We start from the raw sequence: 288,358 nt of genomic DNA, 5'->3' as shown, positions 1-288,358 counted from the left end.
TGATGGTTTTGTTTTTGTATATTTTTTGTTTTGTTGTTGTTTTGTGATTGGATTGTTGTCGTATTGTGATGGTTTTGTTATCATATTTTGATTGTTATGGTATTGTTATGGTAGTGTTATGGTGTTGTTATTGTATTTTAATTGTTATCATATTTTGATTGCGTTGCTATGGTGTTTCTATGGTGTTGCTAGATATTGCTGCATTTCTGAGCTAGAAACATAAGCATTTTGCTGCACCTGCAATAATATCTGAAAAACTGTGTATGCGACAAATCAACTTTTATTTGGGCGTCTGGGATTTTCAAGGACAGGCTCTTCTCCCAGATGAAACAGCGTTCAGTCTCTGTCAAACGGCCTCGCTATGCCCCCCAGCCGCATCCCAGCTTGTCCCAGCTTTACACCCACCCAGTCAGGGGACAACCAGCCCTTCACGGCCCTCCTCTCCTCTCTGTATCTGCATGGCAGGGCAGAACACGGGACAGATCTGCCTGAAGGAGATAAGGAAATCATATTTAATCTCTGTCCCTTCCAGGCATGGTGAACACCTGTTATCCTTGATGACTCTGTCAGAGAGGGCAGAGCAAAAACTCCTTTTCAGCCTGGTAATTACTTGGCTATTCACCGTAGAGGAGGGAGATTCCCAGGTGAAGTTACCGGCCGTTAGACACTGGAACACCAGCTGAGGCCAAGTTTGCAGCAGCAGCATCTCCCTCTCTCTCTCAGAGCTGAAGTCAATCAGATCTGCTTTAGCCAACATCTCCCTCTCTCTCTCAGAGCTGAAGTCAATCAGATCTGCTTTAGCCAACATCTCCCTCTCTCTCTCAGAGCTGAAGTCAATCAGATCTGCTTTAGCCAACATCTCCCTCTCTCTCTCAGAGCTGAAGTCAATCAGATCTGCTTTAGCCAACATCTCCCTCTCTCTCTCAGAGCTGAAGTCAATCAGATCTGCTTTAGCCAACATCTCTCTCTATCTCTCAGAGCTGAAGTCAATCAGATCTGCTTTAGCCAACATCTCTCTCTCTCTCTCAGAGCTGAAGTCAATCAGATCTGCTTTAGCCAACATCTGCATAGATTATGTTTTGAAGGTGTTGGAGGAGGAACTGCGTTAGAGCTGTCAAATCCACAAGCGGCTCCTGGCATTATTTTTAAAGAGGACATTGCCATTCGCTTCATGGAGTCACTGTAACGTAAATCCCAGGCAGCCTTTCTTACAAGATCTAACACTGGAATGTGATATGTAATCTACACCTCGATTAGGCTGATTAAGGATTCTAAATTTGAGCGTAATTATTTCTATATAGCCTGCACTTTCTCGTTGTGAAATTCTAACGGGACTGGAATGGGTGTGGCTTCGTGACCATGATGACAACAGCAGCTGCTAACAGATTTCATAGCTCCAATGTTCCACCTCTGACACAAATCACCAGCGATGCGGGTGTCGGCTATCACCAGTCATAGCTTGATGTGATTAAATCTAGGCCTCTCTGTCTCTCTGCCTCTCTGCCTCTCTGTCTCTCTGCCTCTCTGTCTCTCTGTCTCTCTGTCTCTCTGTCTCTCTGCCTCTCTGCCTCTCTGTCTCTCTGTCTCTCTGCCTCTCTGTCTCTATGTCTCTCTGTCTCTCTGCCTCTCTGTCTCTCTGCCTCTCTGTCTCTCTGCCTCTCTGCCTCTCTGTCTCTCTGCCTCTCTGTCTCTCTGTCTCTCTGCCTCTCTGTGTCTCTGCCTCTCTGTCTCTCTGTCTCTCTGCCTCTCTGTGTCTCTGTCTCTCTGTGTCTCTGTCTCACTATTATTATGTCTCTGTCTCTCTTCAAGCTGCTGTATTGGCATGAACAACATTGTGTCAATACTGCCAAAGCAACAATCTATACAATATACATTGTAATAAAATAATGAATAATAAAAATCTAAAATGGTAGAAAATAATAATACATATTAATAAAACATTGAAATAACAACAATAGCCTAGCAACAGTATTAGTATTACTAACATGAATAAGCTACTATTATTACTACTAACATGAACATGCTACTATTATTATTACTAACGTGAACATGCTACTATTATTACTAACATGCTACTATTATTATTACTAACATGAACATGCTACTATTATTACTGCTAACACGGACATGCTACTATTATTACAACTAACAAGAACATGATACTATTATTACAACTAACAAGAACATGCTACTATTATTACTACTATCATGCTACTATTATTACTAACATGAACATGCTACTATTATTACTAACATGAACATGCTACTATTATTACTAACATGCCACTATTATTATTACTAACATGCTACTATTATTACTAACATGCTACTATTATTATTACTAACATGAACATGCTACTATTATTACTACTAACATGAACATGCTACTATTATTACTAACATGCTACTATTATTATTACTAACATGAACATGCTACTATTATTATTACTAACATGAACATGCTACTATTACTACTACTAACATGAACATGCTACTATTACTACTAACATGCTACTATTATTATTACTAACATGAACATGCTACTATTATTATTACTAACATGAACATGCTACTATTACTACTACTAACATGAACATGCTACTATTATTACTAACATGCTACTATTATTATTACTAACATGAACATGCTACTATTATTATTACTAACATGAACATGCTACTATTATTACTAACATGCTACTATTATTATTACTAACATGAACATGCTACTATTATTATTACTAACATGAACATGCTACTATTATTACTAACATGCTACTATTATTATTACTAACATGAACATGCTACTATTATTATTACTAACATGAACATGCTACTATTATTACTAACATGAACATGCTACTATTATTACTAACATGAACATGCTACTATTATTATTACTAACATGAACATGCTACTATTATTACTAACATGAACATGCTACTATTATTATTACTAACATGAACATGCTACTATTATTATTACTAACATGAACATGCTACTATTATTATTACTAACATGAACATGCTACTATTATTATTACTAACATGAACATGCTACTATTATTACTACTAACATGAACATGCTACTATTACTACTAACATGCTACTATTATTACTAACATGAACATGCTACTATTATTATTACTAACATGAACATGCTACTATTATTATTACTAACATGAACATGCTACTGCTATTATTACTAACATGCTACTATTATTACTAACATGCTATTATTATTATTACTAACATGCTACTATTATTATTACTAACATGAACATGCTACTATTATTATTACTAACGTGCTACTATTATTACTAACATGCTACTATTATTACTAACATGCTATTATTATTATTACTAACATGCTACTATTATTACTAACATGCTACTATTATTATTACTAACATGAACATGCTACTATTATTACTACTAACATGAACATGCTACTATTACTACTAACATACTACTATTATTATTACTAACATGAACATGCTACTATTATTACTAACATGAACATGCTACTATTATTACTAACATGAACATGCTACTATTATTACTAACATGAACATGCTACTATTATTATTACTAACATGAACATGCTACTATTATTACTAACATGAACATGCTACTATTATTACTACTAACATGAACATGCTACTATTATTATTACTAACATGAACATGCTACTATTATTACTACTAACATGAACATGCTACTGCTATTATTACTAACATGCTACTATTATTACTAACATGCTACTATTATTACTACTAACATGAACATGCTACTATTATTATTACTAACATGAACATGCTACTATTATTACTACTAACATGAACATGCTACTATTATTATTACTAACATGATCATGCTACTATTATTACTACTAACATGATCATGCTACTATTATTACTACTAACATGCTACTATTATTACTATGATGCTACTATTATTATTACTAACATGAACATGCTACTATTATTACTAACATGAACATGCTACTATTATTACTAACATGCTACTATTATTATTACTAACATGAACATGCTACTATTATTACTTCTAACATGAATAAGCTACTATTATTATTACTAACATGAACATACTACTATTATTACTATGATGCTACTATTATTATTACTAACATGCTACTATTATTACTGCTAACACGGACATGCTACTATTATTACAACTAACAAGAACATGATACTATTATTACAACTAACAAGAACATGCTACTATTATTACTACTATCATGCTACTATTATTACTACTAACATGAACATGCTACTATTATTACTAACATGAACATGCTACTATTATTACTAACATGAACATGCTACTATTATTACTATCATGCTACTATTATTACTACTAACATGCTACTATTATTACTAACATGCCACTATTATTATTACTAACATGCTACTATTATTACTAACATGCTACTATTATTATTACTAACATGAACATGCTACTATTATTACTACTAACATGAACATGCTACTATTATTACTAACATGCTACTATTATTATTACTAACATGAACATGCTACTATTATTATTACTAACATGAACATGCCACTATTATTATTACTAACATGCTACTATTATTACTAACATGCTACTATTATTATTACTAACATGAACATGCTACTATTATTATTACTAACATGAACATGATACTATTATTATTACTAACATGCTACTATTATTATTACTAACATGAACATGCTACTATTATTATTACTAACATGAACATAATACTATTATTATTACTAACATGCTACTATTATTATTACTAACATGAACATGCTACTATTATTACTACTAACATGAACATGCTACTATTATTACTAACATGCTACTATTATTATTACTAACATGAACATGCTACTATTATTATTACTAACATGAACATGATACTATTATTATTACTAACATGAACATGCTACTATTATTACTACTAACATGAACATGCTACTATTATTACTAACATGCTACTATTATTATTACTAACATGAACATGCTACTATTATTATTACTAACATGAACATGCTACTATTATTATTACTAACATGAACATGCTACTATTATTACTAACATGCTACTATTATTATTACTAACATGAACATGCTACTATTATTACTACTAACATGAACATGCTACTATTACTACTAACATGCTACTATTATTATTACTAACATGAACATGCTACTATTATTACTAACAAGAACATGCTACTATTATTACTACTAACATGAACATGCTACTATTATTACTACTAACATGAACATGCTACTATTATTACTAACATGCTACTATTATTATTACTAACATGAACATGCTACTATTATTACTACTAACATGAACATGCTACTATTATTACTAACATGCTACTATTATTATTACTAACATGAACATGCTACTATTATTATTACTAACATGAACATGATACTATTATTATTACTAACATGAACATGCTACTATTATTACTACTAACATGAACATGCTACTATTATTACTAACATGCTACTATTATTATTACTAACATGAACATGCTACTATTATTACTACTAACATGAACATGCTACTATTATTACTACTAACATGCTACTATTATTACTAACATGCTACTACTATTATTACTAACATGAACATGCTACTGCTATTATTACTAACATGCTACTATTATTACTAACATGCTACTATTATTATTACTAACATGAACATGCTACTATTATTATTACTAACGTGCTACTATTATTACTAACATGCTACTATTATTACTAACATGCTATTATTATTACTAAATTGAACATGCTACTATTATTACTACTAACATGAACATGCTACTGCTATTATTACTAACATGCTACTATTATTACTAACATGCTACTATTATTACTACTAACATGAACATGCTACTATTATTATTACTAACATGAACATGCTACTATTATTACTAACAAGAACATGCTACTATTATTACTACTAACATGAACATGCTACTATTATTACTAACATGAACATGCTACTGCTATTATTACTAACATGCTACTATTATTACTAACATGCTACTATTATTATTACTAACATGAACATGCTACTATTATTATTACTAACGTGCTACTATTATTACTAACATGCTACTATTATTACTAACATGCTATTATTATTACTACTAACATGAACATGATACTATTATTATTACTAACATGAACATGCTACTATTATTACTACTAACATGAACATGCTACTGCTATTATTACTAACATGAACATGCTACTATTATTACTAACATGCTACTATTATTACTAACATGCTACTATTATTATTACTAACATGAACATGCTACTATTATTACTACTAACATGAACATGCTACTATTATTACTACTAACATGAACATGCTACTATTATTACTAACATGCTACTATTATTACTACTAACATGAACATGCTACTATTATTACTACTAACATGAACATGCTACTATTATTACTAACATGCTACTATTATTATTACTAACATGAACATGCTACTATTATTATTACTAACATGAACATGCCACTATTATTATTACTAACATGCTACTATTATTACTAACATGCTACTATTATTATTACTAACATAAACATGCTACTATTATTATTACTAACATGAACATGATACTATTATTATTACTAACATGCTACTATTATTATTACTAACATGAACATGCTACTATTATTATTACTAACATGAACATGATACTATTATTATTACTAACATGCTACTATTATTATTACTAACATGAACATGCTACTATTATTACTACTAACATGAACATGCTACTATTATTACTAACATGCTACTATTATTATTACTAACATGAACATGCTACTATTATTACTAACAAGAACATGCTACTATTATTACTACTAACATGAACATGCTACTATTATTACTAACATGAACATGCTACTGCTATTATTACTAACATGCTACTATTATTACTAACATGCTACTATTATTATTACTAACATGAACATGCTACTATTATTATTACTAACGTGCTACTATTATTACTAAAATGCTACTATTATTTCTAACATGCTACTATTATTACTACTAACATGAACATGCTACTATTATTATTACTAACATGAACATGCTACTATTATTACTACTAACATGAACATGCTACTACTATTATTACTAACATGCTACTATTATTACTACTAACATGAACATGCTACTATTATTATTACTAACATGATCATGCTACTATTATTACTACTAACATGATCATGCTACTATTATTACTACTAACATGCTACTATTATTACTAACATGCTACTATTATTACTAACATGAACATACTACTATTATTACTATGATGCTACTATTATTATTACTAACATGAACATACTACTATTATTACTAACATGCTACTATTATTATTACTAACATGAACATGCTACTATTATTACTTCTAACATGAATAAGCTACTATTATTATTACTAACATGAACATACTACTATTATTACTATGATGCTACTATTATTATTACTAACATGCTACTATTATTACTGCTAACACGGACATGCTACTATTATTACAACTAACAAGAACATGATACTATTATTACAACTAACAAGAACATACTACTATTATTACTACTATCATGCTACTATTATTACTAACATGAACATGCTACTATTATTACTAACATGAACATGCTACTATTATTACTAACATGCCACTATTATTATTACTAACATGCTACTATTATTACTAACATGCTACTATTATTATTACTAACATGAACATGCTACTATTATTACTACTAACATGAACATGCTACTATTATTACTAACATGAACATGCTACTATTATTACTAACATGCCACTATTATTATTACTAACATGCTACTATTATTACTAACATGCTACTATTATTACTAACATGAACATGCTACTATTATTACTAACAAGAACATGCTACTATTATTACTACTAACATGAACATGCTACTATTATTACTAACATGAACATGCTACTGCTATTATTACTAACATGCTACTATTATTACTAACATGAACATGCTACTATTATTATTACTAACATGAACATGCTACTATTATTATTACTAACGTGCTACTATTATTACTAACATGCTACTATTATTACTAACATGAACATGCTACTATTATTATTACTAACATGAACATGCTACTATTATTACTACTAACATGAACATGCTACTGCTATTATTACTAACATGCTACTATTATTACTACTAACATGAACATGCTACTATTATTATTACTAACATGATCATGCTACTATTATTACTACTAACATGATCATGCTACTATTATTACTACTAACATGCTACTATTATTACTAACATGCTACTATTATTACTGCGAACATGAACATGCTACTATTATGGCGCAGTGTGGGTGGCGGGTGGCGCAGTGGTCTAGGGCACTGCATCGCAGTGCTAGCTGCGCCACCAGAGTCTCTGGGTTCGCGCCCAGGCTGGGCTGGGTTCGCGCCCAGGCTCTGTCGCAGCCGGCCGCAACCGGGAGGTCCGTGGGGCGACGCACAATTGGCATAGCGTCGTCCGGGTTAGGGAGGGTTTGGCCGGTAGGGATATCCTTGTCTCAGTATGTAAAATGTAATAAAATGTATGCACTCTACTGTAAGTCGCTCTGGATAAGAGCGTCTGCTAAATGACTAAAAATGTAAACTGTAAATTATTACTAGTAACATGAACATGCTACTATTATTATTACTAACAAGAACATGCTACTATTATTATTACTAACATGAACATGCAACTATTATTACTAACATGAACATGCTACTATTATTATTACTAACATGCTACTATTATTACTAACATGCTACTATTATTATTACTAACATGAACATGCTACTATTATTACTAACATGAACATGCTACTATTATTATTACTAACATGCTACTATTATTACTAACATGCTACTATTATTACTACGAACATGAACATGCTACTATTATTATTACTAACAATAAACATGATACTATTATTATTACTAACATGCTACTATTATTACTAACATGCTACTATTATTACTGCGAACATGAACATGCTACTATTATTATTACTAACATGAACATGCTACTATTATTATTACTAACATGAACATGCTACTATTATTACTAACATGCTATTATTATTATTACTAACATGAACATGCTACTATTATTACTGCGAACATGAACATCTTACTATTATTATTACTAACATGAACATGCTACTATTATCATTACTAACAATAAACATGATACTATTATTATTACTAACATGCTACTATTATTACTAACATGCTACTATTATTACTGCGAACATGAACATGCTACTATTATTATTACTAACATGAACATGCTACTATTATTACTACTAACATGAACATGCTACTATTATTACTAACATGCTATTATTATTATTACTAACATGAACATGCTACTATTATTACTGCGAACATGAACATGCTACTATTATTATTACTAACATGAACATCTTACTATTATTATTACTAACATGAACATGCTACTATTATTACTAACATGCTACTATTATTACTAACATGAACATGCTACTGTTATTACTAACATGAACATGCTACTATTATTACTAACATGCTACTATTATTACTAACATGAACATGCTACTATTATTACTAACATGAACATGCTACTATTATTACTAACATGAACATGCTACTATTATTACTAACATGAACATGCTACTATTATTACTAACATGAACATGCTACTATTATTACTAACATGAACATGCTACTATTATTACTAACATGAACATGCTACTATTATTACTAACATGCTACTATTATTACTAACATGCTACTATTATTACTACGAACATGAACATGCTACTATTATTATTACTAACATGAACATGATACTATTATTATTACTAACATGAACATGATACTATTATTACTAACATGCTACTATTATTACTGCGAACATGAACATGCTACTATTATTATTACTAACATGAACATGCTACTATTATTATTACTAACATGCTACTATTATTACTACTAACATGAACATGCTACTATTATTATTACTAACATGAACATGCTACTATTATTACTGCGAACATGAACATGCTACTATTATTACTAACATGAACATGCTACTATTATTACTGCTAACATGAACATGCTACTATTATTATTACTAACATGAATATACTACTATTATTACTAACATGCTATTATTATTATTACTAACATGAACATGCTACTATTATTACTAACATGAACATACTACTATTATTACTAACATGCTATTATTATTATTACTAACATGAACATGCTACTATTATTATTACTAACATGAATATACTACTATTATTACTAACATGCTACTACTATTATTACTAACATGAACATGCTACTATTATTACTAACATGAACATACTACTATTATTACTAACATGCTATTATTATTATTACTAACATGCTACTATTATTACTGCTAACATGAACATGCTACTATTATTATTACTAACATGAATATACTACTATTATTACTAACATGCTACTACTATTATTACTAACATGAACATGCTACTATTATTACTAACATGAACATACTACTATTATTACTAACATGCTATTATTATTATTACTAACATGAACATGCTACTATTATTACTACTAACATGAACATGCTACTATTATTACTAACATGCTATTATTATTATTACTAACATGAACATGCTACTATTATTACTGCGAACATGAACATACTACTATTATTACTAACATGAACATGCTACTATTATTACTACTAACATGAACATGCTACTATTATTACTAACATGCTATTATTATTATTACTAACATGAACATGCTACTATTATTACTGCGAACACGAACATGCTACTATTATTATTACTAACATGAACATGCTACTATTATTACTAACATGAACATGCTACTATTATTACTGCGAACATGAACATGCTACTATTATTATTACTAACATGAACATGCTACTATTATTACTACTAACATGAACATGCTACTATTATTACTAACATGCTACTATTATTATTACTAACATGAACATGCTACTATTATTACTACTAACATGAACATGCTACTATTATTACTAACATGCTACTATTATTATTACTAACATGAACATGCTACTATTATTACTACTAACAATGAACATGCTACTATTATTATTACTAACAATGAACATGATACTATTATTATTACTAACATGAACATGCTACTACTATTATTACTAACATGCTACTATTATTACTACTAACAATACACAAGCTACTATTATTACTACTAACATGAACATGCTACTATTATTACTAACATGAACATGCTACTATTATTATTACTAACATGAACATGCTACTACTATTATTACTAACATGCTACTATTATTACTACTAACATGAACATGCTACTATTATTACTAACATGATACTATTATTATTACTAACATGAACATGCTACTATTATTACTACTAACATGAATATGCTACTATTATTATTACTAACATGAACATGCTACTACTATTATTACTAACATGCTACTATTATTACTACTAACATGAACATGCTACTATTATTACTACTAACATGAACATGCTACTATTATTACTACTAACATGAATATGCTACTATTATTATTACTAACATGAACATGCTACTACTATTATTACTAACATGCTACTATTATTACTACTAACATGAACATGCTACTATTATTACTACTAACATGAACATGCTACTATTATTACTAACATGAACATGCTACTATTATTACTAACATGCTACTATTATTACAACTATCAAGAACATGCTACTATTAGTATTACTAACATGAATAAGCTACTATTATTATTACTAACGTGAACATGCTACTATTATTATTACTAACGTGAACATGCTACTATTATTATTACTAATATGAACATGCTACTATTATTACTAACATGCTACTATTATTACTAACATGCTACTATTATTATTACTAACGTGAACATGCTACTATTATTATTGCTAATATGAACATGCTACTATTATTACTAACATGCTACTATTATTACTAACATGATACTATTACTACTAACAATAAACATGCTACTATTATTACTAACATGAACATGCTACTATTATTACTAACATGCTAATATTATTACTAACATGCTACTATTATTACTACTAACATGAATATGCTACTATTATTACTAACATGAACATGCTACTATTATTACCACTAACATGAACATACTACTATTATTACTACTAACATGACCATGCTACTATTACTACTAACATGAACATGCTACTACTATTATTACTAACATGAACATGCTACTATTATTATTACTAACATGAACATACTACTATTATTACTAACATGAACATGCTACTATTATTACTAACATGAACATGCTACTATTATTACTAACATGCTACTATTATTACTACTAACATGAACATGCTACTATTATTACTACTAACATAAAAATGCTACTATTATTATTACTAACATGAACATGCTACTATTATTATTACTAACAATAAACACGCTACTATTTTTACTACTAACATGCTACTATTATTATTACTAACATGCTACTATTATTACTACTAACATGCTACTATTATTACTACTAACATGCTACTATTATTACTAACATGCTACTATTATTATTACTAACATGCTACTATTATTACTACTAACATGCTACTATTATTACTACTAACATGCTACTATTATTACTACTAACATGCTACTATTATTATTACTAACATGCTACTATTATTACTACTAACATGCTACTATTATTACTACTAACATGCTACTATTATTATTACTAACATGCTACTATTATTACTACTAACATGCTACTATTATTACTACTAACATGCTACTATTATTACTACTAACATGCTACTATTATTATTACTAACATGCTACTATTATTACTACTAACATGCTACTATTATTACTACTAACATGCTACTATTATTACTAACATGCTACTATTATTATTACTAACATGCTACTATTATTACTACTAACATGCTACTATTATTATTACTAACATGCTACTGTTATTATTACTAACATGCTACTATTATCACTAACATGCTACTATTACTACTAACATGCTACTATTATTATTACTAACATGCTACTATTATTACTACTAACAATAAAAATGCTACTATTATTACTAAAATGCTACTATTATTACTACTAACATGAACATGCTACTATTATTACTACTAACATGAACATGCTACTATTATTATTACTAACATGAACATGCTACTATTATTATTACTAACATGAACTTGCTACTATTATTATTACTAACAATGAACATGCTACTATTATTATTACTAACATGAACATGCTACTATTAGTATTACTAACATGAACATTCTACTATTATTACTAAAATGCTACTATTATTAATACTAACATGAACATGCTACGATTATTATTACTAACATGAACATTCTACTATTATTACTAAAATGCTACTATTATTATTACTAACATGAACATTCTACTATTATTACTAAAATGCTACTATTATTAATACTAACATGAACATGCTACGATTATTACTACTAACATGAACATGCTACTATTATTATTACTAACATGAACATGCTACTATTAGTATTACTAACATGAACATGCTACTATTATTATTACTAACATGAACATTCTACTATTATTACTAAAATGCTACTATTATTAATACTAACATGAACATGCTACGATTATTACTACTAACATGAACATGCTACTATTATTATTACTAACATGAACATGCTACTATTATTACTAACATGAACATGCTACTATTATTATTACTATCATGCTACTATTATTACTAACATGCTACTATTATTACTAACAATAAACATGCTACTATTACTACTAACAATAAACAAGCTACTATTATTACTAACATGAACATGCTACTATTATTACTACTAACAATTAACATGCTCTATTATTACTACTAACATGAACATGCTACTATTATTATTACTAACATGAACATGCTACTATTATTACTAACATGCTACTATTATTACAACTATCAAGAACATGCTACTATTAGTATTACTAACATGAATAAGCTACTATTATTATTACTAATATGAACATGCTAGTATTATTACTAACATGCTACTATTATTACTACTAACATGCTACTATTATTACTAACAATAAACATGCTACTATTATTATTACTAACATGAACATGCTACTATTATTACTAACATGCTACTATTATTACTAACATGCTACTATTATTATTACTAACATGAACATGCTACTATTATTACTAACATGAACATGCTACTTTTATTACTAACATGCTACTATTATTACTAACATGAACATGCTACTATTATTACTAACATGAACATGCTACTACTATTATTACTAACATGAACATGCTACTATTATTATTACTAACATGCTACTATTATTACTACTAACATGAACATGCTACTATTATTACTACTAACATGAACATGCTACTATTATTACTAACATGAACATGCTACTATTATTACTAACATGAACATGTTACTATTATTACTAACATGCTACTATTATTACTACTAACATAAAATGCTACTATTATTATTACTAACATGAACATGCTACTATTATTATTACTAACAATAAACACGCTACTATTATTACTACTAACATGAACATGCTACTATTATTATTACTAACATGAACATGCTACTATTATTATTACTAACATGCTACTATTATTACTACTAACATGCTACTATTATTACTACTAACATGCTACTATTATTACTAACATGCTACTATTATTATTACTAACATGCTACTATTATTACTACTTACATGCTACTATTATTATTACTAACATGCTACTATTATTACTACTAACATGAACATGTTACTATTATTATTACTAACATGAACATGCTACTATTATTATTACTAACATGCTACTATTATTACTACTAACATGCTACTATTATTACTACTAACATGCCACTATTATTACTAACATGCTACTATTATTATTACTAACATGCTACTATTATTACTACTAACATGCTACTATTATTATTACTAACATGCTACTATTATTATTACTAACATGCTACTATTATTACCACTAACATGCTACTATTATTATTACTAACATGCTACTATTATTACTACTAACAATAAAAATGCTACTATTATTACTAACATGCTACTATTATTACTACTAACATGAACATGCTACTATTATTACTAACATGAACATGCTACTATTATTACTACTAACATGAACATGCTACTATTATTACTAACATGAACATGCTACTATTATTACTACTAACATGAACATGCTACTATTATTATTACTAACATGAACATGCTACTATTATTACTACTAACATGCTACTATTATTATTACTAACATGAACATGCTACTATTATTACTACTAACATGAACATGCTACTATTATTATTACTAACATGAACTTGCTACTATTATTATTACTAACAATGAACATGCTACTATTATTATTACTAACAATGAACATGCTACTATTATTACTAACATGCTACTATTATTATTACTAACATGAACATGCTACTATTATTACTACTAACAATAAACATGCTACTATTATTATTACTAACAATGAACACGCTACTATTATTACTAACATGCTACTATTATTACTACTAACAATAAACATGCTACTATTATTACTAACATGCTACTATTATTACTACTAACAATAAACATGCTACTATTATTATTACTAACATGAACATGCTACTATTATTACTAACATGCTACTATTATTACTAACATGCTACTATTATTATTACTAACATGAACATGCTACTATTATTACTAACATGCTACTATTATTACTAACATGCTACTATTATTATTACTAACATGAATATGCTACTATTATTACTAACATGAACATGCTACTATTATTATTACTATCATGCTACTATTATTACTAACATGCTACTATTATTACTACTAACATGAACATGCTACTATTATTATTACTATCATGCTACTATTATTATTACTAACATGAATAAGCTACTATTATTATTACTATCATGCTACTATTATTACTAACATGCTACTATTATTACTACTAACATGAACATGCTACTATTATTATTACTATCATGCTACTATTATTATTACTAACATGAACATGCTACTATTATTACTACTAACATGAACATGCTACTATTATTATTACTATCATGCTACTATTATTACTAACATGCTACTATTATTACTACTAACATGAACATGCTACTATTATTATTACTATCATGCTACTATTATTACTAACATGCTACTATTATTATTACTAACATGAACATGCTACTATTATTACTAACATGCTACTATTATTACTAACATGCTACTATTATTATTACTAACATGAACATGCTACTATTATTACTAACATGCTACTATTATTACTAACATGCTACTATTATTATTACTAATATGAACATGCTACTATTATTACTAACATGCTACTATTATTACTAACATGCTACTATTATTATTACTAACATGACCATGCTACAATTATTACTAACATGAACATGCTACTATTATTACTACTAACATGAACATGCTACTATTATTATTACTATCATGCTACTATTATTACTAACATGCTACTATTATTACTAACATGCTACTATTATTACTAACAATAAACATGCTACTATTACTACTAACAATAAACATGCTACTATTATTATTACTAACATGAACACGCTACTATTATTATTACTAACATGAACATGCTACTTTTATTACTAACATGCTACTATTATTACAACTATCAAGAACATGCTACTATTATTATTACTAACATGAACATGATACTATTATTACTAACGTGAACATGCTACTATTATTATTACTAACATGAACATGATACTATTATTATTACTAACATGAACATGATACTATTATTATTACTAACGTGAACATGCTACTATTATTATTACTAACATGAACATGATACTATTATTATTACTAACATGAACATGATACTATTATTATTACTAACATGAACATGATACTATTATTACTAACATGAACATGCTACTATTATTACTAACATGCTACTATTATTATTACTAACATGAACATGCTACTATTATTACTAACATGCTACTATTATTACTAACATGCTACTATTATTATTACTAACATGAACATGCTACTATTATTATTACTAACATGAACATGCTACTATTATTACTAACATGCTACTATTATTATTACTAACATGATCTTGCTACTATTATTACTAACATGAACATGCTACTATTATTACTATTAACATGAACATGCTACTATTATTACTACTAACATGAACTTGCTACTATTATTACTATTAACAAGAACATGATACTATTATTATTACTATCAATGAACATTCCACTATTACTATTCATTTCATGTTCATTTTGTTTATCTGTCGGCCCCAGCCTGGAACTCAGAACCTGTATGTAGCTAACTGACCCTCTCTGGCCATTCATCGCTATTACCCGTTGTTTTCCTAGCCGTTTTCCCGTGGTTGTCTCACCCGTTGTTGTCTTAGCTCTCCCAATCATCGCCTGTGAAGGCTTTATGCCTTTCTCTCATGTCAATATGCCTTGTATACTGTTGTTTAGGGCAGCTCTCATCGGTTTAATTTACTGCGGAGCCCCTAGTCCTGCTCAACATGCCTCACATAGCCCCCTTGTCCCACCCCACACACATGCGGAGACCCCAATGAGCTTAACTGGCGCCTCCAGAGATGCAACCTCTCTCATCGTCAAAGTAAACTGCCTGTTACTCAGGCCCAGAAGCTAAGATATGCATAGAATTGGTAGTATTGGATAGGATAGGAATAGGAAACACTCACACACAAATAATGTATGTGAGTATAACATAACTGATATGGCAGGCGAAAACCCAAGGAAAATCTATTCTGATTTTTTTTTTGGAGGTCACCACCCATTGAAAATGATTGTCTATGGGAAACTCAAAGGAAATACTCCCACATTGCAGCTCCTATGGCTTCCACTAGATGTCTACAGTCTTTAGAAAGAGTTTCAGGCTTACATTTTTGATAATTGAATTTGTATTTTTCAAGGTGGCTCTCATTTTGACTGTGGTCTTTTGCGCGCGTGGATGAGGGTGCGCACTTCATTATTTATCTCCGGTATTGAACACATTACTCTCCGTCTTAAAATGTATCGTTAATTTACATATTAGGGTACCTGAGGATTGATTAGAAACGTTGTTTGATTGTTTGGACGAAGATTATTGGTAACTTTTGGGATTCCTTTGTATGCCTTTTGAACGTGTTGAACAGGTGGATTACTGAATCAAGCGCGCCAAATAAACTGACTTTTTGGGGATATAAAGAAGGAATTAATCGAACAAAACGACCATTGGTTGTATAGCTGGGACCCTTGGGATTACAAAAAGATGAAGAAAAGTTATGATTAGGCACAGGCCACACTGGGGTTATGATTAGGCACAGGCCACACTGGGGTTAGGATTAGGCACAGGCCACACTGGGGTTATGATTAGGCACAGGCCACACTGGGGTTAGGATTAGGCACAGGCCACACTGGGGTTAGGATTAGGCACAGGCCACACTGGGGTTATGATTAGGCACAGGCCACACTGGGGTTAGGATTAGGCACAGGCCACACTGAGGTTAGGATTAGGCACAGGCCACACTGGGGTTAGGATTAGGCACAGGCCACACTCAGGTTAGGATTAGGCACAGGCCACACTCAGGTTAGTATTAGGCACAGGCCACACTGGGGTTAGGATTAGGCACAGGCCACACTGAGGTTAAGATTAGGCACAGGCCACACTGGGGTTATGATTAGGCACAGGCCACACTGGGGTTATGATTAGGCACAGGCCACACTGGGGTTATGATTAGGCACAGGCCACACTGAGGTTAGGATTAGGCACAGGCCACACTGAGGTTAGGATTAGGCACAGGCCACACTGGGGTTAGGATTAGGCACAGGCCACACTGGGGTTATGATTAGGCACAGGCCACACTGAGGTTAGGATTAGGCACAGGCCACACTGAGGTTAGGATTAGGCACAGGCCACACTGGGGTTAGGATTAGGCACAGGCCACACTGGGGTTAGGATTAGGCACAGGCCACACTCAGGTTAGTATTAGGCACAGGCCACACTGGGGTTAGCATTAGGCACAGGCCACACTGGGGTTAGGATTAGGCACAGGCCACACTGGGGTTAGGATTAGGCACAGGCCACACTGGGGTTAGGATTAGGCACAGGCCACACTGGGGTTAGGATTAGGCACAGGCCACACTGAGGTTAGGATTAGGCACAGGCCACACTGGGGTTAGGATTAGGCACAAGCCACACTGAGGTTAGGATTAGGCACAGGCCACACTGAGGTTAGGATTAGGCACAGGCCACACTGGGGTTAGGATTAGGCACAATGTCACTGAGGTTAGGATTAGGCACAGGCCACACTGAGGTTAGGATTAGGCACGATGTCACTGAGGTTAGGATTAGGCACAGGCCACACTGGGGTTAGGATTAGGCACAGGCCACACTGAGGTTAGGATTAGACACAGGCCACACTGAGGTTAGGATTAGGCACAGGCCACACTGGGGTTAGGATTAGGCACAGGCCACACTGAGGTTAGGATTAGGCACAGGCCATACTGGGGTTAGGATTAGGCACAGGCCACACTCAGGTTAGGATTAGGCACAGGCCACACTCAGGTTAGTATTAGGCACAGGCCACACTGGGGTTAGGATTAGGCACAGGCCACACTGAGGTTAAGATTAGGCACAGGCCACACTGGGGTTATGATTAGGCACAGGCCACACTGAGGTTAGGATTAGGCACAGGCCACACTGAGGTTAGGATTAGGCACAGGCCACACTGGGGTTAGGATTAGGCACAGGCCACACTGGGGTTAGGATTAGGCACAGGCCACACTCAGGTTAGTATTAGGCACAGGCCACACTGGGGTTAGGATTAGGCACAGGCGACACTGGGGTTAGGATTAGGCACAGGCCACACTGGGGTTAGGATTAGGCACAGGCCACACTGGGGTTAGGATTAGGCACAGGCCACACTGGGGTTAGGATTAGGCACAGGCCACACTGAGGTTAGGATTAGGCACAGGCCACACTGGGGTTAGGATTAGGCACAAGCCACACTGAGGTTAGGATTAGGCACAGGCCACACTGAGGTTAGGATTAGGCACAGGCCACACTGGGGTTAGGATTAGGCACAATGTCACTGAGGTTAGGATTAGGCACAGGCCACACTGAGGTTAGGATTAGGCACGATGTCACTGAGGTTAGGATTAGGCACAGGCCACACTGGGGTTAGGATTAGGCACAGGCCACACTCAGGTTAGTATTAGGCACAGGCCACACTGGGGTTAGCATTAGGCACCGGCCACACTGGGGTTAGGATTAGGCACAGGCCACACTGGGGTTAGGATTAGGCACAGGCCACACTGGGGTTAGGATTAGGCACAGGCCACACTGGGGTTAGGATTAGGCACAGGCCACACTGAGGTTAGGATTAGGCACAGGCCACACTGGGGTTAGGATTAGGCACAAGCCACACTGAGGTTAGGATTAGGCACAGGCCACACTGAGGTTAGGATTAGGCACAGGCCACACTGGGGTTAGGATTAGGCACAATGTCACTGAGGTTAGGATTAGGCACAGGCCACACTGAGGTTAGGATTAGGCACGATGTCACTGAGGTTAGGATTAGGCACAGGCCACACTGGGGTTAGGATTAGGCACAGGCCACACTGAGGTTAGGATTAGACACAGGCCACACTGAGGTTAGGATTAGGCACAGGCCACACTGGGGTTAGGATTAGGCACAGGCCACACTGGGGTTAGGATTAGGCACAGGCCACACTGGGGTTAGGATTAGGCACAGGCCACACTCAGGTTAGGATTAGGCACAGGCCACACTCAGGTTAGTATTAGGCACAGGCCACACTGGGGTTAGGATTAGGCACAGGCCACACTGAGGTTAAGATTAGGCACAGGCCACACTGGGGTTATGATTAGGCACAGGCCAAACTGAGGTTAGGATTAGGCACAGGCCACACTGAGGTTAGGATTAGGCACAGGCCACACTGGGGTTAGGATTAGGCACAGGCCACACTGGGGTTAGGATTAGGCACAGGCCACACTCAGGTTAGTATTAGGCACAGGCCACACTGGGGTTAGGATTAGGCACAGGCCACACTGGGGTTAGGATTAGGCACAGGCCACACTGGGGTTAGGATTAGGCACAGGCCACACTGGGGTTAGGATTAGGCACAGGCCACACTGGGGTTAGGATTAGGCACAGGCCACACTGAGGTTAGGATTAGGCACAGGCCACACTGGGGTTAGGATTAGGCACAAGCCACACTGAGGTTAGGATTAGGCACAGGCCACACTGAGGTTAGGATTAGGCACAGGCCACACTGGGGTTAGGATTAGGCACAATGTCACTGAGGTTAGGATTAGGCACAGGCCACACTGAGGTTAGGATTAGGCACGATGTCACTGAGGTTAGGATTAGGCACAGGCCACACTGGGGTTAGGATTAGGCACAGGCCACACTGAGGTTAGGATTAGGCACAGGCCACACTGAGGTTAGGATTAGGCACAGGCCACACTGGGGTTAGGATTAGGCACAGGCCACACTGAGGTTAGGATTAGGCACAGGCCACACTCAGGTTAGTATTAGGCACAGGCCACACTGGGGTTAGGATTAGGGACAGGCCACACTGAGGTTAAGATTAGGCACAGGCCACACTGGGGTTATGATTAGGCACAGGCCACACTGAGGTTAGGATTAGGCACAGGCCACACTGGGGTTAGGATTAGGCACAGGCCACACTGGGGTTAGGATTAGGCACAGGCCACACTCAGGTTAGTATTAGGCACAGGCCACACTGGGGTTAGGATTAGGCACAGGCCACACTGGGGTTAGGATTAGGCACAGGCCACACTGGGGTTAGGATTAGGCACAGGCCACACTGGGGTTAGGATTGGGCACAGGCCACACTGGGGTTAGGATTAGGCACAAGCCACACTGAGGTTAGGATTAGGCACAGGCCACACTGAGGTTAGGATTAGGCACAGGCCACACTGGGGTTAGGATTAGGCACAATGTCACTGAGGTTAGGATTAGGCACAGGCCACACTGAGGTTAGGATTAGGCACGATGTCACTGAGGTTAGGATTAGGCACAGGCCACACTGGGGTTAGGATTAGGCACAGGCCACACTGAGGTTAGGATTAGGCACAGGCCACACTGAGGTTAGGATTAGGCACGATGTCACTGAGGTTAGGATTAGGCACAGGCCACACTGGGGTTAGGATTAGGCACAGGCCACACTGAGGTTAGGATTAGGCACAGGCCACACTGAGGTTAGGATTAGGCACAGGCCACACTGGGGTTAGGATTAGGCACAGGCCACACTGAGGTTAGGATTAGGCACAGGCCACACTCAGGTTAGTATTAGGCACAGGCCACACTGGGGTTAGGATTAGGCACAGGCCACACTGAGGTTAAGATTAGGCACAGGCCACACTGGGGTTATGATTAGGCACAGGCCACACTGAGGTTAGGATTAGGCACAGGCCACACTGGGGTTAGGATTAGGCACAGGCCACACTGGGGTTAGGATTAGGCACAGGCCACACTCAGGTTAGTATTAGGCACAGGCCACACTGGGGTTAGGATTAGGCACAGGCCACACTGGGGTTAGGATTAGGCACAGGCCACACTGGGGTTAGGATTAGGCACAGGCCACAATGGGGTTAGGATTGGGCACAGGCCACACTGGGGTTAGGATTAGGCACAAGCCACACTGAGGTTAGGATTAGGCACAGGCCACACTGAGGTTAGGATTAGGCACAGGCCACACTGGGGTTAGGATTAGGCACAATGTCACTGAGGTTAGGATTAGGCACAGGCCACACTGAGGTTAGGATTAGGCACGATGTCACTGAGGTTAGGATTAGGCACAGGCCACACTGGGGTTAGGATTAGGCACAGGCCACACTGAGGTTAGGATTAGGCACAGGCCACACTGAGGTTAGGATTAGGCACGATGTCACTGAGGTTAGGATTAGGCACAGGCCACACTGGGGTTAGGATTAGGCACAGGCCACACTGAGGTTAGGATTAGGCACAGGCCACACTGAGGTTAGGATTAGGCACAGGCCACACTGGGGTTAGGATTAGGCACAGGCCACACTGAGGTTAGGATTAGGCACAGGCCACACTCAGGTTAGTATTAGGCACAGGCCACACTGGGGTTAGGATTAGGCACAGGCCACACTGAGGTTAAGATTAGGCACAGGCCACACTGGGGTTATGATTAGGCACAGGCCACACTGAGGTTAGGATTAGGCACAGGCCACACTGGGGTTAGGATTAGGCACAGGCCACACTGGGGTTAGGATTAGGCACAGGCCACACTCAGGTTAGTATTAGGCACAGGTCACACTGGGGTTAGGATTAGGCACAGGCCACACTGGGGTTAGGATTAGGCACAGGCCACACTGGGGTTAGGATTAGGCACAGGCCACACTGGGGTTAGGATTGGGCACAGGCCACACTGGGGTTAGGATTAGGCACAAGCCACACTGAGGTTAGGATTAGGCACAGGCCACACTGAGGTTAGGATTAGGCACAGGCCACACTGGGGTTAGGATTAGGCACAATGTCACTGAGGTTAGGATTAGGCACAGGCCACACTGAGGTTAGGATTAGGCACGATGTCACTGAGGTTAGGATTAGGCACAGGCCACACTGGGGTTAGAATTAGGCACAGGCCACACTGAGGTTAGGATTAGGCACAGGCCACACTGAGGTTAGGATTAGGCACAGGCCACACTGGGGTTAGGATTAGGCACAGGCCACACTGAGGTTAGGATTAGGCACAGGCCACACTGAGGTTAGGATTAGGCACAGGCCACACTCAGGTTAGTATTAGGCACAGGCCACACTGGGGTTAGGATTAGGCACAGGCCACACTGAGGTTAAGATTAGGCACAGGCCACACTGGGGTTATGATTAGGCACAGGCCACACTGAGGTTAGGATTAGGCACAGGCCACACTGGGGTTAGGATTAGGCACAGGCCACACTGGGGTTAGGATTAGGCACAGGCCACACTCAGGTTAGTATTAGGCACAGGCCACACTGGGGTTAGGATTAGGCACAGGCCACACTGGGGTCAGGATTAGGCACAGGCCACACTGGGGTTAGGATTAGGCACAGGCCACACTGGGGTTAGGATTGGGCACAGGCCACACTGGGGTTAGGATTAGGCACAAGCCACACTGAGGTTAGGATTAGGCACAGGCCACACTGAGGTTAGGATTAGGCACAGGCCACACTGGGGTTAGGATTAGGCACAATGTCACTGAGGTTAGGATTAGGCACAGGCCACACTGAGGTTAGGATTAGGCACGATGTCACTGAGGTTAGGATTAGGCACAGGCCACACTGGGGTTAGGATTAGGCACAGGCCACACTGAGGTTAGGATTAGGCACAGGCCACACTGAGGTTAGGATTAGGCACGATGTCACTGAGGTTAGGATTAGGCACAGGCCACACTGGGGTTAGGATTAGGCACAGGCCACACTGAGGTTAGGATTAGGCACAGGCCACACTGAGGTTAGGATTAGGCACAGGCCACACTGGGGTTAGGATTAGGCACAGGCCACACTGAGGTTAGGATTAGGCACAGGCCACACTCAGGTTAGTATTAGGCACAGGCCACACTGGGGTTAGGATTAGGCACAGGCCACACTGAGGTTAAGATTAGGCACAGGCCACACTGGGGTTATGATTAGGCACAGGCCACACTGAGGTTAGGATTAGGCACAGGCCACACTGGGGTTAGGATTAGGCACAGGCCACACTGGGGTTAGGATTAGGCACAGGCCACACTCAGGTTAGTTTTAGGCACAGGCCACACTGGGGTTAGGATTAGGCACAGGCCACACTGGGGTTAGGATTAGGCACAGGCCACACTGGGGTTAGGATTAGGCACAGGCCACACTGGGGTTAGGATTGGGCACAGGCCACACTGGGGTTAGGATTAGGCACAAGCCACACTGAGGTTAGGATTAGGCACAGGCCACACTGAGGTTAGGATTAGGCACAGGCCACACTGGGGTTAGGATTAGGCACAATGTCACTGAGGTTAGGATTAGGCACAGGCCACACTGAGGTTAGGATTAGGCACGATGTCACTGAGGTTAGGATTAGGCACAGGCCACACTGGGGTTAGGATTAGGCACAGGCCACACTGAGGTTAGGATTAGGCACAGGCCACACTGAGGTTAGGATTAGGCACGATGTCACTGAGGTTAGGATTAGGCACAGGCCACACTGGGGTTAGGATTAGGCACAGGCCACACTGAGGTTAGGATTAGGCACAGGCCACACTGAGGTTAGGATTAGGCACAGGCCACACTGGGGTTAGGATTAGGCACAGGCCACACTGAGGTTAGGATTAGGCACGGGCCACACTCAGGTTAGTATTAGGCACAGGCCACACTGGGGTTAGGATTAGGCACAGGCCACACTGAGGTTAAGATTAGGCACAGGCCACACTGGGGTTATGATTAGGCACAGGCCACACTGAGGTTAGGATTAGGCACAGGCTACACTGGGGTTAGGATTAGGCACAGGCCACACTGGGGTTAGGATTAGGCACAGGCCACACTCAGGTTAGTATTAGGCACAGGTCACACTGGGGTTAGGATTAGGCACAGGCCACACTGGGGTTAGGATTAGGCACAGGCCACACTGGGGTTAGGATTAGGCACAGGCCACACTGGGGTTAGGATTGGGCACAGGCCACACTGGGGTTAGGATTAGGCACAAGCCACACTGAGGTTAGGATTAGGCACAGGCCACACTGAGGTTAGGATTAGGCACAGGCCACACTGGGGTTAGGATTAGGCACAATGTCACTGAGGTTAGGATTAGGCACAGGCCACACTGAGGTTAGGATTAGGCACGATGTCACTGAGGTTAGGATTAGGCACAGGCCACACTGGGGTTAGGATTAGGCACAGGCCACACTGAGGTTAGGATTAGGCACAGGCCACACTGAGGTTAGGATTAGGCACAGGCCACACTGGGGTTAGGATTAGGCACAGGCCACACTGAGGTTAGGATTAGGCACAGGCCACACTGGGGTTAGGATTAGGCACAGGCCACACTCAGGTTAGTATTAGGCACAGGCCACACTGGGGTTAGGATTAGGCACAGGCCACACTGAGGTTAGGATTAGGCACAGGCCACACTGAGGTTAGGATTAGGCACAGGCCACACTGGGGTTAGGATTAGGCACAGGCCACACTGGGGTTAGGATTAGGCACAGGCCACACTGGGGTTAGGATTAGGCACAGGCCACACTGAGGTTAGGATTAGGCACAGGCCACACTGGGGTTAGGATTAGGCACAATGTCACTGAGGTTAGGATTAGGCACAGGCCACACTGAGGTTAGGATTAGGCACGATGTCACTGAGGTTAGGATTAGGCACAGGCCACACTGGGGTTAGGATTAGGCACAGGCCACACTGAGGTTAGGATTAGGCACAGGCCACACTGAGGTTAGGATTAGGCACGATGTCACTGAGGTTAGGATTAGGCACAGGCCACACTGGGGTTAGGATTAGGCACAGGCCACACTGAGGTTAGGATTAGGCACAGGCCACACTGAGGTTAGGATTAGGCACAGGCCACACTGGGGTTAGGATTAGGCACAGGCCACACTGAGGTTAGGATTAGGCACAGGCCACACTCAGGTTAGTATTAAGCACAGGCCACACTGGGGTTAGGATTAGGCACAGGCCACACTGAGGTTAAGATTAGGCACAGGCCACACTGGGGTTATGATTAGGCACAGGCCACACTGAGGTTAGGATTAGGCACAGGCCACACTGGGGTTAGGATTAGGCACAGGCCACACTGGGGTTAGGATTAGGCACAGGCCACACTCAGGTTAGTATTAGGCACAGGTCACACTGGGGTTAGGATTAGGCACAGGCCACACTGGGGTTAGGATTAGGCACAGGCCACACTGGGGTTAGGATTAGGCACAGGCCACACTGGGGTTAGGATTGGGCACAGGCCACACTGGGGTTAGGATTAGGCACAAGCCACACTGAGGTTAGGATTAGGCACAGGCCACACTGAGGTTAGGATTAGGCACAGGCCACACTGGGGTTAGGATTAGGCACAATGTCACTGAGGTTAGGATTAGGCACAGGCCACACTGAGGTTAGGATTAGGCACGATGTCACTGAGGTTAGGATTAGGCACAGGCCACACTGGGGTTAGGATTAGGCACAGGCCACACTGAGGTTAGGATTAGGCACAGGCCACACTGAGGTTAGGATTAGGCACAGGCCACACTGGGGTTAGGATTAGGCACAGGCCACACTGAGGTTAGGATTAGGCACAGGCCACACTGAGGTTAGGATTAGGCACAGGCCACACTCAGGTTAGTATTAGGCACAGGCCACACTGGGGTTAGGATTAGGCACAGGCCACACTGAGGTTAAGATTAGGCACAGGCCACACTGGGGTTATGATTAGGCACAGGCCACACTGAGGTTAGGATTAGGCACAGGCCACACTGGGGTTAGGATTAGGCACAGGCCACACTGGGGTTAGGATTAGGCACAGGCCACACTCAGGTTAGTATTAGGCACAGGCCACACTGGGGTTAGGATTAGGCACAGGCCACACTGGGGTTAGGATTAGGCACAGGCCACACTGGGGTTAGGATTAGGCACAGGCCACACTGGGGTTAGGATTGGGCACAGGCCACACTGGGGTTAGGATTAGGCACAAGCCACACTGAGGTTAGGATTAGGCACAGGCCACACTGAGGTTAGGATTAGGCACAGGCCACACTGGGGTTAGGATTAGGCACAATGTCACTGAGGTTAGGATTAGGCACAGGCCACACTGAGGTTAGGATTAGGCACGATGTCACTGAGGTTAGGATTAGGCACAGGCCACACTGGGGTTAGGATTAGGCACAGGCCACACTGAGGTTAGGATTAGGCATAGGCCACACTGAGGTTAGGATTAGGCACGATGTCACTGAGGTTAGGATTAGGCACAGGCCACACTGGGGTTAGGATTAGGCACAGGCCACACTGAGGTTAGGATTAGGCACAGGCCACACTGAGGTTAGGATTAGGCACAGGCCACACTGGGGTTAGGATTAGGCACAGGCCACACTGAGGTTAGGATTAGGCACAGGCCACACTCAGGTTAGTATTAGGCACAGGCCACACTGGGGTTAGGATTAGGCACAGGCCACACTGAGGTTAAGATTAGGCACAGGCCACACTGGGGTTATGATTAGGCACAGGCCACACTGAGGTTAGGATTAGGCACAGGCCACACTGGGGTTAGGATTAGGCACAGGCCACACTGGGGTTAGGATTAGGCACAGGCCACACTCAGGTTAGTATTAGGCACAGGCCACACTGGGGTTAGGATTAGGCACAGGCCACACTGGGGTTAGGATTAGGCACAGGCCACACTGGGGTTAGGATTAGGCACAGGCCACACTGGGGTTAGGATTGGGCACAGGCCACACTGGGGTTAGGATTAGGCACAAGCCACACTGAGGTTAGGATTAGGCACAGGCCACACTGAGGTTAGGATTAGGCACAGGCCACACTGGGGTTAGGATTAGGCACAATGTCACTGAGGTTAGGATTAGGCACAGGCCACACTGAGGTTAGGATTAGGCACGATGTCACTGAGGTTAGGATTAGGCACAGGCCACACTGGGGTTAGGATTAGGCACAGGCCACACTGAGGTTAGGATTAGGCACAGGCCACACTGAGGTTAGGATTAGGCACGATGTCACTGAGGTTAGGATTAGGCACAGGCCACACTGGGGTTAGGATTAGGCACAGGCCACACTGAGGTTAGGATTAGGCACAGGCCACACTGAGGTTAGGATTAGGCACAGGCCACACTGGGGTTAGGATTAGGCACAGGCCACACTGAGGTTAGGATTAGGCACAGGCCACACTCAGGTTAGTATTAGGCACAGGCCACACTGGGGTTAGGATTAGGCACAGGCCACACTGAGGTTAAGATTAGGCACAGGCCACACTGGGGTTATGATTAGGCACAGGCCACACTGAGGTTAGGATTAGGCACAGGCCACACTGGGGTTAGGATTAGGCACAGGCCACACTGGGGTTAGGATTAGGCACAGGCCACACTCAGGTTAGTATTAGGCACAGGTCACACTGGGGTTAGGATTAGGCACAGGCCACACTGGGGTTAGGATTAGGCACAGGCCACACTGGGGTTAGGATTAGGCATAGGCCACACTGGGGTTAGGATTGGGCACAGGCCACACTGGGGTTAGGATTAGGCACAAGCCACACTGAGGTTAGGATTAGGCACAGGCCACACTGAGGTTAGGATTAGGCACAGGCCACACTGGGGTTAGGATTAGGCACAATGTCACTGAGGTTAGGATTAGGCACAGGCCACACTGAGGTTAGGATTAGGCACGATGTCACTGAGGTTAGGATTAGGCACAGGCCACACTGGGGTTAGGATTAGGCACAGGCCACACTGAGGTTAGGATTAGGCACAGGCCACACTGAGGTTAGGATTAGGCACAGGCCACACTGGGGTTAGGATTAGGCACAGGCCACACTGAGGTTAGGATTAGGCACAGGCCACACTGGGGTTAGGATTAGGCACAGGCCACACTCAGGTTAGTATTAGGCACAGGCCACACTGGGGTTAGGATTAGGCACAGGCCACACTGAGGTTAGGATTAGGCACGATGTCACTGAGGTTAGGATTAGGCACAGGCCACACTGGGGTTAGGATTAGGCACAGGCCACACTGAGGTTAGGATTAGGCACAGGCCACACTGAGGTTAGGATTAGGCACAGGCCACACTGGGGTTAGGATTAGGCACAGGCCACACTGAGGTTAGGATTAGGCACAGGCCACACTCAGGTTAGTATTAGGCACAGGCCACACTGGGGTTAGGATTAGGCACAGGCCACACTGAGGTTAAGATTAGGCACAGGCCACACTGGGGTTATGATTAGGCACAGGCCACACTGAGGTTAGGATTAGGCACAGGCCACACTGGGGTTAGGATTAGGCACAGGCCACACTGGGGTTAGGATTAGGCACAGGCCACACTCAGGTTAGTATTAGGCACAGGTCACACTGGGGTTAGGATTAGGCACAGGCCACACTGGGGTTAGGATTAGGCACAGGCCACACTGGGGTTAGGATTAGGCACAGGCCACACTGGGGTTAGGATTGGGCACAGGCCACACTGGGGTTAGGATTAGGCACAAGCCACACTGAGGTTAGGATTAGGCACAGGCCACACTGAGGTTAGGATTAGGCACAGGCCACACTGGGGTTAGGATTAGGCACAATGTCACTGAGGTTAGGATTAGGCACAGGCCACACTGAGGTTAGGATTAGGCACGATGTCACTGAGGTTAGGATTAGGCACAGGCCACACTGGGGTTAGGATTAGGCACAGGCCACACTGAGGTTAGGATTAGGCACAGGCCACACTGAGGTTAGGATTAGGCACAGGCCACACTGGGGTTAGGATTAGGCACAGGCCACACTGAGGTTAGGATTAGGCACAGGCCACACTGGGGTTAGGATTAGGCACAGGCCACACTCAGGTTAGTATTAGGCACAGGCCACACTGGGGTTAGGATTAGGCACAGGCCACACTGAGGTTAGGATTAGGCACAGGCCACACTGAGGTTAGGATTAGGCACAGGCCACACTGGGGTTAGGATTAGGCACAGGCCACACTGGGGTTAGGATTAGGCACAGGCCACACTGGGGTTAGGATTAGGCACAGGCCACACTGAGGTTAGGATTAGGCACAGGCCACACTGGGGTTAGGATTAGGCACAGGCCTAACTGAGGTTAGTATTAGGCACGATGTCACTGGGGTTATGTCAAAGGGTGAGGGGAATGTTCTGTCTTCGGCTGGGGTAACCAACTAACTACAGGAGCCTGTTTATATCTCACTGTGGGTTGAGGGAACAAAAAGGAGAAAACCACTGTCTCAATTAATATAGGAAAGTATAAGTGCTTATAAAAAGCAGGGGGTGAACCATTTATATTCTCCCTACAAGTAAAACTAAATGCTCTTTAACCCATCACTGCCTGCACCCGCCCGCCCGTCCAGCATCACTACTCTGGACGGTTCTGACTTGTGGACATCTACAAATACCTAGGTGTCTGGGTAGACTGTAAACTCTCCTTCCAGACTCATATTAAACATCTCCAATCCAAAGTTAAATCTAGAATTGGCTTCCTATTTCGCAACAAAGCATCCTTCACTCATGCTGCCAAATACACCCTTATAAAACTGACCATGCTAACAATCCTCGACTTCGGTGATCTCATTTACAAAATAGCCTCCAACACTCTACTCAGCAAATTGGATGCAGTCTATCACAGTGCCATCCGTTTTGTCACCAAAGCCCCATATACTACCCACCACTGCGACCTGTACACTCTCGTTGGCTGGCTCTTGCTTCATACTCGTCACCAAACCCACTGGCTCCAGGTCATCTACAAGACCTGCTAGGTAAAGTCCCCCCTTATCTCAGCTCGCTGGTCATCATTGCAGCACCCACCCGTAGCATGCGCTCCAGCAGGTATATCTCTCTGGTCACCCCCAAAAACAATTCTTCCTTTGGCCGCCTCTCCTTCCAGTTCTCTGCTGCCAATGACTGGAACGAACTACAAAAATCTCTGAAACTGGAAACACTTATCTCCGTCACTATCTTTAAGCACCAGCTGTCAGAGCAGCTCATAGATTACTGCACATGTACATAGCCCATCTATAATTTAGCCCAAACAACTACCTCTTTCCCTACTGTATTTATTTATTTACTTTGCTCCTTTGCACCCCATTATTTCTATCTCTACTTTGCACATTCTTCCACTGCAAATCAACCATTCCAGTGTTTTACTTGCTATATTGTATTTACTTCGCCACCATGGCCTTTTTTTTGCCTTCACCTCCATTGCTCACATTGTATGCAGACTTATTCTTCTACTGTATTATTGACTGTATGTTTGTTTTACTCCATGTGTAACTATGTGTTGTTGTATGTGTCGAACTGCTTTGCTTTATCTTGGCCAGGTCGCAATTGTAAATGAGAACGTGTTCTCAACTTGCCTACCTGGTTAAATAAAAGGTGAAATAAAAAATAAATCAAATAAATCAATAAATAGAGGAACCCTAAATCATGAGTCACTAGATAGAGGTACCCTAGATCATGAGTCACTAGATAGAGGTACCCTAGATCATGAGTCACTAGATAGAGGTACCCTAGATCATGAGTCACTAGATAGAGGTACCATAGTAATGGTTCTCCCGAGTGGCGCAGCAGTCTAAGGCACTGCATCGGGAGTCCCATAGGGCGGTGCACATTTGGCCTAACGTTGTCTGTGTTAGGGGAGGGTTTGGTTGGGGGGGCTTAACTTGGCTAACCACGGTCTTTTTTTTATAGATTTTTTAAGCAATTCAGAAAATAATCTTATTTACAATGACGTCCTACCCCACCAGCCAAACAGGCAAAAAAATGGTCTTATTACATACAGCCCGGAAATAACTTTTGGATATCAGAGTGGCGATAACTCATTGGCATTAAGAACAGGAATACGACTTTCCTGAAAATGATCCTTTGTGAGTACCCCGCAGGGCAAATTAACTTATTCCAGAGGCTGCTCCAAAACACTGCCAGCGGAGAAGTGGTATTCGGAGTGGACTTCTAGTCCGACTCAGGAGTCGTGCACACCATCAACCGCTTTCTACTTTATTAATCGCTAATGTTCAGTCTCTGGATACTAAAGCAAGAGGAGCTCAGGTCAAGGATCTCCTTCCAGAGAGACATCAGGGATTGAAACATACTCTATTTCACGGAAATATGTCTCTCTCGGGATATACTGTTCCCATCCATACAGCCAGCTGGGTTCTCAGTACATCGCGCAGACAGGAATAATTAACTCTCCAGGAGTAAGAAAGACGGGGGTGTATGTTTCATGATAAACTACTCATGGTGTGATTGTGATAACAAAACAGAAACTCAAGTCCTTTTGTTCACCCAACTTAGAATCCATCACAATCAAATGCCGGCCGTATTACCTCACAAGAGAATTCCCTTTGGTTACAGTCGCAGCCGTGTATATTCCACCTCAAGCCAATACCACGACAGCCCTCAAAGAACTACATTGGAGTTTATGCAAACTGGAAACCACATATCCTGAGGCTGCAATTATTATAGCTGGGGATTTAACAAAGCAAATCTGAGGAAAATGCTTCCGAAGTACTATCAACACATTGCGCTTGAAAAACATTGGACCACTGCTACTCAACTTTTCTAAATGTCTACAAAGCCCTTACCTGCCCTCCTTTTGGAAAATCTGATCATGACTCCATTTTGCTCCTCCCTTCCCATAGACAGAAAGTACTCGTGCTAAGGTCTATTCAATGCTGTTCTGACCAATCGGAATCCATGCTTCAAAATTGTTTGATCACGAGGACTGGGATATGTTCCGGGTAGCCTCTGAAAATAACATTGACAAATACAAGGATACGGTGACTGAGTTCATCAGGAAGTGTGTAGGAGATGTTGTACCCACTGTAACTATTAAATCCTACCGTAACCAGAAACAGTGGCTAGATGGCAGCATTCGTGCAAAACTGAAAGCGTGAACCACCACATTTATCCATGACAAGGTGACTGGGAATATGGCAGAATACAAACAGTGTAGTTATTCCCTCCGTAAGGCAATCAAACAGGCAAAACGTTAGTACAGAGACAAAGTGGAGTCGCAATTGAATGGCTCAGACATGACGTATGCAGCAGGGTCTAAAGACAATCACAGACTGCAAATGGAAAACCAGCCACGTCGCAGACACAAGTTAATGTGTTAAATGAGGCCTCCTGGTTACACTAGTGACCATATCCCCCACGCATTCCACAAAGGCGGAGGTGTTGCTAACATTTACGATAGCAAATTTCAATTTACAAAAAAAATACGACGTTTTTGTCTTTTGAGCGTCTAGTCATAAAATCTATGCAGCCTACTCAATCACTTTTTATAGCTACTGTTTACAGGCCTCTTGGGCCATATACAGCGTTCCTCACTGAGTTCCCTGAATTCATATCGGACCTTGTAGTCATGGCAGATAACATTAACATTTTTGATGACTTTAAAATTCACATGGAAAAGTATAAAATAAATGACTTACCTTTGAAGATCTTCATCTTTTTGCAATCCAAAGGGTCCCAGTTGCACAATGAATGGTAATTTTGTTCGATAAAGTCCTTTATATCCCGAAAATGACAGTTTAATTGTCAGTTTAATGACAGTTTAATGACAGTTTAATTGTCACGTTTGATTCAGAAATCCACCTGTTCCAACTCAACAGAAATCCCATAATTTAAATTCCTCAAACATACAAGTATTTTACACCATTGGAAAGCTACACCTGTTGTAAATCCAGCCAAAGTGTCCGATTTCAAAAAGGTTTTACAACGAAAGCACACCAAACAATTATGTAAGGTCAGAGCCAAGTCACAGAAAAACACACAGCCATGTTTCCAGCTAAAGAGAGCATCAACAAAAAGCAGAAATAGAGATACAATTAATCACTAACCTTTGATAATCTTCATCAGATGACACTCATAGGACTTCATGTTACAAAATACATGTATTTTATGTTCGGTAAAGTTCATATTTATATAAAAAAATACGAGATGAGGCAAGACGCTACTGTATCACTACGCAAAAAGCCTGAGAAAATGCATAGCGCCACATTAAAATGAATGACTATGAAAATGACTATAAAATCAAACTTTCATTAAATCACACATGAAAGATATCAAATTAAAGCTACACTGGTTGTGAATTCAGCCAACATGTCAGAACTCAAATAGGCTTTTCAGCAAAAGCATACGATGCTATTATCTGAGGATAGTACCATTGTAAACAAAAGAGAGAAAACATTTCAACCCTGCAGGAGCGACACAATACGCAGAAAAAAAATATAATTCATGCCTTACCTTTGACGAGCTTCTGTTGTTGGCACTCCAATATGTCCCATAAACATCACAAATGGTCCTTTTGTTCGATTAATTCCGTTGATATATGTCCAAAATGTCCATTTATTTGGCGCGTTTGATCCAGAAAAACACCGGTTCCAACTTGCTCAAACATAACGACAAAATATATCAAAGGTTACCTTTAAACTTTGCCAGAAAATGTCAAACTACTTATGTAATACAACTTTAGGTATTTTTTAACGTAGGAACTGCAAGCAAGTTGCTTAGAAATCTGGTGTCCCAATACAAACTAATTGAAAAGAGGAGTCCACAGGAGTCCACAGAGGCCAGGAGTTATACAGGAAACAGGAGTCCACAGAGGCCAGGAGTTATACAGGAAACAGGAGTCCACAGAGGCCAGGAGTTATACAGGAAACAGGAGTCCACAGAGGCCAGGAGTTATACAGGAAACAGGAGTCCACAGAGGCCAGGAGTTATACAGGAAACAGGAGTCCACAGAGGCCAGGAGTTATACAGGAAACAGGAGTCCATAGAGGACAGGAGTTATACAGGAAACAGGAGTCCACAGAGGACAGGAGTTATACAGGAAACAGGAGTCCACAGAGGACAGGAGTTATACAGGAAACAGGAGTCCACAGAGGACAGGAGTTATACAGGAAACAGGAGTCCACAGAGGACAGGAGTTATACAGGAAACAGGAGTCCACAGAGGACAGGAGTTATACAGGAAACAGGAGTCCACAGAGGACAGGAGTTATACAGGAAACAGGAGTCCACAGAGGACAGGAGTTATACAGGAAACATGAGTCCATAGAGGCCAGGAGTTATACAGGAAACAGGAATCCACAGACGGCAGGAGTTATACAGGAAACAGGAGTCCACAGAGGCCAGGAGTTATACAGGAAACATGAGTCCATAGAGGCCAGGAGTTATACAGGAAACATGAGTCCATAGAGGCCAGGAGTTATACAGGAAACAGGAGTCCACAGACGGCAGTTACAGAGCTAGGAGTATGGGTCGCTTTGGAATTCATGACTTTGACTTTCCCCAGCGCCACTGTCAACAGCGGAGTCACATGGTCCTGGTTCAGGAAGAGAAATATCAGACCATTACTGCTCAGTTACAGAGTCAATTAATCTAACCAGACACACAATTAATCAAAATAGACACAGGATTCATTAATCAAACTAGACACAGGATTAATTAAGCCTGCAGTCTAAAATACCATTATACCATTCAAATCCTCATCAAGGTGTAGCGCAGGCTGGGGGCGGGTAAAGGAGGGTTGGTAGGGGCTCTGAGGAATCCGTGGAGTAACAGTGGGACAGGAGGTGATCAGGGATAGAGGGATAGGGCTCTGTGGAATCAGGGGAGAGGTAGGGGAGAGAGGGATAGGGCTCTGTGGAATAAGGGGAGAGGTAGGGGAGAGAGGGATAGGGCTCTGTGGAATCAGGGGAGAGGTAGGGGAGAGAGGGATAGGGCTCTGTGGAATAAGGGGAGAGGTAGGGGAGAGAGGGATAGGGCTCTGTGTTATCAGGGGAGAGGTAGTGCTAGAGGGGTAGGGGAGAGAGGGATAGGGCTCTGTGGAATCCGTGGAGTAACAGTGGGACAGGAGGTGATCAGGGATAGAGGGATAGGGCTCTGTGAAATCAGGGGAGAGGTAGTGGTAGAGGGATAGGGCTCTGTGGAATCAGGGGAGAGGTAGTGCTAGAGGGATAGGGCTCTGTGGAATCAGGGGAGAGGTAGTGGTAGAGGGATAGGGCTCTGTGGAATCAGGGGAGAGGTAGTGGTAGAGGGGTAGGGCTCTGTGGAATCCGTGGAGTAACAGTGGGACAGGAGGTGATCAGGGATAGAGGGATAGGGCTCTGTGGAATCAGGGGAGAGGTAGGGGAGAGAGGGATAGGGCTCTGTGGAATAAGGGGAGAGGTAGTGCTAGAGGGATAGGGCTCTGTGGAATCAGGGGAGAGGTAGTGGTAGAGGGGTAGGGGAGAGAGGGATAGGGCTCTGTGGAATCAGAGAGAGGTAGTGGTAGAGGGATAGGGGAGAGAGGGATAGGGCTCTGTGGAATCAGAGAGAGGTAGTGGTAGAGGGATAGGGCTCTGTGGAATCAGGGGAGAGGTAGTGGTAGAGGGATAGGGGAGAGAGGGATAGGGCTCTGTGGAATCAGAGAGAGGTAGTGGTAGAGGGATAGGGCTCTGTGGAATCAGGGGAGAGGTAGTGCTAGAGGGATAGGGCTCTGTGGAATCAGGGGAGAGGTAGTGCTAGAGGGATAGGGCTCTGTGGAATCAGGGGAGAGGTAGGGAATAGAGGGATAGGGCTCTGTGGAATCAGGGGAGAGGTAGTGCTAGAGGGATAGGGCTCTGTGGAATCAGGGGAGAGGTAGTGGTAGAGGGGTAAGGGAGAGAGGGAGAGGGCTCTGTGGAATCAGAGAGAGGTAGTGGTAGAGGGATAGGGCTCTGTGGAATCAGGGGAGAGGTAGTGGTAGAGGGATAGGGGAGAGAGGGATAGGGCTCTGTGGAATCAGAGAGAGGTAGTGGTAGAGGGATAGGGCTCTGTGGAATCAGGGGAGAGGTAGTGCTAGAGGGATAGGGCTCTGTGGAATCAGGGGAGAGGTAGTGCTAGAGGGATAGGGCTCTGTGGAATCAGGGGAGAGGTAGGGAATAGAGGGATAGGGCTCTGTGGAATCAGGGGAGAGGTAGTGCTAGAGGGATAGGGCTCTGTGGAATCAGGGGAGAGGTAGTGGTAGAGGGGTAAGGGAGAGAGGGATAGGGCTCTGTGGAATCAGAGAGAGGTAGTGGTAGAGGGATAGGGCTCTGTGGAATCAGGGGAGAGGTAGTGGTAGAGGGATAGGGAATAGAGGGATAGGGCTCTGTGGAATCAGAGAGAGGTAGTTGTAGAGGGGTAGGGAATAGAGGGATAGGGCTCTGTGGAATCAGGGAAGAGGTAGTGGTAGAGGGATAGGGCTCGGTGGAATCAGGGGAGAGGTAGTGGTAGAGGGGTAGGGGCTCTGTGGAATCAGGAGAGAGGTAGTGGTAGAGGGGTAGGGAATAGAGGGGTAGGGGCTCTGTGGAATCAGGGGAGAGTTATTTCCATTGTGGTCCCTTTGAGACAACGCTTGATCAACGTTTATTATGAGTATTTCTGTCAATCTCTGCAAAATCACCGGATGTTTTTGGAACTACTGAACATTTTCCCTTTCAACACACTATATATATATAGAGAGAGAGAGAGAGAGAGAGAGAGAGAGAGAGAGAGAGAGAGAGAGAGAGAGAGTGAGAGAGAGAGAGAGAGAGAGAGAGAGAGAGAGGAGAGAGAAGAGAGAGGAGAGACAGAGAGAGAGGGGAGAGAAGAGAGAGGAGAGACAGAGAGAGGAGAGAGGAGAGAGAGAGAGAGAGAGAGAGAGAGAGAGAGAGAGAGAGAGAGAGAGAGAGAGAGAGAGAGAGAGAGAGAGAGAGAGAGAGAGAGAGAGAGAGAGAGAGAGAGAGAGAGAGAGAGAGAGAGAGAGGTTATGTCCTCTATTTTGGTTAGTGTTGCCATTACACCGAGGCCTGTACTCTGGATCGATTTGGAGATGGAGGGTCCGTCATGGTCTGGGGCGGTGTGTCACAGCAACATCGAACTGAGCTTGTTGTCATTGCAGGCAATCTCAACGCTGTGCGTTACAGGGCAGACATCCTCCTCCCTCATGTGGTACCCTTCCTGCTGGCTCATCTTGACATGACCCTCCAGCATGACAATGCCAGAAGCCATACTGCTCGTTCTGTTAGTGATTTCCTGCAAGACAGGAATGTCAGTGTTCTGCCATGTCCAGTGAAGAGCCCGAATCTCAATCCCATTGATCATGTCTGGGACCTGTTGGATTGGAAGGCGAGGGCTATGGCCATTCCCCCAAGAAATGTCCGGGAACTTGCATGTGCCTTTGTGGAAGAATGGGGTAACATTTCACAGCAAGAACTGGCAAATCTGGTGCAGTCCATGAGGAGGAGATGCACTGTGGTACTTAATGCAGCTGGTGGCCACACCAGATACTGACTGTTACTTTTGATTTTGACCCCACCTTTGTTCAGGGACACATTATACCATTCTGTTAGTCACATGTCTGTGGAACTTTTTCAGTTTATGTCTCAGTTGTTGAATCTTGTTATGTTCATACAAATATTTACACATGTTAAGTTTTCTGAAAATTAACACAGTTGGCAGTGAGAGGACGTTTATTTTTTTGCTGAGTTTATGTAGGGCAGCAGCCTCTAAGGTGCAGGGTTGTGTAACCAGGTAGAAGCCGGCTAGTGATGGCTATTTAACATTCTGATGGCCTTGAGATAGAAGCTGTTTTTCAGTTTCTCGGTCCCAGCTTTGAGTCACCTGTACTGACCTCGCCTTCTGGATGATAGCGGGGTCAACAGGCCGTGGCTCGGATGTTTGATGTCCTTGATAATCTGTTTGGCCTTCCTGTGACATCGGGACCTGTAGGTGTCCTGGAGGACAGGTAGTTTGCCCCAGGTGATGCGTTGTGCAGACCGCATCACCCTCTGGAGAGCCCTGTGGTTGCGGGTGGTGCAGTTGCCGTACCAGGCGGTAATACAGCCCAACAGGATGTTCTCAATTGTGCATCTGTAAAAATTGCTTCAGCCTCCTGAGATTGAAGAGGCTCTGTTGCGCCTTATTCACCACACTGTCTGTGTGGGTGGATCGTTTCAGATCGCCAGTGATGTGTACACTGGCACTTGAAACTTTCCACCTTCTCCACTGCGGTCCGTCAATGTGGATAGGGGCGTGCTCCCTCTGCTGTTTCCTGAAGTCCACCATCAGCTTATTTGTTTTGTTGATGTAGAGTTAGAGGTTATTTTCCTGGCACCACTTTCCCAGGGCACTCACCTCCTCCCTGTAGGCTGTCTCGTCATTATTGGTAATCAGGCCTACTACTGTGGGTCTAGGGTGACAGGTAAGGTGGAGGTGATATGATCCTTAACGAGCCTCTCAAAGCACTTCATGATGCCAGAAGTGATTGATATTGGGCGATAGTCATTTAGTTCAGTTGCCTTCTTGTATGCAGGAACAATGGTGGTTCTCTTGAAGCAAGTGGGGACAGCAGACTGTGATAGGAAGAGATTGAATATGTCCCAAAAACACTCCAGCCAGCTGGTCTGCGCATGCTCTGTGGACGAGGCTAGGGAAGCCGTCTGGAACGGCAGCCTTGCGAGGGTTAAAACCTGTTAGGTATAGGGTCTAGTTTCCTGAATTTCCGCCTGACTGACGTGCCCAAAGTAAACTGCCTGTTACTCAGGCACAGAAGCCAGGACATGCATATAATTGGTAGCATTAGATAGAAAACACTTTGACATTTCTAAAACTGTTAAAACAAGTCTGAGACTATAACAGAATTGATGTCAGGCGAAAATCCGAAGAAAATCCAACCGGAATTATTATTTTTCTTTTTAGGTCCAAGGCACTTATAATGGAAACCTATTGTTTCTATGTGAATCTGTCTCCCAGATTGCAATTCCTCTGGCTCCCACGAGACGAAAACAGTCTTTAATCAAGGTTTCAGGCTTGTTTTTCAAAAACAAGCATGAATTTGGAGTTTTGGTGAGAAGAGCTCGGGAACAATATCAGTCTTTCGGCACACGAGGGAGAGCGCGCGCGCTTACTAATTTTGCTTTCCTATTGAACATACTAATTTAAAACATTATAGTTTATTTATATTTTAGAGTACCTGAGGATTAAATAGAAACGTTGTTTGACTTGTTTGGACAAAGTTTAGCGGTAGTTTTTTGGACTCCTTTGCCTGCATGTTGAACGAGTGGATAACTGAAATCGATGGTGCCAACTAAACTGACTTTTTGGGATATAAAGAAGGATTATAACAAAACAACCATTCATGTTGTAGCTGGGACCCTTGGGATTGCAAACAGAGGAAGATCTTCAAAAGTAAGTGATTATTTATTCGGTATTTGTGATTTTATGAAGCCTGTGCTGGTTGAATAATATGTTGATGTGGGGCGCCGTCCTCAAACAATCTCATGGTATGCTTTCGCTGTAAAGCCTATTGTAAATCAGAAAATGCAGTTAGATTAACAAGAATGTTTTTAAGTGATATAAGACAATTGTATGTTCAATTTCACCGGATGTTGTCGGCGGGTGTCCCGCTACCGGCAAGGTAACTGGGAATATGGCCAAATACAAACAGTGTAGTTATTCCCTCTGTCTTCACTGACATTTTCAACATGTCCCTGATTGAGTCTGTAATACCAACATGTTTCAAGCAGATCACCACAGTCCCTGTGCCCAAGAACACTAAGTCAGCCTGCCTAAATGAGTACATACCCGTAGCATTTACGTCTGTAGCCATGAAATGCTTTGAAAGGTTGGTAATGGCTCACATCAACACCATTATTTCATGGCTTCAGACGTGAGTGCTTTGGGTCGGTACACACAAAGACAGGAAACAACCACCCACAAATCCCCAACACAAAACAAGCCACCTATATATGATTCCCAATCAGGGACAACGATAGACAGCTGCCTCTGATTGAGAATTATATTAGGCTGAACACAGAAACAGACACCCTGGACACACAACATAGAATGCCCACCCAGCTCACGTCCTGACCAACACTAAAACAAGCAAAACACACAAGAACTATGGTCAGAACGTGACAGTACCCCCCTCCTGAGGTGCGGACTCCGAACGCACCCCCTAAAACTCAAGGGGAGGGTCTGGGTGGGCATCTGTCCGCGGTGGCGGCTCCGGCACAGGACGAGGCCACCACTCCACCATTGTCTTTGTCCCCCTCCTTTGGGTCCTTTGAGTGGCGACCCTCGCCCCCGACCTTGGCCTAGGAATCTTCACCAATGTCCCCACTAGATTGAGGAGACAGATCAGGACAGAGAGGTAGCTCAGGACAGCGAGGTAGCTCAGGAGCAGCTCCGGACTGAGGGGCAGCTCCGGGCTGAAGGGCAGCTCCGGACAGAGAGACAGCTCTGGACTGAAGGGCAGCTCCGGACTAATGGCAGCTCCAGACTGAGGGGCAGCTCCGGGCTGAGGGGCAGCTCCGGACTGAGGGGCAGCTCCGGACTGAGGGGCAGCTCCGGACTGGAGGGCAGCTCATGACTCATGACTGGAATCTAGCTCATGACTGGAAGGCAGCTCATGACTGGAGGGCAGCTCATGACTGGCAGACGGCTCTGGCAGCTCCTGACTGGCGGGCGGCTCTGGCAGCTCCTGACTGGAGGGCGGCTCTGGCGGCTCCTGACTGGCTGGCGGCTCTGGTGGCTCCTGACTGGCTGGCGGCTCTGGCGGCTCCTGACTGATGGACGGCTCTAGCGGCTCCTGACTGACGGACGGCTCTAATGGCTCGGGACAGACGGGCGGCTCTGACGGCTCGGGACAGACGGACGGCTCAGATGGCGCTGGGCAGGCAGGCAGCTCAGACGGCGCTGGGCAGGCAGGCAGCTCAGACGGCGCTGGGCAGGCAGGCAGCTCAGACAGCGCTGGGCAGGCAGGCAGCTCAGTAGGCCTGGTGCGTGGTACCGGCACTGGAGGTACTGGGCTGGAGACACGCACCATAGGGAGAGTGCGTGGAGGAGGAACAGAGTTCTGGAGACGCACAGGAAGCCTGGTGCGTGGTGTAGGCACTGGTGGTACTGGGCTGGAGCGGGAAGGTGGCGCCGGATATACCGGACCGTGAAGGCGTACAGGAGCTCTTAAGCACCGAGCCTGCCCAACCTTACCTGGTTTAATGCTCCCCGTAGCCAGGCCAGTGCGGCGAGGTGGAATAGCCCGCACTGGGCTGTGCTGGCGAACCGGGGACACCATACGTAAGGCTGGTGCCATGTACACCGGCCCGAGGAGACGCACTGGAGACCAGATGTGTTGAGCCGGCTTCATGGCACCTGGCTCGATGCCCACTCTAGCCCGGCCGATACGTGGAGCTGGAATGTACCGCACCGGGCTAAGCACATGTACAGGAGACTCCGCGCGCTCTTCCGCACAACACGGTGTCTGCCCGTACTCTCGCTCTCTGCCCGTACTCTCGCTCTCCAAGCCCGGGAAGTTGGCGCAGATCTCCTACCTGACTTCGCCACACACCCCTTTAGCCTCCCCCAAGACATTTTGGGGTGAGCCTCTCAGGCTTCCAGCCGCTCTGCCTTGCTAGCGCCTCATAATGCCGCCTCTCCGCTTTTGCTGCCTCCAGCTCCACTTTGGGGCGGCGACACTCCTCTGGCTCTGCCCAGGGTCCTTTACCGTCCAGAATTTCCTCCCATGTCCATTCCTCCTGGTACCACTGCTGCTGTCGCTGCTGCCCGTTGCTACGCTGCTTGGTCTGAGTTTGGTGGGTGGTTCTGTAACGGCAGCCTTCCCTCTCTTCACTAGAAGAGGGGGTGTAACAGGGATCAGACCGACACGCAGCGTAGCCAGTGCTCAACATGTTTAATACGAACGATAAACGTGACCACTTAACAAATACAAAATAATAAATGTGGCAAACCGATACAGTCCTAGCTGGTGCATAGAAAACACAAAGACAGGAAACAACCACCCAAATAATCCCCAATACAAAACAAGCCACCTATATATGATTCCCAATCAGGGACAACGATAGACAGCTGCCTCTGATTGAGAACCATATTAGGCCGAACACAGAAACAGACAAACTAGACACACAACATAGAATGCCCACCCAGCTCACGTCCTGACCAACACTAAAACAAGCAAAACACACAAGAACTATGGTCAGAACATGACACACAGTGGTTGCATTAAGGGGAAGTGTATCTAAAGTTGAATGTATAATAGCTGTATTTTCATCAACATTTATTATGAGTATTTCTGTGATTATTATAGTATTTATGAGTATTTCTTTGTGGCTCTCTGCAATATCACTGCATGTTTTGGAACTACTGAATCAAACACGCCAATGTAAAATAAGATTTTGGGATATAAATATGAACTTTACCGAACAAAACATACATGTATTGTGTAACATGAAGTCCTATGAGTGTCATCTGATGAAGATCATCAAAGGTTAGTGATTAATTTTATCTCTATTTGTGCTTTTTGTGACTCCTCTCTTTGGTGGGAGAGTGTGATGACCTAACATAATCGTTTGTGGAGCTTTCGCTGTAAAGCATTTTTTAAATCGGACACTGTGGCTGGATTAACGAGAATTGTATCTTTGAAATGGTGGCTAATACTTGTATGTTTGAGAAATTAGATTCATGAGATTTCTGTTGTTTTGTATCTGGCACCTTGCAATTTTATTGGCTGTTGGTGAGGGGTTCCGCTAGCGGAACGGGGTTAATGCAACCACTGTGTCAGATTTCAAAAAAACTTTACGGAAAAAGCACACCATGCTATAATCTGAGTACAGCGCTCAGAGCCCAAATAATCCATAAAGATATTTGCCATGTTTTGGAGTCAACAGAAGTCAGAAATAGCATTATAAATATTTACTTACCTTTGATGATCTTCATCAGAATGCACTCCCAGGAATCCCAGTTCCACACTAAATGTTTGTTTTGTTCGATAATGTCCATCATTTATGTCCAAATACATTCATTTTGTTCACGCGTTCAGTCCAGTAATCCAAATTCATGACGCGCAGGTCAGACAAAAAGTCAAAAAATTCCATTACAGTTTGTAGAAACATGTCAAACGATATATAGAATAAATCTTTAGGATGTTTTTAACATAAATCTTCAATAATGTTTCAACAGGAGAATTGCTTTGTCTTCAGAAATGCAATGGAAAGCAGGTCGCTCTCACGTGAGAGTGCATGTTCAGCTCGTGCCAGACACCTGACTCAAAGAGCTCTCCTTCCCTCATTCCTCACAGTAGAAACATCAAACAATGTTCTAAAGACTGTTGACATCTAGTGGAAGAATTAGGAAGTGCAATATGACCAATATCTCACTGTATATTGGATAGGCAAACCTACAATCCTTAGATTTCCCACTTCCTGGTTGGATTTTTGCTCAGGTTTTTGCCTGCCATATGAGTTCTGTTATACTCACAGACATCATTCAAACAGTTTTAGAAACTTCAGAGTGTTTTCTATCCAACTCTACTAATAATATGCATATCTTAGCCTTTGAGCCTGAGTAGCAGGCAGTTTACTCTGGGCACCTTTTCATCCAAGCTACTTAATACTGCCACCCAGCCATAAGAAGTTAACCCCACTCCCCCTTCCTCCTCCCTCTTTGTCAACCACTTTGAAAATGAGGTTGACGACATCCGCTTCTCATTCACTCAGCCTATTTTATTCACTTGTTCCACTCACACAGAACTACTCTACGCCTTGACCTCTTTCTCCCCTCTCTTTCCAGATGAAATCCTGTGACTAGTGAGCTCTGGCCAGCCGACAACCTGCCCGCTCGACCCCATCCCCATCTCTGTAGACCTTCTCCCACTCCTCACTTCCCTCACCAACTCATCCCTGACCACTGGCTTCATTCCCTCTGACTTCAAAATAGTCCCGAGTCCCTCCCCTTCTCAAGAAATCAACACTTGACTCATCTGACGTCAAAAACTATAGACCTCTATCCCTTCTTTCTTTTCTTTCCAAAACACTTGAACGTGCTGTCTCTGACCAACTCTCACTATCTCTCTCATAACAATCTTCTTGACCCTAACCAGTCAGGCTTCAAGATGGTTCACTCAACACGAGACTCTTCTCTATGTCACAGAGGCTGCCAAAGTTAAATCTCTCTCCTCTGTTCTCATCCTAGTTCTGTCCGCTGCCTTTAACACCATGAACCATCAAATCCTCCTCTCCACCCTCTCAGGGCTGGGCGTCTCACTATTGGATTGCATCCTACCTGGCAGGCTACTCCTACCACGTGACTTGTAGAGGATCTGTGTCTGCACCACGTACTCTCACTAATGGTGTCCCCCCGGGCTCAGTTCTAGGCCCTCTCCTCTTCTCTCTATACACCAAGTCACTCAGCTCTGTTATATCCTCACATGATCTCTCCTATCACTGCTATGAGGATGGACCTCTCCTCTTCTCTCTATAGACCAAGTCACTCAGCTCTGTCATATCCTCACATGGTCTCTCTTATCACTGCTATGAGGATGGACCTCTCCTCTTCTCTCTATACACCAAGTCACTCAGCTCTGTCATATCCTCACATGGTCTCTCCTATCACTGCTATGAGGATGGACCTCTCCTCGTCTCTCTGCACACCAAGTCACTCAGCTCCGTCATATCCACACATGGTCTCTCTTATCACTGCTATGAGGATGGACCTCTCCTCTTCTCCACACACTCCACTGGCTTCCAGTCAAAGCTCACATCCACAACAAGACCATGGTACTTGCCTACGGAGCAGCAAGAGGAACTGCTCCTCCCTACCTTCAGTCTATGCTCAAACCATACAACCCAACCTGAGCACTCCATTCTGCCACCACTGGTCTCTTGACCCTACCAGCCCTACAGGAGGGCAGCTCCCACTCAGACCAGCCCCAGCTCTTCTGTCATGGCACCCCAATGATGAAAACAGCTTCCCCCTGAAGCTAGAAGAGTCCCTGCCCATCTTCCGAAAACATCTGTTTGTTGACAAAAGGATACTTTGCTAACACTTTTCCCCCCTTTAACTTGCTTATAGGGTTAAGGTTACCTTGCTGACAGCTACTTTTTAAGGAAAATGTACTTTCTATGAATCTGATATGTGGTTGTCCCACCTAGCTATGTGAAGAGGAATCTGATATGTGGTTGTCCCACCTAGCTATGTGAAGAGGAATCTGATATGTGGTTGTCCCACCTAGCTATGTGAAGAGGAATCTGATATGTGGTTGTTCCACCTAGCTATGTGAAGAGGAATCTGATGTGTGGTTGTCCCACCTAGCTATGTGAAGAGGAATCTGATATGTGGTTGTTCCACCTAGCTATGTGAAGAGGAATCTGATATGTGGTTGTTCCACCTAGCTATGTGAAGATGAATGCACTAACTGTAAGTCCTTCTGGATAAGAGCATCTGCTAAATGACTAAAATGTAGCAATATGAAACAAATCTGGTTGTGTTTTGATCTACCTCATGTAGAGGTATCTCAAATGAACCCCTTTTTTGAGGATTGGCCACTAGCCTACAACCTTCTGATCTCTAATCTGGCTAATCTCTCCACCATGCTCTGTTGAATTTTGATAACTTTTTATGTATCAAGCCAAACGTAGAGATGTTGACGTTGTCATAGTTACTGTGGTATCTTCGATGTATTTAGGGCACTCTGTTAAGGCTTGATGCATATTCTTCATTGCATTTAAATATTTATTTTCAGGTGAGAAAGGCAGAGATTCATATATGTTTATGGTTTCTTTGATTTGAGCCTAATTTCAGGTCACATGACCTCCACACATTTAAATAGAGCAGGTTTCACAGCACCTGGAAATGCTTTACTGCAGGTTTCACAGCACCTGGAAATGCTTTACTGCTGATGTCTTTGTAAGATTCCTGCATGAAAAAAGTTACTGTCCCGAATGTCCCCTCCCATGATCCCCTCTCCCCTGAATGTGTTCTCTCCGCCTGTCTGTCTGCCTGTCTGTCTGCCTGTCTGTCTGCCTGTCTGTCTGCCTGGAAGGAGCATATTATGTCTGTACATTTCATGTGAAAACAGAAAATCTAAAGAGATAGAGGTTGAGGCTAGAACTGAATTTGACGCCAGTCTAACTGTCTGTATTTATTAGGAAGGATTGGACAGAAGAGCACACCGTTGCCCAAGTGTATGACATATAGTTAGGACAGTAGTTGGCAAGACATACAGTTGGCATATTTATTCTTAATACATTATATACTACAGTAACACTAAGTTACATGACAAGACTGAGTTTCATGTTGGACTCAATTTAGATACAATCATGTCTTAGGTATACAGTCAACATACAGTACGCAGTGCAAAAAGGATTGATGATGGTTCCAACAACAACAAAATGTATGAGTAGGCAAAGTAACAACCTTAATACCTTGTTGTAAGTCAAGATATTGTTGACATGAATTAAAGTGACTTTGATTAAAACACTGAGAGAAGATGAGCTGATTCTGTAATCAGTCACTTATCATGATATACAACCTTTCCCCCAGCATGGTTGAATACACATATATAACTGTTATAATGAGGATACAGTAGTGCTGTGTCCAGGTAGACAAGTCATTCCACTAGATGGCGATGCTGTGCAATAAATAACGAGTACAGGAGGACATATATCTAGTTAATACAGTACAGGGTATTCAGCAATCCACAGTGCAACCCCAACAGTTACAGAAACAGAAATAAACATGACTGAATTTCCAACCTTCATTTCAGTACCATCAGAAATATACAACAATCACTAATATTAAGATGCTCTGGAGAATAGTCTGCTAAATAACAAAAATGTCAATATAATCTAAAACATATTTAAATAAGCATGGCAATCAGAAATATACAGTACTAACAGAAATATTCTGTACCAATCAGAAATATATATATTTTAGATAAATGTGTATTACCATATTTACATTTATAGTTTTGGTACGATACTCCCAGATTCCACTGTCTTTAATGATACACGATGTGTTGCTTTGAAGCGCAGGTATGACTCCAGACATCTAATAGCCACATCATCCACCTCAGGGTCAAACTTGTTAGCGATAAGGTGGTGTTGGTTTAGGAGCCACTGCAGGTCTCCAGCTCCATAGACACAAACAGCTCTCCTGTAGGTCCCGGAGCAGTGTGGGTAAGGGGCTCCGCTCCTCACATCCCCAGCATGGTAGCTCCACCTCACTACCCTGGCCATGGAGTTCATATCCGACTGCTGGTACTTACTGTTGGGGGGGTTGGAGCCTGGGACAGCGGGCATCCTCTGCAGAGTGGCCCATAGGTGTTCGTCAGGACTATAGGTGTCCTTCTCCCACTCCAGCAGGACCCGGACCTCCTGACTCTTCATCACGTGACGGACGAAGGCCCTGGATACCACGAAGTAGGCGTTGCCAGAGAACATGGGGGTGTTGATTGGTGGAGGGGTCTTCTTAACCGCTGTCCTGACCACTGTGTCCGTGACGTTGTGGTGGAACTGCCATCTGCCCTTCTTGTAGTCGTTGGTGACCTCTGACTCCATGCTGTTCTTTCCGTTCAGCAGTTTGAGGGCCTGAACCATCTCAGCGTTGGTCTTAATGGGGAAGTCGGTTCCACAGGTGTTGAGAAGGTACCTCCACTGGACAGGTGACTTTAGCAGGTCCTCCATACAGTTCAGGTCAGCCTGCACTCTGGACCAGGAGGCGTAGATCACGCTCTCTATCTTACTGGCCACAAACACATTGGGTAGGCAGGACACGATAGCCCTCACTGCACTCTTGAAGTCCTCGGATGATTTCTGGTCGATGTGGACGCAGTAGACGTTCTGAGGAGTGTACAGAGCACGCAGGAGCCTCTCAAACATCTCAATCTTCTCGTGGATGACCATGGAGAATGCAATGGGGAACTCTTCCTCCTCCGGGCTGAGAGGCACGGTGATGAACTCTCTGTCTGTGACATATCTCTGGCAGTCCCGTGTCACGGTGCGGTAGAATGCCTCCGACAGCAGCTGGCTCTTCTTCTTGGTCTTCAGCAGTGTGCTGAGCTGTTCCTTCTCCAGACCCTCTGTGTCTCCTCGGATGATGGCTGAGCAGGCCGACAAGTCTGCCGCGTAGTGCAGCGGGAGGTCTGGAGAGCGGAGAGGCTTCCTCTCAGAGCAGGGTCTGAGAGCGGCCCATAGGAACAAACAGATAGCGCCACTCAGTACGATCAGAGATAAGTTCCTGAAGACACTCTGAGAGCTTGACAAGCGAACTGGAGACATGCCTAGTCTTCTAACTATGTAGTATTGTCTGTACGGTAGCAGTGACGGTAATTGTGGTGGTATTAGTATCTACATCTAAGGAGTTGCCCACTGCTGCTCAACTGAGTAATATGTCTCGCTCATACCTCAGAGCTCAAAAAAATGACAAGTCTCACACCTCAGTATAAAAGGAAATCTGGATCATTGACTTTAGTGGGCATGGTCTGTGTGCATGGGGTAAACACTCTAGTTGGCATGGGAGCGGCTCAGGAGTGGCTCTACCTGTAGTACGCTGTGCATGGATCATTTCCTGGTCCATATGCGACTGATGTTTTGTGGGTGAGGAGAGCGCTGGACATCTTGTTGATATGACATGCATTACCAGAGACTTTTACCTACGGAGGAGCGGCTTAAATGAAAGAAATTTGAATGTCTTTGAACTTCAGAGAGTTGGCACAACTGACGTTGGACCAGAGCTAGCCCTTGATCATGACTCACTTCCATTACATTACACATAATACTGCCTAGAGTTTTCCAGAGTTAGCTAACAAGCTAGCAAGCAAGCTAACACACCTGTTTGTGCAGACTGACACCAGAATTCAAATAAAATGTCTTACCTTTTTGTAGTTAATCAATACAATGTGAAATGTGATAACTATCATATCCTTAACTAGCATTGAAAAGTTAATCCACTGTTCTCTAAATAAAAATCTCTCCCTAATGTCTGAATTGGCAAGGGGCAGGTAGCTTACACACACACTGGTAAAGATGTTCAGCAGGCAGGCAGACACTGGAATAAGTTTTCATCAGGACTTTGAGGGCTTTGCATAATGACTTCGTTGCATTTTTTGTGGGACTGGAGAGAAAAAAATGGAAGGTAAAATAACGTTATTAACCGGTTCCCATGTTCCGGAAGAGATCACTTTCGTTCTCGTTCTCGTTCCTTGAAAAATTTTGTTATTTTCTGGTTTTCGAATCTGTTCTGAACCGGTTCCAACCCCTGTTTTGAAATAAGTTATAAATGTCAACTTCCTTTAAAATGGATTTCACATGACTGGGAATACAGATATGCCTCTGTTGGTCACAGATACCTTAAAGAAAAGGTAGGAGCGTGGATCAGAATACTAGGCAGTATCTGGTGTGATCACCATTTGCCTCGTGCAGCGTGACCCATCTTCGCGTAAAGTTGATCTGACTGTTTTTTGTGGCCTGTGGAATGTTGTTCCACTGGAACACGCTGTGGTACACGTCGATCCCCAACATCCCAGCAATGTTCAATGGGTGACATGTCTGGTGAGTATGCAGGCCATAGAAAAACGGGAACATTTTCAGCTTCCTGGAATTGTGTACAGATCCTTGCGACATGGGGCCGTGGATTATTGTGCTGAAACATGAGGTGATGGTAAATGGCAAGACAATGGTCGTCAGGATTCTCGTCACGGTATCTCTGTGCATTCAAATTGCCATCAAATGCAATTGTGTTCAATGTCTGTAGCTTATGCCTGCCCATACCCTGACAAAATTGGTCATTTTAGAGTTGCATTGTCTCCAGCACAAGGTGCACCTGTGTAATGATCTTGCTGTCTAATCAGCTTATTGATACGCCACACCTGTCAGGTGGATTGATTATCTTGGCAAAGAGGAAATGCTAACTGACAGGGATGTAAACAAATTTGTGTACAAAATTTACATAAGTATTCAGACCCTTTACTCAGTACTTTGTTGAAGCAACTTTGGCAGCGATTACAGCCTCGAGTCGGCCTGCTACAGTAAGAGTCTTGGTGGTTCCAATATTCTTCCATTTAAGAATGCTCTTGAGGACCTTCAATGCTGTAGAAATGTTATGCTATGTTTTGTGCCTCGACACAATCTTGTCTCAGAGCTCTATGGACAAATCTTTTGACCTCATAGGTGTTGGTTTTTGCTCTGACATGCACTGTCAACTGTGGGACCTTATATAGACAGGTATGTGCCTTTCCAAATCATGTCTAATCAATTGAATTTACCACAGGTGGACTCCAAACAAGTTGTAGAAACATCTCAAGGATGATGAATGGAAACAGGATGCACCTGAGCTCAATTTTGAGTCTCATAGCAAAGGGTCTGAATAGTTATGTAAATAGGGTATTTCTGTTTTTTTTTAATTATACAATTGTAACTCAGCCACTCAAGAACATTCACTGTCTTCTTGGTAAGCAGCTCCAGTGTATATATAGCCATGTGTTTTAAGTCATTGCCCTGCTGAAAGGTGAATTAATCTCCCAGTGTCTGTTGGAAAGCAGACTGAACCAGGTTTTTCTCCAGGATTTTGCCTGTGCAAAAAAAAGTCCCTAGTCCTTGTTGATGACAAGCATACCCATAACATGATGCAGCCACCACCGTGCTTGTTGATGACAAGCATACCCATAACATGATGCAGCCACCACCGTGCTTGTTGATGACAAGCATACCCATAACATGATGCAGCCACCACCGTGCTTGTTGATGACAAGCATACCCATAACATGATGCAGCCACCACCGTGCTTGTTGATGACAAGCATACCCATAACATGATGCAGCCACCACCGTGCTTGTTGATGACAAGAATACCCATAACATGATGCAGCCACCACCGTGCTTGAAAATATGAAGAGCGTGATGTGTTGGATTTGCCCCAAACATAACGCTTTGTATTCAGGGCATGAAGTTCATTTCTTTCCCATATTTTTAGCAGTTTTATTTTAGTGCATGTTTTGGAATATTTGTATTCTGTACAAGGCTTCCTTCTTTTCACTCTGTACTTTAGGTTAGTGTTGTGGAGCAACTACAATGTTGTTGATCCATCTTCAGTTTTCTCTTATCACAGTCATTGTCACGACTTCCGCCGAAGTCGGCTCCTCTCCTTGTTTGGGCGGCGTTCGGCAGTTGACGTCACCAGCTTTCTAGCCATCACCGCTCCATTTTTCATTTTTCCATTTGTTTGGTCTTGTTCCCTGCACACCTGGTTTTCATTCCCTAATCACACTGCATGTATTTACTATTCTGTTCCCCTCCATGTCTTTGTGTGAAATTGTTTGTTGTTATGTGGTTATTGTGACGCGCCAGGCTATGTTTCCATGTTCCGTGTTTGTGCACGTTGTATGTTTCTTTGGTACATTAGCTTTGGTGAGTGTTTTTCACGCTTTGCTTTTTCCCACACATATACCAATAGGTGACCTTCTTTGCTTTTCCCCACATATACCAATAGGTGCTCTTCTTTGCTTTTTTCCCCACATATACCAATAGGTGCCCTTCTTTGCTTTTTCCCACATATACCAATAGGTGCCCTTCTTTGCTTTTTCCCACATATACCAATAGGTGCCCTTCTTTGCTTTTTCCCCCACATATACCAATATACCAAAGCACACCATGCTATAATCTGAGTACAGCGCTCAGAGCCCAAATAATCCATAAAGATATTTGCCATGTTTTGGAGTCAACAGAAGTCAGAAATAGCATTATAAATATTTACTTACCTTTGATGATCTTCATCAGAATGCACTCCCAGGAATCCCAGTTCCACACTAAATGTTTGTTTTGTTCGATAATGTCCATCATTTATGTCCAAATACATTCATTTTGTTCACGCGTTCAGTCCAGTAATCCAAATTCATGACGCGCAGGTCAGACAAAAAGTCAAAAAATTCCATTACAGTTTGTAGAAACATGTCAAACGATATATAGAATAAATCTTTAGGATGTTTTTAACATAAATCTTCAATAATGTTTCAACAGGAGAATTGCTTTGTCTTCAGAAATGCAATGGAAAGCAGGTCGCTCTCACGTGAGAGTGCATGTTCAGCTCGTGCCAGACACCTGACTCAAAGAGCTCTCCTTCCCTCATTCCTCACAGTAGAAACATCAAACAATGTTCTAAAGACTGTTGACATCTAGTGGAAGAATTAGGAAGTGCAATATGACCAATATCTCACTGTATATTGGATAGGCAAACCTACAATCCTTAGATTTCCCACTTCCTGGTTGGATTTTTGCTCAGGTTTTTGCCTGCCATATGAGTTCTGTTATACTCACAGACATCATTCAAACAGTTTTAGAAACTTCAGAGTGTTTTCTATCCAACTCTACTAATAATATGCATATCTTAGCCTTTGAGCCTGAGTAGCAGGCAGTTTACTCTGGGCACCTTTTCATCCAAGCTACTTAATACTGCCACCCAGCCATAAGAAGTTAACCCCACTCCCCCTTCCTCCTCCCTCTTTGTCAACCACTTTGAAAATGAGGTTGACGACATCCGCTTCTCATTCACTCAGCCTATTTTATTCACTTGTTCCACTCACACAGAACTACTCTACGCCTTGACCTCTTTCTCCCCTCTCTTTCCAGATGAAATCCTGTGACTAGTGAGCTCTGGCCAGCCGACAACCTGCCCGCTCGACCCCATCCCCATCTCTGTAGACCTTCTCCCACTCCTCACTTCCCTCACCAACTCATCCCTGACCACTGGCTTCATTCCCTCTGACTTCAAAGTAGTCCCGAGTCCCTCCCCTTCTCAAGAAATCAACACTTGACTCATCTGACGTCAAAAACTATAGACCTCTATCCCTTCTTTCTTTTCTTTCCAAAACACTTGAACGTGCTGTCTCTGACCAACTCTCACTATCTCTCTCATAACAATCTTCTTGACCCTAACCAGTCAGGCTTCAAGATGGTTCACTCAACACGAGACTCTTCTCTATGTCACAGAGGCTGCCAAAGTTAAATCTCTCTCCTCTGTTCTCATCCTAGTTCTGTCCGCTGCCTTTAACACCATGAACCATCAAATCCTCCTCTCCACCCTCTCAGGGCTGGGCGTCTCACTATTGGATTGCATCCTACCTGGCAGGCTACTCCTACCACGTGACTTGTAGAGGATCTGTGTCTGCACCACGTACTCTCACTAATGGTGTCCCCCCGGGCTCAGTTCTAGGCCCTCTCCTCTTCTCTCTATACACCAAGTCACTCAGCTCTGTTATATCCTCACATGATCTCTCCTATCACTGCTATGAGGATGGACCTCTCCTCGTCTCTCTGCACACCAAGTCACTCAGCTCCGTCATATCCACACATGGTCTCTCTTATCACTGCTATGAGGATGGACCTCTCCTCTTCTCCACACACTCCACTGGCTTCCAGTCAAAGCTCACATCCACAACAAGACCATGGTACTTGCCTACGGAGCAGCAAGAGGAACTGCTCCTCCCTACCTTCAGTCTATGCTCAAACCATACAACCCAACCTGAGCACTCCATTCTGCCACCACTGGTCTCTTGACCCTACCAGCCCTACAGGAGGGCAGCTCCCACTCAGACCAGCCCCAGCTCTTCTGTCATGGCACCCCAATGATGAAAACAGCTTCCCCCTGAAGCTAGAAGAGTCCCTGCCCATCTTCCGAAAACATCTGTTTGTTGACAAAAGGATACTTTGCTAACACTTTTCCCCCCTTTAACTTGCTTATAGGGTTAAGGTTACCTTGCTGACAGCTACTTTTTAAGGAAAATGTACTTTCTATGAATCTGATATGTGGTTGTCCCACCTAGCTATGTGAAGAGGAATCTGATATGTGGTTGTCCCACCTAGCTATGTGAAGAGGAATCTGATATGTGGTTGTCCCACCTAGCTATGTGAAGAGGAATCTGATATGTGGTTGTTCCACCTAGCTATGTGAAGAGGAATCTGATGTGTGGTTGTCCCACCTAGCTATGTGAAGAGGAATCTGATATGTGGTTGTCCCACCTAGCTATGTGAAGAGGAATCTGATGTGTGGTTGTCCCACCTAGCTATGTGAAGAGGAATCTGATATGTGGTTGTTCCACCTAGCTATGTGAAGAGGAATCTGATATGTGGTTGTTCCACCTAGCTATGTGAAGATGAATGCACTAACTGTAAGTCCTTCTGGATAAGAGCATCTGCTAAATGACTAAAATGTAGCAATATGAAACAAATCTGGTTGTGTTTTGATCTACCTCATGTAGAGGTATCTCAAATGAACCCCTTTTTTGAGGATTGGCCACTAGCCTACAACCTTCTGATCTCTAATCTGGCTAATCTCTCCACCATGCTCTGTTGAATTTTGATAACTTTTTATGTATCAAGCCAAACGTAGAGATGTTGACGTTGTCATAGTTACTGTGGTATCTTCGATGTATTTAGGGCACTCTGTTAAGGCTTGATGCATATTCTTCATTGCATTTAAATATTTATTTTCAGGTGAGAAAGGCAGAGATTCATATATGTTTATGGTTTCTTTGATTTGAGCCTAATTTCAGGTCACGTGACCTCCACACATTTAAATAGAGCAGGTTTCACAGCACCTGGAAATGCTTTACTGCAGGTTTCACAGCACCTGGAAATGCTTTACTGCTGATGTCTTTGTAAGATTCCTGCATGAAAAAAGTTACTGTCCCGAATGTCCCCTCCCATGATCCCCTCTCCCCTGAATGTGTTCTCTCCGCCTGTCTGTCTGCCTGTCTGTCTGCCTGTCTGTCTGCCTGGAAGGAGCATATTATGTCTGTACATTTCATGTGAAAACAGAAAATCTAAAGAGATAGAGGTTGAGGCTAGAACTGAATTTGACGCCAGTCTAACTGTCTGTATTTATTAGGAAGGATTGGACAGAAGAGCACACCGTTGCCCAAGTGTATGACATATAGTTAGGACAGTAGTTGGCAAGACATACAGTTGGCATATTTATTCTTAATACATTATATACTACAGTAACACTAAGTTACATGACAAGACTGAGTTTCATGTTGGACTCAATTTAGATACAATCATGTCTTAGGTATACAGTCAACATACAGTACGCAGTGCAAAAAGGATTGATGATGGTTCCAACAACAACAAAATGTATGAGTAGGCAAAGTAACAACCTTAATACCTTGTTGTAAGTCAAGATATTGTTGACATGAATTAAAGTGACTTTGATTAAAACACTGAGAGAAGATGAGCTGATTCTGTAATCAGTCACTTATCATGATATACAACCTTTCCCCCAGCATGGTTGAATACACATATATAACTGTTATAATGAGGATACAGTAGTGCTGTGTCCAGGTAGACAAGTCATTCCACTAGATGGCGATGCTGTGCAATAAATAACGAGTACAGGAGGACATATATCTAGTTAATACAGTACAGGGTATTCAGCAATCCACAGTGCAACCCCAACAGTTACAGAAACAGAAATAAACATGACTGAATTTCCAACCTTCATTTCAGTACCATCAGAAATATACAACAATCACTAATATTAAGATGCTCTGGAGAATAGTCTGCTAAATAACAAAAATGTCAATATAATCTAAAACATATTTAAATAAGCATGGCAATCAGAAATATACAGTACTAACAGAAATATTCTGTACCAATCAGAAATATATATATTTTAGATAAATGTGTATTACCATATTTACATTTATAGTTTTGGTACGATACTCCCAGATTCCACTGTCTTTAATGATACACGATGTGTTGCTTTGAAGCGCAGGTATGACTCCAGACATCTAATAGCCACATCATCCACCTCAGGGTCAAACTTGTTAGCGATAAGGTGGTGTTGGTTTAGGAGCCACTGCAGGTCTCCAGCTCCATAGACACAAACAGCTCTCCTGTAGGTCCCGGAGCAGTGTGGGTAAGGGGCTCCGCTCCTCACATCCCCAGCATGGTAGCTCCACCTCACTACCCTGGCCATGGAGTTCATATCCGACTGCTGGTACTTACTGTTGGGGGGGTTGGAGCCTGGGACAGCGGGCATCCTCTGCAGAGTGGCCCATAGGTGTTCGTCAGGACTATAGGTGTCCTTCTCCCACTCCAGCAGGACCCGGACCTCCTGACTCTTCATCACGTGACGGACGAAGGCCCTGGATACCACGAAGTAGGCGTTGCCAGAGAACATGGGGGTGTTGATTGGTGGAGGGGTCTTCTTAACCGCTGTCCTGACCACTGTGTCCGTGACGTTGTGGTGGAACTGCCATCTGCCCTTCTTGTAGTCGTTGGTGACCTCTGACTCCATGCTGTTCTTTCCGTTCAGCAGTTTGAGGGCCTGAACCATCTCAGCGTTGGTCTTAATGGGGAAGTCGGTTCCACAGGTGTTGAGAAGGTACCTCCACTGGACAGGTGACTTTAGCAGGTCCTCCATACAGTTCAGGTCAGCCTGCACTCTGGACCAGGAGGCGTAGATCACGCTCTCTATCTTACTGGCCACAAACACATTGGGTAGGCAGGACACGATAGCCCTCACTGCACTCTTGAAGTCCTCGGATGATTTCTGGTCGATGTGGACGCAGTAGACGTTCTGAGGAGTGTACAGAGCACGCAGGAGCCTCTCAAACATCTCAATCTTCTCGTGGATGACCATGGAGAATGCAATGGGGAACTCTTCCTCCTCCGGGCTGAGAGGCACGGTGATGAACTCTCTGTCTGTGACATATCTCTGGCAGTCCCGTGTCACGGTGCGGTAGAATGCCTCCGACAGCAGCTGGCTCTTCTTCTTGGTCTTCAGCAGTGTGCTGAGCTGTTCCTTCTCCAGACCCTCTGTGTCTCCTCGGATGATGGCTGAGCAGGCCGACAAGTCTGCCGCGTAGTGCAGCGGGAGGTCTGGAGAGCGGAGAGGCTTCCTCTCAGAGCAGGGTCTGAGAGCGGCCCATAGGAACAAACAGATAGCGCCACTCAGTACGATCAGAGATAAGTTCCTGAAGACACTCTGAGAGCTTGACAAGCGAACTGGAGACATGCCTAGTCTTCTAACTATGTAGTATTGTCTGTACGGTAGCAGTGACGGTAATTGTGGTGGTATTAGTATCTACATCTAAGGAGTTGCCCACTGCTGCTCAACTGAGTAATATGTCTCGCTCATACCTCAGAGCTCAAAAAAATGACAAGTCTCACACCTCAGTATAAAAGGAAATCTGGATCATTGACTTTAGTGGGCATGGTCTGTGTGCATGGGGTAAACACTCTAGTTGGCATGGGAGCGGCTCAGGAGTGGCTCTACCTGTAGTACGCTGTGCATGGATCATTTCCTGGTCCATATGCGACTGATGTTTTGTGGGTGAGGAGAGCGCTGGACATCTTGTTGATATGACATGCATTACCAGAGACTTTTACCTACGGAGGAGCGGCTTAAATGAAAGAAATTTGAATGTCTTTGAACTTCAGAGAGTTGGCACAACTGACGTTGGACCAGAGCTAGCCCTTGATCATGACTCACTTCCATTACATTACACATAATACTGCCTAGAGTTTTCCAGAGTTAGCTAACAAGCTAGCAAGCAAGCTAACACACCTGTTTGTGCAGACTGACACCAGAATTCAAATAAAATGTCTTACCTTTTTGTAGTTAATCAATACAATGTGAAATGTGATAACTATCATATCCTTAACTAGCATTGAAAAGTTAATCCACTGTTCTCTAAATAAAAATCTCTCCCTAATGTCTGAATTGGCAAGGGGCAGGTAGCTTACACACACACTGGTAAAGATGTTCAGCAGGCAGGCAGACACTGGAATAAGTTTTCATCAGGACTTTGAGGGCTTTGCATAATGACTTCGTTGCATTTTTTGTGGGACTGGAGAGAAAAAAATGGAAGGTAAAATAACGTTATTAACCGGTTCCCATGTTCCGGAAGAGATCACTTTCGTTCTCGTTCTCGTTCCTTGAAAAATTTTGTTATTTTCTGGTTTTCGAATCTGTTCTGAACCGGTTCCAACCCCTGTTTTGAAATAAGTTATAAATGTCAACTTCCTTTAAAATGGATTTCACATGACTGGGAATACAGATATGCCTCTGTTGGTCACAGATACCTTAAAGAAAAGGTAGGAGCGTGGATCAGAATACTAGGCAGTATCTGGTGTGATCACCATTTGCCTCGTGCAGCGTGACCCATCTTCGCGTAAAGTTGATCTGACTGTTTTTTGTGGCCTGTGGAATGTTGTTCCACTGGAACACGCTGTGGTACACGTCGATCCCCAACATCCCAGCAATGTTCAATGGGTGACATGTCTGGTGAGTATGCAGGCCATAGAAAAACGGGAACATTTTCAGCTTCCTGGAATTGTGTACAGATCCTTGCGACATGGGGCCGTGGATTATTGTGCTGAAACATGAGGTGATGGTAAATGGCAAGACAATGGTCGTCAGGATTCTCGTCACGGTATCTCTGTGCATTCAAATTGCCATCAAATGCAATTGTGTTCAATGTCTGTAGCTTATGCCTGCCCATACCCTGACAAAATTGGTCATTTTAGAGTTGCATTGTCTCCAGCACAAGGTGCACCTGTGTAATGATCTTGCTGTCTAATCAGCTTATTGATACGCCACACCTGTCAGGTGGATTGATTATCTTGGCAAAGAGGAAATGCTAACTGACAGGGATGTAAACAAATTTGTGTACAAAATTTACATAAGTATTCAGACCCTTTACTCAGTACTTTGTTGAAGCAACTTTGGCAGCGATTACAGCCTCGAGTCGGCCTGCTACAGTAAGAGTCTTGGTGGTTCCAATATTCTTCCATTTAAGAATGCTCTTGAGGACCTTCAATGCTGTAGAAATGTTATGCTATGTTTTGTGCCTCGACACAATCTTGTCTCAGAGCTCTATGGACAAATCTTTTGACCTCATAGGTGTTGGTTTTTGCTCTGACATGCACTGTCAACTGTGGGACCTTATATAGACAGGTATGTGCCTTTCTAAATCATGTCTAATCAATTGAATTTACCACAGGTGGACTCCAAACAAGTTGTAGAAACATCTCAAGGATGATGAATGGAAACAGGATGCACCTGAGCTCAATTTTGAGTCTCATAGCAAAGGGTCTGAATAGTTATGTAAATAGGGTATTTCTGTTTTTTTTTAATTATACAATTGTAACTCAGCCACTCAAGAACATTCACTGTCTTCTTGGTAAGCAGCTCCAGTGTATATATAGCCATGTGTTTTAAGTCATTGCCCTGCTGAAAGGTGAATTAATCTCCCAGTGTCTGTTGGAAAGCAGACTGAACCAGGTTTTTCTCCAGGATTTTGCCTGTGCAAAAAAAAGTCCCTAGTCCTTGTTGATGACAAGCATACCCATAACATGATGCAGCCACCACCGTGCTTGTTGATGACAAGCATACCCATAACATGATGCAGCCACCACCGTGCTTGTTGATGACAAGCATACCCATAACATGATGCAGCCACCACCGTGCTTGTTGATGACAAGCATACCCATAACATGATGCAGCCACCACCGTGCTTGTTGATGACAAGCATACCCATAACATGATGCAGCCACCACCGTGCTTGTTGATGACAAGAATACCCATAACATGATGCAGCCACCACCGTGCTTGAAAATATGAAGAGCGTGATGTGTTGGATTTGCCCCAAACATAACGCTTTGTATTCAGGGCATGAAGTTCATTTCTTTCCCATATTTTTAGCAGTTTTATTTTAGTGCATGTTTTGGAATATTTGTATTCTGTACAAGGCTTCCTTCTTTTCACTCTGTACTTTAGGTTAGTGTTGTGGAGCAACTACAATGTTGTTGATCCATCTTCAGTTTTCTCTTATCACAGTCATTGTCACGACTTCCGCCGAAGTCGGCTCCTCTCCTTGTTTGGGCGGCGTTCGGCAGTTGACGTCACCAGCTTTCTAGCCATCACCGCTCCATTTTTCATTTTTCCATTTGTTTGGTCTTGTTCCCTGCACACCTGGTTTTCATTCCCTAATCACACTGCATGTATTTACTATTCTGTTCCCCTCCATGTCTTTGTGTGAAATTGTTTGTTGTTATGTGGTTATTGTGACGCGCCAGGCTATGTTTCCATGTTCCGTGTTTGTGCACGTTGTATGTTTCTTTGGTACATTAGCTTTGGTGAGTGTTTTTCACGCTTTGCTTTTTCCCACACATATACCAATAGGTGACCTTCTTTGCTTTTCCCCACATATACCAATAGGTGCTCTTCTTTGCTTTTTTCCCCACATATACCAATAGGTGCCCTTCTTTGCTTTTTCCCACATATACCAATAGGTGCCCTTCTTTGCTTTTTCCCACATATACCAATAGGTGCCCTTCTTTGCTTTTTCCCCCACATATACCAATAGGTGCCCTTCTTTGCTTTTTCCTCACATATACCAATAGGTGCCCTTCTTTGCTTTTTCCCACATATACCAATAGGTGCCCTTCTTTGCTTTTTCCCCCACATATACCAATAGGTGCCCTTCTTTGTTTTTTCCCCACATATACCAATAGGTGCTCGTCTTTGCTTTTTTCCCCACATATACCAATAGGTGCCCTTCTTTGCGAGTCAATCGAAAACCTCCCTGATCTTTATGGTTAAATCAGTGTTTGAAATTCACTGCTTGACTGAGGGACCTTACAAAAAATGGTATATGTGGGGTACAGAGAAGAGGCAGTCATTCTAAAATCATGTTAAACACTATAATTGCACACGTAGTGAGTCCATTGAAATTATTATGTGACTTGATACACATCAAGCACATTTTTACTCCTGAATTTATTTAGGCTTACCAGAACAAAGGAGTTGAATACTTAATGACTTAAGACATTTCAGGGTATGGTAGGAGGTGCTAGGTGCAGAGGTGTGTCCAGAACTGCAACGCTGCTGGGTTTTTCACCCTCAACAGGTTTCTGTGTGTATCAAGAATGGTCCACCACCCAAACGACATCAAGCCAACATGACACAACTGTGGGAAGCATTGGAGTCAACATGGGACATCATCATCATCATCATCATCATCCCAGTGCTCCTAATTTTTGGTATACGCTGTGTATATTATATTTTATTTACAATATTTGAATTATGGACTCCTGACGTCAGAGAAGTACATTAGTCAATATTGTCTTATCAACAGGTGTGCTGCAGAGGTACAAGGTGTTACAGGTGTGTGTACTTAGAGAGATTAGACAGATACCTTTAATACGATAGTAGTTGATTGTTCTTTAAAAAAGACAGTTATGATTAATAAGATGGATGTATTTATTAAGAGAGGTGTGTTTAATAAGATAGTAGGTGATTGTTCATTAAGCTATGGGAAGAATCACCTCAGTTTAAAAATATGGTAAGGAATCATTCTAATAAGGAATCATTTTATTTCAAACAGACTTGACTACTATAATGCACACCAGGTAGGTCAGTTGAGAACAAGTTCTCATTTACAACTACTGTAACGTCCTGACCAGAGTTCTTATGTGTTTTGCTTGTTTAGTGTTGGTCAGGACGTGAGCTGGTTGGGAATTCTATGTTGTGCGTCTAGTTCGTCTGTTTCTGTGTTCAGCCTAATATGGTTCTCAATCAGAGACAGCTGTCAATCTTTGTCCCTGATTGAGAATCATATATAGGTGGCTTGTTTTGTGTTGGGGATTGTGGGTGGTTGTTTCCTGTCTTTGTGTTTTGTCTGCACCAGCTAGGACTGTGACGGTTAGTTTGTTTTGTCATTTTGTATAGTGTCTTGTTTTGTGTTAATTAAATCATGTAAAATTACCACGCTGCACATTGGTCCTCAGGTCCTTCTCGTCTGAGGAGGAGGACAACTTAGACTGCCGTTACAACTACGACCTGGACAAGATAAAGCAAAGCAGTGCAACACAAAAAACAACACAGAGTTATACATGGAATAAACAAACTTACAGTCAATAACACAATAGAAAAAGTCTATACAGTGTGTGCAAATGGTGTAAGGAGGTAAGGCAATAAATAGGCCAAGATGTGTATCTTTCATTTGGTGTCTTGGACCTGTGGCTTTAGGCTAGGCTATGCTAGTCAGCTTTTTTGATGGGGGGGTCCCGGATCCGGGTTTGTGACTCGTTAGAGGTTAAAACCTCTAATTCCTCCCAATCCCGGATCCGGGAGCACCCCCATCAGTAAAAAGGCTGACTAGCATAGCCTAGCATAGCGTCACAAGTAAATACTAGCATCTAAAATTAGCATATTTCAGGTATAAATCATAGTTTACCATTGCAGCCACCATCACAACTCTCACCAAAGCGACTAGAATAACTACAGAGAGCAACGTGAATTACCTAAATACTCATCATAAAACATTTCTGAAAAATACACAGCGTACAGCAAATGAAAGACAGGCATCTTGTGATTCCAGCCAATATTTCAGATTTTTTAAGTTTTTTACAGCGAAAACACAATATAGCATTATATTAGCTTACCACAATAGCCAGAAACACAAGCCATTTACCAGCAGCAAAGGTTAGCGATCGTAACAAGCAAGCAAAAGATATATAATTTTTGACTAACCTTGATAAGCTTCATCAGATGACAGTCCTATAACATCAGGTTATACATACACTTATGTTTTGTTCGAAAATGTGCATATTTAGAGCTGAAATCAGTGGTTATACATTGTGCTAACGTAGCATCTTTTTCCCACAACGTCGTTACGTTATGGTGAGAGCGTGCCCAAAATCTGGACGCAAACTACTAGTTCACATGTTCGACAGATGTATGAAATAGCATCATAAAATGGGTCCTACTTTTGATGATCTTCCATCAGAATGTTGTACAAGGGGTCCTTTGTCGGGAACAATCGTTGTTTGGATTTAGAATGTCCTCTTCTCCAGTCAATTAGCACAGAAAGCTAGCAAAGTGGCGCGAAGCTCTCCTTCCTGAACATACACAGACAAGCAACACGCCTAACGTCCCGAATAAATTTCAATAATCTAATAAAACTATATTGAAAAAACATACTTTACGATGATATTGTCATATGTATCAAATAAAATCAAAGCCGGAGATATTAGTCGTCTATATCGACAGCTTTACAGAAGGCAATACCAGGTCACTTCTCGCGCGTTCCAGAAAACAGGAAATTGGGGTCATGCCAAGAGCTTTTATTCGACCTCAGATCATGTTATACACTCCATTTCTTCTCTCACTGCCTGTTGACATCTAGTGGAAGGCGTATGAAGTGCATGTATACTAATAAATATCAAGCACATTTATAGGCAGAACCTAGAACAGAGCATCGATTTCAGATTTTCCACTTCCTGTCAGGAAGTTTGCTGCAAAATTAGTTCTGTTTTACTCACAGATATAATTCAAACGGTTTTAGAAACTAGAGAGTTTTTTCTATCCAATAGTAATAATAATATGCATATTGTACGAACAAGAATTGAGTACGAGGCCGTTTGAAATGGGCACCTTTTATCCAGGCTACTCAATACTGCCCCTGGAGCCCAAAGAGGTTAACCTCTACCGCTTCTCTCTCCCGGATCCGGGATCCTCCTCATCAAAAAAGCTGACTAGCATAGCATAGCCTTGCCTAACGCGACAGGGATATCATATAATATAATTTAATGAAATCCCAAGTCCAATACAGCAAATGAAAGATAAACATCTTGTGAATCCAGCCATCATTTCCGATTTTTAAAATGTTTTACAGCGAAAACACAATATGTATTCATATTAGCTCACCACAATAGCCAAACACACATCGCCATGTTTTCACCATGTTTCCACCGCATAGGTAGCTTTCACAAAACCCACAAATAGAGATACAATTATTCACTAACCTTGAACAACTTCATCAGATGACAGTCTTATAACATCATTTTATACAATACATTTATGTTTTGTTCGAAAATGTGCATATTTAGAGCTGCAAATCGTGGTTTTACATTGTGAATACGTAGCCACAAAGCACCAAAATGTCCGGAGATATTTTGGACAGTCACCTAATCTAACCAAAGAACTCATCATAAACTTTACTAAAAAATACATGTTGTACAGGAAATGAAAGATACACTGGTTCTTAACCAGCACCATCTTCAGATTAGCCTTAACGTCAGTAGCCCTGCCCCCTGGTAAATAGTGTCAGAAGGTATTGTAGTATGTGTAAATAGTTTCAGAAGGTAATTGGTGTCAGAAGATATTGTAGAACAGGTAAATAGTGTCAGATGGTATTGTAGAATGGATAAATAGTGTCAGAAGGTTAACTTAGGGATCCCATCGCCCTCATTCCCGCTCAAATCCCAGTAACGGGATTGATTTGACAACATCCAGTGAAATTGCAGCGCGCCAAATTCAGAAACAGAAATACTCATAATAAAAATTCACAAAACATACATGTGTAATACATCAAAATAAAGCTTAACTTGTTGTTAATCCAACCGCCATGTCATATTTCAAAAAGGCTTTACGGCGAAAGCAAACCATGCAATTATCTGAGGACAGCACACTGCATACAAACATAAACAAAACTTATAACTACCAGCCAGGTGCAACACGAAAGTCAGAAATAACGATATAATAAATGCCTTACCTTTGAAGATCTTCTTCTGTTGGCACTCCAAAATGTCCCAGAAACATCAGAAAGTGTCCTTTTGTTCGATAAATTCCTTCTTTATATCACCAAAATGTCAATTTATTTGCCGCATTTGATTCAGAAATACACCGGTTCCAACTCACCCAACATGACTAAAAAGTATCTAATAAGTTACCTGGAAACTTGGTCCAAACATTTCAAACAATGTTTCTAATCCAAACTTGGGTATCCTAAAACGTAAATAATCAATAAAATTTAAGACGGGATATAATGTGCTCAATAACGGACAAAAACAAAGTGAAGCGCGTTTCAGGTTCCAGCGTTCCAGGTTCCAGCGTTCCAGGTTCCAACGTTCCAGGTTCTAGCGTTCCAGGTTTCAGCGTTCCAGGTTCCAGCGTTCCAGGTCATGCGCACCAAAAGACTTGAGTCCCTTTGAGTGACACATGGAACGGAATACTTATTCATTTCTCATAAGAAAAACAGCAACTAATTTGTAAAGACTGTTGACGTCTAGTGGAAGCCATAGGAACTGCAAGCATATTCCTTTAAAAAGGGCTTACCATAGAAAAATTATGGAAAACAGATTGAGCTCAAAATGTTTTTTCCATGGATGGATTGTGCTCTGCGTTTTGTTATACTCACAGACATAATTCAAAAAGTTTTAAAAACGTTAGAGTGTTTTCTATCCAAATCTACTAATAACATGCATATATTCGCTCCTGGGCCTGAGTAGCAGGCAGTTTACTTTGGGCACTCTTTTAGTGTCTGAAGATTTTGTAGAATTGGTAAATAGTGTCAGAAGGTATTGTAGAATGTGTAAATGGTGTCGGAAGGTAATTCGTGTCTAAAGATTTTGTAGAAAGTGTAAATATTGTCAGAAGATATTGTAGAATGGGTAGATTTATTATTTAAAAAAATCACCTTTATTTAACCAGGTAGGCTAGTTGAGAACAAGTTCTCATTTACAACTGCGACCTGGTCAAGATAAAGTAAAGCAGTGTGACACAAACAACAACACAGGGTTACACATGGAATAAACAAACATACAGTCAATAACACAATAGAGAAAAAAGTCTGTATACAGTGTATGTAAATGAGGTAAGGAAATAAATAGGCCATAGTGGCGAAATAAATACGATATAGCAATTAAAAACTGGAGTGATAGATGTGCAAAAGATGAATATGCAAGTAGAGATACTGGGATGCAAAGGAGCAAAAAAATAAATAACAATATGTGGATGAGGTAGTTGGATGGGCTATTTACAGATGGGCTATGTACAGGTGCAGTGATCTGTGAGCTGCTCTGACAGCTGGTGCTTAAAGTTAGTGAGGGAGGTATGGGTCTCCAGCTTCATTGATTTTTGCAATTCGTATCAGTCATTGGCAGCAAAGAACTGGAAGGAAAGGCGCCCAAAGTAGGAATTGGTTTTGGGGGTGACCAGTGCGATATACCTGCTGGAGCGTGTGCTACGGGTGGGTGTTGCTATGGTGACCAGTGAGCTGAGATAAGGCGGGGCTTTACCTAGCAAAGACTTATAGATGATCTGGAGCCAGTGGGTTTGGCGACGAATATGAAGCGAGGGCCTGCCAACGAGAGCATACAGGTCGCAGTGGTGGGTGGTATATGGGCTTTGGTGACAAAATGGATGGCACTGTGATAGACTGCATCCAATATGCTGAGTAGAGTGTTGTAGGCTATTTTGTAAATGGCATCGCGGAAGTCAAGGATCGGCAGGATAGTCAGTTTTACGAGGGTATGTTTGGCAGCATGAGTGAAGGATGCTTTGTTGCGAAAGAGGAAGCCGATTCTAGATTTAATTTTGGATTGGAGATGCTTAATGTGAGTCTGGAAGGAGAGTTTACAGTCTAACCAGACACCTAGGTATTTGTAGTTGTCCACATAGTCTAAGTCAGAACCGTACAGAGTAGTGATGCTGAAATGGCAGGAAGGTGCAGGCAGTGATCGGTTAAAGAGCATGCATTTAGTTTTCCTTGCATTTAAGAGCAGTTGGAGGACACAGAAGGAGAGATGTACGTCATTGAAACACGTCTGGAGGTTAGTTGCAACCATTTCGGCTGATCATTTTAGAAAGTGAGGGTCCAGATTGTCTAGTCCTGCTGATTTGTAGGGGTCCAGATTTTGCAGCTCTTTCAGAACATCAGCTATCTGGATTTGGGTGAAGGAGAAGTGGGGAGACTTGGGCAAGTTGCTGTGGGGGGTTCAGGGCAGTTGACCAGGGTAGGGGTAGCCAGGTGGAAAGCATGGCCAGCCGTATAAAAATGCTTATTGAAATTCTCAATTATTGTGGATTTATCGGTGGTGACAGTGTTTCCTAGCTTCAGTGCAGTGGGCAGTTGGGAGGAGATGCTCTTCTTCTCCATGGACTCTACAGTGTCCCAGAACATTTTGGAGTTTGTGCTGCAGGATGCAAATTTATGTTTGAAAAAGCTAGCCTTTGCTTTCCAAACTGCCTGATTGAGGTGGTGTCAGAATGGTGCCAGAAGATGTTGTAGAATGGGTAAATAATGTCAGAAGGTAAATGGTGTCAGAAGGTACTGTGGAATGGGTAAATATTGTCAGATGATATTGTAGAATTGGTAAATCGTGTCAGAAGATGTTGTAGAATGGATAAAGAGTTTCAGAAAGCATTTAAAATGAGTGAATAGTATCAGAAGATATTGTAGAATGGAAACATAGTGTCAGTAGATTCTTTAAATTTTACTCGGCAAGTCAGTTAAGAAGAAATTCATATTTACATTGACAGCCTAGGAACAGTGGGTTAACTGCCTTGTTCAGGGGCAGAAACACAGATTTTTAACTTGTCAGCTCAGGGATTTGATTTAGCAACCTTTCAGTTACTATACCAACACTCTAAACACTAGGCTACCTGCCGCCCAGAGTGTCAGAAGGTAAATAGTGTCAGAATACATTGTATAATGGGTAAATAGTTTCAGAAGGTATTGTAGAAGGGGAAATGGTGTCAGAAGGTATTGTAGAGGGGGAAATGGTGTCAGAAGGTATTGTAGAGAGGGATATGGTGTCAGAATGTTTTGTAGAGGGGGGAATGGTGTCAGAAGGTATTGTAGAGGGGGGAATGGTGTCAGAAGGTATTGTAGAGGGGGGAATGGTGTCAGAAGGTATTGTAGAGGGGGGAATGGTGTCAGAAGGTATTGTAGAGGGGGGAATGGTGTCAGAAGGTATTGTAGAGGGGGGAATGGTGTCAGAAGGTATTGTAGAGGGGGGAATGGTGTCAGAAGGTATTGTAGAAGGGGGAAATGGTGTCAGAAGGTATTGTAGAGGGGGGAAATGGTGTCAGAAGGTATTGTAGAGGGGGGACATGGTGTCAGAAGGTATTGTAGAGGGGGAAATGGTGTCAGAAGGTATTGTAGAGGGGGGACATGGTGTCAGAAGGTATTGTAGAGGGGGAAATGGTGTCAGAAGGTATTGTAGAGGGGGAAATGGTGTCAGAAGGTTTTGTAGAAGGGGGAAATGGTGTCAGAAGGTATTGTAGAGGGGGGAAATGGTGTCAGAAGGTATTGTAGAGGGGGGACATGGTGTCAGAAGGTATTGTAGAGGGGAAAATGGTGTCAGAAGGTATTGTAGAGGGGGAAATGGTGTCAGAAGGTATTGTAGAGGGGGACATGGTGTCAGAAGGTATTGTAGAGGGGGGAAATGGTGTCAGAAGGTTTTGTAGAGGGGGGAATGGTGTCAGAAGGTATTGTAGAGGGGGAAATGGTGTCAGAAGGTATTGTAGAGGGGGAAATGGTGTCAGAAGGTATTGTAGAGGGGGAAATGGTGTCAGAAGGTGTTGTAGAGGGGGACATGGTGTCAGAAGGTATTGTAGAGGGGGAAATGGTGTCAGAAGGTATTGTAGAGGGGGAAATGGTGTCAGAAGGTATTGTAGAGAGGGAAATGGTGTCAGAAGGTATTGTAGAGGGGGAAATGGTGTCAGAAGGTATTGTAGAGAGGGAAATGGTGTCAGAAGGTATTGTAGAGGGGGAAATGGTGTCAGAAGGTATTGTAGAGGGGGAAATGGTGTCAGAAGGTATTGTAGAGGGGGAAATGGTGTCAGAAGGTATTGTAGAGGGGGAAATGGTGTCAGAAGGTATTGTAGAGAGGGAAATGGTGTCAGAACATATTGTAGAGGGGGAAATGGTGTCAGAAGGTTTTGTAGAGGGGGACATGGTGTCAGAAGGTATTGTAGAGGGGGAAATGGTGTCAGAAGGTATTGTAGAGAGGGAAATGGTGTCAGAAGGTATTGTAGAAGGGGAAATGGTGTCAGAAGGTATTGTAGAGGGGGGAAATGGTGTCAGAAGGTATTGTAGAGGGGGGAATGGTGTCAGAAGGTATTGTAGAGGGGGGAATGGTGTCAGAAGGTATTGTAGAGGGGGAAATGGTGTCAGAAGGTATTGTAGAGGGGGAAATGGTGTCAGAAGGTATTGTAGAGGGGGAAATGGTGTCAGAAGGTTTTGTAGAGGGGGGAATGGTGTCAGAAGGTATTGTAGAGGGGGAAATGGTGTCAGAAGGTATTGTAGAGGGGGAAATGGTGTCAGAAGGTATTGTAGAGGGGGAAATGGTGTCAGAAGGTTTTGTGTCAAGAGATACACAACATCCTGAAATATATTTAGATATCTTTGTTAGAAAGAATACTACATTTCCCTTGACGTAGTGATGCTGTATTTCAGCAGGCAGGACACTTAGGGCTGTCCCAGCTCTTCCTGACACTGCTAACCCTAGTCTCTTAGCTCCCTAGCTTCTATGCCCTCTCTCTTATAAGCCTTTTTTGGGGCAGTGGTGTAAAGGGGGGGGGGGTCTAGTGTGCAGCTTTTTGCCAAAGTAGATTTACCTTCAATAACCATTTGCTAAATCTCCGTCCATTAGACTGAAGCTCCAACAGCTGTGGCATTAAGCCCGATTAGAGCGCCATGCTGCAGAGGAGAGGAGAGAGGTCCAAAGCTGCATCCAAGCCACATGTCATCTAGTGATTTCTATCCTGTGTCTCTTGTCAGTTGCTACTGGAGCGGCAGAGAGGCCTGAGGAAAGGAGGGATAGGATGCCCTGTTCTGGACTGTCTCCCCAACACTTTAATTCTCTCTGCTCTGATTCACGGTGACTCTGCTCTGCAATAGTTCTGCTGAATATTCACTGTTGCTACTGCTGACTTTTAAACAGCAGACAGAGGACGTCTCTATTGACACGGCATGCTGTGCTGAGACACTACAAGATACTGAGCTACGTTTCTGTGAATTAGAACCAGAGACTATGGTTTTGTAAGGTGCCACCAGACAAGGCCCATCTGTGAGGTACTACCAGACACATGGAGAACTGACACGACAATGGAGAAGGGAGCCGGAGGGAAGTGGGCCAGTGGCTCCTTTAAACGAGTTTCCATCAAACGCTCTGCATCCAGTGTCTCCAATAAGGTAAGAGGAGACTACCTACCTGACTGTCTAACTATCTGACTGTCTAACTATCTGACTGTCTAACTATCCGACTGTCTAACTATCTGACTGTCGAACTGACTGACTGTCTAACTGTCTGACTGTCGAACTGACTGACTGTCTGACTGTCGAACTGACTATCTGACTATCGAACTGACTGACTAACTGTCTGACTGACTGTCTGACTGTCTAACTGACTGACTGTCTGACTGACTGTCTGACTGTCTAACTGACTGACTGTCGAACTGACTGTCTGACTGTCAAACTGACTAACTAACTGTCTGACTGACTTTCTGACTGTCTAACTGACTGACTGTCTGACTGTCAAACTGACTAACTAACTGACTGACTGGCGAACTGACTGACTATCTCTCTGACTGACTGTCTGAATTACTAACTGACTGTGTGACTGACTAACTTACTAACTTACTAACTAACTCTCTGACTGTCTGACTGACTAACTCTCTGACTAACTAACTGACTGTGTGACTGACTAACTGACTAACTCTCTAACTGACTAACTAACTAACTAACTGACTGTCTAACTGACTAACTGACTGACTGTGTGACTGACTCAGTACTGAGTCGATGTGCTGGGGTACGAGGTAATAACATGGCTATATACTGGGAGTACCAGTACTGAGTCAATGTGCCAGGGGTACCAGGTAATAACATGGCTATATACAGGGAGTACCAGGTAATAACATGGCTATATACAGGGAGTACCAGGTAATAACATGGCTATATACAGGGAGTACCAGGTAATAACATGGCTATATACAGGGAGTACCAGGTAATAACATGGCTATATACAGGGGTACCAGGTAATAACATGGCTATATACAGGGAGTACCAGTACTGAGCCGATGTGCAGGGGTACAAGGTAATTTAGGTAGATGTGTACATATAGGTAAAGATAACGTGACTAGGCAACAGTATGGATTCTTTGTATTGTATTTATTATGGATGCCAAATAGCTGCTGCTGTTCTGGACTTGGGGACTGTGATGGGATGTCTGGTGGCATGTCTTGAGGGGTATGCATGGGTGTCTGAGCTGTGTGCCAGTAGTTTAAACAGACCTCTGGTGACATGTCTTTTGGGGTATGCATGGGTGTCTGAGCTGTGTGCGAGTAGTTCAAACAGACCTCTGGTGACATGTCTTGTGGGGTATGCATGGGTGTCTGAGCTGTGTGCCAGTAGTTCAAACAGACCTCTGGTGACATGTCTTGAGGGGTATGGATGGGTGTCTGAATTGTGTGTTAGTAGTTTAAACAGACCTCTGGTGGCATGTCTTGAGGGGTATGGATGGGTGTCTGAGCTGTGTGCTAGTAGTTTAGACAGACCTCTGGTGGCATGTCTTGAGGGGTATGCATGGGTGTCTGAGCTGTGTGCCAGTAGTTCAAACAGACCTCTGGTGACATGTCTTGAGGGGTATGCATGGGTGTCTGAGCTGTGTGCCAGTAGTTTAAACAGACCTCTGGTGGCATGTCTTGAGGGGTATGGATGGGTGTCTGAGCTATGTGTTAGTAGTTTAAACAGACCTCTGGTGGCATGTCTTGTGGGGTATGTATGGGTGTCTGAGCTGTGTGCTAGTAGTTTAAACAGACCTCTGGTGGCATGTCTTGAGGGGTATGGATGGGTGTCTGAGCTATGTGTTAGTAGTTTAAACAGACCTCTGGTGGCATGTCTTGAGGGGTATGGATGGGTGTCTGAATTGTGTGCCAGGAGTTTAGACAGACAGCTCGGTGCATTCAACATGTCAATACCTCTCATTAATACAAGTAGTGATGAAGTCAATCTCTCCTCCAGTTTTAGCCAGGAGAGACTGACATGCAAATTATTAAATTAGCTCTCTGTGTCCATCCAAGGGTCAGCCGTGCTGTCCTGTTCTGAGCCAAATGCTATTTTCCTAAGTCCTTTTTTGTGGCACCTGACCACACGACTTACCATTTTTTCCAAAAGTTTATAAAGGGTTGGTAACAGGTTGATTGGTCAGCTGTTTGAGTCAGTAATGAGGCATTTACTATCCTTCGGGTAGGGGAATAACTTTTGCTTCCCTCCAGGCCTGAGGGCACTCACCTTCTGGTTGGCTTAAATTGAAGATATGTAAAATAGGAGTGGCAGTATCATCCTCTATCATCCTCAGTCATTTTCCATCCAGATTGTCAGACCCCGGAGGCTTGTTATTGGTGATAGACAACAATTCCTTTTTCACCTCTTCCACACGGACTTTACGGAATTCAAAATTACAATGCTTGTCTTTCATCATTTGGTCAGATATACCTGAATGTGGTGTCAGCATTTGTTGCCTGCATGTCATGCCTGAATTTGCTAATCTTGCCAATTAATACATCATTAAAGTAGTTGGCAATATCAGTGGGTTTTGTTATGAATGAGCCATCTGATTCAATGAATGATGGAGAGCAGTTACCTGTTAAAATCTGATTCTACTGCTGCATCAGTTACCTGATGTGGAATAGAGTTCCATGTAGTCATGGCTCTATGTAGTACTGTGGAATAGAGTTCCATGTAGTCATGGCTCTATGTAGTACTGTGGAATAGAGTTCCATGTAGTCATGGCTCTATGTAGTACTGTGGAATAGAGTTCCATGTAGTCATGGCTCTATGTAGTACTGTGGAATAGAGTTCCATGTAGTCATGGCTCTATGTAGTACTGTGGAATAGAGTTCCATGTAGTCATGGCTCTATGTAGTACTGTGCACCTCCCATCGTCTGTTCTGGACTTGGGGACTGTGAGGAGACCTCTGGTGGCATGTCTAGTAGGGTATGCATGGGTGTCTGAGCTGTGTGCTAGTCGCTCAAACAGACTGCTCTGTGATTTTTTGGGGGGGGGATAAACAATTTCATAAATGTGTCCAATGCTGTTAGACGAGAAGCAGGTACAGGGAGAACATGAATAAGGGACATGAAACAGGACAGGAACAGTGTCTGGACAGGGGGAAAAGAGCGAGGTTGAAGGTACCTCTTCAACCTCAGGAGGCTGAACAAATTGGGCTTGTCCCCAGGTGCACAATCGAGAGCATCCTGTCGGGCTGTATCACCGCCTGGTACGGCAAGGTAGTTTGCCCTTACTACCCTCTGGAGAGCCCTGCGGTGGTGGGCAGTGAAGTTGCCGTACCAGGCAGTGATACAGCCCGACAGGATGCTCTCGATTGTGCACCTGGGGACAAGCCCAATTTGTTCAGCCTCCTGAGGTTGAAGAGGTACCTTCTTCACCACACTCTGTGTGCGTGGACCATTTCAGTTTGTCAGTGACATGCACACCGAGTAACTTAAAACTTTCCACCTGCTCCCCTTGCTGTTTCCTGAAGTCAACGATAATCTCCTTTGTTTTTTTTTTCTATCTCAAGGCCATCAGATTGTTGAACAGCCATCACATAGAGAGGCGGCTGCCTACCTACAGACTTGATATCATTGTCCATTAATGAATGGAACACTAGTCACTTTAATAATAATGCCACTTTAAGAATGTTTACATATCTCGCATTACTCTTCTCATATGTAAATACTGTATCCTACACTATCTATTCTATACTATATATTGCCTCTTAGCTGCTCTGTCACTGCTCATCCATATATTTTATACTTATATATTCTCATCCCATTCCTTTACTAGATTGTGTAAATTAGGTTTGTTGTGGAATTGTTAGATATTACCTTGTTAGATATTACCTGTTAGATACTGCTGCACTGTCGGATCTAGAAGCATAAGCATTTCACTACACTCACAATAACATCTGCTAACCATGTGTATGTGACCAATAAAATATTATTTCATTTGAGTTATGGAAGGCTAAAAGTCTGCTGATCTGTTCAAAGCCACGATTTAGGCAGGGCAGAGGGACAGATATTATGGTCTGTTTGTTGTTTTCAAGTAGAGACCCAATCAGTACTTTAAAATAAATGTTCAGCTGTTCTGAGTTGAATGTCAATGTAATTTGACCCCCACATGAACCATGACAGTATTATCCCCCGGTGACTGATGCACAGCCTCGGGAAGTAACCTGGTGATATCCTGAACTTTGACCCCCACATGAACCATGACAGTATTATCCCCCGGTGACGAATGCACAGCCTCGGGAAGTAACCTGGTGATATCCTGAACTTTGACCCCCACATGAACCATGACAGTATTATCCCCCGGTGACTGATGCACAGCCTCGGGAAGTAACCTGGTGATATCCTGAACTTTGACCCCCACATGAACCATGACAGTATTATCCCCCGGTGACTGATGCACAGCCTCGGGAAGTAACCTGGTGATATCCTGAACTTTGACCCCCACATGAACCATGACAGTATTATCCCCCGGTGACTGATGCACAGCCTCGGGAAGTAACCTGGTGATATCCTGAACTTTGACCCCCACATTAACCATGACAGTATTATCCCCCGGTGACTGATGCACAGCCTCGGGAAGTAACCTGGTGATATCCTGAACTTTGACCCCCACATGAACCATGACAGTATTATCCCCCGGCGACTGATGCACAGCCTCGGGAAGTAACCTGGTGATATCCTGAACATTGACCCCCACATGAACCATGACAGTATTATCCCCCGGTGACTGATGCACAGCCTCGGGAAGTAACCTGGTGATATCCTGAACTTTGACCCCCACATGAACCATGACAGTATTATCCCCCGGTGACGGATGCACAGATCTGGCAGGTAGCCTAGTGGTTAGATCGTTGGGGCAGTATTTGAAAGGTTGCTGGATGGAATCCCTGAGTTGATAAGGTAAAAATCTGTCATTCTGCCCTTGTACAAGGAAATTAACACAATGTTCCCCGGTAGACCGTCATTGTAAATAAGAATTTGTTCTTAACCGACTTGTCTAGTTGAAAAAATGAAGCTCACCTTGAGTTGAACAATGAGCAGCCATTTTCTGGTTGAAGCTAGTAGAGGGGTGCAGTGGTGGAAATGGATCCTAGTCCAGGAAGGGTCCCGTTATGACCCTCTTGGATGTTTTGATAGGAAGCATTTAAAATGCTGATAGTCTCAAGGATTTTTTGGTGGTCAAATTTATTGAGCATGTGGTGAAAACTGAGAAATGCATCAGAAATCTAATTTACAGCATAAAGCCTATCAGGACTCGGATGTAGACCTCAGCCAGGAGATGTCACGACTTCCGCTGAAGTCGGCTCCTCTCCTTGTTCGGCCGGCGTTCGGCGGTCGACGTCACCAGCTTTCTTATATACTTATTTTCCACCATAATTTGCAAATAAATTCATTAAAAATCCTAAAATGTTATTTTCTGGATTTTTTTTCTCATTTTGTCTGTCATAGTTGAAGTGTACCTATGATGAAAATTACAGGCCTCTCTCATCTTTTTAAGTGGGAGAACTTGCACAATTGGTGGCTGACTAAATACTTTTTTGCCCCACTGTAGTAGAATACAGCACATCATGAATATACATACAGGTATCTCCTGGCACCAAAACTAGATGTCATGACCTAATGTAATAAAACCTCTACACAACGTCTGAAAACACACAATCCAGGATTAACGGTCACAATGTCAACAGTCATTTTCATTTGACCAGCTGGTCTTTATTCTTTTCTCCTCTGTCTCTCTTCATTTGACCAGCTGGTCTGTTTTCTTTTCTCCTCTGTCTCTCTTCATTTGACCAGCTGGTCTGTATTCTTTTCTCCTCTGTCTCTCTTCATTTGACCAGCTGGGCTGTAAAACAAGTTTAGTGTTTGCATAGTTACTGTATTTTAAGGATAACCCTTCTATTTTATCTTACCTTTATTTAACTAGGCAAGTCAGTTATGAACAATTTTTTTTTTATGACGGCCTAGGAACAGTGGGTTAACTGCCTTGTTCAGGGGCAGAACGACAGATTTGTACCTTGTCAGCTCGGGGATTCTATCTTGCAACCTTTCGGTTACTAGTCCAACGCTCTAACCACTGCTACCTGCCGCTATCTACCCTAACATAAATGTTGATATTTGTAACAGAAAGATAATAATATATGTATGCCATTTACTAGATGCGTTTTATCAAACGTGCCGTATAGTCATACATGCTCATATGGATGGCCACAGCGGGAATCAAACCCAACATCCTGGCTCTACCAACTGAGCCACAAGATACCTACTTAGTGAGGTGATGATACAGTGATTAGTTACAGGACATCTCTACACCCTCCCAGACCTTCAGTTATCTACTTAGTGAGGTGATGATACAGTGATTAGTTACAGGACATCTCTACACCCTCCCAGACCTTCAGTTATCTACTTAGTGAGGTGATGATACAGTGATTAGTTACAGGACATCTCTACACCCTCCCAGACCTTCAGTTATCTACTTAGTGAGGTGATGATACAGTGATTAGTTACAGGACATCTCTACACCCTCCCAGACCTTCAGTTATCTACTTAGTGAGGTGATGATACAGTGATTAGTTACAGGACATCTCTACACCCTCCCAGACCTTCAGTTATCTACTTAGTGAGGTGATGATACAGTGATTAGTTACAGGACATCTCTACACCCTCCCAGACCTTCAGTTATCTACTTAGTGAGGTGATGATACAGTGATTAGTTACAGGACATCTCTACACCCTCCCAGACCTTCAGTTATCTACTTAGTGAGGTGATGATACAGTGATTAGTTACAGGACATCTCTACACCCTCCCAGACCTTCAGTTATCTACTTAGTGAGGTGATGATACAGTGATTAGTTACAGGACATCTTTACACTAGGGATGCAACGGTACACAGTATGTTGTCGAACTGTTTGTTTTGCCCCCTACGGTTCAAGACGCACACGGCAAATCAAATCAAAGTTTATTTGTCACGTGCGCCAAATACAACAGGTGTAGACCTTACTGTGAAATGCTTACTTACAGGCTCTAACCAATAGTGCAAGAAAGGTATTAGGTGAACAATAGGTAAGTAAAGAAATAAAACAACAGTAAAAAGACAGGCTATATGCATTAGCGAGGCTATAACAGTAGCGAGGCTACATACAGACACCGGTTAGTCGGGCTGATTGAGGTAGTATGTACATGTAGATATAGTTAAAGTGAATATGCATATATGATGAAGAGAGAGTAGCAGTAGCGTAAAAGAGGGGTTGGTGGGTGGCGGGACACAATGCAGATAGCCCGGTTAGCCAATGTGCAGGAGCACTGGTTGGTCGGCCCAATTGAGGTAGTATGTACATGAATGTATAGTTAAAGTAACTATGCTTATATGATAAACAGAGAGTAGCAGCAGCGTAAAAAGAGGGGTTGGGGGGGTGGAATTACGACAAGCCTGTTATTTTCCTATAATTTCCTAATCTTGCTTATTGCACTGCAGACTACATGCACGTTGTACATTCAGATCCACAGAACCAGACGCGCAGCTTGTGAACAGGCAAGGCAGGCAACTGCTTGGGGCCCCAGGCCGTTAGGGAGCTCCTGAGGGCTGACAAACTTTACTGCACAGCAATGTCTCAAAACGTGGCAACCGCAGTGACTGCAACCCCCTCCCCTAAACTATGGACAACTTGCAATGACGTCTCAGTAGGAAACCTCCCTAAAGGGAAACTAAAAACAAATATTCTCTCAGCTCCAACGTGACAATGGCGAGGGCTAGCGAGACAGAGAAGCGGCGAGGGCTAGCGAGACAGAGAAGCGGCGAGGGCTAGCGAGACAGAGAAGCGGCGAGGGCTAGCGAGACAGAGAAGCGGCGAGGGCTAGCGAGACAGAGAAGCGGCGAGGGCTAGCGAGACAGAGAAGAGGCGAGGGCTAGCGAGACAGAGAAGCGGCGAGGGCTAGCGAGACAGAGAAGCGGCGAGGGCTAGCGAGACAGAGAAGCGGCGAGGGCTAGCGAGACAGAGAAGCGGCGAGGGCTAGCGAGACAGAGAACCGGCGAGGGCTAGCGAGACAGAGAAGCGGCGAGGGCTAGCGAGACAGAGAAGCGGCGAGGGCTAGCGAGACAGAGAAGCGGCGAGGGCTAGCGAGACAGAGAAGCGGCGAGGGCTAGCGAGACAGAGAAGCGGCGAGGGCTAGCGAGACAGAGAAGCGGCGAGGGCTAGCGAGACAGAGAAGCGGCGAGGGCTAGCGAGACAGAGAAGCGGCGAGGGCTAGCGAGACAGAGAAGCGGCGAGGGCTAGCGAGACAGAGAAGCGACGAGGGCTAGCGAGACAGAAAAGCGGCGAGGGCTAGCGAGACAGAGAAGCGGCGAGGGCTAGCGAGACAGAGAAGCGGCGAGGGCTAGCGAGACAGAGAAGCGGCGAGGGCTAGCGAGACAGAGAAGCGGCGAGGGCTAGCGAGACAGAGAAGCGGCGAGGGCTAGTGAGACAGAGAAGCGGCGAGGGCTAGCGAGACAGAGAAGCGGCGAGGGCTAGCGAGACAGAGAAGCGGCGAGGGCTAGCGAGACAGAGAACCGGCGAGGGCTAGCGAGACAGAGAAGCGGCGAGGGCTAGCGAGACAGAGAAGCGGCGAGGGCTAGCGAGACAGAGAAGCGGCGAGGGCTAGCGAGACAGAGAAGCGGCGAGGGCTAGCGTGACAGAGAGGCGGCGAGGGCTAGCGAGACAGAGAGGCGGCGAGGGCTAGCGAGACAGAGAAGCGGCGAGGGCTAGCGAGACAGAGAAGCGGCGAGGGCTAGCGAGACAGAGAAGCGGCGAGGGCTAGCGTGACAGAGAGGCGGCGAGGGCTAGCGAGACAGAGAGGCGGCGAGGGCTAGCGAGACAGAGAAGCGGCGAGGGCTAGCGAGACAGAGAAGCGGCGAGGGCTAGCGAGACAGAGAAGCGGCGAGGGCTAGCGAGACAGAGAAGCGGCGAGGGCTAGCGAGACAGAGAAGCGGCGAGGGCTAGCGAGACAGAGAAGCGGCGAGGGCTAGCGAGACAGAGAAGCGGCGAGGGCTAGCGAGACAGAGAAGCGGCGAGGGCTAGCGAGACAGAGAAGCGGCGAGGGCTAGCGAGACAGAGAAGCGGCGAGGGCTAGCGAGACAGAGAAGCGGCGAGGGCTAGCGAGACAGAGAAGCGGCGAGGGCTAGCGAGACAGAGAAGCGGCGAGGGCTAGCGAGACAGAGAAGCGGCGAGGGCTAGCGAGACAGAGAAGCGGCGAGGGCTAGCGAGACAGAGAGGCGGCGAGGGCTAGCGAGACAGAGAAGCGGCGAGGGCTAGCTAGACAGAGAAGCGGCGAGGGCTAGCGAGACAGAGAAGCGGCGAGGGCTAGCGAGACAGAGAAGCGGCGAGGGCTAGCGAGACAGAGAGGCGGCGAGGGCTAGCGAGACAGAGAAGCGGCGAGGGCTAGCGAGACAGAGAAGCGGCGAGGGCTAGCGAGACAGAGAAGCGGCGAGGGCTAGCGAGACAGAGAAGCGGCGAGGGCTAGCGAGACAGAGAAGCGGCGAGGGCTAGCGAGACAGAGAGGCGGCGAGGGCTAGCGAGACAGAGAAGCGGCGAGGGCTAGCGAGACAGAGAAGCGGCGAGGGCTAGCGAGACAGAGAAGCGGCGAGGGCTAGCGAGACAGAGAAGCGGCGAGGGCTAGCGAGACAGCACGAAGCACATTTGAAGAGGCACCGCCGTCTTTCAAATCTGCTGTGTGGGAACATTTTGTATTCAGCGTTTCATACGATGACGAGGGTAAAAAGACCGTAAACAAACAAAGTACAGTCTGCCAGCATTGTTTTGCCACTGTCGGCTACTCGAGTGGAAACACTTCTAACACGTGTAATTTACGTGGCCATCACCCGGCAGTATCCCTCGCAGGTGGAGCTGGAGCCACTCGTTACCGAAAACACAGCAATCTCTCGCTGCTGCCTTCCAACAACAATTTTGCGACAAATTCATAAAAACATAAATAAATAACGAAAGCACTGGGAATATTCATAGCCAAAGATTTGCAGCACTATTCGGTGGTTACTGACTATGGATTTCGTCACCTGATGAATTTTTTTTAATCACGTTACATTGTCCCCTCCAGCACACATTTCAGCAGCAAAGTAATTCCCAAACTCTATGAAACATCACAGTGTCACGTTCTGACCAGAGTTCTTGTGTTTTGTGCTTGTTTTAGTGTTGGTCAGGACGTGAGCTGGGTGGGCATTCTATGTTGTGTGTCTAGTTTGTCTGTTTCTGTGTTTGGCCTAATATGGTTCTCAATCAGAGGCAGCTGTCTATCGTTGTCCCTGATTGGGAATCATATATAGGTGGCTTGTTTTGTGTTGGGGATTGTGGGTGGTTGTTTCCTGTCTCTGTGTTTTCTCTGCACCAGATGGGGCTGTTTCGGTTTGCCACTTTTGTTATTTGTAAGTGTTCACAGTTTCGTCTTGTTTATTAAAAACATGTTGAACACGAGCTACGCTGCGTCTTGGTCCGATCCCTGCTACACCTTCCTCTTCGCGTGACGAAGAGGAGGAAGGCTGCCGTTACACACAGAGAGAAATTGAAAATGAATTGACACAGACAACCTATCTAGCTCTCTCCACTGATAGTTGGATCTCCAGAGTAACTCAACGCTACCTCACTGTGACGGTTCACTGTGTAAAGGAATAGGTTGCTGACTTGATGTTGCACTTTGTTATTTTTTACATGTAATATTGCCCATACCAGTGTGTACCCTGTTTATTTAAAATAGAGAAGGCAAAGCACCTGCAGGTTGTCAAAGCTAAGAAACACTTTTCATTTTTATGTTTTTCTCCCCTTGATTTCCTACAGTAGAGACAGAAACCAGGCCTAGTCTGTCATGCTGCCATTTTTCTGAATGGAAAGTTTTATTTGTCTTTAGGCAAAACAAAGAGTTCATTGTTTTAAAAGGTGATGTGTTTTTATTATTTTCTTAAACATAAAGATAGCTAAACTGTACCGTTACCGTGGCACACAAACCGTGATATATAGTGAACTGCTGTCAAGAGCATTTCAGAGTGACTTAATCACAGGAGTGCAGCAGCCATTAGACATAATCAACGTGTGTAATCTGATGCAGACACTGGACCATTAGCAGGGTTTTTACTGCTGTGCTGGATAGAGAGAAAATGGGAAGAGAGTGTGAGAGAGTGTGAGAGAGTGTGAGAGAGAGTGTGAGAGAGAGTGTGAGAGAGAGTGAGAGAGAGTGAGAGAGAGTGAGAGAGAGAGTGAGAGAGAGAGTGTGAGAGAGTGGGAGAGAGAGTGTGAGAGAGTGTGAGAGAGTGTGAGAGAGAGTGAGAGAGAGTGTGAGAGAGAGAGAGAGAGAGTGAGAGAGAGTGTGAGAGACTCCACTCGCAGAACTGCTTTCCCCAGACATACTGTCCGGTAACTCTCAAATCCAATTTTATTTATCACATGTAAACAGCAAGTCTGGACTAACAGTGAAACGCTTATTCACTTCCCAACATTGCAGACAGAAAGAACATTGATAAAACATTTAGAAATAATCGTAATTACAGGCAATAATACATGTAATAATAGATACACAATGAGTAATGATAACTTAGCTATATACACGGGTACCAGGTAATAACTTGGCTATATACATGGGTTACCAGGTAATAACTTGGCTATATACATGGGGTAACAGGTAATAACTTGGCCAATATACACAGGTTACAAGATAATAACTTGGCTATATACACAGGTACTAGGTAATAACTTGGTCATATACATGGGTACCAGGTAATAACTTGTCTATGTACACTGGGTACCAGTACTGAGGCGAAGTGCAGGGGTACGAGGTAATTGAGGTAGATATGTACATATGACTAGGAATAAAGTAACAGATAATAAACAGCAGCAGCAGTGTGATAGTACAAATAGTTAGTGCAAAAAGGATCAATAAAGACTGTCCAGGCAACTATTTGGTTAACTATTTCATATTTATTCATATTTAACTATTTAGAGTCTGGTGACGCAACTGAGCATCAATCTAAGTAACATCATTTAATAAAATATCCATCAAAATCTCTACATTTAAGAGAAATATCAGATTTTTTGGAAATTCCAAGTTGGCTGTCATTACATTTTTGTATTTATTTTTTATTTCACCTTTATTTATCTATCTAAGTCAGTTAAAACTTCTCTAGGATAGGGGGCAGAGTTGTCACTTTTGGAAAAATAGCTTGCCCAATTTGAACTTCCTTCTACTCATCCCCAGAATCTAAGATATGCATATTATTAGTACATTTTGATAGAAAACACTCTGAAGTTTCTAAAACTGTTTGAATCATATCTGTAAGTATAACAGAACTTATGTAGCAGTCAAAACCCTGAGGACTAACCGTTATTTTTTTTATTTTTTTTAAGTCACTGTTCAATGAGGTTTCATTGGGAAGCCAGATTTATAATCCCTGTGATCTCAGTTCCTACTGCTTCCACTGGATGTCACCAGTCTTAGGAAATAGGTTGAGGTTATTCATTTGTGCAATGAAGAAGAAGGCCATCAGGAAGTAGAGTAACGTCATGTGTACTGTTTGAGAGTTGCGCAAGACTAGAAAAGTAGTGTTAGTTTGTTGATCTCCTGTATTGAAAACAGATAGACCCGTCTTCAATTTGATCGATTATTAACGTTTACAAATACCTTAAGTTGTATTACAAAAGTACTTTGAAATGTTTTGGCAAAGTTTAGGGGTAATTTTTGAGATATTTTGTAGTGACTTTGCGCAAATTGGAAGCTGTTTTTTTGCTGGATCAACCGCACCAAATAAATGGACAATTTGGATATATATGGACGGAATTAATCGAACAAAAGGACCATTTGTGATTTAATGGGACATATTGGAGTGCCGACAAAAGAATCTCGTCAAAGGTAATGCATGTTTTATATTTTATATCTGCGTTTTGAGTAGCGCCGGCAGGGTTGAAATATGCTACTCTCTCTTTGTTGACATTGTGCTATCATCAGATAATAGCATCTTATGCTTTCGCCGAAAAGCCTTTTTGAGATCTGACATGTTGGCTGGATTCACAACGAGTGTAGCTATAATTTAATATCTTACATGTGTGATTTAATGAACGTTTGATTTTATATAATTTTTTTGAATTTGGCGCTCTACATTTTCCCTGGCTTTTGGCCAAGTGGACGCTACCGTCCCGCTATCCCAGAGAGGTTTAAGGCCAAATTCGTATTTACAACCCCGGCCAAACCCGGACGATGCTGGGCCAATTGTGCGCTGCCCCCATGGGACTCCCAGTTACGGCCGAATATGATGCAGCCGGGATGTGCCTTTAACTGAGGAGTGGCTTCCGTCTGGCAACTCTACCATAAAGGCCAGATTGGTGGCTGATGCAGAGATGGTTGTCCTTCTGGAAGGTTCTCTTGTCTCCAAAGAGCAACTCTAAAGCTCTGACCAATTCCCTTCTCCCCCGATTGCTCAGTTTGGCTGGGCGGTGAGCTCTAGGAAGAGTCTTGGTGGTTCCAAGCTTCTTCCATTGAAGAATGATGGAGGCCACCGTGTTCTTGGGGACCTTCAATGCTGCAGAAATGTTTTGGTACCCTTCCCCAGATCTGTGCCTCGACACAATCCTGTCTCGGAGCTCTAAAGATAATTCCTTCAACCTCATGGCTTGGTTTTTGCTCTGAAAATCACTGTCGACTGTGGGACCTTATTTAGACAGGTGTGTGCCTTTCCAAATCATGTCAAATCAATTGAATTTACCACAGGAAACAGGAGGCACCTGAGCTCAATTTCGGGACTCATAGCAAAGGGGCTGAATACTTATGTAAATAAGATATTTCTGTTAATTAAAAATAAACATTTTGCTAAAATTCTAGAAACCTGTTTTCAGCTTGTCATTATGGGGTATTTTGTGTGAATTTATGAGGACATTTTTTTTTTTACTCAATTTTAGAATAAGGCTGTAACTTAACAAAATGGAGAAAAAGTAAATTGGTCTAAATACTGTATTATCAAATAAGTTAAAAAAATTATATAATATATACCTAAAGGGGTGCTACAATTCTAAATAAAATAGCCAAATGATCCATGGTATGACCATCTTAAAACAATTCCATATCTTAGCTTAGGAAGCGGTGATGCAGCCAGTCAAGATGTTCTCAATGGTGCAGCTATAAAACCTTTTGAGGATCTGTGTTGGTGTGTTTGGAACACGATACGACCTTAGTGATGTGGAAACCGAGGAACTTGAAGTTCTCGACTATCTCTACTACAGCCTCGTCTATGTGATTCAGGGTGTGCTCAGCCCTCCGTTTCCTGAAGTCCACAATCAGCTCCTTTGTCTTGCTGATGTTGAGGGAGAGGTTGTTGTCCTGGAACCACACTGCCAGTTCTCTGACCCCCTCTCTATAGGTGATAAGGTCTACTACCACTGAGTCGTCGGCAAACTTAATGATGGTGTTGGAGTTGTGGGTGAACAGGGAGTACAAGAGGGGACTTAGCACACGCCCCTGAGTGGCCCCCTTGTTGACGGTCAGCTTGGCAGATGTGTTGTTGCCTACCCTCACCCCCTAGGGGCGGCTCTTCAAGAAGTCCAGGATCCAGTTATGAGCTTGGAGGACACTATGGAGTTGAACACTGAGCTGTAGTCAATGAACAGCACTTTCACATAGCTGTTTCTTTTGTCCAGGTGGTTTATTCTTTTTTTATTTAACCTTTATTTAACTAGGCAAGTCAGTTAAGAACAAATTCTTACAATGACAGGCTACCGGGGAACAGTGGGTTAACAGCCTTGTTCAGGGGCAGAACGACAGATTTGTACCTTGTCAGCTAGGGGATTTTATCCAACAACCTTTCGGTTACTGGTCCAACGCTCTAGCCACTAGGCTACCTGCCCTGTACAACAGTTAGTGGTAAAGGGCAGTGTTGGGTGCAGTGGAGATTCAGACACCTGTGGATCTCTTGGGGCGATATGCAAATTGGAGAGGGTCCAGGGTGGCTGTGTGATGGTGTTGATGTGAACCTGCACTACAGGACTCATACAGGCTTGATGGGACGTTACTCTGCACTACAGGACTCATACAGGCTTGATGGAACGTTACTCTGCACTACAGGACTCATACAGGCTTGATGGGACGTTACTCTGCACTACAGGACTCATACAGGCTTGATGGGACGTTACTCTGCACAGCAGGACTCATACAGGCTTGATGGGACGTTACTCTGCACTACAGGACTCATACAGGCTTGATGGAACGTTACTCTGCACTACAGGACTCATACAGGCTTGATGGGACGTTACTCTGCACAGCAGGACTCATACAGGCTTGATGGGACGTTACTCTGCACTACAGGACTCATACAGGCTTGATGGAACGTTACTCTGCACTACAGGACTCATACAGGCTTGATGGGACGTTACTCTGCACAGCAGGACTCATACAGGCTTGATGGGACGTTACTATGCACTACAGGACTCATACAGGCTTGATGGAACATTACTCTGCACTACAGGACTCATACAGGCTTGATGGGACGTTACTCTGCACTACAGGACTCATACAGGCTTGATGGAACGTTACTCTGCACTACAGGACTCATACAGGCTTGATGGGACGTTACTCTGCACAGCAGGACTCATACAGGCTTGATGGGACGTTACTCTGCACTACAGGACTCATACAGGCTTGATGGAACATTACTCTGCACTACAGGACTCATACAGGCTTGATGGGACGTTACTCTGCACTACAGGACTCATACATGCTTGATGGACCGTTACTCTGCACTACAGGACTCATACAGGCTTGATGGAACGTTACTGTGCACTACAGGACTCATACAGGCTTGATGGGACGTTACTCTGCACTACAGGACTCATACATGCTTGATGGGACGTTACTCTGCACTACAGGACTCATACAGGCTTGATGGGACGTTACTCTGCACTCCAGGACTCATACAGGCTTGATGGAACGTTACTGTGCACTACAGGACTCATACATGCTTGATGGGACGTTACTCTGCACTACAAGACTCATACAGGCTTGATGGGACGTTACTGTGCACTACAGGACTCATACAGGCTTGATGGGACGTTACTCTGCACTACAGGACTCATACAGGCTTGATTGAACGTTACTCTGCACTACAGGACTCATACAGGCTTGATGGGATGTTACTCTGCACTACAGGACTCATACAGGATTGATGGGACGTTACTCTGCACTACAGGACTCATACGTGCTTGATGGATGTTACTCTGCACTGCAGGACTCATACAGGCTTTATGGAACGTTACTCTGCACTACAGGACTCATACAGGCTTGATGGAACGTTACTCTGCACTACAGGACTCATACAGGCTTGATGGGACGTTACTCTGCACTACAGGACTCATACGTGCTTGATGGATGTTACTCTGCACTGCAGGACTCATACAGGCTTTATGGAACGTTACTCTGCACTACAGGACTCATACAGGCTTGATGGGACGTTACTCTGCACTACAGGACTCATACAGGCTTGATGGAACGTTACTCTGCACTGCAGGACTCATACAGGCTTGATGGAACGTTACTCTGCACTACAGGACTCATACAGGCTTGATGGGACGTTACTCTGCACTACAGGACTCATACAGGCTTGATGGAACGTTACTCTGCACTACAGGACTCATACAGGCTTGATGGAACGTTACTCTGCACTACAGGACTCATACAGGCTTGATGGGACGTTACTCTGCACTACAGGACTCATACAGGCTTGATGGAACGTTACTCTGCACTACAGGACTCATACAGGCTTCATGGGATGTTACTGTGCACTACAGGACTCATACAGGCTTGATGGGACGTTACTATGCACTACAGGACTCATACAGACTTGATGGGACGTTACTCTGCACTACAGGACTCATACAGGCTTGATGGGACGTTACTCTGCACTACAGGACTCATACAGACTTGATGGGACGTTACTCTGCACTACAGGACTCATACAGACTTGATGGGACGTTACTCTGCACTACAGGACTCATACAGGCTTGATGGGACGTTACTCTGCACTCCAGGACTCATACAGGCTTGATGGAACGTTACTGTGCACTACAGGACTCATACATGCTTGATGGGACGTTACTCTGCACTGCAGGACTCATACAGGCTTGATTGGACGTTACTCTGCACTGCAGGACTCATACAGGCTTTATGGAACGTTACTCTGCACTACAGGACTCATACAGGCTTGATGGAACGTTACTCTGCACTACAGGACTCATACAGACTTGATGTAACGTTACTCTGCACTACAGGACTCATACAGACTTGATGGGACGTTACTCTGCACTACAGGACTCATACAGGCTTGATGGGACGTTACTCTGCACTACAGGACTCATACAGGCTTGATGGAACGTTACTCTGCACTACAGGACTCATACAGACTTGATGGGACGTTACTCTGCACTACAGGACTCATACAGGCTTGATGGGACGTTACTCTGCACTACAGGACTCATACAGGCTTGATGGAACGTTACTCTGCACTACAGGACTCATACAGGCTTGATGGGATGTTACTGTGCACTACAGGACTCATACAGGCTTGATGGGACGTTACTATGCACTACAGGACTCATACAGACTTGATGGGACGTTACTCTGCACTACAGGACTCATACAGGCTTGATGGAACGTTACTCTGCACTACAGGACTCATACAGGCTTGATGGAACGTTACTCTGCACTACAGGACTCATACAGACTTGATGTAACGTTACTCTGCACTACAGGACTCATACAGGCTTGATGGGACGTTACTCTGCACTCCAGGACTCATACAGGCTTGATGGAACGTTACTGTGCACTACAGGACTCATACATGCTTGATGGGACGTTACTCTGCACTACAAGACTCATACAGGCTTGATGGGACGTTACTGTGCACTACAGGACTCATACAGGCTTGATGGGACGTTACTCTGCACTACAGGACTCATACAGGCTTGATGGAACGTTACTCTGCACTACAGGACTCATACAGGCTTGATGGGACGTTACTCTGCACTACAGGACTCATACAGGCTTGATGGAACGTTACTCTGCACTACAGGACTCATACAGGCTTGATGGGATGTTACTCTGCACAGCAGGACTCATACAGGCTTGATGGGACGTTACTGTGCACTACAGGACTCATACAGGCTTGATGGAACGTTACTCTGCACTACAGGACTCATACAGGCTTGATGGGACGTTACTGTGCACTACAGGACTCATACAGGCTTGATGGAACGTTACTCTGCACTACAGGACTCATACATGCTTGATGGGACGTTACTCTGCACTACAGGACTCATACAGGCTTGATGGGACGTTACTCTGCACTGCAGGACTCATACAGGCTTGATGGAACGTTACTCTGCACTACAGGACTCATACATGCTTGATGGGACGTTACTCTGCACTACAGGACTCATACATGCTTGATTGGACGTTACTCTGCACTGCAGGACTCATACAGGCTTTATGGAACGTTACTCTGCACTACAGGACTCATACAGGCTTGATGGAACGTTACTCTGCACTACAGGACTCATACAGACTTGATGTAACGTTACTCTGCACTACAGGACTCATACAGACTTGATGGGACGTTACTCTGCACTACAGGACTCATACAGGCTTGATGGGACGTTACTCTGCACTACAGGACTCATACAGGCTTGATGGAACGTTACTCTGCACTACAGGACTCATACAGACTTGATGGGACGTTACTCTGCACTACAGGACTCATACGTGCTTGATGGATGTTACTCTGCACTGCAGGACTCATACAGGCTTTATGGAACGTTACTCTGCACTACAGGACTCATACAGGCTTGATGGGACGTTACTCTGCACTACAGGACTCATACAGGCTTGATGGAACGTTACTCTGCACTGCAGGACTCATACAGGCTTGATGGAACGTTACTCTGCACTACAGGACTCATACAGGCTTGATGGAACGTTACTCTGCACTACAGGACTCATACAGGCTTGATGGGACGTTACTCTGCACTACAGGACTCATACAGGCTTGATGGAACGTTACTCTGCACTACAGGACTCATACAGGCTTGATGGGATGTTACTGTGCACTACAGGACTCATACAGGCTTGATGGGACGTTACTATGCACTACAGGACTCATACAGACTTGATGGGACGTTACTCTGCACTACAGGACTCATACAGGCTTGATGGGACGTTACTCTGCACTACAGGACTCATACAGGCTTGATGGAACGTTACTCTGCACTACAGGACTCATACAGACTTGATGGGACGTTACTCTGCACTACAGGACTCATACGTGCTTGATGGATGTTACTCTGCACTGCAGGACTCATACAGGCTTTATGGAACGTTACTCTGCACTACAGGACTCATACAGGCTTGATGAGACGTTACTCTGCACTACAGGACTCATACAGGCTTGATGGGACGTTACTCTGCACTACAGGACTCATACAGGCTTGATGGAACGTTACTCTGCACTACAGGACTCATACAGGCTTGATGGAACGTTACTCTGCACTACAGGACTCATACAGGCTTGATGGAACGTTACTCTGCACTACAGGACTCATACAGGCTTGATGGGACGTTACTCTGCACTACAGGACTCATACAGGCTTGATGGGATGTTACTGTGCACTACAGGACTCATACAGGCTTGATGGGACGTTACTATGCACTACAGGACTCATACAGGCTTGATGGGACGTTACTCTGCACTACAGGACTCATACAGGCTTGATGGAACGTTACTCTGCACTACAGGACTCATACAGACTTGATGGGACGTTACTCTGCACTACAGGACTCAAACGTGCTTGATGGGATGTTACTCTGCACTGCAGGACTCATACAGGCTTTATGGAACGTTACTCTGCACTACAGGACTCATACAGGCTTGATGGGACGTTACTCTGCACTACAGGACTCATACAGGCTTGATGGGACGTTACTCTGCACTACAGGACTCATACAGGCTTGATGGGACGTTACTCTGCACTACAGGACTCATACAGGCTTGATGGAACGTTACTCTGCACTACAGGACTCATACAGGCTTGATGGGACGTTACTCTGCACTACAGGACTCATACAGGCTTGATGGGACGTTACTCTGCACTACAGGACTCATACAGGCTTGATGGAACATTACTGTGCACTACAGGACTCATACAGGCTTGATGGGACGTTACTCTGCACTACAGGACTCATACAGACTTGATGGAACGTTACTGTGCACTACAGGACTCATACAGGCTTGATGGAACGTTACTCTGCACTGCAGGACTCATACAGGCTTGATGGAACGTTACTCTGCACTACAGGACTCATACAGGCTTGATGGAACGTTACTCTGCACTACAGGACTCATACAGGCTTGATGGGACGTTACTCTGCACTACAGGACTCATACAGGCTTGATGGAACGTTACTCTGCACTACAGGACTCATACAGGCTTGATGGGACGTTACTCTGCACTACAGGACTCATACAGGCTTGATGGAACGTTACTCTGCACTACAGGACTCATACAGGCTTGATGGGATGTTACTGTGCACTACAGGACTCATACAGGCTTGATGGGACGTTACTATGCACTACAGGACTCATACAGACTTGATGGGACGTTACTCTGCACTACAGGACTCATACAGGCTTGATGGGACGTTACTCTGCACTACAGGACTCATACAGGCTTGATGGAACGTTACTCTGCACTACAGGACTCATACAGACTTGATGGGACGTTACTCTGCACTACAGGACTCATACGTGCTTGATGGATGTTACTCTGCACTGCAGGACTCATACAGGCTTTATGGAACGTTACTCTGCACTACAGGACTCATACAGGCTTGATGGGACGTTACTCTGCACTACAGGACTCATACAGGCTTGATGGAACGTTACTCTGCACTGCAGGACTCATACAGGCTTGATGGAACGTTACTCTGCACTACAGGACTCATACAGGCCTGATGGGACGTTACTCTGCACTACAGGACTCATACAGGCTTGATGGAACGTTACTCTGCACTACAGGACTCATACAGGCTTTATGGAATGTTACTCTGCACTACAGGACTCATACAGGCTTGATGGAACGTTACTCTGCACTACAGGACTCATACAGGCTTGATGGGACGTTACTCTGCACTACAGGACTCATACAGGCTTGATGGAACGTTACTCTGCACTACAGGACTCATACAGGCTTGATGGGACGTTACTCTGCACTACAGGACTCATACAGGCTTGATGGAACGTTACTCTGCACTACAGGACTCATACAGGCTTGATGGGACGTTACTCTGCACTACAGGACTCATACAGGCTTGATGGGACGTTACTCTGCACTACAGGACTCATACAGGCTTGATGGAACATTACTGTGCACTACAGGACTCATACAGGCTTGATGGGACGTTACTCTGCACTACAGGACTCATACAGACTTGATGGAACGTTACTGTGCACTACAGGACTCATACAGGCTTGATGGAACGTTACTCTGCACTACAGGACTCATACAGGCTTGATGAAACGTTACTCTGCACTACAGGACTCATACAGTCTTGATGGGACGTTACTCTGCACTACAGGACTCATACAGGCTTGATGGAACGTTACTCTGCACTACAGGACTCATACATGCTTGATGGATGTTACTCTGCACTGCAGGACTCATACAGGCTTTATGGAATGTTACTCTGCACTACAGGACTCATACAGGCTTGATGGGACGTTACTCTGCACTACAGGACTCATACAGGCTTGATGGAACGTTACTCTGCACTACAGGACTCATACAGACTTGATGGATGTTACTCTGCACTGCAGGACTCATACAGGCCTGATGGGACGTTACTCTGCACTACAGGACTCATACAGGCTTGATGGATGTTACTCTGCACTGCAGGACTCATACAGGCCTGATGGGACGTTACTCTGCACTACAGGACTCATACAGGCTTGATGGAACGTTACTCTGCACTACAGGACTCACACAGGCCTGATGGGACGTTACTCTGCACTACAGGACTCATACATGCTTGATGGGACGTTACTCTGCACTGCAGGACTCATACAGGCTTGATGGAACAGATTATCATGATATTACTATTATTCATATCATCTGTATTTAAGCCGATGTAGTTGAGATGGTTTTAACTAGAAGACTAAAATTAATTTAGCATTATTGTAAATATGAAATCCAAGTACCAGAGGCTAGGTTTTGTTTTGAGCAGTTCAACATTTTTGAAATCAGCACTGAAGCTCAAAGAAATACTTATTACTATACAAATGTATTAATGTAATGGCCCAAGACACCACCAAACAGTCTATTTTAAGACTTTCTAACTAATATAATTATGTGGAAGGTAATTGTATGGTTTTGCTTGAAGATGGAAACTCTGTGATGTCTCATGGTGTTTTAGCAAAGGCTGTGATTCTTGGACCGTAAATAATCTGGCTGGAAAGAGCACTACAATCGTGGAAGCATTAGTACTATACTTTGCCCAATTTTTTTAATTCATTTTGTTAATGGCAAGTAATACAATTCTGGATTATTTATTTTTGTTATGTTGGATTAAAAATAATCCAAACAATTGGATTTTTAGCAATAGGGGCGACTTAGTACTGTGGATTGTTCTGAAACTACTATAGCTGAAAATGTGTTTTGGGGCAAACATGGACAGTGCTGTATCATGTATCCTATGGGAGATATAATACATTAACCTTTGGTCTTCAGCATCAAACTTGACCCTTTGGTCTTCAGCATCAACCCTGACCCTTTGGTCTTCAGCATCAACCCTTTGGTCTTCAGCATCAACCCTTTGGTCTTCAGCATCAACCCTGACCCTTTGGTATTCAGCATCAACCCTGACCCTTTGGTCTTCAGCATCAACCCTTTGGTCTTCAGCATCAACCCTGACCCTTTGGTCTTCAGCATCAACCCTGACCCTTTGGTCTTCAGCATCAACCCTTTGGTCTTCAGCATCAACCCTTTGGTCTTCAGCATCAACCCTGACCCTTTGGTCTTCAGCATCAATCCTTTGGTCTTCAGCATCAACCCTGACCCTTTGGTCTTCAGCATCAAACTTGACCCTTTGGTCTTCAGCATCAACCCTGACCCTTTGGTCTTCAGCATCAACCCTGACCCTTTGGTCTTCAGCATCAACTCTGACCCTTTGGTCTTCAGCATCAATCCTGACCCTTTGGTCTTCAGCATCAACCCTTTGGTCTTCAGCATCAACCCTGACCCTTTGGTCTTCAGCATCAACCCTTTGGTCTTCAGCATCAACCCTGACCCTTTGGTCTTCAGCATCAAACTGACCTAGACAGACAGATCACGTCTTCTATGTCCCAAATGGCATTCTATTCCATATATAGTGCACAACTTTGGAGGATGTTATTTTAGCCCAGTTCTCTGGAACCACATCAGACGGACTCACAGCACGACGTGACCTATCGAGAGAGAGCAGTGCTTTTGTTTGAATGAATTTCATTGGCTCTCCTTCTCTAAATTAAAATCACAAGCAGAGTCAGACTGGGTACTGGTTTGTTGTGTTATTTGCTATGCACTAAGACAAACAGAGAGTTAGACTGGGTACTGGTTTGATCTAATAACCACAGACATAACAAGTCATGCCATGTTATGATGTCACTAAGCCATATGTCCTTTATCTTCTGACCCTTCTATTTACCCTTCAAACCAGCCTCATCTTCTGACCATTCTATTTACCCCTCAAACCAGCCTCATCTTCTGACCCTTCTATTTACCCCTCAAACCAGCCTCATCTTCTGACCCTTCTATTTACCCCTCAACCCAGCCTCATCTTCTGACCCTTCTGTTTACCCCTCAACCCAGCCTCATCTTCTGACCCTTCTGTTTACCCCTCAAACCAGCCTCATCTTCTGACCCTTCTATTTACCCCTCAAACCAGCCTCATCTTCTGACCCTTCTATTTGCCCCCTCAACCCAGCCTCATCTTCTGACCCTTCTATTTACCCTTCAAACCAGCCTCATCTTCTGACCCTTCTATTTACCCTTCAAACCAGCCTCATCTTCTGACCCTTCTATTTACCCCTCAAACCAGCCTCATCTTCTGACCCTTCTATTTACCCCTCAAACCAGCCTCATCTTCTGACCCTTCTATTTACCCCTCAACCCAGCCTCATCTTCTGACCCTTCTGTTTACCCCTCAACCCAGCCTCATCTTCTGACCCTTCTGTTTACCCCTCAAACCAGCCTCATCTTCTGACCCTTCTATTTACCCCTCAAACCAGCCTCATCTTCTGACCCTTCTATTTGCCCCCTCAACCCAGCCTCATCTTCTGACCCTTCTATTTACCCTTCAAACCAGCCTCATCTTCTGACCCTTCTATTTACCCCTCAAACCAGCCTCATCTTCTGACCCTTCTATTTACCCCTCAACCCAGCCTCATCTTCTGACCCTTCTATTTACCCCTCAACCCAGCCTCATCTTCTGACCCTTCTATTTACCCCTCAACCCCGCCTCATCTTCTGTCCCTTCTATTTACCCTTCAAACCAGCCTCATCTTCTGACCCTTCTATTTACCCCCTCAACCCAGCCTCATCTTCTGACCCTTCTATTTACCCCTCAACCCAGCCTCATCTTCTGACCCTTCTATTTACCCTTCAAACCAGCCTCATCTTCTGACCCTTCTATTTGCCCCCTCAACCCAGCCTCGTCTTCTGACCCTTCTATTTACCCTTCAAACCAGCCTCATCTTCTGACCCTTCTATTTACCCTTCAAACCAGCCTCATCTTCTGACCCTTCTATTTACCCTTCAAACCAGCCTCATCTTCTGACCCTTCTATTTACCCTTCAAACCAGCCTCATCTTCTGACCCTTCTATTTACCCTTCAAACCAGCCTCATCTTCTGACCCTTCTATTTACCCTTCAAACCAGCCTCATCTTCTGACCCTTCTATTTACCCCTCAAACCAGCCTCATCTTCTGACCCTTCTATTTACCCCTCAAACCAGCCTCATCTTCTGACCCTTCTATTTACCCCTCAAACCAGCCTCATCTTCTGACCCTTTTATTTACCCCTCAAACCAGCCTCATCCATTCTATAATACATAGCACTGCTGCTAGACTCAGGGTCAGTTTCTAGGGCAGACAGAAAGTCAGATATAATACAAGACATACAGCTCCAAATTACACAGTGGGTGCGAGACCTGGAGAGGCCTACAAGCCACAGTGTCTCTCACCCACTGTGTAATTTGGTGGAGGATCGGTGATGATCTGGGGGTGCTTCAGCAAGGCTGGAATCGGGCAGATTTGTCTTTGTGAAGGATGCATGGATCAAGCCACGTACAAGGTTGTCCTGGAAGAAAACGTGCTTCCTTCTGCTCTGACAATGTTCCCCAACGCTGATGATTGGTTTTCCCAGCAGGACAATGTTCCCCAACTCTGAGGATTGGTTTTCCCAGCAGGACAATGTTCCCCAACTCTGAGGATTGGTTCTCCCAGCAGGACAATGTTCCCCAACTCTGAGGATTGGTTTCTCCAGCAGGACAATGCTCCATGCCAAACAGCCAGGTCAATCAAGGTGTGGATAGAGGACCACCAGATCAATACTTTGTCATGTCCAGCCCAAGCTCCAGACCTGAACCCCATTGAAAACCTCTGGAATGTGATCAAGAGGAAGGTGGATGGTCACAAGCCATCAAACAAAGCCAAGCTGCTTGAATTTCTGACCCAGGAGTGGCAAAAAGTCACCCAACATCAATGTGAAAGACTGGTGGAGGGGATGCCAAGACGCATGAAAGCTGGGATTTAAAATCAGGGTTATTCCTCCAAATGTTGATTTCTGAACTCTTCCAAAGTTAATACAATAGTATTGTGTTGTTATTTTCTTTGAATTATTGGAGGTCTGACAACTCTGGATCTTTTTTGTAACTTTGACCAGTTGTCATTTTCTGCAAATAAACGCTCTAAATTACAATATTTTTATTTGGAATTTAGGAGAAATGTTGTCAGTAGTTAATAGAATAAAATAAAACCATGTTCATTTTATCCAAACACACACCTAGAAATAGTAAAACCAGAGAAACTGATCATTTTACCCAAACACATACCTAGAAATAGTAAAACCAGAGAAACTGATCATTTTACCCAAACACATACCTAGAAATAGTAAAACCAGAGAAACTGATCATTTTACCCAAACACATACCTAGAAATAGTAAAACCAGAGAAACTGATCATTTTACAGCGGTATCTTAATTTGTTCCAGAACTGTTTATAATCAGTTCATAATCTAGGTTGAAAATATATTTTCCACAACAGAATGAGACATGGTTCTACAGCTAGAACCTGTAAAGAACTAGCGATGTGTTTGGTGGGTTTTCACCAAATACTTCCCCTTGTCCCTCAGCCGTCGATAGCATTTAGTCTGGATTATCATGATCAGCCTTTATCAGCCTCAGAGCTAAGAGGATTTAGAAGGTTCTGGATAGTGAAACTTCGCTAAAAGCTGGTATCTTGTGTTAATGGGTATTAGGTATTAGTAAAGGGTTATGAGATGTCAGATCTCAGCTGCTTCAGTGTACTAGTGCACTACTGTACACTAAACCAGTCTGCCTGGCCTAGTAGCCATCACACTACTGTAAACTAAACCAGTCTGCCTGGCCTAGTAGCCATCACACTACTGTACACTAAACCAGTCTGCCTGGCCTAGTAGCCACCACACTACTGTACACTAAACCAGTCTGCCTGGCCTAGTAGCCATCACACTACTGTACACTAAACCAGTCTGCCTGGCCTAGTAGCCATCACACTACTGTACACTAAACCAGTCTGCCTGGCCTAGTAGCCATCACACTACTGTACACTAAACCAGTCTGCCTGGCCTAGTAGCCATCACACTACTGTACACTAAACCAGTCTGCCTGGCCTAGTAGCCATCACACTACTGTACACTAAACCAGTCTGCCTGGCCTAGTAGCCATCACACTACTGTACACTAAACCAGACTGCCTGGCCTAGTAGCCATCACACTACTGTACACTAAACCAGTCTGCCTGGCCTAGTAGCCATCACACTACTGTACACTAAACCAGTCTGCCTGGCCTAGTAGCCAGCACACTACTGTACACTAAACCAGTCTGCCTGGCCTAGTAGCCATCACACTACTGTACACTAAACCAGTCTGCCTGGCCTAGTAGCCATCACACTACTGTACACTAAACCAGTCTGCCTGGCCTAGTAGCCATCACACTACTGTACACTAAACCAGTCTGCCTGGCCTAGTAGCCATCACACTACTGTACACTAAACCAGACTGCCTGGCCTAGTAGCCATCACACTACTGTACACTAAACCAGTCTGCCTGGCCTAGTAGCCATCACACTACTGTACACTAAACCAGTCTGCCTGGCCTAGTAGCCATCACACTACTGTACACTAAACCAGTCTGCCTGGCCTAGTAGCCACCACACTACTGTACACTAAACCAGTCTGCCTGGCCTAGTAGCCATCACACTACTGTACACTAAACCAGTCTGCCTGGCCTAGTAGCCATCACACTACTGTACACTAAACCAGTCTGCCTGGCCTAGTAGCCATCACACTACTGTACACTAAACCAGTCTGCCTGGCCTAGTAGCCATCACACTACTGTACACTAAACCAGTCTGCCTGGCCTAGTAGCCATCACACTACTGTACACTAAACCAGTCTGCCTGGCCTAGTAGCCATCACACTACTGTACACTAAACCAGACTGCCTGGCCTAGTAGCCATCACACTACAGTACACTAAACCAGTCTGCCTGGCCTAGTTGCCATCACACTACAGTACACTAAACATGTGAATCCGTTAAACTTACCTACCCAAATCGAACTGCCTGTAGCTCAGGACCTGAAGCAAGGCTATGCATATTCTTGACACCATTTGAAAGGAAACACTTTGACGTTTGTGGAAATGTCAAATTCATGTAGGAGATTATAACTCATTCGATCTGGTTCTAGTTCTGTTGAGACTTCTAGTTCTGTTGAGACTTCTAGTTCTGTTGAGACGTCTAGTTCTGTTGAGACTTCTAGTTCTGTTGAGACTTCTAGTTCTGTTGAGACTTCTAGTTCTGTTGAGACTTCTAGTTCTGTTGAGACTTCTAGTTCTGTTGAGACTTCTAGTTCTGTTGAGACGTCTAGTTCTGTTGAGACTTCTAGTTCTGTTGAGACGTCTAGTTCTGTTGAGACGTCTAGTTCTGTTGAGACTTCTAGTTCTGTTGAGACTTCTAGTTCTGTTGAGACTTCTAGTTCTGTTGAGACTTCTAGTTCTGTTGAGACGTCTAGTTCTGTTGAGACTTCTAGTTCTGTTGAGACTTCTAGTTCTGTTGAGACTTCTAGTTCTGTTGAGACGTCTAGTTCTGTTGAGACGTCTAGTTCTGTTGAGACGTCTAGTTCTGTTGAGACGTCTAGTTCTGTTGAGACGTCTAGTTCTGTTGAGACGTCTAGTTCTGTTGAGACTTCTAGTTCTGTTGAGACGTCTAGTTCTGTTGAGACTTCTAGTTCTGTTGAGACTTCTAGTTCTGTTGAGACTTCTAGTTCTGTTGAGACTTCTAGTTCTGTTGAGACGTCTAGTTCTGTTGAGACGTCTAGTTCTGTTGAGACTTCTAGTTCTGTTGAGACGTCTAGTTCTGTTGAGACGTCTAGTTCTGTTGAGACTTCTAGTTCTGTTGAGACTTCTAGTTCTGTTGAGACTTCTAGTTCTGTTGAGACGTCTAGTTCTGTTGAGACTTCTAGTTCTGTTGAGACTTCTAGTTCTGTTGAGACGTCTAGTTCTGTTGAGACTTCTAGTTCTGTTGAGACGTCTAGTTCTGTTGAGACTTCTAGTTCTGTTGAGACTTCTAGTTCTGTTGAGACTTCTAGTTCTGTTGAGACTTCTAGTTCTGTTGAGACTTCTAGTTCTGTTGAGACGTCTAGTTCTGTTGAGACTTCTAGTTCTGTTGAGACTTCTAGTTCTGTTGAGACTTCTAGTTCTGTTGAGAAGTCTAGTTCTGTTGAGACTTCTAGTTCTGTTGAGACTTCTAGTTCTGTTGAGACGTCTAGTTCTGTTGAGACTTCTAGTTCTGTTGAGACTTCTAGTTCTGTTGAGACGTCTAGTTCTGTTGAGACTTCTAGTTCTGTTGAGACTTCTAGTTCTGTTGAGACTTCTAGTTCTGTTGAGACGTCTAGTTCTGTTGAGACTTCTAGTTCTGTTGAGACTTCTAGTTCTGTTGAGACGTCTAGTTCTGTTGAGACGTCTAGTTCTGTTGAGACGTCTAGTTCTGTTGAGACTTCTAGTTCTGTTGAGACTTCTAGTTCTGTTGAGACGTCTAGTTCTGTTGAGACTTCTAGTTCTGTTGAGACTTCTAGTTCTGTTGAGACGTCTAGTTCTGTTGAGACGTCTAGTTCTGTTGAGACGTCTAGTTCTGTTGAGACGTCTAGTTCTGTTGAGACTTCTAGTTCTGTTGAGACTTCTAGTTCTGTTGAGACTTCTAGTTCTGTTGAGACTTCTAGTTCTGTTGAGACGTCTAGTTCTGTTGAGACTTCTAGTTCTGTTGAGACGTCTAGTTCTGTTGAGACGTCTAGATCTGTTGAGACGTCTATTTCTGTTGAGACGTCAAGTTCTGTTGAGACTTCTAGTTCTGTTGAGACGTCTAGTTCTGTTGAGACTTCTAGTTCTGTTGGGACTTCTAGTTCTGTTGAGACGTCTAGTTCTGTTGAGACTTCTAGTTCTGTTGAGACTTCTAGTTCTGTTGAGACTTGTAGTTCTGTTGAGACGTCTAGTTCTGTTGAGACTTCTAGTTCTGTTGAGACTTCTAGTTCTGTTGAGACGTCTAGTTCTGTTGAGACGTCTAGTTCTGTTGAGACGTCTAGTTCTGTTGAGACGTCTAGTTCTGTTGAGACGTCTAGTTCTGTTGAGACGTCTAGTTCTGTTGAGACGTCTAGTTCTGTTGAGACTTCTAGTTCTGTTGAGACTTCTAGTTCTGTTGAGACGTCTAGTTCTGTTGAGACGTCTAGTTCTGTTGAGACTTCTAGTTCTGTTGAGACGTCTAGTTCTGTTGAGACGTCTAGTTCTGTTGAGACTTCTAGTTCTGTTGAGACGTCTAGTTCTGTTGAGACTTCTAGTTCTGTTGAGACTTCTAGTTCTGTTGAGACTTCTAGTTCTGTTGAGACTTCTAGTTCTGTTGAGACGTCTAGTTCTGTTGAGACGTCTAGTTCTGTTGAGACTTCTAGTTCTGTTGAGACGTCTAGTTCTGTTGAGACGTCTAGTTCTGTTGAGACGTCTAGTTCTGTTGAGACTTCTAGTTCTGTTGAGACGTCTAGTTCTGTTGAGACGTCTAGTTCTGTTGAGACGTCTAGTTCTGTTGAGACGTCTAGTTCTGTTGAGACGTCTAGTTCTGTTGAGACTTCTAGTTCTGTTGAGACGTCTAGTTCTGTTGAGACTTCTAGTTCTGTTGAGACTTCTAGTTCTGTTGAGACTTCTAGTTCTGTTGAGACTTCTAGTTCTGTTGAGACTTCTAGTTCTGTTGAGACGTCTAGTTCTGTTGAGACTTCTAGTTCTGTTGAGACGTCTAGTTCTGTTGAGACTTCTAGTTCTGTTGAGACTTCTAGTTCTGTTGAGACGTCTAGTTCTGTTGAGACTTCTAGTTCTGTTGAGACTTCTAGTTCTGTTGAGACGTCTAGTTCTGTTGAGACTTCTAGTTCTGTTGAGACTTCTAGTTCTGTTGAGACTTCTAGTTCTGTTGAGACTTCTACTTCTGTTGAGACTTCTAGTTCTGTTGAGACTTCTAGTTCTGTTGAGACGTCTAGTTCTGTTGAGACGTCTAGTTCTGTTGAGACTTCTAGTTCTGTTGAGACTTCTAGTTCTGTTGAGACGTCTAGTTCTGTTGAGACTTCTAGTTCTGTTGAGACTTCTAGTTCTGTTGAGACGTCTAGTTCTGTTGAGACGTCTAGTTCTGTTGAGACGTCTAGTTCTGTTGAGACTTCTAGTTCTGTTGAGACTTCTAGTTCTGTTGAGACTTCTAGTTCTGTTGAGACGTCTAGTTCTGTTGAGACTTCTAGTTCTGTTGAGACTTCTAGTTCTGTTGAGACGTCTAGTTCTGTTGAGACGTCTAGTTCTGTTGAGACGTCTAGTTCTGTTGAGACTTCTAGTTCTGTTGAGACGTCTAGTTCTGTTGAGACTTCTAGTTCTGTTGAGACTTCTAGTTCTGTTGAGACGTCTAGTTCTGTTGAGACGTCTAGTTCTGTTGAGACTTCTAGTTCTGTTGAGACTTCTAGTTCTGTTGAGACTTCTAGTTCTGTTGAGACTTCTAGTTCTGTTGAGACGTCTAGTTCTGTTGAGACTTCTAGTTCTGTTGAGACTTCTAGTTCTGTTGAGACTTCTAGGTCTGTTGAGACGTCTAGTTCTGTTAAGACTTCTAGTTCTGTTGAGACTTCTAGTTCTGTTGAGACTTCTAGTTCTGTTGAGACTTCTAGTTCTGTTGAGACTTCTAGTTCTGTTGAGACGTCTAGTTCTGTTGAGACGTCTAGTTCTGTTGAGACTTCTAGTTCTGTTGAGACTTCTGGTTCTGTTGAGACTTCTGGTTCTGTTGAGACTTCTGGTTCTGTTGAGACGTCTGGTTCTGTTGAGACTTCTAGTTCTGTTGAGACGTCTAGTTCTGTTGAGACGTCTAGTTCTGTTGAGACTTCTAGTTCTGTTGAGACTTCTAGTTCTGTTGAGACGTCTAGTTCTGTTGAGACGTCTAGTTCTGTTGAGACTTCTAGTTCTGTTGAGACTTCTAGTTCTGTTGAGACGTCTAGTTCTGTTGAGACGTCTAGTTCTGTTGAGACGTCTAGTTCTGTTGAGACTTCTAGTTCTGTTGAGACGTCTAGTTCTGTTGAGACTTCTAGTTCTGTTGAGACTTCTAGTTCTGTTGAGACTTCTAGTTCTGTTGAGACGTCTAGTTCTGTTGAGACGTCTAGTTCTGTTGAGACGTCTAGTTCTGTTGAGACGTCTAGTTCTGTTGAGACTTGTAGTTCTGTTGAGACTTGTAGTTCTGTTGAGACTTCTAGTTCTGTTGAGACTTGTAGTTCTGTTGAGACTTCTAGTTCTGTTGAGACTTCTAGTTCTGTTGAGACTTGTAGTTCTGTTGAGACTTCTAGTTCTGTTGAGACGTCTAGTTCTGTTGAGACTTCTAGTTCTGTTGAGACTTCTAGTTCTGTTGAGACTTCTAGTTCTGTTGAGACGTCTAGTTCTGTTGAGACGTCTAGTTCTGTTGAGACGTCTAGTTCTGTTGAGACGTCTAGTTCTGTTGAGACTTCTAGTTCTGTTGAGACGTCTAGTTCTGTTGAGACTTCTAGTTCTGTTGAGACTTCTAGTTCTGTTGAGACGTCTAGTTCTGTTGAGACGTCTAGTTCTGTTGAGACGTCTAGTTCTGTTGAGACGTCTAGTTCTGTTGAGACTTGTAGTTCTGTTGAGACTTGTAGTTCTGTTGAGACTTCTAGTTCTGTTGAGACTTGTAGTTCTGTTGAGACTTGTAGTTCTGTTGAGACTTCTAGTTCTGTTGAGACTTCTAGTTCTGTTGAGACTTCTAGTTCTGTTGAGACTTCTAGTTCTGTTGAGACTTCTAGTTCTGTTGAGACTTCTAGTTCTGTTGAGACTTCTAGTTCTGTTGAGACTTCTAGTTCTGTTGAGACGTCTAGTTCTGTTGAGACGTCTAGTTCTGTTGAGACGTCTAGTTCTGTTGAGACGTCTAGTTCTGTTGAGACGTCTAGTTCTGTTGAGACGTCTAGTTCTGTTGAGACTTGTAGTTCTGTTGAGACTTCTAGTTCTGTTGAGACTTCTAGTTCTGTTGAGACTTGTAGTTCTGTTGAGACTTGTAGTTCTGTTGAGACTTCTAGTTCTGTTGAGACTTCTAGTTCTGTTGAGACGTCTAGTTCTGTTGAGACTTCTAGTTCTGTTGAGACGTCTAGTTCTGTTGAGACGTCTAGTTCTGTTGAGACTTCTAGTTCTGTTGAGACGTCTAGTTCTGTTGAGACGTCTAGTTCTGTTGAGACGTCTAGTTCTGTTGAGACGTCTAGTTCTGTTGAGACGTCTAGTTCTGTTGAGACGTCTAGTTCTGTTGAGACTTCTAGTTCTGTTGAGACTTCTAGTTCTGTTGAGACGTCTAGTTCTGTTGAGACGTCTAGTTCTGTTGAGACGTCTAGTTCTGTTGAGACGTCTAGTTCTGTTGAGACGTCTAGTTCTGTTGAGACGTCTAGTTCTGTTGAGACGTCTAGTTCTGTTGAGACTTCTAGTTCTGTTGAGACGTCTAGTTCTGTTGAGACGTCTAGTTCTGTTGAGACGTCTAGTTCTGTTGAGACTTGTAGTTCTGTTGAGACTTCTAGTTCTGTTGAGACGTCTAGTTCTGTTGAGACTTCTAGTTCTGTTGAGACTTCTAGTTCTGTTGAGACGTCTAGTTCTGTTGAGACGTCTAGTTCTGTTGAGACGTCTAGTTCTGTTGAGACTTCTAGTTCTGTTGAGACTTCTAGTTCTGTTGAGACGTCTAGTTCTGTTGAGACGTCTAGTTCTGTTGAGACGTCTAGTTCTGTTGAGACTTCTAGTTCTGTTGAGACTTCTAGTTCTGTTGAGACTTCTAGTTCTGTTGAGACTTCTAGACTTCTACCTACTTCCTTCTGGACCTTATGATGATCCCGGACATGTTTCTATCTTCTTTCAGGCCCAGAAAGCGTGGATCGAGAGGGTCTTTCAGAAGAGAGAATGTATTCACATATTCCCCAGCAAGGACCCTACAAGGTAGGATGAACTGACATACACCACACATTATGGTAGGGAGGTAAAAGGTGTTGTTGAGTGAGTACACACCATCATATGTATATACTGTCTATACACACCATTATATACTGTCTATACACACCATTATATACTGTCTATACACACCATTATACACTGTCTATACACACCATTATATACTGTCTATACACACCATTATATACTGTCTATACACACCAGTATATACTGTCAATACACACCATCATGTGTATATACTGTCTATACACACCATTATATTCTGTCAATACACACCGTTATATACTCTCCATAATGTCTATATACACTGTTATATACTGTCTGTACACACCATTATATTCTGTCTATACACACCATTATATACTGTCTATACACACCATGATATACTGTCTATACACTCCATTATATTCTGTCTATACACACCATTATATATTGTGTATGCACACCATTATATACTGTCTATACACACCATTATATACTGTCTATACACACCATTATATACTGTCTATACACACCATTATATACTGTCTATACACACCATTATATACTGTCTATACACACCATTATATACTGTCTATACACACCATTATATATTGTCAATACACACCATTATATACTGTCTATATACACTGGTATATTCTGTCTATACACACCATTATATACTGTCTATACACACCATTATATACTGTCTATACACACCATTATATACTGTCTATACACACCATTATATACTGTCTATACACACCATTATATACTGTCTATACACACCATTATATACTGTCAATACACACCATTATATACTGTCTATATACACTGGTATATACTGTCAATACACACCATTATATACTGTCTATATACAGCGGTATATACTGTCTATACACACCATTATATACTGTCTATACACACCATTATATACTGTCAATACACACCATTATATACTGTCTATATACACTGGTATAGACTGTCAATACACACCATTATATACTGTCTATACACACCATTATATACTGTCTATACACACCATTATATACTGTCTATACACACCATTATATATTGTCAATACACACTATTATATACTGTCTATATACACTGGTATATACTGTCTATACACACCATTATATACTGTCAATACACACCATTATATACTGTCTAGACACACCATTATATACTGGCTGTACACACCATTATATACTGTCTAGACACACCATTATATACTGTCTGTACACACCATTATGTACTGTCTATACACACCATTATATACTGTCTATACACACCATTATATACTGTCTATACACACAATTATATACTGTCTATACACACCATTATATACTGTCTATACACACCATTATATACTGTCTATACACACCATGATATACTGTCTATACACACCATGATATACTGTCTATACACACTATTATATACTGTCTATACACACAATTATGTATTGTCTATACACACCATTATATACTGTCTATATACACTGGTATATACTGTCTATATACACTGGTATATACTCTCAATACACACCATTATATACTGTCTATATACACCGGTATATACTGTCAATACACACCATTATATACTGTCTATACACACCATTATATACTATATATACACACCATTATAAACTGTATATACACACCATTATATGTCTACACTGTCTATAAACACTATTCTATACTGTCTATACACACCATTATATACTGTATATACACACCATTATATGTCTACACTGTCTATACACACTTCTATACTGTATATACACACCATTATATACTGTATATACACACCATTATATACTGTCTATATTGTATATACACACCATTGTGTACTGTCTATACTGTAAGTTATACATTCTTTGTTGTCTTAAGTAGTGTAGTGACCTGTACACTGGTGTCTTAACTAGTCTAGTGACCTGTACAATGCTGTCTTAACTAGTCTAGTGACCTGTCCCCTGCTGTCTTAACTAGTCTAGTGACCTGTACCCTGCTGTCTTAACTATTCTAGTGACCTGTACCCTGCTGTCTTAACTAGTCTAGTGACCTGTACCCTGCTGTCTTAACTAGTCTAGTGACCTGTCCTCTGCTGTCTTAACTAGTCTAGTGACCTGTACCCTACTGTCTTATCTAGTCTAGTGACCTGTACCCTGCTGTCTTAACTAGTCTAGTGACCTGTACCCTGCTGTCTTAACTAGTCTAGTGACCTGTACCCTGCTGTCTTAACTAGTCTAGTGACCTGTACCCTGCTGTCTTAACTAGTCTAGTGACCTGTACCCTGCTGTCTTAACTAGTCTAATGACCTGTACACTGCTGTCTTAACTAGTCTAGTGACCAGTACCCTGCTGTCTTAACTAGTCTAGTGACCTGTACCCTGTTGTCTTAACTAGTCTAGTGACCTATCCTCTGCTGTCTTAACTAGTCTATGACCTCTACCCTGCTGTCTTAACTAGTCTAGTGACCAGTACCCTGCTGTCTTAACTAGTCTAGTGACCTGTACCCTGCTGTCTTAACTAGTCTAGTGACCTGTACCCTGCTGTCTTAACTAGTCTAGTGACCAGTACCCTGCTGCCTTAACTAGTCTAGTGACCTGTACCCTGCTGTCTTAAATAGTCTAGTGACCTGTACCCTGCTGTCTTAACTAGTCTAGTGACCTGTACCCTGCTGTCTTAACTAGTCTAGTGACCTGTACCCTGCTGTCTTAACTAGTCTAGTGACCTGTACCCTGCTGTCTTAACTATTCTAGTGACCTGTACCCTGCTGTCTTAACTAGTCTAGTGACCTGTACCCTGCTGTCTTAACTAGTCTAGTGACCTGTCCTCTGCTGTCTTAACTAGTCTAGTGACCTGTACCCTGCTGTCTTATCTAGTCTAGTGACCTGTACCCTGCTGTCTTAACTAGTCTAGTGACCTGTACCCTGCTGTCTTAACTAGTCTAGTGACCTGTACCCTGCTGTCTTAACTAGTCTAGTGACCTGTACCCTGCTGTCTTAACTAGTCTAGTGACCTGTACCCTGCTGTCTTAACTAGTCTAGTGACCTGTACCCTGCTGTCTTAACTAGTCTAATGACCTGTACACTGCTGTCTTAACTAGTCTAGTGACCAGTACCCTGCTGTCTTAACTAGTCTAGTGACCTGTACCCTGTTGTCTTAACTAGTCTAGTGACCTGTCCTCTGCTGTCTTAACTAGTCTATGACCTCTACCCTGCTGTCTTAACTAGTCTAGTGACCAGTACCCTGCTGTCTTAACTAGTCTAGTGACCTGTACCCTGCTGTCTTAACTAGCCTAGTGACCTGTACCCTGCTGTCTTAACTAGTCTAGTGACCAGTACCCTGCTGCCTTAACTAGTCTAGTGACCTGTACCCTGCTGTCTTAACTAGTCTAGTGACCTGTACCCTGCTGTCTTAACTAGTCTAGTGACCTGTACCCTGCTGTCTTAACTAGTCTAGTGACCTGTACCCTGCTGTCTTATCTAGTCTAGTGACCTGTACCCTGCTGTCTTAACTAGTCTAGTGAACAGTACACTGCTGTCTTAACTAGTCTAGTGACCTGTACCCTGCTATCTTAACTAGTCTAGTGACCTGTACCCTGCTGACTTAACTAGTCTAGTGACCTGTACCCTGCTGTCTTAACTAGTCTAGTGACCTGTACCCTGCTGTCTTAACTAGTCTAGTGACCTGTACCCTGCTGTCTTAACTAGTCTAGTGATCTGTACCCTGCTGTCTTAACTAGTCTAGTGACCTGTACCCTGATGTCTTAACTAGTCTAGTGACCTGTACCCTACTGTCTTAACTAGTCTAGTGACCTGTACCCTGCTGTCTTAACTAGTCTAGTGACCTGTCCCCTGCTGTCTTAACTAGTCTAGTGACCTGTCCCCTGCTGTCTTAACTAGTCTAGTGACCTGTCCCCTGCTATCTTAACTAGTCTAGTGACCTGTCCCCTGCTGTCTTAACTAGTCTAGTGACCAGTACCCTGCTGTCTTAACTAGTCTAGTGACCTGTACCCTGCTGTCTTAGCAGGGTACTGGTCACTAAACTAGTTGTCTTAACTAGTCTAGTGACCATTACCCTGCTGTCTTAACTAGTCTAGTGACCTGTAACCTGCTGTCTTAACTAGTCTAGTGACCTGTACCCTGCTGTCTTAACTAGTCTAGTGACCTGTACACTGCTGTCTTAACTAGTCTAGTGACCTGTACCCTGCTGTCTTAACTAGTCTAGTGACCTGTCCCCTGCTGTCTTAACTAGTCTAGTGACCTGTCCCCTGCTGTCTTAACTAGTCTAGTGACCTGTCCCCTGCTGTCTTAACTAGTCTAGTGACCTGTCCCCTGCTGTCTTAACTAGTCTAGTGACCTTTCCCCTGCTGTCTTAACTAGTCTAGTGACCAGTACCCTACTGTCTTAACTAGTCTAGTGACATGTACCCTGCTGTCTTAACTAGTCTAGTGACCTGTCCCTTGCTGTCTTAACTAGTCTGGTGACCTGTCCCCTGCTGTCTTAACTAGTCTAGTGACCAGAAGCGTACTGTCTTAACTAGTCTAGTGACCTGTACCCTGCTGTCTTAACTAGTCTAGTGACCAGTACCCTGCTGTCTTAACTAGTCTAGTGACCAGTACCCTGGTGTCTTAACAAGTCTAGTGACCTGTACCCTGCTGTCTTAACTAGTCTAGTGACCAGTACCCTGCTGTCTTAACTAGTCTAGTGACCAGTACCCTGCTGTCTTAACTAGTCTAGTGACCTGTACCCTGCTGTCTTAACTAGTCTAGTGACCTGTACCCTGCTGTCTTAACTAGTCTAGTGACCTGTACCCTGCTGTCTTAACTAGTCTAGTGACCTGTACCCTGCTGTCTTAACTAGTCTAGTGACCAGTACCCTGCTGTCTTAACTAGTCTAGTGACCTGTACCCTGCTGTCTTAACTAGTCTAGTGACCTGTGCCCTGCTGTCTTAACTAGTCTAGTGACCAGTACCCTGCTGTCTTAACTAGTCTAGTGACATGTACCCTGCTGTCTTAACTAGTCTAGTGACCTGTCCCTTGCTGTCTTAACTAGTCTGGTGACCTGTCCCCTGCTGTCTTAACTAGTCTAGTGACCAGAAGCGTACTGTCTTAACTAGTCTAGTGACCTGTACCCTGCTGTCTTAACTAGTCTAGTGACCAGTACCCTGCTGTCTTAACTAGTCTAGTGACCAGTACCCTGGTGTCTTAACAAGTCTAGTGACCTGTACCCTGCTGTCTTAACTAGTCTAGTGACCAGTACCCTGCTGTCTTAACTAGTCTAGTGACCAGTACCCTGCTGTCTTAACTAGTCTAGTGACCTGTACCCTGCTGTCTTAACTAGTCTAGTGACCTGTACCCTGCTGTCTTAACTAGTCTAGTGACCTGTACCCTGCTGTCTTAACTAGTCTAGTGACCTGTACCCTGCTGTCTTAACTAGTCTAGTGACCAGTACCCTGCTGTCTTAACTAGTCTAGTGACCTGTACCCTGCTGTCTTAACTAGTCTAGTGACCTGTGCCCTGCTGTCTTAACTAGTCTAGTGACCAGTACCCTGCTGTCTTAACTAGTCTAGTGACCTGTACCCTGCTGTCTTAACTAGTCTAGTGACCAGTACCATGCTGTCTTAACTAGTCTAGTAACCTGTACCCTGCTGTCTTAACTAGTCTAGTGACCTGTACCCTGCTGTCTTAACTAGTCTAGTGACCAGTACCCTGCTGTCTTAACTAGTCTAGTGACCTGTACCCTGCTGTCTTAACTAGTCTAGTGACCTGTACCCTGCTGTCTTAACTAGTCTAGTGACCTGTACCCTGCTGTCTTAACTAGTCTAGTGAACAGTACCCTGCTGTCTTAACTAGTCTAGTGAACAGTACCCTGCTGTCTTAACTAGTCTAGTGACCAGTACCCTGCTGTCTTAACTAGTCTAGTGACCAGTACCCTGCTGTCTTAACTAGTCTATTGACCTGTACCCTGCTGTCTTAACTAGTCTAGTGACCTGTACCCTGCTGTCTTAACTAGTCTAGTGACCTGTACCCTGCTGTCTTAACTAGTCTAGTGACCTGTACCCTGCTGTCTTAACTAGTCTAGTGACCTGTACCCTGCTGTCTTAACTAGTCTAGTGACCTGTACCCTGCTGTCTTAACTAGTCTAGTGACCTGTACCCTGCTGTCTTAACTAGTCTAGTGACCTGTACCCTGCTGCCTTAACTAGTCTAGTGACCTGTACCCTGCTGTCTTAACTAGTCTAGTGACCTGTCCTCTGCTGTCTTAACTAGTCTAGTGACCTGTACCCTGCTGTCTTAACTAGTCTAGTGACCTGTCCTCTGCTGTCTTAACTAGTCTAGTGACCTGTACCCTGCTGTCTTAACTAGTCTAGTGACCTGTACCCTGCTGTCTTAACTAGTCTAGTGACCTGTACCCTGCTGCCTTAACTAGTCTAGTGACCTGTACCCTGCTGTCTTAACTAGTCTAGTGACCTGTACCCTGCTGTCTTAACTAGTCTAGTGACCTGTACCCTGCTGTCTTAACTAGTCTAGTGACCTGTACAATGCTGCCTTAACTAGTCTAGTGACCAGTACCCTGCTGTCTTAACTAGTCTAGTGAACAGTACCCTGCTGTCTTAACTAGTCTAGTGAACAGTACCCTGCTGTCTTAACTAGTCTAGTGACCTGTACCCTGCTGTCTTAACTAGTCTAGTGACCTGTCCCCTGCTGTCTTAACTAGTCTAGTGACCTGTCCCTGCTGTCTTAACTAGTCTAGTGACCTGTCCCCTGCTGTCTTAACTAGTCTAGTGACCTGTCCCCTGCTGTCTTAACTAGTCTAGTGACCTGTCCCCTGCTGTCTTAACTAGTCTAGGGACCTGTCCCCTGCTGTCTTAACTAATCTAGTGACCTGTCCCCTGCTGTCTTAACTAGTCTAGTGACCAGTACCCTGCTGTCTTAACTAGTCTAGTGACCAGTACCCTGCTGTCTTAACTAGTCTATTGACCTGTACCCTGCTGTCTTAACTAGTCTAGTGACCAGTACCCTGCTGTCTTAACTAGTCTAGTGACTTGTAACCTGCTGTCTTAACTAGTCTAGTGACCTGTACCCTGCTGTCTTAACTAGTCTAGTGACCTGTACCCTGCTGTCTTAACTAGTCTAGTGACCTGTACCCTGCTGTATTAACTAGTCTAGTGACCTGTCCTCTGCTGTCTTAACTAGTCTAGTGACCTGTCCCCTGCTGTCTTAACTAGTCTAGTGACCTGTCCCCTGCTGTCTTAACTAGTCTAGTGACCTGTCCCCTGCTGTCTTAACTAGTCTAGTGACCAGTACCCTGCTGTCTTAACTAGTCTAGTGACTTGTAACCTGCTGTCTTAACTAGTCTAGTGACCTGTACCCTGCTGTCTTAACTAGTCTATTGACCAGTACCCTGCTGTCTTAACAAGTCTAGTGACCTGTCCCCTGCTGTCTTAACTAGTCTAGTGACCTGTACCCTGCTGTCTTAACTAGTCTAGTGACCTGTACCCTGCTGTCTTAACTAGTCTAGTGACCTGTACCCTGCTGTCTTAACTAGTCTAGTGACCTGTCCCCCGGTAGATGTTCGTGTGGTCAGCTGATAACGCAGCACGTGGTGATCCCGCTGGGCGCTCTGACCAACAAGCTGTCGGAGGAGAACCATCAGCTGGTCCAGATCGACCCGCCCCAGCAGGAGAGGTGGTCCGTGGCCAAAAACACACAGACCTCCCCCACCGACGCCTTCGGGACCATCGAGTTCCAGGGTGGAGGCCTCATCAACAAGGCAATGGTAGGACCACGACCTGTCTAACTATAAACAACAACACCTTTACCACACCTCAACCATACCAGAACCATACCACAAAGACACCATAACTACATCATAACTACACCACACCACAACCACACTATAACTACACCATAACTTCTCAATACCTCAACCACACCATAACTACACCACAACCACACCTACACCACACCCACGCCATAACTACACCATAACTACACCACAACCACACCTACACCACACCCACGCCATAACTACACCATAACTACACCACACCACAACTACACCACAACCACACCTACACCACACCCACGCCATAACTACACCATAACTACACCACACCACAACTACACCACAAACACACCATAACTACACCACACCACACCTACACCATAACTACACCACACCACAACTACACCATAACTACTCAATACCACACCCACACCATAAGTACACCATAACCAAACCAATTACACCGTAACTATGCCTTAACTACACCATAACTACACCACACCACAACTACACCATAACTACACCATAACTACACCACACCACAACCACACTATAACTACACCACAACTACACCCTAACTACACCACACCATAACTACACCATAACTACACCATACCACAACCACACTATAACTACACCACACCATAACTACACCATAACTACACCATACCACAACCACACTATAACTACACCACAACTACACCATAACTACACCACAAACACACCATAACTACACCACACCCACACTATAACTACACCACAACCACACTATAACTACACCACACCATAACTACACCATAACTACACCATAACTACACCACACCACAACCACACTATAACTACACCATAACTACTCAATACCTCAACCACACCATAACTACACCACAACCACACTATAACTACACCACACCACAACCACACTATAACTACACCACAACCACACTATAACTACACTACACCATAACTACACCATAACTACACCATACCACAACCACACTATAACTACACCACACCATAACTACACCACACCACAACCACACTATAACTACACCATAACTACTCAATACCTCAACCACACTATAACTACACCACAACCACACTATAACTACACCACACCATAACTACACCATAACTACACCATACCACAACCACACTATAACTACACCACAACTACACCATAACTACACCACAAACACACCATAACTACACCACACCCACACTATAACTACACCACAACCACACTATAACTACACCACACCATAACTACACCATAACTACACCATAACTACACCACAACCACACTATAACTACACCATAACTACTCAATACCTCAACCAAAGCATAACTACACCACGACCACACTATAACTACACCACACCACAACCACACTATAACTACACCACAACCACACTATAACTACACTACACCACAACCACACTATAACTACACCACACCACAACCACACTATAACTACACCACACCATAACTACTCAATACCTCAACCACAGCATAACTACACCACGACCACACTATAACTACACTACACCACAACCAGACTATAACTACACCACAACACAACCACATTATAACTACACCACAACCACACTATAACTACACCACACCATAACTACACAATAACTACAGCATAACTACACCACAACCACACCATAATCACACCACACCATAACTACACCATAACTACACTATAACTACACCACACCATAACTACACCACAACCACACCATAACCACACCACACCATAACTACACCATAACCACACTATAACTACACCACACTATAATTACACCACACCATAACTACACCACAACCACACTATAACTACACCACACCACAACCACACTATAACTACACCACATCATAACTACACCACAACCACACTATAACTACACCACACCACAACCACACTATAACTACACCATAACTACACCACACCATAACTGCACAATAACTACACCACACCATAACTACACCACAACCACACTATAACTACACCAGACCACAACCACACTATAACTACACCATAACTACACCACACCATAACTACACCACAACCACACTATAACTACACCATAACTACACCACACCACAACCACACTATAACTACACCACACCACAACCACACTATAACTACACCACAACCACAATATAACTACACCACACCACAACCACACTATAACTACACCACAACCACACTATAACTACACCACACCACAACCACACTATAACTACACCACACCACAACCACACTATAACTACACCACAACCACACTATAACTACACCATAACTACACTATAACTACACCACACCACAACCACACTATAACTACACCACAACCACACTATAACTACACCACACCACAACCACACTATAACTACACCACACCATAACCACACTATAACTACACCACACCACAACCACACTATAACTACACCACACCACAACCACACTATAACTACACCACACCATAACCACACTATAACTACACCACACCACAACCACACTATAACTACACCACACCATAACCACACTATAACTACACCACACCATAACCACACCCTAACTACACCACACCATAACCACACTATAACTACACCACAACCACACTAGAACTACACCACACCATAACTACACCATAACCACACCATAACTACACCACACCACAACCACACTATAACTACACCACACCACAACCACACTATAACTACACCACAACCACAACCACACTATAACTACACCACACCACAACCACACTATAACTACACCACAACCACACTATAACTACACCATACCACAACCACACTATAACTACACCACACCTTAACTACACCATAACTACACCTTAACTACACCATAACTACACCATAACTACACCATAACTACACCATAACTACACCACACCATAACTACACCATAATTACACTACACCATAACTGCACCACAACCACACTATAACTACACTACACCATAACTACACCACAACCACACTATAATTACACCACACCATAACTACACCATAACTACACTACACCATAACTACACCACAACCACACTATAACTACACCACACCACAACCACACTATAACTACACCACAACCACACTATAACTACACCACACCACAACCACACTATAACTACACCACAACCACACTATAACTACACCACACCACAACCACACTATAACTACACCACACCTTAACTACACCATAACTACACCTTAACTACACCATAACTACACCATAACTACACCATAACTACACCATAACTACACCACACCATAACTACACTATAACTACACTACACCATAACTACACCATAACCACACTATAACTACACCACACCATAACTACACCATAACTACACTACACCATAACTACACCACAACCACACTATAACTACACCACACCATAACTACACCATAACTACACCATAACTACACCTTAACTACACCTTAACTACACCTTAACTACACCTTAACTACACCATAACTACACCTTGACTACACCTTGACTACACCTTAACTGCACCTTAACTACACCATAACTACACCATAACTATACCATAACTACACCATAACTACACCATAACTACACTACACCATAACTACACCATAACTACACCACACCATAACCACACCATAACTACACCACACCATAACTACACCATAACTACACTATAACCACACCATAACTACACTATAACCACACCATAACTACACCATAACTACACCATAACTACACTATAACCACACCATAACTACACCATAACTACACCATAACTACACCATAACTACACTATAACCACACCATAACTACACCATAACTACACCATAACTACACTGTAACTACACCATAACTACACCATAACTACACCATAACTACACCATAACTACACTATAACCACACCATAACTACACCATAACTACACCATAACTACACCATAACCACACTATAACCACACCATAACTACACCATAACTACACCATAACTACACTGTAACTACACCATAACTACACCATGCTAGTTATGTCCACACCATACCACCTCTGCAACTACTACTGTTCTTGTGTTGAAGTCAATTCTGTCCAAAATCGATCAAAATCCCCAAATTACGCTCAATCGAATGAATCCAACACACCACAACCATAATAATAACTGCACCAGACCAGTTATGACCCATCCAGAACACAACAACAAGAGCTTCATACAGAAATCCACAAAAGTCCCACCAAAACAACCAAAATATTTTATTCTGCGTGCTTGTCTCTGCAGGAGAGTCCTTTATTGTTCTAATTTCTGCAATGTGTAGAGCACAGAGCTAAACTATTTTCTTCTCCCCTCCCCTGCCAGTACATCAGAGTGTCCCATGACTCTAAGCCAGACAATCTGCTCCAACTGATGGTGAAAGACTGGCAGCTGGAACTCCCCAACCTGCTCATCTCCATCCACGGAGGGCTGCAGAACTTTGACCTGCAGCCCAAACTCAAACAGGTGTTAGGGAAGGGACTCATCAAGGCTGCAGTAACCACCGGAGCATGGATCTTCACTGGGGGAGTCAGCACTGGTGGGTACCTGCTATAGCATGATGAACTACATTACCCATAATGCTCTGTACAAGGTACCCTGACCCTTAACAATGGAGACTCACATTATAGTTCAGAACAGAAATACAATTTAGAGAAAGAGGCCCAGATTGAATTCAACACAGATTAACGATAGAAAACCCGAGCAAAGATTTAGGCAACAACCCATATATTTACAGAAATCAAGTTCGCTGTAAACTCTGAAGTCGACTCAAGCAGAAATCACCTTTAAAGTCAATTATATACATCTACTGTAGTGTAGGTCAGGGTATATACATCTACTGTAGTGTAGGTCAGGGTATATACATCTACTGTACTGTAGTGTAGTGTAGGTCAGGGTACATACATCTACTGTAGTGTAGTGTAGGTCAGGGTATATACATCTACTGTAGTGTAGGTCAGGGTATATACATCTACTGTAGTATAGGTCAGGGTATATACATCTACTGTAGTGTAGTGTAGGTCAGGGTACATACATCTACTGTAGTCTAGGTCAGGGTACATACATCTACTGTAGTATAGGTCAGGGTATATACATCTACTGTAGTGTAGGTCAGGGTATATACATCTACTGTAGTGTAGTGTAGGTCAGGGTATATACATCTACTGTAGTGTAGTGTAGGTCAGGGTATATACATCTACTGTAGTGTAGGTCAGGGTACATACATCTACTGTAGTGTAGGTCAGGGTACATACATCTACTGTAGTGTAGTGTAGGTCAGGGTATATACATCTACTGTAGTGTAGGTCAGGGTATATACATCTACTGTAGTGTAGGTCAGGGTATATACATCTACTGTAGTGTAGTGTAGGTCAGGGTACATACATCTACTGTAGTGTAGGTCAGGGTATATACATCTACTGTAGTGTAGTGTAGGTCAGGGTATATACATCTACTGTAGTGTAGGTCAGGGTATATACATCTACTGTAGTGTAGTGTAGGATATATACATCTACTGTAGTGTAGGTCAGGGTATATACATCTACTGTAGTGTAGGTCAGGGTATATACATCTACTGTAGTGTAGTGTAGGTCAGGGTATATACATCTACTGTAGTGTAGTGTAGGTCAGGGTACATACATCTACTGTAGTGTAGTGTAGGTCAGGGTATATACATCTACTGTAGTGTAGGTCAGGGTATATACATCTACTGTAGTATAGGTCAGGGTATATACATCTACTGTAGTATAGGTCAGGGTATATACATCTACTGTAGTATAATATAGGTCAGGGTACATACATCTACTGTAGTATAGTGTAGGTCAGGGTACATACATCTACTGTAGTGTAGGTCAGGGTATATACATCTACTGTAGTGTAGGTCAGGGTACATACATCTACTGTAGTATAGGTCAGGGTATATACATCTACTGTAGTGTAGGTCAGGGTATATACATCTACTGTAGTATAGGTCAGGGTATATACATCTACTGTAGTGTAGGTCAGGGTATATACATCTACTGTAGTGTAGTGTAGGTCAGGGTATATACATCTACTGTAGTATAGGTCAGGGTATATACATCTACTGTAGTGTAGGTCAGGGTATATACATCTACTGTAGTATAGGTCAGGGTATATACATCTACTGTAGTGTAGTGTAGGTCAGGGTATATACATCTACTGTAGTGTAGTATAGGTCAGGGTATATACATCTACTGTAGTGTAGGTCAGGGTATATACATCTACTGTAGTGTAGTGTAGGGTATATACATCTACTGTAGTGTAGGTCAGGGTATATACATCTACTGTAGTGTAGTGTAGGTCAGGGTATATACATCTGCTGTAGTGTAGGTCAGGGTATATACATCTACTGTAGTGTAGTGTAGGTCAGGGTATATACATCTGCTGTAGTATAGGTCAGGGTACATACATCTACTGTAGTGTAGGTCAGGGTATATACATCTACTGTAGTGTAGTGTAGGTCAGGGTACATACATCTACTGTAGTGTAGGTCAGGGTACATACATCTACTGTAGTGTAGGTCAGGGTACATACATCTACTGTAGTATAGGTTAGGGTATATACATCTACTGTAGTATAGGTCAGGGTATATACATCTACTGTAGTGTAGTGTAGGTCAGGGTACATACATCTACTGTAGTGTAGGTCAGGGTATATACATCTACTGTAGTATAGGTCAGGGTATATACATCTACTGTAGTGTAGGTCAGGGTATATACATCTACTGTAGTGTAGTGTAGGTCAGGGTACATACATCTACTGTAGTATAGGTCAGGGTATATACATCTACTGTAGTATAGGTCAGGGTATATACATCTACTGTAGTGTAGGTCAGGGTACATACATCTACTGTAGTATAGGTCAGGGTATATACATCTACTGTAGTGTAGGTCAGGGTATATACATCTACTGTAGTGTAGTGTAGGTCAGGGTATATACATCTACTGTAGTGTAGTATAGGTCAGGGTATATACATCTACTGTAGTGTAGTATAGGTCAGGGTATAAACATCTACTGTAGTGTAGTGTAGGTCAGGGTATATACATCTACTGTAGTGTAGTGTAGGTCAGGGTATATACATCTACTGTAGTGTAGGTCAGGGTATATACATCTACTGTAGTGTAGTGTAGGTCAGGGTACATACATCTACTGTAGTATAGGTCAGGGTATATACATCTACTGTAGTGTAGGTCAGGGTACATACATCTACTGTAGTATAGGTCAGGGTATATACATCTACTTTAGTATAGGTCAGGGTATATACATCTACTGTAGTGTAGGTCAGGGTATATACATCTAGTGTAGTGTAGGTCAGGGTATATACATCTACTGTAGTGTAGGTCAGGGTATATACATCTACTGTATTGTAGGTCAGGGTATATACATCTACTGTAGTATAGGTCAGGGTATATACATCTACTGTAGTGTAGTGTAGGTCAGGGTATATACATCTACTGTAGTGTAGGTCAGGGTACATACATCTACTGTAGTGTAGGTCAGGGTACATACATCTACTGTAGTGTAGGTCAGGGTACATACATCTACTGTAGTATAGGTCAGGGTACATACATCTACTTTAGTATAGGTCAGGGTATATACATCTACTGTAGTGTAGTGTAGGTCAGGGTATATACATCTACTGTAGTGTAGTGTAGGTCAGGGTATATACATCTACTGTAGTGTAGGTCAGGGTATATACATCTACTGTAGTGTAGGTCAGGGTACATACATCTACTGTAGTGTAGGTCAGGGTATATACATCTACTGTAGTGTAGGTCAGGGTATATACATCTACTGTAGTGTAGTATAGGTCAGGGTACATACATCTACTGTAGTGTAGGTCAGGGTATATACATCTACTGTAGTATAGGTCAGGGTATATACATCTACTGTAGTGTAGGTCAGGGTATATACATCTACTGTAGTGTAGGTCAGGGTATATACATCTACTGTAGTATAGGTCAGGGTATATACATCTACTGTAGTGTAGGTCAGGGTATATACATCTACTGTAGTGTAGGTCAGGGTATATACATCTACTGTAGTGTAGGTCAGGGTATATACATCTACTGTAGTGTAGGTCAGGGTATATACATCTACTGTAGTGTAGTGTAGGTCAGGGTATATACATCTACTGTAGTGTAGGTCAGGGTATATACATCTACTGTAGTGTAGGTCAGGGTATATACATCTACTGTAGTGTAGTGTAGGTCAGGGTATATACATCTACTGTAGTGTAGGTCAGGGTATATACATCTACTGTAGTATAGGTCAGGGTATATACATCTACTGTAGTGTAGGTCAGGGTATATACATCTACTGTAGTATAGGTCAGGGTATATACATCTACTGTAGTGTAGGTCAGGGTATATACATCTACTGTAGTGTAGTGTAGGTCAGGGTACATACATCTACTGTAGTGTAGTGTAGGTCAGGGTACATACATCTACTGTAGTATAGGTCAGGGTATATACGTCTACTGTAGTGTAGGTCAGGGTACATACATCTACTGTAGTGTAGTATAGGTCAGGGTATATACATCTACTGTAGTGTAGGTCAGGGTATATACATCTACTGTAGTGTAGTGTAGGTCAGGGTATATACATCTACTGTAGTGTAGGTCAGGGTATATACATCTACTGTAGTATAGGTCAGGGTATATACATCTACTGTAGTGTAGGTCAGGGTATATACATCTACTGTAGTGTAGTGTAGGTCAGGGTATATACATCTACTGTAGTGTAGTGTAGGTCAGGGTATATACATCTACTGTAGTGTAGGTCAGGGTACATACATCTACTGTAGTATAGTATAGGTCAGGGTACATACATCTACTGTAGTGTAGTATAGGTCAGGGTACATACATCTACTGTAGTGTAGGTCAGGGTACATACATCTACTGTAGTGTAGTGTAGGTCAGGGTATATACATCTACTGTAGTGTAGGTCAGGGTACATACATCTACTGTAGTGTAGGTCAGGGTACATACATCTACTGTAGTGTAGTGTAGGTCAGGGTATATACATCTACTGTAGTGTAGTGTAGGTCAGGGTACATACATCTACTGTAGTGTAGGTCAGGGTACATACATCTACTGTAGTGTAGTGTAGGTCAGGGTATATACATCTACTGTAGTGTAGGTCAGGGTATATACATCTACTGTAGTATAGTGTAGGTCAGGGTACATACATCTACTGTAGTGTAGGTCAGGGTACATACATCTACTGTAGTGTAGGTCAGGGTATATACATCTACTGTAGTGTAGTGTAGGTCAGGGTATATACATCTACTGTAGTGTAGTGTAGGTCAGGGTACATACATCTACTGTAGTGTAGGTCAGGTTACATACATCTACTGTAGTATAGGTCAGGGTACATACATCTACTGTAGTGTAGTGTAGGTCAGGGTATATACATCTACTGTAGTGTAGTGTAGGTCAGGGTATATACATCTACTGTAGTGTAGGTCAGGGTATATACATCTACTGTAGTGTAGTATAGGTCAGGGTACATACATCTACTGTAGTATAGTATAGCTCAGGGTACATACATCTACTGTAGTGTAGTGTAGGTCAGGGTATATACATCTACTGTAGTGTAGTGTAGGTCAGGGTATATACATCTACTTTAGTGTAGGTCAGGGTATATACATCTACTGTAGTGTAGTATAGGTCAGGGTACATACATCTACTGTAGTATAGTATAGCTCAGGGTACATACATCTACTGTAGTGTAGTGTAGGTCAGGGTATATACATCTACTGTAGTATAGGTCAGGGTACATTCATCTACTGTAGTGTAGATCAGGGTATAGACATCTACTGTAGTGTAGTGTAGGTCAGGGTACATACATCTACTGTAGTGTAGGTCAGGGTATATACATCTACTGTAGTGTAGTGTAGGTCAGGGTATATACATCTACTGTAGTGTAGGTCAGGGTATATACATCTACTGTAGTATAGGTCAGGGTATATACATCTACTGTAGTGTAGGTCAGGGTATATACATCTACTGTAGTGTAGGTCAGGGTATATACATCTACTGTAGTGTAGGTCAGGGTACATACATCTACTGTAGTGTAGTGTAGGTCAGGGTATATACATCTACTGTAGTGTAGGTCAGGGTATATACATCTACTGTAGTGTAGGTCAGGGTATATACATCTACTGTAGTGTAGGTCAGGGTACATACATCTACTGTAGTGTAGTGTAGGTCAGGGTATATACATCTACTGTAGTATAGGTCAGGGTACATACATCTACTGTAGTGTAGGTCAGGGTATATACATCTACTGTAGTGTAGGTCAGGGTATATACATCTACTGTAGTGTAGGTCAGGGTATATACATCTACTGTAGTGTAGGTCAGGGTACATACATCTACTGTAGTGTAGGTCAGGGTATATACATCTACTGTAGTGTAGGTCAGGGTACATACATCTACTGTAGTGTAGTGTAGGTCAGGGTACATACATCTACTGTAGTGTAGGTCAGGGTATATACATCTACTGTAGTGTAGGTCAGGGTATATACATCTACTGTAGTGTAGGTCAGGGTATATACATCTACTGTAGTGTAGGTCAGGGTACATACATCTACTGTAGTGTAGTGTAGGTCAGGGTATATACATCTACTGTAGTGTAGGTCAGGGTATATACATCTACTGTAGTGTAGTGTAGGTCAGGGTACATACATCTACTGTAGTGTAGGTCAGGGTATATACATCTACTGTAGTGTAGGTCAGGGTATATACATCTACTGTAGTGTAGGTCAGGGTATATACATCTACTGTAGTGTAGGTCAGGGTATATACATCTACTGTAGTGTAGTGTAGGTCAGGGTATATACATCTACTGTAGTGTAGGTCAGGGTATATACATCTACTGTAGTGTAGTTCAGGATACATACATCTACTGTAGTGTAGGTCAGGGTATATACATCTACTGTAGTGTAGGTCAGGGTACATACATCTACTGTAGTATAGGTCAGGGTACATACATCTACTGTAGTATAGGTCAGGGTATATACATCTACTGTAGTGTAGTGTAGGTCAGGGTATATACATCTACTGTAGTGTAGGTCAGGGTATATACATCTACTGTAGTGTAGGTCAGGGCACATACATCTACTGTAGTGTAGTGTAGGTCAGGGTATATACATCTACTGTAGTATAGGTCAGGGAACATACATCTACTGTAGTGTAGGTCAGGGTATATACATCTACTGTAGTGTAGGTCAGGGTATATACATCTACTGTAGTGTAGTGTAGGTCAGGGTACATACATCTACTGTAGTGTAGTGTAGGTCAGGGTACATACATCTACTGTAGTATAGGTCAGGGTATATACGTCTACTGTAGTGTAGGTCAGGGTACATACATCTACTGTAGTGTAGTATAGGTCAGGGTATATACATCTACTGTAGTGTAGGTCAGGGTATATACATCTACTGTAGTGTAGTGTAGGTCAGGGTATATACATCTACTGTAGTGTAGGTCAGGGTATATACATCTACTGTAGTATAGGTCAGGGTATATACATCAACTGTAGTGTAGGTCAGGGTATATACATCTACTGTAGTGTAGTGTAGGTCAGGGTATATACATCTACTGTAGTGTAGTGTAGGTCAGGGTATATACATCTACTGTAGTGTAGGTCAGGGTACATACATCTACTGTAGTATAGTATAGGTCAGGGTACATACATCTACTGTAGTATAGTATAGGTCAGGGTACATACATCTACTGTAGTATAGTATAGGTCAGGGTACATACATCTACTGTAGTGTAGTGTAGGTCAGGGTATATACATCTACTGTAGTGTAGGTCAGGGTATATACATCTACTGTAGTATAGGTCAGGGTATATACATCTACTGTAGTGTAGGTCAGGGTATATACATCTACTGTAGTGTAGGTCAGGGTATATACATCTACTGTAGTGTAGGTCAGGGTACATACATCTACTGTAGTGTAGTGTAGGTCAGGGTATATACATCTACTGTAGTGTAGGTCAGGGTATATACATCTACTGTAGTGTAGGTCAGGGTATATACATCTACTGTAGTGTAGGTCAGGGTACATACATCTACTGTAGTGTAGTGTAGGTCAGGGTATATACATCTACTGTAGTATAGGTCAGGGTACATACATCTACTGTAGTGTAGGTCAGGGTATATACATCTACTGTAGTGTAGGTCAGGGTATATACATCTACTGTAGTGTAGTGTAGGTCAGGGTACATACATCTACTGTAGTGTAGTGTAGGTCAGGGTACATACATCTACTGTAGTATAGGTCAGGGTATATACGTCTACTGTAGTGTAGGTCAGGGTACATACATCTACTGTAGTGTAGGTCAGGGTATATACATCTACTGTAGTGTAGGTCAGGGTATATACATCTACTGTAGTGTAGTGTAGGTCAGGGTATATACATCTACTGTAGTGTAGGTCAGGGTATATACATCTACTGTAGTATAGGTCAGGGTATATACATCAACTGTAGTGTAGGTCAGGGTATATACATCTACTGTAGTGTAGTGTAGGTCAGGGTATATACATCTACTGTAGTGTAGTGTAGGTCAGGGTATATACATCTACTGTAGTGTAGGTCAGGGTACATACATCTACTGTAGTATAGTATAGGTCAGGGTACATACATCTACTGTAGTATAGTATAGGTCAGGGTACATACATCTACTGTAGTATAGTATAGGTCAGGGTACATACATCTACTGTAGTGTAGGTCAGGGTACATACATCTACTGTAGTGTAGGTCAGGGTACATACATCTACTGTAGTGTAGTGTAGGTCAGGGTATATACATCTACTGTAGTGTAGGTCAGGGTACATACATCTACTGTAGTGTAGGTCAGGGTACATACATCTACTGTAGTGTAGTGTAGGTCAGGGTATATACATCTACTGTAGTGTAGTGTAGGTCAGGGTATATACATCTACTGTAGTGTAGGTCAGGGTACATACATCTACTGTAGTGTAGTGTAGGTCAGGGTATATACATCTACTGTAGTGTAGGTCAGGGTATATACATCTACTGTAGTATAGTGTAGGTCAGGGTACATACATCTACTGTAGTGTAGGTCAGGGTACATACATCTACTGTAGTGTAGGTCAGGGTATATACATCTACTGTAGTGTAGTGTAGGTCAGGGTATATACATCTACTGTAGTGTAGTGTAGGTCAGGGTACATACATCTACTGTAGTGTAGGTCAGGTTACATACATCTACTGTAGTATAGGTCAGGGTACATACATCTACTGTAGTGTAGTGTAGGTCAGGGTATATACATCTACTGTAGTGTAGTGTAGGTCAGGGTATATACATCTACTGTAGTGTAGGTCAGGGTATATACATCTACTGTAGTGTAGTATAGGTCAGGGTACATACATCTACTGTAGTATAGTATAGCTCAGGGTACATACATCTACTGTAGTGTAGTGTAGGTCAGGGTATATACATCTACTGTAGTATAGGTCAGGGTACATTCATCTACTGTAGTGTAGATCAGGGTATATACATCTACTGTAGTGTAGTGTAGGTCAGGGTACATACATCTACTGTAGTGTAGGTCAGGGTATATACATCTACTGTAGTGTAGTGTAGGTCAGGGTATATACATCTACTGTAGTGTAGGTCAGGGTATATACATCTACTGTAGTATAGGTCAGGGTATATACATCTACTGTAGTGTAGGTCAGGGTATATACATCTACTGTAGTGTAGGTCAGGGTATATACATCTACTGTAGTGTAGGTCAGGGTACATACATCTACTGTAGTGTAGTGTAGGTCAGGGTATATACATCTACTGTAGTGTAGGTCAGGGTATATACATCTACTGTAGTGTAGGTCAGGGTATATACATCTACTGTAGTGTAGGTCAGGGTACATACATCTACTGTAGTGTAGTGTAGGTCAGGGTATATACATCTACTGTAGTATAGGTCAGGGTACATACATCTACTGTAGTGTAGGTCAGGGTATATACATCTACTGTAGTGTAGGTCAGGGTATATACATCTACTGTAGTGTAGGTCAGGGTATATACATCTACTGTAGTGTAGGTCAGGGTACATACATCTACTGTAGTGTAGGTAAGGGTATATACATCTACTGTAGTGTAGGTCAGGGTACATACATCTACTGTAGTGTAGTGTAGGTCAGGGTACATACATCTACTGTAGTGTAGGTCAGGGTATATACATCTACTGTAGTGTAGGTCAGGGTATATACATCTACTGTAGTGTAGGTCAGGGTATATACATCTACTGTAGTGTAGGTCAGGGTACATACATCTACTGTAGTGTAGTGTAGGTCAGGGTATATACATCTACTGTAGTGTAGGTCAGGGTATATACATCTACTGTAGTGTAGTGTAGGTCAGGGTACATACATCTACTGTAGTGTAGGTCAGGGTATATACATCTACTGTAGTGTAGGTCAGGGTATATACATCTACTGTAGTGTAGGTCAGGGTATATACATCTACTGTAGTGTAGGTCAGGGTATATACATCTACTGTAGTGTAGTGTAGGTCAGGGTATATACATCTACTGTAGTGTAGGTCAGGGTATATACATCTAATGTAGTGTAGTTCAGGGTATATACATCTACTGTAGTGTAGTGTAGGTCAGGGTATATACATCTACTGTAGTGTAGTGTAGGTCAGGTTATATACATCTACTGTAGTGTAAGTCAGGGTACATACATCTACTGTAGTGTAGGTCAGGGTACATACATCTACTGTAGTGTAGGTCAGGGTATATACATCTACTGTAGTGTAGTATAGGTCAGGGTACATACATCTACTGTAGTGTAGTGTAGGTCAGGGTATATACATCTACTGTAGTGTAGGTCAGGGTATATACATCTACTGTAGTGTAGTATAGGTCAGGGTATATACATCTACTGTAGTGTAGGTCAGGGTATATACATCTACTGTAGTGTAGGTCAGGGTATATACATCTACTGTAGTGTAGGTCAGGGTACATACATCTACTGTAGTGTAGGTCAGGGTATATACATCTACTGTAGTGTAGGTCAGGGTACATACATCTACTGTAGTATAGGTCAGGGTATATACATCTACTGTAGTGTAGGTCAGGGTATATACATCTACTGTAGTATAGGTCAGGGTATATACATCTAGTGTAGTGTAGTGTAGGTCAGGGTACATACATCTACTGTAGTATAGGTCAGGGTATATACATCTACTGTAGTGTAGTGTAGGTCAGGGTACATACATCTACTGTAGTATAGGTCAGGGTATATACATCTACTGTAGTGTAGGTCAGGGTATATACATCTACTGTAGTGTAGGTCAGGGTACATACATCTACTGTAGTATAGGTCAGGGTATATACATCTACTGTAGTATAGGTCAGGGTACATACATCTACTGTAGTGTAGGTCAGGGTATATACATCTACTGTAGTATAGGTCAGGGTACATACATCTACTGTAGTGTAGGTCAGGGTACATACAGTAGGATTAATACTCATGTTTCATTTGTACTGTCTACAGTAAGATGTACAGTAGGATTAATCATGTTTCATCTGTAATGTCTACAGTTAGATGTACAGTAGGTTAATAATCATGTTTCATCTGTACTGTCTACAGTTAGATGTACAGTAGGCTAATCATGTTTCATCTGTACTGTCTACAGTAAGATGTACAGTAGGTTAATCATGTTTCATCTGTACTGTCTACAGTAAGATATACAGTAGGGTTAATAATCATGTTTCATCTGTACTGTCTACAGTAAGATATACAATAGGTTAATCATGTTTCATCTGTACTGTCTACAGTAAGAAGTACAGTAGGTTAATCATGTTTCACCTGTACTGTCTACAGTAAGATATACAGTAGGTTAATCATGTTTCATCTGTACTGTCTACAGTAAGATGTACAGTAGGATTAATCATGTTTCATCTGTACTGTCTACAGTAAGATGTACAGTAGGATTAATCATGTTTCATCTGTACTGTCTACAGTAAGATGTACAGTAGGTTAATCATGTTTCATCTGTACTGTCTACAGTAAGATGTACAGTAGGGTTAATCATGTTTCATCTGTACTGTCTACAGTTAGATGTACAGTAGGTTAATCATGTTTCATCTGTACTGTCTACAGTAAGATGTACAGTAGGATTAATAATCATGTTTCATCTGTACTGTCTACAGTAAGATGTACAGTAGGTTAATCATGTTTCATCTGTACTGTCTACAGTTAGATATACAGTAGGGTTAATCATGTTTCATCTGTACTGTCTACAGTAAGATGTACAGTAGGTTAATCATGTTTCATCTGTACTGTCTACAGTAAGATGTACAGTAGGATTAATAATCATGTTTCATCTGTACTGTCTACAGTAAGATGTACAGTAGGGTTTATAATCATGTTTCATCTGTACTGTCTACAGTAAGATGTACAGTAGGATTAATAATCATGTTTCATCTGTACTGTCTACAGTAAGATGTACAGTAGGTTAATCATGTTTCATCTGTACTGTCTACAGTAAGATATACAGTAGGTTAATCATGTTTCATCTGTACTGTCTACAGTTAGATGTACAGTAGGTTAATCATGTTTCATCTGTACTGTCTACAGTAAGATGTACAGTAGGTTAATAATCATGTTTCATCTGTACTGTCTACAGTTAGATATACAGTAGGATTAATAATCATGTTTCATCTGTACTGTCTACAGTAAGATGTACAGTAGGTTAATAATCATGTTTCATCTGTACTGTCTACAGTAAGATATACAGTAGGTTAATAATCATGTTTCATCTGTACTGTCTACAGTAAGATATACAGTAGGTTAATAATCATGTTTCATCTGTACTGTCTACAGTTAGATGTACAGTAGGTTAATCATGTTTCATCTGTACTGTCTACAGTTAGATATACAGTAGGTTAATCATGTTTCATCTGTACTGTCTACAGTAAGATGTACAGTAGGTTAATAATCATGTTTCATCTGTACTGTCTACAGTAAGATATACAGTAGGTTAATAATCATGTTTCATCTGTACTGTCTACAGTTAGATGTACAGTAGGTTAATCATGTTTCATCTGTACTGTCTACAGTTAGATATACAGTAGGATTAATCATCATGTTTCATCTGTACTGTCTACAGTAAGATGTACAGTAGGTTAATAATCATGTTTCATCTGTACTGTCTACAGTTAGATGTACAGTAGGTTAATAATCATGTTTCATCTGTACTGTCTACAGTAAGATGTACAGTAGGTTAATAATCATGTTTCATCTGTACTGTCTACAGTTAGATGTACAGTAGGATTAATCATGTTTCATCTGTACTGTCTACAGTAAGATATACAGTAGGGTTAATAATCATGTTTCATCTGTACTGTCTACAGTAAGATGTACAGTAGGTTAATCATGTTTCATCTGTACTGTCTACAGTAAGATATACAGTAGGTTAATAATCATGTTTCATCTGTACTGTCTACAGTTAGATGTACAGTAGGTTAATCATGTTTCATCTGTACTGTCTACAGTAAGATGTACAGTAGGTTAATCATGTTTCATCTGTACTGTCTATAGTAAGATGTACAGTAGGATTAATCATGTTTCATCTGTACTGTCTACAGTAAGATGTACAGTAGGTTAATAATCATGTTTCATCTGTACTGTCTACAGTTAGATGTACAGTAGGATTAATCATGTTTCATCTGTACTGTCTACAGTAAGATGTACAGTAGGGTTAATAATCATGTTTCATCTGTACTGTCTACAGTAAGATGTACAGTAGGATTAATAATCATGTTTCATCTGTACTGTCTACAGTAAGATGTACAGTAGGTTAATAATCATGTTTCATCTGTACTGTCTACAGTTAGATGTACAGTAGGATTAATCATGTTTCATCTGTACTGTCTACAGTAAGATGTACAGTAGGATTAATCATGTTTCATCTGTACTGTCTACAGAAAGATTTACAGTAGGATTAATCATGTTTCATCTGTACTGTCTACAGTAAGATGTACAGTAGGGTTAACCATGTTTCATCTGTACTTTTACTTCGGGCTGTACTATCAAAATATGAGCCTGTGTGTTCCGTTATACATCTGTGTGATCAATCAGTTCAGAATGAAAATGATATATTGTATTTTAATTACCAGCGACAGTTCCAACCTACACAGACATGTATGAGTCATTCTAATGGGGAAAATACCCATGTAGCTATTCCTGTTCATTTCATTTTATACTCCTTTGCCTATGTTGCATTTATTAATAGAAAAAAGTGCAATGAATTGTAAGTTTATGTATAGTTGCATGTTTCCGTCAGCTTGGGTACCAGGAAAACACACAACTTCTCATTTGCGTCCCAGGCTGGAAACATTTAAGAGCCCCTGCTCTAAATACATGGCTCTGATCAGATCTCTAAATACATGACTCTGATCGGATCTCTAAATACATGGCTCTGATCAGATCTCTAAATACATGGCTCTGATCAGATCTCTAAATACATGGCTCTGATCAGATCTCTAAATACATGACTCTGATCAGATCTCTAAAATCATGGCTCTGATCAGATCTCTAAATACATGGCTCTGATCAGATCTCTAAATACATGGCTCTGATCAGATCTCTAAATACATGACTCTGATCGGATCTCTAAATACATGGCTCTGATCAGATCTCTAAAATCATGGCTCTAATCAGATCTCTAAAATCATGGCTCTGATCAGATCTCTAAAATCATGTCTCTAATCAGATCTCTAAAATCATGGCTCTGATCGGATCTCTAAAATCATGTCTCTGATCAGATCTCTAAAATCATGTCTCTGATCAGATCTCTAAAATCATGTCTCTAATCAGATCTCTAAAATCATGTCTCTGATCAGATCTCTAAAATCATGTCTCTGATCAGATCTCTAAAATAATGTCTCTGATCAGATCTCTAAAATCATGTCTCTGATCAGATCTCTAAAATCATGTCTCTAATCAGATCTCTAAAATCATGTCTCTGATCAGATCTCTAAAATCATGGCTCTGATTATGGCTACCTCCATTGTCTCACATCAGTTTACAGGCTTCCTTCTTGTTCATCCTTCTGTTTTATCCTTCTAGTTCATCCTTCTAGATCCTCAGTATGGTTACACATTCTGGTTCCTCATTTGTTTCATACTTCAAATAAAATAAAATCAAATGTTATTTGTCACAGTCGGCGAATACAACAGGTGTAGACCTTTCAGTGAAATTCTTACTAACCAACAACCCTTGACAGCTTCTACCCACAAGCCATAAGACTCCTGAACAACTAATACTGGGCTACCCAGACCCCTCTTTTATACTCTCTGTTTATAATCTATGCATGGTCACTTTAACTCCACCTACATATTACTTCAATTACCTTGACTAACCAGTGCCCTCGCACATTGACTCTGTACCGGTACCCACTGTATATAGTCTCGCTTATTTAACTGCTGTTATTTAATTAGTTGTAACTTTTATTTTCAATTTTCAATTTTGTACTCATCTATTTTTTACTTAACACTTATTTTTTTTTCAATTCTTAACTTCTTTTTAAGAAGCCTTTTGAACCTCGACTTGGCACTCCGGTACCGCTTGCCGTGCGGTAGCAGGGAGAACAGCCTATGATTAGGGTGGCTGGAGTCTATGACAATTTTTTGTGACTTTCTCTGACACCTCCTGGTATAGAGGTCCTGGATGGCAGGAAGCTTGGACGCAGTGATGTACTTGGCCGTACACACTACCCTCTGTAGTGCCTACATTGCATACAAGACAGTGATGCAACCAGTCAGGATGCTCTTGATGGTGCAGCTGTAGAACCTTTTGAGGATCTGAAGACCCATGCAAAATCTTTTCAGTGAGATGGATTAGGCTTTGTCGTGCCCTCTTCACAACTGTCTTGGTGTGTTTAGACCATGATAGTTTGTTGGTGATGTGGACACTAATGAACTCTCAACCTGTTCCACTACAGCCCCGTCGAAGAGAATGGGGGCGTGCTCGGTAGTCTTTTTCCTGTAGACCACGATCAGCTACTTTGTCTTGATCACGTTGAGGAAGAGGTTGTTGTCCTGGCACCACACGACCAGGTCTCTGACCTCCTCCCTGTAGTCTCATCGTTGTCGGTGATCAGGCCTACCACTGTTGTGTCATCGGCAAACTTAATGATGGTGTTGGAGTTGTGATTGGCCATGCAGTCATGAGTGAAGAGGGAGTACAGGAGGGGACTGAGCACACACCCCTGAGGTGCCCCCGTGTTGAGGATCAGTGTGGCGAATGTGTTGTTCCCTACCCTTACCATCTGGGGGCGGCCTGTCATGAAGTCCAGGATCCAGTTGCAGAGGGAGGTGTTTAGTCCCAGGGTCCTTCGCTTAGTGATGAGCTTTGAGTATACTATGGTTTTGAACGTTGAGCTGTAGTCAATGAATAGCATTCCCACAGGTGTTCCTTCTGTCCAGGTGGGAAAGGGCAGTGAGCAAATTGGAGTGGGTCTAGGGTTGGCCCTGCGGCCTAATCCGTCTGGCCCTCTGGCCCTGTTTAAAGGTCTTACATCAGCTACGGAGAGCGTGATCACACAGTCGTCTGGAACAGCTGTTGTTCTCATGCATGTTTCAGTGTTACTTGCCTCGAAGAGAGCATAGAAGTAAGTTAGCTCTTCTGGTAAGTTCGTGTCACGGGGAAGCTCGTGGCTTTGCTTCCCTTTGTCGTCTGTAATAGTTTGCAAGCCTTGCCACATCTGACGAGCATCAGAGCTGGTGTAGTATGTTTGAATCTTAGTCCTGTTTTGATGCTTTGCCTGTTTGTTGGTTTGTCGTAGGGCTTCTTATAAGCTTCCGGGTTAGAATCCCGCTCCTTGAAAGCGTTAGCTCTGTGTGGATGTTCTGGTTCTTCATTCTGGTTCCGTACCCTGGTGCATCCTTTTGGTTCATCCTTTTGGTTCATCCTTCTGTTTCATTCTTCTGGTTGTACCCTGGTTCTTCATTCTTCTTCTTATGGCCTATAGATGTGTTCCGTCAGATCCCCCATCTGCCCTGAAGGACCATTCCTTTAAGTCCATTGTCTCACATAAGTTACCTAGCTTCCTTCTGGTTCATCCATCTTGTTCCGTTCCCTGGTTCATCCTTCTAGTTCCTCATTCTGGTTCATCCTTCTAGTTCCTCATTCTGGTTCCATACCCTGGTGCATCCTCCTGGTTCATCCTGGTTCTTCCTTTTGGTTCATCATTCTGGTTATGTCCCCTGGTTCTTAATTCTTCTTTTTCTTCTGTCCTATAGGTGTGATCCGTCACGTGGGGGACGCCCTGAAGGACCACTCCTCTAAGTCCAGAGGGAAGGTATGTGCCATCGGCATCGCTCCCTGGGGCATCATAGAGAACAAGGAGGATCTCATCGGTAGGGATGTAAGTGTTACAAGCTACAAGTCAGTCCCCCTCTTAGCTGCACAATCAGCCAAGAATCACTCACACCTGTGACCATTCAATCCATTACGTCAGTACTCCTAGCACCAGTGGTTGTCTGTTGTAAAGCATACCGAGCCTCTTAGGTCCACAATCAGCCATGAATCATTCACTCCATTACGTCAGTACGCCAAGCGTCAGTGGTTATCTGTTGTAAAGCATACCGAGCCTCTTAGGTCCACAATCAGCCATGAATCATTCCCACCTGTGACCATTCACTCCATTACGTCAGTACTCCTAGCACCAGTGGTTATCTGTTGTAAACCCATATCATGAGAGAAAGTGTTGTCCAGTGTGCTGTTTTCTGGTATGTGTTCCTCAGTCAGTTGTATTTCTTCTTCCTTCTCACCAGGTAACACGGCCGTACCAGACCATGTCCAACCCGCTGTCCAAGCTGTCTGTCCTGAACAACAGCCACTCCCACTTCATCCTGGCGGACAACGGCACCACAGGGAAGTACGGAGCGGAGGTGAAGCTACGTCGCCAGCTGGAAAAACACATCTCACTGCAGAAGATCAACACACGTAAATCAACCCTACCGTACAGAACTCAGCCTACACATCAAATTAGATTGAGTACACTAATGATCAAATCAAATGTTATTTGTCACATGCACCGAATACAACAGGTGTAGACCTTGCCGTGAAATGCTTACTTACAAACCCTTAACCAACAATGCAGTTCAAGAAATAGAGTTAAGAAAATATTTACTAAATAAACTAAAGTCAAACATGAAATAAAAGTAACACAATAAAATAACAATACCGAGGGTATATACAGGGGGTACCGGTTCCGAGTCAATGTGTGGGGGTACAGCTTATTCAAGGTAATTTGTAGGAACATGTAGGATGATCATTTTCTTGTTTGCTTACAGCTCGTTGAGTGAGGTCTTAATGTCAGCATCGATTTGTGGTGTTAAATAAACGGCTATGAAATATATACATGAAAATTCTCTTGGTAGATAGTGTGGTCTACAGTTAATCATGAGGTACTCTACCTCAGGCGAGCAATACCTGGAGACCTCTTTAGTATTAGACATCAGGCACCAGCTACACACCCCCACCCCTCGTCTTAGCGGACGTAACTGTCCTGCCTATGCATGGAAAACCAAGCCAACTGTACATTATCCGTGTCGGCATTCAGACAAGAAAAAACCTGAGTAAACCACTGTTCTGATGTCCAGAAGCTCTTTCCGGTCATAAGAGACGATTGCTGCAACATTATGTACTAAACAAGTTACAAACAATGTGAAAAAACACACAAAAATAGCCTGGTTGGTTAGGAGGCCGTAAAACGTCAGCCGTCCCCTCCGGCGCCATCCTTCTCCAATGTGGAGTCCTGGAGCGTGTTATTCTCTGTGACCTGTGGGTTTCCCTTTGTCATCCTATGCCTGGAGATCGTGATAAGGCAGGGACAGCAAAGGGATGCTCAGTTTTCACCTCTGACTTCAACCCCACAACACTGATGGTCTGGCCAAACCTCAAAGAGATGATCAATGAACCATTCCCTGACCAAGATGGCCATCCTGTAGTTATGTTGCCGGGATGACAATATCCATTCTTGTGTTGTATGAATGACATTTTATAATGACATTTTATTTTCGTTTAAAATCGGCAGTTGGTAAACCATCCCCTATGCAAATAATTGGCACGTAAACAAACATTGTCATATTTCACTGTGATAATTGTATTGTATTTCATTTTGTGTGTGTTACTGTGTGTTGCAGGCCTGGGCCAAGGGGTCCCGTTGGTGTGTCTGATCGTAGAGGGAGGTCCTAATGTCATCTCCATCACCCTGGAGAGTCTGAAGGAGGAACCTCCCGTCCCCGTGGTGGTCTGTGATGGCAGCGGGAGGGCGTCGGACATCATGTCCTTCGCTCACAAATACTGCGAGGAGGGAGGGTGAGGATAGACCTGTCAATCTACTGCTTCTTCTAGTCTTTCTTTCTCACTGAATTCTTTCATTTCTTCTTCGTCTTGTACTAATACTAAATCACTGCCTCCTTCTAAAGTCTGATAACTGACGACGTGAGGGACCAGCTGCTGGTGACCATACAGAAGACCTTCAACTATAGTAAGAGCCAATCACAGCAGATCCTGCTCATGGTCATGGAGTGCATGAAGAAGAAGGAGCTGGTGAGTAGAGGAATGACTCAAATAGGATCTACTTTTTAGCTCATTAAATTCAATGACATAAAATACATGTATACAACTAATTACATTAGATTACATAAAAAATATACATCATTGAACTCAGTGTACTTAAAATATTTACTTTAAAGGCCCAGTTGCTGTCAAAAACGTGATTTACCTTTATTTTATGTCACCTTTATTTAACCAGGTAGGCCAGTTGAGAACAAGTTCTCATTTACAACTGGGACCTGGCCAAGATAAAGTAAAGCACTTTGACACAAACAACAACACAGAATTACACATGGAATAAACAAACATACAGTCAATAATACAATAGAAAAATATATAAACAGCATGTGCAAATGAGGTAGGATAAGAGAGATAAGGCAATAAATAGGCAATGGTGGCAAAGTATTTACAATATAGCAATTAAACACTGGAGTGATAGATGTGCAGAAGATGAATGTGCAAGTAGAGATTCTGGAGTGCAAAGGAGCAAGTATGGGGATGAGGTAGTTAGATGGGCTATTTACAGATGGGATATGTGCAGTGATCTGTGAGCTGCTCTGACAGCTGGTGCTTAACCTGTTACTGTAACAGACAGAACAGACTCATCACCACTAGTAATGTAATGATATATCTCCCAGCCCTGAGTGTATCATATCTCATCACCACTAGTAATGTAAGAATTTATCTCCCAGCCCTGAGTGTATCATATCTCATCACCACTAGTAATGTAAGGATTTATCTCCCAGCCCTGAGTGTATCATATCTCATCACCACTAGTAATGTAAGGATTTATCTCCCAGCCCTGATTGTATCATATCTCATCACCACTAGTAATGTAAGGATTTATCTCCCAGCCCTGAGTGTATCATATCTCATCACCACTAGTAATGTAAGGATTTATCTCCCAGCCCTGATTGTATCATATCTCATCACCACTAGTAATGTAAGGATTTATCTCCCAGCCCTGAGTTTATCATATCTCATCACAACCATAATGTAAGGATTTATCTCCCAGCCCTGAGTTTATCATATCTCATCACAACCATAATGTAAGGATTTATCTCCCAGCCCTGAGTTTATCATATCTCATCACAACCATAATGTAAGGCTTACATACCGCCACTAGAGTGGACAGGTTCTAATCTACACAGTAGAGCTTTTTAATTCCATGTATTTTGTATTTGTATTCATTAGGGATCACCATTAGTTCCTGCCAAGGCAGCAGCTACTCCTCCTGGGGTTTATTATGGATCCCCATTAGTTCCTGCCAAGGCAGCAGCTACTCTTCCTGGGGTTTATTATGGATCACCAGTAGTTCCTGCCAAGGCAGCAGCTACTCTTCCTGGGCTTTATGTTGGATCCCCATTAGTTCCTGCCAAGGCAGCAGCTACTCTTCCTGGGGTTTATTACAGATCCCCATTAGTTCCTGCCAAGGCAGCAGCTACTCTTCCTGGGGTTTATTATGGATCCCCATTAGTTCCTGCCAAGGCAGCAGCTACTCTTCCTGGGGTTTATTATGGATCCCCATTACTTCCTGCCAAGGCAGCAGCTACTATTCCTGGGGTTTATTATGGATCTCCATTAGTTCCTGCCAAGGCAGCAGCTACTCATCCTGGGGTTTATTATGGATCTCCATTAGTTCCTGCCAAGGCAGCAGCTACTCTTCCTGGGGTTTATTATGGATCTCCATTAGTTCCTGCCAAGGCAGCAGCTACTCTTCCTGGGGTTTATTATGGATCTCCATTAGTTCATGTCAAGGCAGCAGCTACTCTTCCTGGGGTTTATTATGGATCCCCATTACTTCCTGCCAAGGCAGCAGCTACTCTTCCTGGGGTCCAAACACATTGAGACACTTTCTTTACACATAAAACAAAATATAAAACAGTACATCATGTAACATTATTAAACCACTACATATCTACAATGCAAAATGAATAATATTAGCATTCAACAATATTACAATGTGCAGTACCAGTCAAATGTTTGGACACACCTACTCATTCAAGACTTTTTCTTATTTTTACTATTTTCTACATTGTAAAATAATAGTGAAGACATACAAACTAAGAAAAAACATATATGGAATTACTTAGTAACCAAAAAAGTGTTAAACAAATTAAAATATATTTTATATTTGAGATTCTTCAAAGTAGCCATCCTTTGCCTTGATGACAGCTTTGCACACTCTTAGCATTCTCTCAACCAGCTTGAGGAATGCTTTTCCTTCACTCTGCGGTACAACTCATCCCAAACCATCTTAATTGGGTTTAGGTGGGGTGATTGTGGAGGCCAGGTCATCTGATGCAGCACTCCATAACTCTCCTTCTTGGTCAAATAGCCCTTATACAGCCTGGAGGTGTGTTTGGGGTCATTGTCCTGTTTAAAAACAGTCCCACTAAGCCAAAACCAGATGGGATGGCGTATCGCTGCAGAATGCTATGGTAGCCATGCTGGTTAAGTTTGCCTGATTCTAAATAAATCACAGACAGTGTCCCAAGCAAAGCGCCACCACACCTCCTCCATGCTTCACAGTGGGAACCACACCATCACACCTCATCCTCCTCCATGCTTCATAGTGGGAACCACACCATCACACCTCCTCCTCCATGCTTCACAGTGGGAACCACACCATCACACCTCCTCCTCCATGCTTAACAATGGGAACCACACCATCACACCTCCTCCTCCTCCATGCTTCACAGTGGGAACCACACCATCACACCTAGTCCCCCTCGATGCTTCACAGTGGGAACCACACCATCACACCTCCTCCTCTTCCATGCTTCACAGTGGGAACCACACCATCACACCTCCTCCTCCATGCTTAACAGTGGGAACCACACCATCACACCTCCTCCTCCTCCATGCTTCACAGTGGGAACCACACCATCACACCTAGTCCCCCTCGATGCTTCACAGTGGGAACCACACCATCACACCTCCTCCTCTTCCATGCTTCACAGTGGGAACCACACCATCACACCTCCTCCTCCTCCATGCTTCACAGTGGGAACCACACCATCACACCTCCTCCTCCATGCTTCACAGTGGGAACCACACCATCACACCTCCTCCTCCATGCTTCACAGTGGGAACCACACCTTCACACCTCCTCCTCCATGCTTCACAGTGGGAACCACACCATCACACCTCATCCTCCTCCATGCTTCACAGTGGGAACCACACCATCACACCTCATCCTCCTCCATGCTTAACAGTGGGAACCACACCATCACACCTCCTCCTCCTCCATGCTTCACAGTGGGAACCACACCATCACACCTAGTCCCCCTCGATGCTTCACAGTGGGAACCACACCATCACACCTCCTCCTCTTCCATGCTTCACAGTGGGAACCACACCATCACACCTCCTCCTCCTCCATGCTTCACAGTGGGAACCACACCATCACACCTCCTCCTCCATGCTTCACAGTGGGAACCACACCATCACACCTCCTCCTCCATGCTTCACAGTGGGAACCACACCTTCACACCTCCTCCTCCATGCTTCACAGTGGGAACCACACCATCACACCTCCTCCTCCATGCTTCACAGTGGGAACCACACCATCACACCTCCTCCTCCTCCATGCTTAACAGTGGGAACCACACCATCACACCTCCTCCTCCTCCATGCTTCACAGTGGGAACCACACCATCACACCTAGTCCCCCTCGATGCTTCACAGTGAGAACCACACCATCACACCTCCTCCTCCTCCATGCTTCACAGTGGGAACCACACAGATCATCTTTATGATGCAACCAGGGCTGATGCAACCAGACCCGATGCAACCAGGGCTGATGCAACCAGGGCTGATGCAACCAGGGCCGATGCAACCAGACCCGATGCAACCTGGGCCGATGCAACCAGGGCCGATGCAACCAGACCCGATGCAACCAGGGCCGATGCAACCAGACCCGATGCAACCAGGGCCGATGCAACCAGGGCCGATGCAACCAGGGCCGATGCATCCAGGGCCGATGCAACCAGGGCCGATGCAACCAGGGCCGATGCAACCAGGGCCGATGCAACCAGGGCCGATGCAACCAGGGCCGATGCAACCAGGGCCGATGCAACCTGGGCCGATGCAACCAGGGCCGATGCAACCAGGGCCGATGCAACCAGGGCCGATGCAACCAGGGCCGATACAACCTGCAACCAGGGCCGATGCAACCAGGGCCGATACAACCTGCAACCAGGGCCGATGCAACCAGGGCCAATGCAACCAGGGCCGATGCAACCAGGGCTGATGCAACCAGGGCCGATGCAACCAGGGTGGATGCAACCAGGGCTGATGCAACCAGGGCTGACACAGATGGCTCTTACTCATGTGCAGGACATCAAGTCTTCTTTTGAACTGTTCATCCCAGACATCATCCAGAAAATCATTCTGGACTGCACTCATTTGGAATGGAAGGCGTGTTTTTGGAGAGAAATGGAAAGAGATGGACCAAACTCATTTGGAGGGAAGGCGTGTTTTTGGAGAGAGATGGAAGGAGATGGACCAAACTCATTTGCATGCATACTTTGGGGTTCTTACCCTTGCTGGTGTTTCAGGTCCAATGGGGAATCCACAGAATCCTTGTGGCATGAGGTCCAATGGGGAATCCACAGAATCCTTGTGGCATGAGGTCCAATGGGGAATCCACAGAATCCTTGTGGCATGAGGTCCAATGGGGAATCCACAGAATCCTTGTGGCATGAGGTCCAATGGGGAATCCACAGAATCCTTGTGGCATGAGGTCCAATGGGGAATCCACAGAATCCTTGTGGCATGAGGTCCAATGGGGAATCCACAGAATCCTTGTGGAATGCAGAAACTGGCAAATACCTTTTCTGTGTAACAATGCCTCAGGAGAACTTCCACATTATCTCCAGGATTATCCGCTTTGATAACACCGGACCAGCTCGGCGGTGGGGACTGAAAAGATTTTGGCAAGGGTCCCCAGATCTAGAGCTGCACCATCGAGAGCATCCTGACCGGTTGCATCAGCGCCTGGTATGGAAACTGCTCGGCATCCGAACGTAAGGCGCTACAGAGGGTAGTGTGTACAGCCCAGTACATCACTGGGGCCAAGCGTCCTGCCATCCAGAACTCCCAAGCCACAAGACTGTTGAACAATTGATCAAATGGCCACCGGACTATTGCATGCCCCCCCCCCCCCCCCCCCCTCCCACCTTTGTTTTTACACTGCTGCTACTCTCTGTTTATTATCTATGCAGTCACTTTACCCCTACCTACATGTACAAAGTACCTCGACTAACCTGTAACCCCGCACATTGACTCGGCACCGGTACCCCCTGTATATAACCACCTCATAGTTATTTTATTGTGTTATTTGTATTTGAAATGTTTTTGCTTGATTTTGTAAGGTCTAAACCTGTTGTATTCGGTGCATGTGACAAATACAATTGGATTTGATTTGATACCACACATGACAGGATGTGGTGAATCTGCTCCTCATCTCTTCTCATAGATAACAGTGTTTCGAATGGGGTCGGAAGGACAGCAAGATATAGAAATGGCCATTCTGACTGCTTTATTAAAAGGTAACACTTCATTATTTTGAGACGTTTTTATTTTTAGGAGTTTTAGATCAGCTGGAATATTGCAGATAGGTTGTAGCCTCCATCAATGTAATTCTCTGCATCATTTCTAATCCCCCATATTTTTGTAAATATATATATATATAGTACCAGTCAAAGGTGTGGACACCTACTCATTCGAGGTTTTTTAGAGGGGTAACTACATGATTCCATGTGTGTTATTTCATAGTTTTTATGTCTTCACTATTATTCTACAATGTAGAAAATAGTACAAATAAATAAAAACCCTTAAATAAGTAGGTGTGTCCAAACTTTTGACTGGTACTGTATATGTACACATCTTTTAAAATATATATTCTCCTTTATTATTTTCCCCTAACCCTACTACCCCTCCCCTAATTGGATTAAACTAATGGACTAGTGGCATGAAGAAGTATGCTAACACTTTGGAATTACATAGACTTCTGCATAAATTGGTCATAAAATTTCATCTGATGATCGAAGTCACAACAATAGACAAACACAGTCTGTTTAAACTAATAACACAAAGAATTATACATGTTCATGTCTTTATTGAACACACCGTGTAAACATTCACAGTGCAGGGTGGGAAAAGTATGTGAACCCTTGGATTTAATAACTGGTTGACCCTCCTTTGGCAGAAATAACCTCAACCAAACGTTTTCTGTAGTTGTGGATCAGACCTGCACAACGGTCAGGAGGAATTTTGGACCATTCCTCTTTACAAAACTGTTTCAGTTCAGCAATATTATTGGGATGTCTGGTGTGAACTGCTCTCTTGAGGTCATGCCACAGCAACTCAATCGGGTTGAGGGCAGGACTCTGGTTCATTTACATTTACATTTAAGTCATTTATCAGACGCTCTTATCCAGAGCGACTTACAAGTACATACATTCATACTGTTTTGTACTGGCCCCCCCGTGGGAATCGAACCCACAACCCTGGCGTTGCAAGCTCCATGCTCTACCAACTGAGCCACACTGGACCCACACGGGTTCACTCCAGAAGGCGTATTTTCTTCTGTTGATGCCATTCTGTTGTTGATTTACTTCTGTGTATTGTGGTGTTGTTGTCTTGATGCATCACCCAACTGCTGTTGCGTTTCAATTGGCAGACAGATAGCCTTAAATTCTGTCTTGATAAACTTGGAAATTCATTTTTCCGTCGATGATTGCAAGCGGTCCAAGCCCTGAGGCAGCAAAGCAGCTCCAAACCATGTTGCTCCCTCCACCAGACTTTACAGTTGGGATGAGGTTTTGATCTTCGTGTGCTGTGCATTTTTTCTACCACAAAAAGTGTTGTGTTCCTTCCAAACAACTCAACTTTAGTTTCATCTGTCCACAGTATATTTTGCCAGTAGCGCTGGGACCATCCAGATGCTCTTTTGCGAACTTCAGACGTGCAGCAATTTTTTCTTCCTTGGTGTCCTCCCATGAACACCATTCTTGTTTAGTGTTTTACGTATCGGAGACTCGTCAGCAGAGATGTTAGCATGTTCCAGAGATTTCTGTAAGTCTTTAGCTGACACTCTAGGATTCTTCTTAACCTCACTGAGCATTCTGCGCTGTGCTCTTGCAGTCATCTTTGCAGGACAGCCACTTCTAGGGAGAGTAGCAACAGTGCTGAACTTTCTCCATTTATAGACAATTTGTTGTACCGTGGAAGGATGAACATCAAGGCTTTTAGAAATACTTTTGTAACCCTTTAGGCAAGTCAATAATTCTTAATCTTGGGTCTTCTGAGATCTCTTTTGTTCGAGGCATGGTTCACATCAGGCAACGCTTCTTGTGAATAGCAAACTCAAATTTTGTGAGGGTTTTTTATTGGGCAAGGCAGCTCTAACTAACCAACATGTAAAATCTCGTCTCATTGATTGTAGTCCAGGTTAGCTAACTCCAATTAGCTTTTGGAGAAGTCATTAGCCTAGGGGTTCACATACTTTTTTCAATTTACACTGTGAATGTTTAAATAATGTATTCGATATAGACAACAACAAAAAAATACAATCATTTGTGTGTTATTAGTTTAAGCATACTGTGTTTGTCTGTTGTGACTAGAAGAAGATTTTAGGGTTCACATACTTGTTCTTGCCACTGTATGCTTCTACTTCCAGCTTATACATATAGTTATATTATATAGTATATATATATATATATATATATATGGTATATCATTATAGTATATACATTTTACGGACACAGTTTTTTTTACAATACTTATCTTTTGTTTGTTTTTACTCCTATCCTTCCGCTACCCTCAACCATCTATTTCTGAACACCATACATTTTGATTTCTATATTTTTGTTAATTTAACACTTTTTCAGATGTACACTTTGAAAATGTTGTTTTTTAACTCTGTGGGGTGTTAACATTACTAAGGAGATGTTTTCTGTGTACTTCCTTATTTTTCTGTTTTAAAACTGAATTCCTGCCCTGTGAGTCAGAGTTCTTAAGTGTATAGCAGATTAGATGTCCTGTGTGTTGCTAGGCACCAAGGCCTCTACCAATGACACTGTCTATGCTGTGTACTCACAGGGACCAACGCCTCTGCCCCGGACCAGCTGAGTCTAGCTCTGGCCTGGAACAGAGTGGACATAGCACGCAACCAGATCTTTGTCTACGGGCACCATCTACCAGTGAGTCATTCACCAGACTACCCTGCAGACTACCCTGCAGACTACCCTGCAGACTACCCTGCAGACTACCCTGCAGACTACCCTGCAGACTACCCTGCAGACTACCTGCAGACTACCCTGCAGACTACCCTGCAGACTACCCTGCAGACTACCCTGCAGACTACCCTGCAGACTACCCTGCAGACTACCCTGCAGACTACCCTGCAGACTACCCTGCAGACTACCCTGCAGACTACCCTGCAGACTACCCTGCAGTCCATTTAGGGTTGCGAAATACAGAAACCCCGGGTGGATCATTTAAGCAGGCAATTCGGGAATACTCTAAACAGGATTTCTGGAATATAAGAATGTTGAGAAGGTTACAGGAATGTTGCAACCCTGACCATCTCATCTGTTGATGTTCAGAGACAAACCGGCCATGAAACGTCACCTCAAACACTTACTTTACATTTACAGTATTAACAGGAAGGATGCCAGACCACACTAAGTGAAATGATTTTTGATACAGACAGACACACAGGCTCTAGGAACATCCTGAACAGTAGATCATAATGTAATGTGATCCCAATATGATCCAATAGGTACAGTGACTAGGGTATTAAAGCTTTGTAAGGTATACCCTCTATATTCCTATTAAATCACCATTTTAGGAATTGGACTATTACCATTTCCCCTCATCTTTCTGGATGAAGAAGATTAATCCTACTAGTTGATTATGAACATGAACACAAAAACCAATGCCGTTTTAATGAAAATGTTTTTTTGCAATGAACCACCCCTCCTCCCCCAGCCTGCCAGTGCCCTAGCTAACAGCAGTGGTACCGTAGCCACTACCACAGAGAGGCCGAAGAGTCCGGCCGCTGCCCCAAGGAACAAGGCCAAGGCCCGGGGGAAAAAGGGGAAGGGAGGGAAGGCCAAGCCTGAACCACCAGAGGAGACTGACCCTAGGAAGATAGAACTAATGAGATGGGTAAGAACAGAGTTTGAGTTGGCCCCGTGCTTGGCACATTTTATACTGCTTGAGTACATGCACTTCCTATGGAATATTAGCTCTGAAATACCATGAGCATCTAAATATAAAGAGTAGTGGCACCAGTCATGAATGTGTGCCTCTCCCAGGTGAACTCTCTGGAGCAGGCCATGATGGATGCCTTGGTGCTGGACAGGGTGGACTTCGTCAAGCTGCTGATAGAGAATGGCGTCAACATCCACCATTTCCTCACCATTCCTCGCCTGGAGGAGCTGTACAACACGGTGAGGCAGGCAGGCGGACAGGCGGACAGGCGGGCAGGCGGGCGGGGCAGGCAGACAGGCAGACAGGCAGACAGGCAGACAGACAGACAGACAGACAGACAGACAGACAGACAGACGGACGATCATAACGTCCACCATATCCTCATCATGTCTTGCCTGGAGGAGCTGTACAACACGGTGAGATGAGACAAGACCACGCTAATGTAGAGACTTGCCCTGAATCCCAAATAAAGCCCATATCCATTTGTAGGGTTATTCATATTGTACAACGTTCTCTTCTAACACACAGAGACTGGGTCCTGCTAACACGTTGCATGTTGTGGTGAGAGACGTCAAGAAGGTAAGATGATCTCTCTGATTCATGGAAGATATTCTTCCTAATTCAACATTATTTGTCTTGTTTCAGCTGAATTAAACTGTGGTTTGTGCTGTTACAGCCAGGTGTGTAATCAGGGATTACAGAAATGTAATCTGTGAGTATAATCTGTGGTGTTCCAGGGCAACCTCCCACCAGACTACCAGATCACTCTGATTGACATTGGTCTGGTGATGGAGTACCTGATGGGCGGGGCTTACCGCTGTAACTACACCAGGAAGAACTTCAGGGCGCTTTACAACAACCTTTACGGGCTGAAGAGGGTAAGACTAGTTATCTCTGTAACAACCTCTACGGGCTGAAGAGGGTAAGACTAGTTATCTCTATAACAACCTCTAAGGGCTGAAGAGGGTAAGACTAGTTATCTCTATAACAACCTCTACAGGCTGAAGAGGGTAAGACTAGTTATCTCTGTAACAACCTGTATTGACTGAAGAGGGTAAGACTAGTTATCTCTACAACAACCTCTACGGGCTGAAGAGGGTAAGACTAGTTATCTCTATAACAACCTCTAAGGGCTGAAGAGGGTAAGACTAGTTATCTCTGTAACAACCTCTACGGGCTGAAGAGGGTAAGACTAGTTATCTCTATAACAACCTGTATTGGCTGAAGAGGGTAAGACTAGTTATCTCTACAACAACCTCTACGGGCTGAAGAGGGTAAGACTAGTTATCTCTATAACAACCTCTAAGGGCTGAAGAGGGTAAGACTAGTTATCTCTATAACAACCTCTACGGGCTGAAGAGGGTAAGACTAGTTATCTCTATAACAACCTGTATTGGCTGAAGAGGGTAAGACTAGTTATCTCTGTAACAACCTGTATTGACTGAAGAGGGTAAGACTAGTTATCTCTATAACAACCTGTATTGACTGAAGAGGGTAAGACTAGTTATCTCTATAACAACCTCTACGGGCTGAAGAGGGTAAGACTAGTTATCTCTACAACAACCTGTATTGACTGAAGAGGGTAAGACTAGTTATCTCTGTAACAACCTTTACGGGCTGAAGAGGGTAAGACTAGTTATCTCTATAACAACCTGTATTGGCTGAAGAGGGTAAGACTAGTTATCTCTACAACAACCTGTATTGGCTGAAGAGGGTAAGACTAGTTATCTCTGTAACAACCTGTATTGACTGAAGAGGGTAAGACTAGTTATCTCTATAACAACCTGTACTGACTGAAGAGGGTAAGACTAGTTATCTCTACAACAACCTCTACGGGCTGAAGAGGGTAAGACTAGTTATCTCTGTAACTACCTCTACAGGCTGAAGAGGGTAAGACTAGTTATCTCTATAACAACCTCTAAGGGCTGAAGAGGGTAAGACTAGTTATCTCTATAACAACCTCTACAGGCTGAAGAGGGTAAGACTAGTTATCTCTGTAACAACCTGTATTGACTGAAGAGGGTAAGACTAGTTATCTCTACAACAACCTCTACGGGCTGAAGAGGGTAAGACTAGTTATCTCTATAACAACCTCTACGGGCTGAAGAGGGTAAGACTAGTTATCTCTATAACAACCTGTATTGGCTGAAGAGGGTAAGACTAGTTATCTCTACAACAACCTCTACGGGCTGAAGAGGGTAAGACTAGTTATCTCTATAACAACCTCTAAGGGCTGAAGAGGGTAAGACTAGTTATCTCTATAACAACCTCTACGGGCTGAAGAGGGTAAGACTAGTTATCTCTATAACAACCTGTATTGGCTGAAGAGGGTAAGACTAGTTATCTCTGTAACAACCTGTATTGACTGAAGAGGGTAAGACTAGTTATCTCTATAACAACCTGTATTGACTGAAGAGGGTAAGACTAGTTATCTCTATAACAACCTCTACGGGCTGAAGAGGGTAAGACTAGTTATCTCTACAACAACCTGTATTGACTGAAGAGGGTAAGACTAGTTATCTCTGTAACAACCTTTACGGGCTGAAGAGGGTAAGACTAGTTATCTCTATAACAACCTGTATTGGCTGAAGAGGGTAAGACTAGTTATCTCTACAACAACCTGTATTGGCTGAAGAGGGTAAGACTAGTTATCTCTGTAACAACCTGTATTGACTGAAGAGGGTAAGACTAGTTATCTCTATAACAACCTGTACTGACTGAAGAGGGTAAGACTAGTTATCTCTACAACAACCTCTACGGGCTGAAGAGGGTAAGACTAGTTATCTCTGTAACTACCTCTACAGGCTGAAGAGGGTAAGACTAGTTATCTCTACAACAACCTGTATTGGCTGAAGAGGGTAAGACTAGTTATCTCTATAACAACCTCTACAGGCTGAAGAGGGTAAGACTAGTTATCTCTATAACAACCTGTATTGACTGAAGAGGGTAAGACTAGTTATCTCTACAACAACCTGTATTGGCTGAAGAGGGTAAGACTAGTTATCTCTACAACAACCTGTATTGACTGAAGAGGGTAAGACTAGTTATCTCTACAACAACCTGTATTGACTGAAGAGGGTAAGACTAGTTATCTCTATAACAACCTGTATTGACTGAAGAGGGTAAGACTAGTTATCTCTGTAACAACCTTTACGGGCTGAAGAGGGTAAGACTAGTTATCTCTATAACAACCTGTATTGGCTGAAGAGGGTAAGACTAGTTATCTCTACAACAACCTGTATTGACTGAAGAGGGTAAGACTAGTTATCTCTATAACAACCTGTATTGACTGAAGAGGGTAAGACTAGTTATCTCTATAACAACCTGTATTGACTGAAGAGGGTAAGACTAGTTATCTCTATAACAACTTGTATTGACTGAAGAGGGTAAGACTAGTTATCTCTATAACAACCTGTATTGACTGAAGAGGGTAAGACTAGTTATCTCTACAACAACCTGTATTGGCTGAAGAGGGTAAGACTAGTTATCTCTACAACAACCTGTATTGACTGAAGAGGGTAAGACTAGTTATCTCTACAACAACCTGTATTGACTGAAGAGGGTAAGACTAGTTATCTCTATAACAACCTGTATTGACTGAAGAGGGTAAGACTAGTTATCTCTATAACAACCTCTACGGGCTGAAGAGGGTAAGACTAGTTATCTCTATAACAACCTCTACGGGCTGAAGAGGGTAAGACTAGTTATCGCTACAACAACCTGTATTGACTGAAGAGGGTAAGACTAGTTATCTCTGTAACAACCTTTACGGGCTGAAGAGGGTAAGACTAGTTATCTCTACAACAACCTGTATTGACTGAACAGGGTAAGACTAGTTATCTCTGTAACAACCTGTATTGACTGAGCAGGGTAAGACTAGTTATCTCTACAACAACCTCTACGGGCTGAAGAGGGTAAGACTAGTTATCTCTACAACAACCTGTATTGGCTGAAGAGGGTAAGACTAGTTATCTCTATAACAACCTGTATTGACTGAAGAGGGTAAGACTAGTTATCTCTAGAACAACCTGTATTGACTGAAGAGGGTAAGACTAGTTATCTCTACAACAACCTGTATTGATTGAAGAGGGTAAGACTAGTTATCTCTATAACAACCTGTATTGACTGAAGAGGGTAAGACTAGTTATCTCTATAACAACCTCTACGGGCTGAAGAGGGTAAGACTAGTTATCTCTATTAGAACCTCTACGGGCTGAAAAGGGTAAGACTAGTTATCTCTACAACAACCTGTATTGACTGAACAGGGTAAGACTAGTTATCTCTATAACAACCTGTATTGACTGAAGAGGGTAAGACTAGTTATCTCTATAACAACCTCTACGGGCTGAAGAGGGTAAGACTAGTTATCTCTATAACAACCTCTACGGGCTGAAGAGGGTAAGACTAGTTATCTCTACAACAACCTGTATTGACTGAAGAGGGTAAGTCTAGTTATCTCTGTAACAACCTTTACGGGCTGAAGAGGGTAAGACTAGTTATCTCTACAACAACCTGTATTGACTGAACAGGGTAAGACTAGTTATCTCTGTAACAACCTGTATTGACTGAGCAGGGTAAGACTAGTTATCTCTACAACAACCTCTACGGGCTGAAGAGGGTAAGACTAGTTATCTCTACAACAACCTGTATTGACTGAAGAGGGTAAGACTAGTTATCTCTGTAACAACCTTTACGGGCTGAAGAGGGTAAGACTAGTTATCTCTATAACAACCTGTATTGGCTGAAGAGGGTAAGACTAGTTATCTCTACAACAACCTGTATTGACTGAAGAGGGTAAGACTAGTTATCTCTATAACAACCTGTATTGACTGAAGAGGGTAAGACTAGTTATCTCTATAACAACCTGTATTGACTGAAGAGGGTAAGACTAGTTATCTCTATAACAACTTGTATTGACTGAAGAGGGTAAGACTAGTTATCTCTATAACAACCTGTATTGACTGAAGAGGGTAAGACTAGTTATCTCTACAACAACCTGTATTGGCTGAAGAGGGTAAGACTAGTTATCTCTACAACAACCTGTATTGACTGAAGAGGGTAAGACTAGTTATCTCTACAACAACCTGTATTGACTGAAGAGGGTAAGACTAGTTATCTCTATAACAACCTGTATTGACTGAAGAGGGTAAGACTAGTTATCTCTATAACAACCTCTACGGGCTGAAGAGGGTAAGACTAGTTATCTCTATAACAACCTCTAGGGGCTGAAGAGGGTAAGACTAGTTATCGCTACAACAACCTGTATTGACTGAAGAGGGTAAGACTAGTTATCTCTGTAACAACCTTTACGGGCTGAAGAGGGTAAGACTAGTTATCTCTACAACAACCTGTATTGACTGAACAGGGTAAGACTAGTTATCTCTGTAACAACCTGTATTGACTGAGCAGGGTAAGACTAGTTATCTCTACAACAACCTCTACGGGCTGAAGAGGGTAAGACTAGTTATCTCTACAACAACCTGTATTGGCTGAAGAGGGTAAGACTAGTTATCTCTATAACAACCTGTATTGACTGAAGAGGGTAAGACTAGTTATCTCTATAACAACCTGTATTGACTGAAGAGGGTAAGACTAGTTATCTCTATAACAACCTGTATTGACTGAAGAGGGTAAGACTAGTTATCTCTATAACAACCTGTATTGACTGAAGAGGGTAAGACTAGTTATCTCTACAACAACCTGTATTGGCTGAAGATGGTAAGACTAGTTATCTCTAGAACAACCTGTATTGACTGAAGAGGGTAAGACTAGTTATCTCTACAACAACCTGTATTGATTGAAGAGGGTAAGACTAGTTATCTCTATAACAACCTGTATTGACTGAAGAGGGTAAGACTAGTTATCTCTATAACAACCTCTACGGGCTGAAGAGGGTAAGACTAGTTATCTCTATTAGAACCTCTACGGGCTGAAAAGGGTAAGACTAGTTATCTCTACAACAACCTGTATTGACTGAACAGGGTAAGACTAGTTATCTCTATAACAACCTGTATTGACTGAAGAGGGTAAGACTAGTTATCTCTATAACAACCTCTACGGGCTGAAGAGGGTAAGACTAGTTATCTCTATAACAACCTCTACGGGCTGAAGAGGGTAAGACTAGTTATCTCTACAACAACCTGTATTGACTGAAGAGGGTAAGTCTAGTTATCTCTGTAACAACCTTTACGGGCTGAAGAGGGTAAGACTAGTTATCTCTACAACAACCTGTATTGACTGAACAGGGTAAGACTAGTTATCTCTGTAACAACCTGTATTGACTGAGCAGGGTAAGACTAGTTATCTCTACAACAACCTCTACGGGCTGAAGAGGGTAAGACTAGTTATCTCTACAACAACCTGTATTGGCTGAAGAGGGTAAGACTAGTTATCTCTATAACAACCTGTATTGACTGAAGAGGGTAAGACTAGTTATCTCTATAACAACCTGTATTGACTGAAGAGGGTAAGACTAGTTATCTCTATAACAACCTGTATTGACTGAAGAGGGTAAGACTAGTTATCTCTATAACAACCTGTATTGACTGAAGAGGGTAAGACTAGTTATCTCTACAACCTGTATTGGCTGAAGATGGTAAGACTAGTTATCTCTATAACAACCTGTATTGACTGAAGAGGGTAAGACTAGTTATCTCTATAACAACCTGTATTGACTGAAGAGGGTAAGACTAGTTATCTCTACAACAACCTGTATTGGCTGAAGAGGGTAAGACTAGTTATCTCTACAACAACCTGTATTGACTGAAGAGGGTAAGACTAGTTATCTCTACAACAACCTGTATTGACTGAAGAGGGTAAGACTAGTTATCTCTATAACAACCTCTACGGGCTGAAGAGGGTAAGACTAGTTATCTCTATAACAACCTCTACGGGCTGAAGAGGGTAAGACTAGTTATCTCTACAACAACCTGTATTGACTGAAGAGGGTAAGACTAGTTATCTCTGTAACAACCTTTACGGGCTGAAGAGGGTAAGACTAGTTATCTCTACAACAACCTGTATTGACTGAACAGGGTAAGACTAGTTATCTCTGTAACAACCTGTATTGACTGAGCAGGGAAAGACTAGTTATCTCTACAACAACCTCTACGGGCTGAAGAGGGTAAGACTAGTTATCTCTACAACAACCTGTATTGGCTGAAGAGGGTAAGACTAGTTATCTCTATAACAACCTGTATTGACTGAAGAGGGTAAGACTAGTTATCTCTATAACAGCCTGTATTGACTGAAGAGGGTAAGACTAGTTATCTCTATAACAACCTGTATTGACTGAAGAGGGTAAGACTAGTTATCTCTACAACCTGTATTGGCTGAAGATGGTAAGACTAGTTATCTCTATAACAACCTGTATTGACTGAAGAGGGTAAGACTAGTTATCTCTATAACAACCTGTATTGACTGAAGAGGGTAAGACTAGTTATCTCTACAACAACCTGTATTGGCTGAAGAGGGTAAGACTAGTTATCTCTACAACAACCTGTATTGACTGAAGAGGGTAAGACTAGTTATCTCTACAACAACCTGTATTGACTGAAGAGGGTAAGACTAGTTATCTCTATAACAACCTGTATTGACTGAAGAGGGTAAGACTAGTTATCTCTATAACAACCTCTACGGGCTGAAGAGGGTAAGACTAGTTATCTCTATAACAACCTCTACGGGCTGAAGAGGGTAAGACTAGTTATCTCTACAACAACCTGTATTGACTGAAGAGGGTAAGACTAGTTATCTCTGTAACAACCTTTACGGGCTGAAGAGGGTAAGACTAGTTATCTCTACAACAACCTGTATTGACTGAACAGGGTAAGACTAGTTATCTCTGTAACAACCTGTATTGACTGAGCAGGGTAAGACTAGTTATCTCTACAACAACCTCTACGGGCTGAAGAGGGTAAGACTAGTTATCTCTACAACAACCTGTATTGGCTGAAGAGGGTAAGACTAGTTATCTCTATAACAACCTCTACAGGCTGAAGAGGGTAAGACTAGTTATCTCTATAACAACCTGTATTGACTGAAGAGGGTAAGACTAGTTATCTCTATAACAACCTGTATTGACTGAAGAGGGTAAGACTAGTTATCTCTATAACAACCTGTATTGACTGAAGAGGGTAAGACTAGTTATCTCTATAACAACCTGTATTGACTGAAGAGGGTAAGACTAGTTATCTCTATAACAACCTGTATTGACTGAAGAGGGTAAGACTAGTTATCTCTACAACAACCTCTACGGGCTGAAGAGGGTAAGACTAGTTATCTCTACAACAACCTGTATTGGCTGAAGAGGGTAAGACTAGTTATCTCTATAACAACCTCTACAGGCTGAAGAGGGTAAGACTAGTTATCTCTATAACAACCTGTATTGACTGAAGAGGGTAAGACTAGTTATCTCTATAACAACCTGTATTGACTGAAGAGGGTAAGACTAGTTATCTCTATAACAACCTCTACGGGCTGAAGAGGGTAAGACTAGTTATCTCTATAACAACCTGTATTGACTGAAGAGGGTAAGACTAGTTATCTCTACAACAACCTGTATTGGCTGAAGAGGGTAAGACTAGTTATCTCTACAACAACCTCTACAGGCTGAAGAGGGTAAGACTAGTTATCTCTATAACAACCTGTATTGACTGAAGAGGGTAAGACTAGTTATCTCTACAACAACCCGTATTGACTGAAGAGGGTAAGACTAGTTATCTCTATAACAACCTGTATTGACTGAAGAGGGTAAGACTAGTTATCTCTATAACAACCTGTATTGACTGAAGAGGGTAAGACTAGTTATCTCTATAACAACCTCTACGGGCTGAAGAGGGTAAGACTAGTTATCTCTATAACAACCTGTATTGACTGAAGAGGGTAAGACTAGTTATCTCTATAACAACCTCTACGGGCTGAAGAGGGTAAGACTAGTTATCTCTATTAGAACCTCTACGGGCTGAAAAGGGTAAGACTAGTTATCTCTACAACAACCTGTATTGACTGAACAGGGTAAGACTAGTTATCTCTATAACAACCTGTATTGACTGAAGAGGGTAAGACTAGTTATCTCTATAACAACCTCTACGGGCTGAAGAGGGTAAGACTAGTTATCTCTATAACAACCTCTACGGGCTGAAGAGGGTAAGACTAGTTATCTCTACAACAACCTGTATTGACTGAAGAGGGTAAGTCTAGTTATCTCTGTAACAACCTTTACGGGCTGAAGAGGGTAAGACTAGTTATCTCTACAACAACCTGTATTGACTGAACAGGGTAAGACTAGTTATCTCTGTAACAACCTGTATTGACTGAGCAGGGTAAGACTAGTTATCTCTACAACAACCTCTACGGGCTGAAGAGGGTAAGACTAGTTATCTCTACAACAACCTGTATTGACTGAAGAGGGTAAGACTAGTTATCTCTGTAACAACCTTTACGGGCTGAAGAGGGTAAGACTAGTTATCTCTATAACAACCTGTATTGGCTGAAGAGGGTAAGACTAGTTATCTCTACAACAACCTGTATTGACTGAAGAGGGTAAGACTAGTTATCTCTATAACAACCTGTATTGACTGAAGAGGGTAAGACTAGTTATCTCTATAACAACCTGTATTGACTGAAGAGGGTAAGACTAGTTATCTCTATAACAACTTGTATTGACTGAAGAGGGTAAGACTAGTTATCTCTATAACAACCTGTATTGACTGAAGAGGGTAAGACTAGTTATCTCTACAACAACCTGTATTGGCTGAAGAGGGTAAGACTAGTTATCTCTACAACAACCTGTATTGACTGAAGAGGGTAAGACTAGTTATCTCTACAACAACCTGTATTGACTGAAGAGGGTAAGACTAGTTATCTCTATAACAACCTGTATTGACTGAAGAGGGTAAGACTAGTTATCTCTATAACAACCTCTACGGGCTGAAGAGGGTAAGACTAGTTATCTCTATAACAACCTCTAGGGGCTGAAGAGGGTAAGACTAGTTATCGCTACAACAACCTGTATTGACTGAAGAGGGTAAGACTAGTTATCTCTGTAACAACCTTTACGGGCTGAAGAGGGTAAGACTAGTTATCTCTACAACAACCTGTATTGACTGAACAGGGTAAGACTAGTTATCTCTGTAACAACCTGTATTGACTGAGCAGGGTAAGACTAGTTATCTCTACAACAACCTCTACGGGCTGAAGAGGGTAAGACTAGTTATCTCTACAACAACCTGTATTGGCTGAAGAGGGTAAGACTAGTTATCTCTATAACAACCTGTATTGACTGAAGAGGGTAAGACTAGTTATCTCTATAACAACCTGTATTGACTGAAGAGGGTAAGACTAGTTATCTCTATAACAACCTGTATTGACTGAAGAGGGTAAGACTAGTTATCTCTATAACAACCTGTATTGACTGAAGAGGGTAAGACTAGTTATCTCTACAACAACCTGTATTGGCTGAAGATGGTAAGACTAGTTATCTCTAGAACAACCTGTATTGACTGAAGAGGGTAAGACTAGTTATCTCTACAACAACCTGTATTGATTGAAGAGGGTAAGACTAGTTATCTCTATAACAACCTGTATTGACTGAAGAGGGTAAGACTAGTTATCTCTATAACAACCTCTACGGGCTGAAGAGGGTAAGACTAGTTATCTCTATTAGAACCTCTACGGGCTGAAAAGGGTAAGACTAGTTATCTCTACAACAACCTGTATTGACTGAACAGGGTAAGACTAGTTATCTCTATAACAACCTGTATTGACTGAAGAGGGTAAGACTAGTTATCTCTATAACAACCTCTACGGGCTGAAGAGGGTAAGACTAGTTATCTCTATAACAACCTCTACGGGCTGAAGAGGGTAAGACTAGTTATCTCTACAACAACCTGTATTGACTGAAGAGGGTAAGTCTAGTTATCTCTGTAACAACCTTTACGGGCTGAAGAGGGTAAGACTAGTTATCTCTACAACAACCTGTATTGACTGAACAGGGTAAGACTAGTTATCTCTGTAACAACCTGTATTGACTGAGCAGGGTAAGACTAGTTATCTCTACAACAACCTCTACGGGCTGAAGAGGGTAAGACTAGTTATCTCTACAACAACCTGTATTGGCTGAAGAGGGTAAGACTAGTTATCTCTATAACAACCTGTATTGACTGAAGAGGGTAAGACTAGTTATCTCTATAACAACCTGTATTGACTGAAGAGGGTAAGACTAGTTATCTCTATAACAACCTGTATTGACTGAAGAGGGTAAGACTAGTTATCTCTATAACAACCTGTATTGACTGAAGAGGGTAAGACTAGTTATCTCTATAACAACCTGTATTGACTGAAGAGGGTAAGACTAGTTATCTCTACAACAACCTCTACGGGCTGAAGAGGGTAAGACTAGTTATCTCTACAACAACCTGTATTGGCTGAAGAGGGTAAGACTAGTTATCTCTATAACAACCTCTACAGGCTGAAGAGGGTAAGACTAGTTATCTCTATAACAACCTGTATTGACTGAAGAGGGTAAGACTAGTTATCTCTATAACAACCTGTATTGACTGAAGAGGGTAAGACTAGTTATCTCTATAACAACCTCTACGGGCTGAAGAGGGTAAGACTAGTTATCTCTATAACAACCTGTATTGACTGAAGAGGGTAAGACTAGTTATCTCTACAACAACCTGTATTGGCTGAAGAGGGTAAGACTAGTTATCTCTACAACAACCTGTATTGACTGAAGAGGGTAAGACTAGTTATCTCTATAACAACCTGTATTGACTGAAGAGGGTAAGACTAGTTATCTCTATAACAACCTCTACGGGCTGAAGAGGGTAAGACTAGTTATCTCTATAACAACCTGTATTGACTGAAGAGGGTAAGACTAGTTATCTCTATAACAACCTCTACGGGCTGAAGAGGGTAAGACTAGTTATCTCTGTAACTACCTCTACGGGCTGAAGAGGGTAAGACTAGTTATCTCTGTAACTACCTCTACGGGCTGAAGAGGGTAAGACTAGTTATCTCTGTAACAACCTGTATTGACTGAAGAGGGTAAGACTAGTTATCTCTATAACAACCTGTATTGACTGAAGAGGGTAAGACTAGTTATCTCTATAACAACCTCTACGGGCTGAAGAGGGTAAGACTAGTTATCTCTACAGCAACCTGTATTGACTGAAGAGGGTAAGACTAGTTATCTGTATACTGACACGTATCTTTATCATGTGATGTTACTGACACGTATCTTTATCATGTGATGTTATTGACACGTATCTTTATCATGTGATGTTACTGACACGTATCTTTATCATGTGATGTTACTGACACTTTCTAACATGACATTATACTTCTCTTCTTCTGGTTGTTTGCAGCCAAAAGCCTTGAAGATGCTGGGGCTGGAGGTAATAGCAAGTCTTTGTTCAAGAAATACTCTACACTATTTCCTTCATTCAACCATGTTTGGAATGTTATATTCCTTTACAAAGAGAGATGTTAGATGGTACAGTTCACAAACACAACACTATTATAAAAGTTCCCCTCTGTGTGTTATCTGCCCTAACACCCTCACTTCACCCGTGTCACTTCCTGTGTCACCAGGACGACGAGCCGAGGGGAAAGAATAAGAAAGGGAAGAAGAAGAAAGAGGAGGAGGTAGAGATAGATGTGGACGACCCTGAGGTCTGTCGCTTCACCTACCCCTTCCACGAGCTGATGGTGTGGGCCGTTCTCATGAAGCGCCAGAAGATGGCGCTGTTTCTGTGGCAACGTGGGGAGGAGGCCATGGCCAAGGCTCTGGTGGCCTGTAAGCTATACACAGCCATGGCTAAAGAGTCATCTGAACTGGTGGACGATATCGCCCAGGACCTGGACAACAACTCCAAGTGAGTTCCTGTCTTATACTTCTCCCATTACTGAGATAGTGGTTCCTCTTGTGATCATCACAGACAGGCAGGTCATTGTCCCTGATGATTAAAACATTACACTACTTTTGCCTCACCTACGGTCTCCTAATTTTCATGGTCCTTCAAGCCGGATACCCTGTGGTGATTATTTTATTTTATTTAACAAATAAGAGAAAATTCTTATTTACAATGACGGCATAGTTCAACCTATAGTTCCATACACCCTATTTCCCATTGTGCTTAGTATAGCAAGCCGGATTAAGATCAGATTTTTCAGGCCATAAAATCTTAGTTAAAGGTGATGACTCTTTCTCCACAGGGAGTTTGGCCAGCTGGCCTACGAGCTCCTGGACCAGTCCTATAAGCACGATGAACAGGTGGCCATGAAGCTGCTGACCTATGAGCTAACCAATTGGAGCAACTCTACCTGTCTGAAACTGGCCGTGGCCGCCAAGCACAGAGACTTCATCGCCCACACCTGCAGTCAGATGCTGCTCACCGACATGTGGATGGGAAATCTGAGAATGGGGAAGAACCCCGGGCTGAAGGTAAAATAACGGCGTTGAAAACCTCCCTCCTTAGCTTGAAATACCACCAGCAGCATCACTGAATTGGTAAACCTCCCTCCTTAGCTTGAAATACCACCAGCAGCATCACTGAATTGGTAAACCTCCCTCCTTAGCTTGAAATACCACCAGCAGCATCACTGAATTGGTAAACCTCCCTCCTTAGCTTGAAATACCACCACCAGCATCACTGAATTGGTAAACCTCCCTCCTTAGCTTGAAATACCACCACCAGCATCACTGAATTGGTAAACCTCCCTCCTTAGCTTGAAATACCACCAGCAGCATCACTGAATTGGTAAACCTCCCTCCTTAGCTTGAAATACCACCAGCAGCATCACTGAATTGCTTTTCAGTGGTGCAGCAGTAAGAACTAGGTCCCTTGTTCTATTGGTTCCTATCAAGGTTTCTTCCTTCCAGGGAGATGTTCCTTAGCTGTCTTGTATTTGCTTTACTCTTTGCTGTAAAGCCGAAACAACCCCATGAGTTGAGAAACAGATTGACTTTCATGACCACATGGACAATACTCTTCATATCTATACGGTACAGCCAGATCTGTGGATCTGCATTGCAAGCTCTTTGGCGTCTGGGCCGGGTTACTGTAAAAGCACTTTGTGAACAGGGTTTTTGTCTTTCTAGGTGATTCTGGGCATCATATTCCCTCCATCAATTCTGCTGCTGGTGGACTTCAAAGGAGAAGACCAGTCCTACACAGCGAACTCTGACGAAGGGAAAGACAAGGACGATGACACCGGCAAGGTACAGAAGACTCCGGTTGACCAACATATCATAAAATGCCTGTCAGAGTGGTGAGATGTTCATCCACAAGCCTCTGTTCCTTGAACTTGTATTGACATTTTAGTCATTTAGCAGGCGCTCCAGAGTGACCTATCATTTAGCAGATGCTCCAGAGTGACCTATCATTTAGCAGGCGCTCCAGAGTGACCTATCATTTAGCAGGCGCTCCAGAGTGACCTATCATTTTGCAGGAGCTCCAGAGTGACCTATCATTTAGCAGGCGCTCCAGAGTGACCTATCATAAGGCAGGCGCTCCAGAGTGACCTATCATTTAGCAGGCGCTCCAGAGTGACCTATCATTTAGCAGGCGCTCCAGAGTGACCTATCATTTAGCAGGCGCTCCAGAGTGACCTATCATTTAGGAGGCGCTCCAGAGTGACCTATCATTTAGGAGGCGCTCCAGAGTGACCTATCATTTAGCAGGCGCTCCAGAGTGACCTATCATTTAGCAGGCGCTCCAGAGTGACCTATCATTTAGCAGGCGCTCCAGAGTGACCTATCATTTAGCAGGCGCTCCAGAGTGACCTATCATTTAGCAGGCGCTCCAGAGTGACCTATCATTTAGCAGGCGCTCGAGAGTGACCTATCATTTAGCAGGCGCTCCAGAGTGACCTATCATTTAGCAGGCGCTCCAGAGTGACCTATCATTTAGGAGGCGCTCCAGAGTGACCTATCATTTAGCAGGCGCTCCAGAGTGACCTATCATTTAGCAGGCGCTCCAGAGTGACCTATCATTTAGCAGGCGCTCCAGAGTGACCTATCATTTAGCAGGCGCTCCGGAGTGACCTATCATTTAGCAGGCGCTCCGGAGTGACCTATCATTTAGCAGGCGCTCGAGAGTGACCTATCATTTAGCAGGCGCTCCAGAGTGACCTATCATTTAGGAGGCGCTCCAGAGTGACCTATCATTTAGGAGGCGCTCCAGAGTGATCTATCATTTAGCAGGCGCTCCAGAGTGACCTATCGTTTAGCAGGCGCTCCAGAGTGACCTATCGTTTAGCAGGCGCTCCAGAGTGACCTATCATTTAGCAGGCGCTCCAGAGTGACCTATCATTTAGCAGGCGCTCCAGAGTGACCTATCATTTAGCAGGCGCTCCAGAGTGACCTATCATTTAGCAGGCGCTCCAGAGTGACCTATCATTTAGCAGGCGCTCCAGAGTGACCTATCATTTAGCAGGCGCTCCAGAGTGACCTATCATAAGGCAGGCGCTCCAGAGTGACCTATCATTTTGCAGGCGCTCCAGAGTGACCTATCATTTAGGAGGCGCTCGAGAGTGACCTATCATTTAGCAGGCGCTCCAGAGTGACCTATCATTTAGCAGGCGCTCCAGAGTGACCTATCATTTAGCAGGCGCTCCAGAGTGACCTATCATTTAGCAGGCGCTCCAGAGTGACCTATCATTTAGGAGGCGCTCCAGAGTGACCTATCATTTAGCAGGCGCTCCAGAGTGACCTATCATTTAGCAGGCGCTCCAGAGTGACCTATCATTTAGGAGGCGCTCCAGAGTGACCTATCATTTAGCAGGCGCTCCAGAGTGACCTATCATTTAGCAGGCGCTCCAGAGTGACCTATCATTTAGCAGGCGCTCCAGAGTGACCTATCATTTAGCAGGCGCTCCAGAGTGACCTATCATTTAGCAGGCGCTCCAGAGTGACCTATCATTTAGCAGGCGCTCCAGAGTGACCTATCATTTAGGAGGCGCTCCAGAGTGACCTATCATTTAGCAGGCGCTCCAGAGTGACCTATCATTTTGCAGGCGCTCAAGAGTGACCTATCATTTAGCAGGCGCTCCAGAGTGACCTATCATTTAGCAGGCGCTCCAGAGTGACCTATCATTTAGCAGGCGCTCCAGAGTGACCTATCATTTAGCAGGCGCTCCAGAGTGACCTATCATTTAGCAGGCGCTCCAGAGTGACCTATCATTTAGCAGGCGCTCCAGAGTGACCTATCATTTAGCAGGCGCTCCAGAGTGACCTATCATTTAGGAGGCGCTCCAGAGTGACCTATCATTTAGCAGGCGCTCCAGAGTGACCTATCATTTTGCAGGCGCTCAAGAGTGACCTATCATTTAGCAGGCGCTCCAGAGTGACCTATCATTTAGCAGGCGCTCCAGAGTGACCTATCATTTAGCAGGCGCTCCAGAGTGACCTATCATTTAGCAGGCGCTCGAGAGTGACCTATCATTTAGCAGGCGCTCCAGAGTGACCTATCATTTAGGAGGCGCTCCAGAGTGACCTATAATTTAGCAGGCGCTCCAGAGTGACCTATCATTTAGGAGGCGCTCCAGAGTGATCTATCATTTAGCAGGCGCTCCAGAGTGACCTATCATTTAGCAGGCGCTCCAGAGTGACCTATCATTTAGCAGGCGCTCCAGAGTGACCTATCATTTAGCAGGCGCTCCAGAGTGACCTATCATTTAGCAGGCGCTCCAGAGTGACCTATCATTTAGCAGGCGCTCCAGAGTGACCTATCATTTAGCAGGCGCTCCAGAGTGACCTATCATTTAGCAGGCGCTCCAGAGTGACCTATCATTTAGCAGGCGCTCCAGAGTGACCTATCATTTAGCAGGCGCTCCAGAGTGACCTATCATTTAGCAGGCGCTCCAGAGTGACCTATCATTTAGCAAGCGCTCCAGGGTGACCTATCATTTTGCAGGCGCTCCAGAGTGACCTATCATTTAGCAGGCGCTCCAGAGTGACCTATCATTTAGCAGGCGCTCCAGAGTGACCTATCATTTGGCAGGCGCTCCAGAGTGACCTATCAGCAAAGTCACTACTAGAAACAATTATTATAATAATGTATTTATTTAACCTTTATTTAACTAGTCAGTTAAGCGTAACCTTTATTTAACTAGTCAGTTAAGAACAAATTCTTATTTAAAATGACGGCCTACCCCGGCCAAACCCAGACAACGCTGGGCCAATTGTGCACCACCCTATGGGACTCCCAATCATGGCCGGATGTGACACAGCCTGGATTCGAACCAGGGACTGTAGTGACGCCTCTTGCATTGAGAAGCAGTACGTTAGACAGCAGCATAACTTGAGCGTCCCCCAAAAATACACAAAAAAAACAAAACATCAAACAGATAGGCCCCTAGTAACAGGGTAACAGACAGGCCCCTAGTAACAGTGTAACAGATAGGCCCCTAGTAACAGTGTAACAGATAGGCCCCTAGTAACAGTGTAACAGATAGGCCCCTAGTAACAGTGTAACAGATAGGCCCCTAGTAACAGGGTAACAGATAGGCCCCTAGTAACAGTGTAACATATAGGCCCCTAGTAACAGTGTAACATATAGGCCCCTAGTAACAGTGTAACATCTAGATCCCTAGTAACAGGGTAACAGATAGGCCCCTAGTAACAGGGTAACAGATAGGCCCCTAGTAACAGGGTAACAGATAGGCCCCTAGTAACAGTGTAACAGATAGGCCCCTAGTAACAGTGTAACATATAGGCCCCTAGTAACAGTGTAACATATAGGCCCCTAGTAACAGTGTAACATATAGGCCCCTAGTAACAGTGTAACATATAGGCCCCTAGTAACAGTGTAACAGATAGGCCCCTAGTAACAGGATAACAGATAGGCCCCTAGTAACAGTGTAACAGATAGGCCCCTAGTAACAGTGTAACAGATAGGCCCCTAGTAACAGTGTAACAGATAGGCCCCTAGTAACAGTGTAACAGATAGGCCCCTAGTAACAGTGTAACATATAGGCCCCTAGTAACAGTGTAACAGATAGTCCCCTAGTAACAGGATAACAGATAGGCCCCTAGTAACAGTGTAACAGACAGGCCCCTAGTAACAGTGTAACAGATAGGCCCCTAGTAACAGTGTAACAGATAGGCCCCTAGTAACAGTGTAATAGATAGGCCCCTAGTAACAGTGTAACAGATAGGCCCCTAGTAACAGTGTAACAGATAGGCCCCTAGTAACAGTGTAACAGATAGGCCCCTAGTAACAGTGTAACAGATAGGCCCCTAGTAACAGTGTAACAGATAGGCCCCTAGTAACAGTGTAATAGATAGGCCCCTAGTAACAGTGTAACAGATAGGCCCCTAGTAACAGTGTAACAGATAGGCCCCTAGTAACAGTGTAACAGATAGGACCCTAGTAACAGTGTAACAGATAGGCCCCTAGTAACTGGGTAACAGACAGGCCCCTAGTAACAGTGTAAAAGACAGGCCCCTAGTAACAGTTTAACAGATAGGCCCCTGGTAACAGTGTAACAGATAGGCCCCTAGTAACAGTGTAACAGATAGGCCCCTAGTAACAGTGTAACAGTGTAACAGATAGGCCCCTAGTAACTGGGTAACAGATAGGCCCCTAGTAACAGTGTAACAGGTAGGCCCCTAGTAACAGTGTAACAGATAGGCCCCTAGTAACAGTGTAACAGATAGGCCCCTAGTAACAGTGTAACAGATAGGCCCCTAGTAACAGTGTAACAGATAGCCTCCTAGTAACAGTGTAACAGATAGGCCCCTAGTAACAGTGTAACAGATAGGCCCCTAGTAACAGTGTAACAGATAGGCCCCTAGTAACAGGATAACAGATAGGCCCCTAGTAACAGTGTAACAGACAGGCCCCTAGTAACAGGATAACAGATAGACCCCTAGTAACAGTGTAACATTTAGGCGCCTAGTAACAGGGAAACAGATAGGACCCTAGTAAACGGGTAACAGATAGGCCCCTAGTAACAATGGTACAGATAGGACCCTAGTAACAGTGTAACATATAGGCCCCTAGTAACAGTGTAACATATAGGCCCCTAGTAACAGTGTAACATATAGGACCCTAGTAACAGTGTAACAGATAGGCCCCTAGTAACAGTGTAACAGATAGGCCACTAGTAACAGTGTAACAGATAGGACCCTAGTAACAGTGTAACAGACAGGCCCCTAGTAACAGTGTAACAGACAGGCCCCTAGTAACAGGATAACAGATAGGCCCCTAGTAACAGTGTAACAGACAGGCCCCTAGTAACAGTGTAACAGACAGGCCCCTAGTAACAGTGTAACAGACAGGCCACTAGTAACAGTGTAACAGATAGGACCATAGTAACAGTGTAACAGACAGGCCCCTAGTAACAGTGTAACAGACAGGCCCCTAGTAACAGGATAACAGATAGACCCCTAGTAACAGTGTAACATATAGGCCCCTAGTAACAGGGTAACAGATAGGACCCTAGTAACAGGGTAACAGATAGGCCCCTAGTAACAGTGTAACAGATAGGCCCCTAGTAACAGTGTAACAGATAGGCCCCTAGTAACAGGGTAACAGATAGGCCCCTAGTAACAGTGTAACAGATAGGCCCCTAGTAACAGTGTAACAGATAGGACACTAGTAACAGTGTAACAGATAGGCCCCTAGTAACAGGGTAACAGACAGGCCCCTAGTAACAGTGTAAAAGACAGGCCCCTAGTAACAGTGTAACAGATAGGCCCCTAGTAACAGTGTAACAGATAGGCCCCTAGTAACAGTGTAACAGATAGGCCCCTAGTAACAGTGTAACAGATAGGCCCCTAGTAACAGGGTAACAGATAGGCCCCTAGTAACAGTGTAAAAGATAGGCCCCTAGTAACAGGGTAACAGATAGGCCCCTAGTAACAGTGTAACAGGTAGGCCACTAGTAACAGTGTAACAGATAGGCCCCTAGTAACAGTGTAACAGATAGGCCACTAGTAACAGTGTAACAGATAGGCCCCTAGTAACAGGATAACAGATAGGCCCCTAGTAACAGGATAACAGATAGGCCCCTAGTAACAGTGTAACAGATAGGCCCCTAGTAACAGGGTAACAGATAGGCCCCTAGTAACAGTGTAACAGATAGGCCCCTAGTAACAGTGTAACAGATAGGCCACTAGTAACAGTGTAACAGATAGGCCCCTAGTAACAGGATAACAGATAGGCCCCTAGTAACAGGGTAACAGATAGGCCCCTAGTAACAGGTTAACAGATAGGCCCCTAGTAACAGTGTAACAGATATGTCGGTAGTAACAGTGTAACAGATAGGCCCCTAGTAACAGTGTAACAGATAGGCCCCTAGTAACAGTGTAACAGATAGGTCCCTAGTAACAGTATAACATATAGGCCCCTAGTAACAGGATAACAGATAGGCCCCTAGTAACAGGATAACAGATAGGCCCCTAGTAACAGGGTAACAGATAGGCCCCTAGTAACAGTGTAACAGATAGGCCCCTAGTAACAGTGTAACAGATAGGCCCCTAGTAACAGGATAACAGATAGGCCCCTAGTAACAGTGTAACAGATAGGCCCCTAGTAACAGTGTAACAGATAGCCCCCTAGTAACAGTGTAACAGATAGGCCCCTAGTAACAGTGTAACAGATAGGCCCCTAGTAACAGTGTAACAGATAGGCCCCTAGTAACAGGATAACAGATAGGCCCCTAGTAACAGGGTAACAGATAGGCCCCTAGTAACAGTGTAACAGATAGGCCCCTAGTAACAGTGTAAGAGATAGGCCCCTTGTAACAGGGTAACAGGTAGCCCTTTTTAACAGTGTAACATATAGGTCCATAGTAACAGTGTAACAGATAGGCCCCTAGTAACAGGATAACAGATAGGCCCCTAGTAACAAGGTAACAGATAGCCCCCTAGTAACAGTGTAACAGATAGGCCCCTAGTAACAGTGTAAGAGATAGGCTCCTTGTAACAGGGTAACAGGTAGCCCTTAGTAACAGTGTAACATATAGGTCCATAGTAACAGTGTAACAGATAGGCCCCTAGTAACAGGATAACAGATAGTCCCCTAGTAACAGGGTAACAGATAGGCCCCTAGTAACAGTGTAACAGATAGGCCCCTAGTAACAGTGTAAGAGATAGGCCCCTAGTAACAGTGTAAGAGATGGGCTCCTTGTAACAGGGTAACAGGTAGCCCTTAGTAACAGTGTAACATATAGGTCCATAGTAACAGTGTAACAGTTAGGCCCCTAGTAACAGTGTAACAGATAGGACCCTAGTAACAGTGTAACAGATAGGCCCCTAGTAACAGTGTAACAGATAGGCCCCTAGTAACAGGATAACAGATAGGCCCCTAGTAACAGTGTAACAGATAGGCCCCTAGTAACAGTGTAACAGATAGCCCCCTAGTAACAGTGTAACAGATAGGCCCCTAGTAACAGTGTAACAGATAGGCCCCTAGTAACAGTGTAACAGATAGGCCCCTAGTAACAGTGTAACAGATAGGCCCCTAGTAACAGGATAACAGATAGGCCCCTAGTAACAGGGTAACAGATAGGCCCCTAGTAACAGGGTAACAGATAGGACCCTAGTAACAGTGTAACAGATAGGCCCCTAGTAACAGGATAACAGATAGGCCCCTAGTAACAGGATAACAGATAGGCCCCTAGTAACAGGGTAACAGATAGGCCCCTAGTAACAGTGTAACAGATAGGCCCCTAGTAACAGTGTAAGAGATAGGCCCCTAGTAACAGTGTAAGAGATAGGCTCCTTGTAACAGGGTAACAGGTAGCCCTTAGTAACAGTGTAACATATAGGTCCATAGTAACAGTGTAACAGATAGGCCCCTAGTAACAGTGTAACAGATAGGACCCTACTAACAGTGTAACAGATAGGCCCCTAGTAACAGTGTCACAGATAGGCCCCTAGTAACAGGATAACAGATAGGCCCCTAGTAACAGTGTAACAGATAGCTCCCTAGTAACAGTGTAACAGATAGGCCCCTAGTAACAGTGTAACAGATAGGCCCCTAGTAACAGTGTAACAGATAGGCCCCTAGTAACAGTGTAACAGATAGGCCCCTAGTAACAGTGTAACAGATAGGCCCCTAGTAACAGTGTAACAGATAGGCCCCTAGTAACAGGGTAACAGATAGGCCCCTAGTAACATGATAACAGATAGGCCCCTAGTAACAGGATAACAGATAGGCCCCTAGTAACAGTGTAAGAGATTGGTTCCTTGTAACAGGGTAACAGGTAGCCCTTAGTAACAGTGTAACATATAGGCCCATAGTAACAGTGTAACAGATAGGCCCCTAGTAACAGTGTAACAGATAGGCCCCTAGTAACAGTGTAACAGATAGGCCCCTAGTAACAGTGTAACAGATAGGCCCCTAGTAACAGTGTAACAGACAGGCCCCTAGTAACAGTGTAACAGATAGGCCCCTAGTAACAGTATAACAGATAGGCTCCTTGTAACAGGGTAACAGGTAGCCCTTAGTAACAGGGTAACAGGTAGCCCTTAGTAACAGTGTCACAGATAGGCCCCTAGTAACAGTGAGTCCTGTTGTTAATTTGTGCTGATTGATTTATTGGTTGATTAATCAATTTATTGATTCAGGATGACGTTGTGTCAAGGAAGGGGGACGAAGAGGAGGGCAGCAGTAATGTCAGGAGGAAGCCTATTGGACAGAGGATCTATGAGTTCTATGATGCCCCGTTCACCAAGTTCTGGTTCAACACCGTAAGTATCACTATAGTAATAAAATGCTATACAGACCTCCTACCTGATCCTAATAAAATACTAAACAGACCTCCTACCTGATCCTAATACAATACTAAACAGACCTCCTACCTGATCCTAATAAAATACTAAACAGACCTCCTACCTGATCCTAATAAAATACCAAACAGACCTTCTACCTGATCCTAATAAAATACTAAACAGACCTCCTACCTGATCCTAATAAAATACTAAACAGACCTACTACCTGATCCTAATACAATACTAAACAGACCTTCTACCTGATCCTAATAAAATACTAAACAGACCTACTACCTGATCCTAATACAATACCAAACAGACCTCCTACCTGATCCTAATAAAATGCTATACAGACCTCCTACCTGATCCTAATACAATACTAAACAGACCTCCTACCTGATCCTAATAAAATACTAAACAGACCTACTACCTGATCCTAATACAATACTAAACAGACCTTCTACCTGATCCTAATAAAATACTAAACAGACCTACTACCTGATCCTAATACAATACTAAACAGACCTTCTACCTGATCCTAATAAAATACTAAACAGACCTTCTACCTGATCCTAATAAAATACTGAAACAGACCTCCTACCTGATCCTAATAAAATACTAAACAGACCTCCTACCTGATCCTAATAAAATACTAAACAGACCTACTACCTGATCCTAATACAATACTAAACAGACCTCCTACCTGATCCTAATAAAATACTAAACAGACCTCCTACCTGATCCTAATACAATACTAAACAGACCTACCTGATCTTAATAAAATACCAAACAGACCTCCTACCTGATCCTAATAAAATGCTATACAGACCTCCTACCTGATCCTAATACAATACTACAGACTTCCTACCTGATCCTAATAAAATACTAAACAGACCTACTACCTGATCCTAATACAATACCAAACAGACCTCCTACCTGATCCTAATAAAATGCTATACAGACCTCCTACCTGATCCTAATACAATACTAAACAGACCTCCTACCTGATCCTAATAAAATACTAAACAGACCTACTACCTGATCCTAATACAATACTAAACAGACCTTCTACCTGATCCTAATAAAATACTAAACAGACCTACTACCTGATCCTAATACAATACTAAACAGACCTCCTACCTGATCCTAATAAAATACTAAACAGACCTCCTACCTGATCCTAATAAAATACTAAAACAGACCTCCTACCTGATCCTAATAAAATACTAAACAGACCTCCTACCTGATCCTAATAAAATACTAAACAGACCTTCTACCTGATCCTAATAAAATACTAAACAGACCTACTACCTGGTCCTAATACAATACCAAACAGACCTCCTACCTGATCCTAATACAATACCAAACAGACCTCCTACCTGATCCTAATACAATACTAAACAGACCTCCTACCTGATCCTAATAAAATACTAAACAGACCTACTACCTGATCCTAATACAATACTAAACAGACCTTCTACCTGATCCTAATAAAATACTAAACAGACCTACTACCTGATCCTAATACAATACTAAACAGACCTCCTACCTGATCCTAATAAAATACTAAACAGACCTCCTACCTGATCCTAATAAAATACTGAAACAGACCTCCTACCTGATCCTAATAAAATACTAAACAGACCTCCTACCTGATCCTAATAAAATACTAAACAGACCTACTACCTGATCCTAATACAATACTAAACAGACCTTCTACCTGATCCTAATAAAATACTAAACAGACCTACTACCTGATCCTAATACAATACTAAACAGACCTCCTACCTGATCCTAATAAAATACTAAACAGACCTTCTACCTGATCCTAATAAAATACTGAAACAGACCTCCTACCTGATCCTAATAAAATACTAAACAGACCTCCTACCTGATCCTAGTAAAATACTAAACAGACCTCCTACCTGATCCTAATAAAATACTAAACAGACCTCCTACCTGATCCTAATAAAATACTAAACAGACCTACCTGATCCTAGTAAAATACTAAACAGATCTCCTACCTGATCCTAGTAAAATACTAAACAGACCTCCAACCTGATCCTAGTAAAATACTAATCAGATCTCCTACCTGATCCTAGTAAAATACTAAACAGACCTCCTACCTGATCCTAGTAAAATACTAAACAGACCTCCTACCTGATCCTAATAAAATACTAAACAGACCTCCTACCTGATCCTAGTAAAATACTAAACAGACCTCCTACCTGATCCTAATAAAATACTAAAAAGACCTCCTACCTGATCCTAATAAAATACTAAACAGACCTCCTACCTGATCCTAGTAAAATACTAAACAGACCTCCAACCTGATCCTAATAAAATACTAAACAGACCTCCTACCTGATCCTAATAAAATACTAAACAGACCTACCTGATCCTAGTAAAATACTAAACAGATCTCCTACCTGATCCTAGTAAAATACTAAACAGACCTCCAACCTGATCCTAGTAAAATACTAAACAGATCTCCTACCTGGGCTACCTGATGTCTAGCGGCATGTTATGTGGTCTATCTATTTCTCTGTTAGATCTCCTACCTGGGCTACCTGATGCTGTATAACTACATAATCCTGGTGAAGATGGAACGATGGCCGTCCATCCAGGAGTGGATCGTCATCGCCTACATCCTCACGCTCGGCTTCGAGAAAGTCAGACAGGTAAATTAGAAACAAGTTGAAGTTCAACTTCAAGTTCAAGTAAGCTTGGGGAATTCGTTCTCAGATGAGAAAAAAATATTCCCAAAAATATTCCATCTGTAGTGCAAAAAAAAAAAAAAAAAAAAAAAAAAAGGTATGAATGTATGTAATTGTAAGTCGCTCTGGATAAGAGCGTCTGCTAAATGACTTAAAATGTAAAATGTAAATGTAGTGCACTATATAGCAGCTTACCTCCCATTTAAACACAGTATAGGTAATAGGCTGTTTCAGGTGCAGCTGTATGTGAGCATTGATTGATGCTTTGTACTTCACAGACCCTGACGTCAGTCAGGAAGTAGTGTACATCAAGATGCTTCGTACAGAAATGGGACATCCTACCCCAGGCCCGGTTCTGGCTCGGACAAGGCTTACTTGCTAACTTTAACCTTGACCCATAGATCCTGTGTCAGAGTTGGGATTACTAACTTTGACCTTGACCCATACATCCTGATGTCAGAGCCTGGGATTACTAACTTTGACCTTGACCCATACATCCTGATGTCAGAGCTTGGGTTACTAACTTTGACCTTGACCCTTAGATCCTGTGTCAGAGCCTGGGTTACTAACTTTGACCTTGACCCATACATCCTGATGTCAGAGCCTGGGTTACTAACTTTGACCTTGACCCATACATCCTGATGTCAGAGCCTGGGATTACTAACTTTGACCTTGACCCATACATCCTAATGTCAGAGCCTGGGTTACTAACTTTGACCTTGACCCATACATCCTGATGTCAGAGCCTGGGTTACTAACTTTGACCTTGACCCTTAGATCCTGTGTCAGAGCCTGGGTTACTAACTTTGACCTTGACCCATACATCCTGATGTCAGAGCCTGGGTTACTAACTTTGACCTTGACCCATACATCCTGTGTCAGAGCCTGGGTTACTAACTTTGACCTTGACCCATACATCCTAATGTCAGAGCCTGGGTTTACTAACTTTGACCTTGACCCTTAGATACTAATGTCAGAGCCTGGGTTACTAACTTTGACCTTGACCCTTAGATACTAATGTCAGAGCCTGGGTTACTAACTTTGACCTTGACCCATACATCCTAATGTCAGAGCCTGGGTTACTAACTTTAAACTTTGACCCTTAGATCTTGATGTCAGAGCCTGGGATTACTAACTTTGACCTTGACCCATACATCCTGATGTCAGAGCCTGGGTTACTAACTTTGAACTTGACCCATACATCCTAATGTCAGAGCCTGGGTTACTAACTTTGACCTTGACCCTTACATCCTGATGTCAGAGCCTGGGTTACTAACTTTGACCTTGACCCATACATCCTAATGTCAGAGCCTGGGTTACTAACTTTGACCTTGACCCATACATCCTGATGTCAGAGCCTGGGTTACTAACTTTGACCTTGACCCATACATCCTAATGTCAGAGCCTGGGTTACTAACTTTGACCTTGACCCATACATCCTGTGTCAGAGCCTATGTTACTAACTTTGACCTTGACCCTTAGATCTTAATGTCAGAGCCTGGGTTACTAACTTTGACCTTGACCCATACATCCTGTGTCAGAGCCTGGGTTACTAACTTTGACCTTGACCCATACATCCTAATGTCAGAGCCTGGGTTACTAAATTTGACCTTGACCCTTAGATCCTAATGTCAGAGCCTGGGTTACTAACTTTGACCTTGACCCTTAGATCCTAATGTCAGAGCCTGGGTTACTAACTTTGACCTTGACCCATACATCCTGTGTCAGAGCCTGGGTTACTAACTTTGACCTTGACCCTTAGATCCTAATGTCAGAGCCTGGGTTACTAACTTTGACCTTGACCCTTAGATCCTAATGTCAGAGCCTGGGTTACTAACTTTGACCTTGACCCATACATCCTGTGTCAGAGCCTGGGTTACTAACTTTGACCTTGACCCATACATCCTAATGTCAGAGCCTGGGTTACTAACTTTGACCTTGACCCATAGATCCTGATGTCAGAGCCTGGGAAGCTGAAGCAGAAGATCAACGTATGGCTGCAAGAGGTCTGGAACATCACTGACCTGGCAGCCATCTCCACCTTCCTGGTTGGCCTTCTGCTGAGGCTGCAGAACGAACCCCTCCTGGGCATCGGACGGGTCATCTACTGCATAGACATCATCTTCTGGTACATCAGGGTGCTCGACATCTTCGGGGTCAACAAGTACCTGGGACCCTATGTCATGATGATCGGGAAAATGGTAACTTCATTGATTGATTTTTGTTCGATATTTCTAAGTTAGTAGGCTGCGCCAGAGACAATATTACATACATGACATATTATAGAGGATAAAATCACAATAAATCCTGAAGGATTATTACTATGGTGGTTCTATAACTTCATTCAGCTGCTTTCTCCTCATCATTGATCACTAATATTCCCCAATCAAATGTATTGCGTAATACAGCACAGGTTACAGGGGGTTAGCCCCCCATACAGAACATACTCAGTCTGCTTGTCTTGAGGCCTACTACCTCTGAAGATACCAGAGGAGGAAGGGGAGGAAACAAAACAAATAATTGCTTCGCATTGGCTTAATTACAAATCATTTATTCCAGATGACTGACATTCTATGTTCCATATTATAATGATTAACATGCTGTGTTCTATATTAGAATGATTAACATGCTGTGTTCTATATTAGAATGATTAACATGCTGTGTTCTATATTAGAATGATTAACATGCTGTGTTCTATATTAGAATGATGAACATGCTGTGTTCTATATTAGAATGATTGACATGCTGTGTTCTATATTAGAATGATTAACATGCTGTGTTCTATATTAGAATGATTAACATGCTGTGTTCTATATTAGAATGATTAACATGCTGTGTTCTATATTAGAATGATTAACATGCTGTGTTCTATATTAGAATGATTAACATGCTGTGTTGTATATTAGAATGATTAACATGCTGTGTTCTATATTAGAATGATTAACATGCTGTGTTCTATATTAGAATGATTAACATGCTGTGTTCTATATTAGAATGATTAACATGCTGTGTTCTATATTAGAATGATTAACATGCTGTGTTCTATATTAGAATGATTAACATGCTGTGTTCTATATTAGAATGATTAACATGCTGTGTTCTATATTAGAATGATTAACATGCTGTGTTCTATATTAGAATGATTAACATGCTGTGTTGTATATTAGAATGATTAACATGCTGTGTTCTATATTAGAATGATTAACATGCTGTGTTGTATATTAGAATGATTAACATGCTGTGTTGTATATTAGAATGATTAACATGCTGTGTTGTATATTAGAATGATTAACATGCTGTGTTGTATATTAGAATGATTAACATGCTGTGTTGTATATTAGAATGATTAACATGCTGTGTTGTATATTAGAATGATTAACATGCTGTGTTCTATATCAGAATGATTAACATGCTGTGTTGTATATTAGAATGATTAACATGCTGTGTTCTATATTAGAATGATTAACATGCTGTGTTCTATATTAGAATGATTAACATGCTGTGTTGTATATTAGAATGATTAACATGCTGTGTTGTATATTAGAATGATTAACATGCTGTGTTCTATATTAGAATGATTAACATGCTGTGTTGTATATTAGAATGATTAACATGCTGTGTTCTATATTAGAATGATTAACATGCTGTGTTCTATATTAGAATGATTAACATGCTGTGTTCTATATTAGAATGATTAACATGCTGTGTTCTATATTAGAATGATTAACATGCTGTGTTGTATATTAGAATGATTAACATGCTGTGTTGTATATTAGAATGATTAACATGCTGTGTTCTATATTAGAATGATTAACATGCTGTGTTGTATATTAGAATGATTAACATGCTGTGTTCTATATTAGAATGATTAACATGCTGTGTTCTATATTAGAATGATTAACATGCTGTGTTGTATATTAGAATGATTAACATGCTGTGTTCTATATTAGAATGATTAACATGCTGTGTTCTATATTAGAATGATTAACATGCTGTGTTCTATATTAGAATGATTAACATGCTGTGTTCTATATTAGAATGATTAACATGCTGTGTTGTATATTAGAATGATTAACATGCTGTGTTCTATATTAGAATGATTGACATGCTGTGTTCTATATTAGAATGACTGACATGCTGTGTTGTATATTAGAATGATTAACATGCTGTGTTCTATATCAGAATGATTAACATGCTGTGTTCTATATTAGAATGATTAACATGCTGTGTTCTATATTAGAATGATTAACATGCTGTGTTGTATATTAGAATGATTAACATGCTGTGTTCTATATTAGAATGATTAACATGCTGTGTTGTATATTAGAATGATTAACATGCTGTGTTGTATATTAGAATGATTAACATGCTGTGTTCTATATTAGAATGATTAACATGCTGTGTTCTATATTAGAATGATTAACATGCTGTGTTGTATATTAGAATGATTAACATGCTGTGTTCTATATTAGAATGATTAACATGCTGTGTTGTATATTAGAATGATTAACATGCTGTGTTCTATATCAGAATGATTAACATGCTGTGTTCTATATTAGAATGATTAACATGCTGTGTTCTATATTAGAATGATTAACATGCTGTGTTCTATATTAGAATGATTAACATGCTGTGTTCTATATTAGAATGATTAACATGCTGTGTTGTATATTAGAATGATTAACATGCTGTGTTGTATATTAGAATGATTAACATGCTGTGTTGTATATTAGAATGATTAACATGCTGTGTTCTATATTAGAATGATTAACATGCTGTGTTCTATATTAGAATGATTAACATGCTGTGTTCTATATTAGAATGATTAACATGCTGTGTTCTATATTAGAATGATTAACATGCTGTGTTCTATATTAGAATGATTAACATGCTGTGTTGTATATTAGAATGATTAACATGCTGTGTTCTATATTAGAATGATTAACATGCTGTGTTCTATATTAGAATGACTGACATGCTGTGTTCTATATTAGAATGATTAACATGCTGTGTTCTATATTAGAATGATTAACATGCTGTGTTCTATATTAGAATGATTAACATGCTGTGTTCTATATTAGAATGACTGACATGCTGTGTTCTATATTAGAAGGACTGACATGCTGTGTTCTATATTAGAATGACTGACATGCTGTGTTCTATATTAGAATGACTGACATGCTGTGTTCTATATTAGAATGACTGACATGCTGTGTTCTATATTAGAATGACTGACATGCTGTGTTCTATATTAGAATGACTGACATGCTGTGTTCTATATTAGAATGACTGACATGCTGTGTTCTATATTAGAATGATTAACATGCTGTGTTCTATATTAGAATGATTAACATGCTGTGTTCTATATTAGAATGATTAACATGCTGTGTTCTATATTAGAATGATTAACATGCTGCGTTCTATATTAGAATGATTAACATGCTGTGTTCTATATTAGAATGATTAACATGCTGTGTTCTATATTAGAATGATTAACATGCTGTGTTCTATATTAGAATGATTAACATGCTGTGTTCTATATTAGAATGACTGACATGCTGTGTTCTATATTAGAATGATTAACATGCTGTGTTCTATATTAGAATGATTGACATGCTGTGTTCTATATTAGAATGACTGACATGCTGTGTTCTATATTAGAATGACTGACATGCTGTGTTCTATATTAGAATGACTAACATGCTGTGTTCTATATTAGAATGACTGACATGCTGTGTTCTATATTAGAATGACTGACATGCTGTGTTCTATATTAGAATGACTGACATGCTGTGTTCTATATTAGAATGACTGACATGCTGTGTTCTATATTAGAATGACTGACATGCTGTGTTCTATATTAGAATGATTAACATGCTGTGTTCTATATTAGAATGATTAACATGCTGTGTTGTATATTAGAATGATTAACATGCTGTGTTCTATATTAGAATGATTAACATGCTGTGTTCTATATTAGAATGATTAACATGCTGTGTTGTATATTAGAATGATTAACATGCTGTGTTCTATATTAGAATGATTAACATGCTGTGTTCTATATTAGAATGATTAACATGCTGTGTTGTATATTAGAATGATTAACATGCTGTGTTCTATATTAGAATGATTGACATGCTGTGTTCTATATTAGAATGACTGACATGCTGTGTTCTATATTAGAATGATTAACATGCTGTGTTCTATATTAGAATGATTAACATGCTGTGTTCTATATTAGAATGATTAACATGCTGTGTTCTATATTAGAATGACTGACATGCTGTGTTCTATATTAGAATGACTGACATGCTGTGTTCTATATTAGAATGACTGACATGCTGTGTTCTATATTAGAATGACTGACATGCTGTGTTCTATATTAGAATGATTAACATGCTGTGTTCTATATTAGAATGATTAACATGCTGTGTTGTATATTAGAATGATTAACATGCTGTGTTGTATATTAGAATGACTGACATGCTGTGTTCTATATTAGAATGACTGACATGCTGTGTTCTATATTAGAATGACTGACATGCTGTGTTCTATATTAGAATGACTGACATGCTGTGTTCTATATTAGAATGATTAACATGCTGTGTTCTATATTAGAATGATTAACATGCTGTGTTCTATATTAGAATGATTAACATGCTGTGTTCTATATTAGAATGATTAACATGCTGCGTTCTATATTAGAATGATTAACATGCTGTGTTCTATATTAGAATGATTAACATGCTGTGTTCTATATTAGAATGATTAACATGCTGTGTTCTATATTAGAATGATTAACATGCTGTGTTCTATGTTAGAATGATTAACATGCTGTGTTCTATATTAGAATGACTGACATGCTGTGTTGTATATTAGAATGATTAACATGCTGTGTTCTATATTAGAATGATTAACATGGTGTGTTCTATATTAGAATGATTAACATGCTGTGTTGTATATTAGAATGATTAACATGCTGTGTTGTATATTAGAATGATTAACATGCTGTGTTCTATATTAGAATGATTGACATGCTGTGTTCTATATTAGAATGATTAACATGCTGTGTTCTATATTAGAATGATTAACATGGTGTGTTCTATATTAGAATGATTAACATGCTGTGTTGTATATTAGAATGATTAACATGCTGTGTTCTATATTAGAATGATTAACATGCTGTGTTCTATATTAGAATGATTAACATGGTGTGTTCTATATTAGAATGATTAACATGCTGTGTTGTATATTAGAATGATTAACATGCTGTGTTCTATATTAGAATGATTAACATGCTGTGTTCTATATTAGAATGATTAACATGCTGTGTTGTATATTAGAATGATTGACATGCTGTGTTCTATATTAGAATGATTAACATGCTGTGTTCTATATTAGAATGATTAACATGCTGTGTTCTATATTAGAATGATTAACATGCTGTGTTCTATATTAGAATGACTGACATGCTGTGTTCTATATTAGAATGATTAACATGCTGTGTTCTATATTAGAATGATTAACATGCTGTGTTCTATATTAGAATGATTAACATGCTGTGTTCTATATTAGAATGATTAACATGCTGTGTTCTATATTAGAATGATTAACATGCTGTGTTCTATATTAGAATGATTAACATGCTGTGTTCTATATTAGAATGATTAACATGCTGTGTTCTATATTAGAATGATTAACATGCTGTGTTCTATATTAGAATGATTAACATGCTGTGTTCTATATTAGAATGATTAACATGCTGTGTTCTATATTAGAATGATTAACATGCTGTGTTGTATATTAGAATGATTAACATGCTGTGTTCTATATTAGAATGATTAACATGCTGTGTTCTATATTAGAATGATTAACATGCTGTGTTCTATATTAGAATGATTAACATGCTGTGTTCTATATTAGAATGATTAACATGCTGTGTTCTATATTAGAATGATTAACATGCTGTGTTCTATATTAGAATGATTGACATGCTGTGTTCTATATTAGAATGATTAACATGCTGTGTTCTATATTAGAATGACTGACATGCTGTGTTCTATATTAGAATGACTGACATGCTGTGTTCTATATTAGAATGATTGACATGCTGTGTTCTATATTAGAATGATTAACATGCTGTGTTCTATATTAGAATGATTAACATGCTGTGTTCTATATTAGAATGATTAACATGCTGTGTTCTATATTAGAATGATTAACATGCTGTGTTCTATATTAGAATGATTAACATGCTGTGTTCTATATTAGAATGATTAACATGCTGTGTTCTATATTAGAATGACTGACATGCTGTGTTCTATATTAGAATGACTGACATGCTGTGTTCTATATTAGAATGACTGACATGCTGTGTTCTATATTAGAATGACTGACATGCTGTGTTCTATATTAGAATGACTGACATGCTGTGTTCTATATTAGAATGACTGACATGCTGTGTTCTATATTAGAATGACTGACATGCTGTGTTCTATATTAGAATGACTGACATGCTGTGTTCTATATTAGAATGACTGACATGCTGTGTTCTATATTAGAATGATTAACATGCTGTGTTCTATGTTAGAATGATTAACATGCTGTGTTCTATATTAGAATGATTAACATGCTGTGTTCTATATTAGAATGATTAACATGCTGTGTTGTATATTAGAATGATTAACATGCTGTGTTCTATATTAGAATGATTGACATGCTGTGTTCTATATTAGAATGATTAACATGCTGTGTTCTATATTAGAATGATTAACATGCTGTGTTCTATATTAGAATGATTAACATGCTGTGTTCTATATTAGAATGATTAACATGCTGTGTTGTATATTAGAATGATTAACATGCTGTGTTGTATATTAGAATGACTGACATGCTGTGTTCTATATTAGAATGATTGACATGCTGTGTTCTATATTAGAATGACTGACATGCTGTGTTGTATATTAGAATGATTAACATGCTGTGTTCTATATTAGAATGATTAACATGGTGTGTTCTATATTAGAATGACTGACATGCTGTGTTCTATATTAGAATGATTAACATGCTGTGTTCTATATTAGAATGACTGACATGCTGTGTTCTATATTAGAATGACTGACATGCTGTGTTCTATATTAGAATGACTGACATGCTGTGTTCTATATTAGAATGATTAACATGCTGTGTTCTATATTAGAATGATTAACATGCTGTGTTCTATATTAGAATGATTAACAGGCTGTGTTCTATATTAGAATGATTAACATGCTGTGTTCTATATTAGAATGATTGACATGCTGTGTTCTATATTAGAATGATTAACATGCTGTGTTGTATATTAGAATGATTAACATGCTGTGTTCTATATTAGAATGACTGACATGCTGTGTTGTATATTAGAATGATTAACATGCTGTGTTGTATATTAGAATGATTAACATGCTGTGTTCTATATTAGAATGATTAACATGCTGTGTTCTATATTAGAATGACTGACATGCTGTGTTCTATATTAGAATGACTGACATGCTGTGTTCTATATTAGAATGATTAACATGCTGTGTTCTATATTAGAATGACTGACATGCTGTGTTCTATATTAGAATGACTGACATGCTGTGTTCTATATTAGAATGACTGACATGCTGTGTTCTATATTAGAATGACTGACATGCTGTGTTCTATATTAGAATGATTAACATGCTGTGTTCTATATTAGAATGACTGACATGCTGTGTTCTATATTAGAATGATTAACATGCTGTGTTCTATATTAGAATGATTAACATGCTGTGTTCTATATTAGAATGATTAACATGCTGTGTTCTATATTAGAATGATTAACATGCTGTGTTCTATATTAGAATGATTAACATGCTGTGTTCTATATTAGAATGACTGACATGCTGTGTTCTATATTAGAATGATTAACATGCTGTGTTCTATATTAGAATGATTAACATGCTGTGTTCTATATTAGAATGATTAACATGCTGTGTTCTATATTAGAATGACTGACATGCTGTGTTCTATATTAGAATGATTAACATGCTGTGTTCTATATTAGAATGATTAACATGCTGTGTTCTATATTAGAATGACTGACATGCTGTGTTCTATATTAGAATGATTAACATGCTGTGTTCTATATTAGAATGATTAACATGCTGTGTTCTATATTAGAATGACTGACATGCTGTGTTCTATATTAGAATGACTGACATGCTGTGTTCTATATTAGAATGACTGACATGCTGTGTTCTATATTAGAATGACTGACATGCTGTGTTCTATATTAGAATGACTGACATGCTGTGTTCTATATTAGAATGATTAACATGCTGTGTTCTATATTAGAATGATTAACATGCTGTGTTCTATATTAGAATGATTAACATGCTGTGTTGTATATTAGAATGATTAACATGCTGTGTTCTATATTAGAATGATTAACATGCTGTGTTCTATATTAGAATGATTAACATGCTGTGTTCTATGTTAGAATGATTAACATGCTGTGTTCTATATTAGAATGATTAACATGCTGTGTTCTATATTAGAATGATTAACATGCTGTGTTGTATATTAGAATGATTAACATGCTGTGTTCTATATTAGAATGACTGACATGCTGTGTTCTATATTAGAATGATTAACATGCTGTGTTCTATATTAGAATGATTAACATGCTGTGTTCTATATTAGAATGATTAACATGCTGTGTTCTATATTAGAATGATTAACATGCTGTGTTCTATATTAGAATGACTGACATGCTGTGTTCTATATTAGAATGATTAACATGCTGTGTTCTATATTAGAATGACTGACATGCTGTGTTCTATATTAGAATGATTAACATGCTGTGTTCTATATTAGAATGACTGACATGCTGTGTTCTATATTAGAATGATTAACATGCTGTGTTCTATATTAGAATGATTAACATGCTGTGTTCTATATTAGAATGATTAACATGCTGTGTTGTATATTAGAATGATTGACATGCTGTGTTCTATATTAGAATGACTGACATGCTGTGTTGTATATTAGAATGATTAACATGCTGTGTTGTATATTAGAATGATTAACATGCTGTGTTCTATATTAGAATGATTAACATGCTGTGTTCTATATTAGAATGATTAACATGCTGTGTTCTATATTAGAATGATCAACATGCTGTGTTGTATATTAGAATGATTAACATGCTGTGTTCTATATTAGAATGATTAACATGCTGTGTTGTATATTAGAATGACTGACATGCTGTGTTCTATATTAGAATGATTAACATGCTGTGTTGTATATTAGAATGATTAACATGCTGTGTTGTATATTAGAATGATTAACATGCTGTGTTCTATATTAGAATGACTGACATGCTGTGTTCTATATTAGAATGATTAACATGCTGTGTTCTATATTAGAATGACTGACATGCTGTGTTCTATATTAGAATGATTAACATGCTGTGTTGTATATTAGAATGATTAACATGCTGTGTTCTATATTAGAATGACTGACATGCTGTGTTCTATATTAGAATGATTAACATGCTGTGTTCTATATTAGAATGACTGACATGCTGTGTTCTATATTAGAATGACTGACATGCTGTGTTCTATATTAGAATGATTAACATGCTGTGTTCTATATTAGAATGATTAACATGCTGTGTTCTATATTAGAATGACTGACATGCTGTGTTCTATATTAGAATGATTAACATGCTGTGTTGTATATTAGAATGACTGACATGCTGTGTTCTATATTAGAATGATTAACATGCTGTGTTGTATATTAGAATGATTAACATGCTGTGTTGTATATTAGAATGATTAACATGCTGTGTTGTATATTAGAATGATTAACATGCTGTGTTCTATATTAGAATGACTAACATGCTGTGTTGTATATTAGAATGATTAACATGCTGTGTTCTATATTAGAATGATTAACATGCTGTGTTGTATATTAGAATGATTAACATGCTGTGTTGTATATTAGAATGATTAACATGCTGTGTTCTATATTAGAATGATTAACATGCTGTGTTCTATATTAGAATGATTAACATGGTGTGTTCTATATTAGAATGACTGACATGCTGTGTTCTATATTAGAATGATTAACATGCTGTGTTCTATATTAGAACGATTAACATGCTGTGTTCTATATTAGAATGATTAACATGGTGTGTTCTATATTAGAATGATTAACATGCTGTGTTCTATATTAGAATGACTGACATGCTGTGTTCTATATTAGAATGATTAACATGCTGTGTTCTATATTAGAATGATTAACATGCTGTGTTCTATATTAGAATGATTAACATGCTGTGTTCTATATTAGAATGATTAACATGCTGTGTTCTATATTAGAATGATTAACATGCTGTGTTCTATATTAGAATGATTAACATGCTGTGTTCTATATTAGAATGATTAACATGCTGTGTTCTATATTAGAATGATTGACATGCTGTGTTCTATATTAGAATGATTGACATGCTGTGTTCTATATTAGAATGATTAACATGCTGTGTTCTATATTAGAATGATTAACATGCTGTGTTGTATATTAGAATGATTAACATGCTGTGTTGTATATTAGAATGATTAACATGCTGTGTTGTATATTAGAATGATTAACATGCTGTGTTCTATATTAGAATGATTAACATGCTGTGTTCTATATTAGAATGACTGACATGCTGTGTTCTATATTAGAATGATTAACATGCTGTGTTGTATATTAGAATGATTAACATGCTGTGTTGTATATTAGAATGATTAACATGCTGTGTTCTATATTAGAATGATTAACATGCTGTGTTCTATATTAGAATGATTAACATGCTGTGTTCTATATTAGAATGATTAACATGCTGTGTTCTATATTAGAATGATTAACATGCTGTGTTCTATATTAGAATGATTAACATGCTGTGTTCTATATTAGAATGATTAACATGCTGTGTTCTATATTAGAATGACTGACATGCTGTGTTCTATATTAGAATGATTAACATGCTGTGTTCTATATTAGAATGATTAACATGCTGTGTTCTATATTAGAATGATTAACATGCTGTGTTCTATATTAGAATGATTAACATGCTGTGTTCTATATTAGAATGATTAACATGCTGTGTTCTATATTAGAATGACTGACATGCTGTGTTCTATTTTAGAATGACTGACATGCTGTGTTCTATATTAGAATGATTGACATGCTGTGTTCTATATTAGAATGATTGACATGCTGTGTTCTATGTTCTGTAGATGATATACATGCTGTGTTCTATATTAGAATGATTAACATGCTGTGTTCTATATTAGAATGATTAACATGGTGTGTTCTATATTAGAATGACTGACATGCTGTGTTCTATGTTCTGTAGATGATCGACATGCTGTACTTCGTGATAATCATGTTGGTGGTGTTGATGAGTTTCGGGGTGTCGCGGCAGGCCATCTTGCACCCTGATGAGGAGCCAACATGGCGTCTGGCCAGGAACATCTTCTACATGCCCTACTGGATGATCTATGGAGAGGTGTTTGCCGACTCGATCGACCGTAAGACTCAGATTTATAGTAAGATTCTGTTTCCTGTTTCACGGGCGGATGATCAGTCCTGTTTGTCCATGTTTTGATCTGTCCTATATTTATCCATAATGCGTCTTTGACTTCACCTGGTCTCCCAGCAGCAAAGGACATTCTTTGACTTCACCTGCACCTGGTCTTGACCATGACAGAAGTATGATGTTGTCTTTGTATTCATGCCTTTTCTTTTCATTTCTGGAACTGCTTCAAGTCTATGCAATGGAAATCAACCGTGAGTATTCTTCAATACCTTTTATATTTTCAAAGTGGCAATGTGGAGGGTGTTATTTTGAATACTAAAGCAGTCTTGTTCCTCTTCCGCTAACCCCTCCAGCGCCGTGTGGTGAGAACCTGTATGATGAGGATGGTAAGAAGCTGCCTCCGTGTATCCCTGGAGCCTGGCTGACCCCTGCCATCATGGCCTGTTATCTACTGGTGGCCAACATCCTGCTGGTCAACCTGTTGATTGCTGTCTTCAAGTAAGTTGACAAAAACAGGAACATTTTTACTTTGTCATGTTGACAACTAGTCTCTTGTGACAGAGCTAGCTAGCTGGCGCAGGCAATATTTGAATCTGGGAATCTGGGTTAGTACAACAGTTGGACACAAGTTATTAGTACTTACTGTGTCTGGCCTCAGGGATGTAGCCTTGTTTCTTCCATGAAAGCAACAGCAGAAACCCACGCCCTACAGATAACTTTGTCTTTAGAAAACTCTCATGATATTACCACATCTACACCTATCTTTGTTTGGAGGAGGTTAGTTGGTTAGCTAGTCAACCCAGTCAAAACTCTTCTCTGTCCTGGCACCCAAATGGTGGAACCTGCTACCCTTGGTGCTAGAACAGCAGAGTCCCTAGTCTGGCTGACACCAGTCTTTCTGACTTGAGAGTCTGAAAAGGCTGCTTTGATGTGTTGGCACGAAGCATCGATAATGAAGGGGCTGTGGCCTCAGACTTCAAGGCTACACCCTACGCTGGTTGGATAGCCCTATTTTGAATTTTGAACGAATCATGATCTATTATTTTACATAGGACCGCACCAGCCCTTCTGCTTCCAGCCAGCCCTTCCGGGATAAGCAAACACACAGTAGCTTGCTAGCTAAAGCAACCCTTCTAAGTTTGGACATCGTCTGTTGCTAAGACCATGAATAGGGCGCATAAATCATCATTTTCAAAACGGTATAAAAAGCTGTCTGCACTAAAACGAGTGACATCAGACAACTGCAGCCTGTTAAACATTACCGTCCTTTGACTAGCAAGTAGGAACTAATGTTAGCTAGCATAGCTAATGTTAGCTAGCATTGTTAAGCCCATAGAAAGCCAGCCAGCTAATAACTTTAGCTTGCTTGGTAACAACTTGAAATTGGCTAGCTAATAAAATGTATGTTTTAGTTATAAATGAACTAATTATAGATTGAACATTTCCTTACTGCACTGAAGTTACACATTTTCATTCTTGGATGTCCTCTGTTTAAATAGTAGGGCAATGATGTGAATTACCCATGCATTCTAGCTAGCTACTACTGTACTACCAATGTTCACTTCTGGCAAGTTTCCCACTGCCCCCTAATTTTGACAATGCATGAACAAAAAAAATCTAAGCAAAATATTTTTTTATTTGTCATATGCGCCGAATACAATAGGTGAAGACCTTGCCTTACGAACAAGCCCACAATTAAGTATATTGCAGACTGGGTCAGGGAAAGGTTGAAAATGTCAGTAAAGACGCTTGCCAGCTGGTCAACGCATGCTCTGAGTATGTGTCCTGGTAATGCTTCTGGTACTTTGGCCTTGTGAATGTTAGTTAAATAAAGGTACGAATTAAAATAAAATATAAAGTCAATAAATGTTCACCTGTTTAAAGGTCTTACTCACATCGGCTACAAAGAGCGTGATCACACAGTCATCCGGAATAGCTGGTGCTCTCACTCATGGTTCAGTGTTACTTCACTGTTTCCTTAAAGCATGTATAGAAGGTATTTAGCTTGTTTGGTAAGCTCATGTCACTGTGCAGCCTGTGGCTGGGATTCCCCTTGTAATATGTGATAGTTTGCAAGCACACCGCATCCGCAAGCGTCTGAGCCGGTGTAGTAGGATTCGATCTTGTATTGACGCTCTGATACTTTGGTTTTTGTTTCTTCCATATTGAGCGAGTCACTGGTACTTCCTGCTTTAGTTTTTGCTTGTAAGCAGGAATCAGGAGGATGGAGTTATGGTCAGATTTGTCAAGTGGAGGGCGAGGGAGAGCTTTGCAGGCGTCTCTGTTCTGCGTCTCTGTGTGTGGAGTAAAGGTGGTCTGGAGGTTGTGCAACTCTTGTTGCACAGAGTTTGAAGGGAGTGGGGGGGTGGGGGAATCCTTTACACAGACACAGATACAACAATGCGGCCGGCGTCTCAGCAGCCCTCTTCTCATGTGAGGTCTGTGGCTCTGGCCTCGCAATCAGCTTCGAGACATGGCAGAGGCCGGATCATTCCGGCAATTGTGATAGTGAGTTCGATGGTGAGGCATATACAATGGGCTACAAAATTACTGCCGTAAATAATGCTTAAACAAATATAAACAATATAATTATAGAGATAAACTCAAAATACCAACATGTGAGAAATACGATACTTTATTCATGTTTCAATGGAACCAACCAAAATACTTTATTGATTTAATTAAAAATCAATGTCCTCCAAATCAAGATTTCACAATTAATGGCACCTTAAAGATTATTGTAAATAACATCTACCAAAATTAAACCACAAATTAAATTCCACTTATTTAAGTTGATCTAAGTCTTAAGGAACTATATTGAGCCATTAATCACCTGTTTCACTAGGGAATAAAAATGAGGTAACACACATGCAATATCCCACTGTCATCCAGCACCATTAAGAAAACAAAAGAACTGGCAGTTCAAAAGAGACAGATGGTTGTAGACCTTCATTAATCTGTTAATGGCTACAAGAAGATCGACAAACGATTGAACATACCACTGAGCACTGTCAGGGCAATTATTTAAAAATGCTAAAGATATGGAACAGTTGAAAACCTCATGGGTAGAGGACGCAAATTCATTTTGCCCCCCCATGATAGGGAGAAGGATGGTGAGAGAAGCAACAAAATCCCCAAGAATCACTGTGAAAGAATTGCAAGCCTTGGTGGCATCTTGGGGTCACCAGGTTTCAAAAAGCACCATCAGACGCCACCTCCACAACCACAGGCTCTTTGGAAGGGTTGCCAGAAGAAAGCCCTTTCTGACCACAAGACACAGACGCAAACGCTTGGAGTTTGCCAAATGTCATTTACATTTTCGAGGAGACAGCACAATAACTCTGAGCTGCCGAGGAGACAGCACAATAACTCTGAGCTGCCGAGGAGACAGCACAATGACTCTGAGCTGCCGAGGAGACAGCACAATGACCGTGAGCAGCCATGGAGACAGCACAATGACTCTGAGCTGCCGAGGAGACAGCACAATGACTCTGAGCTGCCGAGGAGACAGCACAATGACTCTGAGCTGCCGAGGAGACAGCACAATGACCGTGAGCAGCCATGGAGACAGCACAATGACTCTGAGCTGCCGAGGAGACAGCACAATGACTCTGAGCTGCCGAGGAGACAGCACAATGACTCTGAGCTGCCGAGGAGACAGCACAATGACTCTGAGCTGCCGAAGAAACCGCACAATGACTCTGAGCTGCCGAGGAAACAGCACAATGACTCTGAGCTGCCGAGGAAACAGCACAATGACTCTGAGCTGCCGAAGAGAAAGCACAATGACCGTGAGCAGCCATGGAGACAGCACAATGACCGTGAGCAGCCATGGAGACAGCACAATGACAGTGAGCTACCATGGAGACAGCACAATGACCATGAGCTGCCATGGAGACAGCACAATGACTGCACGATGACCCTGAGCTGCCATGGAGATAGCACAATGACCGTGAGCAGCCATGGAGACAGCACAATGACCGTGAGCTGCCATGGAGACAGCACAATGACCGTGAGCTGCCATGGAGACAGCACAATGACCGTGAGCTGCCATGGAGACAGCACAATGACCGTGAGCAGCCATGGAGACAGCACAATGACCGTGAGCTGCCATGGAGACAGCACAATGACCGTGAGCAGCCATGGAGACAGCACAATGACCCTGAGCTGCCGAGGAGACAGCACATTGACCCTGAGCTGCCGAGGAGACAGCACAATGACCCTGAGCTGTCAACAATGACAACGTGGGGTACGCACTAAACGTCTCCACTGAGGACATATGGAAGTAATTCAAATGTTTTAGCCGGTCGGCATCTCTAGCCGTGCCCTTAGAGCATGTACAGACCAGCTGATTGTTGTGTTCTCTAACATTTTCAATCTCTCCCTAGCTCAGGCCACTATACCCACCTGCTTCAAGATGTCCGCTATCAACCCTGTGCCCAAGAAATGGAAGTAACTGAACTGAATGACAACCGACCAGTAGCGCTCACTTCCATTATCATGAAGTACCACAAGGGTGCGTCCTCAGTCCCCTCCTGTATTCCCTGTATACCCATGACTGCTTGGCCTCATACAGTTCCAACCCCATCATCAAGTTCGCTGACGACACAATAGTAGTAGGCCTGATCACGACGACGATGAGACAGCCTACAGGGAGGAGGAGGTCAGAGACCTGGCAGTGTGGAGCCAGGACAACAACCTCTCCCTCAACATCAGTAAGACAAAGTAACTGATTGTGGACTACAGGAAGCGGAGGGCAGAACACGACCTCATTCACATCCAAGGGGCTGTAGTAGAGAGGGTCGAGAGCTTCAAGTTCCTCGGTGTCCACATCGCTAAAGACTCCACATCGCTAAAGACTCGCAATGGCTCTTGGGGAGCAGAAAGCACACAGCTTGAAATAATACTTTTTAAATGTTTGTTCATGTTTTGAAAATAACTTTTTAGTTATCAGATTTGATTGGTCCAAACACACCAACACAGTTGTAAAGAGGGCATGACAATGCCTCTTCCACCTCAGGAGGCTGAAAAGATTTGGCATGGGCCCTCAGGTCCTCAAAATTTGAGGACAGGTGAGTCCAATGAAGAACTGATGCGCGTAATGATGGTGACAGGTGTACGTAATGATGGGCAGGCTGGCACCCTCGAGCACCAGAGAGGGGGAGCGGGGGCAGGTGTGACAGTACCCTTCTCTCTAGGGGCACCACCCGGCGTCCAACCTGGGCAAGTCTGACGGGCCGGCCGAGGCATAGGAGCCGGACGAGATGGCGGAGGCGTGGGAGCCCGACGAGCAGGCTGCAGGGTGGGAGCCATTACGAGCCGGCTGAGGCGTGGGAGCCCCGACGAGCCGGCTGAGGCGTGGGGGCCCCGACGAGCCGGCTGAGGCGTGGGAGCCCCGACGAGCCGGCTGAGGCATGACGTGGGGTGGGAGCCTGTCGAGCCAACCGAGGCAAGGAAACCTCTTGAGCCAGCTAAGGCGTGGAAGCCTGGATCAGCTGAGGCACCCCCGGGTCCTTCGGCAGCGGCACCCAGACCCGACGTCACCAGCTAAAACAAAAAACAAAACTCCCTGATGTTGGACAGGGTAAACAAAACTACATTAATGCTGACACAGGGATCAAACTGATGAACTTAATCCCATTGAGAACTTGTGGTCAATCCTCAAGAGGCAGGTGGACAAACAAAAACCCACAAATTCTGACAAACTCCAAGCATTGATTATGCAAGAATGGGCATACATCAGTCAGGATGTGGCCCAGAAGTTAATTGACAGCATGCCAGGGCGGATTGCAGAGGCCTTGAAATAGAAGGGTCAACACTGAAAATATAGAGTCTTTGCATCAACTTCATGTAATTGTCAATAAAAGCATTTGACACTTATGAAATGCTTGTAATTATACTTCAGTATTCCATAGTAAAATCTGACAAAAATATCTAAAGACCTAAAGAAATATCTGGTACTCCTTGTATTTAGCCATGTTATTACCTGGTTATCCTTGTATATAGCCATGTTATTACCTGGTACTTCCTGTATATAGCCATGTTATTACCTGGTACTCACTGTATATAGCCATGTTATTACCTGGTACTTCCTGTATATAGCCATGTTATTACCTGGTACTTCCTGTATATAGCCATGTTATTACCTGGTACTTCCTGTATATTGCAATGGTATTACCTGGTACACCTTGTATATAGCCATGTTATTACCTGGTACTCCTTGTATATAGCCATGTTATTACCTGGTACTTCCTGTATATAGCCATGTTATTACCTGGTACTTCCTGTATATTGCAATGGTATTACCTGGTACGTTCTGTATATAGCCATGTTATTACCTGGTACACCTTGTATATAGCCATGTTATTACCTGGTACTCCCTGTATATAGCCATGTTATTACCTGGTACTCCCTGTATATAGCCATGTTATTACCTGGTTCTCCTTGTATATAGCCATGTTATTACCTGGTACTTCCTCTGTATATAGCCATGTTATTACCTGGGTCTCTTTGTATATAGCCATGTTATTACCTGGTACTTCCTCTGTATATAGCCATGTTATTACCTGGTTCTCCTTGTATATAGCCATGTTATTACCTGGTTCTCCTTGTATATAGCCATGTTATTTCCTGGGTCTCTTTGTATATAGCCATGTTATTACCTGGTACTTCCTGTATATAGCCATGTTATTACCTGGTACTCCCTGTATATAGCCATGTTATTACCTGGTACTCCCTGTATATAGCCATGTTATTACCTGGTACTCCCTGTATATAGCCATGTTATTACCTGGTACTCCCTGTGTATAGCCATGTTATTACCTGGGTCTCTTTGTATATAGCCATGTTATTACCTGGTACTCCCTGTATATAGCCATGTTATTACCTGGTACTTCCTGTATATAGCCATGTTATTACCTGGTACTCCCTGTATATAGCCATGTTATTACCTGGTACTCCCTGTATATAGCCATGTTATTACCTGGTACTCTCTGTATATAGCCATGTTATTACCTGGTACTCTCTGTATATAGCCATGTTATTACCTGGTACTTCCTGTATATAGCCATGTTATTACCTGGTACTTCCTGTATATAGCCATGTTAATACCTGGGTCTCTTTGTATATAGCCATGTTATTACCTGGGTCTCTTTGTATATAGCCATGTTATTACCTGGTACTCCCTGTATATAGCCGTGTTATTACCTGATACTCCCTGTATATAGCCATGTTATTACCTGGTACTCTCTGTATATAGCCATGGTATTACCTGGTACTCCCTGTATATAGCCATGTTATTACCTGGTACTCCCTGTATATAGCCATGTTATTACCTGGTACTCCCTGTATATAGCCATGTTATTACCTGGTACTCTCTGTATATAGCCATGTTATTACCTGGTACTCTCTGTATATAGCCATGTTACTACCTGGTACTCCCTGTATATAGCCATGTTATTACCTGGTACTCCTTGTATATAACCATGTTATTACCTGGTACTCCTTGTGTATAGCCATGTAAATTTTTTAAATTAATGTCTTCCCCAACCAGCTCTCTGGACTTCTGAATACAAAGTTGCATGCACCCTCCCATATAGCGTTTTTGTCTTCCTCCACAACCACCGCTCTGAGACCCAGAGGCAATAGGCCTCACGGATCTGGTCCTCTGTCCTTTTCAGCCTTTAGCGGGGACACCACTGTGGCTGTTTTCCTAGCTTCTTGAAGACTAGAACTAGCTAGCTTATAGCTATACATCCTCCCCTCACACAAAGGCTTGAAATGCTTTAAGTTGCTCCTATTTTAATTCAATCCCTAAATTGGTCATTACAATGTGGCAGTGTTGTCTCTATCTCCTTTTCAGAAAGCTACATCAAAGTTTTTCTCCCCACAGTTTTAGTTAGCTAGACTAGCTAGCCTATCTTTAGCTTGGCTTGTTAACCTCTCTAATGGGGGCATAGCAAATTGACGAGGCGGCGTGCGGGGGCGTTGAGCATGCAAATAGCGTGCATATGAGAACCAGTCAAAAAGTTGCCAAACATTTGAGCTAACTTCCTCTTTTACAAGCCTGAGTTAGCAGACCAGTGAGTCACAGCTCGCTGTTTAGTCACATGGGTCGCGCGTCTCTGGCCATAGTCAAAAACCTCTTAAAATAGTATCTAAAATAAGACATCTGTCTTATTCCCCCCCACCTTGCAAGGTTAGATAGAGTTAGGGTCAGAGTTAGTGTTAGTCAGGGTTAGTTAGGGTCAGGGTTACGTTTAGTTAGTGTCAGGGTTAGTTAGGGCCAGGGTTAGTTAGCACCAGGGTTAGTGTTAGATAGGGCCAGGGTTAGGATTAGTTAGGGTCAGGGTTACGATTAGTTAGGGTCAGGGTTAGTTAGTGTCAGGGTTAAGTTTAGTTAGGGTCAGGGTTAGTTAGGGTCAGGGTTAGTTAGCGCCAGGGTTAGTTAGCGCCAGGGTTAGTGTTAGTTATGGTCAGGGTTAGGATTAGTTAGAGTCAGGGTTAGTTAGGGTCAGGGTTAGTTAGGGTCAGGGTTAGTTAGGGTCAGTGTTAGTTAGGGTCAGGGTTAGTTAGGGTCAGGGTTAGGGTTAGTTAGGGCCAGGGTTAGTTAGGGTCAGGGTTAGGGTTAGTTAGGGTCAGGGTTAGTTAGGGTCAGGGTTAGTTAGGGTCAGGGTTAGTTAGGGTTAGGATTAGTTAGGGTTAGGGTTAGTTAGGGCCAGGGTTAGTTAGGGTCAGGGTTAGGGTTAGTTAGGGTAAGGGTTAGTTAGGGTCAGGGTTAGTTAGGGTCAGGGTTAGTTAGGGTTAGGATTAGTTAGGGTCAGGGTTAGTTAGTGTCAGGGTTAGTTAGGGTCAGGGTTAGTTAGGGTCAGGGTTAGTTAGGGTTAGGGTTAGTTAGGGCCAGGGTTAGTTAGTGTCAGGGTTAGGGTTAGTTAGGGCCAGGGTTAGTTAGGGTTAGTTAGGGCCAGGGTTAGTTAGGGCCAGGGTTAAGTTTAGTTAGGGTCAGGGTTAGTTAGCGCCAGGATTAGTTAGGGCCAGGGTTAGTTAGTGTCAGGGTTAAGTTTAGTTAGGGTCAGTTAGCGCCAGGGTTAGTTAGCGCCAGGGTTAGTGTTAGTTAGGGTCAGGGTTAGGATTAGTTAGGGTCAGGGTTAGTTAGGGTCAGGGTTAGTTAGGGTCAGGGTTAGGATTAGTTAGGGTCAGGGTTAGTTAGGGTTAGTTAGGGTCAGGGTTAGTTATGGCCAGGGTTAGTTAGTGTCAGGGTTAAGTTTAGTTAGTGTCAGGGTTAGTTAGGGTCAGGGTTAGTTAGCGCCAGGGTTAGTGTTAGTTAGGGTCAGGGTTAGTTAGGGTCAGGGTTAGTTAGGGTCAGGGTTAGTTAGGGCCAGGGTTAGTAAGGGCCAGGGTTAAGATTAGTTAGGGTCAGGGTTAGGGTTAGCTATAACTCTCTACTGACCTGTACCTCCTCTCCCACAGCAACACTTTTATGGAGGTGAAGGCCATCTCCAACCAGATCTGGAAGTTCCAGAGATATCAGCTGATTATGATCTTCCATGACCGTCCGATCCTCCCTCCGCCCCTCATCGTGTTCAGTCACCTCTACCTCCTGTTCAGAAGCTTTCGCTGCACCAAGAAGAATGATGGAGATCTGAACGAGAAGGACAGAGGACTCAGTGAGTGTCTTTTTCATTAAAGTAACTAGAGTAGCGTTGAAAAAACTCAGTCAGGGATGTTTACTAAAAGCATAGTTCCACCAACGGTCAATTAGTGCAGAGTGATGTAGATATTTTCAGTCAAGTGGATTAATAATCTGAGTACGGCGCTCAGACGAAAATCTGTTGGAGTCAGCATAAGTCAGAAATAGCATTATAAATATTCACTTACCTTTGATGATCTTCATCAGAATGCACTCCCAGGAATACCAGTTTCACAATAAATGTTTGATTTGTTCCATAAAGTCCATAATTTATGTCCAAATTACTCCTTTTGGTTCGCGCGTTCAGTACACATTATAAACTTACAACGAAAAGTAATATTACAGTCCGTAGAAACATGTCAAACGAAGTATAGAATCAATCTTTAGGATGTTTTTAACATAAATCTTCAATAATGTTCCAACCGGAGAATTCCTTTGTCTTCAGAAAAGCAATGGAACAGAGCTCGCTCTCACGTGAACGAGCTCCTGGCATTCTGCCAGAGCCCTGACTCATTCCCCTCTCATTCGGCCCCACCTCACAGTAGAAGCATCAAACAAGGTTCTAAAGACTGTTGACATCTAGTGGAAGTCTTAGGAAGTGCAAAATGACCCCATAGACACTGTGTATTCGATAGGCCAAGAGTTGAATACCTACAAGCCTCAGATTTCCCACTTCCTGGTTTGATTTTTCTCAGGTGTTTGCCTGCCATATGAGTTATGTTATACTCACAGACATCATTCAAATAGTTTTAGAACCTTCAGAGTGTTTTCTATCCAAATCTACTAATGATATGCATATATTCGCAACTGGGACTGAGTAGCAGGCAGTTTACTCTGGGCACGCTTTTCATCCAAACGTGAAAATGCTGCCCCCTATCCATAACAAGTTAACCCATGTGCATGTCCAGTAGCCTTTATGGCTCAGACCAGTTACATCTTGTTGGTCTACCTTGCTTTCTGTTTCTTACATGTCTAATGGTTAATGCGATGTTGATCCAGCTTTGTACACTCACATGGCCTCAGCCTTCATTCTGCTTCTGCTTACCAATATTTAAACTTATATCGATTCTTCTTTCTACTTCAAAGAGAACAGTATATGTACTGAAAAATCACCAGATGACTGGACATTCTCTAACACCAGTTGGTCAACGCATGCTCAGAGCACACGTCCTGGTAATCCATCTGGCCCTGCGGCCTTGTGAAGGTTGACCTGTTGAGAGGTCTTACTCACATCGGCTATGGAGAGCATGATCAAACAGTCGTCCTGAACATCTGATGGTCTCATGCATGCGTCAGTGTTGCTTGCCTCGAAGCGAGCATAGAAGTAATTTAGCTTGTCTGGTAGGCTCGTTTCACTGGGCAGCTTGCGACTGTGCTTCCCTTTGTAGTCTGTAATAGTTTGCAAGCCCTGCCACATTTGACGAGCGTCCGAGCCGGTGTAGTACGATTCATTCTTAGCCTGTATTGACGCTTTGCCCATTTGATGGTTGTCAGAGGGCATAGCGGGATTTCTTGTAAGCATCTGGGTTAGAGTCCCACTCCTTGAAAGCAGCAGCTCTGCCCTTAAGCTCAGTAAGGATATTGCCTGTTATCCATGGCTTGCGGTATGTACGTACAGTCACGGTGGGGACAATGTCATTGATGCATTGATGAAACCAGTGACTGATGTGTACTCAATGCCATCGGAAGAATCCTGGAACATATTCCAGTCTGTGCTAGCAGTACAGTCCTGTAGCTTAGCATCTGCGTCATCTGACGACTTCTTCATTGGTGCTTCCTGCATTAGATTCTGGTTGCACATTTAACATGTTGATAGAAGTTACGTAAAAGGTCAAACGTATTAAAGTTTCCCTACATTAATGTCCCTGGCCTCTAGGAGCGCCGCCTAAGGATGAGCGGTTTCCTGTTTGCTTATGTCCTTACACAGCTCATTGAGTGCGGTTTTAGTGCCAGCATCGGTTTGTGGTGGTAGACAGACAGCTACGAAAAATATAGATGAAAACTCTTGCTAAATAACGTGGTCTACAGCTTATCATGAGATACTCTACCTCAGGTGAGGAAAAAAAACTTGAGACTTCCTTAATATTAGATTTTGTGCACCAGCTGTTTAAAAATATACACAGACGCCACCCTGTTCTATCTTGCCGATGGACCGACAACTCAGCCAGCTGTATGTTATTCATGTCGTCGTTCAGCCACGACTCTGTCCAACATATTACACGCCATGGTAGCCTTATAAGGCACTCCAACCTACGTCCCCGATTTCTCCATCTCATTCTCCTACCAATGACTGGAATGTGGGCTTTATCAGGTATCTGAAATAAATATTTTGTGTTCGACTCGTTAAAGAAAAATCTTTGTCCAGTACGAGGTGAGTCATCACCGTCCTAATATCTAGAAGCTCTTTTCGGTCATAAGCGACGGTGGCAGAAACATTATGTACAAAATACATTGCAAATAACGCGAAAAAACACACAATAGCACAATTTGTTAGGAGACCGTAAAATGTCAGTCATCTCCTCTGGCGCCAAAACGACTATCATTATCCTTTCCACCATTATCAACCCTAGTACTACAATTCAATCCTGTGTGTTTGCTTGTTGCAATAAAAGAGTGACTTGAGAATGTCTCGTGACCGGGGACACATGTCGATTGTCTCTAGTGTAAACTTCTCAGAGTTCTCCAACAATTTCTGGTCTTGGATCAGGTCGGTCCTGACTAGAGTTACACAAGCAGTTGAAGCCCTCGACCAACTCAACTGTGAATAGCTCCAAGCACTGTTCAATCCCCAATCCTCAGAAGACTCACAGTCTGAGTCATAGGCCTCAGGCAACCATCCAGATCTCCTGGAGATGCTGAGCGAGATGGAGAACTGCCTGCAGCTAACCATGGCCCAGGAACCAGGGCAGAAAGCCCTCCCCAATGTCGACGAGCAACCTACCCGGAGTCTCTGCCTAGATACTGGTACGAGCAACCCTTTCAGACCATGTGGACCTCTACGCCCACGCCTTGACATGGTCTGCTCCCAGTCTGCCCCCCACCACATCAGTGGGACCTACCTAGGACAGTCACGACTCAGTTAAGGTGTGCCCTTCCAGAGGATGGGCACTCTGCCCCTCAGCACCTCCCCTGTCACCAATCTACTTGGAACCTGCTACTGGTTACTCAGCTCCAGCATACAAAGATGACAGTAGGGAGTTTGTTCACCACAAGATGGCCTTGATTACCATTTCTACCTCGTCTGGGAGCAACCGGTTAAGTTCCACCCCTTACTTTACCCCCTCAAGCAGCTGAACGCCCATCTTATAGCCACACCTCCATAACCCGGCACCATACACCGCAGCCATATCACACCTCCATGACCCGGTGCCATACACCGCAGCCATATCACACCTCCATGACCCGGTACCATACACCGCAGCCATATCACACCTCCATGACCCGGTGCCATACACCGCAGCCATATCACACCTCCATGACCCGGTGCCATACACTGAAGCCATGGCACACCTCCAGCTTCTGTTTCGTGAAGAAGTAGAAGGAGGGAGGTCTCCGCCCCTGTATCGATTACCAGACACCGAATAAGGCTACTGTTAAATTCAGTTATCCCCTGCTTCTCATACCCACTGTGATCAAACAGATTCACGGTGCTCAGTACTTTACCAAATTGGATTTACGAGGTGCCTACAACCTGGTGCCCATCAGAGAGGGGGTTGAATGGAAGAACGGGCACTACGAATACAGGGTAATGCCCTACGGCCTGACAAATGCACCCTCTTTGTTTCAATCCTTCATTAACGAGGTGATTAGAGACATGTTGGGTCGCTACGTAGTGGTGTACATAGACGACATCTTGGTGTGCTCCACTACAAGCGAGCAACATGTCTCTCATGTCAGGTCCGTTTTGGAAAGGCTGATAGGGAATCACCTGTACGCCAAGGCGGAGAAGTACCTTTTCTTCCAGCATGCGTTCTCCTTCCTGGGCTATTAGATATCCACCGTGGGAGTGGAGATGGAAGAGCAGAGGGTCAGTGCAGTACGGTCGTGGCCTGTACCATCCAACATCAAGGCGGTGCAGCGCTTCCTTGGTTTTGCCAAACATTTCAGGCGCTTCATTAGGGGTTTCAGCAGAGTGGTGGCCCCTCTCACCTCCCTCCTGAAGGGAGGTCCTTGACAGCTGCGCTGGACTGGGTCGGGCAACAAAACCTATGCGCTCAAGGAACGTTTTACTAATGCACCTGTTCTGGCTCAACCTAACCCATCTCTGCCCTTCCTCGTGGAGGTGGACGCCTCCAAGTTTGGAGTAGGGGCTGTTCCCTCCCAACGCACTGCATCACCGCCTAAACTCCATCCATGCACCTTCTACTCACGGAAGCTGTCTCCCGCGGAGTGGAATTACGACGTGGGGGATTGTGAGTTGTTGGCTGTCAAGAAGGCGCTGAAAGCATGGCGGCACAGGCTGGAGGGTGCTAAACACCCATTCCTTGTCTGGATAGACAACAGGAACTTGGAGTGCATTCGAGCAGTGAAGAGGCTGAACCCGCATCAGGCCAGATGGGCCCTATTTTTTACCAGGTTTGACTTTACCCTCTTCTACCGGCCCGGGATCAAAGAATGTTAAAGCCGATGCGTTGTTCTGGGTGCATGACACAGAGGATCAGAGGGAGAAATTGACACCCATTATTCCCCTTTCCCGCATCGTGGCTCCTGTTGTGTGGAATGTGGACAAGGACATCCATCGAGCCCTGCGACAGGAGCCCTGAACTGCACACCATCCTGAGGGGCGTATCTACGTGCCCTCTGACTCACCTGGGCACACACAGAACCTGTGTCTGGGCACCCGGGTATAACCCGTACTGTCGACTGTCTCTCCACCAAGTACTGGTGGCCCACCTGTTCTGACTCAACCTGACGCGTCTCTGCCCGGGACGTCTGGGTTTACGTTTCTTCCTGCTCCATCTGCGCAAGACACCTGAGCAAGACACCTAGACACCTCCTCTATGGCAAACTCCACCCACTGCAGGTTCCAATGAGCCTGGTCCCATCTCTCCGTGGACACACCGTGTCACAGACCTTCCCCCTCTGAGGGGCACATCACCATCCTGGTCGTTGTGGACCGGTTTTCCAGACAGGTTGGACAGGTTGCCTGTCGTTTGAATCCTCTACCTGGTCTCCCTATAGCTCTCTTCTCTCACGTATTCCGGTACTACAGGATCCCAGAGGACATCGTGTCTGACCGTGGTCCTCAATTCACCTCCCGTGTCTGGAAGGCCTTAATGGAATAACTGTTGTTCACGGTCTGTCTCACCTCCGAGTACCGTCCCCAATCAAACGGGCAGGTGGAAAGGGTAAATCAGGATCTGGGTAGGTACCTTCGTAGTTACTGTCAGGACCAAAATTCCCTCCGTCACTCCTCCACTAACACTCCACTAACACTACTAACACCTCCACTAGTGTGTTCTAGGCTATCAGCCGGCCCTGGCACTGGAGTCAGATCGAGGCACCTGCGGTGGACGATATCAGGCCGATCGTCACCACAGTGTGGCCCCTGTCTTTCACCCCGGTGACAGGGTCTGGCTTTCTACGAAGGACCTGCCCCTCCGCCTGCCCTGCCGGAAGCTGTGCCCGTGGTTTGTGGGGCCGTTCAAAGTCCTGAGGAAAGTCAATGAGGTGACATACAGATTACAGCTCCCCGTCAATTACCGTATCTCACCCTCATTTCATGCATCTCTCCTCAGGCCGGTGGCAGCTGGCCTGAGGACCTCCCCCACCCTTGGACATCAAGGGGGCCCCGGCTAAATCCGTCCGCAGCCTGTTGGACTCACGATGTCGTGGGGGACTTTTGCAGTACCTGGTCGAAAGGGGAGGGGTACGGTCCCGAAGAGCGGTGCTGGGTTCCAGCGCGGGACGTCCTGGATCGTTCACACCAGCCTTAGCATTGGCTCCCCCTCCTGTCCAGCTCAGGCGTTCGGTGTTGCCAACATTCTAGCTGCTGCTGAACCTACTGCTGGCAAATGCCCTTCACTCATTAACCCCGGACTTGTCTCGTCATCATTACACACACCTGGTTCCAATCCCCACTCTATCACTGTATATACAGTATACTCCCTCTGCCATTTGCCTTTGTCGGTCATTGCAAATGTTTCTTGTTTTCCTGAGAGGAATCTCTCAAACTATTTCTTGAGTACTTTATATTTAGCATTTTCGGTTCGCCCTCTGCGTTTTTGTTTATGAAGATCTATTTTGAGCACAACTGCGTTTGGGTTTAGTCTCGCTTTGATCTCTGGTCCTTAAACTCAGTAAATCTAAACGTGTGACTGCCTCCTGACTAGTCCTCTCTACACCAGTGACAGTGCCGGATACGGATGAGTCTTTGACTGGTTGTAATGTTTTTAGATCTGAAAGAGTTGGCAGAGGTGGAGGTTTTTCCATATTTACAAAGAACAACTTAAATGTTTCTGTATCTCTCACTACTGTATCTCTCACTACTGTATCTCTCACTACTGTATCTCTCACTACTGTGTATCTCACTGTCCCTAAGCAATTTGAATGCCTTGTCATAAATTTGGGCCTTGGTAATAATGCCCAACTTACTCTAGTAGGAATGTATCACCCTCCCTCAACATGTGATCGTAGCTGATTGTCTGACTTGCTAACTATATTACATCTGAATTATACATTTTGGGTGATCTTAATTATAATTGGTTGATGCCAGCTTCCGAAGTATATTTGCATTGAGCTAAATCTGAACCAACTTTAAACACCCTGAAAATGTTACAGATACTATTTTGATCAACTCCCCTCATAAGTATACAGCCAATGAAATGTTTGCTAATAAGTTCAGTGACCAAATCAAATGATATAGGTCACGTACACATGGTTAGCAGACGTTATTGCGAGTGTAGTGATATGCATGTGCTTCTAGTTCTGACAGGGCTGCAAAATCTAACAAGTAATCTAACAATTCCAGAGCAACTACCTAATACACACAAAGTAAAGGAATAGAATAAGAATATATACATATATGGATGACCAACGACAGAGCGGCATAGGCAAGATGCAATAGATGGTATAAAATACAGAATATACATATGAGATGATTAATGCAAGATATGTAAACATTATTTAAGTGGCATTATTAAAGTGACTAGTGATCCATTGTTACACACGCCTCTTGGAGGGGAGAAAGCAACACCCTGATACACTCAACTCCCCGTGGAGGGAAAGAGGTATGGGACTGTAGGTGGAGGTAAAGAGGTATGGGACTATAGGTGGAGGTAAAGAGGTATGGGACTGTAGGTGGAGGTAAAGAGGTATGGGACTGTAGGTGGAGGTAAAGAGGTATGGGACTGTAGGTGGAGGTAAAGAGGTATGGGACTGTAGGTGGAGGTAAAGAGGTATGTGACTGTAGGTGGAGGTAAAGAGGTATGGGATTGTAGGTGGAGGTAAAGAGGTATGTGACTGTAGGTGGAGGTAAAGAGGTATGTGACTGTAGGTGGAGGTATAGAGGTATGGGACTGTAGGTGGAGGTAAAGAGGTATGGGACTGGAGGTGGAGGTAAAGAGGTATGGGACTGTAGGTGGAGGTAAAGAGGTATGGGACTATAGGTGGAGGTATGGGACTATAGGTGGAGGTAAAGAGGTATGGGACTATAGGTGGAGGTATGGGACTATAGGTGGAGGTAAAGAGGTAATGGACTATAGGTGGAGGTAAAGAGGTATGGGACTATAGGTGGAGGTAAAGAGGTATGGGACTGTAGGTGGAGGTAAAGAGGTATGGGACTGTAGGTGGAGGTAAAGAGGTATGGGACTGTAGGTGGAGGTAAAGAGGTATGGGACTGTAGGTGGAGGTAAAGAGGTATGTGACTGTAGGTGGAGGTAAAGAGGTATGGGACTGTAGGTGGAGGTAAAGAGGTATGTGACTGTAGGTGGAGGTAAAGAGGTATGTGACTGTAGGTGGAGGTATAGAGGTATGGGACTGTAGGTGGAGGTAAAGAGGTATGGGACTGTAGGTGGAGGTATGGGACTGTAGGTGGAGGTAAAGAGGTATGGGACTGTAGGTGGAGGTAAAGAGGTATGGGACTATAGGTGGAGGTAAAGAGGTATGGGACTATAGGTGGAGGTAAAGAGGTATGGGACTATAGGTGGAGGTAAAGAGGTATGGGACTATAGGTGGAGGTAAAGAGGTATGGGACTGTAGGTGGAGGTATAGAGGTATGGGACTGTAGGTGGAGTGAAAGAGGTATGGGACTGTAGGTGGAGGTAAAGAGGTATGGGACTGTAGGTGGAGGTAAAGAGGTATGGGACTGTAGGTGGAGGTAAAGAGGTATGGGACTGTAGGTGGAGGTAAAGAGGTATGGGACTGTAGGTGGAGGTAAAGAGGTATGGGACTGTAGGTGGAGGTAAAGAGGTATGTGACTGTAGGTGGAGGTAAAGAGGTATGGGACTGTAGGTGGAGGTAAAGAGGTATGTGACTGTAGGTGGAGGTAAAGAGGTATGTGACTGTAGGTGGAGGTATAGAGGTATGGGACTGTAGGTGGAAGTAAAGAGGTATGGGACTGTAGGTGGAGGTATGGGACTGTAGGTGGAGGTAAAGAGGTATGGGACTGTAGGTGGAGGTAAAGAGGTATTGGAATGTAGGTGGAGGTATGGGACTGTAGGTGGAGGTAAAGAGGTATGGGACTGTAGGTGGAGGTAAAGAGGTATGTGACTGTAGGTGGAGGTAAAGAGGTATGGGACTGTAGGTGGAGGTAAAGAGGTATGGGACTGTAGGTGGAGGTATAAAGGTATGGGACTGTAGGTGGAGGTATAGAGGTATGGGACTGTAGGTGGAGGTAAAGAGGTATGGACTGTAGGTGGAGGTATAGAGGTATGGGACTGTAGGTGGAGGTAAAGAGGTATGGGACTGTAGGTGGAGGTAAAGAGGTATGTGACTGTAGGTGGAGGTAAAGAGGTATGTGACTGTAGGTGGAGGTAAAGAGGTATGGGACTGTAGGTGGAGGTAAAGAGGTATGTGACTGTAGGTGGAGGTAAAGAGGTATGGGACTGGAGGTGGAGGTAAAGAGGTATGGGACTGTAGGTGGAGGTAAAGAGGTATGGGACTATAGGTGGAGGTATGGGACTATAGGTGGAGGTAAAGAGGTATGGGACTATAGGTGGAGGTATGGGACTATAGGTGGAGGTAAAGAGGTAATGGACTATAGGTGGAGGTAAAGAGGTATGGGACTATAGGTGGAGGTAAAGAGGTATGGGACTGTAGGTGGAGGTAAAGAGGTATGGGACTGTAGGTGGAGGTAAAGAGGTATGGGACTGTAGGTGGAGGTAAAGAGGTATGGGACTGTAGGTGGAGGTAAAGAGGTATGTGACTGTAGGTGGAGGTAAAGAGGTATGGGACTGTAGGTGGAGGTAAAGAGGTATGTGACTGTAGGTGGAGGTAAAGAGGTATGTGACTGTAGGTGGAGGTATAGAGGTATGGGACTGTAGGTGGAGGTAAAGAGGTATGGGACTGGAGGTGGAGGTAAAGAGGTATGGGACTGTAGGTGGAGGTAAAGAGGTATGGGACTATAGGTGGAGGTATGGGACTATAGGTGGAGGTAAAGAGGTATGGGACTATAGGTGGAGGTATGGGACTATAGGTGGAGGTAAAGAGGTAATGGACTATAGGTGGAGGTAAAGAGGTATGGGACTATAGGTGGAGGTAAAGAGGTATGGGACTGTAGGTGGAGGTAAAGAGGTATGGGACTGTAGGTGGAGGTAAAGAGGTATGGGACTGTAGGTGGAGGTAAAGAGGTATGGGACTGTAGGTGGAGGTAAAGAGGTATGTGACTGTAGGTGGAGGTAAAGAGGTATGGGACTGTAGGTGGAGGTAAAGAGGTATGTGACTGTAGGTGGAGGTAAAGAGGTATGTGACTGTAGGTGGAGGTATAGAGGTATGGGACTGTAGGTGGAGGTAAAGAGGTATGGGACTGTAGGTGGAGGTATGGGACTGTAGGTGGAGGTAAAGAGGTATGGGACTGTAGGTGGAGGTAAAGAGGTATGGGACTATAGGTGGAGGTAAAGAGGTATGGGACTATAGGTGGAGGTAAAGAGGTATGGGACTATAGGTGGAGGTAAAGAGGTATGGGACTATAGGTGGAGGTAAAGAGGTATGGGACTGTAGGTGGAGGTATAGAGGTATGGGACTGTAGGTGGAGTGAAAGAGGTATGGGACTGTAGGTGGAGGTAAAGAGGTATGGGACTGTAGGTGGAGGTAAAGAGGTATGGGACTGTAGGTGGAGGTAAAGAGGTATGGGACTGTAGGTGGAGGTAAAGAGGTATGGGACTGTAGGTGGAGGTAAAGAGGTATGGGACTGTAGGTGGAGGTAAAGAGGTATGTGACTGTAGGTGGAGGTAAAGAGGTATGGGACTGTAGGTGGAGGTAAAGAGGTATGTGACTGTAGGTGGAGGTAAAGAGGTATGTGACTGTAGGTGGAGGTATAGAGGTATGGGACTGTAGGTGGAAGTAAAGAGGTATGGGACTGTAGGTGGAGGTATGGGACTGTAGGTGGAGGTAAAGAGGTATGGGACTGTAGGTGGAGGTAAAGAGGTATTGGAATGTAGGTGGAGGTATGGGACTGTAGGTGGAGGTAAAGAGGTATGGGACTGTAGGTGGAGGTAAAGAGGTATGGGACTGTAGGTGGAGGTAAAGAGGTATGGGACTGTAGGTGGAGGTAAAGAGGTATGGGACTGTAGGTGGAGGTAAAGAGGTATGGGACTGTAGGTGGAGGTAAAGAGGTATGGGACTATAGGTGGAGGTAAAGAGGTATGGGACTGTAGGTGGAGGTAAAGAGGTATGGGACTGTAGGTGGAGGTAAAGAGGTATGGGACTGTGGGTGGAGGTATAGAGGTATGGGACTGTAGGTGGAGGTATAGAGTTATGGGACTGTAGGTGGAGGTAAAGAGGTATGGGACTGTAGGTGGAGGTAAAGAGGTATGGGACTATAGGTGGAGGTAAAGAGGTATGGGACTGTAGGTGGAGGTAAAGAGGTATGGGACTGTAGGTGGAGGTAAAGAGGTATGGGACTGTAGGTGGAGGTATAGAGGTATGGGACTGTAGGTGGAGGTATAGAGGTATGGGACTGTAGGTGGAGGTAAAGAGGTATGGACTGTAGGTGGAGGTATAGAGGTATGGGACTGTAGGTGGAGGTAAAGAGGTATGGGACTGTAGGTGGAGGTAAAGAGGTATGTGACTGTAGGTGGAGGTAAAGAGGTATGGGACTGTAGGTGGAGGTAAAGAGGTATGTGACTGTAGGTGGAGGTAAAGAGGTATGTGACTGTAGGTGGAGGTATAGAGGTATGGGACTGTAGGTGGAGGTAAAGAGGTATGGGACTGTAGGTGGAGGTATGGGACTGTAGGTGGAGGTAAAGAGGTATGGGACTGTAGGTGGAGGTAAAGAGGTATTGGACTGTAGGTGGAGGTATGGGACTGTAGGTGGAGGTAAAGAGGTATGGGACTGTAGGTGGAGGTAAAGAGGTATGTGACTGTAGGTGGAGGTAAAGAGGTATGGGACTGTAGGTGGAGGTAAAGAGGTATGGGACTGTAGGTGGAGGTATAGAGGTATGGGACTGTAGGTGGAGGTATAGAGGTATGGGACTGTAGGTGGAGGTAAAGAGGTATGGACTGTAGGTGGAGGTATAGAGGTATGGGACTGTAGGTGGAGGTAAAGAGGTATGGGACTGTAGGTGGAGGTAAAGAGGTATGTGACTGTAGGTGGAGGTAAAGAGGTATGGGACTGTAGGTGGAGGTAAGAGGTGTGTGACTGTAGGTGGAGGTAAAGAGGTATGGGACTGTAGGTGGAGGTAAAGAGGTATGGGACTGTAGGTGGAGGTAAAGAGGTATGGGACTGTAGGAGGAGGTAAAGAGGTATGGGACTGTAGGTGGAGGTAAAGAGGTATGGGACTGTAGGTGGAGGTAAAGAGGTATGGGACTATAGGTGGAGGTAAAGAGGTATGGGACTGTAGGTGGAGGTAAAGAGGTATATGACTGTAGGTGGAGGTAAAGAGGTATGGGACTGTAGGTGGAGGTAAAGAGGCATGTGACTGTAGGAGGAGGTAAAGAGGTATGGGACTGTAGGTGGAGGTAAAGAGGTATGGGACTGTAGGTGGAGGTAAAGAGGTATGGGACTGTAGGTGGAGGTAAAGAGGCATGTGACTGTAGGAGGAGGTAAAGAGGTATGGGACTGTAGGTGGAGGTAAAGAGGTATGGGACTATAGGTGGAGGTAAAGAGGTATGGGACTGTAGGTGGAGGTAAAGAGGTATATGACTGTAGGTTGGGTTAAAGAGGTATGGGACTGTAGGTGGAGGTAAAGAGGTATGGGACTGTAGGTGGAGGTATAGAGGTATGGGACTGTAGGTGGAGGTATAGAGGTATGGGACTGTAGGTGGAGGTAAAGAGGTATGGACTGTAGGTGGAGGTATAGAGGTATGGGACTGTAGGTGGAGGTAAAGAGGTACGGGACTGTAGGTGGAGGTAAAGAGGTATGTGACTGTAGGTGGAGGTAAAGAGGTATGTGACTGTAGGTGGTGGTAAAGAGGTATGGGACTGTAGGTGGAGGTAAAGAGGTATGGGACTGTAGGTGGAGGTAAAGAGGTATGGGACTGTAGGTGGAGGTAAAGAGGTATGGGACTGTAGGTGGAGGTAAAGAGGTATGGGACTGTAGGTGGAGGTAAAGAGGTATGGGACTGTAGGTGGAGGTAAAGAGGTATGTGACTGTAGGTGGAGGTAAAGAGGTATGGGACTGTAGGTGGAGGTAAAGAGGTATGTGACTGTAGGTGGAGGTAAAGAGGAATGTGACTGTAGGTGGAGGTATAGAGGTATGGGACTGTAGGTGGAGGTATAGAGGTATGGGACTGTAGGTGGAGGTATGGGACTGTAGGTGGAGGTAAAGAGGTATGGGACTGTAGGTGGAGGTAAAGAGGTATTGGACTGTAGGTGGAGGTATGGGACTGTAGGTGGAGGTAAAGAGGTATGGGACTGTAGGTGGAGGTAAAGAGGTATGGGACTGTAGGTGGAGGTAAAGAGGTATGTGACTGTAGGTGGAGGTAAAGAGGTATGTGACTGTAGGTGGAGGTAAAGAGGTATGGGACTGTAGGTGGAGGTATAGAGGTATGGGACTGTAGGTGGAGGTAAAGAGGTATGGACTGTAGGTGGAGGTATAGAGGTATGGGACTGTAGGTGGAGGTAAAGAGGTATGGGACTGTAGGTGGAGGTAAAGAGGTATGTGACTGTAGGTGGAGGTAAAGAGGTATGGGACTGTAGGTGGAGGTAAAGAGGTATGTGACTGTAGGTGGAGGTAAAGAGGTATGTGACTGTAGGTGGAGGTATAGAGGTATGGGACTGTAGGTGGAGGTAAAGAGGTATGGGACTGTAGGTGGAGGTATGGGACTGTAGGTGGAGGTAAAGAGGTATGGGACTGTAGGTGGAGGTAAAGAGGTATTGGACTGTAGGTGGAGGTATGGGACTGTAGGTGGAGGTAAAGAGGTATGGGACTGTAGGTGGAGGTAAAGAGGTATGTGACTGTAGGTGGAGGTAAAGAGGTATGGGACTGTAGGTGGAGGTAAAGAGGTATGGGACTGTAGGTGGAGGTATAGAGGTATGGGACTGTAGGTGGAGGTATAGAGGTATGGGACTGTAGGTGGAGGTAAAGAGGTATGGACTGTAGGTGGAGGTATAGAGGTATGGGACTGTAGGTGGAGGTAAAGAGGTATGGGACTGTAGGTGGAGGTAAAGAGGTATGTGACTGTAGGTGGAGGTAAAGAGGTATGGGACTGTAGGTGGAGGTAAGAGGTGTGTGACTGTAGGTGGAGGTAAAGAGGTATGGGACTGTAGGTGGAGGTAAAGAGGTATGGGACTGTAGGTGGAGGTAAAGAGGTATGGGACTGTAGGAGGAGGTAAAGAGGTATGGGACTGTAGGTGGAGGTAAAGAGGTATGGGACTGTAGGTGGAGGTAAAGAGGTATGGGACTATAGGTGGAGGTAAAGAGGTATGGGACTGTAGGTGGAGGTAAAGAGGTATATGACTGTAGGTGGAGGTAAAGAGGTATGGGACTGTAGGTGGAGGTAAAGAGGCATGTGACTGTAGGAGGAGGTAAAGAGGTATGGGACTGTAGGTGGAGGTAAAGAGGTATGGGACTGTAGGTGGAGGTAAAGAGGTATGGGACTGTAGGTGGAGGTAAAGAGGCATGTGACTGTAGGAGGAGGTAAAGAGGTATGGGACTGTAGGTGGAGGTAAAGAGGTATGGGACTATAGGTGGAGGTAAAGAGGTATGGGACTGTAGGTGGAGGTAAAGAGGTATATGACTGTAGGTTGGGTTAAAGAGGTATGGGACTGTAGGTGGAGGTAAAGAGGTATGGGACTGTAGGTGGAGGTATAGAGGTATGGGACTGTAGGTGGAGGTATAGAGGTATGGGACTGTAGGTGGAGGTAAAGAGGTATGGACTGTAGGTGGAGGTATAGAGGTATGGGACTGTAGGTGGAGGTAAAGAGGTACGGGACTGTAGGTGGAGGTAAAGAGGTATGTGACTGTAGGTGGAGGTAAAGAGGTATGTGACTGTAGGTGGTGGTAAAGAGGTATGGGACTGTAGGTGGAGGTAAAGAGGTATGGGACTGTAGGTGGAGGTAAAGAGGTATGGGACTGTAGGTGGAGGTAAAGAGGTATGGGACTGTAGGTGGAGGTAAAGAGGTATGGGACTGTAGGTGGAGGTAAAGAGGTATGGGACTGTAGGTGGAGGTAAAGAGGTATGTGACTGTAGGTGGAGGTAAAGAGGTATGGGACTGTAGGTGGAGGTAAAGAGGTATGTGACTGTAGGTGGAGGTAAAGAGGAATGTGACTGTAGGTGGAGGTATAGAGGTATGGGACTGTAGGTGGAGGTATAGAGGTATGGGACTGTAGGTGGAGGTATGGGACTGTAGGTGGAGGTAAAGAGGTATGGGACTGTAGGTGGAGGTAAAGAGGTATTGGACTGTAGGTGGAGGTATGGGACTGTAGGTGGAGGTAAAGAGGTATGGGACTGTAGGTGGAGGTAAAGAGGTATGGGACTGTAGGTGGAGGTAAAGAGGTATGTGACTGTAGGTGGAGGTAAAGAGGTATGTGACTGTAGGTGGAGGTAAAGAGGTATGGGACTGTAGGTGGAGGTAAAGAGGTATGGTACTGTAGGTGGAGGTAAAGAGGTATGGGACTGTAGGAGGAGGTAAAGAGGTATGGGACTGTAGGTGGAGGTAAAGAGGTATGGGACTGTAGGTGGAGGTAAAGAGGTGTGGACTGTAGGTGGAGTGAAAGAGGTATGTGACTGTAGGTGGAAGTAAAGAGGTATGGGACTGTAGGTGGAGGTAAAGAGGTATGGGACTGCAGGTGGAGGTAAAGAGGTATGGGACTGTAGGTGGAGGTAAAGAGGTATGGGACTGTAGGTGGAGGTAAAGAGGCATGTGACTGTAGGAGGAGGTAAAGAGGTATGGGACTGTAGGTGGAGGTAAAGAGGTATGGGACTATAGGTGGAGGTAAAGAGGTATGGGACTGTAGGTGGAGGTAAAGAGGTATGGGACTGTAGGTGGAGGTAAAGAGGTATGGGACTGTAGGTGGAGGTAAAGAGGTATGGGACTGTAGGTGGAGGTAAAGAGGTATGGGACTGTAGGTGGAGGTAAAGAGGTATGGGACTGTAGGTGGAGGTAAAGAGGTATGTGACTGTAGGTGGAGGTATAGAGGTATGGGACTGTAGGTGGAGGTAAAGAGGTATGTGACTGTAGGTGGAGGTAAAGAGGTATGGGACTGTAGGTGGAGGTATGGGACTGTAGGTGGAGGTAAAGAGGTATGGGACTGTAGGTGGAGGTAAAGAGGTATTGGACTGTAGGTGGAGGTATGGGACTGTAGGTGGAGGTAAAGAGGTATGGGACTGTAGGTGGAGGTAAAGAGGTATGTGACTGTAGGTGGAGGTAAAGAGGTATGGGACTGTAGGTGGAGGTAAAGAGGTATGGGACTGTAGGTGGAGGTATAGAGGTATGGGACTGTAGGTGGAGGTATAGAGGTATGGGACTGTAGGTGGAGGTAAAGAGGTATGGACTGTAGGTGGAGGTATAGAGGTATGGGACTGTAGGTGGAGGTAAAGAGGTATGGGACTGTAGGTGGAGGTAAAGAGGTATGTGACTGTAGGTGGAGGTAAAGAGGTATGTGACTGTAGGTGGAGGTAAAGAGGTATGGGACTGTAGGTGGAGGTAAAGAGGTATGGGACTGTAGGTGGAGGTAAAGAGGTATGGGACTGTAGGAGGAGGTAAAGAGGTATGGGACTGTAGGTGGAGGTAAAGAGGTATGGGACTGTAGGTGGAGGTAAAGAGGTGTGGACTGTAGGTGGAGTGAAAGAGGTATGTGACTGTAGGTGGAGGTAAAGAGGTATGGGACTGTAGGTGGAGGTAAAGAGGTGTGGACTGTAGGTGGAGTGAAAGAGGTATGTGACTGTAGGTGGAAGTAAAGACGTATGGGACTGTAGGTGGAGGTAAAGAGGTATGGGACTGCAGGTGGAGGTAAAGAGGTATGGGACTGTAGGTGGAGGTAAAGAGGTATGGGACTGTAGGTGGAGGTAAAGAGGCATGTGACTGTAGGAGGAGGTAAAGAGGTATGGGACTGTAGGTGGAGGTAAAGAGGTATGGGACTATAGGTGGAGGTAAAGAGGTATGGGACTGTAGGTGGAGGTAAAGAGGTATGGGACTGTAGGTGGAGGTAAAGAGGTATGGGACTGTAGGTGGAGGTAAAGAGGTATGGGACTGTAGGTGGAGGTAAAGAGGTATGGGACTGTAGGTGGAGGTAAAGAGGTATGTGACTGTAGGTGGAGGTAAAGAGGTATGGGACTGTAGGTGGAGGTAAAGAGGTATGTGACTGTAGGTGGAGGTAAAGAGGTATGTGACTGTAGGTGGAGGTATAGAGGTATGGGACTGTAGGTGGAGGTATAGAGGTATGGGACTGTAGGTGGAGGTATGGGACTGTAGGTGGAGGTAAAGAGGTATGGGACTGTAGGTGGAGGTAAAGAGGTATTGGACTGTAGGTGGAGGTATGGGACTGTAGGTGGAGGTAAAGAGGTATGGGACTGTAGGTGGAGGTAAAGAGGTATGGGATTGTAGGTGGAGGTAAAGAGGTATGTGACTGTAGGTGGAGGTAAAGGTGTATGTGACTGTAGGTGGAGGTAAAGAGGTATGGGACTGTAGGTGGAGGTAAAGAGGTATGGGACTGTAGGTGGAGGTAAAGAGGTATGGGACTGTAGGAGGAGGTAAAGAGGTATGGGACTGTAGGTGGAGGTAAAGAGGTATGGGACTGTAGGTGGAGGTAAAGAGGTGTGGACTGTAGGTGGAGTGAAAGAGGTATGTGACTGTAGGTGGAAGTAAAGAGGTATGGGACTGTAGGTGGAGGTAAAGAGGTATGGGACTGCAGGTGGAGGTAAAGAGGTATTGGACTGTAGGTGGAGGTATGGGACTGTAGGTGGAGGTAAAGAGGTATGGGACTGTAGGTGGAGGTAAAGAGGTATGGGATTGTAGGTGGAGGTAAAGAGGTATGTGACTGTAGGTGGAGGTAAAGAGGTATGTGACTGTAGGTGGAGGTAAAGAGGTATGGGACTGTAGGTGGAGGTAAAGAGGTATGGGACTGTAGGTGGAGGTAAAGAGGTATGGGACTGTAGGAGGAGGTAAAGAGGTATGGGACTGTAGGTGGAGGTAAAGAGGTATGGGACTGTAGGTGGAGGTAAAGAGGTGTGGACTGTAGGTGGAGTGAAAGAGGTATGTGACTGTAGGTGGAAGTAAAGAGGTATGGGACTGTAGGTGGAGGTAAAGAGGTATGGGACTGCAGGTGGAGGTAAAGAGGTATGGGACTGTAGGTGGAGGTAAAGAGGTATGGGACTGTAGGTGGAGGTAAAGAGGCATGTGACTGTAGGAGGAGGTAAAGAGGTATGGGACTGTAGTTGGAGGTAAAGAGGTATGGGACTATAGGTGGAGGTAAAGAGGTATGGGACTGTAGGTGGAGGTAAAGAGGTATGGGACTGTAGGTGGAGGTAAAGAGGTATGGGACTGTAGGTGGAGGTAAAGAGGTATGGGACTGTAGGTGGAGGTAAAGAGGTATGGGACTGTAGGTGGAGGTAAAGAGGTATGGGACTGTAGGTGGAGGTAAAGAGGTATGTGACTGTAGGTGGAGGTATAGAGGTATGGGACTGTAGGTGGAGGTAAAGAGGTATGTGACTGTAGGTGGAGGTAAAGAGGTATGGGACTGTAGGTGGAGGTATGGGACTGTAGGTGGAGGTAAAGAGGTATGGGACAGTAGGTGGAGGTAAAGAGGTATTGGACTGTAGGTGGAGGTATGGGACTGTAGGTGGAGGTAAAGAGGTATGGGACTGTAGGTGGAGGTAAAGAGGTATGTGACTGTAGGTGGAGGTAAAGAGGTATGGGACTGTAGGTGGAGGTAAAGAGGTATGGGACTGTAGGTGGAGGTATAGAGGTATGTGACTGTAGGTGGAGGTATAGAGGTATGGGACTGTAGGTGGAGGTAAAGAGGTATGGACTGTAGGTGGAGGTATAGAGGTATGGGACTGTAGGTGGAGGTAAAGAGGTATGGGACTGTAGGTGGAGGTAAAGAGGTATGTGACTGTAGGTGGAGGTAAAGAGGTATGTGACTGTAGGTGGAGGTAAAGAGGTATGGGACTTTAGGTGAAGGTAAAGAGGTATTTGACTGTAGGTGGAGGTAAAGAGGTATGGGACTGTAGGAGGAGGTAAAGAGGTATGGGACTGTAGGTGGAGGTAAAGAGGTATGGGACTGTAGGTGGAGGTAAAGAGGTGTGGACTGTAGGTGGAGTGAAAGAGGTATGTGACTGTAGGTGGAGGTAAAGAGGTATGGGACTGTAGGTGGAGGTAAAGAGGTGTGGGCTGTAGGTGGAGTGAAAGAGGTATGTGACTGTAGGTGGAAGTAAAGAGGTATGGGACTGTAGGTGGAGGTAAAGAGGTATGGGACTGCAGGTGGAGGTAAAGAGGTATGGGACTGTAGGTGGAGGTAAAGAGGTATGGGACTGTAGGTGGAGGTAAAGAGGCATGTGACTGTAGGAGGAGGTAAAGAGGTATGGGACTGTAGGTGGAGGTAAAGAGGTATGGGACTATAGGTGGAGGTAAAGAGGTATGGGACTGTAGGTGGAGGTAAAGAGGTATGGGACTGTAGGTGGAGGTAAAGAGGTATGGGACTGTAGGTGGAGGTAAAGAGGTATGGGACTGTAGGTGGAGGTAAAGAGGTATGGGACTGTAGGTGGAGGTAAAGAGGTATGGGACTGTAGGTGGAGGTAAAGAGGTGTGGGCTGTAGGTGGAGTGAAAGAGGTATGTGACTGTAGGTGGAAGTAAAGAGGTATGGGACTGTAGGTGGAGGTAAAGAGGTATGGGACTGCAGGTGGAGGTAAAGAGGTATGGGACTGTAGGTGGAGGTAAAGAGGTATGGGACTGTAGGTGGAGGTAAAGAGGCATGTGACTGTAGGAGGAGGTAAAGAGGTATGGGACTGTAGGTGGAGGTAAAGAGGTATGGGACTATAGGTGGAGGTAAAGAGGTATGGGACTGTAGGTGGAGGTAAAGAGGTATGGGACTGTAGGTGGAGGTAAAGAGGTATGGGACTGTAGGTGGAGGTAAAGAGGTATGGGACTGTAGGTGGAGGTAAAGAGGTATGGGACTGTAGGTGGAGGTAAAGAGGTATGGGACTGTAGGTGGAGGTAAAGAGGTATGTGACTGTAGGTGGAGGTATAGAGGTATGGGACTGTAGGTGGAGGTAAAGAGGTATGTGACTGTAGGTGGAGGTAAAGAGGTATGGGACTGTAGGTGGAGGTATGGGACTGTAGGTGGAGGTAAAGAGGAATGGGACTGTAGGTGGAGGTAAAGAGGTATTGGACTGTAGGTGGAGGTATGGGACTGTAGGTGGAGGTAAAGAGGTATGGGACTGTAGGTGGAGGTAAAGAGGTATGTGACTGTAGGTGGAGGTAAAGAGGTATGGGACTGTAGGTGGAGGTAAAGAGGTATGGGACTGTAGGTGGAGGTATAGAGGTATGGGACTGTAGGTGGAGGTATAGAGGTATGGGACTGTAGGTGGAGGTAAAGAGGTATGGACTGTAGGTGGAGGTATAGAGGTATGGGACTGTAGGTGGAGGTAAAGAGGTATGGGACTGTAGGTGGAGGTAAAGAGGTATGTGACTGTAGGTGGAGGTAAAGAGGTATGTGACTGTAGGTGGAGGTAAAGAGGTATGGGACTGTAGGTGGAGGTAAAGAGGTATGGGACTGTAGGTGGAGGTAAAGAGGTATGGGACTGTAGGAGGAGGTAAAGAGGTATGGGACTGTAGGTGGAGGTAAAGAGGTATGGGACTGTAGGTGGAGGTAAAGAGGTGTGGACTGTAGGTGGAGTGAAACAGGTATGTGACTGTAGGTGGAGGTAAAGAGGTATGGGACTGTAGGTGGAGGTAAAGAGGTATGGGACTGTAGGTGGAGGTAAAGAGGCATGTGACTGTAGGAGGAGGTAAAGAGGTATGGGACTGTAGGTGGAGGTAAAGAGGTATGGGACTATAGGGGAAGGTAAAGAGGTATGGGACTGTAGGTGGAGGTAAAGAGGTATGTGACTGTAGGTGGAGGTAAAGAGGTATGGGACTGTAGGTGGAGGTAAAGAGGTATGGGACTGTAGGTGGAGGTATAGAGGTATGGGACTGTAGGTGGAGGTATAGAGGTATGGGACTGTAGGTGGAGGTAAAGAGGTATGGACTGTAGGTGGAGGTATAGAGGTATGGGACTGTAGGTGGAGGTAAAGAGGTATGGGACTGTAGGTGGAGGTAAAGAGGTATGTGACTGTAGGTGGAGGTAAAGAGGTATGTGACTGTAGGTGGAGGTAAAGAGGTATGGGACTGTAGGTGGAGGTAAAGAGGTATGGGACTATAGGTGGAGGTAAAGAGGTATGGGACTGTAGGTGGAGGTAAAGAGGTATGGGACTGTAGGTGGAGGTAAAGAGGTATGGGACTGTAGGTGGAGGTAAAGAGGTATGGGACTGTAGGTGGGGGTAAAGAGGTATGGGACTGTAGGTGGAGGTAAAGAGGTATGTGACTGTAGGTGGAGGTAAAGAGGTATGGGACTGTAGGTGGAGGTAAAGAGGTATGTGACTGTAGGTGGAGGTAAAGAGGTATGTGACTGTAGGTGGAGGTATAGAGGTATGGGACTGTAGGTGGAGGTATAGAGGTATGGGACTGTAGGTGGAGGTATGGGACTGTAGGTGGTGGTAAAGAGGTATGGGACTGTAGGTGGAGGTAAAGAGGTATTGGACTGTAGGTGGAGGTATGGGACTGTAGGTGGAGGTAAAGAGGTATGGGACTGTAGGTGGAGGTAAAGAGGTATGGGACTGTAGGTGGAGGTAAAGAGGTATGTGACTGTAGGTGGAGGTAAAGAGGTATGTGACTGTAGGTGGAGGTAAAGAGGTATGGGACTGTAGGTGGAGGTAAAGAGGTATGGGACTGTAGGTGGAGGTAAAGAGGTATGGGACTGTAGGAGGAGGTAAAGAGGTATGGGACTGTAGGTGGAGGTAAAGAGGTATGGGACTGTAGGTGGAGGTAAAGAGGTGTGGACTGTAGGTGGAGTGAAAGAGGTATGTGACTGTAGGTGGAAGTAAAGAGGTATGGGACTGTAGGTGGAGGTAAAGAGGTATGGGACTGCAGGTGGAGGTAAAGAGGTATGGGACTGTAGGTGGAGGTAAAGAGGTATGGGACTGTAGGTGGAGGTAAAGAGGTGTGGACTGTAGGTGGAGTGAAAGAGGTATGTGACTGTAGGTGGAAGTAAAGAGATATGGGACTGTAGGTGGAGGTAAAGAGGTATGGGACTGCAGGTGGAGGTAAAGAGGTATGGGACTGTAGCTGGAGGTAAAGAGGTATGTGACTGTAGGTGGAGGTAAAGAGGCATGTGACTGTAGGAGGAGGTAAAGAGGTATGGGACTGTAGGTGGAGGTAAAGAGGTATGGGACTATAGGTGGAGGTAAAGAGGTATGGGACTGTAGGTGGAGGTAAAGAGGTATGTGACTGTAGGTGGAGGTAAAGAGGTATGGGACTGTAGGTGGAGGTAAAGAGGTATGGGACTGTAGGTGGAGGTATAGAGGTATGGGACTGTAGGTGGAGGTATAGAGGTATGGGACTGTAGGTGGAGGTAAAGAGGTATGGACTGTAGGTGGAGGTATAGAGGTATGGGACTGTAGGTGGAGGTAAAGAGGTATGGGACTGTAGGTGGAGGTAAAGAGGTATGTGACTGTAGGTGGAGGTAAAGAGGTATGTGACTGTAGGTGGAGGTAAAGAGGTATGGGACTGTAGGTGGAGGTAAAGAGGTATGGGACTATAGGTGGAGGTAAAGAGGTATGGGACTGTAGGTGGAGGTAAAGAGGTATGGGACTGTAGGTGGAGGTAAAGAGGTATGGGACTGTAGGTGGAGGTAAAGAGGTATGGGACTGTAGGTGAAGGTAAAGAGGTATGGGACTGTAGGTGGAGGTAAAGAGGTATGGGACTGTAGGTGGAGGTAAAGAGGTATGGGACTGTAGGTGGAGGTAAAGAGGTATGTGACTGTAGGTGGAGGTAAAGAGGTATGTGACTGTAGGTGGAGGTAAAGAGGTATGGGACTGTAGGTGGAGGTAAAGAGGTATGGGACTATAGGTGGTGGTAAAGAGGTATGGGACTGTAGGTGGAGGTAAAGAGGTATGGGACTGTAGGTGGAGGTAAAGAGGTATGGGACTGTAGGTGGAGGTAAAGAGGTATGGGACTGTAGGTGGAGGTAAAGAGGTATGGGACTGTAGGTGGAGGTAAAGAGGTATGTGACTGTAGGTGGAGGTAAAGAGGTATGTGACTGTAGGTGGAGGTAAAGAGGTATGGGACTGTAGGTGGAGGTAAAGAGGTATGGGACTGTAGGTGGAGGTATAGAGGTATGGGACTGTAGGTGGAGGTATAGAGGTATGGGACTGTAGGTGGAGGTATGGGACTGTAGGTGGAGGTAAAGAGGTATGGGACTGTAGGTGGAGGTAAAGAGGTATGGGACTGTAGGTGGAGGTATGGGACTGTAGGTGGAGGTAAAGAGGTATGGGACTGTAGGTGGAGGTAAAGAGGTATTGGACTGTAGGTGGAGGTATGGGACTGTAGGTGGAGGTAAAGAGGTATGGGACTGTAGGTGGAGGTAAAGAGGTATGGGACTGTAGGAGGAGGTAAAGAGGTATGGGACTGTAGGTGGAGGTAAAGAGGTATGGGACTGTAGGTGGAGGTAAAGAGGTGTGGACTGTAGGTGGAGTGAAAGAGGTATGTGACTGTAGGTGGAAGTAAAGAGGTATGGGACTGTAGGTGGAGGTAAAGAGGTATGGGACTGCAGGTGGAGGTAAAGAGGTATGGGACTGTAGGTGGAGGTAAAGAGGTATGGGACTGTAGGTGGAGGTAAAGAGGCATGTGACTGTAGGAGGAGGTAAAGAGGTATGGGACTGTAGGTGGAGGTAAAGAGGTATGGGACTATAGGTGGAGGTAAAGAGGTATGGGACTGTAGGTGGAGGTAAAGAGGTATGGGACTGTAGGTGGAGGTAAAGAGGTATGGGACTGTAGGTGGAGGTAAAGAGGTATGGGACTGTAGGTGGAGGTAAAGAGGTATGGGACTGTATGTGGAGGTAAAGAGGTATGGGACTGTAGGTGGAGGTAAAGAGGTATGTGACTGTAGGTGGAGGTATAGAGGTATGGGACTGTAGGTGGAGGTAAAGAGGTATGTGACTGTAGGTGGAGGTAAAGAGGTATGTGACTGTAGGTGGAGGTAAAGAGGTATGGGACTGTAGGTGGAGGTAAAGAGGTATGGGACTGTAGGTGGAGGTAAAGAGGTATGGGACTGTAGGTGAAGGTAAAGAGGTATGGGACTGTAGGTGGAGGTAAAGAGGTATGGGACTGTAGGTGGAGGTAAAGAGGTATGGGACTGTAGGTGGAGGTAAAGAGGTATGTGACTGTAGGTGGAGGTAAAGAGGTATGTGACTGTAGGTGGAGGTAAAGAGGTATGGGACTGTAGGTGGAGGTAAAGAGGTATGGGACTATAGGTGGTGGTAAAGAGGTATGGGACTGTAGGTGGAGGTAAAGAGGTATGGGACTGTAGGTGGAGGTAAAGAGGTATGGGACTGTAGGTGGAGGTAAAGAGGTATGGGACTGTAGGTGGAGGTAAAGAGGTATGGGACTGTAGGTGGAGGTAAAGAGGTATGTGACTGTAGGTGGAGGTAAAGAGGTATGTGACTGTAGGTGGAGGTAAAGAGGTATGGGACTGTAGGTGGAGGTAAAGAGGTATGGGACTGTAGGTGGAGGTATAGAGGTATGGGACTGTAGGTGGAGGTATAGAGGTATGGGACTGTAGGTGGAGGTATGGGACTGTAGGTGGAGGTAAAGAGGTATGGGACTGTAGGTGGAGGTAAAGAGGTATGGGACTGTAGGTGGAGGTATGGGACTGTAGGTGGAGGTAAAGAGGTATGGGACTGTAGGTGGAGGTAAAGAGGTATTGGACTGTAGGTGGAGGTATGGGACTGTAGGTGGAGGTAAAGAGGTATGGGACTGTAGGTGGAGGTAAAGAGGTATGGGACTGTAGGAGGAGGTAAAGAGGTATGGGACTGTAGGTGGAGGTAAAGAGGTATGGGACTGTAGGTGGAGGTAAAGAGGTGTGGACTGTAGGTGGAGTGAAAGAGGTATGTGACTGTAGGTGGAAGTAAAGAGGTATGGGACTGTAGGTGGAGGTAAAGAGGTATGGGACTGCAGGTGGAGGTAAAGAGGTATGGGACTGTAGGTGGAGGTAAAGAGGTATGGGACTGTAGGTGGAGGTAAAGAGGCATGTGACTGTAGGAGGAGGTAAAGAGGTATGGGACTGTAGGTGGAGGTAAAGAGGTATGGGACTATAGGTGGAGGTAAAGAGGTATGGGACTGTAGGTGGAGGTAAAGAGGTATGGGACTGTAGGTGGAGGTAAAGAGGTATGGGACTGTAGGTGGAGGTAAAGAGGTATGGGACTGTAGGTGGAGGTAAAGAGGTATGGGACTGTATGTGGAGGTAAAGAGGTATGGGACTGTAGGTGGAGGTAAAGAGGTATGTGACTGTAGGTGGAGGTATAGAGGTATGGGACTGTAGGTGGAGGTAAAGAGGTATGTGACTGTAGGTGGAGGTAAAGAGGTATGTGACTGTAGGTGGAGGTAAAGAGGTATGGGACTGTAGGTGGAGGTATGGGACTGTAGGTGGAGGTAAAGAGGTATGGGACTGTAGGTGGAGGTAAAGAGGTATTGGACTGTAGGTGGAGGTATGGGACTGTAGGTGGAGGTAAAGAGGTATGGGACTGTAGGTGGAGGTAAAGAGGTATGGGACTGTAGGTGGAGGTAAAGAGGTATGGGACTGTAGGTGGAGGTATAGAGGTATGGGACTGTAGGTGGAGGTATAGAGGTATGGGACTGTAGGTGGAGGTAAAGAGGTATGGACTGTAGGTGGAGGTATAGAGGTATGGGACTGTAGGTGGAGGTAAAGAGGTATGGGACTGTAGGTGGAGGTAAAGAGGTATGTGACTGTAGGTGGAGGTAAAGAGGTATGTGACTGTAGGTGGAGGTAAAGAGGTATGGGACTGTAGGTGGAGGTAAAGAGGTATGGGACTATAGGTGGAGGTAAAGAGGTATGGGACTGTAGGTGGAGGTAAAGAGGTATGGGACTGTAGGTGGAGGTAAAGAGGTATGGGACTGTAGGTGGAGGTAAAGAGGTATGGGACTGTAGGTGGAGGTAAAGAGGTATGGGACTGTAGGTGGAGGTAAAGAGGTATGGGACTGTAGGTGGAGGTAAAGAGGTATGGGACTGTAGGTGGAGGTAAAGAGGTATGTGACTGTAGGTGGAGGTAAAGAGGTATGTGACTGTAGGTGGAGGTAAAGAGGTATGGGACTGTAGGTGGAGGTAAAGAGGTATGGGACTATAGGTGGAGGTAAAGAGGTATGGGACTGTAGGTGGAGGTAAAGAGGTATGGGACTGTAGGTGGAGGTAAAGAGGTATGGGACTGTAGGTGGAGGTAAAGAGGTATGGGACTGTAGGTGGAGGTAAAGAGGTATGGGACTGTAGGGGGAGGTAAAGAGGTATGTGACTGTAGGTGGAGGTAAAGAGGTATGGGACTGTAGGTGGAGGTAAAGAGGTATGTGACTGTAGGTGGAGGTAAAGAGGTATGTGACTGTAGGTGGAGGTATAGAGGTATGGGACTGTAGGTGGAGGTATAGAGGTATGGGACTGTAGGTGGAGGTATGGGACTGTAGGTGGAGGTAAAGAGGTATGGGACTGTAGGTGGAGGTAAAGAGGTATTGGACTGTAGGTGGAGGTATGGGACTGTAGGTGGAGGTAAAGAGGTATGGGACTGTAGGTGGAGGTAAAGAGGTATTGGACTGTAGGTGGAGGTATGGGACTGTAGGTGGAGGTAAAGAGGTATGGGACTGTAGGTGGAGGTAAAGAGGTATGGGACTGTAGGAGGAGGTAAAGAGGTATGGGACTGTAGGTGGAGGTAAAGAGGTATGGGACTGTAGGTGGAGGTAAAGAGGTGTGGACTGTAGGTGGAGTGAAAGAGGTATGGGACTATAGGTGGAGGTAAAGAGGTATGGGACTGTAGGTGGAGGTAAAGAGGTATGGGACTGTAGGTGGAGGTAAAGAGGTATGGGACTGTAGGTGGAGGTAAAGAGGTATGGGACTGTAGGTGGAGGTAAAGAGGTATGGGACTGTAGGGGGAGGTAAAGAGGTATGTGACTGTAGGTGGAGGTAAAGAGGTATGGGACTGTAGGTGGAGGTAAAGAGGTATGTGACTGTAGGTGGAGGTAAAGAGGTATGTGACTGTAGGTGGAGGTATAGAGGTATGGGACTGTAGGTGGAGGTATAGAGGTATGGGACTGTAGGTGGAGGTATGGGACTGTAGGTGGAGGTAAAGAGGTATGGGACTGTAGGTGGAGGTAAAGAGGTATTGGACTGTAGGTGGAGGTATGGGACTGTAGGTGGAGGTAAAGAGGTATGGGACTGTAGGTGGAGGTAAAGAGGTATTGGACTGTAGGTGGAGGTATGGGACTGTAGGTGGAGGTAAAGAGGTATGGGACTGTAGGTGGAGGTAAAGAGGTATGGGACTGTAGGAGGAGGTAAAGAGGTATGGGACTGTAGGTGGAGGTAAAGAGGTATGGGACTGTAGGTGGAGGTAAAGAGGTGTGGACTGTAGGTGGAGTGAAAGAGGTATGTGACTGTAGGTGGAAGTAAAGAGGTATGGGACTGTAGGTGGAGGTAAAGAGGTATGGGACTGCAGGTGGAGGTAAAGAGGTATGGGACTGTAGGTGGAGGTAAAGAGGTATGGGACTGTAGGTGGAGGTAAAGAGGCATGTGACTGTAGGAGGAGGTAAAGAGGTATGGGACTGTAGGTGGAGGTAAAGAGGTATGGGACTATAGGTGGAGGTAAAGAGGTATGGGACTGTAGGTGGAGGTAAAGAGGTATGGGACTGTAGGTGGAGGTAAAGAGGTATGGGACTGTAGGTGGAGGTAAAGAGGTATGGGACTGTAGGTGGAGGTAAAGAGGTATGGGACTGTAGGTGGAGGTAAAGAGGTATGGGACTGTAGGTGGAGGTAAAGAGGTATGTGACTGTAGGTGGAGGTATAGAGGTATGGGACTGTAGGTGGAGGTAAAGAGGTATGTGACTGTAGGTGGAGGTAAAGAGGTATGTGACTGTAGGTGGAGGTAAAGAGGTATGGGACTGTAGGTGGAGGTATGGGACTGTAGGTGGAGGTAAAGAGGTATGGGACTGTAGGTGGAGGTAAAGAGGTATTGGACTGTAGGTGGAGGTATGGGACTGTAGGTGGAGGTAAAGAGGTATGGGACTGTAGGTGGAGGTAAAGAGGTATGTGACTGTAGGTGGAGGTAAAGAGGTATGGGACTGTAGGTGGAGGTAAAGAGGTATGGGACTGTAGGTGGAGGTATAGAGGTATGGGACTGTAGGTGGAGGTATAGAGGTATGGGACTGTAGGTGGAGGTAAAGACGTATGGACTGTAGGTGGAGGTAGAGAGGTATGGGACTGTAGGTGGAGGTAAAGAGGTATGGGACTGTAGGTGGAGGTAAAGAGGTATGTGACTGTAGGTGGAGGTAAAGAGGTATGTGACTGTAGGTGGAGGTAAAGAGGTATGGGACTGTAGGTGGAGGTAAAGAGGTATGGGACTGTAGGTGGAGGTAAAGAGGTATGGGACTGTAGGAGGAGGTAAAGAGGTATGGGACTGTAGGTGGAGGTAAAGAGGTATGGGACTGTAGGTGGAGGTAAAGAGGTGTGGACTGTAGGTGGAGGTAAAGAGGCATGTGACTGTAGGAGGAGGTAAAGAGGTATGGGACTGTAGGTGGAGGTAAAGAGGTATGGGACTATAGGGGGAGGTAAAGAGGTATGGGACTGTAGGTGGAGGTAAAGAGGTATGTGACTGTAGGTGGAGGTAAAGAGGTATGGGACTGTAGGTGGAGGTAAAGAGGTATGGGACTGTAGGTGGAGGTGAAGAGGTATGGGACTGTAGGTGGAGGTATAGAGGTATGGGACTGTAGGTGGAGGTAAAGAGGTATGTGACTGTAGGTGGAGGTAAAGAGGTATGGGACTGTAGGTGGAGGTAAAGAGGTATGGGACTGTAGGTGGAGGTGAAGAGGTATGGGACTGTAGGTGGAGGTATAGAGGTATGGGACTGTAGGTGGAGGTATAGAGGTATGGGACTGTAGGTGGAGGTAAAGAGGTATGGACTGTAGGTGGAGGTATAGAGGTATGGGACTGTAGGTGGAGGTAAAGAGGTATGGGACTGTAGGTGGAGGTAAAGAGGTATGTGACTGTAGGTGGAGGTAAAGAGGTATGTGACTGTAGGTGGAGGTAAAGAGGTATGGGACTGTAGGTGGAGGTAAAGAGGTATGGGACTATAGGTGGAGGTAAAGAGGTATGGGACTGTAGGTGGAGGTAAAGAGGTATGGGACTGTAGGTGGAGGTAAAGAGGTATGGGACTGTAGGTGGAGGTAAAGAGGTATGGTACTGTAGGTGGGGGTAAAGAGGTATGGGACTGTAGGTGGAGGTAAAGAGGTATGTGACTGTAGGTGGAGGTAAAGAGGTATGGGACTGTAGGTGGAGGTAAAGAGGTATGTGACTGTAGGTGGAGGTAAAGAGGTATGTGACTGTAGGTGGAGGTATAGAGGTATGGGACTGTAGGTGGAGGTATAGAGGTATGGGACTGTAGGTGGAGGTATGGGACTGTAGGTGGAGGTAAAGAGGTATGGGACTGTAGGTGGAGGTAAAGAGGTATGGGACTGTAGGTGGAGGTAAAGAGGTATGGGACTGTAGGTGGAGGTAAAGAGGTATGGGACTGTAGGTGGAGGTAAAGAGGTATGTGACTGTAGGTGGAGGTATAGAGGTATGGGACTGTAGGTGGAGGTAAAGAGGTATGTGACTGTAGGTGGAGGTAAAGAGGTATGTGACTGTAGGTGGAGGTAAAGAGGTATGGGACTGTAGGTGGAGGTATGGGACTGTAGGTGGAGGTAAAGAGGTATGGGACTGTAGGTGGAGGTAAAGAGGTATTGGACTGTAGGTGGAGGTATGGGACTGTAGGTGGAGGTAAAGAGGTATGGGACTGTAGGTGGAGGTAAAGAGGTATGGGACTGTAGGTGGAGGTAAAGAGGTATGGGACTGTAGGTGGAGGTAAAGAGGTATGGGACTGTAGGTGGAGGTATAGAGGTATGGGACTGTAGGTGGAGGTATAGAGGTATGGGACTGTAGGTGGAGGTAAAGAGGTATGGACTGTAGGTGGAGGTAGAGAGGTATGGGACTGTAGGTGGAGGTAAAGAGGTATGGGACTGTAGGTGGAGGTAAAGAGGTATGTGACTGTAGGTGGAGGTAAAGAGGTATGTGACTGTAGGTGGAGGTAAAGAGGTATGGGACTGTAGGTGGAGGTAAAGAGGTATGGGACTGTAGGTGGAGGTAAAGAGGTATGGGACTGTAGCAGGAGGTAAAGAGGTATGGGACTGTAGGTGGAGGTAAAGAGGTATGGGACTATAGGGGGAGGTAAAGAGGTATGGGACTGTAGGTGGAGGTAAAGAGGTATGTGACTGTAGGTGGAGGTAAAGAGGTATGTGACTGTAGGTGGAGGTAAAGAGGTATGGGACTGTAGGTGGAGGTAAAGAGGTATGGGACTATAGGTGGAGGTAAAGAGGTATGGGACTGTAGGTGGAGGTAAAGAGGTATGGGACTGTAGGTGGAGGTAAAGAGGTATGGGACTGTAGGTGGAGGTAAAGAGGTATGGGACTGTAGGTGGGGGTAAAGAGGTATGGGACTGTAGGTGGAGGTAAAGAGGTATGTGACTGTAGGTGGAGGTAAAGAGGTATGGGACTGTAGGTGGAGGTAAAGAGGTATGTGACTGTAGGTGGAGGTAAAGAGGTATGTGACTGTAGGTGGAGGTATAGAGGTATGGGACTGTAGGTGGAGGTATAGAGGTATGGGACTGTAGGTGGAGGTATGGGACTGTAGGTGGAGGTAAAGAGGTATGGGACTGTAGGTGGAGGTAAAGAGGTATGGGACTGTAGGTGGAGGTAAAGAGGTATGGGACTGTAGGTGGAGGTAAAGAGGTATGGGACTGTAGGTGGAGGTAAAGAGGTATGTGACTGTAGGTGGAGGTATAGAGGTATGGGACTGTAGGTGGAGGTAAAGAGGTATGTGACTGTAGGTGGAGGTAAAGAGGTATGTGACTGTAGGTGGAGGTAAAGAGGTATGGGACTGTAGGTGGAGGTATGGGACTGTAGGTGGAGGTAAAGAGGTATGGGACTGTAGGTGGAGGTAAAGAGGTATTGGACTGTAGGTGGAGGTATGGGACTGTAGGTGGAGGTAAAGAGGTATGGGACTGTAGGTGGAGGTAAAGAGGTATGTGACTTTAGGTGGAGGTAAAGAGGTATGGGACTGTAGGTGGAGGTAAAGAGGTATGGGACTGTAGGTGGAGGTATAGAGGTATGGGACTGTAGGTGGAGGTATAGAGGTATGGGACTGTAGGTGGAGGTAAAGAGGTATGGACTGTAGGTGGAGGTAGAGAGGTATGGGACTGTAGGTGGAGGTAAAGAGGTATGGGACTGTAGGTGGAGGTAAAGAGGTATGTGACTGTAGGTGGAGGTAAAGAGGTATGTGACTGTAGGTGGAGGTAAAGAGGTATGGGACTGTAGGTGGAGGTAAAGAGGTATGGGACTGTAGGTGGAGGTAAAGAGGTATGGGACTGTAGGAGGAGGTAAAGAGGTATGGGACTGTAGGTGGAGGTAAAGAGGTATGGGACTGTAGGTGGAGGTAAAGAGGTGTGGACTGTAGGTGGAGTGAAAGAGGTATGTGACTGTAGGTGGAGGTAAAGAGGTATGGGACTGCAGGTGGAGGTAAATAGGTATGGGACTGTAGGTGGAGGTAAAGAGGCATGTGACTGTAGGAGGAGGTAAAGAGGTATGGGACTGTAGGTGGAGGTAAAGAGGTATGGGACTATAGGGGGAGGTAAAGAGGTATGGGACTGTAGGTGGAGGTAAAGAGGTATGTGACTGTAGGTGGAGGTAAAGAGGTATGGGACTGTAGGTGGAGGTAAAGAGGTATGGGACTGTAGGTGGAGGTAAAGAGGTATGGGACTGTAGGTGGAGGTATAGAGGTATGGGACTGTAGGTGGAGGTATAGAGGTATGGGACTGTAGGTGGAGGTAAAGAGGTATGGACTGTAGGTGGAGGTATAGAGGTATGGGACTGTAGGTGGAGGTAAAGAGGTATGGGACTGTAGGTGGAGGTATAGAGGTATGGGACTGTAGGGGGAGGTAAAGAGGTATGGGACTGTAGGTGGAGGTAAAGAGGTATGGGACTGTAGGTGAGGGTAAAGAGGTATGGGACTGTAGGTGGAGGTAAAGAGGTATGTGACTGTAGGTGGAGGTAAAGAGGTATGGGACTGTAGGTGGAGGTAAAGAGGTATGTGACTGTAGGTGGAGGTAAAGAGGTATGTGACTGTAGGTGGAGGTATAGAGGTATGGGACTGTAGGTGGAGGTATAGAGGTATGGGACTGTAGGTGGAGGTATGGGACTTTAGGTGGAGGTAAAGAGGTATGGGACTGTAGGTGGAGGTAAAGAGGTATGGGACTGTAGGTGGAGGTAAAGAGGTATTGGACTGTAGGTGGAGGTATGGGACTGTAGGTGGAGGTAAAGAGGTATGGGACTGTAGGTGGAGGTAAAGAGGGATGGGACTGTAGGTGGAGGTAAAGAGGTATGTGACTGTAGGTGGAGGTAAAGAGGTATGTGACTGTAGGTGGAGGTAAAGAGGTATGGGACTGTAGGTGGAGGTAAAGAGGTATGGGACTGTAGGTGGAGGTAAAGAGGTATGGGACTGTAGGAGGAGGTAAAGAGGTATGGGACTGTAGGTGGAGGTAAAGAGGTATGGGACTGTAGGTGGAGGTAAAGAGGTGTGGACTGTAGGTGGAGTGAAAGAGGTATGTGACTGTAGGTGGAAGTAAAGAGGTATGGGACTGTAGGTGGAGGTAAAGAGGTATGGGACTGTAGGTGGAGGTAAAGAGGTGTGGACTGTAGGTGGAGTGAAAGAGGTATGTGACTGTAGGTGGAAGTAAAGAGGTATGGGACTGTAGGTGGAGGTAAAGAGGTATGGGACTGTAGGTGGAGGTAAAGAGGTATGGGACTATAGGTGGAGGTAAAGAGGTATGGGACTGTAGGTGGAGGTAAAGAGGTATGTGACTGTAGGTGGAGGTAAAGAGGTATGGGACTGTAGGTGGAGGTAAAGAGGTATGGGACTGTAGGTGGAGGTATAGAGGTATGGGACTGTAGGTGGAGGTATAGAGGTATGGGACTGTAGGTGGAGGTAAAGAGGTATGGACTGTAGGTGGAGGTATAGAGGTATGGGACTGTAGGTGGAGGTAAAGAGGTATGGGACTGTAGGTTGGAGGTAAAGAGGTATGTGACTGTAGGTGGAGGTAAAGAGGTATGTGACTGTAGGTGGAGGTAAAGAGGTATGGGACTGTAGGTGGAGGTAAAGAGGTATGGGACTATAGGTGGAGGTAAAGAGGTATGGGACTGTAGGTGGAGGTAAAGAGGTATGGGACTGTAGGTGGAGGTAAAGAGGTATGGGACTGTAGGTGGAGGTAAAGAGGTATGGGACTGTAGGTGGAGGTAAAGAGGTATGGGACTGTAGGTGGAGGTAAAGAGGTATGGGACTGTAGGTGGAGGTAAAGAGGTATGGGACTGTAGGTGGAGGTATAGAGGTATGGGACTGTAGGTGGAGGTAAAGAGGTATGGGACTGTAGGTGGAGGTAAAGAGGTGTGGACTGTAGGTGGAGTGAAAGAGGTATGTGACTGTAGGTGGAAGTAAAGAGGTATGGGACTGTAGGTGGAGGTAAAGAGGTATGGGACTGTAGGTGGAGGTAAAGAGGTATGGGACTATAGGTGGAGGTAAAGAGGTATGGGACTGTAGGTGGAGGTAAAGAGGTATGTGACTGTAGGTGGAGGTAAAGAGGTATGGGACTGTAGGTGGAGGTAAAGAGGTATGGGACTGTAGGTGGAGGTATAGAGGTATGGGACTGTAGGTGGAGGTATAGAGGTATGGGACTGTAGGTGGAGGTAAAGAGGTATGGACTGTAGGTGGAGGTATAGAGGTATGGGACTGTAGGTGGAGGTAAAGAGGTATGGGACTGTAGGTGGAGGTAAAGAGGTATGTGACTGTAGGTGGAGGTAAAGAGGTATGTGACTGTAGGTGGAGGTAAAGAGGTATGGGACTGTAGGTGGAGGTAAAGAGGTATGGGACTATAGGTGGAGGTAAAGAGGTATGGGACTGTAGGTGGAGGTAAAGAGGTATGGGACTGTAGGTGGAGGTAAAGAGGTATGGGACTGTAGGTGGAGGTAAAGAGGTATGGGACTGTAGGTGGAGGTAAAGAGGTATGTGACTGTAGGTGGAGGTAAAGAGGTATGGGACTGTAGGTGGAGGTAAAGAGGTATGTGACTGTAGGTGGAGGTAAAGAGGTATGTGACTGTAGGTGGAGGTATAGAGGTATGGGACTGTAGGTGGAGGTATAGAGGTATGGGACTGTAGGTGGAGGTATGGGACTGTAGGTGGAGGTAAAGAGGTATGGGACTGTAGGTGGAGGTAAAGAGGTATTGGACTGTAGGTGGAGGTATGGGACTGTAGGTGGAGGTAAAGAGGTATGGGACTGTAGGTGGAGGTAAAGAGGTATGGGACTGTAGGTGGAGGTAAAGAGGTATGTGACTGTAGGTGGAGGTAAAGAGGTATGTGACTGTAGGTGGAGGTAAAGAGGTATGGGACTGTAGGTGGAGGTAAAGAGGTATGGGACTGTAGGTGGAGGTAAAGAGGTATGGGACTGTAGGAGGAGGTAAAGAGGTATGGGACTGTAGGTGGAGGTAAAGAGGTATGGGACTGTAGGTGGAGGTAAAGAGGTGTGGACTGTAGGTGGAGTGAAAGAGGTATGTGACTGTAGGTGGAAGTAAAGAGGTATGGGACTGTAGGTGGAGGTAAAGAGGTATGGGACTGCAGGTGGAGGTAAAGAGGTATGGGACTGTAGGTGGAGGTAAAGAGGTATGGGACTGTAGGTGGAGATAAAGAGGCATGTGACTGTAGGAGGAGGTAAAGAGGTATGGGACTGTAGGTGGAGGTAAAGAGGTATGGGACTATAGGTGGAGGTAAAGAGGTATGGGACTGTAGGTGGAGGTAAAGAGGTATGGGACTGTAGGTGGAGGTAAAGAGGTATGGGACTGTAGGTGGAGGTAAAGAGGTATGGGACTGTAGGTGGAGGTAAAGAGGTATGGGACTGTAGGTGGAGGTAAAGAGGTATGGGACTGTAGGTGGAGGTAAAGAGGTATGTGACTGTAGGTGGAGGTATAGAGGTATGGGACTGTAGGTGGAGGTAAAGAGGTATGGGACTGTAGGTGGAGGTAAAGAGGTATGTGACTGTAGGTGGAGGTAAAGAGGTATGGGACTGTAGGTGGAGGTATGGGACTGTAGGTGGAGGTAAAGAGGTATGGGACTGTAGGTGGAGGTAAAGAGGTATTGGACTGTAGGTGGAGGTATGGGACTGTAGGTGGAGGTAAAGAGGTATGGGACTGTAGGTGGAGGTAAAGAGGTATGTGACTGTAGGTGGAGGTAAAGAGGTATGGGACTGTAGGTGGAGGTAAAGAGGTATGGGACTGTAGGTGGAGGTATAGAGGTATGGGACTGTAGGTGGAGGTATAGAGGTATGGGAATGTAGGTGGAGGTAAAGAGGTATGGACTGTAGGTGGAGGTATAGAGGTATGGGACTGTAGGTGGAGGTAAAGAGGTATGGGACTGTAGGTGGAGGTAAAGAGGTATGTGACTGTAGGTGGAGGTAAAGAGGTATGTGACTGTAGGTGGAGGTAAAGAGGTATGGGACTGTAGGTGGAGGTAAAGAGGTATGGGACTGTAGGTGGAGGTAAAGAGGTATGGGACTGTAGGAGGAGGTAAAGAGGTATGGGACTGTAGGTGGAGGTAAAGAGGTATGGGACTGTAGGTGGAGGTAAAGAGGTGTGGACTGTAGGTGGAGTGAAAGAGGTATGTGACTGTAGGTGGAGGTAAAGAGGTATGGGACTGCAGGTGGAGGTAAAGAGGTATGGGACTGTAGGTGGAGGTAAAGAGGCATGTGACTGTAGGAGGAGGTAAAGAGGTATGGGACTGTAGGTGGAGGTAAAGAGGTATGGGACTATAGGGGGAGGTAAAGAGGTATGGGACTGTAGGTGGAGGTAAAGAGGTATGTGACTGTAGGTGGAGGTAAAGAGGTATGGGACTGTAGGTGGAGGTAAAGAGGTATGGGACTGTAGGTGGAGGTATAGAGGTATGGGACTGTAGGTGGAGGTATAGAGGTATGGGACTGTAGGTGGAGGTAAAGAGGTATGGACTGTAGGTGGAGGTATAGAGGTATGGGACTGTAGGTGGAGGTAAAGAGGTATGGGACTGTAGGTGGAGGTAAAGAGGTATGTGACTGTAGGTGGAGGTAAAGAGGTATGTGACTGTAGGTGGAGGTAAAGAGGTATGGGACTGTAGGTGGAGGTAAAGAGGTATGGGACTATAGGTGGAGGTAAAGAGGTATGGGACTGTAGGTGGAGGTAAAGAGGTATGGGACTGTAGGTGGAGGTAAAGAGGTATGGGACTGTAGGTGGAGGTAAAGAGGTATGGGACTGTAGGTGGTGGTAAAGAGGTATGGGACTGTAGGTGGAGGTAAAGAGGTATGTGACTGTAGGTGGAGGTAAAGAGGTATGGGACTGTAGGTGGAGGTGAAGAGGTATGTGACTGTAGGTGGAGGTAAAGAGGTATGTGACTGTAGGTGGAGGTATAGAGGTATGGGACTGTAGGTGGAGGTATAGAGGTATGGGACTGTAGGTGGAGGTATGGGACTGTAGGTGGAGGTAAAGAGGTATGGACTGTAGGTGGAGGTATAGAGGTATGGGACTGTAGGTGGAGGTAAAGAGGTATGGGACTGTAGGTGGAGGTAAAGAGGTATGTGACTGTAGGTGGAGGTAAAGAGGTATGTGACTGTAGGTGGAGGTAAAGAGGTATGGGACTGTAGGTGGAGGTAAAGAGGTATGGGACTGTAGGTGGAGGTAAAGAGGTATGGGACTGTAGGAGGAGGTAAAGAGGTATGGGACTGTAGGTGGAGGTAAAGAGGTATGGGACTGTAGGTGGAGGTAAAGAGGTGTGGACTGTAGGTGGAGTGAAAGAGGTATGTGACTGTAGGTGGAGGTAAAGAGGTATGGGCCTGCAGGTGGAGGTAAAGAGGTATGGGACTGTAGGTGGAGGTAAAGAGGCATGTGACTGTAGGAGGAGGTAAAGAGGTATGGGACTGTAGGTGGAGGTAAAGAGGTATGGGACTATAGGGGGAGGTAAAGAGGTATGGGACTGTAGGTGGAGGTAAAGAGGTATGTGACTGTAGGTGGAGGTAAAGAGGTATGGGACTGTAGGTGGAGGTAAAGAGGTATGGGACTGTAGGTGGAGGTATAGAGGTATGGGACTGTAGGTGGAGGTATAGAGGTATGGGACTGTAGGTGGAGGTAAAGAGGTATGGACTGTAGGTGGAGGTATAGAGGTATGGGACTGTAGGTGGAGGTAAAGAGGTATGGGACTGTAGGTGGAGGTAAAGAGGTATGTGACTGTAGGTGGAGGTACAGAGGTATGTGACTGTAGGTGGAGGTAAAGAGGTATGGGACTGTAGGTGGAGGTAAAGAGGTATGGGACTATAGGTGGAGGTAAAGAGGTATGGGACTGTAGGTGGAGGTAAAGAGGTATGGGACTGTAGGTGGAGGTAAAGAGGTATGGGACTGTAGGTGGAGGTAAAGAGGTATGGGACTGTAGGTGGTGGTAAAGAGGTATGGGACTGTAGGTGGAGGTAAAGAGGTATGTGACTGTAGGTGGAGGTAAAGAGGTATGGGACTGTAGGTGGAGGTGAAGAGGTATGTGACTGTAGGTGGAGGTAAAGAGGTATGTGACTGTAGGTGGAGGTATAGAGGTATGGGACTGTAGGTGGAGGTATAGAGGTATGGGACTGTAGGTGGAGGTATGGGACTGTAGGTGGAGGTAAAGAGGTATGGGACTGTAGGTGGAGGTAAAGAGGTATTGGACTGTAGGTGGAGGTATGGGACTGTAGGTGGAGGTAAAGAGGTATGGGACTGTAGGTGGAGGTAAAGAGGTATGTGACTGTAGGTGGAGGTAAAGAGGTATGTGACTGTAGGTGGAGGTAAAGAGGTATGTGACTGTAGGTGGAGGTAAAGAGGTATGGGACTGTAGGTGGAGGTAAAGAGGTATGGGACTGTAGGTGGAGGTAAAGAGGTATGGGACTGTAGGAGGAGGTAAAGAGGTGTGGGACTGTAGGTGGAGGTAAAGAGGTATGGGACTGTAGGTGGAGGTAAAGAGGTGTGGACTGTAGGTGGAGTGAAAGAGGTATGTGACTGTAGGTGGAAGTAAAGAGGTATGGGACTGTAGGTGGAGGTAAAGAGGTATGGGACTGCAGGTGGAGGTAAAGAGGTATGGGACTGTAGGTGGAGGTAAAGAGGTATGGGACTGTAGGTGGAGGTAAAGAGGTATGGGACTGTAGGTGGAGGTAAAGAGGTATGTGACTGTAGGTGGAGGTAAAGAGGTATGGGACTGTAGGTGGAGGTAAAGAGGTATGGGACTGTAGGTGGAGGTATAGAGGTATGGGACTGTAGGTGGAGGTAAAGAGGTATGGGACTGTAGGTGGAGGTAAAGAGGTATGGACTGTAGGTGGAGGTAAAGAGGTATGGGACTGTAGGTGGAGGTAAAGAGGTATGTGACTGTAGGTGGAGGTAAAGAGGTATGTGACTGTAGGTGGAGGTATAGAGGTATGGGACTGTAGGTGGAGGTATAGAGGTATGGGACTGTAGGTGGAGGTATGGGACTGTAGGTGGAGGTAAAGAGGTATGGGACTGTAGGTGGAGGTAAAGAGGTATTGGACTGTAGGTGGAGGTATGGGACTGTAGGTGGAGGTAAAGAGGTATGGGACTGTAGGTGGAGGTAAAGAGGTATGTGACTGTAGGTGGAGGTAAAGAGGTATGGGACTGTAGGTGGAGGTAAAGAGGTATGGGACTGTAGGTGGAGGTAAAGAGGTATGGGACTGTAGGAGGAGGTAAAGAGGTATGGGACTGTAGGTGGAGGTAAAGAGGTATGGGACTGTAGGTGGAGGTAAAGAGGTGTGGACTGTAGGTGGAGTGAAAGAGGTATGTGACTGTAGGTGGAAGTAAAGAGGTATGGGACTGTAGGTGGAGGTAAAGAGGTATGGGACTGCAGGTGGAGGTAAAGAGGTATGGGACTGTAGGTGGAGGTAAAGAGGTATGGGACTGTAGGTGGAGGTAAAGAGGCATGTGACTGTAGGAGGAGGTAAAGAGGTATGGGACTGTAGGTGGAGGTAAAGAGGTATGGGACTATAGGTGGAGGTAAAGAGGTATGGGACTGTAGGTGGAGGTAAAGAGGTATGGGACTGTAGGTGGAGGTAAAGAGGTATGGGACTGTAGGTGGAGGTAAAGAGGTATGGGACTGTAGGTGGAGGTAAAGAGGTATGGGACTGTAGGTGGAGGTAAAGAGGTATGTGACTGTAGGTGGAGGTAAAGAGGTATGTGACTGTAGGTGGAGGTATAGAGGTATGGGACTGTAGGTGGAGGTAAAGAGGTATGTGACTGTAGGTGGAGGTAAAGAGGTATGTGACTGTAGGTGGAGGTAAAGAGGTATGGGACTGTAGCTGGAGGTATGGGACTGTAGGTGGAGGTAAAGAGGTATGGGACTGTAGGTGGAGGTAAAGAGGTATTGGACTGTAGGTGGAGGTATGGGACTGTAGGTGGAGGTAAAGAGGTATGGGACTGTAGGTGGAGGTAAAGAGGTATGTGACTGTAGGTGGAGGTAAAGAGGTATGGGACTGTAGGTGGAGGTAAAGAGGTATGGGACTGTAGGTGGAGGTAAAGAGGTATGGGACTGTAGGTGGAGGTAAAGAGGTATGTGACTGTAGGTGGAGGTAAAGAGGTATGTGACTGTAGGTGGAGGTATAGAGGTATGGGACTGTAGGTGGAGGTATAGAGGTATGGGACTGTAGGTGGAGGTATGGGACTGTAGGTGGAGGTAAAGAGGTATGGGACTGTAGGTGGAGGTAAAGAGGTATTGGACTGTAGGTGGAGGTATGGGACTGTAGGTGGAGGTAAAGAGGTATGGGACTGTAGGTGGAGGTAAAGAGGTATGGGACTGTAGGTGGAGGTAAAGAGGTATGTGACTGTAGGTGGAGGTAAAGAGGTATGTGACTGTAGGTGGAGGTAAAGAGGTATGGGACTGTAGGTGGAGGTAAAGAGGTATGGGACTGTAGGTGGAGGTAAAGAGGTATGGGACTGTAGGAGGAGGTAAAGAGGTATGGGACTGTAGGTGGAGGTAAAGAGGTATGGGACTGTAGGTGGAGGTAAAGAGGTGTGGACTGTAGGTGGAGTGAAAGAGGTATGTGACTGTAGATGGAAGTAAATAGGTATGGGACTGTAGGTGGAGGTAAAGAGGTATGGGACTGTAGGTGGAGGTAAAGAGGTATGGGACTGTAGGTGGAGGTAAAGAGGCATGTGACTGTAGGAGGAGGTAAAGAGGTATGGGACTGTAGGTGGAGGTAAAGAGGTATGGGACTATAGGTGGAGGTAAAGAGGTATGGGACTGTAGGTGGAGGTAAAGAGGTATGGGACTGTAGGTGGAGGTAAAGAGGTATGGGACTGTAGGTGGAGGTAAAGAGGTATGGGACTGTAGGTGGAGGTAAAGAGGTATGGGACTGTAGGTGGAGGTAAAGAGGTATGGGACTGTAGGTGGAGGTAAAGAGGTATGTGACTGTAGGTGGAGGTAAAGAGGTATGGGACTGTAGGTGGAGGTATAGAGGTATGGGACTGTAGGTGGAGGTAAAGAGGTATGTGACTGTAGGTGGAGGTAAAGAGGTATGTGACTGTAGGTGGAGGTAAAGAGGTATGGGACTGTAGGTGGAGGTATGGGACTGTAGGTGGAGGTAAAGAGGTATGGGACTGTAGGTGGAGGTAAAGAGGTATTGGACTGTAGGTGGAGGTATGGGACTGTAGGTGGAGGTAAAGAGGTATGGGACTATAGGTGGAGGTAAAGAGGTATGGGACTGTAGGTGGAGGTAAAGAGGTATGTGACTGTAGGTGGAGGTAAAGAGGTATGGGACTGTAGGTGGAGGTAAAGAGGTATGGGACTGTAGGTGGAGGTATAGAGGTATGGGACTGTAGGTGGAGGTATAGAGGTATGGGACTGTAGGTGGAGGTAAAGAGGTATGGACTGTAGGTGGAGGTATAGAGGTATGGGACTGTAGGTGGAGGTAAAGAGATATGGACTGTAGGTGGAGGTATAGAGGTATGGGACTGTAGGTGGAGGTAAAGAGGTATGGGACTGTAGGTGGAGGTAAAGAGGTATGTGACTGTAGGTGGAGGTAAAGAGGTATGTGACTGTAGGTGGAGGTAAAGAGGTATGGGACTGTAGGTGGAGGTAAAGAGGTATGGGACTGTAGGTGGAGGTAAAGAGGTATGGGACTGTAGGAGGAGGTAAAGAGGTATGGGACTGTAGGTGGAGGTAAAGAGGTATGGGACTGTAGGTGGAGGTAAAGAGGTGTGGACTGTAGGTGGAGTGAAAGAGGTATGCGACTGTAGGTGGAGGTAAAGAGGTATGGGACTGCAGGTGGAGGTAAAGAGGTATGTGATTGTAGGTGGAGGTATAGAGGTATGGGACTGTAGGTGGAGGTATGTGACTGTAGGTGGAGGTAAAGACGTATGTGACTGTAGGTGGAGGTAAAGAGTTATGTGACTGTAGGTGGAGGTAAAGAGGTATGGGACTGTAGGTGGAGGTAAAGAGGTATGGGACTGTAGGTGGAGGTAAAGAGGTATGGGACTGTAGGAGGAGGTAAAGAGGTATGGGACTGTAGGTGGAGGTAAAGAGGTATGGGACTGTAGGTGGAGGTAAAGAGGTGTGGACTGTAGGTGGAGTGAAAGAGGTATGTGACTGTAGATGGAAGTAAAGAGGTATGGGACTGTAGGTGGAGGTAAAGAGGTATGGGACTGTAGTTGGAGGTAAAGAGGTATGGGACTGTAGGTGGAGGTAAAGAGGCATGTGACTGTAGGAGGAGGTAAAGAGGTATGGGACTGTAGGTGGAGGTAAAGAGGTATGGGACTATAGGTGGAGGTAAAGAGGTATGGGACTGTAGGTGGAGGTAAAGAGGTATGGGACTGTAGGTGGAGGTAAAGAGGTATGGGACTGTAGGTGGAGGTAAAGAGGTATGGGACTGTAGGTGGAGGTAAAGAGGTATGGGACTGTAGGTGGAGGTAAAGAGGTATGGGACTGTAGGTGGAGGTAAAGAGGTATGTGACTGTAGGTGGAGGTAAAGAGGTATGGGACTGTAGGTGGAGGTATAGAGGTATGGGACTGTAGGTGGAGGTAAAGAGGTACGGGACTGTAGGTGGAGGTAAAGAGGTATGTGACTGTAGGTGGAGGTAAAGAGGTATGGGACTGTAGGTGGAGGTATGGGACTGTAGGTGGAGGTAAAGAGGTATGGGACTGTAGGTGGAGGTAAAGAGGTATTGGACTGTAGGTGGAGGTATGGGACTGTAGGTGGAGGTAAAGAGGTATGGGACTATAGGTGGAGGTAAAGAGGTATGGGACTGTAGGTGGAGGTAAAGAGGTATGTGACTGTAGGTGGAGGTAAAGAGGTATGGGACTGTAGGTGGAGGTAAAGAGGTATGGGACTGTAGGTGGAGGTATAGAGGTATGGGACTGTAGGTGGAGGTATAGAGGTATGGGACTGTAGGTGGAGGTAAAGAGGTATGGACTGTAGGTGGAGGTATAGAGGTATGGGACTGTAGGTGGAGGTAAAGAGATATGGACTGTAGGTGGAGGTATAGAGGTATGGGACTGTAGGTGGAGGTAAAGAGGTATGGGACTGTAGGTGGAGGTAAAGAGGTATGTGACTGTAGGTGGAGGTATGGGACTGTAGGTGGAGGTAAAGAGGTATGGGACTATAGGTGGAGGTAAAGAGGTATGGGACTGTAGGTGGAGGTAAAGAGGTATGTGACTGTAGGTGGAGGTAAAGAGGTATGGGACTGTAGGTGGAGGTAAAGAGGTATGGGACTGTAGGTGGAGGTATAGAGGTATGGGACTGTAGGTGGAGGTATAGAGGTATGGGACTGTAGGTGGAGGTAAAGAGGTATGGGACTGTAGGTGGAGGTATAGAGGTATGGGACTGTAGGTGGAGGTAAAGAGATATGGACTGTAGGTGGAGGTATAGAGGTATGGGACTGTAGGTGGAGGTAAAGAGGTATGGGACTGTAGGTGGAGGTAAAGAGGTATGTGACTGTAGGTGGAGGTAAAGAGGTATGTGACTGTAGGTGGAGGTAAAGAGGTATGGGACTGTAGGTGGAGGTAAAGAGGTATGGGACTGTAGGTGGAGGTAAAGAGGTATGGGACTGTAGGAGGAGGTAAAGAGGTATGGGACTGTAGGTGGAGGTAAAGAGGTATGGGACTGTAGGTGGAGGTAAAGAGGTGTGGACTGTAGGTGGAGTGAAAGAGTTATGTGACTGTAGGTGGAGGTAAAGAGGTATGGGACTGCAGGTGGAGGTAAAGAGGTATGGGACTGTAGGTGGAGGTAAAGAGGTATGGGACTGTAGGTGGAGGTAAAGAGGTATGGGACTGTAGGTGGAGGTAAAGAGGCATGTGACTGTAGGAGGAGGTAAAGAGGTATGTGATTGTAGGTGGAGGTAAAGAGGTATGTGACTGTAGGTGGAGGTATAGAGGTATGGGACTGTAGGTGGAGGTATGTGACTGTAGGTGGAGGTAAAGACGTATGTGACTGTAGGTGGAGGTAAAGAGTTATGTGACTGTAGGTGGAGCTAAAGAGGTATGTGACTGTAGGTGGAGCTAAAGAGGTATGGAACTGTAGGTGGAGGTAAAGAGGTATGTGATTGTAGGTGGAGGTAAAGAGGTATGTTACTGTAGGTGGAGGTATAGAGGTATGGGACTGTAGGTGGAGGTATGTGACTGTAGGTGGAGGTAAAGAGGTATGTGACTGTAGGTGGAGGTAAAGAGGTATGGGACTGTAGGTGGAGGTAAAGAGGTATGGGACTGTAGGTGGAGGTAAAGAGGTATGGGACTGTAGGTGGAGGTAAAGAGGTATGGGACTGTAGGTGGAGGTAAAGAGGTATGGGACTGTAGGTGGAGGTAAAGAGGTATGTGATTGTAGGTGGAGGTAAAGAGGTATGTTACTGTAGGTGGAGGTATAGAGGTATGGGACTGTAGGTGGAGGTATGTGACTGTAGGTGGAGGTAAAGAGGTATGTGACTGTAGGTGGAGGTAAAGAGGTATGTGACTGTAGGTGGAGGTAAAGCGGTATGTGACTGTAGGTGGAGATAAAGAGGTATGGGACTGTAGGTGGAGGTAAAGAGGTATGTGACTGTAGGTGGAGGTAAAGAGGTATGTGACTGTGGGTGGAGGTAAAGAGGTATGGGACTGTAGGTGGAGGTAAAGAGGTATGGGACTGTAGGTGGAGGTAAGGAGGTATGTGACTGTAGGTGGAGGTAAAGATGTATGTGACTGTAGGTGGAGGTATAGAAGTATGGGACTGTAGGTGGAGGTATGTGACTGTAGGTGGAGGTAAAGAGTTATGTGACTGTAGGTGGAGGTAAAGAGGTATGGAACTGTAGGTGGAGGTAAAGAGGTATGGGACTGTAGGTGGAGGTAAAGAGGTATGGGACTGTAGGTGGAGGTAAGGAGGTATGTGACTGTAGGTGGAGGTAAAGATGTATGTGACTGTAGGTGGAGGTATAGAGGTATGGGACTGTAGGTGGAGGTATGTGACTGTAGGTGGAGGTAAAGAGGTATGTGACTGTAGGTGGAGGTAAAGAGGTATGGGACTGTAGGTGGAGGTAAAGAGGTATGGGACTGTAGGTGGAGGTATAGAGGTATGGGACTGTAGGTGGAGGTATAGAGGTATGGGATTGGAGGTGGAGGTAAAGAGGTATGTGACTGTAGGTGGAGGTATGTGACTGTAGGTGGAGGTATAGAGGTATGTGACTGTAGGTAGAGGTAAAGAGGTATGTTACTGTAGGTGGAGGTATAGAGGTATGGGACTGTAGGTGGAGGTATGTGACTGTAGGTGGAGGTAAAGAGGTATGTGACTGTAGGTGGAGGTAAAGAGGTATGGGACTGTGGGTGGAGGTAAAGAGGTATGTGATTGTAGGTGGAGGTATGGGACTGTAGGTGGAGGTAAACAGGTATGGGACTGTAAGTGGAGGTATGGGACTGGAGGTGGAGGTAAAGAGGTATGTGATTGTAGGTGGAGGTATAGAGGTATGTGATTGTAGGTGGAGGTATAGAGGTATGGGACTGGAGGTGGAGGTAAAGAGGTATGGGACTCGAGGTGGAGGTAAAGAGGTATGGGACTGTAGGTGGAGGTATAGAGGTATGTGACTGTAGGTGGAGGTATAGAGGTATGGGACTGTAGGTGGAGGTAAAGAGGTATGTGATTGTAGGTGGAGGTATAGAGGTATGGGACTGTAGGTGGAGGTATGTGACTGTAGGTGGAGGTAAAGACGTATGTGACTGTAGGTGGAGGTAAAGAGTTATGTGACTGTAGGTGGAGGTAAAGAGGTATGGGACTGTAGGTGGAGGTAAAGAGGTATGGGACTGTAGGTGGAGGTAAAGAGGTATGGGACTGTAGGAGGAGGTAAAGAGGTATGGGACTGTAGGTGGAGGTAAAGAGGTATGGGACTGTAGGTGGAGGTAAAGAGGTGTGGACTGTAGGTGGAGTGAAAGAGGTATGTGACTGTAGATGGAAGTAAAGAGGTATGGGACTGTAGGTGGAGGTAAAGAGGTATGGGACTGTAGTTGGAGGTAAAGAGGTATGGGACTGTAGGTGGAGGTAAAGAGGCATGTGACTGTAGGAGGAGGTAAAGAGGTATGGGACTGTAGGTGGAGGTAAAGAGGTATGGGACTATAGGTGGAGGTAAAGAGGTATGGGACTGTAGGTGGAGGTAAAGAGGTATGGGACTGTAGGTGGAGGTAAAGAGGTATGGGACTGTAGGTGGAGGTAAAGAGGTATGGGACTGTAGGTGGAGGTAAAGAGGTATGGGACTGTAGGTGGAGGTAAAGAGGTATGGGACTGTAGGTGGAGGTAAAGAGGTATGTGACTGTAGGTGGAGGTAAAGAGGTATGGGACTGTAGGTGGAGGTATAGAGGTATGGGACTGTAGGTGGAGGTAAAGAGGTATGTGACTGTAGGTGGAGGTAAAGAGGTATGTGACTGTAGGTGGAGGTAAAGAGGTATGGGACTGTAGGTGGAGGTATGGGACTGTAGGTGGAGGTAAAGAGGTATGGGACTGTAGGTGGAGGTAAAGAGGTATTGGACTGTAGGTGGAGGTATGGGACTGTAGGTGGAGGTAAAGAGGTATGGGACTATAGGTGGAGGTAAAGAGGTATGGGACTGTAGGTGGAGGTAAAGAGGTATGTGACTGTAGGTGGAGGTAAAGAGGTATGGGACTGTAGGTGGAGGTAAAGAGGTATGGGACTGTAGGTGGAGGTATAGAGGTATGGGACTGTAGGTGGAGGTATAGAGGTATGGGACTGTAGGTGGAGGTAAAGAGGTATGGACTGTAGGTGGAGGTATAGAGGTATGGGACTGTAGGTGGAGGTAAAGAGATATGGACTGTAGGTGGAGGTATAGAGGTATGGGACTGTAGGTGGAGGTAAAGAGGTATGGGACTGTAGGTGGAGGTAAAGAGGTATGTGACTGTAGGTGGAGGTATGGGACTGTAGGTGGAGGTAAAGAGGTATGGGACTATAGGTGGAGGTAAAGAGGTATGGGACTGTAGGTGGAGGTAAAGAGGTATGTGACTGTAGGTGGAGGTAAAGAGGTATGGGACTGTAGGTGGAGGTAAAGAGGTATGGGACTGTAGGTGGAGGTATAGAGGTATGGGACTGTAGGTGGAGGTATAGAGGTATGGGACTGTAGGTGGAGGTAAAGAGGTATGGACTGTAGGTGGAGGTATAGAGGTATGGGACTGTAGGTGGAGGTAAAGAGATATGGACTGTAGGTGGAGGTATAGAGGTATGGGACTGTAGGTGGAGGTAAAGAGGTATGGGACTGTAGGTGGAGGTAAAGAGGTATGTGACTGTAGGTGGAGGTAAAGAGGTATGTGACTGTAGGTGGAGGTAAAGAGGTATGGGACTGTAGGTGGAGGTAAAGAGGTATGGGACTGTAGGTGGAGGTAAAGAGGTATGGGACTGTAGGAGGAGGTAAAGAGGTATGGGACTGTAGGTGGAGGTAAAGAGGTATGGGACTGTAGGTGGAGGTAAAGAGGTGTGGACTGTAGGTGGAGTGAAAGAGTTATGTGACTGTAGGTGGAGGTAAAGAGGTATGGGACTGCAGGTGGAGGTAAAGAGGTATGGGACTGTAGGTGGAGGTAAAGAGGTATGGGACTGTAGGTGGAGGTAAAGAGGTATGGGACTGTAGGTGGAGGTAAAGAGGCATGTGACTGTAGGAGGAGGTAAAGAGGTATGTGATTGTAGGTGGAGGTAAAGAGGTATGTGACTGTAGGTGGAGGTATAGAGGTATGGGACTGTAGGTGGAGGTATGTGACTGTAGGTGGAGGTAAAGACGTATGTGACTGTAGGTGGAGGTAAAGAGTTATGTGACTGTAGGTGGAGCTAAAGAGGTATGTGACTGTAGGTGGAGCTAAAGAGGTATGGAACTGTAGGTGGAGGTAAAGAGGTATGTGATTGTAGGTGGAGGTAAAGAGGTATGTTACTGTAGGTGGAGGTATAGAGGTATGGGACTGTAGGTGGAGGTATGTGACTGTAGGTGGAGGTAAAGAGGTATGTGACTGTAGGTGGAGGTAAAGAGGTATGGGACTGTAGGTGGAGGTAAAGAGGTATGGGACTGTAGGTGGAGGTAAAGAGGTATGGGACTGTAGGTGGAGGTAAAGAGGTATGGGACTGTAGGTGGAGGTAAAGAGGTATGGGACTGTAGGTGGAGGTAAAGAGGTATGTGATTGTAGGTGGAGGTAAAGAGGTATGTTACTGTAGGTGGAGGTATAGAGGTATGGGACTGTAGGTGGAGGTATGTGACTGTAGGTGGAGGTAAAGAGGTATGTGACTGTAGGTGGAGGTAAAGAGGTATGTGACTGTAGGTGGAGGTAAAGCGGTATGTGACTGTAGGTGGAGATAAAGAGGTATGGGACTGTAGGTGGAGGTAAAGAGGTATGTGACTGTAGGTGGAGGTAAAGAGGTATGTGACTGTGGGTGGAGGTAAAGAGGTATGGGACTGTAGGTGGAGGTAAAGAGGTATGGGACTGTAGGTGGAGGTAAGGAGGTATGTGACTGTAGGTGGAGGTAAAGATGTATGTGACTGTAGGTGGAGGTATAGAAGTATGGGACTGTAGGTGGAGGTATGTGACTGTAGGTGGAGGTAAAGAGTTATGTGACTGTAGGTGGAGGTAAAGAGGTATGGAACTGTAGGTGGAGGTAAAGAGGTATGGGACTGTAGGTGGAGGTAAAGAGGTATGGGACTGTAGGTGGAGGTAAGGAGGTATGTGACTGTAGGTGGAGGTAAAGATGTATGTGACTGTAGGTGGAGGTATAGAGGTATGGGACTGTAGGTGGAGGTATGTGACTGTAGGTGGAGGTAAAGAGGTATGTGACTGTAGGTGGAGGTAAAGAGGTATGGGACTGTAGGTGGAGGTAAAGAGGTATGGGACTGTAGGTGGAGGTATAGAGGTATGGGACTGTAGGTGGAGGTATAGAGGTATGGGATTGGAGGTGGAGGTAAAGAGGTATGTGACTGTAGGTGGAGGTATGTGACTGTAGGTGGAGGTATAGAGGTATGTGACTGTAGGTAGAGGTAAAGAGGTATGTTACTGTAGGTGGAGGTATAGAGGTATGGGACTGTAGGTGGAGGTATGTGACTGTAGGTGGAGGTAAAGAGGTATGTGACTGTAGGTGGAGGTAAAGAGGTATGGGACTGTGGGTGGAGGTAAAGAGGTATGTGATTGTAGGTGGAGGTATGGGACTGTAGGTGGAGGTAAACAGGTATGGGACTGTAAGTGGAGGTATGGGACTGGAGGTGGAGGTAAAGAGGTATGTGATTGTAGGTGGAGGTATAGAGGTATGTGATTGTAGGTGGAGGTATAGAGGTATGGGACTGGAGGTGGAGGTAAAGAGGTATGGGACTCGAGGTGGAGGTAAAGAGGTATGGGACTGTAGGTGGAGGTATAGAGGTATGTGACTGTAGGTGGAGGTATAGAGGTATGGGACTGTAGGTGGAGGTAAAGAGGTACGGGACTGTAGGTGGAGGTAAAGAGGTATGGGACTGGAGGTGGAGGTATAGAGGTATGGGATTGGAGGTGGAGGTAAAGAGGTATGTGACTGTAGGTGGAGGTATGTGACTGTAGGTGGAGGTATAGAGGTATGTGACTGTAGGTGGAGGTATAGAGGTATGGGACTGTGGGTGGAGGTAAAGAGGTATGTGATTGTAGGTGGAGGTATGGGACTGTAGGTGGAGGTAAAGAGGTATGGGACTGTAGGTGGAGGTATAGAGGTATGGGACTGGAGGTGGAGGTATAGAGGTATGTGATTGTAGGTGGAGGTAAAGAGGTATGTGATTGTAGGTGGAGGTAAAGAGGTATGTGACTGTAGGTGGAGGTAAAGAGGTATTGGACTGTAGGTGGAGGTAAAGAGGTATGTGATTGTAGGTGGAGGTAAAGAGGTATGGGACTATAGGTGGAGGTAAAGAGGTATGTGACTGTAGGTGGAGGTATAGAGGTATGTGACTGTAGGTGGAGGTAAAGAGGTATGGGACTGTAGGTGGAGGTAAAGAGGTATGTGACTGTAGGTGGAGGTAAAGAGGTATGGGACTGTAGGTGGAGGTAAAGAGGTATGTGACTGTAGATGGAGGTATAGAGGTATGTGATTGTAGGTGGAGGTAAAGAGGTATGTGACTGTAGGTAAAGAGGTATGGGACTGTAGGTGGAGGTAAAGAGGTATGTGACTGTAGGTGGAGGTAAAGAGGTATGGGACTGTAGGTGGAGGTAAAGAGGTATTGGACTGTAGGTGGAGGTATGGGACTGTAGGTGGAGGTAAAGAGGTATGGGACTGTAGGTGGAGGTATAGAGGTATGGGACTGGAGGTGGAGGTAAAGAGGTATGTGACTGTAGGTGGAGGTATAGAGGTATGGGACTGTAGGTGGAGGTATAGAGGTATGTGACTGTAGGTGGAGGTATAGAGGTATGTGACTGTAGGTGGAGGTAAAGAGGTATGTGACTGTAGGTGGAGGTAAAGAGGTATGGGACTGTAGGTGGAGGTATAGAGGTATGGGACTGGAGGTGGAGGTATGGGACTGTAGGTGGAGGTAAAGAGGTATGTGATTGTAGGTGGAGGTATAGAGGTATGTGATTGTAGGTGGAGGTAAAGAGGTATGGGACTGTAGGTGGAGGTAAAGAGGTATGGGACTGTAGGTGGAGGTATAGAGGTATGGGAGTGGAGGTGGAGGTATGGGACTGTAGGTGGAGGTAAAGAGGTATGGGACTGTAGGTGGAGGTAAAGAGGTATGGGACTGTAGGTGGAGGTATAGAGGTATGGGAGTGGAGGTGGAGGTATGGGACTGTAGGTGGAGTTAAAGAGGTATGGGACTGGAGGTGGAGGTAAAGAGGTATGGGACTGTAGGTGGAGGTAAAGAGGTATGGGACTGTAGGTGGAGGTAAAGAGGTATAGGACAGTAGGTGGAGGTATAGAGGTATGGGACTGTAGGTGGAGGTAAAGAGGTATGGGACTGTAGGTGGAGGTAAAGAGGTATGGGACTGTAGGAGGTATAGAGGTATGGGACTGTAGGTGGAGGTAAAGAGGTATGTGACTGTAGTTGGAGGTAAAGAGGTATGGGACTGTAGGTGGAGGTATAGAGGTATGGGACTGTAGGTGGAGGTAAAGAGGTATGTGATTGTAGGTGGAGGTATGGGACTGTAGGTGGAGGTAAAGAGGTATGGGACTGTAGGTGGAGGTAAAGAGGTATGTGACTGTAGGTGGAGGTATAGAGGTATGTGACTGTAGGTGGAGGTATGGGACTGTAGGTGGAGGTAAAGAGATAAAGAGGTATGTGATTGTAGGTGGAGGTATGGGACTGTAGGTGGAGGTAAAGAGGTATGGGACTGTAGGTGGAGGTATAGAGGTATGGGACTGGAGGTGGAGGTAAAGAGGTATGGGACTGTAGGTGGAGGTAAAGAGGTATGGGACTGTAGGTGGAGGTAAAGAGGTATGGGACTGTAGGTGGAGGTAAAGAGGTATGGGACTGTAGGTGGAGGTATAGAGGTATGGGACTGGAGGTGGAGGTATGGGACTGGAGGTGGAGGTATAGAGGTATGGGACTGGAGGTAAAGAGGTATGGGACTGGAGGTGGAGGTATAGAGGTATGTGACTGTAGGTGGAGGTAAAGAGGTATGGGACTGGAGGTGGAGGTAAAGAGGTATTTGACTGTAGGAGGAGGTAAAGAGGTATGGGACTGGAGGTGGAGGTAAAGAGGTATGGGACTGGAGGTGGAGGTAAAGAGGTATGGGACTGGAGGTGGAGGTAAAGAGGTATGGGACTGGAGGTGGTTGAATAGAGGTATGGGACTGGAGGTGGAGGTAAAGATGACAGAGGCAGAGAATTTGACCATTAACAGGGAATTTATTCCTTCACACTGTAATTTGGGGAAAGGGGGCTGGACAGAACCAAAGCAAAGTAAGTAAAAGTTAAAGAGTCCCCTCTCCTACCTACCTATTCTTAGCGCCACCTGGCATGCTAACTGCATAGTCACTTTAACCATACTACCTCAATCAGCCCGACTAACCAGTGTCTGTATGTAGCCTCGCTACTTTTATAGCCTCGCTACTGTTATTTCTTTACTTACCTATTGTTCACCTAACACCTTTTTTGGTTTATTGGTTAGAGCCTGTAAGTAAGCATTTCACTGTAATACCTGTTGTATTCGGCCCACGTGACAAATAAACTTTGATTTGATTTGAAATACAGGGGATGGTCCGCCCAGGTCTTACCTAGTGTGCGTAGACATAGTAAATACTACGAGTATATGTATGCCCGCAGGCCTCTTGTCTAAGCACTCCCAAGGTGCCTTCCCCTTCCCCCCTGGGAACAAATGAAACAGAATAATACAAACTTAAAGTGAACAATTTCACTAATCAAAACACCTTTTTTTTTTAACATAAACAGGACCGGCTACAAAATACTTTACAAAAACTGTCTGAGGTGCAACCAACACAGGACATGAAAGAAGCTCTCTCTACCCTAACAAAGGAACACTGGCTTATATACAGCTGCAGAAGGAGTCTGTCATTGAAGACAGCTGTATCCCCTGACGAGAGGGCGGGGTCAGAGCTCCAATTTGCAATGGGGGCGACCAATCAGCTGCTTTGGACTTCAGGAAGCCATTTCCTGAAATACACACATAAACACATACAAACCCACAACAACATAGAAACTGGGGAACGTAACATCCATTTATTAAAACGGCCAATGATTTCAAGTCTGCATGTAGGCAGCAGCCTCTCCATGATAGTTTTGTCTGTTTAACAGTCTGATGGCCTTGAGATAGAAGCTGTTTTTCAGTCTCTCGGTCCCTGCTTTGATGCACCTGTACTGACCTCGCCTTCTGGATGATAGCGGGGTGAACAGGCAGTGGCTCGGGTGGTTGTTGTCCTTGATTTTCTTTTTGCCTTTCCTGTGACATCAGGTGCTGTAGGTGTCCTGGAGGGCAGGTAGTTTGCCCCCAGTGATGCGTTGTGCAGTCCGCACCACCCTCTGGAGAGCCTTACGGTTGTGGGCGGAGCAGTTGCCGTACCAGGCGGTGATACAGCCCGACAGGATGCTCTCGATTGTGCATCTGTAAAAGTTTGTGAGGGTTTTAGTTGACAAGCTAAATTTCTTCAGCCTCCTGAGGTGTGCGTGGACCATTTCAGTTTGTCCGTGATGTGTACGCCAAGGAACTTGAAACGTTCCAGCCTCTCCACTGCTGTCCCGTCGATGTGGATAGTGGGGTGCTCCCTCTGCTGTTTCTTGAAGTCCACGATCATCTCCTTTGTTTTGTTGACGTTGAGTGAGAGGTTGTTTTTCTGACACCACACCTCGAGAGCCTCCTCCCTGTAGGCCGTCTCGTCGTTGTTGGTAATCAAGCCTACTACTGTTGTGTCGTCTGCAAACTTGATGATTGAGTTGGAGGCATGCATGGCCACGCAGTCATGGGTGAACAGGGAGTACAGGAGAGGGCTGAGAACGCACCCTTGTGGAGCCCCAGCGAAGTGGAGATGTTGTTTCCTACCCTCACCACTTGGGGGCAGCCGGCAGGAAGTCCAGGACCCAATTGCACAGAACTTGGAGGGTACTATGGTGTTGAATGCTGAGCTGTAGTCAATGAACAGCATTCTTACATAGATATTCCTCTTGTCCAGATGGGTTAGGGCAGTGTGATTGCGATTGCATTGTTTGTGGACCTACTGGGGCGGTAAGCAAATTGAAGTGGGTCTAGGGTGGCCGGTAAGGTGGAGGTGATATGATCCTTGACTAGTCTTTCAAAGCACTTCATGATGACAGAAATGAGTGCTACTGGGCGATAGTCATTTAGTTCAGTTACTTTGCCTTTTTGGGAACAGGAACCGTGGTGGCCATCTTGAAGCATGTGGGGAGAGCAGACTGGGATAGGGAGCGATTGAAGATATCCATAAACGCACCAGCCAGCTGGTCGGCACATGCTCTGAGGACGCGGCTAGGGATGCCGTCTGGGCCGGCAGTCTTGCGTTGACCTGCGACTCCACTTTGTCTCTATCTTGACATTTCGCTTGTTTGATTGATTTGTATTTGGCCACATTCCCAGTCACCTCTCCATGGTTAAATGAGGTGGATTGCGCTTTCAGTTTTGAAGCGTGGATTGGTCAGCCCAGCGTTGAATACTCCTTATCTCTGGTACATCCTGTTTGAGTTTCTGCCTATAGGAAGGGATGTGCAAAATGGAGTCATGGTCGAGAGGAGTGCGGGGGAGGGCCTTGTATGCATCACGGAAGTTAGGCAAGCAGTGATCCAGAATTTGGCCTGCACCAGTGCTACAATCAATATATTTTTTACATTTTACATTTTAGTCATTTAGCAGACGCTCTTATCCAGAGCGACTTACAGTAGAGTGCATACATTTTATTACATACCGAGACAAGGATATCCCTACCGGCCAAACCCTCCCTAACCCCGGACGTATGCCAATTGTGCGTCGCCCCACGGACCTCCCGGCTGCGACAGAGCCTGGGCGCAAACCCAGCCCAGCCTGGGCGCGAACCCAGAGACTCTGGTGGCGCAGCTAGCACTGCTAGCACTGCGATGCAGTGCCCTAGACCACTGCGCCACCCGGGAGGTCCATATATGATATGATATGCTGATAGAATTTAGGTAGCCTTGTTCTCAAATTTGCTTTGTTAAAATCCCCAGCTACAATAAATGCAGCCTCAGGATATATGGTTTCCAGTTTGCATAAAGTCCAGTGAAGTTCCTTGAGGATCGTCGTGGTATCAGCTTGAGCGGGATAAACACGGCTGTGACAATAACCAACAAGAATTCTCTTGAGAGATAATACGGTTGGCATCTCTGACTCGGATCAGGCCCAACGTTATTTACTTCTTTGCTCAACTCTATTACTGATAAGCATGCACCGTTCAAGATAATCCATGGTGCATGCATGAACTATCAGAGAAATCAGAGAAACTTCAGGAGAGAAATTTAGCTTGGGCTAAGGCTGACTGATTCTATGTCGGGGCTAAGGCTGACTGATTCTACATCTGGGCTAAGGCTGACTGATTCTACGTCTGGGCTAAGGCTGACTGATTCTACATCTGGGCTAAGGCTGACTGATTCTACGTCTGGGCTAAGGCTGACTGATTCTACATCTGGGCTAAGGCTGACTGATTCTACCACTGACTGGCAGTTCTTCAGACGCTTGAGAAATAGATGCCTATCCCTGGTTAGAAAAGAAAAATGAACATGCTTTTTGAACTGTGTATCTGAGAATGGTGGGAATCCAGCTGCTTTATGGAAGGTAGTCACATCTCTGAAACAAAACTCCATTACACCAGCAGGTTATGACAGGCTCTGTTCCCATAACAGATAAGATGGAAATGTGTGGTGCTTTCAATAACCACTTTGCCACAGAGAGCCACCTATTTGATATAATAGCTTCTGAAAACTCTGAGAGGAGTCCTATGCTCACCTCAAGCCAGGTTGCAGACAACGTTACATTCTCAGATACACATTCCTCTTTATCATTTCAATCACTTCATGTCTATAATGTACTAAGTGCCGTATTGAAGATCAACGTAAATAAATCCACTGGGGCTGACTCACTTGATTCCTTTTAGCTGCAGCGTTCTGCCCCATCATTAAAGTTGAACTATGCAGATATCACTCCTGGTTGCTAAAACTGTAATCGTTGGCCTAATTGCAGTTTATGTGACAAAATAAGCTAGTATAGTGTGTAGAGAATCATTGTACAATCTAAGCCACTGGGAAATATGTTTTCCATAAACAAACATATTGTTGTTTCAGCTGTTTGAAGCTTGAAAGTGAAAGATGCAAAAACTAAACTGAAGAACGGAAAGCATAGAAATAGCGCACATAGAACATATACTACAGCTTCTTAGACTTTCTTTCAAGTAGAAGGATAGATCTATAACTCACATTTCTATGTGAATTTGGTCAGGTTGCCCAAAAAGTTACATATTGCCACTTTAATCTATATTTTAGCTTGACAATTGTTTCCATAAGATCTGGAAAACAGCACAAGTATTTTCCTTACACAAAGGTGGAGACACTTCTGACTTTGATAACTATGGTCCAGGTTCAGGCTATCTCGCCAGGCCAACTCTCAGCTTAGAATTTATTTAACTTGTCATTGTATTCTTAATGAGCACCAATGTGGTTTCAGACCTGGACAGAGCGCTGTTTCAGCAGCTACACTTGTCTTAGATTATGTGCTATATTGTTTAGACCATAAAAATCATTGTGCTGCCTTTTTGACCTGTCGAAGGCATTTGATACAGTTGATCCTTTCTTACTTGTTCAAAGGTTGTCTGAAATTAGCCTACAGTCGTGGCCAAAAGTTTTGAGAATGACACAAATATTAATTTCCAAAGTTTGCTGCTTCAGTGTCTTTAGATATTTTTGTCAGATGTTACTTTGGAATACTGAAGTATAATTACAAGCATTTCATAAGTGTCAAAGGCTTTTATTGACAATTACATGAAGTTGATGCAAAAAGTCAATATTTGCAGTGTTGACCCTTCTTTTTCAAGACCTCTGCAATCCACCCTGGCATGCTGTCAATTAACTTCTGGGCCACATCCTGACTGATGGCAGCCAATTCTTGCATAATCAATGCTTGGAGTTTGTCAGAATTTGTGGGGTTTTGTTTGTCCACCTTCCTCTTGAGGATTTACCACAAGTTCTCAATGGGTTTAACCTCTCTTGGGTAGGGGCAGTATTTTTAATTTTGGATGCATGAGGTGCCCAATATAAACTGCCTGTTACTCAGGCCCAGAAGCGAGGATATGCATATGCATGCTGGTATTGGATAGAAAACTCTGAAGTTTCCAAAACTGTTAAAATAATGTCTGTGAGTATAACAGAACTTAAATGGCAGGCGAGAACCTGAGGAAAATCCATCAAGGAAGTGGGATATTTTTGATCTTGGTACTTTTCTATTGAATGCCTATACAGTATCTAAATGATTAGGACACAGAATGCAGTTCCTATGGCTTCCACTAGAAGTCAACAGTCGTTAGACATTGCTTCAGGCTTGTATTCTGAAAAATGAGGAAGAATGAGACCATTTTCTATGTGGACTCTAGAATGAACCAGAGCTGTTTTGCGCCCGTGACTGATTGCTCGCCGTTCGTTGTTTTTACTTTCTATTGAAGACACTATTGTCCAGTTGAAATATTATTGATTATTTAGATAATAGGCATACCTGAGGATTAATTATAAACATTGTTTATAACTTTTACAACTACTATTAGGATGTATTCGTCTGCATGTCGTGACCGCCTTTGAGCCAGTGGAATACTGAACAAAACGCGCCAACAAAACAGAGTTTTTGGGACATAAAGAAGGACTTTATCGAACAAAACTAACATTTATTGTGTAACAGGGACTCTTGTGACTGCAACCATATGAAGATCATCAAAGGTAAGTGATTAATTGTATCGCTATTTCTGACGCTAGCATCCCACCTGCCCATAAGAAGTTAAGGTCTAGGGAGTTTCCTGGCCATGGACCCAAAATATTGATGTGTTGCTCCCCGAGCCACTCAGTTATCACTTTTGCCTTATGGCAAGGTGCTCCATCATTCTGGAAAAGGCATTGTTCATCACCAAACTGTTCCTGAAAGGTTAGGAGAAGTTGCTCTCGGAGGATGTGTTGATACCATTCTTTATTCATGGCTGTGTTCTTAGGCAAAATTGTGAGTTATCCCACTCTCTTGGCTGAGAAGCAACCCCACACATGAATTGTCTCAGGATGCTTTACTTTTGGCATGACACAGGACTGATGGTAGCGCTCACCTTGTCTTCTCCGGACAAGCTTTTTTCCCTATGCCCCAAACAATCGGAAAGGGGATTCATCAGAGAAAATGACTTTACCCCAGTCCTCAGCAGTTCAATCCTTATACCTTTTGCAGAATATCAGTCTTTCCCTGATGTTATTCCTGGAGAGAAGTGGCTTCTTTGCTGCCCTTCTTGACACCAGGCCATCCTCCAAAAGTCTTCGCCTCACTGTGCGTGCAGATGCACTCACGCCTGCCTTCTGCCATTCCTGAGCAACCTCTGTACTCGTGGTGCCCTGATCCCGCAGCTGAATCAACTTTAGGAGATGGTCCTGGCGCTTGCTGGACTTTCTTGGGCGCCCAGAAGCATTCTTCACAACAATTGAACCTCTCTCTTTGAAGTTCTTGATGATCCGATAAATGGTTGATTTTGGTGCAATCTTACTGGCAGCAATATCCTTGCCTGTGAAGGCCTTTTTGTGCAAAGCAATGATGATGGCACGTGTTTCCTTGCAGGTAACCATGGTTGACAGAGGAAGAACAATGATTCCAAGCACCACCCTCCTTTTGAAGCTTCCAGTCTGTTATTCAAACTCAATCAGCATGACAGAGTGATCTCCAGCCTTGTCCTCGTCAACACTCACACCTGTGTTAACGAGAGAATCACTGAAATGATGTCAGCTGGTCCTTTTGTGGCAGGGCTGAAATGCAGTGGAAATGTTTTTGGGGGATTCAGTTCATTTGCATGGCAAACAGGAACTTTGCAATTAATTGCAATTCATCAGATCACTCTTCATAACATTCTGGAGTGTATGCAAATTGCCATCATACAAACTGAGGCAGCAGACTTTGTGAAAATTAATATTTGTGTTATTCTATAAACTTTTGGCCACGACTGTAGATAAGTCATCTTGCAATTGGTTCAAGAACCATCTAAGTGACAGGACACAATGTGTGCTCACTCACGGCATCAAATGTAGTTTCTTTAATATTATGAAAGATGTGCTGCAGGGGTCGATTTTGGTTCCTCTTCTCTTCACTATGTATGTAAATAATATTGGTCTGTAAAAAGCTGTAACATTAATCTCTATGCTGATGAATCAGTTGTTTACTCCTGTGCCCCCTCATTATAGCAGGCCATTAATGACCTTCAATATGATTTTCACTAAGTAAAAAATAGCTTACTGATCTTAAACTTCAACTAAATGCTAATAAAACCAAATGTATGTTATTTTCTAGGTCTTGACCCTGAGGACCTGCGTGTTAGCAAATTAAAGGGAGCCCAAATTGAGCAAGTTCCCCATGATAAGTAATTGGGTATATGGATTGATGATAAACTGTCTTTTTAAAAACACATTGAAAAACTGACAAGATGCTGAAATGAAGATTGGTTTTGTTTATATGAATAAATCCAGCCTCACTTTGGAAGTAGAAGGAAGATTGTTCAAGTTTCTCCCAGTACTTGATTATAGAAGGTTATCTAATGATTTCATGATTTATGGTGGCTGTGGTGCAGGAGGAGTTTGGATGGAAGGGTAGCTAACCGTAAACACCTGCTCGTCGAGCATGTCTTTCCAATATGGAGTTGTTCTCCTCTTTGCTGCTATAACAGCCTCCAATCTTCTGGTGAGGCTTTCCACTAGATGTTGGAACATTGCTGCTATAACAGCCTCCAATCTTCTGGTGAGGCTTTCCACTAGATGTTGGAACATTGCTGCTATAACAGCCTCCACTCTTCTGGGAAGGCTTTCCACTAGATGCTGGAACATTGCTGCTATAACAGCCTCCAATCTTCTGGTGAGGCTTTCCACTAGATGTTGGAACATTGCTTTCGGGACCTGCTTCCCATTCAGCCACAAGATCATTAGTGAGGTCTGGTATTGATGTTGGAAGATTAGGCCTAGCTCACAGTCAGCGTTCCAATTCATCCCAAAGGTGTTCGATGGGGTTGAGGTCAGGGCTCTGTGCAGGCCAGTCAAGTTATTCCACATTGATCTCAAGAAACCATTTCTGTATGGACCTTGCTTTGTGCATGGGGGAATTGTGATGCTGAGACAGGAAAGGGCCTTCCCCAAACTGCTGCCAAAGTTGGAAGCACAGAATCATCTAGAATGTCATTGGTTGCTGTAGCGTTAAGATTTCCCTTCACTGGAACTAAGGGGCCCGAACCATGAAAAACAGCCCCAGACCATTATTCCTCCTCCACCAAACTTTACAGTTGGCGCTATGCATAGGGGCAGGTAGAGTTCTCCTGGCATCCGCCAAACCCAGATTCGTCTGTCGGACTGTTGGATAGTGAAGCGTGAACAATCACTCGAGAGACCGTTTTTCCACTGCTCCAGAGTCCAATGGTGGCGAGCTTTACACAGCTCCAGCCAAAGCTTGGCATTGCGCATGGTGATCTTAGTCTTGTGTGCGGCTGCTCGGACATGGAAACCCATTTCATGAAGCTCCCGACGAACAGTTTTTGTGCTAAGGTTGCTTCCAGAGGCAGTTTGGAATTCGATAGTGAGTGTTGCAACCGAGGACCGACGATTCGTACGCGCTACGTGCTTCAGTACCGGCGGTCCCGTTCTGTGTGCTTGTGTGGTCTACCACTTCACGGCTGAGCCGTTGTTGCTCCTAGACGTTTCCTCTTCACAATAACAGCACTTACATTTGACCGGGGGCAGCTCTATGATGGTGCCATATTGAAAGTCACTGAGGTCTTCAGAAGTCCATTCTGCTGCCAGTGTTTCTTTGTGGAGATTGCATGACTGTGTGCTCGATTTTATACACCTGTCAGCAACGGGTGTGGCTGAAATAGCCGAATCCACTAATTTGAAGGGGTGTCCACATACTTTTGTATACAGTAGTTTACTGCCTAAAATAAGGGGAAAAATACATGTAAAAAAGTCAAATAGTTTCCTGATCTTTCTTCTATCTGGACACTTCAGAACAAACTTCCTTTTGATATTTGGGGCGATTATCTGTTGTTCAATAAAGTGAATCTGTTATTCAATACGTTTCTATTGGCTAATAGCAGTAATGTCAAATTCAGTGTTTCATCCAATTATTTTTTAATACATTTTTGATACATTAAGGGGTTTTACAATTCAAAATCAAATAGCTAATTCATCCTCGGTATGATCATCTTAAAACAATTCCATGTGTTAGCTTAGAACCCCACCCACCCCTGCCCGGGCTTAGACAGGGCTTAGACTCTGTCATTAACAGTCATTCATTCAATCACAGGCCTGTACAAGCACTCCACTTCCACTGACTAGAGCATAGATATCATGTCTCCATGGTAGTTTTTAGAAATGTACCTAATAAAGATATCCTGCCGTCTCCCTCCAGAGCTACGGCTGAACCCTGAGGAGCTGAAGGCTCTATTTGAGTTTGAGGAGCAGTGTGTGGAGGAGTACTTCAGACAGAAGGAGGACGAGCACCATTCATCCAGTGACCAGAGGATCAAGGTGACATCAGAACGGTAAGACACTCCCACCCAATCACATTGCTCACTGCAAAACACTCCCACCCAATCACATTGCTCACTTCAAAACACTCCCACCCAATCACATTGCTCACTGCAAAACACTCCCACCCAATTAAAACATCTGCTGAAGATGGGACAGATGGTTCATTCAATTAAAATGACCATGTCCAAAAGTGTTTTTTGAATCTGGTATTTTATAAGTGTGAGGAATTAGTATGTCTGTTCTTGAAGCTCCTGTTGCTCCCTGCAGGGTGAATAGGAATACGTAGTTCTGGGAGCTTGTCTAATATTAAACTCCTGTCTCTCCTTCCTTCCCCCAGGGTGGAGAACATGTCCATGCGTCTGGAGGAGGTGAATGAGAGGGAGAACACCATGAAGGCGTCCCTGCAGACGGTGGACCTTCGCCTGGCTCAGCTGGAAGACATCCACAGCCGCATGATGAACGCCCTAGAGAAGCTGGCTGGGGTCGACCATTCAGAGCTTAAACGCTCCCACTCCACACACTCCTCCTACTGTGACCCATCCTCCCTGCTCCGAGCCAGCTCCATCAACAGCGCTGATGGCTACAGCATGTACCGCTTCCAGATGGACGTGGACGAGGCTGAGAGGAAAGCCCAGCTTGGCACTGAGAGGCAGGGCAGTGTACGGTCTCGCCTAGGGTCTGAGAGGCAGGGCAGCGTTCTGTCTCGTCTAGGGTCTGAGAGGCAGGGCAGCGTACTGTCTCGTCTAGGGTCTGAGAGACAGGGCAGTGTAAGTAGAACATCCAACCTGTCTGTAGGTCCGGAGAGGCAGGGCAGCCTACAGAAATTGTCTAGCGCATCTACCCTGACTGTAGGCCGGGAGCGACATGGCAGCCTACAAGCCAGGGTTTCCAAGGACTATGGCCTGCCGTTAGACATGGACAGAGCAGACAGGACACGGCCCAGCTCCTATGTGGACATCCTGATCTCCCCATGTGAACAAAGGGCTGAAGGGGAGACAGATGGAGGAGAAACCATGTCTGACATATCTAAAGACAAAGTACCAGACCCCACAGATCCACTGGATGCTGCATTAGCTAAAGCAGGTCTACCAAGTGAGAAGACCAAGCTGGAGAAGTCTAGATCTGTTAAATGCTATCCCAGCAACCCTGTGGATCACTGCATTACCTCTAGAAGCAGGGCTAAGAGCACTATCCTCTACGACCAAACTGCTGCCGATTGCGTGGCCCTCTGGGTTGCAGGCTACAATCCTAAACAGGAAACCCCAGACAGTAGAGATCCTCTGGATACTGCGTTAGCTAAAAAAGGTCTGCCAAGAGAGAAGTCCAAGCTGGTGGCAACCATGTCCTCCCCATTGGAGAAGTGTATCCATGCTATCCCATACTACCACACCACACCTCCATTGACCCCTCGATCCACTAGGACCAGGGCTAAAAGCAACATCTCCCCAAACACAGCAGGGGATGAGAGTGAGGCCCTCTGGGCAGCAGACTACAGATCTGTGATAGGCCAGGTGTCCGATGCTCCAGGCCAGTTGCCAGCCTGCTGGGAGCACAAGGTCCACCACAGCCACTTCGGACAACAGCCCAAGGTTTCTGTGGCCTGGCCTCATGACCAGCTACCTGACACGCAAAGATTCTCTGAACCTGAGCCTGAAAAACAGGAGTCTAACATGTTTCCTCTGATTCCACCAGCTGTAGAGACTGAACTACTTAAACAGCCTTCTGACATGGTTCCACAAGAAGCTTTGCGGGTTCCACAAGAAGCTTTGCAGGTTCCACAAGAAGCTTTGCGGGTTCCACCAGAAGCTTTGCGGGTTCCACCAGAAGCTTTGCTGGTTCCTCCAGACATTAAGTTGTCCCCTCCTCCGACCGAACTGGATCCTCCAGAGACAGAGTTAGATCCACGAGTTCTTCCACTGGGTCCTCTAACTATAGCAACATACCTGGTTCTTCCAACCATAAAAACACAACTGGTACCTCCAACCATAGAGAGGGAACTAGTTGTTCCAGCTATAGATACTGAACTAGTTGTTCCAGCTATAGATACTGAACTAGTTGTTCCAGCTACAGAGACTGAACAAGATAGTCCAAACATATACACCATAGAGAGTGAACTACTTATTCCAACCATAGAGAGTGAACTACTTATTCGAACCATAGAGACTGAACTAGTTATTCCAACCATAGAGACTGAACTACTTATTCCAACCATAGAGAGTGAACTACTTATTCCAACCATAGAGAGTGAACTACTTATTCCAACCATAGAGAGTGAACTACTTATTCCATCTATAGAGAGTGAACCACTTATTCCAACCATAGAGACTGAACTAGTTATTCCAACCATAGAGACTGAACAACTTATTCCAAACAAAGAGACTGAACTTCTTATTCCAACCATAGACTAAAAAAGTTATTCCAACTGTAGAGACTGAACTAATTATTCCTGCTGTAGAGACTGAACTACTTATTCCAACCATAGAGAGTGAACTACTTATTCCAACCATAGAGACTGAACTAGTTATTCCAACCATAGACTAAAAAGGTTATTCCAACTGTAGAGACTGAACTAATTATTCCAACTGTAGAGACTGAACTAATTATTCCAGCTGTAGAGACTGAACTAGCTGTTCCAGCTATAGATACTGAACTAGTTGTTCCAGCTACAGAGACTGAACAAGATAGTCCAACCATATACACTGGATTAGTTATTCCAACCATACACACTGACCGACTTATTCCAACCATAGAGAGTGAATTACTTATTCCATCTATAGAGAGTGAACAACTTATTCTAACCATAGAGTGAACTAGTTATTCCAACCATAGAGACTGAACTAGTTATTCCAGCTGTAGAGAGTGAACTACTTATTCCAACTATAGACTAAAAAAGTTATTCCAAATGTAGAGACTGAACTAATTATTCCAGCTGTAGAGACTGAACTACTTATTCAACCATAGAGAGTGAACTACTTATTCCATCTATAGAGAGTGAACTACTTATTCCAACCATAGGCACTGAACTAGTTATTCCAACCATACACACTGAACTAGTTATTCCAACCCTACAGACTGAACTAGTTATTCCAACCATACAGACCGAACTAGTTATTCCAACCATACAGACCGAACTAGTTATTCCAACCATACAGACTGAACTAGTTATCCCATTTATAGACACTGAACTAGTTTTCCCAGCTATAGACACTGAACTAAGTATTTAAACCACAGATAATTATCTAGATATTCTAACCATAGAAACTAAACTAGTTCCTCCAACCATGGAGCCTGAACTAGTTATTCCAAATAAACAAACTGAACTAGTTATTCCAACCAGAGACACTGAACTAGTTATTCCAACCATACAGACTGAACTAGTTATTTAACCATACAGACTGAACTAGTTATTCCAACCATACAGACCGAACTAGTTATTCCAACCATACAGACTGAACTAGTTATTCCAACCATAGACACTGAACTAGTTATTCCAACCATACAGACTAAACTAGTTATTCCAACCATACAGACTGAACTAGTTATTCCAACCATAGAGACTGAACTAGTTATTCCAACCATACAGACTGAACTAGTTATTCCAACCATAGACACTGAACTAGTTATTCCAACCATACAGACTGAACTAGTTATTCCAACCATACAGACTGAACTAGTTATTCCAACCATAGACACTGAACTAGTTATTCCAACCATACAGACTGAACTAGGTATTCCAACCATAGACACTGAACTAGTTATTCCAACTATAGACACTGCACTAGTTATTCCAACCATACAGACTGAACTAGTTATTCCAACCATACAGACCAAACTAGTTATTCCAACCATATACACTGAACTAGTTATTCCAACCATAGACACTGAACTAGTTATTCCAACCATAGACACTGAACTAGTTATTCCAACCATACAGACTGTACTAGTTATTCCTACCATAGACACTGAACTAGTTATTCCAACCATACAGACTGAACTAGTTATTCCAACCACAAAGACAGAACTAGTTATTCCAACCATACAGACTGAACTAGTTATTCCAACCATACAGAATGAACTAGTTATTCCAACCATACAGAATGAACTAGTTATTCCAACCATACAGACTGAACTAGTTATTCCAACCATACAGACTGAACTAGTTGTTCCAACCATACAGAATGAACTAGTTATTCCTACCATAGACACTGAACTAGTTATTCCAACCATACAGACTGAACTAGTTATTCCAACCACAAAGACAGAACTAGTTATTCCAACCATACAGACTGAACTAGTTATTCCAACCATAGACACTGAACTAGTTATTCCAGCCATACAGACTGAACTAGTTATTCCAACCATACAGACTGAACTAGTTATTTCAACCATACAGACTGAACTAGTTATTCCAAGCATACAGAATGAACTAGTTATTCCAACTATACAGAATGAACTAGTTATTCCAACCATACAGAATGAACTAGTTATTCCAACCATACAGAATGAACTAGTTATTCCAACCATACAGAATGAACTAGTTATTCCAACCATACAGACTGAACTAGTTATTCCAACCATACAGACTGAACTAGTTATTCCAACCATACAGAATGAACTAGTTATTCCAACCATACAGAATGAACTAGTTATTCCAACCATACAGAATGAACTAGTTATTCCAACCATACAGAATGAACTAGTTATTCCAACCATACAGACTGAACTAGTTATTCCAACCATACAGAATGAACTAGTTATTCCAACCATACAGAATGAACTAGTTATTCCAACCATACAGAATGAACTAGTTATTCCAACTATACAGACTGAACTAGTTATTCCAACCATACAGAATGAACTAGTTATTCCAACCATACAGACTGAACTAGTTATTCCAACCATACAGACTGAACTAGTTATTCCAACCATACAGAATGAACTAGTTATTCCAACCATACAGAATGAACTAGTTATTCCAACCATACAGAATGAACTAGTTATTCCAACCATACAGAATGAACTAGTTATTCCAACAATACAGAATGAACTAGTTATTCCAACCATACAGAATGAACTAGTTATTCCAACCATACAGAATGAACTAGTTATTCCAACCATACAGAATGAACTAGTTATTCCAACCATACAGACTGAACTAGTTATTCCAACCATACAGAATGAACTAGTTATTCCAACTATACAGAATGAACTAGTTATTCCAACCATAGACACTGAACTAGTTATTCCAACCATACAGACTGAACTAGTTATTCCAACCATAGACACTGAACTAGTTATTCCAACCATACAGACTGAACTAGTTATTCCAACCATACAGACTGAACTAGTTATTCCAACCAGAGACACTGAACTAGTTATTCCAACCATACAGAATGAACTAGTTATTCCAACCATACAGAATGAACTAGTTATTCCAACCACAAAGACAGAACTAGTTATTCCAACCATACAGACTGAACTAGTTATTCCAACCATAGACACTGAACTAGTTATTCCAACCATAGACACTGAACTAGTTATTCCAACCATAGACACTGAACTAGTTATTCCAACCATACAGAATGAACTAGTTATTCCAACCATAGACACTGAACTAGTTATTCCAACCATAGACACTGAACTAGTTATTCCAACCATACAGACTGAACTAGTTATTCCAACCATACAGAATGAACTAGTTATTCCAACCATACAGACTGAACTAGTTATTCCAACCATACAGAATGAACTAGTTATTCCAACCATACAGACTGAACTAGTTATTCCAACCATACAGAATGAACTAGTTATTCCAACCATACAGAATGAACTAGTTATTCCAACTATACAGACTGAACTAGTTATTCCAACCATACAGACTGAAGTAGTTTTCCAACTATACAGACTGAACTAGTTATTCCAACTATACAGACTGAACTAGTTATTCCAACCATACAGACTGAACTAGTTATTCCAACCATACAGACTGAACTAGTTATTCCAACCATACAGACTGAACTAGTTATTCCAACCATACAGACCGAACTAGTTATTCCAACCATACAGACTGAACTAGTTATTCCAACCATAGACACTTCATTTTATTTATTTTTATTTCACCTTTTTTTAACCAGGTAGGCTAGTAGAGAACAAGTTCTCATTTACAACTGCGACCTGGCCAAGATAAAGCAAAGCAGTGCGACACAAATAACAACACAGAGTTACACATGGAATAAACAAAACATACAGTCAATAACACAATAGAAAAAGTCTATATACAGTGTGAGCAAATGAGGTAAGATTAGGGAGGTAAGGCAATAAATAGGCCATAGTGGTGAAGTAATTACAAATGAGCAATTAAACACTGGAGTGATAGATGTACAGAAGATGAATGTTTAAGTACAGACACTGGAGTGCAAAGGAGCAAAAAAATCAGAATAAAAAATTAACAGCATGGGGATGAGGTAGTTGGATGGGCTGTTTACATATAGCTGCACCTGTACAGAGCCTATCTGTGAGCTGCTCTGACAGCTGGTGCTTAAAGTTAGTGAGGGAGGTATAAGTCTCCAGCTTCAATGATATTTGCTATTCGTTCCAGTCATTGGCAGCAGATAACTAGAAGGAAAGGCGGCCAATGGAGGAATTGGCTTTGGGGATGACCAGCGAAATATACCTGCTGGAGCGCGTGCTAGGGGTGGATGCTGCTATGGTGACCAGTGAGCTGAGATAAGGTGGGGCTTTACCTAGCAAAGACGTATAGATGACTTGGAGCCAGTGGGTTTGTCAAATAGTATGTAGCGAGGGCCAGCCAACGAGAGCATACAGGTCACAGTGGTGGGTAGTATATGGTGCTTTGGTGACAAAACGGATGTCACTGTGATAGACTGCATCTAATTTGCTGAGTAGTGTTGGAGGCTATTTTGTAAATGACATCGCCGAAGTCAAGGATCGTCAGGATAGTTTTACGATGGTATGTTTGGCAGCATGAGTGAAGAATGCTTTGTTGCTTAATACGAAGCCGATTCTAGATTTAATTTTGGATTGGAAATGCTTAACACAGTGTCCAAATAAGGGCCAGATGTATACAGAATGATGTCGTCTGCGTAGAGGTGGATCAGAGAATCACCAGCAGCAAGAGCGACATCATTGATAAATACAGAGAAAAGAGTCGGCCCGAGAATTGAACCCTGTGGCACCCCCATAGAGACTGCCAGAGGTTCGTACAACAGGCCCTCCGATTTGACACACTGAACTCTGTATGAGAAGTAGTTGGTGAACATGGCGAGGCAGTCATTTGAGAAATCAAGGCTGTTGAGGCTGTCGATAAGAATGTGGTGATTGACAGAGTCGGAAGCCTAGGCCAGGTCGATGAATACAGCTGCACAGTATTGTCTCTTATCGATAGCGGTTATGATTTCGTTTAGGACCTTGAGCGTGGCTGAGGTGCACCCATGACCGGCTCGGAAACCAGATTGCATAGCGGAGAAGGTACGATGGGATTCGAAATGGTCGGTGATCTGTTTGTTAACTTGGCTTTCGAAGACCTTCGAAAGGCAGGGTAGGATAGATATAGGTCTGTAGCAGTTGGGTCTAGAGTGTCTCCCCTCCTTTGAAGAGGGGGATGACCGTGGCAGCTTTCCAATCTTTGGGGATACGAAAGAGAGGTTGAACAGGCTAGTAATAGGGGTTGCAACAATTTCGGGGGATTATTTTAGAAAGAGAGGGTCCAGAATGTCTAGCTCGGCTGATTTGTTGGGGTCCAGATTTTTCAGCTCTTTCAGAACATCAGCTGTCTGGATTTGAGTGAAGGAGAAATGGGAGGTTTGGGCAAGTTGCTGTGGGGGGTGAAGGGCTGTTGACCGGGGTAGGGGTAGCCAGATAAGACGGGGCTTTACCTAGCAAATACTCATAGATGACCTGGTGCCAGTGGGTTTGGCGCTGAATATGAAGTGAGGGCCAGCCCTAGTTCCTCAAACAACAGAGACTGAACGTGTTTAGCCGAACAAGAGAATTAACTCCTTACTCAAACCATAGCAATTTAAATAGGTATTCTAGCTATACAGACTGAACTAGTTGTTTCAACCATAGAGACTGAAATAGTTTTTCCAAACATAGACTGCATTTGTTATTTCAACCAGTGAGACTGAACTATTTATTCCAACCATTTAGACTGAATTAGTTATTCCAACAATGAAGACAAATGAGTTATTCCAGCTATAGAGATTGAACTAGTTATTCCATCCATACATACATTCTATCCATACTGAGGAGGACCACACCCAGGTCTGGCAGGCTACTGCCCCAGTCAAGGCTACCTGCTGATGGCTGAGAAGAAGATGTTCTCTCACAGGTCTAAGAACTGGAACGCCAGCGACCGGAAAGGAAGAGCCTGGGATAGAGCATGGAGAAACCAAGAGCCTGGACCACTGGCAAACACTCCAGAACCTTCCACCGCTGGACCACTGGCAAACACTCCAGAACCTTCCATCACAGGACCACTGGCAAACACTCCAGAACCTTCCATCACAGGACCACTGGCAAACACTCCAGAACCTTCCATCACAGGACCACTGGCAAACACTCCAGAACCTTCCATCACAGGACCACTGGCAAACACTCCAGAACCTTCCACCGCTGAACCACTAGCAAACACTCCAGAACCTTCCATCACAGGACCACTGGCGAACACTCCAGAACCTTCCACCCCTGAACCACTGGCAAACACTCCAGAACCTTCCACCGCTGAACCACTGGCAAGCACTCCAGAACCAGCCATCACAGGACCACTGGCGAACACTCCAGAACCTTCCACCGCTGAACCACTGTCAAGCACTCCAGAACCTTCCACCGCTGAACCACTGGCAAACACTCCAGAACCTTCCACCGCTGAACCACTGTCAAGCACTCCAGAACCTTCCACCGCTGAACCACTGTCAAGCACTCCAGAACCAGCCATCACAGGACCACTGGCAAACACTCCAGAACCTTCCACCGCTGAACCACTGTCAAGCACTCCAGAACCAGCCATCACAGGACCACTGGCAAACACTCCAGAACCTTCCACCGCTGGACCACTGTCAAACACTCCAGAACCTTCCACCACTGAACCACTGTCAAACACTCCAGAACCTTCCATCACAGGACCACTGGTAAACACTCCAGAACCTTCCACCGCTGAACCACTGGCAAACACTCCAGAACCAGCCATCACAGGACCACTGTCAAACACTCCAGAACCTTCCATCACAGGACCACTGTCAAACACTTCAGGATCATCCACTGCTGGACCACTGTCAAACACTCCAGAACCTTCCATCACAGGACCACTGTCAAACACTCCAGAACCAGCCACCACTGGACCACTGTCAAACACTCCAGAACCTTCCACCGCTGGACCACTGTCAAACACTCCAGAACCTTCCACCGCTGGACCACTGTCAAACACTCCAGAACCTTCCATCACAGGACTACTGTCAAACACTCCAGAACCATCCACCGCTGGACCACTGTCAAACACTCCAGGATCATCCACCACTGGACTACTGTCAAATACTCCAGAACCAGCCATCACAGGACCACTGTCAAATACTCCAGATCCCTCCACCCCTGAATCAGACACCACTGGACCACTGCCGAATACTCCAGAACTTTCCACCACTGGACCACTGTCAGACACTCCAGAACCACCCCAGAACTCCTGCTGAACACTTGTAGTCCCAGTCAAATGTAAACTGTCCTACAAAAAGAATACTTTTTCATTTAATCAATCTCCTAGAATAAATTATTTTCCCTATATAGTATTGTGGGGGTGAAAAAGAAAAACTACATCATTGTAATATCTACGAAATTAGAATAAAATAAATAATCTATTGGCATTTAGTCCACTTCCTGTGTGAAACTGCATTCTCATCACCACACTCTGAACTGCTTGCCTTATGACCGGTACTAGCTATCATCCACTACCTGAGCATTAAAACACAACCATTTAACTGACTGTTACCTGGAAATATTGTTACCAAAACCAGTTAGTCAGACTACTGAAAAGCCTACCCTCACTATGTCTGGGCTTCTAGACCTACCAACCAGCTCCAGGCAGGACAGGTGTTGTCTGTGTACCACGAGGCAGGTAGATCACCTTCTCCAGACAGGACAGGTGTTGTCTGTGCACCACGAGACAGGTAGATCACCTTCTCCAGGCAGGACAGGTGTTGTCTGTGTACCACGAGGCAGGTAGATCACCTTCTCCAGACAGGACAGGTGTTGTCTGTGTACCACGAGGCAGGTAGATCACCTTCTCCAGACAGGACAGGTAGATCACCTACTCCAGACAGGACAGGTGTTGTCTGTGTACCACGAGGCAGGTAGATCACCTTCTCCAGACAGGACAGGTAGATCACCTTCTCCAGACAGGACAGGTGTTGTCTGTGTACCACGAGGCAGGTAGATCACCTTCTCCAGACAGGACAGGTAGATCACCTTCTCCAGACAGGACAGGTGTTGTCTGTGTACCACGAGGCAGGTAGATCACCTTCTCCAGACAGGACAGGTAGATCACCTTCTCCAGACAGGACAGGTGTTGTCTGTGTACCACGAGGCAGGTAGATCACCTTCTCCAGGCAGGACAGGTAGATCACCTTCTCCAGACAGGACAGGTGTTGTCTGTGTACCACGAGGCAGGTAGATCACCTTCTCCAGACAGGACAGGTGATGTCTGTGTACTACGAGGCAGGTAGATAACCTTCTCCAGACAGGACAGGTAGATCACCTTCTCCAGACAGGACAGGTAGATCACCTTCTCCAGACAGGACAGGTAGATCTTCTTCTCCAGGCAGGACAGGTGTTGTCTGTGCACCACGAGGCAGGTAGATCACCTTCTCCAGGCAGGACAGGTAGATCACCTTCTCCAGGCAGGACAGGTGTTGTCTGTGCACCACGAGGCAGGTAAATCACCTTCTCCAGGCAGGACAGGTAGATCACCTTCTCCAGATAGGACAGGTGTTGTCTGTGTACCACGAGGCAGGTAGATCACCCTCTCCAGACAGGACAGGTAGATCACCTTCTCCAGACAGGACAGGTAGATCACCTTCTCCAGACAGGACAGGTAGATCACCTTCTCCAGACAGGACAGGTGTTGTCTGTGTACCACGAGGCAGGTAGATCACCTTCTCCAGACAGGACAGGTGTTGTCTGTGTACCACGAGGCAGGTAGATCACCTTCTCCAGGCAGGACAGGTGTTGTCTGTGTACCACGAGGCAGGTAGATCACCTTCTCCAGACAGGACAGGTAGATCACCTTCTCCAGACAGGACAGGTGTTGTGTGTGTACCACGAGGCAGGTAGATCACCTTCTCCAGACAGGACAGGTGTTGTCTGTGCACCACGAGGCAGGTAGATCACCTTCTCCAGGCAGGACAGGTAGATCACCTTCTCCAGGCAGGACAGGTAGATCACCTTCTCCAGACAGGACAGGTGTTGTCTGTGCATCACGAGGCAGGTAGATCACCTTCTCCAGGCAGGACAGGATTTGTCTGTGTACCACGAGGCAGGTAGATCACCTTCTCCAGACAGGACAGGTGTTGTCTGTGTACCACGAGGCAGGTAGATCACCTTCTCCAGACAGGACAGGTAGATCACCTTCTCCAGACAGGACAGGTGTTGTCTGTGTACCACGAGGCAGGTAGATCACCTTCTCCAGGCAGGACAGGTAGATCACCTTCTCCAGGCAGGACAGGTGTTGTCTGTGTACCACGAGGCAGGTAGATCACCTTCTCCAGACAGGACAGGTGTTGTCTGTGTACCACGAGGCAGGTAGATCACCTTCTCCAGGCAGGACAGGTGTTGTCTGTGTACCACGAGGCAGGTAGATCACCTTCTCCAGGCAGGACAGGTGTTGTCTGTGTACCACGAGGCAGGTAGATCACCTTCTCCAGGCAGGACAGGTGTTGTCTGTGCACCACGAGGCAGGTAGATCACCTTCTCCAGGCAGGACAGGTAGATCACCTTCTCCAGGCAGGACAGGTAGATCACCTTCTCCAGACAGGACAGGTAGATCACCTTCTCCAGACAGGACAGGTAGATCACCTTCTCCAGACAGGACAGGTAGATCACCTTCTCCAGACAGGACAGGTGTTGTCTGTGCACCACGAGGCAGGTAGATCACCTTCTCCAGGCAGGACAGGTGTTGTCTGTGTACCACAAGGCAGGTAGATCACCTTCTCCAGACAGGACAGGTGTTGTGTGTGTACCACGAGGCAGGTAGATCACCTTCTCCAGGCAGGACAGGTGTTGTCTGTGTACCACGAGGCAGGTAGATCACCTTCTCCAGGCAGGACAGGTGTTGTCTGTGCACCACGAGGCAGGTAGATCACCTTCTCCAGGCAGGACAGGTAGATCACCTTCTCCAGACAGGACAGGTGTTGTCTGTGTACCACGAGGCAGGTAGATCACCTTCTCCAGACAGGACAGGTGTTGTGTGTGTACCACGAGGCAGGTAGATCACCTGCTCCAGGCAGGACAGGTAGATCACCTTCTCCAGGCAGGACAGGTGTTGTCTGTGTACCACGAGACAGGTAGATCACCTTCTCCAGGCAGGACAGGTGTTGTCTGTGCACCACGAGGCAGGTAGATCACCTTCTCCAGGCAGGACAGGTAGATCACCTTCTCCAGACAGGACAGGTGTTGTCTGTGTACCACGAGGCAGGTAGATCACCTTCTCCAGACAGGACAGGTGTTGTGTGTGTACCACGAGGCAGGTAGATCACCTTCTCCAGGCAGGACAGGTGTTGTCTGTGTACCACGAGGCAGGTAGATCACCTTCTCCAGACAGGACAGGTAGATAACCTTCTCCAGACAGGACAGGTGTTGTCTGTGTAACACGAGGCAGGTAGATCACCTTCTCCAGACAGGACAGGTGTTGTGTGTGTACCACGAGGCAGGTAGATCACCTTCTCCAGACAGGACAGGTGTTGTCTGTGTACCACGAGGCAGGTAGATCACCTTCTCCAGACAGGACAGGTAGATCACCTTCTCCGGACAGGACAGGTGTTGTCTGTGTACCACGAGGCAGGTAGATCACCTTATCCAGACAGGACAGGTAGATCACCTTCTCCAGACAGGACAGGTGTTGTCTGTGTACCACGAGGCAGGTAGATCACCTTCTCCAGGCAGGACAGGTGTTGTGTGTGTACCACGAGGCATGTAGATCACCTTCTCCAGACAGGACAGGTAGATCACCTTCTCCAGACAGGACAGGTGTTGTCTGTGTACCACGAGGCAGGTAGATCACCTTCTCCAGACAGGACAGGTGTTGTCTGTGTACCACGAGGCAGGTAGACCTCCTTCTCCAGACAGGACAGGTGTTGTCTGTGTACCACGAGGCAGGTAGATCACCTTCTCCAGACAGGACAGGTAGATCACCTTATCCAGACAGGACAGGTAGATCACCTTCTCCAGACAGGACAGGTAGATCACCTTCTCCAGACAGGACAGGTAGATCACCTTCTCCAGACAGGACAGGTGTTGTCTGTGTACCACGAGGCAGGTAGATCACCTTCTCCAGGCAGGACAGGTAGATCACCTTCTCCAGGCAGGACAGGTGTTGTCTGTGTACCACGAGGCAGGTAGATCACCTTCTCCAGACAGGACAGGTGTTGTCTGTGTACCACGAGGCAGGTAGATCACCTTCTCCAGACAGGACAGGTGTTGTCTGTGTACCACGAGGCAGGTAGATCACCTTCTCCAGGCAGGACAGGTGTTGTCTGTGTACCACGAGGCAGGTAGATCACCTTCTCCAGACAGGACAGGTAGATCACCTTCTCCAGGCAGGACAGGTGTTGTCTGTGTACCACGAGGCAGGTAGATCACCTTCTCCAGACAGGACAGGTGTTGTCTGTGTACCACGAGGCAGGTAGATCACCTTCTCCAGACAGGACAGGTAGATCACCTTCTCCAGGCAGGACAGGTAGATCACCTTCTCCAGGCAGGACAGGTGTTGTCTGTGTATCACGAGGCAGGTAGATCACCTTCTCCAGACAGGACAGGTAGATCACCTTCTCCAGGCAGGACAGGTAGATCACCTTCTCCAGACAGGACAGGTAGATCACCTTCTCCAGGCAGGACAGGTAGATCACCTTCTCCAGGCAGGACAGGTAGATCACCTTCTCCAGGCAGGATAGGTGTTGTCTGTGTACCACAAGGCAGGTAGATCACCTTCTCCAGACAGGACAGGTAGATCACCTTCTCCAGGCAGGACAGGTAGATCACCTTCTCCAGGCAGGACAGGTAGATCACCTTCTCCAGGCAGGACAGGTAGATCACCTTCTCCAGGCAGGACAGGTGTTGTCTGTGTACCACGAGGCAGGTAGATCACCTTCTCCAGACAGGACAGGTAGATCACCTTCTCCAGACAGGACAGGTGTTGTCTGTGTACCACGAGTCAGGTAGATCACCTTCTCCAGACAGGACAGGTGTTGTGTGTGTACCACGAGGCAGGTAGATCACCTTCTCCAGACAGGACAGGTGTTGTCTGTGTACCACGAGGCAGGTAGATCACCTTCTCCAGACAGGACAGGTGTTGTCTGTGTACCACGAGGCAGGTAGATCACCTTCTCCAGGCAGGACAGGTGTTGTCTGTGTACCACGAGGCAGGTAGATCACCTTCTCCAGACAGGACAGGTAGATCACCTTCTCCAGGCAGGACAGGTGTTGTCTGTGTACCACGAGGCAGGTAGATCACCTTCTCCAGACAGGACAGGTGTTGTCTGTGTACCACGAGGCAGGTAGATCACCTTCTCCAGACAGGACAGGTAGATCACCTTCTCCAGGCAGGACAGGTAGATCACCTTCTCCAGGCAGGACAGGTGTTGTCTGTGTATCACGAGGCAGGTAGATCACCTTCTCCAGACAGGACAGGTAGATCACCTTCTCCAGGCAGGACAGGTAGATCACCTTCTCCAGACAGGACAGGTAGATCACCTTCTCCAGGCAGGACAGGTAGATCACCTTCTCCAGGCAGGACAGGTAGATCACCTTCTCCAGGCAGGATAGGTGTTGTCTGTGTACCACGAGGCAGGTAGATCACCTTCTCCAGACAGGACAGGTAGATCACCTTCTCCAGGCAGGACAGGTAGATCACCTTCTCCAGGCAGGACAGGTAGATCACCTTCTCCAGGCAGGACAGGTAGATCACCTTCTCCAGGCAGGACAGGTGTTGTCTGTGTACCACGAGGCAGGTAGATCACCTTCTCCAGACAGGACAGGTAGATCACCTTCTCCAGACAGGACAGGTGTTGTCTGTGTACCACGAGTCAGGTAGATCACCTTCTCCAGACAGGACAGGTGTTGTGTGTGTACCACGAGGCAGGTAGATCACCTTCTCCAGACAGGACAGGTGTTGTCTGTGTACCACGAGGCAGGTAGATCACCTTCTCCAGACAGGACAGGTAGATCACCTTCTCCAGACAGGACAGGTGTTGTCTGTGTACCACGAGGCAGGTAGATCACCTTCTCCAGACAGGACAGGTAGATCACCTTCTCCAGACAGGACAGGTGTTGTCTGTGTAACACGAGGCAGGTAGATCACCTTCTCCAGACAGGACAGGTAGATCACCTTTTCCAGGCAGGACAGGTGTTGTCTGTGTACCACGAGGCAGGTAGATCACCTTCTCCAGACAGGACAGGTAGATCACCTTCTCCAGGCAGGACAGGTAGATCACCTTCTCCAGGCAGGACAGGTAGATCACCTTCTCCAGGCAGGACAGGTGTTGTCTGTGTACCACGATGCAGGTAGATCACCTTCTCCAGGCAGGACAGGTAGATCACCTTCTCTAGGCAGGACAGGTAGATCACCTTCTCCAGGCAGGACAGGTGTTGTCTGTGTACCACGAGGCAGGTAGATCACCTTCTCCAGACAGGACAGGTGTTGTGTGTGTACCACGAGGCAGGTAGATCACCTTCTCCAGGCAGGACAGGTGTTGTCTGTGTACCACGAGGCAGGTAGATCACCTTCTCCAGACAGGACAGGTAGATCACCTTCTCCAGGCAGGACAGGTGTTGTGTGTGTACCACGAGGCAGGTAGATCACCTTCTCCAGACAGGACAGGTGTTGTCTGTGTACCACGAGGCAGGTAGATCACCTTCTCCAGACAGGACAGGTAGATCACCTTCTCCAGACAGGACAGGTAGATCACCTTCTCCAGACAGGACAGGTGTTGTCTGTGTACCACGAGGCAGGTAGATCACCTTCTCCAGACAGGACAGGTAGATCACCTTCTCCAGGCAGGACAGGTGTTGTCTGTGTACCACGAGGCAGGTAGATCACCTTCTCCAGGTCCTGACCTCTGACCGGCAGCGTTTGTCATCTAGGTCGAGCAATTCCAGTGTTGTTTGGTCATTCAATTGTTTGTATGTCTTGTGGTACCAAGTCTAGGCCTATGTCTTACAGTCACCAGGAATGTGGATTGAAATGAATTGACAGAAAAGCGTGATCAAGTTTGGATTATTTTACTGCATCAGCTTCAGGAGTTGTCAATACAGTGTAATTTCATTGTATTCAATACTTCATAAAACAATTAACATGGAGCCAGCTGACTACACAGACAGACTGAAATACAGGTTAGGTATCCATAAACAACTGGTATCTAGCAAAACAAATGGCTAAATGTAGCTACAAAATGCAAAATAGCCCTTACATAGTTTGACATAACATTATACAGGCTATAAAATGAAAGACCAGCTGTTACATATAAGCTTCTTCTGCTATGGTATTATTGCGGTCTGGAAACAAACGCTGCCACCAACTGGATGGGGTGAATAAATTCACAAATGGAAAGTAAATTCCATTACAGGAAGGGGGAAAAATTACATTCATTAAAAAAATATATACAGTATGTATATATACTGTATATAATACAAATGATCACATAAAAATCTTCTCAATTCTTCAGTCTTCAGATATTTGTGACCCGTTTTCAGGAAACTAGGCGTATGTCGCAAATCACGACTTCTGTAAGAAATTGTAATAGAGACTGGAAACTAGTAATAACTACATTTCAACATAAGCCATATTTTATACAAAAATACAGATACTCCTCATTTCTCTTGGACATATGCTGGACTTATTAAGACACCAACTACAGACACACATAATTCCCCTCCCCCATAATAACCACAGAACACACCCAACACATGGTTGGAGCTCAAGACAAAGAACTATCTCAGGAACCAATGGAACGTGGACACCAGGCCTGTTCAGGACTACCCAAGACCCAGATCGACCAATCGGAAGGCCAGACTCGCAGATCTACCTACTTTGCTTGTGGTCTATATAATACTGTACAATTCTTGAAACTCTCTCTTTTCCGGACGGTTCAATAAGAATCAGACAGAAAGAGCCTTGCTGCAAGATTTTACTGAGATATCTTTACATGTGATTAAACGGCCTTATTATAAAATTATCCACCTCGTCCTATTGTCTCCTCTTGTTCTCCTGTTTTACTAACACTTCACAGGAGAGCCATTTTAAAGTATTTCTTTCCAAATGCGTTTTTTGACAGAAATGTCTTCTGGAACATGTGACGTTTCATGTACCTTAATAATAAACGTGTATGCCATCTGTAAATACGAATACAATTGTTAAAGTACGAGCCAAGTTGGTTTAGCCACAGAAAAAGTCGCAACCTAGCCATGATTATCTGAGATAACGAGTGGGCTGGACATGCCGTGAGATGGGTTTGAATTGGTCTGCGGGGTAAAACCTTGTGTCTATAAAATGAGCTGCTCGTTATGCGTAGATAATCCTTTCTACTGTAGTTTTTTCTAAAGATATAATGTTAGCCATAGAGACCTGCAAGTATGTTGCTACTGCTCTCAACATTGTTGCCCTGAATTTATCAGGCGCTTTCAACAAAGGTCAATGGGAAAAAGTTGTGATTTGTCCTCCAGAAAGTAGTCATCGTGTCATGCTGACTCTGACTGAACATGAATCAGACGATGAGGAAATCCCAGATTTAGGTAAAACATTTCTATTGATGTTTTCGCATTGCTAGTTATATCCTAATGTTAGCTAGCTAACATTGACGCTATTGGGTTAACTTTAGCTAGCTATGACAATCGGTTTGTACTGCTAGATAAAGCTTCAGCTGTCAAGCACTTCCCATCCTCTACTTGTAGGCTGGCTGGGTATTCACACCTCTAGATGGCCGGGCGGGGGTTTGTTGTGGGGCCAGAGAGAGCAGCAGTCAGACTAAATGGGGGATGGAGGACCTGAATGTGGGCTTTTTGAAGTCAGTCTTTACCATTCAAAAAATCAGTAAGAACTCAAGTTTATTACTTATTATATTGAACCTTTATTTTAGCAATACTTCAAATAAACAAAAGCACATCTATAAACATATATTATATTGAACCTTTATTTTGGCAATACTTCAAATAAACTAAAGCACATCTATAAACATGTATTATATTGCATGAGAACACTGTGGTGAAGGTTGTGCACCAATAGATTTTATAATTTGTTTTATAAACCTTTATTTAACTGGGCAAGTCAGTACAAATTCTTATTTACAATGACGCCTACCCCGGCCAACGCCAAACCCGGACGATGCTGGGTTTATTGTGCGCCTGCCTATGGGACTCCCAATCACGGCCGGATGTGATGCAGTCTGGATTCGAACCAGGTATTGCAGTGTGTTAGACGACTGAGCCAGTCGGGTGCCCAATGTGTTTGCATGTTGACTTTGACATGTTGTGGCTTTCGGATTTACAATATAAAAGAATATAAATATAAAGACCCGTATATCTAAGGTAACGTTAGCAGGTAACGTTAGCATCCTCTCCTTTAGCTGTTGTCTATTACATTTTTCTGCAAGAATATCGTCCAAAATCTGTATACTTGGACTATGATTTAGCTTTTCCAGTATTAGTAGCCATATTGTAAGTTCAACATTTGCAAAACACTTCGTTTTCATAACTCACAGATATGTGTAACAAGCTTCGCCATATTCTTGCATAAATGTCCAAAAGGAACTAGCCTCCTGGCGCACAAGGTAAGTTCAACGATTTTTTTTTTTCAACTTTTTTGTGAACTTTTTTTTTTCAACTTTTGTGGAGCGATGGGTAACGACGCTTCATGGGCGACCGTTGTTGATGTGTGCAGAAGGTCCCTGGTTCGCGCCCGTGTCGGGGCGAGAGGACGGTTTAAAGTTATACTGTTACACCTACTATATGGACCTTTTTTAGGATATGAAAAAGGACGTTATCTAACAAAACGACACTACATGTTATCTCTGGGACACTTCGGATGACAAATCCGAGCAAGATTTCAGAATGTAAGTAAATATTTCACCTTTTAGATGTGAATGTACCAAACCTGTCACAGTGAAAAAAGTGTTTTGTTGATCTGCACTCTCTTTAAACAATAGCATGGCTTTTTTTGCTGTAATAGCTATTGTAAATTGTACAATTTCGTTAGATTAACAAGAATGTCAACTTGTTAATCTCCTGCTTGTTCAGAGTGAGCGGTCTGTCTACCAGAAGATGGTTGCTGACTGCAAGACCACCTGTTAAGACCTGCAGTTGTCTCTGGGGGGCCCTACTGAACCAGCAAGCACAGACATCAGGATGCATTACAGCTTGGATTTTGATCAACAAGTCAGAAACATTTCCTCCTTTATACTGATTAAGGACATAGATGGATAGATATACACTCAAAAATATATATATATATATATGGGAGACAGGCAAATACCTTTCACTGAGCTGTGTAAAGACAGACTAACAAGGGAGAGACAATTAATTCTAATTTATCTTAATGTTCTTTTGTTGTTTGCAGGTGCACTATCCTTCTGACGCTATGCAGCCAGGTCCCATCTACTATCCATCTGACCTTGTGCAGCCAGGTCCATCTACTTTTTAACTCCTCGCAAGTGTGGTTTGTTTGATGTCTGTTGTGAAGGAAGACCACAACAAGTCAACTACTTGATTGATGCTGGATTGTCCTCCAGCAAAGGCAGCGGCGCCGTCATCAACTACTTGATTGATGCTGGATTGTCCTCCAGCAAAGGCAGCGGCGCCGTCATCAACTACTTGATTGATGCTGGATTGTCCTCCAGCAAAGGCAGCGGCTCAGTCATCAACTACTTGATTGATGCTGGATTGTCCTCCAGCAAAGGCAGCGGCTCAGTCATCAACTACTTGATTGATGCTGGATTGTCCTCCAGCAAAGGCAGCAGCGCAGTCATCAACTACTTGATTGATGCTGGATTGTCCTCCAGCAAAGGCAGCGGCGCAGTCATCAACTACTTGATTGATGCTGGATTGTACTCCAGCAAAGTCAGCGGCTCAGTCATCAACTACTTGATTGATGCTGGATTGTCCTCCATCAAAGGCAGCGGCTCAGTCATCAACTACTTGATTGATGCTGGATTGTCCTCCAGCAAAGGCAGCGGCTCAGTCATCAACTACTTGATTGATGCTGGATTGTCCTCCAGCAAAGGCAGCGGCTCAGTCATCAACTACTTGATTGATGCTGGATTGTCCTCCAACAAAGGCAGCAGCTCAGTCATCAACTACTTGATTGATGCTGGATTATCATCCAGCAAAGGCAGCGGCTCAGTCATCAACTACTTGATTGATGCTGGATTGTCCTCCAGCAAAGGCAGCGGCTCAGTCATCAACTACTTGATTGATGCTGGATTGTCCTCCAACAAAGGCAGCGGCTCAGTCATCAACTACTTGATTGATGCTGGATTGTCCTCCAGCAAAGGCAGCGGCTCAGTCATCAACTACTTGATTGATGCTGGATTGTCCTCCAGCAAAGGCAGCGGCTCAGTCATCAACTACTTGATTGATGCTGGATTGTCCTCCAGCAAAGGCAGCGGCTCAGTCATCAACTACTTGATTGATGCTGGATTGTCCTCCAGCAAAGGCAGCGGCTCAGTCATCAACTACTTGATTGATGCTGGATCGTCCTCCAGCAAAGGCAGCGGCTCAGTCATCAACTACTTGATTGATGCTGGATTGTCCTCCAACAAAGGCAGCGGCTCAGTCATCAACTACTTGATTGATGCTGGATTGTCCTCCAGCAAAGGCAGCGGCTCAGTCATCAACTACTTGATTGATGCTGGATTGTCCTCCAGCAAAGGCAGCGGCGCAGTCATCAACTACTTGATTGATGCTGTATTGTCCTCCAGCAAAGGCAGCGGCGCAGTCATCAACTACTTGATTGATGCTGGATTGTCCTCCAGCAAAGGCAGCGGCTCAGTCATCAACTACTTGATTGATGCTGGATTGTCCTCCAGCAAAGGCAGCGGCTCAGTCATCAACTACTTGATTGATGCTGGATTGTCCTCCAGCAAAGGCAGCGGCTCAGTCATCAACTACTTGATTGATGCTGGATTGTCCTCCAGCAAAGGCAGCGGCTCAGTCATCAACTACTTGATTGATGCTGGATTGTCCTCCAACAAAGGCAGCAGCTCAGTCATCAACTACTTGATTGATGCTGGATTGTCATCCAGCAAAGGCAGCGGCTCAGTCATCAACTACTTGATTGATGCTGGATTGTCCTCCAGCAAAGGCAGCGGCTCAGTCATCAACTACTTGATTGATGCTGGATTGTCCTCCAACAAAGGCAGCGGCTCAGTCATCAACTTCTTGATTGATGCTGGATTGTCCTCCAGCAAAGGCAGCGGCTCAGTCATCAACTACTTGATTGATGCTGGATTGTCCTCCAGCAAAGGCAGCAGCTCAGTCATCAACTACTTGATTGATGCTGGATTGTCCTCCAGCAAAGGCAGCGGCTCAGTCATCAACTACTTGATTGATGCTGGATTGTCCTCCAACAAAGGCAGCGGCTCAGTCATCAACTACTTGATTGATGCTGGATCGTCCTCCAGCAAAGGCAGCGGCTCAGTCATCAACTGCTTGATTGATGCTGGATTGTCCTCCAACAAAGGCAGCGGCTCAGTCATCAACTACTTGATTGATGCTGGATTGTCCTCCATCAAAGGCAGCGGCTCAGTCATCAACTACTTGATTGATGCTGGATTGTCCTCCAGCAAAGGCAGCGGCTCAGTCATCAACTACTTGATTGATGCTGGATTGTCCTCCAGCAAAGGCAGCGGCTCAGTCATCAACTACTTGATTGATGCTGGATTGTCCTCCAACAAAGGCAGCAGCTCAGTCATCAACTACTTGATTGATGCTGGATTGTCATCCAGCAAAGGCAGCGGCTCAGTCATCAACTACTTGATTGATGCTGGATTGTCCTCCAGCAAAGGCAGCGGCTCAGTCATCAACTACTTGATTGATGCTGGATTGTCCTCCAACAAAGGCAGCGGCTCAGTCATCAACTACTTGATTGATGCTGGATTGTCCTCCAGCAAAGGCAGCGGCTCAGTCATCAACTACTTGATTGATGCTGGATTGTCCTCCAGCAAAGGCAGCGGCTCAGTCATCAACTACTTGATTGATGCTGGATTGTCCTCCAGCAAAGGCAGCGGCTCAGTCATCAACTACTTGATTGATGCTGGATTGTCCTCCAGCAAAGGCAGCGGCTCAGTCATCAACTACTTGATTGATGCTGGATTGTCCTCCAGCAAAGGCAGCGGCTCAGTCATCAACTACTTGATTGATGCTGGATTGTCCTCCAGCAAAGGCAGCGGCTCAGTCATCAACTACTTGATTGATGCTGGATTGTCCTCCAGCAAAGGCAGCGGCTCAGTCATCAACTACTTGATTGATGCTGGATTGTCCTCCAGCAAAGGCAGCGGCTCAGTCATCAACTACTTGATTGATGCTGGATCGTCCTCCAGCAAAGGCAGCGGCTCAGTCATCAACTACTTGATTGATGCTGGATTGTCCTCCAACAAAGGCAGCGGCTCAGTCATCAACTACTTGATTGATGCTGGATTGTCCTCCAGCAAAGGCAGCGGCTCAGTCATCAACTACTTGATTGATGCTGGATTGTCCTCCAGCAAAGGCAGCGGCGCAGTCATCAACTACTTGATTGATGCTGTATTGTCCTCCAGCAAAGGCAGCGGCGCAGTCATCAACTACTTGATTGATGCTGGATTGTCCTCCAGCAAAGGCAGCGGCTCAGTCATCAACTACTTGATTGATGCTGGATTGTCCTCCAGCAAAGGCAGCGGCTCAGTCATCAACTACTTGATTGATGCTGGATTGTCCTCCAGCAAAGGCAGCGGCTCAGTCATCAACTACTTGATTGATGCTGGATTGTCCTCCAACAAAGGCAGCAGCTCAGTCATCAACTACTTGATTGATGCTGGATTGTCATCCAGCAAAGGCAGCGGCTCAGTCATCAACTACTTGATTGATGCTGGATTGTCCTCCAGCAAAGGCAGCGGCTCAGTCATCAACTACTTGATTGATGCTGGATTGTCCTCCAACAAAGGCAGCGGCTCAGTCATCAACTTCTTGATTGATGCTGGATTGTCCTCCAGCAAAGGCAGCGGCTCAGTCATCAACTACTTGATTGATGCTGGATTGTCCTCCAGCAAAGGCAGCAGCTCAGTCATCAACTACTTGATTGATGCTGGATTGTCCTCCAGCAAAGGCAGCGGCTCAGTCATCAACTACTTGATTGATGCTGGATTGTCCTCCAACAAAGGCAGCGGCTCAGTCATCAACTACTTGATTGATGCTGGATCGTCCTCCAGCAAAGGCAGCGGCTCAGTCATCAACTGCTTGATTGATGCTGGATTGTCCTCCAACAAAGGCAGCGGCTCAGTCATCAACTACTTGATTGATGCTGGATTGTCCTCCATCAAAGGCAGCGGCTCAGTCATCAACTACTTGATTGATGCTGGATTGTCCTCCAGCAAAGGCAGCGGCTCAGTCATCAACTACTTGATTGATGCTGGATTGTCCTCCAGCAAAGGCAGCGGCTCAGTCATCAACTACTTGATTGATGCTGGATTGTCCTCCAACAAAGGCAGCAGCTCAGTCATCAACTACTTGATTGATGCTGGATTGTCATCCAGCAAAGGCAGCGGCTCAGTCATCAACTACTTGATTGATGCTGGATTGTCCTCCAGCAAAGGCAGCGGCTCAGTCATCAACTACTTGATTGATGCTGGATTGTCCTCCAACAAAGGCAGCGGCTCAGTCATCAACTACTTGATTGATGCTGGATTGTCCTCCAGCAAAGGCAGCGGCTCAGTCATCAACTACTTGATTGATGCTGGATTGTCCTCCAGCAAAGGCAGCGGCTCAGTCATCAACTACTTGATTGATGCTGGATTGTCCTCCAGCAAAGGCAGCGGCTCAGTCATCAACTACTTGATTGATGCTGGATTGTCCTCCAGCAAAGGCAGCGGCTCAGTCATCAACTACTTGATTGATGCTGGATTGTCCTCCAGCAAAGGCAGCGGCTCAGTCATCAACTACTTGATTGATGCTGGATTGTCCTCCAACAAAGGCAGCGGCTCAGTCATCAACTACTTGATTGATGCTGGATTGTCCTCCAGCAAAGGCAGCGGCTCAGTCATCAACTACTTGATTGATGCTGGATTGTCCTCCAGCAAAGGCAGCGGCTCAGTCATCAACTACTTGATTGATGCTGGATTGTCCTCCAGCAAAGGCAGCGGCTCAGTCATCAACTACTTGATTGATGCTGGATTGTCCTCCAGCAAAGGCAGCGGCTCAGTCATCAACTACTTGATTGATGCTGGATCGTCCTCCAGCAAAGGCAGCGGCTCAGTCATCAACTACTTGATTGATGCTGGATCGTCCTCCAACAAAGGCAGCGGCTCAGTCATCAACTACTTGATTGATGCTGGATTGTCCTCCAGCAAAGGCAGCGGCTCAGTCATCAACTACTTGATTGATGCTGGATTGTCCTCCAGCAAAGGCAGCGGCGCAGTCATCAACTACTTGATTGATGCTGTATTGTCCTCCAGCAAAGGCAGCGGCGCAGTCATCAACTACTTGATTGATGCTGGATTGTCCTCCAGCAAAGGCAGCGGCTCAGTCATCAACTACTTGATTGATGCTGGATTGTCCTCCAGCAAAGGCAGCGGCTCAGTCATCAACTACTTGATTGATGCTGGATTGTCCTCCAGCAAAGGCAGCGGCTCAGTCATCAACTACTTGATTGATGCTGGATTGTCCTCCAGCAAAGGCAGCGGCTCAGTCATCAACTACTTGATTGATGCTGGATTGTCCTCCAACAAAGGCAGCAGCTCAGTCATCAACTACTTGATTGATGCTGGATTGTCATCCAGCAAAGGCAGCGGCTCAGTCATCAACTACTTGATTGATGCTGGATTGTCCTCCAGCAAAGGCAGCGGCTCAGTCATCAACTACTTGATTGATGCTGGATTGTCCTCCAGCAAAGGCAGGGGCTCAGTCATCAACTACTTGATTGATGCTGGATTGTCCTCCAGCAAAGGCAGCGGCTCAGTCATCAACTACTTGATTGATGCTGGATTGTCCTCCAGCAAAGGCAGCGGCTCAGTCATCAACTACTTGATTGATGCTGGATTGTCCTCCAGCAAAGGCAGCGGCTCAGTCATCAACTACTTGATTGATGCTGGATTGTCCTCCAGCAAAGGCAGCGGCTCAGTCATCAACTACTTGATTGATGCTGGATTGTCCTCCAACAAAGGCAGCGGCTCAGTCATCAACTACATGCACCATTTCATCACCAACTACGGAGTTGGGGAAACACGTGGACCTGTGATAACTGCAGTGGACAAACAAGAACACGGTGCCTTCATATAGCCTAGTTGGGGAAACACGTGTGGACCTGTGATAACTGCAGTGGACAAAACAGGAACAAGTTTGTTATCTGGTATTGTGCCTGGCGGACCATGTACAAGCTCCACCACAGTCTGGACCTTCACTTCCTGATCACAGGCCACACCAAGCCCCCGACTGGTGCTTCGGACCTCATCAAGCAGCGCTTCAGAAAGACCAGAGTGAACACTGTGTCTGAGACTGCTGGTGTCGTGAAAGATGGCACTGTGACAGGGGTCAACATCCCACAGCTGGTTGGACTGGAGGATGGTACAGTGCTGGTGAAATGTTATGGCTGGCAACAACACCTGACTCGGTACTTCAGGCCGCTGCCACAGATCAAACAGTACCAGCACTTCAGGTGAATGTCATTTTCATTGCATTGTATGAGGTTATTCTTCTTATCTAAACTTGGAAGATGAATTTATGTTGTGCAAGGTTGTAATGTCTTCTGAATTATTTTGTTATTTCCTGTTTTACAGCTTAGATGCTCTGGAGCCTGTGTGTTGATGTCTCCAAGGAGCGTTCAGACTGTTGGGACCAGGTTTCAGCTGCTGCTCAACGCTGACATCCTTCCTCCCATAGATGGTCTGCGTGTACAAGCACCACCTGGACTGGACACGGCTAGACAAACCTATCTTTTTGAGAAGATCAGGGAGTTTTGCAACAAAGAGGCTAGGGACATCACATGCCCTGCACCAAAGTCAAGGACAGGACAGAAACAGGCTCTCCTAATGTAGATTCCCTTGTTCATGTGTGGTTCAGACGGACAAGTGATCAACAATATCTGCAGTGCCTCTATTCAGATGACTCTCCTGCTGCTACTGTTTTATGTATGGAATACTATGTGATAAGTGTGTAATAGTATATAAAGTATGGTAATGTACTGGTGTAAAGTACTTCAGTAAAAATACTTTAAAGTACAACTTAAACATTTTTGGGGTATCTGTACATTACTTTACTATTTATATTTATGGAAACTTTTACTTTTACTTCATTACATTCCTAAAGAAAATAATGAATCTTTTACTCCATACATTTTCCCTGACACACAAAAGTACTCGTTACATTTTGACGGGAAAATTGTCCAATTCACACTTATTAGTCCTGTTATTAGACCTAAACACTTATTAGACCTGTTATTAGATCTATTAGACCTGTTATTAGACCTGTTACTAGACCTGTTATTAGACCTGTTATTAGACCTGTTATTAGACCTGTTATTAGACCTGTTAATAGACCTACACTGTTATTAGTCCTGTTATTAGACCTGTTATTGGACCTGTTATTAGACCTACACTGTTATTAGACCTAAACTGTTATGGACCTGTTATTAGACCTGTTATTAGACCTGTTATTAGACCTGTTATTAGACCTGTTATTAGACCTGTTATTAGACCTGATATTAGACCTGTTATTAGACCTATCATTAGATCGATTATTAGATCTGTTATTAGTCCTGTTATTAGATCTATTATTAGACCTGTTATTAGACCTGTTATTAGACCTACACTGTTATTAGACCTGTTACTAGACCTGTTATTAGACCTGTTATTAGACCTGTTATTAGACCTGTTATTAGACCTGTTACTAGACCTGTTACTAGACCTGTTACTAGACCTGTTATTAGACCTGTTATTAGACCTGTTATTAGACCTGTTATTAGACCTGTTATTAGACCTGTTACTAGACCTGTTACTAGACCTGTTATTAGACCTGATATTAGACCTGAAATTAGACCTGTTATTAGACCTGTTATTAGACCTGTTATTAGACCTGTTATTAGACCTGTTATTAGACCTGTTATTAGTCCTGTTATTAGACCTGTTATTAGACCTGTTATTAGACCTGTTATTAGACCTGTTATTAATCATCAAATCAAATGTATTTATATAGCCCTTCTTACATCAGCTGATATCTCAAAGTGCTGTACAGAAACCCAGCCTAAAACCCCAAACAACAAGCAATGCAGGTGTAGAAGCACAGTGGCTAGGAAAAACTCCCTAGAAAGGCAGGAGCCTAGGAAGAAACCTAGAGAGGAACCAGGCTATGAGGGGTGGCCAGTCCTCTTCTGGCTGTGCCGGGTGGAGATTATAACAGAACATGGCCAAGATATTCAAATGTTCATAAATGACCAGCATGGTCAAATAATAATAATCACAGTAGTCGTAGAGGGTGCAACAAGTCAGCACCTCAGGAGTAAATGTCAGTTGGCTTTTCATAGCTGATCATTAAGAGTATCTCTACCGCTCCTGCTGTCTCTAGAGAGTTGAAAACAACAGGTCTGGGACAGGTAGCGCGTCCGGTGAACAGGTCAGGGTTCCATAGCCGCAGGCAGAACAGTTGAAACTGGAGCAACAGCACGGCCAGGTGGACTGGGGACAGCAAGGAGTCATCATGCCAGGTCGTCCTGAGGCATGGTCCTAGGGCTCAGGTCCTCCAAGAGAGAGAAAGAAAGAGAATTAGAGAGAGCATACTTAAAATTCACACAGGACACTGGATAAGACAGGAGAAGTACTCCAGATATAACAAACTGAGCCTAGGCTGAAACAGGAGGCTGAGACAGGAGGGGTCAGGAGACACTGTGGCCCCATCCGATGATACCCCCGGACAGGGGCCAAACAGGAAGGATATAACCCCACCCACTTTGCCAAAGCACAGCCCCCACACCACTAGAGGGATATATTCAACCACCAACTTACCATCCTGAGACAAGGCTGAGTATAGGCCACAAAGATCTCCACCACAGCACAAACCAAGGCGGGGCGCCAACTCAGACTGGAAGATCACGTCAGTGACTCAACCCACTCAAGTGACGCACCCCTCCTAGGGACGGCATGAAAGAGCACCAGTAAGCCAGTGACTCAGCCCTTGTAATAGGGTTAGAGGCAGAGAATCCCAGTGGAGAGAGGGGAACCGGCCAGGCAGAGACAGCAAGGGCGGTTCGTTGCTCCAGAGTCTTTCCGTTCACCTTCACACTCCTGGGCCAGACTACACTCAATCATATGACCCACTGAAGAGATGAGTCTTCAATAAAGACTTAAAGGTTGAGACCGAGTCTGCGTCTCTCACATGGGTAGGCAGACCATTCCATAAAAATGGAGATCTATAGGAGAAAGCCCTGCCTCCAGCTGTTTGCTTAGAAATTCTAGGGACAATTAGGAGGCCTGCGTCTTGTAACCATACCGTACGTGTAGGTATGTACGGCAGGACCAAATCGGAAAGATAGGTAGGAGCAAGCCCATGTAATGCTTTGTAGGTTAGCAGTAAAACCTCGAAATCAGCCCTTGCCTTACCAGGAAGCCAGTGTAGGGAGGCTAGCACTGGAGTAATATGATCAAATTTTGGAGTTCTAGTCAGGATTCTAGCAGCCGTATTTAGCACTAACTGAAGTTTATTTAGTGCTTTATCCGGGTAGCCGGAAAGTAGAGCATTGCAGTAGTCTACCTGCCCTCCAGGACACCTACACCACCCGATGTCACAGGAAGGCCATAAAGATCATCAAGGACAACAACCACCCAAGCCACTACCTGTTCACCCCGCTATCATCCAGAAGGCGAGGTCAGTACAGGTGCGTCAAAGCAGGGAACGAGAGACTGAAAAACAGCTTCTATCTCAAGGCCATCAGACTGTTAAACAGCCATCACTAACATTTAGTGGCCGCTGCCAACATACTGACTCACCTCCAGCCACTTTAATAATGGGAATTGATGGAAATTATGTAAAAATGTATCACTAGCCACTTTAAACAATGCCACTTAATATAATGTTTACATACCCTACATTACTCATCTCATATGTATATACTGTACTCTATACCATCTACTGCATCTTGCCTATGCCGTTCTGTACCATCACTCATTCATATATCTTTATGTACATATTCTTTATCCCTTTACACTTGTGTGTATAAGGTAGTAGTTGTGGAATTGTTAGGTTAGATTACTTGTTGGTTATTACTGCATTGTCGGAACTAGTAGCACAAGCATTTCGCTACGCTCGCATTAACATCTGCTAACCATGTGTATGTGACCATTAACATCTGCTAACCATGTGTATGTGACAAATAAAATGTGATTTGATTATAGCTAGGTTAGTTAGCTCATGTACTGTACTGAACATAGTGTAGAACTGGATCAATCAATAAATCAATCAAGTTTATTTTATATAGCCCTTCGTACATCAGCAGATATCTCAAAGTGCTGTACAGAAACCCAGCCTAAAACCCCAAACAGCTAGCAATGCAGGTGTAGAAGCACGTGATTTGGATAGTGGATAGTGATTTATTTGGGTTTTTTGATTGAAATTGTCATCGGTCCTTGGTTTGCAGGACAGCTGACGACGGTATCACAGAACAAATAGAGATCATAGAAAATATGTAACGGTAAATGACGCTTGCTTGCCCGTGCAGAGCGCAGCTAGCTAGTTAGGGTTCTAGCATAGCCCGTGGCTAACAATGTTGTCGGAACCACAACGGAACCGACACACGTAGCAACTCAGTCATCATAGAAGCAAACCACAATACATTGTGTTATTGTGTTTGCCAAATCAAAAACGTTGACAGTACAGTATGAAGACAGGCTAAAATCCCAATAGATGTCCCCGACCACACTTGTTGGCGATGTCGTGCCTAGCAACACGTCCTCGGGTCTAACGGTAGTCTCGCGTTAAACTGCGCAGTGTGCAGGCCGTCAAATCAAAGGCACTCCTTCGGATATAAAGTTGTTTTTGACGAAAATGAAAACGTGACAGTTTGTCACTTTCACGAGGTTGGAGTAATAACATGTTCAACTACTTAAGACATTGTTTCAAATCTAGGTTGTGCCTTTAAGATTTCGAGAAAATGAACAACTATAAGGAATATTTTGTTCACTTCTCAAACCCCAGACTAGTCTGTCAGGTCTGTTTCACAAGCGTTCCCGGAAGTCTCAAGATGTTGACCCTCTGGATTCATAAATTCTGTGACCTGCCTCTGTCAGATGACGCCCCAAAGGTCTTGACCGCGAGTAGTAGACAATGGACCTGATGGGACAGCTCAGAGCTTCTGCTCTTTTCTGTCCATAAGAAACAATTGGATTGGTGGAAGAGGCAGGGCAGGCCAGGAGCAGGGAAGGAGGGTGTGGTCAAGCAAGGCATCCCCCGGGGCTAGATGCCCTAGGATTGTTATCAGAATGGGTGTCGATTAGTTTCGCCCATTTCTTTCCCGGCTTGAAAAAAATGGAGAGTAAAAAATAGAAAAAATAAAAAATAAAAATAAAAAGATAAAAACTTCCTTAAAAGTATAGCTCACAACTGTGCAGGGGGAGAGGGGTGGGGGCGCTAAGGAGTGCATTCACATATATCTACACATTTTCATACACACACGATTGATTATATATATATATTTTTTCAGAATTTTGTATTTTTAGTATTTTTTTGTTTGTATTTTTCTCTTTATTATTATTTTTTGTTTTCTTTTCTTTTTTCCCTTCTTCTAGGTCAGTTTCAGCATTATGGACATGGGTGTATCTGTGGTCCATTTGGCCTGTCCCACGGCTTCCTTCAATGATGGGTTGTGAGTGGCTCTGTTGATGAACTTCTGACCAATGATTGTCTGTCTGTTGTTGATTGATGTCAGTCCAGATATGCTGTTAGCGTAGTGATTGCTGATGTATCTTGGTAGTCTGTAAGCCATTTTTATTGCCATGTTTTGGACTATCTGTAGCCGATTCATCTGCTGCGGTGAAGCTGTTATCCAGGCTGGTAGGGCGTATTCAAAGAGGGATCGGATGGAGCTGATGTAGACTTTCAGCACTGTCTGAGGTGAGGCTCCATATTTTCTTCCGCACAGCGTTTTTAGGTGGTTTAGTCTTTTTCGTCCCTCTCTATGTTCGCTATATGGGTTGTCCAGGTCATGTTCTTTTGGAAGGTGACTCCAAGGAATTTTGCTTCTTTTTCTACTTTTATTGTTTCACCGTAGAGTTTGAGATCTATGGGTTTCCTGGTCTTTTTGCTGGTGCTTCTTGTGAAGAGGACACATTGGGTTTTTTGTGGGTTCAATTTTATTCGCCACATGTTAGACCACGTCTCGATCATTTCAATAGACTTCTGGAGTTTTTTTGCTGCGAGTTGAGGACATTTGGAGCTGGACCAGTAGCAGAGGTCATCGGCAAACTGTGAAACTTGACCTATGGTGGGTGGAGGGTAGTAAATATCTGATATGTAGAGTAGAAAAAGTAGCGGGCTTAGAACTGCCCCCTGTGGGACACCCGCTTCAGGGGTGAAAGGTGAGGATATTGCTGTGGAGACCTTCACTTTAATTGTACGGTTGTGGAGAAAGCTGGTGATGATGTTTCTGATGGAGAGCGGTAGCTTGAGATTGGAGTCTGCAAGCCGGTAACACAGTCGATTGTGCCACATCTTGTCAAATGCTTTCTCTATATCAAAGAAAACTGCCAGGGTAAGTTCTTTTTTCTTGAAGTTCCGGAGGATGTCCTCTGACAGTCTTAGAATGTTATCGGTGGTTGATCTTGTTTTCCTGAAGCCAGCTTGGTGGGTTCCAAGGAGGCCCATTTCCTCAGTGTGGCCGCTTAGTCTTTGGGTGAGTACTCTCTCAAACAGCTTCCCGACATGACTGAGGAGGCTGATTGGTCTATAACTTGTGACGTTGTATGGGTCTTTGCCAGGTTTGCGGATCATTGTAACAACTGCAGATTTCCAAGGTAGGGGAAAGTAGCCTTCCATGAGACATGCTGTGAAGAGGTTAGAAAGGAGGTGCAGGTATTCATCAGGTGCTTGTTTGATGAGTGTGCTGTCAATGTCTTGACCTGGGCGAATCGAGCCACAATAAGGATTAGCCACAACTGGAATTTGCGGTTCGCCTTCAAAATAAAAGTCCCAGTTCCAAACCGATCCAGTCGGATCCATAGTGGAATAATGCCATATTTAGATTAGATAATGCTAAACAAGGTCAGAATGTTGTTACATAACTTTAAAAATA

General features: G+C 43.9%; 3 protein-coding genes across 3 annotated transcripts; 1 reads left to right on the top strand and 2 right to left on the bottom strand.

Moving 5' to 3' along the window:
- Positions 1-48,806: 48,806 nt before the first annotated feature.
- On the bottom strand, positions 48,807-50,123 carry LOC129861760 (beta-1,3-galactosyl-O-glycosyl-glycoprotein beta-1,6-N-acetylglucosaminyltransferase 3-like). The gene has a single exon (XM_055932913.1). It carries the CDS (start codon positions 50,121-50,123, stop codon positions 48,807-48,809), a length of 1,317 nt encoding a protein of 438 aa, XP_055788888.1.
- A 7,413-nt stretch (positions 50,124-57,536) lies between these two features.
- On the bottom strand, positions 57,537-58,853 carry LOC129861759 (beta-1,3-galactosyl-O-glycosyl-glycoprotein beta-1,6-N-acetylglucosaminyltransferase 3-like). The gene has a single exon (XM_055932912.1). The coding sequence runs from the start codon at positions 58,851-58,853 to the stop codon at positions 57,537-57,539; it is 1,317 nt and encodes a 438-aa protein (XP_055788887.1).
- A 39,253-nt stretch (positions 58,854-98,106) lies between these two features.
- On the top strand, positions 98,107-275,190 carry LOC129862933 (transient receptor potential cation channel subfamily M member 1-like). Its single transcript, XM_055935037.1, has 30 exons — positions 98,107-98,115; positions 105,459-105,535; positions 113,106-113,313; positions 117,691-117,904; positions 134,678-134,802; positions 135,212-135,383; positions 136,586-136,760; positions 136,871-136,994; positions 142,483-142,555; positions 145,110-145,210; positions 146,001-146,180; positions 146,330-146,464; positions 146,754-146,804; positions 146,963-147,103; positions 158,594-158,623; positions 158,820-159,103; positions 159,444-159,672; positions 160,330-160,449; positions 168,808-168,930; positions 171,504-171,632; positions 173,618-173,869; positions 185,080-185,272; positions 185,493-185,513; positions 185,616-185,760; positions 194,731-194,927; positions 255,506-255,638; positions 255,965-256,312; positions 256,433-257,547; positions 263,896-264,776; positions 275,137-275,190. The coding sequence occupies exons 1-30, from the start codon at positions 98,107-98,109 to the stop codon at positions 275,188-275,190; spliced, it is 6,039 nt and encodes a 2,012-aa protein (XP_055791012.1).
- Positions 275,191-288,358: the final 13,168 nt, after the last annotated feature.

The sequence above is a fragment of the Salvelinus fontinalis genome, chromosome 9, assembly GCF_029448725.1.
Source record: "Salvelinus fontinalis isolate EN_2023a chromosome 9, ASM2944872v1, whole genome shotgun sequence".
In the NCBI taxonomy this organism is placed as follows: Eukaryota; Metazoa; Chordata; class Actinopteri; order Salmoniformes; family Salmonidae; genus Salvelinus; species Salvelinus fontinalis.
The sequence above is the reverse complement of the archived record's forward strand: the minus strand, read 5'-3'. Positions and strand labels throughout refer to the sequence as shown.

Excerpts from the sequence above, each read along its gene's own strand:
- LOC129861760 (XM_055932913.1), bottom strand. The coding sequence starts at position 50,123 with ATGTCTCCAGTTCGCTTGTCAAGCTCTCAGAGTGTCTTCAGGAACTTA.
- LOC129861759 (XM_055932912.1), bottom strand. The coding sequence starts at position 58,853 with ATGTCTCCAGTTCGCTTGTCAAGCTCTCAGAGTGTCTTCAGGAACTTA.
- LOC129862933 (XM_055935037.1), top strand. Across the intron at positions 160,450-168,807 it reads AGGACGATGACACCGGCAAG|GATGACGTTGTGTCAAGGAA; the intron begins GTACAGAAGACT and ends TTATTGATTCAG. Across the intron at positions 255,639-255,964 it reads ATCAAGGTGACATCAGAACG|GGTGGAGAACATGTCCATGC; the intron begins GTAAGACACTCC and ends TCCTTCCCCCAG.